This window comes from Homo sapiens, chromosome 7 (assembly GCF_000001405.40).
Source record: "Homo sapiens chromosome 7, GRCh38.p14 Primary Assembly".
Classification (NCBI taxonomy): domain Eukaryota; kingdom Metazoa; phylum Chordata; class Mammalia; order Primates; family Hominidae; genus Homo; species Homo sapiens.
Genome location: NC_000007.14, coordinates 112,732,971 through 113,021,328, shown reverse-complemented (window position 1 = coordinate 113,021,328; position 288,358 = coordinate 112,732,971). Strand labels below are relative to the sequence as shown.

The 288,358-nt window shown below is 36.8% G+C and overlaps 2 protein-coding genes, 2 long non-coding RNA genes and 1 pseudogene across 8 annotated transcripts, besides 11 other annotated features; all 5 read left to right on the top strand.

Annotated features, from left to right (window-relative positions):
* Positions 1 to 25,685: 25,685 nt before the first annotated feature.
* On the top strand, positions 25,686 to 66,694 carry HRAT17 (heart tissue-associated transcript 17). The gene is made up of 6 exons (NR_110162.1): positions 25,686 to 25,761; positions 34,665 to 34,793; positions 41,165 to 41,283; positions 47,657 to 47,724; positions 64,627 to 64,807; positions 66,561 to 66,694. It is a non-coding gene; the product is annotated as a heart tissue-associated transcript 17 (long non-coding RNA).
* Positions 80,980 to 81,496: an enhancer, noted in NCBI's record as "H3K27ac hESC enhancer chr7:112579888-112580404 (GRCh37/hg19 assembly coordinates)". NCBI's record gives its function as "activates a minimal SCP1, AML or CMV promoter by ChIP-STARR-seq in naive H9 embryonic stem cells {active_cell/tissue: H9 hESC(naive)}" and the evidence as "EXISTENCE:reporter gene assay evidence [ECO:0000049][PMID:30033119]".
* Positions 80,986 to 81,325: an enhancer, noted in NCBI's record as "active region_26520". NCBI's record gives its function as "activates an Ori minimal core promoter by ATAC-STARR-seq in GM12878 lymphoblastoid cells {active_cell/tissue: GM12878}" and the evidence as "EXISTENCE:reporter gene assay evidence [ECO:0000049][PMID:35858748]".
* SAMTOR (S-adenosylmethionine sensor upstream of mTORC1) lies at positions 81,454 to 202,182 on the top strand. The gene is made up of 5 exons (NM_152556.3): positions 81,454 to 81,738; positions 105,882 to 106,023; positions 125,590 to 125,760; positions 188,654 to 188,768; positions 198,956 to 202,182. The coding sequence occupies exons 1-5, from the start codon at positions 81,579 to 81,581 to the stop codon at positions 199,583 to 199,585; spliced, it is 1,218 nt and encodes a 405-aa protein (NP_689769.2). The 5' UTR covers positions 81,454 to 81,578; the 3' UTR covers positions 199,586 to 202,182.
* Positions 81,526 to 81,625: a silencer, noted in NCBI's record as "silent region_18545". NCBI's record gives its function as "represses an Ori minimal core promoter by ATAC-STARR-seq in GM12878 lymphoblastoid cells {active_cell/tissue: GM12878}" and the evidence as "EXISTENCE:reporter gene assay evidence [ECO:0000049][PMID:35858748]".
* Positions 103,852 to 104,351: an enhancer, noted in NCBI's record as "H3K4me1 hESC enhancer chr7:112557033-112557532 (GRCh37/hg19 assembly coordinates)". NCBI's record gives its function as "activates a minimal SCP1, AML or CMV promoter by ChIP-STARR-seq in naive H9 embryonic stem cells {active_cell/tissue: H9 hESC(naive)}" and the evidence as "EXISTENCE:reporter gene assay evidence [ECO:0000049][PMID:30033119]".
* Positions 104,352 to 104,853: an enhancer, noted in NCBI's record as "H3K4me1 hESC enhancer chr7:112556531-112557032 (GRCh37/hg19 assembly coordinates)". NCBI's record gives its function as "activates a minimal SCP1, AML or CMV promoter by ChIP-STARR-seq in naive H9 embryonic stem cells {active_cell/tissue: H9 hESC(naive)}" and the evidence as "EXISTENCE:reporter gene assay evidence [ECO:0000049][PMID:30033119]".
* Positions 122,380 to 122,429: an enhancer, noted in NCBI's record as "active region_26519". NCBI's record gives its function as "activates an Ori minimal core promoter by ATAC-STARR-seq in GM12878 lymphoblastoid cells {active_cell/tissue: GM12878}" and the evidence as "EXISTENCE:reporter gene assay evidence [ECO:0000049][PMID:35858748]".
* Positions 122,610 to 122,709: an enhancer, noted in NCBI's record as "active region_26518". NCBI's record gives its function as "activates an Ori minimal core promoter by ATAC-STARR-seq in GM12878 lymphoblastoid cells {active_cell/tissue: GM12878}" and the evidence as "EXISTENCE:reporter gene assay evidence [ECO:0000049][PMID:35858748]".
* Positions 152,061 to 152,120: an enhancer, noted in NCBI's record as "active region_26517". NCBI's record gives its function as "activates an Ori minimal core promoter by ATAC-STARR-seq in GM12878 lymphoblastoid cells {active_cell/tissue: GM12878}" and the evidence as "EXISTENCE:reporter gene assay evidence [ECO:0000049][PMID:35858748]".
* Positions 154,569 to 154,788: an enhancer, noted in NCBI's record as "active region_26516". NCBI's record gives its function as "activates an Ori minimal core promoter by ATAC-STARR-seq in GM12878 lymphoblastoid cells {active_cell/tissue: GM12878}" and the evidence as "EXISTENCE:reporter gene assay evidence [ECO:0000049][PMID:35858748]".
* A 16,369-nt stretch (positions 202,183 to 218,551) lies between the features above and the next one.
* Positions 218,552 to 220,953, top strand: LOC124901729 (uncharacterized). The gene is made up of 2 exons (XR_007060481.1): positions 218,552 to 219,737; positions 220,213 to 220,953. It is a non-coding gene; the product is annotated as an uncharacterized LOC124901729 (long non-coding RNA).
* Positions 230,548 to 230,677: an enhancer, noted in NCBI's record as "active region_26515". NCBI's record gives its function as "activates an Ori minimal core promoter by ATAC-STARR-seq in GM12878 lymphoblastoid cells {active_cell/tissue: GM12878}" and the evidence as "EXISTENCE:reporter gene assay evidence [ECO:0000049][PMID:35858748]".
* TMEM168 (transmembrane protein 168) lies at positions 230,936 to 258,952 on the top strand. Of its 5 annotated transcripts, none has more exons than NM_001287497.2 (6): positions 230,936 to 231,169; positions 232,785 to 232,875; positions 236,376 to 237,631; positions 246,011 to 246,153; positions 248,274 to 248,548; positions 253,585 to 258,952. In NM_001287497.2, exons 3-6 carry the CDS (start codon positions 236,504 to 236,506, stop codon positions 254,130 to 254,132), a joined length of 2,094 nt encoding a protein of 697 aa, NP_001274426.1. In that variant the 5' UTR covers positions 230,936 to 231,169; positions 232,785 to 232,875; positions 236,376 to 236,503; the 3' UTR covers positions 254,133 to 258,952. The 5 variants fall into 5 exon arrangements, 4 of the variants coding, with proteins under 4 accessions (NP_001274426.1, XP_047276666.1, NP_071929.3 ...); XM_047420710.1 differs by having other exon boundaries at positions 230,936 to 232,051; NM_022484.6 differs by lacking the exon at positions 232,785 to 232,875.
* Positions 238,339 to 238,798: an enhancer, noted in NCBI's record as "active region_26514". NCBI's record gives its function as "activates an Ori minimal core promoter by ATAC-STARR-seq in GM12878 lymphoblastoid cells {active_cell/tissue: GM12878}" and the evidence as "EXISTENCE:reporter gene assay evidence [ECO:0000049][PMID:35858748]".
* A 23,938-nt stretch (positions 258,953 to 282,890) lies between the features above and the next one.
* Positions 282,891 to 286,329, top strand: MIPEPP1 (mitochondrial intermediate peptidase pseudogene 1; annotated as a pseudogene).

The window sequence follows — 288,358 nt, the reverse complement described above, 5'->3', positions numbered from 1 at the left end:
TTGTAACTCAAAGGATAAATGCTTGAGGGGATGGATATCCCATTCTCCATATGTGCTTATTTCACATTGCATGCCTGTATCAAAACATCTCATGTACCCCATAAATATATACACCTACAATATACCCACACACATTTTAAAAGGTAAAAGTAAATAAAAAGAATTAGCTATTGTCATTTCCATTTTATGAATAAAACAATGGGAGCAGAGGACAAATGAAACTATACTTATTCAATGCCACACATTTTATACATGATAGAGATGCTAAATCAAACCTGACTTAAAAACCCAGGTTCTTCATCACCAGGGTATATTGCTTCCTTTAGGTAACTCACAGGAAGTTTTGTAACTCTTTTTGTTGGGTGCTTTAAGAAGTCATCACATTATCTGACTTCAAACTCTGCTGCAAGGCTACAGTGACCAAAACAGCATGGCATTGGTACAAAACAGACATATAGACCAATGGAACAGAAAAGAAAGCCCAGAAATAATGCTGCACACCTACAACCATCTGATCTTCAACAAAGTTGACAAAAACAAGCAATGGGGAAAGGGCTCCCTATTCAATAAATAGTGCTGAGATAACTGGCTAGCCACATGTAGAAGATTGCAACTGGACCCCTTCCTTACACCACATACAAAAATCAACTCAAGATGGATAAAAGACTTAAATGTAAAACCTAAAACTGTAAAAACTCTAGAAGTTAACCTAGAAAATACCTTTCTTGACATAGGACTGGCAAAGATTTCATGATGAAGATGCCAAAAGCAATTGCAACAAAAACACAAATTAACAAATGGGAGCTAATTAAACTAAAGATCTTCTGCACAGCAAAAGAAACTATCAACTGAGTAAACAGACAATCTAAAGAATGAGAGAAAATATTTGCAAACTATGCATTTGATACAGGTCTAATATCCAGCATCTACAAGGAACCTAAACAAATTAACAACCAAACACAAACAATCCTATTAAAAGGAGGGCAAAAGACATGAACAGACACTTTGCAAAAGAAGACATACATATAGCCAACAAGCATATGAAAAAATGTTCAACATCACTGATCATTAGAGAAATGCAAATCAAAACCACAATAAGATACATCTCACACCAGTCAGAATGGCTATTACTAAAAAGTAAAAAAATAACATACTGGTGAGGTTGTGGAGAAAAGGGAATGCTTACACACTGCAGGTGGGAATGTAAATACATTCCGCCATGTGAAAAGCAGTGTGGTAATTTCTCAAAGAACTTAAAACATAATTATTATTTGACCCAGCAATTCCATTATGGGATATATACCCAAAGAAATATAAATTGTTATACCATAAAGAAACATGCACACAGATGTTCACTGCCGCACTACTCACAATAGCAAAGACATGGAATCAACCTAAATGCTTATCAATGGTAGAACTGATAAAGAAAATGTGGTGTATATTTTATATACACCATGGAATACTATGCAGCTTTAAAAAAAAATGAGATCATGTCCTTTGCAGAAACAAGGATGGAGGTGAAGGCTATTATCCTAAATGAACTAACACAGGAACAGAAAACCAAATACTGTGTGTTCTCATTTATAAGTGGGAGCTAAATATTGAGTACATATAGACATAAAGAAGGGAACAACAGACATTAAGGCCTACTTGAGGGTAGAGGCTGTGAGGAGGGTGAGGATCAAAAAACTACCTATTGGGTACTACTATGCTTATTAACCGGGTGATGAAACAATCTGTACACCAAACCTCCATGGCATGCAATTTACCTATCTAACAAACTTGCACATGTACTGAACCTAAAACAAAAGTAAAAAAAGGAATCAATATAAATGCAATGTTTTTGAAACTCATAGAAAACAATCAGAGCTCATATGAATAATGATAATTTACATGTGTATAATCATTTACTAAACTTTCCTGCACATTCTTTTTTTGGAACATCATTGTATGAAACTCGGAGTTTACAATCTGTGTGTTATTTTTAAGCTTCCTTAAAGTTAACACACCCAGAAAAGTGTTTAGGTTAAATTCTACAGAGCAAGTCCAGGGCTTTTCACTGGGAACTATGTTGCCCTAACAACATGTGCTTCACATAACCTCCAACTGGTGACCACACACAATCATGAGCATACTCTTAAAAGACTAATCAGGAGCTTCTAATTTTGAGCCCAGAGAAGTTTAATTGTAGAAAGTTTATTGTTTATTGTGACCTCATTACTCACCTACTAAGATTTCAGAAGTTTGACTATAGATGGATAATTGCCAGCCCAATACTTTGTTTTCTCTTATGTGAATTTGGCCATTTTAAGAACAGGAATAGCTGGGCGCAGTGGCTCACGCCTGTAATCCCAGCACTTTGGGAGGCCGAGGTGGGCGGATCACCTGAGGTCAGGAGTTCAAGGCCAGCCTGGCCAACATCTACAAAATTAGCCGGGCATAGTGGTGCACACCTGTAGTCCCAGTTACTCAAGAGGCTGAGGCAGGAGAATTGCTTGAACCTGGGAGGTGGAGGTTACGGTGAGCCGGGATTACACCACTGCACTCCAGCCTGGGTGACAAGAGCGAGACTCCATCTCAAAAAAAAAAAAAAAAAAACCAAGAATAAAAACCAAAAGTTGTCATTGCTTCCTACAGAAGGATCAGGTAAGTTCAGGCATTCACCCACTCATCCTGTGTCCGGAATTGCTGGGTTCTTGGTCTCACTGACTTCAAGAATGAAGCTGTGGACCCTCGCGGTGAGTGTTACAGTTCTTAAAGGCGGCGTGTCTGGAGTTTGTTCTTTCTGATGTTCGGATGTGTTCGGAGTTTCTTCCTTTTGGTGGGTTCGTGGTCTCGCTGGCTCAGGAGTGAAGCTGCAGACCTTCGCAGTGAGTGTTACAGCTCATAAAAGCAGTGTGGACCCAAAGAGTGAGCAGTAGCAAGATTTACTGCAAAGAGCAAAAGAACAAACCTTCCACAGTGTGGAAGGGGACCCCAGCAGGTTGCCACTGCTGGCTCGGGCAGCCTGCTTTTATTCTCTTATCTGGCCCCACCCACATCCTGCTGATTGGTAGAGCCGAGTGGTCTGTTTTGACAGGGCACTGATTGGTGCATTTACAATCCCTGAACTGGACACAAAGGTTCTCCACCTTCCCCACTAGATTGGCTAGATACAGAGTGTTGACACAAAGGTTCTCTAAGTCCCCACCAGAGTAGCTAGATACAGAGTGTCCATTGGTGCATTCACAAACCCTGAGCTAGACACAGGGTGCTGATTGGTGTGTTTACAAACCTTGAGCTAGATACAGAGTGCCTATTGGTGTATCTACAATCCCTGAGCTAGACATAAAGGTTCTCCAAGGCCCCACCAGAGTACCTAGATACAGAATGTTGATTGGTGCAGTCACAAACCCTGAGCTAGACACAGGGTGCTGATTGGTGTGTTTACAAACCTTGAGCTAGATACAGAGTGCCAATTGGTGTATTTACAATCCCTGAGCTAGACATAAAGGTTCTCCAGGTCACCACCAGACTCAGGAGCCCAGCTGGCTTCACCCAGTGGATCCCGCACCGGGGCTGCAGGTGGAGCTGCCTGCCAGTCCCGCGCCACCGTGCCCCCGCACTCCTCAGCCCTTGGGTGGTCGATGGGACTGGGCGCCATGGAGCAGGGGGTGGCGCTCATCCGGGAGGCTCCGGCCGCACAGGAGCCCACGGAGTGGGTGGGAGGCTCAGGCATGGGGGGCTGCAGGTCCCGAGCCCTGCCCCACGGGAAGGCAGCTAAGGTCCAGAGAGAAATCGAGTGCAGCCCTGGTGGGCTGGCACTGCTGGGGGACCCAGTACACCCTCTGCAGCCGCTGGCCCGGGTGCTAAGCCCCTCATTGCCCGGGGCCGATAGGGCCTGCCGGCTGCTCCGAGTGCGGAGCCCGCCAAGCCCACGCCCACCCGGAACTCCAGCTGGCCCGCAAACGCCGCGCGTGCAGCCCTGGTTCCCGCTGGCGCCTCTCCCTCCACACGTCCCTGCAAGCTGAGGGAGCCGGCTCCGGCCTTGGCCAGCTCAGAAAGGGGCTCCCACAGTGCAGCGGTGGGCTGAAGGGCTCCTCAAGTGCCGCCAAAGTGGGAGCCCAGGCAGAGGAGGCGCCGAGAACGAGCGAGGGCTGTGAGGACTGCCAGCACGCTGTCACCTCTCAATCCCATCCTCAACAAATGTGTATGTAACCTTACTTTTTTTTGCAAACAGGGGAAGGAATATCTTGACATTATTCTTTGTATCTAAGGAAACGCAAATAATTGGTGTTTTTAGTTTGATGTGGCAATCTAATTGGAAGGGCTTCAACTAAATGTTTACAGTTATATTTTCTGTGGGTGCTTACTATTTTGTATCTTATACCTAATATACTGTAACAAAATTATCCATCAATGTCTACGGTCATTCTAAATAATCAGTGAAATCAATGGCATGCATGTAGGTCAATCAAAAAATCGACTGGGCCATCTACTCATAATTTGATTGCACTGTACTTGACTAGCTGTATCTGAAATAACCTACATGTTACAAAATAATCATATCAGCAATTCAGTACTTATTGGGCCAGCCAAAGTTAAAAAAAAGCAGGTTTATTTTATGTCACATTCAAGTTACTTGCTTGCAACTAGACTTTAAAATATAATTTTAAAACACTTTATTTAATAGAAGTATACTTTCCACTGTAATGAATACATCTTGTAAAAATTCAGACAATACAAAAGCACATAAAGTATCAAGTCATCTCATAATACTAACCTTGTTTCTAGTTTCCTAGGCAAATCTCACTTTAACCTTGTAAAGTTTGCTTTTTTAAAGCATCTTCTTTTAAAGTTCTTAAACAATTATATAATCTCAAAATTGTAAATGTAAAAATCAGTAAATTGTTATCTCTGGATGCAGCAATACTTGTCGAGAGGGGGAAAAAACAAATTCTCTCATTTAACAATAAGTAAATATTGTTTACTCTTGCCTCTCAAACACATGTGTTTATTATTTATAAATTCAATTATTGTATGTCTATTCGATATTACAAAAAGTTATTCTTTTTAAGCATTCTTTTCCATGATCATTCATTTAAATTTTTAAATTAAATAATACATTTTAAAAAATTTACCCATAAGAAAATAACTGCTGTAATAAAATATAGAAAGTACATGTTCCAACTCTCTTAAGTTGCTGGACTTACTTTCAAGAGATTATCAGTGGTTCTCAAACTTAAAGTGTGAATTAGAATCACTTGTCAAAACACAGACTGCTGGGCTCCACCTCTGATCTTTCTGAATTAGTAGGTCTGGACTGAGACTCACGAATTCGTATTTTGAATAAGTTCCCAGGTAATCATGGTGGGTCTGATCCAGTGATCACATTTTGAAAACCACTATATAAAAGCATAAATATCACTTCAGAACTCATTTTCTAACTGTTACTGAATCTCGATTTTAATGGACAATTTAGTGCTATGTATATAGAAGTTTTCTGTAAATGCTATTAACTAATCAGTTCTAAAACTAGGTATAAAGCAAACTGGAGTACAAACCTACCAGCTACTAAATAATTCACATTTTCCCCTAGTATGCCAATTGAGAAAATCTTGGCCTGGGTTTCAGAGAGCACAGGTGCATAAAATAGCCTTTGTTATTTTATTTTATTTACTGACAATAACAATTTCAGTCATCCTGATACAGGCAATATAACAGTAAAATAAAATATGCTTAATGAAACATGAATGAACTTGTTGATTCCAGGATTTTTAAAGCAATGTTTTGATAATAGTAGATTGTTATTTTTAAAACAAATGAAATCACAGCTTGATTTTTTAGTTTCATCATAACATTAAGCTCATTTGCCAAAATCTGGAATGTGTATATTAGGTTGTTTCTTTCACCCTGTGTTACTAATTTAAGCAACATGTTTCTTCTGTTTTTCACCCAACACTACGATCAATGTAATCAATTAATTAATTAAAGGAGATGTTTAAGTTCTTTCCCATAGTCGCACCAGTTCTACCAGATTCTGAATGCTACTTAAAATATCAATGAAACTGGAAGAAAATAGTTAATAATTATTCTTTTCCTTTGACAATATGTTATGGTATTCATATGACTCCCTCTGGTGGCAAATGTAGCATGGAATGTTAATCTTTTTCAAGGAATATGCATGTGTACATTTCCTTTCATATAAAGCCAGTGATTCTTTCCTTCCTGTTGTCTTCTCTATATTAATGCTCTCAATATCTGATGTGACCATTGGAAGCTGTCAAAAATGCCCAATTCAGTCAGTATGGAGGTAGACTAAATTTCTGTCAAAAATCATCCTGGAAAATTGTGTCAAATAGTTTATGCATCCTTTTAACAATGAAACCAATACTAAAACAATTAATTAAAGAAAATGACTTCCCAAAATCAAACCTCAAACCCTCTAACTATAGTTAATGACTTCTCAAAATCAAATCTCAAACCCTCTAACTATAGTTAATGACTTCCCAAAATCAAATCTCAAACCCTCTAACTATAGTTAATTCATAGTCACATATAAACTTAGTCTAAGAAAACCTAAGTGTCTGCATCAAAAAATATCCTCAGAGTTTCAGACAAATAAAAGTCAATCAGAGATAAATTTGAATTTTACCTCTGCCACCTGGTGAATGGGTAACCTAAGTCAGATTATCTAACTTTTGTGAGATATGATTTTCATATCCATAAAATTGGATAATGCCTACTTTATGAACTTATTATAATGATTAAACAAGACAATGTTTTTAAAGGCCCATCACTGTGTCTAACATTTAGTAAAACACTCACTATTATTATAGTTATTACTTTAATTAACAAATTGAAGCAAAGGGAATTAGAAAAAAGAGTTAGGAAATTGAGACCTTCCAAGCTCACCCCACCACCAGGCCAGCCCCCATGGACTCAGGGTTCAAGAACCACCCCTGTGCCATGTCAGCCTCCATATCTTCAGGGATCCAGGCTTCAGACAGCTCCTGTGGACACAAGCTTCAGGCCCACCCCATGGGCCCAGGGGACATGACTACCCCAGTGGACCCCAGAACCAGGTTAGCTGCTATGGACCCAGGAGCCAGACCTGCCCTAGTAAAAGGCTCCAAGCACACCCCAGTAGACAAGCTCCAGGCCTGACCCCACAGACCCAGGCACCAGGCCAGCTCCTGTGGACCCAAGCTCCAGGTCCATCCACCTGGATCAGCTGATCTGTATCAGATTAGCCTGCCCAAAACCCTAGCAGCATAAACCTGCTGCCCATGGACCCAACCCATAGACTCTGCCAGACAGTCTTTCCCAGAACCTCTGGATAAGATGACTAGTGAAGGGCTTTACCTGCCAAAGCCAGTCTACAAAGATTGAAATAGGTCTCTACTTGTTCAAATATGCAGTCACCAACATATGGCCAAAAGGATCATGAGTAATCAGGGAAACATGATGCCACCAAGGGAATAAATTAAAGCATCAGTAGCTGGCCCTAAAGAAATGTAGATCTGTGAACTGCCTAACAAAAAACTCAAAACTCAAAATAATTGTAAAGAAGCTCAGAAGGCTGCAAGAAAACAGTTCAAAGCTAAATGAAATCAGGAAAACAATACATGAACAATACATGAAATAAGTTCATCAGAGATAGAAGCCATAAAAAGAACAAAACAGAAATTCTGAAGCTGAAGAACACAGTGACTAAACTGACACATTCCATGGAGAGTTTCAACAGCAGGCTCGGTCAGACAAAAGAAAGAATCAGTGAACTTGAAGACTTGGCATTTGAAATTGCCCAGATTGAGGCAAAAAGAATGAAAGAAGAGAGAGGAAAGCCTACAAGATTTATAGGACACCATCAAGCAAAACAATATATGAGCAAAGAAAGGGGCAAAAAGCTTACTCATTTATTTTTTTAAAATAGACAGATAAAGTTGTATGTATTTTTTGTGTACAATATGTTTTGAAATATATTTACATTGTGGAATGACTAAATTCAGCTAATTAACATATGGATTACCTCAGAGAGTTCATCATTTTCATGATGAGAACACAATACAGTTACTCTCTTAGCATTTTTCAAGAATACAATGTATTATTAACAATAGCCACTGAATTAGTTCTTTTTCATGCTGCTGATAAAGACATACCTGAGACTGGGCAATTTACAAAAGAGAGAGGTTTATTGGACTTACAGCTCCACATGGCTGAGGAGGCCTAGCAATGGTGGTGGAAGGCAAGGAGGAGCAAGTCACATCTTACATGGATGGCAGCAGGCAAAGAGAGAGCTTATGCAGGGAAACTCCCATTTTTAAAACCATCAGATCTCATGAGGCCTGTTCACTATCATGAGAACAGCACAGGAAAGACCCAACCCCATGATTCAATCATCTCCCACCAGGTCACTCCCACAACATGTGGGAATTATGGGAGCTACAAAATGAGATTTGTGTGGGGACACAGAGCTAAACCGTATCAGTCACCATGTTTTCTAACAGATACCTTGAATTTATTCTTCCTGTGTAAATAAAATTTTGTATCCTTTGACCGATATCTCCAACACTTTTATCTCCCAACCACAAAAGCCTTTGGTAACCGTCATTCTACTCTGTACTTCTATGAGAGCAACTCTTTTAATTCCATATATGAGTGAGACTATTCACTGTTAGTCTTTCTCTGGTTGGCTTATTTCACTTTGCATCATGTCCTCCATGTTCACCCATGTTGTAACAAAAGGCAGGATATCCTTATTTTTTTACAGCTGAATAGTATTCCATGTGTATATACACCACACTTTATTCATTCTTCCATTGATGAACACTTAGGTTGATGATTCCATATCTTGGCTATTGTAAATAGTGCTGCAATAAACATGAGAGTGCAGATATGTCTTCAACTTACTGATTTCGTTTCCTTTGGAATTATACCCAGAAGTGGGATTGCTAAATCATATGGTAGTTCTATTTTTAATTTTTTGAGGAACGTCCATAGTTTCCTTAATGGCTGCACTAATTTACATTCCCACCAGCAGTGTACAAGTGCTTTCTTTTCTCCACATCTTCACCAGCACTTATTTTTTAAATCTTTTTGATAATAGTCATTTTAACAGGTGTGAGGTGACATCTCCTTGCAGCTTAAAGTTGTATTTCTCTGTGACATTGAACATTTTCTCACTTACCAGTTGCCCATTTGCATGTCTTCATCTGAAAAATATCTTTTCAGGTCCTTTGCCCTTTTTTGTTTGTTTGTTTTTTGAGATGTAGTCTCACTCTGTCTCCCAGGCTGGAGTGCAGTGGCATGCTCTCGGCTCACTGCAACCTCTGCCTCCCAAGTTCAAGCGATTCTCCTGCCTCAGCCTCCTGAGTAGCTGGGACTACTGGCGCCCGCCACCACACCTGGCTAATTTTTATATTTTTAGTAGAGACGGGGTTTCACCATATTGGCCAGGCTGATCTTCAACTCCTGACCTTGTGATCCACCCGCCTCAGCCTCCCAAAGTGCTGGGATCACAGGCGTGAGACACCGCACCCGGCCTTGCCTATTTTTTAAATCAGGTTACTTGTGTTCTTGCTATTGAGTTGTTTGTGAGCTCCTTATATATTTAGTACATTAACCCCTTACCAGATGTACAGTTTATAAATATTTCCTCCCATTCTGTATAGTGTCTCTTCATTCTGTCGATTGCTTCCTTTGCTGTACAAAAGATACTTAGTTTCAGGTAATCTCATTTGTCTATTTCTGCTTTTGTTGTCTGTGTTTTTGGAGGTCATAAACATAAAGTCATTGTCCATACCAACGTCATGGGGTCTTTCCACTATGTTTTCTTCTATTAGTTTTGTATTTTCAGGTCTTACATTTAAGTCTTTAATCTATTTTGAGTTGATTTTTGTATTCAGTGTGAGATAAGGTTCTAATTTCATTCTTCTGCATGTGGATATTTAGTTTTCCAAACACAATTTACATGAAAAATATAGGCAAAATTTATTTGTCAATAAATAAATTTTTCACTAAAAAAATGAAGAAAATTGAGACTTCTGCCTGATTTTTGTCTGAACCTTTCAGAGCAACTACTTTAGATTAGGTAAATGTGTGAGGTTCAGGTCAGAGTAAGCCCACAAAAGTGAAGAATGGCATTCTTGAATCAACTTCCCAAGTGATTTGCCAAGTGTAGTTTCATACACATATGAAGCTAATCTGTTGTTTAAGAGTGTGGTGTTTTAATACATTAACAAAGCACATCTAACTGCAACAGTGGAATATCAGAGATCTCTCCTTTCATTCAACTTGCCTATAATTCTATAGTTAAGTCAATATGTGCATAATTGTTTCTGAGCTAAGAGGTAATAATTGATTTTTTATTAATTCACTTTTTATTGATTGACTGTGATGTCTGTGTGCACATCTTGATTGATGATGTCTGTGTGCACATCTGTGTTAACAGTTTTGATTGGTCACTTAATATAAGTTACTTGGTCTGCCTCATTTCTCTGTTTGTTTTGTGAACATGTTAATTTTTTGAGAGTTAATGGAATATATGCATGGCCACAAATGTGTATGTTTAAGGATTTTTTAGTTGTTACAAACTTCATTTAGTAAGGTAGACATTTTACATTGTGAATTGTTTAACCTTTCTTCCAAGAAAAAGTGATGCTAATATAGATTGGTCAGGGACAAGAGCATTATAGTTGGGCCATAGTGCTAAGGACATGATCTGTCTTTCATCTGGGATTCTGTTTCTGCTTCTCAATGTCACTTTGTCTTTTTGGATGCCTGCCAATGCAGCTGAAGTAAGAGGGACCAGGGCTGCCCCATTACCTCTTGAGCCATTATCATCACTCTTTCCCCTAGCACTGTCTTTTTTTGTTTTTGTGTCTGTATTTGTTGTGTTTTGTCTTGTTTTTGCCATCAAAGAAGTGCAATCCAATATATAAATATGAATTTAGAGGGAAGCTACTTGGCTTGCTTTGTCTCCTGCTCAGATTAAAACCAAGATGTCAGCCAGTAATGCAAGTGTCCTTTGCCTGACCATGGCTCTGTGCAGATATTCTTATTGACAAACTTGAGGGGAGAATTGGAATGTATTCCTGGGCTTCTGTGTACAAGTTAAGAAAAGAAATTAAGAAAGAATGAGAAGAAATAGCACTCTGTGCTTTTCAACCAATATAAGTAAATTATCTAACAGTATAAAGTAACTTCACAGTAATATAGTCAGCTTCCCAAAGTTAACCATTTCTGGACCTAGCCAAAATTGATAGTCCACTGGCCAAAAAAATCAGCAAAAGGACATTACCAGGGGTGCTTTACATCTTTTACATATATTCAATGACAGAATTATTTTTTATTCCTCCACTCCATTGCTCTACATATATATTCACCAAGCCCTCTTGCCTTGCCTGTCTTCAAAACACCTCTCAAATGTATTCCACATAGGAATTATCATCAATAATTTCTCCCTTTCCTGTACTCTGTCTTGCATAGAATAAATTAATTAAAATTAAAAAGTCAAATCTTTTCATCATAATTTCCAGACTCCCCACAATCTACCTGACATTACCCAATCACTCTCAACTCATATTCTACCTTCTTCAATATCTGTCCTCTCTTTTTCATGAACTTATCTGCCCAACTGTTTTTCCTCCCTACTAAGGAAGTTAAAGTCCTTATTCCTACTTCATCCCCTCTCCTAAAAATTTGTTAGAATATAGGCATTACATTCTACTCTCAAGAAAGAGGAGGGCTACTTCTCAATTATAGTACAAGAGGGTAAAGTATTTAAAAGGATTGAAAAATTACACAAATATGAAGATAGTTCTTTTGGGATTTCTTCTTACCAGGAGACTGGGAAAGTGAGGGCTCCAACCTGTCCCTCTGTTTCCACACAGCTAGGAAGATAGGCATGAAAATCTTTTCCCTCCCCCACACTACACCTGGGCATTGAGGCAAATTCTTTGCCTCTTACACACTCTGCTGTTTCTTTCTTTTTAGAAAAATTTTGGAGAAGCCAAGATGGCAGACTAGAAATAGCTGTGATCAGAGGTTCCCACCAAGAAGAATGAAAACAGTGAATGAATTCTGCACTTTCAGCTGAGGAATCCAGGTTCTCCTATTTTGACTGACTAGGTGGTTGGCATGACCCATGGAAAGTGAGGTAAAGCCCAGGAGCCACGTGGGGCAAGGGGAGCTCCTCCCCAAACCAAGGGAGGTGGTGAATGATTGTGCTATCCCTCCCAGGAAACCATGCTTTTTCCATGGATCTGTGCAATCTGTGGATCAGGTTATCCCCTCGTGAGCCCATGCCACCAGGGCCTTGGGTCCCAAGAACAGAGCTGTGCAGATTCTCAGTAGCCACTTGGCTGCAGACTGCCTAAGACTACCAAGATCCTGGAGGAAGGGGCGGCTGCCATCACTGCCGCCACCTGCTGCCTGAGATGACTGAGCTCCGGGGAGGAGGGGCAACAGCCATCAGTGCAGTGCCAATCTGACCAATAATGAGTTCTGAAATTGAGGTAGTAATAAATAGCCTACCAAGCAAAAAAAAAAAAAAAAGCCCAGGACCAGACGGATTTATAGCTGAATTCTACCAGAGATACAAAGAGGAGCTGGTACCACTTCTTCGAGACTATTCAAACAATTGAAAAGGAAGAACTCCTCCCTGACTCATTTTATGAGGCCAGTATCATCCTGATACCAAAACCTGGCAGAGATACAACAAAAAAAGAAAGCTTCAGGCCAATATCCCTGGTGAACAACTATGTAAAAATCCTCAATAAAATATTGGTGAACTGAATCCAGCAGCATATCATAAAGCTTATCCATCATGATCAAGTCAGCTTCATTCCTGTGATGCAAGGCTGGTTCAACATACACAAATCAATAAATGTAATTTATCACATAAAAAGAAGTAGGGACAAAAAACACATGATTGTCTCAATAAATGCAGAAAATGCCTTCAATAAAATTCAACATCCCTTCATATTAAAGACTCTCAATAAACTAGGTATTGATGGAACATACCTCAAAATAATATGAGCCATTTATGACAAACCCACAGCCAATATCACACTGAATGGGCAAAAATTGGAAGCATTCCCCCTGAGAACCAGCACAAGACAAGGATGCCCTTTCTCACCACTCCCATTCAACATGGTATTGGAAGTTCTGGCAAGCGCAATCAGGCAAGAGAAAGAAATAAAGGGTATTCAAACAGGAATAGAGGAATTCAAACTGTCTCTGTTTGCAGATGACATGATCCTATATCTAGAAAACCCCATCGTCTCAGCCCAAGAAAAGCTTTTTAAGCTGATAAGCAACTTCAACAAAGTCTCAGGATACAAAATCAATGTGCAAAAATCACAAGCATTCATAAACACCAACAACAGACAAGCAGAGAGCCAAATCACAAATGAATTCCTATTAACAATTGCTACAAAGAGAATAAAATACCTAGGAATACATCTAACAAGGGAAGTAAAGGAACTCTTCAAAGAGAGCTACAAACTACTACTCAAGGAAATCATAGAGGACACAAACAAATAGAAAAACATTCCATGCTCATGGATAGGAAGAATCAGTATTGTGAAAATGGCCATACTGTTCAAAGTAATTTATAGATTCAGTGCTATTCCCATTATATTACCATCGATATTCTTCACAGAATTAGAAAAAACTAGTTTAAAACTCGTATGGAAACAAAACAGAGCCCTTATTAGCCAAGACAAACCTAAGCAAAAAGAACAAAGTGGGAGGTATCAGGCTACCCAACTTCAAACTATACTACAAGGCTACTGTAACCAAAACAGCATGGTACTGGTACAAAAATAGACATACAGACCGATGGAACAGAATAGAGAGCTCAGAAATAAGACTGCACATCTACAATTCAAGAAACCTGACAACAACAAGCAATGGGGAAAGGATTCCCCATTTAATAAATGGTGCTGGAGAACTGGCTAGCCATATGCAGAAAATTGAAACTGTACCCCTTCCTTATATCTTATACAAAAATTAACTCAAAATGGATTAAAGACTTAAATGTAAAACCCAACACTATGGAAGCCCTAGAAGAAAATCTAGGCAAGACCATTCAAGACTTAGGCACAAACAAAGATTTCATGATGAAAACGTCAAAAGCAATTGCAACAAAAGCCAAAATTAACAAATGGTATCTAATTAAACTAAAGAGCTTCTGCACAGCAAAAGAAACTATCATCAGAGTGAAAAGACAACCTATAGAATAGGAGAAAGTTTTTGGAATCTATCCATCTGACAAAGGTCTAATATCCAGAATCCACAATGAACTTAAACAAATACACAAGAAAAAAACAACCTCATTAAAGAGTGGGCAAAGGATATGAACAGACACCTCTCAAAAAAAAAAAGACATTTATGCAGCCAACAAACATATGATAATAAGCTGATCTTTAGAGAAACGCAAATCAAAGCCACAGTAAGATGCCATCTCATACCAGTCAGAATGGTGATTATTAAAAAATCAAGAAACAACAGATGCTGGCGAGGCTGTGGAGAAATAGGAATGCTTTGACACTGTTGGTGGGAACGTAAAGTAGTTCAACCGTTGTGGAAGGAGTGTCAAAATTTCTCAAAGACCTAGAACCAGAAATACCATTTGACCCAGAAATCCCATTTCTGGGTATATACCCAAAGGAATATAAATCATGCCGTTATAAAGATACATGCAGACATATGTTTATTGAAGCACTGTTCACAATAGCAAAGACATGGAACCAACGCAAATGCCCATCAATGATAGCCTGGATAAAGAAAAGGTGGTACATATACACCATGAAATACTATGCAGCCATAAAAAGGAACGAGATCATATCCTTCACAGGGACATGGATGGAGCTGGAGGCCACCATCCTTAGCAAACTAATGCAGGAACAGAAAACCAAACACTGCATATTCTCACTTATAAGTGGGAGTTGAACAACGAGAACACATGGACACAGGGAGGGGAACAACACACACAGGGGCCTGTCAGGGGTGGAGAGTGGGGGAAGGGAGAGCATCAGGAAAAATAGCTAATACTTGCTGGGCTTACAACCTGAATGATGGGCTGATAGGTACAGCAAACCACATGGCACATGTTTACCTATATAACAAACCCACATATCCTGCACATGTATCCCAGAACTTAAAATAAAATTTTAAATTCAGAGGGACCTGTGCAGGTTTGTCATATAGGTAAATTGTGTCGCGGAGGTTTTGTGTACAGATTGTTTCAACACCCAGGTAACATGCATAGTACCCTGCAGGTGGTTTTTTGATCCTCACCCTCCTCCCACCCTTCACCCTCAAGTAGGCCCTGGTGTCTGCTGTTCCCTTCTTTGTGTCCATATGTACTCAATGTTTAGTTCCCGCTTATAAATGAGAACATGTGGTGTTTGATTTTCTGTTCTTGTGTTTGTTTAGGATAATGGCCTCCAACTCCATCCATGCTTCTGCAAAGGACATGATCTCATTCTTTTTATGGCTGCGTAGTATCCTGTGGTGTCCATATACCATATTTTCTTTATCAATTCTGCCATTGATGGTCATTTAGGTTGATTCCTTGTCTTTACTAATGTGAATAGTCACTCTGCTGTTCCCTGCTGGCACACAACCACACCAGAGTTGTAGATAGTCTTAGAGTCCAGCCTCCCAGGGTGTAGCTCACTGGATTTCTATATTGGGGATTAACGTTAAAGCCTCCGCTTATCAAGGTCAGCCTGCTTTACTTCTGTTGACCAATCTTTGATTGCTCCTTTGAAGATCTTGAGGGTGAGGTGGTTTGAAGTAGGATTCAGATATACCTTTGTACTAGAAAAAATATTTTTTTAGTTTTTTAAGTTGTCACTGTTTTCATTTTTAAGGTTTAATTATTTTAAAAATACCATGTGTACATGGTAAAAAAAATTTAATAGGTAAATATTCCTCCTTCCCAAGTCCTGTCTTCAGAAATGTCTGTTAACTATATTTTACTATCACAATAATACCGTCTCTCAGTCTATGAATGGGGCTGTTATCACAGCCTAATCTGATGGCAGATAACAGATGGGAAGACAGGCAGGTGGCCTCAAACAGATTATCACAGGCAGCAAATGTCCAGCTCTAATTTTGGGGAGGGCTTTAAATTTTAGAAAACCTGAAAATGAGATATAAGGCTGACAGCCCAAAGATAAGCAGGACACAAGGAGAGCTTGGTACCAAAGCAAAAGGCAGATAACAGTTATCAGAATAAGGGGCCAAAACTAGACCAACCACACAGATGGGCTGACCTTGAACCCCTCTACTACCAGCCAAGTACTCCTTAAATTCCCCTACAGCATAAATATGATTGTTTCCACACCAAGGATCGAGGCTAAGAGAGCTAAGTCTCAGAGATTAGAGAATCACAGTAGAAGGAAGACAGGCAGAGCATCATGGGAAGAGTCATTTCTGCATTAACACATGGCTCCTACACATTTCCTTTTTGTGTGGGTGTTTGCCTTATCTGTCAATTCAACTATGAAGTCCTTGAAGATAAATACCGAGGTTTTTTCCTACGTTTGTACACAACAATAAATTGTTAAATTTACTTCTCTTCTGTGTACAGTCCACTGTTTTGAGTGATGTGAGAATTTCACATATCGAAAAAAAAGTTTATTTTCTTACCTTTCCATTAGAAGTTTGTTGGCCTTCTGAAGTGGGATAATTCCCCAAGGAAGTTAAAAGTGTTTCTGAAAAGTAAAATTAAATTATATTTCTGCTATATGCACATTCTACCTACAAGTTGCCAAAAGCAATCAGATTATTTGGACTTAAGCATCAGAATCAAACTGAACTCTTTATTTTGACCTTAGGCCAAAATGCTAATAGTATGATTAAGTGATTGTTTAGAGTAAAACATAGTCAATTCTGGGAAGTTCAGTATGATTAATATCTGATTGCTCTTTGCAATTTTGAATCCTTTTCTGGGATTTTTATGTATAGTGTGATTGGATACACAAGAACAATCGGATAACACCCAGTCCGATATCAACCTCCAGGGAACCAACTGGAACACACACACACCCACACACAAAGTTCCATGGAGCCTAAATACCCTCCAAGTGTACTGCATCCTTCAGAGGTATATGGGCTTTAATGCCTAAATTATTAGGACTGTTGCTCAGCGAAGCAGTCCTGCTACTGTATCCCTTTCTGATCTCATCTCCTATTATTCTCCCATCTGGCTCACTCCACTCCCACCTCAAACAGGCCAGACATACTACTAACCCCTTAAGCTGTGGGATTGCCTTTTCCCTCTATCGGAGCACTCTTCCTTCAGATATCCTCATGGCTCATTCTGTCAAGTTCACTTCTTTTGTGCACTTGCTTGGAGCCATCTCCCATGACCACAGAGCAATCTATTATTTTCTTTTATAACATGTATGACAATTTGTATATGTGATTGTATTTATTATTTAATTTTTTGTTTAATGGAAAATTTTGTGAAGGAAGAGACTTTGTTTTATTCCCCACTGTCTATTTAACAAATAGCCATTAAGTCTAACTATGTACCAAGTACCATTATAATGGACACAGTTGTGAAGAGAGAATTTACAGTCTAGAAGAGTGAGAGGGACATAGATAACACACAAAAATAATAACATGTTATTTCAAATGGTAATCAAGACTTTGAGGAATGTAGAACATGGACATATGATAAACAGTGACTAATGGTTTAAGGGCTCATTAAAATTGGCTGGTCAGGGAAGGCCTCTCTCATTGGATTGAGATAGGAATTATATGGTGGAGTCCATCGTGAGAGGATCTGGTGGCTGAACACTCCAAAAAGAGGAAATAGAAAGTGCAAAGGACCAAAACTAGGAAAAGTTTTAACATAAGGTGTCACAAAGAAATTCATTGTGTCCAGGGGTTTGTGAATGACAGGGATGACATTGAATGGCAATGACAGAAAGGGGCCAGATCATACAGAGCCTTGTAGATCATGCTAAGGCATTAGATTACTTTGCCTTTTATGTGTAGAATAGTTTATAGGAGAGCAAGAGTGGAGGCAGCCGGAGGTTTGCCCTGATAGATATAAGAGATGATGATGACTGGAATCAGGGTGGTTGTAGCCAGAGAGAAGTGGGGAAAAGTCGAAATACAGATTAAAGGTGAAATTGATGAGACTTTTCAATGGATTGGATATATGCAATAAGGGGAAAAAGGGAATCAGGGATGACTCCTGGACTTGAACTGGACCTATTTAGTTGGCAGATGTGAATTCTATTTACTAAGGCATATATTCAGTGCTTTGCACAAATAAGTGCTCAATAGCTATTGAATACATGAATCAACACTGAGGTTCTGGGTAAAATTTTGTTTTAATAAAACAGTTCCTCTGATAAAAACAGAGGTTGGAAACTACAGCAATTAGAGTGATCTGGAGTTTTACGTGCAGTTTTTATCTCATTTGAGTGAGTTGAGGTAATGACTTTACTATTTTCCTTGGCAGTTCTTCACAGATATAATCCCCATAACAGAATGGTGGGTATATGCACACGCAGAGCTGGCTTCTGGTAGGACTAGGGTAATGCCAGGCTTGATATGGAGAGTCCTGGAGAACTTTGAAGATTACCTCTAGGAAGCTGGGGCAGCTTGGTTGTGAATAAGTTTGCAGTTGCAAAACAATGGCTTGGTCAAATATGGTAGTTCAGATGGAGCTTGCACAGCATCAGAAGAGGGAAACTTGGTCAGGTAGGTTGGCAGTAAGACTGAGAATTAGGAACTGAAGACCCTTCGTAGAGAGCTCCCTTGAACAGGACAGGAGCACAGGCTAGAAGGAAGTCAGAGATCCCCCTCTAGAACCCAACTCAACGTAACAAAAATCATAAACACTAGAGAAACAAAGAGTGTGTCGAAGTTTGAGTTTCATCAAGAAAGGATGATTGTGCCCCCCAATTTTTTTCAATCCTTTTCCACAGAGTAATTTGATATTTTCTAGACATGCCAAGTTTACAGGATGTGAACTACTGGAAATTGAATGGGGAGCAAGAGTGTGGGGCAAGGTATAGCAGAATCCTTTAGCTGAGGGCCTTGTAAATCACACCATATAAGCAATGACTTTCATTGACTATGTGCAAGGCCACCCTTAGGTCTGATTAGTTGAATACATTGATCACAGCATGGAAAGGTTATCCACCTTTAGAACTGCTGGGAAGAAAGTGAGGAGCAGGATCAAGAACAGATGCTTTATCTCCCATTAGGTTGCACAAACCTGGAAAATCTAGAAATCTGCTGCCACTCCCAGCCCCTCAGACAGCTAACAGGAACCAGTGACAGACTACCCAGAATAAAAACTCCAAGGGGCATCTGAAGTTGAAGGTTATAGATGTCAGCTGATGTGGCCTCTTGGGAAAGCTAGTGCTCTATTTCAATAGGATTATGAGGTTTAATTGACTAGTGCTGCTAAAGTGTGTACCATCCAGTCACAGAGTTTGTAGTCTTAGCTTCATAGATTTGAGTTAATTTCCTCCCAAGGGAGGCATTTGCAATTTTCTTAAGTGATAGATTTCACCTAATACCCACAGTGGTTAAAATCTTGATAGTTAAAAAGTAAAAGTTAATGGGTTTCAAACAAGCTGTTCCCAATATCTACACAATTTGTTCTCTTTTTTATGAATATTCCCAGGTTGAGGGTGAATTGGATGAAATAGAAGAAATGCAAATCTCTTCTTCAGATTGGGTTTCTGAGACAACATCAAGTGCCAAGCAAGGGAAATTTCCATTTTCATTAAAAACAAATTTCCATTTTATTGAAAAATACTATCATTTTTGAACTGTAAGGATTAACAGTACCGAATTAAAATTCTACCACTTATTAACTATGCAAATTCGAATAAGTTACTTAATTTCCCTAAGTCTCAGTTTCCTCACCTGTAAAATAGTGGTAACAATAACTGTGACTATTAAATGAGATAATGCAAAATATAAGACTTGACACTTGCTTGGCAGATATATTACACCTATTTATTGCTATTATTACTAAATGTTTTGAGAATTGGTTTATCCTCTAATTAAGTAACTATGGATGTGGGTATTTAATTTATAGAACTAAACTTGAACTCGAAAGCTTGAGCAAAGCAAACATTTTAAATGGTTTTTCAAATTATTTTTCTATTACTTCTCTGTGTCAAATCTGAGTCTAATTTACCTGAAAGATGACACTCAAAACTGAGGTGATTATTGTACTGACAACTCCAATTATCCAGTCTTTTAAGGATCCTAATACGCATATATTATTCACTATAATCTTTTAATTTTTCAATGCTATCAGTTGGGTAAAGCATAGCTTGTTTGAGAAGATATTTCTTCATCTATATTTACAGAAAGAAAGGGCACATGCTACCGTGCTGTTTTATTGAGTAAAATAACCCATGGAAAAATCCTAATCTTACTGCTAGGATACTCTTAAAAAACAACAATCTACTTGAATTCAACTCTAAGCAGTATGTGCAAGGCACTAGGATACAATAATTAGTCATTAAGAAACAAGAGAAGCAGCTGCATTTCCTGTACAGTTTGTCTGTACCAGAAGCTGGAGAGCCTGAGAGAAATCTGTTTTAACAATTAAGAGAGATTTCTTAATCTCTATACGAACTATTAAGTAAGAAGAGTGAATACATGAATATATACTGAGAACACACCACCATAAAAAAAATCCGAATCTACATGTAAGGCTACACGTAAGAGTTTTAAAGCCACAAAACGTGGGTCGTCTTTGTGTGTTTAATCTTAAAGTTGTGTTAAGTTCTACTTTTGACCACACTTAACCAGGACTGAGCCATCCTCTGCCACAAACATCAGAAAATGCAGACCAATATGCTCCCCAGCAACAGAGTAAATTCAAAATATCTGTTGGTAGGAGAGGCAAGTTGTGCTTATCCTTTGGGCCATTGAGCAAATTTGGAATCATAGAAACTGTTTTTTTCTTACAAATACTTAGACTAGGAAATTAAAACAACAAACAGCACTTAAAATGGTAGCATTGTGCATATGAGACTTTGAGTATTATAATGAAAATCATTTTTATTTTTTATTTTTTTAAAGTTATGAATTGCTTATTTCTGGAATTTTCCATTTAATATTTTTGGACTGTGGTTGAAATCACAGAAAATGAAACCCTGGATAAAAAGGGGATTACTTGTGTTTCTTTTTAAAAAAACAACTTTTATTTTAGGTTCAGAGGTACATGTGCAGGTTTGTAATATAGGTAAACTCATGTCATGGGGGGTTGCTATACAGATTATTTCATCATCCAGGAGCTAAGCCTAGTACCCAATAGTTATTTTTTCTGATCCTTTCCTCCCTACCACCTTGCACCCTCAGGTAGGTCCCAGTGTCTGTTGTTCTCTATGTGTCCATGTGTTTTCATCATTTAGCTCCCACTTATAAGTGAGAAGATGTGGTATTTGGTTTACTGATCCTGCATTAGTTTGCCGAGGATAATGGGCTCCAGCTCCATCCATGTTCCTGCAAAAGACATAATTTCCTTATTTATGGCCACATAGTATTCCATGGTGTATATGTACCACATTTTCTTTATCCAGTCCACCTTTGATGGGCATTTAGGTTGATTCCATGTCTTTACTATTGTGAATAGTATTGTGAATGGTGCTGCAATGAACATTTGCATGCACGTGTCTTTATGGTAGACTGATTTCTATTCCTTGAGTATACACCCAGTAATAGGATTGCTGGGTCAAATGGTAGTACTATTTTTAGCTCTTTGAGGAATCATCACACTGCTTTCCACAATGGCTGAACTAATTTACACTCCCACCAATAGTGTATAAGTTTTCCCTTTCCACCACAACCTCTCCAGCATCTGTTATTTTTTGACTTTTTAACAATAGCCATTCTGGGCTGAGCGCAGTGGCTCATGCCTGTAATCCCAGCACTTTGGGAGGCTGAGGCGGGTGGATCATGAGATCAGGAGATCAAGACCATCCTGGCTAACACGGTGAAACCCCACCTCTACTAAAAATACAAAAAATTAGCTGGGCGTGGTGGCGGGTGCCTGTAGTCCCAGCTACTCGGGAGGCTGAGGCAGGAGAATGGTGTGAATCCGGGAGGCAGAGCTTGCAGTGAGTCAAGATCGCGCCACTGCACTCCAGCCTGGGTGAAAGAGTGAGACTCCGTCTCAAAAAAAAAAAAAAAAAAAAAAACAACAGGAAAAAAAAACCAATAGCCATTCTGACTGGTGTGAAATGATATCTCATTACGGTTTTCATTTGCATTTCTCTAATGATCAGTGATACTGAGCTTTTTTTCATATGCTTGTTGGCCGCATGTATGTCTTCTTTAGAAAAGCGTCCGTTCATGTCCTTTGCCCACATTTTAATAGGGTTGTTGGCTTTTTCTTGTAAATTTGTTTAAGTTCCTTATAGATGCTGGATATTAGACCTTTGTCAGATGGATAGATCACAAAAATTTTCTCTCATTCTGTACGCTGTCTGTTTACTCTGTTGATAGTTTCTTTTGCTGTACAGAAGCTCTTCAGCTCAATTAGATCCTATTTGTAAATTTGTGCTTTTGTTGTGATTGCCTGTTGTGTCTTTGTCATGAAATCTATGCCTGTTCCTATGTCCAAAATGGAATTGCCTAAGCTATCTTCCAGAGTTTTTTTACATTTAAGTCTTTAATCCACCCTGAGTTGATTTTTATGTATGGTATAAGTAAGGGTTCCAGTTTCAATCTACTGCATCTGGCTGGCCAGTTCTCCCCGCACCTTTTACTGAACAGGGAGTCTTTTACCCATTGCTTGTTTATGTCAGCTTTGTCAAAGATTAGATGGTTGTAGATATGTGGCCTTACTTCTGGGCTCTCTATTCTGTCCCATTGGTCTATGTGTCTGTTTTTGTACCATTACCATGCTGTGAAAAGCAATTTTAAATACCACAAAATTGACATCCACAGCTAATCTCCAACCTCTTTTACCAATTATTACTTCCTTTTCAAAGAACATCATTACTTATGCTAAATTATTTAGTATATTAATGAGCAGTTTTATCTATAAAGAAATAAGTAATGTATTTAGTAATTTTTATAGATTCTGATCTACACATACATCAGAATCATAATTAAAATGTGCTGCTTTTATTAAAAAGCAGTAAGCTCACTTGCAGGTTAAAAAGTTCGCCTGACACACTTCCGTGGATACTGATAGAAGAGCCTCCTGAATCAGAAACAAAGGACCATTCATTACTCAGAGCAATAACAGTAGCCACAGTAACATTTGCAATTGCACCAGAGCCCCAATTCCCATAGGGTTGTGTTGCAAGAGTGGAACCCTGAGCTTAGGGGATCCAAATCTTTTGTAACAGGCAGTAAGAGTATCTGCCTATTGCTCCAGAGGGAGATACTATCTCTATGTCCCAAAGCCATAAGCAACCCTATCCTTTCTCTTGAAAGAGACAACATCTCTATCTTCCAGATATTTTCTCTTAGCAAACATCCTTGAAAAGATGGTGGAGAACAAAGGGTACTCAGTGCCTGCTTTGCAAGATGTGCAGAAACCCATAGATAATTGCTGCTTAACAATACTAAGCAGTGATTTCTGAGGGAGAGTTTAGAGGAAAGAGAGAATCCTCTCCTGGTGAGTTTTCTGGTGCTAAGGGAGAAGAGTCCCCTTCATGCTGGGTAGGAGAGTTTGGGGAGAGTGTCCAGTTACTTGTGCCCTCAAGGAAGAAAATTTCACCTCCTATTCTTCCTTTTTTTTTCTGTCCCAATCTCTCAATTTCTTGGAACTTGTTATAGTTGAGGTCTTGGCATTCGAAGACTTGACTTGAAAATCAATTGCCTTAAACATAATTTATAATGGGTGTCAGATTCCCTGACTATTCCTCTCACTGTCTCCCCAAAGGCCCTATTAACCCATAATGTATCTGATTTATAGAACATTCAGTTTCAAATGCATTGTAAATTAAATAAAGTTGGCAGGCTAGCTGGAGACCATAACCACCACTTACGGAGTGTCTCATGTGGGAAAATGTGTTCTTATTAATGAATCTATTTAACTAATGGCTTTATGAACCATGGCTTTTATTAAATTGCATCTTTTTATTTAATAATCACATTTTTAGAATGTTATTAGAGGAGGTTTACTTTTGCAACTGTCTATGAAAGATGGCACTATATTCTGCAGCAAAAAAAAAAAAAAAAAAAAAGTCATCCCAAGTCAAAAGCCTGGAGAAAAAGTAAAAAGTATCTAAAAGGGGATTAAAGCTAAGGGTGTATAAAACAGCATGCTCTCAGATTATCATAATTCTCTCCCTAGAGAAGCATGATGGCCAGAAAACAAGTAGTAAAAGAAAAAAATTAACAATATTTCACAAAACTCTGAAAAATTAGTTTGTAATATGTCAGGAAGGAAAAAAAACAGAATTATCTCTCTCACTAGAAAAGAATTCTAGTTTTGAGAACATCGCTGAGTATTCCCAGTTTACATTCAAATTCTCTTATGAAATGGGGGCTCTTGTTATACAATAGAACATTACCATTTGTCATTACCATAAAAATGTTCTCTGGTATTCCACTTTCAAGTTTGTTTTTGCTTAATTTTGCCCTATTTCACATAGCTGTAAAAATCTTTTACTATGTCTTTTCTTATCTGTTTTCCCATTTATAACTTATCGAACATTTTTAGCATTTCAGCATTTTTATATCATACTTATTTTTAGAATTTATGCTCCACCTTTTTTTGCTGGTTGAAAATTATCCAGTTAGTTATATTTTTCCCATATGGAGAGACAGAAAGCAACTAGCAAAGCCAAGTGGAATCTTTCCATGTTGTAGTGAAAGGGGCAATCACTATTTCTGTGCTCTAACAGATTGCTGACACTTTTTGTGTATCAAAGTGAGGTTTTCGGTAACTCTGCCACCTTTAACTGTCCTTTATTTTGCTGTTTTCATGAGATCTTATTTCATGTTGATCTTGGGGGAGAATACCTCCTGGTTCTTCTGTAATTGTGGTTCTCCATCTCTTATCTATCTTATTGTTGAATTTGTGACTTATTTTCCATATATCTAGGGCATATTCTTGAAATGTTTCAAAATGTTATTATTATAAAATATCAAGTTACTAAATTACTCTAGGAAGTAATTTCAAATATTATAATAAAGCTCATATTAATTAATACCCAAAACATAAAAATCTAAGTGAACATTATCTTCTTCAACATAACTGCCTTAAGAATTTCTACTTTAGTCCATTGATCTTGCCATCAATTAAAAACACTTTCAGGGATTCCTCTTAAAGGTTTGCATTTAGAACCTGCTGCTTTGTTTCAAATGAACCCAGTGGCAGCAAATCCTAATTTTTTAAGTGTAGACTTTAATTTTTGGATAGAGATAATTGTCATCAGTAGTCTGGTGAATTGATTAATGATCCAACTAGAGGACTATTTGGAAGAAAAAGTATCTGATTATAGGGAATCAGAGTAGTAGTCCTGCCTGACTAAACTGGCTCTGAAGACGACTTCAGAAAGAACATCCAGAAAGTTTTGAGCCTTCTCAGGGGCCATTGGCTGCCCACATGCCTCTGGCTCCTTCACAAATCCCTGGTTCAGCTGGTGGTTGTGATGCGTCACATAGTTCCTGGCATGCCATTGTCCTGAATTCACCTACTAATTTTACCCTCAGAGAAAGAGAGAGTCTTTGGAGAGTTGTGAGGAGATAAGTGACATAAACTGGCATGTTCTGAAAGAATCACTCTGGATGCTGTGTGGAGAAAACACTGAAAAGGTAAGAGTAGAAAATGGAGTAGATACCAGGAGTCTGATTAGGAAACTACTGCAATAATCCAGGCAAGAGATGATGGTGGCTTGACAAAGAGAGAAAATGGAAGTGGTGGGAGTGGTTGAATTCTGAACATATTTTGAAGATACAGCCAACAAATTTCCCAACCTTTGTCTAGACTGGGTCTCAACCAGAAGCAATTTTACCCCTCAAGGGGCATTTAGCAATGTGTGCAGGTATTTTTGATTATCAAAACGAAACATGCTACAGTCGTCTAGTGGGTAGAGACCAGGGTTGCTGCCAAGCATCCTATATTGCACAGAACAGCCTCTCACAACAAGATTTATCTGGTCCAAAATGTCAATTATGCTGCTGAGACTGAAAAACTGTGCTCAAGATGCACTTTGGGCATCCTACTGTATGTTTAGGAGTGCTATAAATTTTTTTCCCAGTACATTTTTTATTTTTTTCTGTTTTCCTTTTTTTAACTGATAAATAAAATTGTATATATTTATGGTATACAACATGATGTTCTGAACTATGTATACCTTGTGGAATGGCTAAATAAAGCTAATTAACATATGCGTCACCTCGCATACTTATCATTTTTTGGTGAGAACTTATCTATTCCCTCAGCAATTTTCAATTATACATTATTATTGACTATAGTCATCATGCTTAACAATAGATCTCCAGCACTTACTCATCCTGTCTAACTTTGGCCAATATCTCCCCATTCCCACACCACCACTCCCCACAGACATTGGCAACTATCATTCTACTCTGCTTCTGTGTGCTCAACATTTTTTACTTCACACAAAAGTGAGATCACACAGTATTTGTAATTCTATGCCTGACTTATTTACTTAACATAATGTCCTCCAGGCTCATCTACGTTGTCAAAAATGGCAGGATTTTCTTCTTTTTAAAGGCTGAATAGTATTCTAATGTGTATCTATGTATATAAAGGGACAAAATTAGAAAGAATATATATAACACTTTATTTGCCAATGGACATTTAGGTTGATTCCATATTTTGGCTATTGTGAATAATGCTACAACGTATTCTATGAATACATTGTATAGTCTATGAATACATTGTAGCATTATTCTACACATTCTATTCAATGTATTCTTTATCACAGTATTCTATTGTGTATCTATATAAAGCCAAAATTAGAAAGAATATATATATAACACTTTATCTGCTGATGGACATTTAGGTTGATTCCATATTTTGGCTATTGTGAATAATGCTGCAATGAACATAGGAGTGCAGATATTGCTTCAGCATACTGACTTGATTTTCTTTGGATATATACTCAGAAGTGAAATTGCTGGATCATATGGTAGTTCTATTTTTAACTTTTTGAGGAACCACCATACTGTTTTCCATATTGGCTGTACTAATTTACATTCCTACCAACAGCGTACAAGAGCTCCCTTTTCTCCACATTTATCTTTCATATTTTTTATCATAGCCATTCTGACAGGTACATAAGGTAATATTTCTTTGTGGATTTTATTTGCATTTCCTTATTGATAGTGATGTTGAACATTTTTTCATTTACTTGTTGGCCATTTGCATATATTCTTGTTTTGTTTTGTTTTGTTTTGTGTTTTGTTTTGTTTTGTTTTTTGAGATGGAGTCTCGCTCTGTCACCCAGGCTGGAGTGCAGTGGTGCAATCTCCACTCACTGCAAGCTCTGCCTTCCAGGTTCACGCCATTCTCCTGCCTCAGCCTCCTGAGTAGCTGGGACTACAGGCGCCCACCACCACACCTGGCTAATGTTTTTTTTTTTTTTTCAGTAGAGACAGGGTTTCAGTGTGTTAACCAGGATGGTCTCGATCTCCTGACCTTGTGATCTGCCCGCCTTGGCCTCCCAAAGTGCTGGGATTACAGGCGTGAACCACCGCACCTGGCCCATATATTCTTTTAAGAAATGTCTATTCAGGTCCTTTGCCAAGTTTTTAATCAGGTGTTTTATGTTCTTGCTATTGAGTTATTTGAGTTCCTTGTATATTTTGGGCATTCATCCTTTATCAGGTGTATGGCTGGCAAATTTTTCTCCCATTCCATAGGTTGTCTCTTCACTCTGTTGATTGTTTCCTTTCCTGCACAGAAGCCTTTCAGGTTGATGCGATACCATTTGTCTATATTTGCTTTTGTTGCCTGTGCTTTTGGAGTCATATCAAAAAAATCATTGCTCAGACCAATGTTGTGCAGTTTTCTCCCTAAGTTTTCTTCTAGTAGTTTTTACAGTTTCAGGCTTTATGTTTAAGTCTTTAATCCATTATGAGTTGACTTTTGTATATGGTGTCAGATAAACATCCAATTTTATTTTTCTGCATATAGGTATCCTGTTTTACAAAACCATTTACTGAAAGACTGTTTTTTCCCATTGTGTGTTCTTGGCACCATTGTCAAAAATCCATTGACTATACATGGGTGGATTTATTTCTGGACTCTCTTTGTTTTATTGGCCTATATGTCTGTTTTTATGCCAGCACCATGCTGTTTGTAGTATATTTTGAAATCAGGCATTGTGATACCCCCAGTTTTGTTCATTTTGCTCAAGATTGCTTTGGCTATTTGGGGTCTTTGTAGTTCCATGTGAACTTTAGGATTGTTTTTTCTGTTTCAGTGGACAATGTTATTGGAATTTTGATAGAGGTTGCATTGAATCTGTAGATTTTTGGGGGTAGTATGGACATTTTAACAATATTAATTTTCCAATAAATTAATGAAACATGGTATCTTTCCATTTATTTGTGTCTTTTTTTATTTCTTTTATTAATGTTTTATAGTTCTTAGAGTACAGATCTTTCATGTCCTTAGTTAAATGTATTCCTATGTATTTATTTATTTTTGTAGCTATTGTAATTGGAATTGTTTTATTGGTTTCCTTTTTTGGACAGTTCATTGTTAGTACACAGTTCATTGTTAGTACATGCTACTGATTTTTGTATGTTGTTTTTCATCCTGCACCTTTACAATATGAAAATATTCTGTTAGAATATTTATTAGTTCTGACAGTTTTTTGGTGGAGACTTTAGAGTTTTCCACATATAAGGTAATGTCACCTGCAAACAGGAAAAATTGAACTTCTTCCTTTCCAATTTGGATGCCTTTTATTTATTTTTCTTGCCTAATTGCTGTAGCTAGGACTTCCTACTGTATGCATTAGGGGAGCTCACTATAAAGATTTTGATGATAAGCTAAAACTATTGTTCAAATGTCCATAGGAGAGGATAGACTCTAGAAAAATCCATTCATCCAATGGACTCAAAGCCAAAATTAGAAAGAAGCTTCCCAGTGGACCTACTGCAGGACTAATGAGTACATCTGTTCAGATATGGTTTGATCCGCTAATGAATCCAGAAGGAGGTCAACTAAAATCAGGACTTTTGCTCAGACACCCAACATCTGGCCTCCATATCAGCCACTGAAGTACACCTGCATGCAGGTTCCTTCTGATTTCCCTGAGATTGAGCAACAAATAAAGATAAATCTTTATGAGCCCAAGTGAAGCCTGCCTCACAAGTTTTCCAGTCTCACTACACCAGAGGAAGAAATCTGTTGTCCACCACACTAGGGCAATCACTGTACATATTTGCCATTTTAAGGATTCATCTACTTGGGGTTTCCTCACTCCATAAAGACATACCAAGCTCTGTGATATGCACCAAATAATGGTAACTTAGAGCACTACTCTATAAGTGTAGGCCTTCTTTTACTTTTAGAAACATTTGGTTTGAGAAAATGATAATCAAGATTCTAAATCCCAATTCTAGGAGAAGGGGCTACTAGGTTGGGGCAAATATCAAACTATCATGGGTGTTTCTATTGTCAATAACACATTAGAAAGCGCAAAGCTGTAAGACTCTTTCCCAGTCTCAATTGACAGTAAAATTAGACAGGTCTTTCTTGTTATCAAGACAGGTCTTTCTTGTTATTATTCAAGTCCTTAAACTTATAAGGTTTCATAGGCAGGCAGATGTATTATGATATAAAAATCTGTGTTAAGGAACTGACCACATGTGATATAGTTTATACTCAAAAATTCCTTCCTGCTTCGCATTAGCTCTTATCCTATGCATCATTTTCATATCTTTGCCATTTTCTTACAAAAATTATGGCATGTTATAATTATCAGTGAAACTGAAAATCTTGCAAAAGATGCAGACTTTGATGAAGTCTATAAAAGTGAAATTGGAAAACAACTCAAACCATTTCAAACCATTGAAAAATAAAGATTTGATGACAAAGTAAATCCTTCAAAAGAGGGTTTGAAGAAGACCTTGAATATTTTGCAAAGATAACCTTCTTTATAAGCATGCCACAAAAGTCAAGCAAGAAGTGAAGGATGCCCTGTTGTGCTATTCTATAATTTTGTTAGAAAAATTAACCCCTCAAAAAGCCTTTCATTTATTTTTTGTGCATCCTAAGAATTAGCACAATTATATGCAAAGTCTAACCTAGATGCTGTTAATTAGGAAATAAAATTAGCACCCTGTTATAATTTATAGACTAAATTAAAGTCCTAGCTTTTCTCTTCAACATAAAAATAAACAGAAAGTTTCCCCCAATTCCCTTATTCCCTGACATTCCACCACTCACATTACAAATTCAGTCCTTTCTTAAAGCTACGGTTTGCCTCTGCCTGTTTATTAAAGTGTGACATGTATCCTCCACCCCCTAGCTAGGACAACTTCCTTTTCTTTCCAGTGGTTAAGTACTGGCTGGATTACTCACTTCCAGTAGCTGGACGCTTAACTCCAGTGAGCTACAAGGACACCTGGCCCAACCTCTCAAACAGGCCTTGGTCCTGACCTAACCTATCCTGTTCAGTTAGGTCAGGACCAAGGCCTATTTGAGAAATTAACCACCTAAACAAATGGATGGTCCTTACAAAAAGCCAGAGGGTCCTGAGTTCAGAGCAGCCCCCAAAATGGAAAAACAGTTTGAAACTCAACATTTCAAACAAATGTCTAAACTTTAGCTGATTCTAACTTGGTCTATAATTGAACAGTTCCCCTGTCACTTTCAGAGCCAAACAAAACTCTTGTTGTGCTCCAGAAGGGGTTCTTCCTCTTTTAAACTTTACAGATTGACCTGGCTGCAGAATGGCTTTATCCCAGTTTGCTGACCTGCCCTTCAATTCAGGCCTAGCTCCTGTGAGCCTCCATTTTACAAATGGAATATGCAGGTTTAGAAGGATTAAGTGTTGCTCAAGGTCATGAAGTGAATAAGTAGCAGAGCTGAGATTTGAACCCTGGCAGCTTGATTCCAGAGCCTACCGACATCACCATACTGCAATATTGACTCAATTAGCATAAGAATATCAAGCAAAACCTAGAAAGAAGGCTAGTACTCTAGCAAGCCACTTAGAGAGAAACTGAATATTGATGGAAATTTCATGGTGAAACTTGGATCATACCAGGAGCAACTGCCTGCAGCCCCTACACATGAGGATGGACTCACCCATGTAGGAATTAATAAATTTAAATCTCTAGAAATTTCTTCCAAAACAAAGCTGCTAGAAATCTTATATTATAAAAAAGAATGTTGTCTGGTGTTTAAAACTGGACTAAAATTTGAAACAAAAATATACCACCGAAACCTAACGTACTGATTCTAATTCTTGCATTCAGTATACCAATCCTTGGGAGAGTCAGGAAATCTCTGTGCTTCTGTATGTTCATCTTAAACATATAACAACACAGGTAATAATGCCTGGCTACACTCTCTCAATGAGTTTTAAATGCCAGTATTTTCTGAGACCATCAGAAAAAGGGTATCACATAAATTCAACATGACTCATCTTTTGCTTACTTTTAGCCACTCCTGCCATTTTTACATTCACTTGTATTACACTCTAATCTCTCTTACTTGGTCATTGAAAGTCACTGCCTGTACTTTGTACCATGTAAGTGTACAGGTACATAAAGAAGCATATCCATCATTACTCATTTATCATTAAATTGGTTTTAACATCAAACAACTGAAAAGATTCCATCAAGAAGCCAATCCATAGAAAACCAGATCATTTTTTAAAATCAGATACAATTGCCCTTGTATTATATTAAAGACACATCAATTATTTTATCTTCTGTTATATCATTTTTAGTGTAAAAAACATAAATTTGTTTCCTCTTTCATTATTGCTCTAACATTTGTGCAGTCTTATCAGGATATCAGCATTTAATTTTTTTTACATAATTCAATTGATTTTTTTTTTACATAATTCAATTTGAAGTGTTTTTCTTTTCCACTGAATATTTTTATTTGTGTCTCATTTTCCTTACCAGGTATTATTTTTGGTGATAGTGGACTAAATATCATTCACAATCTCCAAAATGTTTTCATCTAGCCCTTTTTTAAAATTTCTGTATGTATGAGTGTGTGCGTGTGTCTGTGTGTCTGTGTGTGTGTCTGTGTGAAGCATAATGGCACTATTCATTTGAAGTTCCCTTTTAGGGGCTATGTTAATTGGACAGCAGGAGAGCCTTAATTAAACATGTAAAGCTTTGACATTATTATTACATTTAAGCAAACAAGGCTTTCACAAGTTAAGATTTTTAAGATTTAGGCTCTCTTTTGCTGCTACAAAAGTTTCATTATAATGGTGGTTCCCAAAGTGCGGTCCCAGGACCAGTGACATCAACATCGTCTGGGAACATTTTTGAAATTTTTGCTCCCCGTTCCCATACCCAAAGAATCAGAAAGTATAAGGGTAAGGCCCAACAACCTGTGCTTTAACAAGCCTTCCATGTGATTCTGATGTACACCAAAGTCTGAAAGCCACTGCATCATGGAGATTATTTTTAACGTCCTTGAGAGCAGGAATGATGTATTTTCTTGTTTGTATCACTCACCTGAGTGTCCAGCACTGTGACTGACACATGATATAGGTGCCTATTAAATAGTTTTGGTGTGCATAAATCCATTGATCAATTAATTGTTTCTAGGATAAATTTGGCATTGTTCTCTCCTGACTTCTGTCTTCTTCACACTTGTCATCCATAAAATTGAGATGATTCTGTGAAGAGGTGTTAAGTATGAAAAAACATGACTCACATTAGGCTCTGTCACTGTCTTCTCAGCACAATACTCTCACAGTGCCCAGTGTTACTTTTAAGTTCTCCATGATGAGTGGTTTTTCAGGACACTTAGAAGTAACTTGCATATCAAGCAGGAAGAGCACAAAGAAACTGCAGGATATTGAACTCTGCAGAGCGCTACATTGCGCTTATATCATCACATCATTTTATTTCCCTCCATAATGTAAGAGAGGAAGTCTATCATCAGATAAGCATTTAGCTTAAACACAGTTCCTGCTACATTGTTCCCAAAATATAAAGCCAAGAAGATTAACCATGGTATCTGAAACTGTAGGTATAATTGTATGCTCCAGAAGTAGTGTTTGCCTGACCTGAGAATTATATAAGAAACACAGGGGTTTTTTTTCCCCCATCAGAGAAAAAAGTGTCTTTATGAAGCTTTATGAAAAATGCTGCATGCATTTCTGTATTTCATGAAATATTTATGGATAATGACAGGTTTGCCAAAATTATGTAATCAGCCATTTCTAAATTTGTGCTGTTATAATTAATGTTTATTTGAAAGTCCTCAGAGAGGAACAGAAGATACATCTCCAGTTTTGTAATGATGTGAGGTTATTCTCCTGGCTGCTCTTCCAAACACCTGGGCTAACACCTAGGTAAATCAGATAATGCTAATGAGCACATATTAATGAAGGTCAAGCTTTACTGTTCGCATAGCTAATTTTTTTAAAAAAACTAAATTCCTCCTTTGGACAGTATTATTATCAGCAGATTTTTACCTGCAGCTCAAACTACATTAAAAACTAGAAACCTCCCCCATCAGGCTTCAAGTCCCTCATCTCCCCAATTTTAAGATCCTCTTGCTTGCTGTTTCTAATAGTTTTGTCTGATATATTGTGAAGTCTGCTGTTGTAGGAGGAGACTTGTATTTGGATTTTGAAAACTTGGATTTCAATTCTTTAGCTACCATTGAAGGCAATCATTTCTCCTTTGAACTGCAATTTCCACATCTGTAAAGGAAAAATGATAGCTTGGCGAAAGTGACCTTTAAAAAGTCAGTTACTACAGCTGCTATCAAAAGGAAAAAAAAACAAACAAACATAAAATAACAAGTGCTGGCAAGGATGTGAAAAAATTGCAACTCTTGTACACCCCTGGTAGGAATGTAAAATGGTGCAGCCACTACAGAAAACAGTATGACTGTCCCTTAAAAGAATTAAAAATAGAATTACCACATGATCCAGCAATTTTACTTCTGGTCATATACTCAAAATAATTGAAAGCAGGGTTTTAAAGAAATGTTTGTATACCCATGTTCATAGCAGCATTGTTCACAGTAACCAAAAAGTGGAAGCAACCCGTGTCCATCGATAATGGATAAACAAAATGTAGTTTATACATATAATGGAATAATAGCCTTAAAGAGTAAGGAAATTCTAACACATGCTATAAAGTGGATGAACGCTTTATGAGAATATTATGGTAAATGAAATAAGCCAGTCACAAAAATGCAAATACTGCATGACTTCACTTATACAGGGTATTAAGAGTAATCAAACTCATAGACACAGCAGGTAGAATGGTTGTTGTCAGGAGCTGAGGAAGAGGAAAATGGAGAGGTTGTTACTTAATGGCTATAAAGTTTTAGTTTTGCAAGATGAAAAAGTTCTGAAGATTGGTTGCACAACAACATGAAAATGCTTAACGTAACTGTACATTTTTAAATGATTAACATAGTAAGTTTTATGTTATGTGTATTTTATCACAATTAAAAAGTAAAAATAAAATCATTTGCTATACAAAATTTAACTTCTCCTTATCATCTCCTTCCTTTGTCCTAGAATTCTAGAGTGAAAGTTTCATGAATATAAGAAGCAAGACAAGGAAGTGGCTTATGCTTAAGGCCTTAAAGGCAACCACTGTGACAATCCAGCCATTCTCTGGAGAATTCAGCAGAAAGCCAGTTGGAAGTAATGTTTTCTGTTTGTTTTTCTCTTTTTTGCCCTCCTGGCTATAATGAGAAACCCAAGAAAATAAGTCTTTCCATTGCAGGACAGCTAAATTGCACAAGCATTCAAATTTCTCCCCTTTGACTCATACTCTGTCATCTCTATTTTGGCTTCCACTTTTGGAGAAGGTCTCCACCCCCTACCCCGGCCCTCTCCTCACTGCCCCATGCTTTGAGTGCAAACACTCCAGATTTTCAACCTTCTCCCCTCCATTTCCCACTTCTCTTTCCCAAGAATCGAAGCTTTTTCTGTAATAAATCTCTAAATCAACTAAACTGCTATACAGATTTACATTAGGTTTTGATTGTTGATTATGGCTTATTCCAAAAATAATTTCCATTTTAGAAAAGCATTCAATGCCCAAACACAAAAGTATTCATAAACTTAAGGTAAGAATTTCAGGCACTGTATTTTATCCACTAGATTAAGGAACCAAGCAGTCCTTTTTGCCTTTCAAATCATTCTAAGTAATCAGCTGCTTGTTCTGCTATATAAAGAACTATCTCTGCTCTTTGTACTATCTCTGCTCTTTAAACTCATGCAGTTATTCATTCAATAACTACTTACTAAGCCTGAGCCACATACAGAGTACTGGCCTGGCAACTGTCAACATTTCTTCAACAGCCCAGCAGGCAGCTTTTCCTACCTCTCACTAAAATACCAATAAAAACACAGAAGAACGGAGCTCACTGCAGCACTGACAATCAAGATGGAAGCCAGCCTACCTCTGGCTGTGGGAAAGATTGATGATTCTAAAGCAGAGAGAGACATCTTCTCAGATATAAGCACATAGCATTTCCCACCTTCAATCTACAAAAAAAGATGTCCTGAGAGAAAGAGGAGGAAGAAGCAATAAATAGTGTGTTGGCATAGATCCTAACACAGAGTTTAGAGTACGGTACAGATTTTATACAAGAAAGTATGATTCATGATAGAAAGTGTTTTTTCTGGGAGGCTGAGGCAGGAGAATGGCATGAACTCGGGAGGCAGAGGTTGCAGTGAGCGGAGATTGCGCCACTGCACTCTAGCCTGGGCGACAGAACGAGACTCCGTCTCAAAAAAAAAAAAAAAAACGTGTTTTTTCTCCATTTAGTGTTCCCTTTGTCTCCACATGAGCCTGGTTCTTCAGGTTTCTGCAGAGTTCATGTATCTCTGGGTTTAAAATACAGTGCTATAATTGAACAGGCTTTACTTTCTCTGTTTTAAAATTATTCTGTGTATTTAACCTTTTAAAATAAAATAATATGTTGAACACATTGTTGCCAAATTTGCATGGATAATTGACTCATTTATGCATTTTGTTTTTGGATAATAGCATTCTGTGCCTTTAAACCATGCCGCATTAAAAGTATACTAACATCCCCAGAGCTCACACAGTTATTTTTTAATATTACCATTGAAAATCTACTCCTATTACTGATTTTCATTGGTTTCTTCCAGTCCTCGATTTTTAAAATAGTATCTGAAGTGTAGAGTAGTTGAACGATCAATATAATTCCAGTGAAATTTTTACAGGGAGAGCATCTCAAAAGTGTGATGTAAGTGAAAAACAAAAACTGACCTCCGCTCTCAAGCAAATTCTAAAAAAAAATAAATAAATAAAATTATCTTTACCTAGTTGTATTTGAAACAAATTAACAATTACTGGAGATGACAGTAAGCTGGCATGAAAAATACTTGAATTATTCTATCTGGAGGAAAGAAAACTCACGGTAGACAAAAATAATTTTAGTATACAATGGATTATTTTTAAATGTATGCCAAATAACAACTCATCCAAAAATTAATCCCCATTTATAGATGAGGAAACTGAAGTATTCCTTAATTATTGATAAATATATAGAGATGAATAGAAAACTTTCTAAATTTGAGGGGTTTTTTTTGTTTTGAGTCTTATGCTCTAACCAATATTCCACTTTTTAATCTTTCAAACCTATTACCAAATAAACAGAATGCAGAGAAAAGGACATGAAAAGCCTCAAGCTTAAAATGGCATACAAATAAGACAGGAACATATAAATTAGTAACTTAGCAGAACTGTGTTTGCAAGCAAAATTTTGTAGGAAATTATAAATTATGATGTGGGTATAATGAAATAAAATTGTAATAATGTTCAATAGCTGATTTTCTTTAAAATAATGTTATGGGAAACTTTCATTTTATGGCACTTACTTTCTTTATTAAATATTATATGTCATAGCTCAGATGTAAATCTGATCTACCTTTTTTCACAAGATAGCTCGTGAGAATGCTTGAAAAGCTAAATGTCAGGTTTATGCAGAGCCAAAATTAGCCAAGCATGAATAAAAATCAGAAAAGATATACCACAAATTGATAACAGTGGTTGCCTTTACAGAATGGATTTGGAGTTGGAGAAAGAGGGGGATTATTCTCTTGTGTCATGTATTTTGTTTAAATTAGTTATAATTATCACATATTACTTTTATGATTTAAAAAATTAAGCATTGAAACTTCTGATCAGATGTCAAATAATGCTGCTTCTGAGCTCAAGCAGTTTCTGAGTTAGGGGAACAATATCTACTAATGATCCATAATTTAATTTCCACATCTCCACATACATGAACAAGACTCAGAACTATTGCCAGTTGAGGTATGGGAGGGTGGAGAAAGGGAGGAGTACAGGTAGATGGAATTTTTTGACAATCCATGCATCCAAAAGAGTGAGTGAGGGAAGTTGTGGACAGAATGAACAGACTGTGAATCCAGATTCCCAAACAGGGCTCTGGCCCAAGTAAAATACTTCCTGAATTATTATTATTATTATTTGTACTTCAGTCGTTACACCCCATAAAATTCTACCAAAAAGATTATCCTTTGGTTTACATCTTTCTTAAAATGCAAATACTTCTGGAAAGGGTAAAGTGCTATCCCCTATACACATATTAGTAAATGTTAGTTTAATTTCATGTCCTTATAACAGCCAGCTGAAATTAGCTTCTCTGAGGAGAGAAAAGTCAGACTGTTTGTAACCTTCTTTTCTTTTTTCTGTTGTTGTTGTTTGTTTGTTTGTTTGAGATGGAGTTTCACTCTTGTTGCCCAGGCTGGAGTGCAGTGGCGTGATTTTGGCTCACTGCAACCTCCACCTCCTGGGTTCAAGCAATTCTCCTGCCTCAGCCTCCTGAGTAGCCTGAGTTGGAGGAGATTACAGGCGCCCATCACCACACCCAGCTAATTTTTTGTATTTTTAGTAGAGGCAGGGTTTCATCATGTTGGCCAGGCTGGTCTTGAACTCCTGACCTCAGGTGATCCACCTGCCTCAGCCCCCGAAAGTGCTGGGATTACAGGCGTGAGCTACCATGCCCAGCCCCATTTGAAACCTTCTGATTGGCAACAGAGACCAAAATGCTGAACAGAACAGGATTTGGTACAGCAGAGAGCATGCAACTCTGGGAACTATGGAAAAGGATTCCAGGCATCATAAAGGAAGAAAGGCCAGAAAAGAAGGTGGTGGATACCAAAAATTCTGTGGACTACCTAAAAAAGCACCCAGTAAGAAAGAAAAAAGAAAAGATTTTTTTCTTTTACCTTGTTGCTTTTACCTTTTCTTACTTCTCCTTTCTTCTTTTTTACTTCAAATATTGAAGCAAGTATTAGTACTACAGTTGATTTATATATAATGATCTAAACAAACCAGTCGAAGCATCCCTCTTCCACCCTATCCTCCACCCCCTATGACTTCCCCACCACCTCCCACAGCCTAAACATACATAAAGGTTTTATAATAATAACAAGAATAATGATTTCATAAGAATAATGCACAAAAAAATTTACTTAAGAATCAATGAGATTAAATTATCAGTGTAAAAACTGGAGGGAAAAGAGGAACAGAGAAACTTCATTTCCTGTTAACCAAATGAATTTTAGTCTACCATTGTATTAACTAATGAAAATTACTTTCCACTGGTTTGTATAACTATAGCAAGGAGAGTGCAAACTTGAAAAGATTTCTGGTCTTGCATAACTTTAGGTTCAACTGTACTTAGAGACTGAAATAGGACTAAATGGGGACAGATGATAAACACCATTCAATGAGAAAATAACAATTTTTAACACTAGAAAAATCACTAATTTTACCTGAAAGTTTAATATTCAACATAAAAGTGAAATAGAACCTAATGCCTGCAGATAAAATGGGGTAAGGAGGCGGCAGTGGAGGAAGAAAAACTGATACTAGACAATTACCATGTAATGTCACTTGGCAAAGAGAAAACCAAAGAATGAGTGCTAATGGTAACTTGATATTGCAGTTGGAGGAAAAGAAAATCAGATAGGAAAAATTGGGAGGTATGTGAGCAATTGCTGAAAGAAAGCTATGGGTTAGGAGTATGAAGTTGCTTTTAAAAAGCATCAGAAATTCTCCAAACCTCAATTGCTAAGCATTACTTAACAACTACTTAAGATGGAATAATACTGCTATTTTTAGCATTATCTAGGGAACAGAAAAATAATCTGCCTGGGTTGAAAAATAATTCACAATAAATGGAATGTCTGAAGACAGTGTTTAGGGTGAACCAACCTCTTCATAAAATAGACCAAGATTTCTTTTTATTGGTTTTCATTTGCACGTTTTATTTGGTTATGACAGATTTCAAAAATTATTTGAAGAGTATATCCAAGTGGGTCTTTGAAAATTGTAAGATCTACTCAGTTCTTTATATATATATATATTTTTTATTGTACTTGAAGTTCTAAGGTACATGTGCACAACGTGCAGGTTTGTTACATATGTATACATGTGCCATGTTGGTGTGCTGCACCCATTAACTCGTCATTTACATTAGGTATATCTCCTAATGCTATCCCTCCCCCTCCCCCCACCCCACAACAGGCCCCGGTGTGTGATGTTCCCCTTCCTGTGTCCAAGTGTTCTCATTGTTCTATTCCCACCTATGAGTGAGAACATGCGGTGTTTGGTTTTTTGTCCTTGCAATAGTTTGCTGAGAATGATGGTTTCCAGCTTCTTCCACGTCCCTACAAAGGACATGAACTCATCCTTTTTTATAACTGCTAGTGTTCTATGGTGTATATGTGCCACATTTTCTTAATCCAGTCTATCATTGTTGGACATTTGGATTGGCTCCAAGTCTTTGCTATTGTGAGTAGTGCCACAATAAACATATGTGTGCATGTGTCTTTATAGCAGTGTGATTTATATTCCTTTGGGTATATACCCAGTAATGGGATGGCTGGGTCAAATGGTATTTCTAGTTCTAGATCCCTGAGGAATCGCCACACTGTCTTCCACAATGGTTGAATTAGTTTACAGTCCCACCAACAGTGTAAAAGTGTTGCTATTTCTCCACATCCTCTCCAGCACCTGTTGTTTCCTGACTTTTTAATGATCGCCATTCTAACTGGTGTGAGATGATATCTCATTGTGGTTTTGATTTGCATTTCTCTGATGGCCAGTGATGATGAGCATTTTTTCATGTGTCTGTTGGCTGCATAAATGAATAGACTAAGATTTCAGTGATTGAGTCTCATGGCATGTGATAAAGAGTTAGTGATAAAGATTTAAATGGCACATAACATCATCCCAATTGAATGCATCGGGGGGTCATGATGCTGTGTGGTTAGTAAGATATACTCAGTGTGCCTATAACCCAGATTGGCTTCTGTGCTGGCCTTGTTGTTTGACATTAACCTCAGTAATGTCCACAGTGCTTCCACCCCTCTCTCATCCTCAAAGATCTTCTCACCACTAATATAGCAGCAAAGAGGGATAGTCTCTGCAACTTCAGGCTTTCTTGCTGTCCCCAAAGACAAACACACAGGACTTTTGATTTTAAGGGGATGGCAAAACCAAAATGCATGGGGAAATTACAAAATTTAAGCAGTTTTATGATGTTGTTATGACTATGTTCCCTGATCTGTGGTAGCTGACTTCTGAGTAGTCATTGAAGGAATCACTTCTGATCTCTAAGATTTAGTCTTGAATATGAGTTTTTCAGCTTTCCTTTGTCTATGCCATCCCTAGCCCCAGTCTCTTGGAGTAATAACAACCCCCATTCAAGAGGAATCCTCCTGTAGGCCTGAGGACCCAATTTGTGAAGACAAAGTGTTTGCTTTTTCTTACAATGAGTGACAATCAATATAGCTCACAAGAATGTTTTCTTTGGATCCTTTCCTTACAAGGATTTCTGCTGCCATTTATCACCAATTGAAAAGGAACATATTAGAATATATGCTATTGCAAGATTTGTTGTTAATTTTAAAACACAAAATGGTGAAAATAATTAGATATAGTTAAGTTTAAATTGTCTACACTGTGCTCCAAACTGCAAATTGAATTAAATTAAATTTTGCTTTAGGGTTTGAAATGGAAATTACAAGCGCAATATTACAGAAGTGTGGATTTTAGTTACAATGTCTCTATGAGAAAGTCTAAAAGTTAAACATAAGCAAAACAACAAAAACATCTAAATACCAGGTTAGTTTTCTCTTAATCTCATATTTTTGTTTTAAATGTACACATTTCTGAACTACTTACCAATACTTCTTTTGTCTTTAATTTTTACCTCTTTTAATGTATACCATCAATTTGATTACCATCAATTTGTTTTCATTAGATGATTATCTCATCAAAGTGGGTATGGAAGATGATTGTTTGCGAAAATAGGCTTCTTGAGGGCGGATTTTATGTTTAATGTTTGCTTTTATCCCTAGGAAAAATAAATAAATACCACATGCAGAAAAATCACTTACATGATAATTGTTTATAAAACAATAAAATGCAAATCTAGTGTTTTAAATCCTACCAAGAAGTAGTATGAAATATCAAAATGTTGACTAGAATGTATCCTTTTATAAGAAAGTTCTGCTAGACTTAAATATCTATCCCATACCGGGACTTCATATTTTACAAGTTGAGGTTCTCCCAAAGCTACGCAGCCAACAAGCTTTCATCTTTCATCTTCTATAATGAACACATTATATCCATGGAACCTAGGTCAGAGAAGATTAATGTGTACTGAACAGGGAGGGACAATTCAAGCAGGTACAAGTTTTAAGGTGATTATGATCCATGCTATCCTGAGGGCATGGAAGGAAGAGGAGGTTCCAGGGGCACAAAACCAACTCACTGGGCACGTACAACTCCTCAGATGCTTTATGATACCACTGAGTGCATGAGGGCACACACAGAGGAGCATATACAGAGGGTGCAGTGATGTATGTGCAAGAGCTCATTGGCTGTTGCCATAGAGGCAGCCAGTAATGGCATATAGGGAACAAATAGAAGGACATAAAAAGAGATGACTGTGCCACATATACTGAGAAAGAAACCTGCTAAATCCTCTCCTCTCATTGGTCATCGCTATGGAGACAGCCTTTAAAAGCCCATAGGAGATGGAAATTAGATTCTAGTTTAAACACACACACACACAGACACACACACACACACACGACACACCACACACCCCTTCTAGATGTGAGCATCCACATGAACAATATTTAAAGTCAATTTCATTATCTGTTTTCAGGAGTCATTAATAACATACAGCAAGGAGAATCCCCCTAGATACACAGAAAAATATCGGCATTATTTAATAATGTTGAAAAACATCTTTTTTCCTACCCTGGTATTCATTTCAAAAAATTATCCAATTCATCCAATTTTATCTCTAGGTTATATGTCAGATTCCAATACCACTGGATCCCATTAACAGGTCATCCTTTCAAATAATAAATACAACCCCCTGCTGCACAGAAAGTGCTTAAAGACCTTGAAGCCCTGATGTTTGGCAGGTAGACATTTCAAGTTTTGTCGATTGTTTACACCTTGGATAAATGTTTTTCAGTGAGGCATTAATAACAAGGTTCCCCAGTACCCCATTATGTTAAAAAAAATCCGTTGAGCTTTAACCTGCTGCTCACAAGGCATAAAGGAAATGGTCGTTTCTTAAATTAGCTTTTTCTGTTTCTTTTAACATTATAGTAGTTTGTACCAACTCAATTACCAACATAAGGATCATCTCTTGAATTATTTTCAGTTTTTCATTTGCTCTAACATCCTGCAGTAAGTAGTAGCTAAGCAATCTAAAACTTCGATTTATCCTGGTTTTAAAATAATACATGGCAATATACAACTTGGTCTAAGGAAAATGTATATTGTAGGAAAAACATATTAAAATGATGCCTCTGAGAATATGGAAAGTAGTCCCCACTTTTTATTTACTAGGAAAAGACCCAGCAAATAGAAGAGTCGAATAACTTATGTTTATGTGTTATAAAGAATTTTTTTCTTCCTTGTGTGATACGAATTTGTTAGGTAGTAAACTAGGAAAGAGTATATGTTTGAACTTTCTTGATACTACAGATTGAGGTGGAATTTCACTGTGGCTAGATTCTTTAGGAGATATGAAACAGACATGATAAAGTATACATTTGAAGTGACCTAGAGGTGGGAAGCACAGGTAATTATTACTCTTTGCAAGGACCATTCTAGCTATGAAAAGGAACTGGAGAGAGGGAAGAGAGAGTCACAGGTAGTTCCTGGATTTATTCCTGGAAATTTACTTTTAAAGAACAAATAAGAAATTGTACAACCAAGGAAGGCACATGCTTTTGTTGCAAAAGTCTAACTATCAATAGGGGCCACTAATTGCTATGGAATGTTCTGGGCCACTTTTCTAGCTGAGGGGAAGGATTATGTCTTCTGCTTGAAAAATAGAGAGCTAGAGACAGAAAGGTCAAAATAAAGATAGACTGTCCACCAACCCAATGCAACCAAATATTTAACATAAACCCTTCTGCCCTCCAAAGGTCAGAGCCAAACAAGCTACACTCTATGGGAACTTAACTGAGTTTTCATTATGTCAGTATGTCCTAGAATCATAGATTTTCTTGGCTGGAGATCAGCCCATATTTGGAAACGATAAAGCTCTATCTATGCACTTGATGTCAGAAGCAATCCTGAACCCAATGTACCTTAACATTTATGGAATACATCTGCCACAGGCTGTCTACACAACAGCGTGACAGATAAAAAGAAACACCAGAACTATGCAGAGGAGGGACTGGATCTTATCAGTGAGACAGAAAGATATGCTTACGTGGACTCTAAAACGCTCCGCGGTATCTAACTTTATTTCTTTGACACCTAAAACGGGATGCAACCTTCAAGCATGACCGATCTGTTATTTTTAAACAGAGGGGAAAATCTGGCAATGTAAATAGAAAGTATCTGTTTACATAGGTTTTTTAGAATTTGATCTGAAATTTTAGCAAGTTGCAGAATGGGTTGTGAAGCACAACATTTCATCTCTTTGATTCTAGACACTATCCTCAGAAATTAGATTTGAAAAATGAGCTTCATTTTCGAAGAACATATTGTAAGTAATAATAATAATAGAATTGACTTATTTAAATCGGTCATAATGATATAAGAAATCTTAGAAACTTGTTTAATTTTCCTGGGAATCTAATATTCTTATTTTAGGTTATTACACACAGAGATTATTAATATAGTTTTAAGTTAATTGACTTTTCATGCTGTAACTTTAGTTGCCACTATACAGATTTTCAATTGCAAAGAAAGCTCTCTAGGGGTTATTTTCCCTTAATTTCTTTGTATTATTTAATATGTATTTTAACTCCTTTTACTATCATTCCTAATCCTCTTAATTATAAACCTGAAATTTCTGTAATTGCCAGCCAATGAATGGGAGTGCTTGGACTGTGACCTGCACATCCAAGCAGTCTGACTTTCCATGGGCACAGTTACTATGTGATGAAACTATAGCATTTACTTATGCTCAAATATATAAATATATATCATATATAATATATGATATACATGTATATCATATATAATATATGATATACATGTATATCATATATAAATAAATATAACATTTATTTATACTCAATTATGTTATTTTCTTTATTATACTTTAAGTTCTGGGTTATGTGTGCAGAGTGTGCAGTTTTGGTACACAGGTATACACGTACCTTGGTGGTTTGCTGCACCCATCAACCTATCACCTACATTAGGTATTTCTCCTAATGTTATCCCTCCCCTAGCCCCCAACCCCCCGACAGGTCCCAGTGTGTGATATTCCCCTCCCTGGGTCCATGTGTTCTCATCATTCAACTCCCACTTATGAGTGAGAACATGCGGTGTTTCATTTTCTCATCTCGTGATAGTTTGCTGAAAATGATGGTTTCCAGCTTCATCCATGTCCCTGCAAAAGACATGAACTCATTGTTTTTTATGGCTGCATAGTATTCCATGGTGCCACATTTTCTAAATCCAGTCTATCGTTGATGGACATTTGGGTTGGTTCCAAGTCTTTGCTACTGTGAATAGTGCCACAATAAATATATGTGTGCAGGTGTCTTTATAGTATAATGATTTATAATCCTTTGGGTATGTGCCCAGTAATGGGATTGCTGGGTCAAATGGTATTTCTGGTTCTAGATCCTTGAGGAATCACCACACCGTCTTCTAAAACATGTATTCATATTAGGATATTTCAGCAGGAATAATAACAAAGTTTCCCCATTCCTACTAATCTGTTTATCAAATCAGTAAAAACAAAACAAAACAAAACAAAAAGACATAAAAACCACAATAGACAGTTGAGAAATAACTTGAATGAATCAACAGGTCACAAAAAAGCTGATTGAAAAAATATGCAACCTCGCCAGAATTCAACTATACAAAATAAAATTTAAAAATATTTTAGAATGTTATAAACTGTCCTAAATAAATAATCATGTACTTTTATATTATAAAATTTGTAGCAAATGATAATATGAAAATGATATATTTTAAAGATTAGGTAACTTTGAGCAAAGTTTAAAAGACCACAAATATTTGGGTAAAATAAGAGAGCATCTTCATTAACCTGTAACAATTATGAATCTTAATTCTTCTGTTCCTTACAGATTTAAACAGAGGGTTTTTTCTCTCAAGTTTTTTTCAGAGTTCCTCAACTGTTGGAGTTAAAAATGTTACTGTACCCTTTCTCATTTTAATACTTATCTATGATCTCAGCTTACCTTTAACTTAGCTAGTAAAGAAATTTCCCAGAGGGTTAACTCATTTCTTCAGAGTTCTAACTTTTCCTTTCTTATGGAATTTGACAGAAAGAGACCATCGTTGTATAGGTCCTGCATTTCCCAGAATAACTTCTGTGTGACAGAGTTTTTCAAATCAGCAGAAAAATTTCCTCTTCTGACCATATTTCTTTTTCATACCTATTCTTCTCCCTTTTTGTAACCAAAACTTATTTAAATCCAAATTCCCACAGCACACTTGGGCTCACATTGCATTTTCCCTTTAAAGCCATAGGAGGCTTTAGCTCACTTATAGGTCTACTTCTTGTTATTTAAGAAGACATGTCCTTTCATTTTAAAACAGATTAAAAAATACATTTAAACAGATACGTAAAATTGTTTCTTTCTCTATACCAACTAATGTATCCTCATAGTTGCACAAAAGAACAGATTTAATCTATTACTGCATTCTCCTAATTCAGTGCTCCCAGAGAATAAATTATGATATTCAGAAATGTCATTTCTTAGTAATATCATTAATTTAAACTTTTGATAAAACAATGCTACATATTTGAAAACAGATAAATATTTCTGATCTCACATTACTGACAAGATACTTTCAGTGATTACAAATAAACTCTCTGTGTTTTTAGTAGCTCAGTTATTTTTTTAAATTCCCATTATTTCAGAAACCACCTAAGAGTAAAACTACAGATTCTAAAAATAGTAAATAAAGTTGAAATATTCTTCTGTATTTTTCATTGAAATATTTTATGTCTATAATTTCTTTTAATTAGGAAAAAATTCTAATTTTCTTACAATAGAAAAATATTACCACTCCAGTCTCATTTTCTGTTAACCCTTCCCTGCCCATTATTATATCTAGCTACCTGAAATGCCCTGGGTTTTCCTTTGCATTTTACAGATTCTTAATCATTTTTCAAGATCAACTCAAAGTCCAATATAGAGCTATCATTAACAACCAGATTTGAATCATTCATTGCACTATCTGTGTTCCTTTAGGTCTTCATTCATACTACTTTCTACACATTAGTATCTTTTCTTGAAGTTTATCTCACATACATTTATATCTCCTTTCAGTTTGTCAGATTCTTAAGTGCAAGCATAATGTCATCTTTTACCTTTATATTTTCAAAGTCTGGCAAAGTTGCTGGTACAAAATAGATGCCACATGAACATTTAACGAAAAGATAAATCAGTGTTAAGATTAGGAACATAGGCAGAGCAGTAAGACCTAGACAGGAAGCAAAATACTTCAGCCGAGACAGGAGGAAAGGTTGTAAATACACAGTATTGCTCCTTTATAAAGAAGCTTTCACCATTTCAAGGGTGAGGTGAAAAAAATCTTGGGAAGAAAATTCATCAAATAATTATGAATTTGTTTTCAAAGCATTCATACTTCTGGTTTGGCCAAACTACAAATAGCTATGAATTGATTTCACAACATATCCTCTAAGGAATCAGGAAGAAACCAAGAAAAGCACGATTCAGAAAATCAGAGAATGGTTCAATAGGGTCATTAACATCTTATCTATTATCAGATCAAGCTGTCGTTAGAAAGAACAAATGCAGCTTAATCCTATTTTAGGACCAGAGTTGGGAAACAAGAAGCCTATGAAACCTTTAATATCTTTTGTATTAGTCAGAGTTCTTCAGAGAAACAGAACATATATATATATATATATATATATATATATATACACACACACACACACACACACACACACTATCTTATAAATATATAAACATTTATATGATACAAATATATCCTATTATTATAGGAATTTGTTATCTCGATTATGGAGGGCGACAAGTCCCACAGTCTGCCATCTGCAGGATGGAGAACCAGGTAAGTCAGTGGTATATTTCACTGTAAGTCCAAAGCCCTGATAAACAAGACCATCAGTTTCCAAAGCCTGGAGAATATAGATGCTCCAGCTCAAGAAGAGGGAGCAAATTTATTCTTCCTCTGCCTTTTTGTTCTATTCAGTCCCTCAGTGAATTGAATGAGGCTCACCCACATTGGGGAAGGAAATCTTCTTTACTCAGTCTACCAATTCAAATGTTAAGGGTCCATAAAGACCCTCATTTGACATGCCCAGAAATAATATTTACCAGCTATCTGGGCATCCCTTAGCCCAGTCAAGTTGACACATAAAATTAACCACCACAGTCTACAATATCCAAAAAGACATGTATCTTCTTCTTCCTCAAGGGCACTAAGTAAAGTCTTTCTTTAGTTGAAACATGTGAGTGGGCTAGGAATATTTTAGATAAACTAGTTCTTACACCTCAAGCTAGTCAGAAGCTGTTCTCCAGTGCAAGCAGTTGTAAGACTTTGAATGTATTCTGGTCAGAGTAAGCAGAATGTGAAAGTAAACACTTGAAAATTCTTACCCATGTTCCCCTTCTCCAAACTCCTGTAGCCTTTCCCTCTTTTGTAAACCAGTCTGTCTTCATATATATGTTAACATCATTAATTATATTCTAGTTCCTTTCACATTTAATCATATTTCAAACATATTTCTAGGCCTTATTCTTCCAAATTTGATGAATAAAATATACATAGATTTGATAATTTCATAAATTACATGAAGGTTTTAGTAATTTAACTCTTAAAATTTAACCTTATTTTTCTAGTTCTGAGATAATCTTGTGCTAGCCTTCGGTACACTACCTCTAAATCTCAGTGGGTTACACTAATTTTATCTGTACATGTCTAATATTATAAGCCTTTGTGAAAACTACAACTCGACAAAAATAAGGTCCTTAGGCAACTCCTATAACCATTATTCACAGACAGTCAAATCTACTCTTGTTGAAGTGGAAGATTTTTGCAAAAACTTGACATTGTCCAAACTAAGCAGCTTGTTTGGAGCCTGAAGTGTAGATACACAGTCATCATTAATTGAGAAGTCTTCTGAAATTTTTGTTGTTGTTGTTTAACTTTGACTTTCTAATCTTTAGAATTTTTTAATGACTCAGAGAGACATTATTTTCTGGGGCTTCAAATAAGGTAGCAAGCTTTTATAATATATTGGCTGTAAGCGCTATAAAGATAAGTTCTTTTAAAAACGCCCTACATCATTTCCCCAGAAGCCATACTTGATCTTCTTTCTCTCACAGCCCACATTCAAACCTCTTAGGAAATCCTGATGGCTCTGCCATCAAAATATATCCATAATCTGAATACTCCTCCCTCCCTACCCCGAGTGCTACCACTGGTCTAGATCCTTGTATTAGTCCGTTCTCAAGCTGCTAATAAAGACATACCCAAGACTGGGTAACTTAAAAAGGAAACAGGTTTCATTGACTCACAGTTCAGCATGGCTGGGGAACCCTCAGGAAATTTACGATCATGGCAGAAGGCAAAGGGGGAGCAAGGCTCTTTCTTCACAAGGAGGCAGGAAGGAGAAGTGCAAGCAGGAGAAATGCCAGATGCTTATAAAACCATCAGATCTTGCGAGACTCACTCATTATCATGAGAAAAGCATGAGGGGAACCGCCACCATGATTCAATTGCCCTTGACACATGGGGATTATGGGGATTACAATTGATGGTGAGATTTGTGTGGGGACACAGAGCAAAACTGTATCAACCCTCATGAATTACTACACCCTGAATTAATATAATTACCTCCCAAAAACTGCTTTGTTTTTATCCTTTCTTCCCTGTAGTCAACACAGAAACAAAAGAGATCATTTTCAAACATTGATTTGTTCTCTTCTGCTCAAAACTCTATAGTGGCTCCCTATTTCGGAGTAAAAGCAAAGATCCTTACAGTGGCCTACAAGGCTCTGCATGGTCTACTCCTCCATCCCATCCCCTGCATTACCTCTCTGGTCTCTTTCCCTGTCTCACTCCACCTAAACACATAGGCCTCCTTGTTCTTCTTCAAATATATCAGCCACTTGGCCACTTAAGACATACACATTGGTTGTGTCATTCATCTGCAATTATCCTTTACCTCTTTCAAGTCTGTATTCAATATCATCTCTTCAATGGGGCTACATGACCGCCTGATTTAAAATGGCAACTTTATCCTCTCTCTGGCACTATTGATCTCCCTTATCCTGCTCTGTCATCTCTTTCTCATAACACATCATCTTCTAATAAACTAAATAATTAGTTTCTTTATTGTTGACCCACCATCTCTACAATATAAGCTTCTTGAGAGCAGATATTTATCTGTTTTGTGTGGTGATATATCCCAACTACCTAGAACAGTACCTGGCTCATAGCAAGTGTTCAATACATATTTATGAAATGAAAGGATGGATGAAAATGTTCCTATTATCAGCTAAACCAGTTATGAATTTAGAGTTCTTTTGCATGTAACAAAAACATGATTGCTGTGGTTTATACAGGAGTTATTTTTTCTCATGTAGACAGTACCAGATTGCTTATCTTTAGACCCCATCACCCTTAGTATGGGGTTCCTTCCTTAGGTCCTTATGAGGGCTGCTGTACTTACAGACACTGTCCACTAGCTGAGTCTGTGCCTTTTCTGGATTCTTAGTCTAATGACTTCTGATTACATGTCATTGGCCAGGACAGGAACAATGGCATTTATAGCTGCAAGGAAAATTGTGGAGTGTCTATATTTTTTAATGGACATGTTGCATCCCATAACAGAAGATTAGAATTAACACATGTAAATGCTTAGAAAAATACACAACATAGAATAAATGGAGCATGTACATGTTAGCCATTACCATCATCTTTGTCTTTTTTTTTAATTCTGAAAGTGTTCTGTGAATATTTAGCCAATGAGAAAATTATAATGACTACATTGAATTAATAACAATATACTAAAGCTTTTAATTTATAAATAAAAGAATGATTAAAGTAGTTAAAATTCATTTGCTGTAAAGAACAAAATTGACAATAAGATCTGAGAGTTTAATTTTATGTAAAATCTACACATTAAATGCTACTTTGCTTTGAATCAGGTTAAGTGCACACAGATAAAGTCATACTTATGTATGTATTCTCAAATATTACTGATGTATTTATATGCAAATGCCTGTTATGCATCAAGAATTGTTCTAGGAACTACTCTATATTCTGTGGCCAAAACAGTAAAACCAAAAATGTCTTTCCAGAGTTTACATTCTAATCATAATAATGGTATGGAATTTATATTTTAAAAAACTCTATCTATAATCCCAACTCTCCAAATAACTTTCTAAATTAATTTACCTAATTCCTGAATATTAGAAAACTTCTAAAATAAACAACTTATTTAAAAATATGTTCCCCTGAGTTTGAGGCTGCAGTGAGCCATGATCATGCCACTGCACTCCAGCCAAGGCAACAGAGCAAGGCCCTGTCAAAAAATAAATAAATAAATAAATAAATCCTCTGTATCGTAAGTCTTAGATAAGAATATCATGCAAAGTGTATTTTCTTTCTCCATGTTACAGGATAAGCAGTCTATTTCTTCCAAATTTTATAAATAACTAGAGTTTATTTTGTATATGTATAGTGTACTTGCACATGTACACTAATATTTCATTTTGTTTTATTTTTAGCCTTGGTGTGCTATTCTTAACAAATTTATTTTGTTTAATTCATGTCTGTAAACATTTTATGTGTAAAGAACCTATTGATCTAGACCTAGAGAAATCATTTATTTGTAAAATTATTTTGCAGAGTCACAAATATTAAATAACATTCCTTTAAGTTACTCACAAATATATAGGATGAGTTTAGGAGTGGGGAGAAATGGAAAAAGGTAATTACATTTAAAAACCCATCATTTGGAATGAGCTGTTAGCTGAAACCAATCTGAAACTATTTTATATCTTACGTTAGGTCAAGTCTAAAATAGGGAACAATCATTTGGGAAGGAAATAAGCAACACAACTCAGAAATCCTATGAGAGAATTTTCAATAAAAAATTTATTTCAAATTACAGTATTTCTGTATTGTGGTGGGAAATCATCCTTACTAAGGTTATTTCTGGCTGTCAGGGACTTGGGCTCACTTCCTAGACCCCACTTGTACCCCAGGCTCCCTGTGCATCACTCCTAACACAGCAACCTTGGGCTCAGTCCCTTCACTTCTGAAAATTGCTGTTCTCATTATAGACCTATTTGGTGGAGATTGAAGGAGCTGTCTCAGCCCTCTTTTCAGCTATCAACTAGTACTTGCAGTTTCTGCTCACTTTTTGTTTTCTTCCCAGTCTTTGCTCATGATAGAAGCAAAGAGGTCAAAAAACAGCTCAATCGAAAACCTAGAATAAGGCTAATAGCCCAATTAGATTATGTTGTCAGACTTACAGCTTGAAATGTCAGAAAGTCTGAAGAACTGGTTAACCTATTACCTTTTCCCCAAACTGTTCACAAAATTGCAGTGTTTCAATCACAGGTATAAATCCTGGATCTCTCAGACAAAGAGTTCAACCACAGTAACAATGCTTTAAATAACCACCGTTTTTTTTTTTCTGTTTTATTTAATACGGTCATTGACTACATAACATATATGTATTTAGTATGGATGTCCATTCTGCTTGAGGTGGAAATAAATTTTTGCAAAATACTTTACCCTTTTGGCACTGAATTTTGTGGAGATTCAGTACATAACACATATGTTCATGTCTCTACTGACCATTTCCAATTAGGACAATTCAGAGTACTTCTTTTAGTCAAAGCCTTTTAAATAACCTTTCTGGTTCTTTATTTCTGCTAAAAATAGTGTGTGTGTGTCTGTGTGTGTGTGTTTAATGTTAACTGAAAACTATTAGAAATAATAAGAATATTTAAAAAGTCGTAGGTTACGTAATTAACATTAAATATAAATAGCTTTCCAATATTTAATCAGTAGCCATATAGAAAATCTAATGGGAGAAATAATCCCATTTGTAAGAAAAATTAAAATATAAAATACCCGTAACCTATAAACTTATAGGAAATATACATAATCCATATGTCTAAAACTTGCAAACTATACTAAGGAATTTTTTTTAAAAGACTTAAATAAATCATAATACACACTATGTACTTCTACACTATGAAGATAAAAGTGTAAAGATGTCATTTCTCCCCTAAATTATTCAATAATTTAAATGCAGTAACAATTAAAATACCAAAAGGATTTCTCTTTCAACTAGACAAAATTATATAAGAATAATCTAGAAAAATAAACATGTAAGGATATTAAGAAAATTCTAAAATTGAAGAGTGAAAGTGACTAGCCCGACTAGCTCTTAAGATGCCATGTAGCTTCAGTAATTAAACAGTTTGGTACTTGAGAAGAACAGATTATTAAAGTCATGAAATAGACCAAAATACATATAGATATTACCTTTATGTCAACGTTGTGTTTCAAATCAATGTGGAAAAACTTCTGTTTAATGAAAACTAAAATTATAACCATAAACAGAGTCAAACAACACACAAGAAAAGAAATTTTTTTTTTTTTTGAGACGGAGTCTTGCTGTGTCACCCAGGCTGGAGTGCAGTGGCGCAATCTCGGCTCACTGCAAGCTCCACCTCCCAGGTTTACGCCATTCTCCTGCCTCAGCCTCCCACGTAGCTGGGACTACAGGCACCTGCCACCACCCCTGGCTAATTTTTTTGTATTTTTTTTAGTAGAGACGGGGTTTCACCGTGTTAGCCAGGATGGTCTCGATCTCCTGACCTTGTGATCTGCCCGTCTCGGCCTCCCAAAGTGCTGGGATTACAGGCGTGAGCCACCGCGCCCAGCAGAAAAAGATATTTTTAACATGCAAAAAAAGATTAATTTCATTAATTTACAAAGAAATCATACATAGGAATCAGTAAGGAAAAGATGAAAAAAATCAGAGTGGACAATGGTAAAGATATGCTTGAGTGTTTCAATAGACAAGAAATACAAATTGCCAATTAGCAAGTAAAATTTTCAATCTCAAGTTAACAATTTAAGAAATACAAATCTAAAAAATTTTACAAATAAGATTGACAAAAATGTAGAAGTCTAACGATATCCAATGCTGGTAAAGATTTGAGACGAGGACACTCTTACATACTGGTTGTAGAGGTACAAATTGATTTAAGCTTTCAGGAGGGTATTTGGCAATATCGATCCAAATTTTAAAACCACATACTTTTTGGCCAGAAATTTCTCTGCTAGGCATTTACCCAGTGGAATGTTTGCAAAAGTGCAACAAGATATATGTGCTAGAATCTCTGTGGAAGATTGGTTTAAAATATTAAGCTACAATCATATAATGGAATATGGAGTCATTTATAAAGAATGAGGGGGATTTATATATGCTAATAAGGATATAATTCTAAAATATAAAATTCTTAAGTGAATTTTCAGATGAGGAACTATATGTATGAGTGTATTTATATTACATATAAATATTATATATAATATTTTGTGAGAGAGAAAGAGAGAGGAATCTTTTCTTTTTCTGGAAGAAAGAAAGGAAAAAAGTGCCTGTGATTACTTAGACAAAAAGTACCGGGGTTGTAAGTGAAGGTATTTGGAAGGAGATAGAAAACGAAAGCTTTCCCCTTGCAGTTTGTATCTTTCTATACCACATAGATTTTCCTTATCACATTCAATTATTTATTTAACATATCAATGCATTACCTAGGTGACAAAATTTTAGGGCAGTATTTACTTTCATTATTTTATTTATCTAAATTAAAAATGAAACAAAAATTAATGCTATTTTAACATTTCAAATAAATTGCTTTACATTGTCTATAATTCACTCTAAAATACTGCAGTATAGACAATATGATAGATTAGTTTCAGTTTAATCTTGCCCTAGGTAATTATCATTTGAAGTATACTAATCAGGAAGATCTACTTCAGGGGCAGTTAGTTAGCATTGACCCAAACCTGCAATCCAGAGGCTGCTACACCAGGCTTTCAAGTACGATATTTTATCTCTGGTCAACACCAAAGGCTTTAGATGTTAAAAGTGATTTTCACTGGTGAAATGAATGATGCTCAGATGCATGCATTGGTTAGAAATAATGTACAGATTTTCCCACCTTTGAATGAATAGCTTAGTATCTAGGCAACTAATGTCCTAACACTTCTGAATAAAGCCCCAGCTTATAAGTAAATTATTTGGCTGCCTGATGGAGGATTTTTGTCACCTGACTCTGTTAAAAGCTTAGCTGTATTTGATACTGAAACATACATTTGTCTCTATTGATGTTTGTATGCAAGTTTCTGTTAGAGTGACTAAAATGATACAGTTTGCAGAACAGGTTTTATGACTTTTTTTCAATAAACATTGCTATGAAATCTTCGTATGTGCAGCAAATTTGGTCTGAGACTCGTTTTCATTGTAACATATCATCTCATAGTGAAGTTATGGAGGAGGAAACCTACAGCCCTCACCTAAATTTGAATTATGGGAAGTCACTTCACATATCAACCCCAAAAAGATGAGTTATTGTGAATGACCAAATTATTTTAGATGAGCGTGCAACAAATTTATAATACAAGTATTAAGGGTAGTAGCTACAAGAAGAGAGCTTAGAAGCAATCTCAGCATGGTATACTCCCGCTCGGTTATCATACCTTATCTCCAGAAATATAGACCTGGCATTAGAAATTTAAGATTTGATTATGGCATCTTTATATTTTTTATTAAGCTTATAGAATTGTCTATTCCCCCCAACTTTCCTGTGTCATTTGAGATCACTATCATATTTCCAATTCTCCACCCCAGTGAGCATTTTTGCCTGGCATGTTGGCAACTTTTCTCTGCAAATATGAAAGTATTCTGCTGGTTTCTCAATGAGCAACGCCCAAGGACTTGTTTAGGGCCTTTCATCATTCTGCCAAAAGCCATGATAAAATCTGTTGACTGCAAAAAAATCCTGAATTCACAGTCAAAATATAGTCCTTCATAACATAAATTTCTGTTTTTATTCCAATTATCTTCATTTAGCACTGCCAGGATACCCACATTACCTGAAATAACAGTTGCATTTTTTGGACAAAGTTTATTTTCTCACCAGTTTTATTCCTTGGGCATGTGCCACTTTTTAATTCCTATGCAAAAATTTAAATCATCTAATCATTTATTAATTAACTTTTAGAATTTCATCCATTTAGGTCTGTTTTAAAAGATGTTCATTCTTTAAATATAATATAGTTCCAAGAGTAGTTAAAATAAGTTTGAATATCTTGCCTTTGCAAATCTAAATCTTCTGTGTGCTTCCCAGGTAGTTTATGTTGGTATACCACTTTGGCATTATCAATTTAAGTTATATTTAGAGCTCCTCAGTCTCATAATATCCTTCCCTATGTCCCTTAACAAAATTCTGACTAAGAATATTAAATATACATTATTTAATCCTCAAACAAGACATCATCATCTATATTACAAATTAACTCCTTGATTGGGAAAAATTACGTGAGACTATTTTATTCTTCTCACCTGGAAATGAAACTGCTCATCTTGCCATGAATTTTACACTGTGCCCTCAGATCACCTGATACCTGTGAAAACAGTTCTAATTACTAGAAACACAAAATATGCGAAAGATCTCAGGGACAGTCTGGTTCAGTACAGTTATTTTAAAGGAAAATTGTGTTTCTCAGAGAGGTTTAACAGGTTGCTCAGGGTTATTTAGCATGTCGGTGACAAAGGGAAACCAGAACCCAAATTTCCTGACTCTAGCCCATTTCCCCCAAGGATATCACACCACTTTCTTCTTCAATTAACTGATTAACTAAGGTTTTTTTCATGAACAGTCTTGAAAAGCCAACATGTCAGCAATTAAGAGTATGGTGAAATTGAAATAAAATCCATATGGAAATTTCAAACTCCATTGTTTAGATCTAGACAGATACCCTAAAGAACAACATTAATTCCTTGTCACCTTTAACAACAACAAAAATAATACCTGTTTTATGCTTTGTCCTTCATATTCCCAGATTAAGGGAGGTGTGAAATTGATGGTGTTATTCCTTTTTTATTTCTTTGTAGTCATCATATAAAATTAGAAACCCTTAAAATCTTTCTCTGATTGAGCTCCCCTGAAGCATCCTTTTCAAGTTTCATTCTTTGTGTTTCACATTTCATTCCTCATTTTGCTTCTAACCCTAAAACTGTCAACTTCTTTCCCTGTCCTTTCCTCAATGTTAAATTAACAAATGATGGGCAAATAGGTTCATAAATAGGTGAAATTATAAAGTACGCTCTTTCACTCTGAAGCCAAGATAATTTTTCAGTTATATACATTTAATGCTTTCTAGTAATTGGCAAAGAATCTGAATGGTGCTGCATTCAAATGAATAAATGACTCCATAGCATGAAATAGTATGGTAATAATATGGGATATGCTACCCAGAAAAAGTAAGGATTTTATATCTACCAAATTATGGACAAAATCTAACATCTGTTACAATCATGAAAGGTGTGGGTTAAAAGTTTTTTTCAAAATTAACTAAAATATATAATGTCTTAGAAATGCCTAAATATTGTTGAATATTACCAATTAACTTTTTTTAAATTTAGCTTGGCATTTTCTCATTTCCTTTGACAACATGTTTTGTACCGAGCTTTTTAGTGCCCTTCTTTTAAAAACTCAAGGTAGTTTACCACCTACTCTGCACTGTCAATGCACTCTCATTTCTCACTCTGTAGTTCTCATTTCTTATTCTTATGGTGTGGTTCTTTGTTTTTTTTTTTTTTCAAGTACCAGATTTGCAAGTAGAAAGATCTGTGTTTCTAAATGCATGGGACATGATACACTTGGAGAAGTGACTACCAAAGAGGCATGTTTATAACTGAATTCAGACACAGGGGAATGAAAGACATTGTCAATTTTTATTTATTTTTTTATTCTTTGAGTAATTATCTCTGTGGTCACCTTCTATGAACCATAATTTCCTTATCCATACAACAAAGATCCAAAATACATCATCTAAGTTCTAATTATAGGAAATTAAAGCAGCTACTTCAATGTCTATCCTATAACATAGCATAGTAACATAATCAGGTAATGTTATTCAGCAATTTGTTAGCCCACAACACTCCCCTTTCCTGTTGCCTGCCCGAACTCAGGTTTGGAATAAACATACATTTCCAAAAAGCCCATAAAGATGTAATCATGAGATTTTCTACTCTGGTAGCAGGTCGACAGATAATGAAGTCATAGTCTCTTTAATTGTAAAACCACAACACATGATATGACAGGCACTGTGATAAGCCTAACGCCTTACTATATTCAGGATTTGGAAGATGAAATTAAGTAGATATTCTTTGAAATTGCTGTTCCCCAATACATTTAAATACACCTTCTCCCCCTTGGATTTTCAACTATTTCCTTCATATGGCTATAAAAGAATAAAAACTGACAGATTTGTATTATGCTACAACATATAGTAGAACTCTGAGTAAGTAAGACATCATATATTAGTATTATAACATTATATAATCATAAAATTGGGTTATAGACTCTTGTGATGACGTATTTATTTTACTTACCAACACTGGCATCCAGTCATAGGAACTGAACTGTAAAGTAAAAGTGACCCTCCTTGACAAGAGTAAACACAAGGAATTAAGACGAAAGATGCCTTAGTTTATGTAATGTTTGGATTCCAGTGATTATTATTCTGAAAATAATCTTGAGTGGCACATTTGACGTTTTCTGAAGCCAAAGTAAGTTTGATGTTAGATATTGAAATGCAATGATTGAGAGAGTTCATTGTCAGGTTTTCTATTTTTTCTAGAAAATTTTAGAGTTATTCAAGAAATCTTAAGAATCAGTTCTCTTAGATGTGATTCTAAGGCTACCTGTCTTCTTATTTGTGAATACAGATGATTTTAAAACAAAGAGGAAAGGGAGAAGATGGAAAAACTTACGAAAAAAATAGTATTATCTGGTTAAAGAATCTTAAATAGCCATTAGTTATAAATCCTAAAAATTAACGTCATTAATAATGAATAATCAAGAAGATTTAAAACTTGGTATATTAGTCTGCTCAGGCTGCCATAAGAAAATACTACAAACTGGTGGTTTAAACAATAAAATTTATTTTCTCTCAGAAGTCTGTGATCAGGATGCCAGTAAATTCAGTTTCTGGTGAGGGCTGTCTTCTTGGCTTGCAGATGGCTGCCTTCTCAAAATGTCCTCAACATGGTCTTTCCACTGTGCATGTGTATATATAGAGAAAAAGCTCTTGCATCTCTTTGTCTTCTTTTTTTTTTTTTTTTTTTTGAGACGGAGTCTCGCTCTGTCGCCCAGGCTGGAGTGCAGTGGCACGATCTCGGCTCACTGCAAGCTCCGCCTCCCGGGTTCACGCCATTCTCCTGCCTCAGCCTCCCGAGTAGCTGGGACTACAGGCGCCCGCTACCACGCCCGGCTAATTTTTTGTATTTTTAGTAGAGACGGGGTTTCACCGTGTTAGCCAGGATGGTCTCGATCTCCTGACCTCGTGATCCGCCCGCCTCGGCCTCCCAAAGTGCTGCTCTTTGTCTTCTTATAAGGACATCAGTCCTATGAGATTAGGGTTCTACCCTTGTGACCTTATTTAACCTTAATGATTTTTTTTAAGGGCTCTTCTCCAAATACGTTGGGATTGGGCAGCACAAAATGAATTTGGGGAAGGGAAGAACACGATTCCATTCATAACATGTATCTTTTGGAATACCCCCAAAATATTGGCTTTTCTACTTCAGGTCAAGCATTTCATGATAATTGTTATAAAATGTTTACTAATTGTGATAATCACAGAAAGTTAATTTTTAATTCACAAGACCATCTCAGTATTATCATATTATAAGAATTTTATGCTTTGCCCCCAAGAAAAACAATGCAGAAAGATTGTAACACAATATATTTAGCATATTTATGTTGAAAGGAGAATGTGAATGGGTCTGCTCCCTTCTTTAAGTAAGCTCAGTCCCCCTTCTTGGGACTATGCCTTTCATAATTCTTGCTACGTTATAAAGAAGGATTACAAGATGGGCTCACATATAGGGAAATTTCTCCTTATAATAATGGTAACAGTACAGGAATAGCAGAGTAGCTAGTATCAGACTAAACCTCTTGTAGACATTAATTACAAACTCTTGTAAACATTAATTACAAATTACAAGAAAAAAATACAAACACATACACAACTATTTGAAAGCATTATAAAATGATCAAAAGCAGGTAGGAACTGAAAAGGAATTCAACTCTTGAAAGGAGAAACGGCACTCAATAAGATCCATATTTATATATATTTTCCCCTAAGGCCATAGAGCAATTAGAACACAAACAGAAAGCCACATTTTTATTGGCTTAAGTATCAGAGGACAGAATTTGAGGATGCTGATAATTGGAAACTTTGTAAATAAATCCACAAAGGAGGGTGCCATAGAGAGGCAAGACTTAAAATCTTGATATAGACTAGTTTTAAACTTTTGGATAACCCCAAACTGCACATGTCTAGGGCAGAGTCCAAGGAAGACAGGGAACGGCAATGGAAGTAAGGTTTTAAAAGCTGGGCAAGTAATCTAGCTGTTGACTACATCATAGAAAATGGATTTTGAAGTTTAACTTTAGTCCAGTTGAAGGGGCTTAGTAAATGCCTCGAGCTTTCCATTGAAATACCAGAACAATCATAATTTTTGATTCTAATAATAGTCTACTTTCTATCATTGAATTATATATCCTAAGACTAAGAGCAAAGCTAAACACTAAGATTATGGGTAAAACCTTCCCTAACAAAGTATAAAATGCAAGCCTTGACAAGTTCAAGGTGATCAGCTAGTAACTTCACTGACTGGGCACATAAAAATTAACACTTCTCAGAGAGATATTTAAAAATCCTAAGTCTCTATAATGCATCATTCACAGTGTGCACTCAAAAAGTACTAGACATGCCAAGAAATAAAAGAGTAAAACCCCTATTCAAAAGAAAAAAGAATCAATAGAAAAAGGTCTCCAATTGGCCTGGATGTTAAAATTAGCAGGCAAGGACTTTAAAAGAAATAATCATAAAGATGTTCATGACTTAAAGAAAAGGATTATCAAAATGAGTGAACAGATGGGCAAATCTCAGCAGAGAAACAAAATTATATAAAAGAACCAAATAACAATTCTATGACTTTATTAGTCATCAGGGAAGTGCAAATTACAAACACCATGAAATACCATTTCACACCCTTAGAATAGCTACAATTTAAAAGGTAGCAACACCAAGTGTTGGCAAGGATGTAGAGCAACCAGAACTTTCATACACGGCTAGGAAGAGTAAAAAAGATAAAGCCACTTTGGAAACAAGTTTTGTCACTTTCTTATAAAGTAAAATATATACCTATCCTAGGAAATCCCAACTTTTCCACTCTTAGATATTTATTAAAAAACAAATAAAAAAATATGTCTACATAAATATTGCAAACAAATGTTAACAGAAACAACTCAAATGTTCATTAGCGGGTTATTAGATAATTAATTATGATCTGTTTATACAATGGAATACTACCCAGCAATAGAAAAAGAATGTACTATTATACAACAACATGAATAAATATGAAAGACATCATGTTGTTTGAAAGAAGCCAGATGCAAAGGAGCACACTGTATCCTTCCTTTTATAAGAAGTTCAACAATAAACAAAATATCCCTATACTGACACAATCAGAATATTGATTGCATATGGGGAGCAGAGATTGATTGGAAGGGACATAGTGTAACCTCCTGGAATGATTAAAAAATGTTCTATATCTTGTTTAAATTGATGCTTACATGGCTGTATTCATCTATTGAAACTCACCACCATGTATGTATATTTTATCTGAATTTTAAAAATGGTATCAGAAAGCATCTGCAGACTATATATTCACTTATAAAATTTAAATTCCTGAAGACCATTAGAGAATATGAACCCACTGCATTTAATTACTCTCCATGAAAAATCATTGCTGTATATAGTTGTCCATGTGATCAAACATAAATACTAAATATAGAAAGCAATGTGAATACAAAAAAAGAAAAAGGAACAAGAAATTTTCCAGTCTTACAAAATAGTGCTTACTTGGGAAAGGGAAACTACAGATATTTTCTGTTCCTTGTTAAAATTCTTTTTGCCTTCAGAAATTTACATTATAAGTGGGAGAGAATTCAAATTGTTCCACTCCTTTGGAATGGGTTCTGGGTCCAGCTAAGCAGAGTAAATTATTATAACATAGCATTTTAAATTGCATATTCATTGTATCCTAAAATCTTATAAGTTAAAAAAATAGTGACAAATTGAAAGTTAACTCACTTATATTCTGATTTTTAAAAAGTTGTCACTAGAGGTACATGATTTTTAAAAAAGACAATAAGGAGTGTGTGATTCTAAAGCAACTGTTCTCAACCCTAGCTATACAATAGAATCACCTGGCCACATTATAAAATACTATTTACCAGGACTTGAGCCTTATTAATTAAAGCAGAATCTTTATGAGGAAAGACTTTTTTTCTATTTTATTTACTGTTACATCCCCAGAGCTTAAAACAGTGCCTGGCACATAGTAGGCTCAATGAATATTTGATGAATGAATGAATGAATGAATGAATGAATGAATGATAAACAAGTTTTTGAAAGCCAAGGAATCATTTTGGTCTTATACATAATGGCAGAATTCCTTTAGGTGATGTAGAATGAAGGAATGCCAAGCTGTTATTTTATTAAAATGTTTGATAATTTGTGTTAACTTTAGCTGAAAATTAAGTTTTTATTGAAATTTCCTATGGATCAGGTTTCATGCTAGAGTAAGGTTTATAAATGTGAAAAGACGTGAACGTGCATTTGGGAAATTCCCAGTCTATTATGGATTAGTGGCAAAGAGAAAGTCTAGCATATAAGCATTCACCCATTAATCCATTGATTAGCACTTATTTATTAAGTGCTTATTATGTGCCATACACATATGTGCTAGGATACACTGTGGCAAACAAGACAAATATAATACCTGTCCTCAAGCAGCTTACTGTTTAGTAAAGGAGAAAGATAATAAATAAGGAAACAAATAATAAAATTTTTGATGAATTTGATGACCTAAATGAGTACAATGGTGTTATGTATTAACAGAATTTTGGTCAGGTGGAGAGCACTATTTTATATTGGATGGTCAGAAAATACCTCTCTAGGGAGGAAACATTTGTGTGGAGACATTCACGATGAAAAGAAGCCAACAAAGCAAAGTGCTAAGGGGAGAGAGTTTCTAGCAGAAGAAAAAATATGTTCAAAATAGTTGAAGTAGAAAAGAACTTGGCATGTTCAAGGACCTGAGAGAATCCAATTGCTGGAACATAAATAGAAAGTAGAACAAGTTGAAAGTGGAATAAAAGGTGGGGTTATAAAATGCACAGCCTGGTAGGCCATGGTAAACAGTTTGAATTTTATTAAGTACAACATGAATCTATTAAATAGTTTTAGGCAAAGAAATGGCATGTTGCAATTTGTGTACTTAAAAGATTATTTCTTTTTCCATATGTAGAATAGACTCAAGTGTGGACAAAAGTGGAGGCTTGTAGACTAGTTAGGAAGCCTTTGCAGAAGTCCAGGTGAGAGATGATAGAGGCAATACATTGCTGCAATCACTGTGGCAAAGGGGAAAAGTGAGCAGCTCAGAATATATTTGGAAGGAATTGTTAGGACTTGGTGAGGGATTGAGTGGATGAAAGAGAACGAAGAATCAACATGAACCCCAGAGTTCTGGCTTATACAAATGGAAGGATTGAGGAAATATCTGCATAGATGAGAAAAAATATGTCAACTCCACCATTTAAAATTTGGATAGAAAAGGAACCAACTAGGAGTAACCAGAGAGGGAGGAAAAAAAAAACCCTAGAGCATGAGGAATCTCAGAATCTAAAAATCTCCCTTAAAAACTAGAGTATTTCAAGAAGGAAGAAGTGATCAAATACGCTCAGTGGTGCTAAGCAGCTAAGATAAGGGCAGAAAAGAATCCCCTGAATATGGCAAAATGAAGATTATCGGTAATCCTAACTGAAGCAATTTCAGTAGAGTGAGTGAAATAAAATTCAGATAGGAGTAGGCTTAAAAGTGAATGGGAAGCAAGGCAGTTGAAGAAGCTGAAGTAGACAACTCTTTCAAGTTTAGTTTTGAAGGGAAGCAGAAAAGTGAAATGAGAGCTGGAGGAAACTATTACTGAAGAGGAGATACCAGAGAATATTTGTGCATTGATGGGAATGCTCTAGTATAGACAAAAAGATCGATGATTCCGGGAAAGAGGGACCGTCAATTAAGAAGTCAAAGAGAGGAGCATAGTATATTAGGATGTTCTCAAAAGAATGTGACACCGACTCACACCAGTCAGAATGGCTACTATTCCCCCCACCCCACCCCACCCTGAGACGGAGTCTTGCTCTGTCGCCCAGGCTGGAGTGCAGTGGCATGATCTCGGCTCACGGCAACCTCCGCCTCCTGGGTTCAAGCGATTCTCTTGCCTCAGCCTCCCAAGTAGCGGGATTATAGATGCCTGCCACCACGCCTTGCTAATTTTTGTATTTTTAGTAGAGTTGCAAATAACAGAGGTATACATAGGTGAACTTAACAACAAAAAATAAATAAACAATAAACTTAAGGGGGCTGTTCAATAAAAGGGTACAGGTATACTATAGAATCCAAGAGTGGGAATACAATGACAACCTGAGAAGAGGCTAGAATATTGCCAGTCCTTTGTCAATAATTTATCCTTTTCTTTCCCAGTCTGTTTCCTTCTTCTCCATTCCACATATTATAATGTGGCAACTACATAACTCATAATTATAGTCTTTATAGGGGGAGAATAATTGACTCCATTCAAGTGTTCGCTCCTGTTTCAATCAACTATGGCTGAAGAGTGAGGAGACATTTGGAATAAATATGGCTTCTGGGGGCCCATTCCTATGGATCAGCAGCTGGCTTCTGGAGGCCCATTCCTGTGAATCGTCGATCTCATAGAAGATAATATTGTTAGAAGGTAGGTAGGCAGTTCTCAAACTGTGAAGCTATTGGAAGGTGTTTTTGTTTTTGTTTTTGTTTTAAGCATGGCATGGAAGGAACATGCTCAAATCCATCATTTAAAAAAGAGAACTCCAGCAGCAATATGAATAATAGATTGGAAGGGAGATTAACCAGATTCAAAGAGGTAAGCCCAATGAGAAAACCATTAAGAAAAGTTACAAGCAAAAAATAAGAGACTATTTTTTGTATTGGGAGAGTAATAGTAGCAATGGAAAGGCATGGGCAGATACTGAACACATTTCAGAGGTTGAATGGACCATATTTGAATATAAGTAGTGAGGAAAGGTGTAAAGGAAATGAATACTTCAAGATTCCTAGCTTGGGCAATAGGATAGATAGGATTGCTGAGAATTGAGACAAGGAAAACAAGAAAAGAAAATACGAGATTGGAGAGGGCAATCTTGAGCCTGAAAAGTTACAGTACATTCAATGTCAGATCCAAAGCTTCAGAATGTTGAGTAATCAGTATTTGAGAGATACATAGGTAATAGTTGGTGCTTCAGGATCACATAAGATCATTCAGAAAATTCATGTAGAGTGAGAAAAGAGAGTAGTTTGCTCAGAAAATTCCAGCAGAAGAGATGGTACTAAAAGAAAGATAAAGAGCAAACAGAGACACATGGGAAGAATAAGAGCTGCATCTTAGAAGCCAAGAAGGAGTTTTAAGAAGAAGGAAATGATAAACAATCAAATTCTGCAGAAAAGAAAAGTAGGATGAGAGCTGAAAGAGGCTAACATATTTGACAATCACATCATTGCTGACCTTTCTCGAAGCAATTTCCGCAGAGTTGCGGGGGTGAAAACCAGGTTGCAGTGGGCTGAAATTAGACCGAGAGACAAGGAAGTGGAAGCAATGCCTATGACCTACTCTTTCCAAAACGGTGTCAACTGAAGTATATACTGCTAGATAATGGTTTATTCTGTTAAAATTTATTTTATCACTATATTGTTTGGACTAAAACTAGATCATTAAAAAGCTCGAATTGAACCATGGACTCCTGACTTCCACATTTCTAGAAGTCATCTTGCCTGCAGGCAAATTAATTCTATAGCCTTCTGTAGACATAGCTCCAATAATATATCTCATCCTTATTTTCAGTGGTATTCATGGTATTTATTTTCAGTGGTATTCATGGTATTGTCTCCCACCATCTTTCCCTTTTACTCCATCTCAGCTCTCAGACACATGACATTTTTGCCAATCTCATTACAACTTGTGCTCATTTTCTCAAGTTTCCTATCAACTGGGGTAATTGCTTCCTACAAAACCCACTCTCCTATTAACTGGCTCATTACCTTGAGTTAAAAGTTCAGAAACTTCTTCAAAGTGAAATCACTGTAGAGTCCTGAAAAGAAACTACTTTTGAAGTTACTGACACATGTGTATGCCAAGACAATTCTTGGGTTGTATTCAATGATTTACAGACCCAACCCATTCCTTGTTAAGTTTCTATCAGCATCAATTTTCCTCCTTCACTATAATGGTACATTTATTACTCTCCAAGTCATAATAGTAGACATATAGAGTAGAAGAAGACAAAATCAGTTAATGTGTTGATCACAGCGCTATGTTGATAGAGCTAATGTGGTTCAGAAAAGAAATACTATTAAAGTTCCTCTAGTTCTCTCTCCAGCTGAAGACAATTAGCTTAATAACCATTTCTACTCATTATTTCCATGCTAACTAGTTTTATCTTTGCATTTTTTAGGCTTACCTCATTGATGCTGAACATCCTAAAAAGCTTCTGCTGCTTTGAGTCACTGAAAAAGACCAAGAAACATGAATTTAAAAAAAAATTTCAAATGTTATAAAATAAATAATATGAACTCATTATACCTACAATGAATAATTTAAATTCTTCTTTGGTAGTCCAGGTAAATAACTTCTCAAATAGATTTTTTTAAGCATCTGTATAAGTTCAAGATGTACATCACTTCATGTAGAATAACATCTCCTAAAAAGAACTGAAATGCCTCAGTATACAACCAGCTGACCTGGCTATCAAACACTTATTTAGCACATATTACATGATGGACACTTTGATGTAGATACGGACCTTGGGTTGTGTCCTCAAGGATCATACAGTGGGTTGAGGAAATAGGATATGCTATCCATAGGAAAGTAAATAATAATATGACAGCTTATTTTCAATGAGAAGTGAATAGTACAAAGAATAGGAGTTGCCAGATTTCAAAAGGAAAGAGCTATCACACAGAGGCGGAACAATTAGAAATTTTTCATGAAGGAAGTGTTCTTTGTGCTGGACCTTTGAGAAAGTATAGAATGTAGATTAGCAAAAAGGCATGGAAAAGGCATGATAGGTAGGAGAGGCAAGTTAGGCAAAGGTCCATTAGAATTGCTCAAGATATAATAGACCAACTTGGCCTGAAAAAGGCCTGGAAGTATCCTCTTTTGTGCTCTGTGAGAAGTTTGCCACCATGTAAAAAGTCTAACTACCCTAAGGCAACCATGCTCTGAGAAGCCCAACCTATCCAGGTGGAGAGGTCCTGTAGAGAATTGAGGCCACTGGCCCTGAGCTCCCAGTTGAAATAGACAATATCAACATGTCAGCAGGGTGAATGAGACCATCTTGGAAGTGGGTCCTCCAAGAGTAGTTGAGCCATCCTGCCTAAATTTCAGCATTTTGAGCAAATAAATGATTTATACCATTTTAAATCACTATATTTTTGAGTGAATCACTGACTTTTTTCTCAATTAAGCATAGGTTTAGAAACTATGAAAACCCTAGAAGAAAACCTAGGCAATGCCATTCAGGACATAGGCACGGACAAAGATTTCATGACGAAGACGCCAAAAACAACTGCAACAAAAGCAAAAATTGACAGATGGGATCTCATTAAACTAAAGAGCTTCCATACAGCAAAAGAAGCTACCATGAGAGTGAACAGACAACCTATAGAAAGGGAGAAAAATTTTGCAATCTGTTCATCTGACAAAGGTCTAATATCCAGCATCTACAAGGAACTTAAATAAATTTACAAGAAAAAAACAAACCCATTAGAAAATGGGCAAAGGACATGAAAAGATACTTCTCAAAAGACATACATGTGGCCAACAATCATACAAAAAAAACCTCAACATCACTGATGATTAGAAAAATGCTAATCAAAACCACAACGAGATACCATCTCATACCTGTCAGAATGGCTATTAATAAAAAGTTAAAAAACAACAGATGCTGGTGAGGTTGTTGAGAAAAAGGAATACTGTTATACTGTTGGTGGGAATGTAAATTAGTTCAACCATTGTGGGAGACAGTGTGGCATTTCCTCAAAGACCTAGAGGCAGAAATACCATTTGACTCAGCAATCACGTTACTGGATATATACCCAAAGGAATATAAATCATTCTATTATAAAGATACATGCATGCGCATGTTCACTGCAGCATTATTCACAATAGCAAAGACATGGAATCAACCCAAATGCCCATCAATAACACACTAGATAAAGAAAATGTGGTATATATACACCATGGAATACTATTCAGCCATAAAAAGGAATGAAATCAAGTCCTTTGCAGGAACATGAATGAAGCTGAAGGCCATCATCTTCAGCAAACTAACACAGGAACAGAAAATAAAATACCACATATTCTCACTTACAACTGGGAGCTGAATGATGAGAACATATGGACACATATAGGGGCACAACACACACTGGGGCCTGTTGGAGGGTGCTGGGGGGAGGAGGCAGAGCATCAGGAAGAATAGCTAATGGATTCTGGGCTTAATACCTAAGTGATGAGATGATCTGTGCAGCAAACTACCATAGTACATGTTTACCTATGTAACAAACCTGTACGTCCTGCACATGTACCCCTGAACATTAAAAAAGTGTGTTTAAATTGTGAGATAAGGATTCAAGAGGGCCTCTTGCTTCACTATTGTTCACTTTCCTAGCTTTAAGTTTTCTCTTCTATTTATCATAAGTATTTATCCTTAAATGCCATGTCAAATGATGACTGGTTAATTAATTATTATTATTTTTTAGTTCAAAGGGTCCCTTCTAATGTTATTTATCTTTTAACAAGGGAAGACAGGAATATTTTCAAGATCCAAGTATTTAAAAAGGTGGAAGTGAGATAGGATCGGGGTTTGGAATGAAGTAGAAAGAAAAGGAAACATGTAAAAATGTAAAATCACCATGTAGGAGCCCAACATATCCAATATAAGCTATACTGCTTTGGGTTATCTAGCTCATAATTTTTCTTTGCCTAATTTCTCTACTTAGAAATACCATGTCACTTACGGTGTGTTTTTAATTGAGGAAAGTTAATTACTAACTATTGTTTTGTAAAACTCATATGCCAATTTATTCTAGGCTAAAATCAACTTGGCAGATAATTATTTTTAAATAACAAACAAAAGACCTTTCCTTTCTGATGCTTTTCCCAAAACATGCAATATAAACCAAAGAGTAAAACAAAATAATGTGTTACACTTCTCTTCAACTAGTCTACCATCACTTCTGTTTAACTGGTTTGATACATTCATGAAAAATTTCCTTTAAAAGACATATTCTTCTAAAACTAATTTAAAATAAAACTCTTATTAATATTTTCAATTCCTACCACTATCAATTATTTGGAATTAGACCAGGTTAAGAATTTAAAACTTTGCCTATCATTTTGTATTTTAAAGTCATGGGTATTGATAAGGGACTAATATTTAGGAATTATTTTATGTCTTTCATTTCCTTATCTTCTCAGTTAACAGGTATGCTGAGCCTTTGCTATTTTCACAATAAACTGATTACTTGGTTGATTTAGGTAGCAAAAAAGATAATGAACCTGTATCAAATTTCTACTTACATTATTTTATGCATAGTAAATAAAAATTTCATTGCTGTGCATCCTCTTACTAGTAACTACAAATTTTATAAAAATACAATTTTTTAATTATTTTGCCACTGAAGCTGCAATGACTAGCAGAATGTCTGGCATATAACAAGTGCAGAATTATTTTTAATAGATTTATTGAGGTATATTAATATACAATAAAATGCCCACATTTAAATTGTTTTGACATTTTGACAATTGTTTTGACACACAAAATAAGTTTTGACACATGTACAGACTCATAAAGCCCTCACCAAAATCAAGGTAATCAACATATTCATTACTCCCAAAAGTTTCCTCATGCTTTCTTTGTAATCTCGCCCAGCAATCACCCCGCACCCCATCCCCATGCAACCAGTGATCTGTTTTCTGTCACCATAGATTAGTTTGCAGTTTCTAGAATTTGATATAAGTGAAATCGAACAGTATATATTGTTTTCTGCCTGGCTTCTTTCACTCAGCTTAATTATTTTGAGATTCATTTGTCATGTGCGAAACCATAGCTTATTTATTTTTATTCCTTTTGTTGACTAGTATTCTATTGTATGGCTGTACTACAGTTTGTTTATCCATTCATCTGTTGATGAACATTTGAGTCGTTCCCAGTTTTCGGCTTTTACAGATTAAGCTACTGTGATGATGGGTACATAAGTCTTTATATAGACATACTTTCATTTTTCTGGGGTGACACTTCAGAGTAGGATGGCTGGATCATACAGTAGGTGTATGTTTGACTTTTTAACAGACTGCCAAACTGTTCTCCAAAGTGATTCTACTATTTAACATTTTTATCTGCATTGTATAGCATTCTCCCTTCCTCTCACTGTTGGTATGGTCAGTCTTTTGAATTTTAGCCACTCTCATAGGTATACAGTGGTATCTCATTGTGGTTTTGTTTTTCCCTAATGTTTAATGATGTTTAGCATTCATACATTTTTTTTTTTTGCCATCTGTTCATCATTTTTAGTGAAGTGTCTTCATGTCTTTTTCCCATTTGGTATAGGAAGGGAGTTGGTTGTTTTCTTATTAGTTAGCTTTAAGAGCTCTTTGTATATTCTGGATATTAGTCCTTTATGAGACATACGATTTCAAATATTTTCTCCCATTCAGTGGCTTATCTTTTCAGTCCTTTAACAGTGTCTTTCAAAGAGCAGAAGTTTATGATTTTGCTGAAGTCCAAGTTATCAGTTTTATATGGATTGTATTTTGAGTCAACCCTAAAAAAAAAAAATTGCCTGACTGAAGGTCATAAAGATTTTCTCCTATATTTTCTTCTAGAAGTTTTATAGTTTTAGGTTTTATATTTAGGTCTGTGTTCCATTTTGAGTTAATTTGAAGGGTTTTTTTGTATATGGATGTCCGATTGTTTCAGCATTATTTGTTGAAAATATGACTCTTTCTCCACCGAATTGCTTTTGCGTCTTTGTGGAAAATTCAGTTATTTATACACAAGTGGGTCTGTTTCTGAACTCTGTCTCCTGTTCCATTGATCTATCTGTTATTTATGCCAATACCACACTGTCTTGATTACTGTGGTTATATACTACTCTTAAAATATTCAACTTTCTTCTGTGTTTTCAAAATTGTTTCAGATCTTCTAGTTTCTTTGTTTTTCCATATGAACTTTAGAATCAGCTTATCTCTTTTTGTTTGTTTGTTTTTTGAGAGAGAGCCTCACTCTGTCACCCAGGCTGGAATGCAGTGCCAATGATCACGGCTCACCACAGCCTCAACCTCCTGGGCTCAGGTGATCCTCCCACCTCAGCCTCCCGAATAGCTGGGACTATAGGCACACACCACCATGCCCAACTAATTTTTGTAGTTTTTGTAGAGACAGGGCTTTGCCATGTTGCCCAGGCTGGTCTCAGACTCCTGGGCTCAAGCAATCCTCCCACGTCCACCTCGCAAAGTGCCAGGATTACAGGCATAAGCCACCATGCCTGTCCCAGCTTATCAATTTCTACCAAAAAAAAAAAATTGCCAGAATTTTGCTTGACACTTTTTTTATTCTTTAGGTCAATCCAAGGAAAATTGACTTATTATAACCATATTGAGACTTCTGACTCATGGCTCAATATATTTTTATTAAATAAAAGAAGAATTTTTGAAACGGGTTTTGGAATAATTTTCAGAAGTTCTAGGAAAATTAGAAATATCATGTTTAACTGCTGAAAGAAATCATAGATGACACAAACAAATGAAAACACATCTCATGCTTGGGGTGGGGGGAGGAAATCAATATTGTTAAAATTACCATACTGCCCAAAGCAATCTACAGATTCAATGCAATTCCTATGAAAATACCATCATCATTCTTCACAGAACTAGAAAAAAAATCCTAAAATTCATATGGAACCTGCATAGCCAAAGCAATACAAAGCAAAAAGAACAAATCTGGAGGCATCACATCACCCAACTTCGAACTATACTACAAGGTTATTGTTACCAAAACAGCATGGTACTTGTATAAAAATAGGCACATAGACCAATGGAACAGAATAGAGAACTCAGAAATAAAGCCAAATACTTATAGCCAACTGATCTTTGACACAGCAAACAAAAACATAAAATGGAGAAAGGACACCCTATTCAACAAATGGTGCTGGGATAATTGGCAAGCCACATGTAGGATGATGAAACTGGATCCTCATCTCTTACCTTATACAAAAGCCAACTCAAGATGAATCAACGACTTAAATCTAAGGGCTGAAACCATAAAAATTCTAGAAGACAACATCAGAAAAGCCCTTCTAGACATTGGCTTAGGCAAAGAATTCGTGACCAGGAACCCAAAGCAAATGCAACAAAAACAAAAATAGGTAAATGGGACATAATTAAACCAAAAAGCTTCTGTACAGCAAAAGAAAGAATCAGCAGAGTAAACACATAACCCACAGACTAGGAGAAAATATTCACAAAGCATGAATCTGAGAGAGGACTAATATCCAGAATCTATAAGGAACTCAAACAAATCAGCAAGAAAAGAAATAAATAATCCCATCAAAACGTGGGCAAAGAACATGAATAAATAATTCTCAAAAAAGATATATAAACAGTCAACAAATATATGAAAACATGCTCAACATCACTAATTATCAGGTAAATGCAAATTAAAATTGCAATGAGATACCCCCTTACTTCTGCAAGAATGGCCATAATATGAAAAAGACACTTGCACATGCATGTTTATAGCAGCAAAATTCATAATTGCAAAAATATGGAGCCAACATACCTGCCCATCAATCAATGAGTGGATAAAGAAAATGTGGTATATATACACCATCGAATGTGGTATATATGCACTCAGTCATAAAAAGAAATGAGATAATGTATGTTGCACCAACTTGGATGGAGCTGGAGGCCATTATTCTACATGAAGTAACCCTCAGGAATGAAAAACCAAATAATGTATGTTCTCACTTATAAGTAGGAGCTAAGCTGTGAGAATGCAAAGGCTTAAGAATGATATCATGGGCTTTGGAGACTTGTGGGGAAGGATGGGAGGGGGGTGAGAGATAAAAGACTACACATTGGGTACAGTGTACACTGCTCAGGTGACAGGTGCACCAAAATCTCAGAAATCACCACTAAAGAGTTTATCACTGTAACCAAAAACCACCTGTTCACCAAAAGCTATTGAAATTTTAAAAAGAGATAAAATAAAAATGCATAGTTTAAAAATGTAGATAGTATTCATATGGTTCAAAACTCCAAAATTATAGAAGAATACAGAGCATCCCTCCCACTCTTGCCTCCCAGGAACCCAATTCTCATCCTCCATGATCTGCACATTAAAAGTTTCCCCATTCATTTTTATGGCCCTGGATGTAGGGCCATAAAATGGCTTGTAAGGATGTTCCATAATTTATTTAATCAGTGTCTTAGTGAGGGACATTTAGATTATTTCCAATTCTTTGCCACTACAAAAATTCCACAATAAATAACCTTGTACAATCATAATTTCCTACATGTATGTACATAGCTGAAGAATAAATTCTTTAAAATGAGATTGACACCTCAAAGGGTATAGATATTTATACTTTTGATAGTTACTGCCAAATTGCCATCCAAAGGCAATAGAAAATGTATATTCTCAATTTTTAGATCTTTGTAAATCTCATAGATGAAAAATGTCATCAGAGCACAGTTTTTTATTTCTTTTACTATGAATGAGGTGAGTATATTTTGATATATTTAAGAACAATTTATATTTCTTTGTATGAACTACTTAAATGTTCTTACTTTAGTTTCTTCATTTGTACCTCAGTTTCCTCATAGGGTTGTTGTAAAGATAAAATAATTCGTATGCAGAAATATCAAGAACAGTGCCTAGAACATAATAAGCACCATGTAAGCGGTTACTCTTATTGCCATCATCATCATTTGTTCATATCCTTTATCCATTTTTCTACCGGGTTGTTGATCTGTCCTCCTGTTTTTGTAGAAATTACTGAAGTGTAAGAAGGGTGGCCACATATCACACATCTCAGTTTGTCTGAGAAAGTCCCAATGTATGCCTGTTGTCTTAGCATAATAATTAATAAGGCCCCTGCACACTTTCAAATGGTAGTGATTTGAATGATATGGTCACTTTCAAATGGTAGTGATTTGAATTACATGGTGAAGTAAATTAAAACTGCATTTGGAATCTCCAAAAAAAAGACAAATACATAGAAACAGAGAGTAGAATGGTGGTTACTAGAGGTGGGGATTGGGAACACACAAAGGGGATGGGGAGATGGAGGTAAAAGGGTGCAAAGCTGTAGTTGTATGTAGGATGAATAAGTCTAGAGAGTAAGACTAAAGATCCAATGTATAGCATGAGGACTATAGTTAATAGTATTGCACTGCATGCTGGAAATTTGCTGAGAGAATAGATTTCAGGTGCTTTTAACACACAACGAGGGAAAGGTAACTATGTGAGAAGATGTGTATATTAACTTGCTTGACTGCAGTAACCATTCCACTGTGTATATCAAAACATCATGTGGTCAGGAACAATGACTCATGCCTGTAATCCCATTGCTTTAGGAAAGGCAAGGCAGGGAGGATCCCTTGAGACCAGAAGTTCAAGACCAGCCTGGGCAACACAGCAAGACCCCCATCTCTAAAAAAGAAAAAAAAACTTAATTAGCCAGGCATGGTGACATGCACCTGTGGTCCTAGCTACTCAGGAGGCTGAAGGGGGATGATCACTTGAGCCCAGGAGTTTGAGGTTACAGTGAACTATGATTGCGCTGCTACACTCCAGCCTGGACAACACAGCAAGGCCCTATCTCTAAAAAGAAAAATTTTTTAAAAATAATTAAATATATATAATTTTTAAAAAAGAAATATGTTTATTAAAATATGGTAGTAAATTTTGATCTGGCTTTTCATAAAACATTTATTCTAATTATCTTACAAAAACTTTGGGGGAGAGATAACAGTCAACTTTAGGAATTATATGGAATTATATGGTGATTACTTCATACTTGGACATATAAAACCTTGTAATTTCAGAGCTAATATGGGAATATGTTCTACCTTCAGGAAAAGAAAAAAATGGGAAGTCAGTGACAAACTATTAAAATCTAAAAAGAGACTGATGTACATTTAATAAAAGAAGTGTAAATTTAGCTTCCTGCATTTAGAAAAATTTCACTTTTTCTGGCCCCTTAGAAACAATTTACATGTATACCATTTATTCACATTTGTACTTTCTTAACTTTTTGAAACACTTTCAGTCCGTAATTTCTTTTTATTCACACAACTTTGTGAGGTAGGAATGGTAAGTCGTCATTATCTGACAGCTAGGAAACCAAGGAACCTAGCAGATAGCAGATCACTTCAAGTCACAGAGAAAGCTAGCAAACACTGCTTCTCGATCACCTAATTCTCTTCCAGAATGTCTCAGCACTAGCCACCTCTGTGCAATAAAAAAATACAACTCACTTCAGCGAGTTCAAATAGAAAAGGCATCCCAGATCTCCAGAAGGATCAGAGAGGCAGACTTGGAGACTACGCAGCCCAGATCCCCACATAAGTCGACCCAGCAACTACTCTGGGAAAGACCCATTGCCCCTATTATTTGGCTTATAAAGCAAATGTTAGACACTGGAAGGTAGACCCTTGGGCTTGGTGATCCTAAAAGAACTACACCTCCACTCTCCCTCAACAGGCCAAAAGATTCCCTATGGCTTCTATTTCGTCATTTTGCTCTCTTCCAAATAGACACTTCATTCAGAGACTATGGTTAGCAGAGTCTAGGTCACTTCTCTGAGCCCGCATTCAGAATGTAAGAAATCTCCCAAGGTAAAAATGATGTTTGAAAGGAATGAGTAGACTCAACATGGTAAGGTACATCTCATAAAGCTTTCTCAAAATCAATGTGAGTCATAGAATTACTGTGGTTTGGGGACTGAAAGGGATCTTTCCAATTGCCAGTATTTTATAAATTTTAGGCTGTGATTCATTAGAGGGCCATAAAATCAACGTAGTACACCCTATAGTTTTAAAAAACTAAAAATAGAATGGAAAATACCACCATGCACTGCATTAGTGAAGATAAGTATTGCTTGGTGAAACTTTTGTCCTCATTATATATGTGGGTATAAATTTATATATATATATTTATAATATATATATATGTAGAGTACATATATATATATACATGTAGCGTATATGTCTAAGTGTCCTGTGCCATCAGGTAATATGTATTTCTTACTAGAGTCACAGTAAAAAAAAAATTGAAAAACACTAGTCAAATCCAATCTCTTCATTTTACATTTGACAGAGGATAAATAAGGCTCAGAGAACCTTGCTCTGTTGGTTAATGCAAGGCTGGAATTAGGACACAGAAAATTTTAGTCCTACATTTCATTGTAAGGACATTATCACTTAGAAGAAGTGTACTTCTTTTTTATGTAGATCTATTCCTACATTAGCCCTGTTATGATTATCAGATATATTTCATTAATTAGTATATCACAAAATAGTATGTTTTATAATTGTATTTTGAGGTAAGCATTAATTAATGATTGTCACTTGGTTAACACCAGTCTATTAACTTTTGAAAGATAACAAATCTATGTGTTATTTTGAATACTTTTAATGTTCGCAGTTAAATTATGAATTGCAGGGAAGTCATTGAAATAGTAGTTAAAGACATAAATTTTTAAAGAAAATAACCCTTTTAATTTTTAATCAATAGAAGGATTTTTAAGTTGTAATCTGCCATATTGAATAGAAATATATCACTAAAAATATTTTTCTTGTTAGTTCTCCACTGTTTGTCTCTATCAAAACATTAAATACGGAATTTTCCAAAGAAAGTTTCTATGATTTGAAATAAAATATGAAAAACAAAAGGCTTAACAATTTCTCTATAATGTGCTCAACTAAAGATACATCTACTTTTTAAAATTCTGAATACAAAAAATCATTTAAACTTCATGGATATTTTTATATTCATGGGTAAGAATTTTGGAAACAGTGGTAAATATTTTCAAAATGACATAGATTTTACTTTTCCAGTCCTCATTTTAATTGAATTCCTAAAGATTCTATTTCTAAATAGTCATGAACCAAAGATTTGTCCAGCTTGGAATACAGCTGTATCTTCAATAATAAAGCTGATCAAGTCTTTTTGCACAATTGACATACACTGTTGTTTTAACATTTTTATGTTTTAGAAACAGAAGTTTAATATTAATACTTTTATTATGCAACATTAAAGTCTAATTGCTTTTATGATTTTTATAATAAAGAGGGCCAAAGCAAAGTAGATAATACCAAGTCACTGAAGAATAAAAATAAATAATGCCTTAGATTATTCAAAGAAGCCCAATTTCTTTTTTTTCTTTCTTTCTTTTTTTTGTTTGAGACAGGGTCCCACTCTGTCACCCAGGCTGGAGTACAGCGGCACAATCATGGCTCACTGCAGCCTCGACCTTCTGGTCTCAAGTGATCCTCCCACCTCAGCCTCCCAAAGTGCCTGGATTACAAGTGTGAGCCACCAAATTTGGCCAAGAACCCCAACTTCTATTATGTAGTCTTCTCTCTTCTACAGCAACACTCAAGAGGGTCAGAATGAAATGTACAACACTTTTACAAAGCACACCCAGAATCTACGGGTTACCTCAGTGCCTCATCCCAGATTTTGATATGGATTTTTAAGTTGACTTTTCATCACCCATTAATTTTTTCAAACTCACACTGGGAATAGAACATATTTTATTACTGCAATATGTTGACTCTTTACACCCTTTGTAGGAATTTGTGTTACTTATAAAGAATATAACTGTAAACAAAGATGACAAGGTATTTTTCTCACCAAAAACATTTTTTCTGTACTGAGTGGTTCTTGAACAAAGGAAGCTTACTTGACCTACCTAATGTGTAAGGAATTAGGTACAGAAGCTGGTTAGGTAAGGCAAAGAATGAGGATGAGAAATTTACTTATCAGGGGTTTAGAGCGGTCATTAGAAAAGCCTCTACTTCCCAGACTGGTTTGTCCTGCTCAGTGAAGAGTGTTTTATTCCAACATCCTCTTTCCCTAACAGGCATTTAAAATAATGAGAGAATTTTTTAAAACAAGATATTTACAGTAAATAAAAACCTGTCACCACAAAGTGGGGAAAGTTGCTGACATTTTCCTGGGCATAGGATATGCTCATTGAATATGGCACCAAGCCTGCTTCCTTCAGTGAATCCATTTTATCAGCAATTAGGACTGTTGTTTCACTTAAATGGAGAATTCCATTATGACTCCTCAGCAACCTTAACAGATAGAAAGCTTTTTGTAATATTGCTAACTACACAGGAGGAAAGTAGTTATAAACTCCCTTTTGTGCTGTGGTGGATAGTCAGTGGAAAAAAAATCACCTTAAAATATTTCTCAGGACATGTTGGCCTATACCTCATTTGAATTCACGCATCTTTAAAATAAAATCTGTGCCTGGCGCCGTGGCTCACGCCTGTAATCCCAGCACTTTGGGAGGCCAAGGTGGGTGGATCACCTGAGGTCGGGAGTTTGAGACTGGCCTGACCAATATGGAGAAACCCCGTCTCTACTATAAATACAGAATTAGCCGGGCATGGTGGCGCATGCCTGTAATCCCACCTACTCGGGAGGCTGAGGCAGGAGAATCGTTTGAACCTAGGAGGCGGAGGTTGCAGTGAGCCGAGAATGCGCCACTGCACTCCAGCCTGGGCAACAAGAGTGAAACTCCATCTCAAAATAAAATAAAATAAAATAAAATAAAATAAAATAAAATAAATCTTATTTTTATTTTTAAAATAAAATCTTTATTTTATAATAAAAAATTTAAAATTTTTTAAATGAAAATTTTAAATAAAACATTTTTTAAATAAAAAATTTAAAGAAAATAAAAAGATTTCATTTTCTTTAAAATAAAATCTGGCTGTCCAATTGTTATTTCTTCGGTTGCTTTTCAAGAAAGTGTGAAGTCAAAAAGTAATTTTAAAAGGTAGGACTCTTCAATCTGCTTGAACAACAACAACTAGATAGTCTTAAATAAGTTCCTTTTATTTATTCTTACGTTGGTATTTTAAGTTAAATATTATACCAATAAGAATAGCTAGTTACGAAACAGCAGGAAATTCCACATATTTATTTAAAAAATAGACATGTTTTTAAAATCTCATTAATGACTTTGTAAATTGTAATACCTACCTTTGGTAAGGGTGCAATGAAATAAACACCCATAGGTACTAGTGGACATGGCATAAACTGCTACTATCTTTCAGAAAAGGCAATTTCATAATATACATCAAAACCCTAACATGTTTGACCCTTTGCTTCAGAAATTGAACTTTTAGGAATTTAGCCTGATGGAATGTATAATTAAAGAAATGGACAAATACTTGTGTGCAAATGTGTTTGTCATGACATTATCTGTAATACAAAAAAGCTGGAAAAAACATAAATCTACAATAACTGGGAATTGGTTAATGAAATAGTAGGCTATTCATACAATAGATTGCCACATAGGCATCAAGAAATATCCTATTTGAAATTAGTATATACAAACAAAGAAAAAATGTTAAGTTGTTATCTCTCAGTCCAGATGTCTTATTTTCTTTACTCTTTTCTGTATTTTCCAAATTTCCTTCAGTGAACATCTTCAGTTAAGAGGCCTTAAAAGTTCATTTGCTAGTATTATGCTGAAAAGTTCTTTTTTAAAAAATAAAACTACAGTTCAGCACAAGTGAAATTTAATGCTCTTTTTACTATCATTGTATCTTTCGAATATCTGCACCATTATTTGCCTTCCATATGTATTAAAATATGGAAAGAGCCAAAAGAGACATGTAATTCAAGCTCCCCTTTCTTCCCAAATGAAATTCCCCCAAATAAGACCACCATATTTTCAATTTATTAGGCACTTCCGCTTAACTTCTCTTCATAATTATAAGGAGTTCTTTTGAAGTTTATATGTCCTTGTCTTTGTGTTTGATCTGTCTCTTCACTGTGCTGTAGGGACACATCTTCCGCCTTTAAATTCCATCAATCTCCCTTCACCTCCCGCTTCTCCTGTGTCCTAGACAGTGTGTATAATTCTTTGCTCTTCAGCGTATTCAATATAAAGAAGGTAGCATATAAAACAGTTACATAATGCAAGCTTTATTCGTAGTTAGAAAATCATTATCAAAATGTTACCATTGCAATCATTTCCATAGACTGTCACGTAACCAACACCTGCAATGGGGAAGTGGTACACAATCCAACACAACTCATTAGGGGCTCTCAGTCTATTCAATCTCTGACACTCCAGCAGCCTCAGTACCACTTCAGGAGCCAATGCAGTCTACCTCTCTCCAGAGAGCAGTGTTCCACCTTTCTGGGACAGAAGTCAACAATCGCGTTCCCCAAGAGATGGAAAAGAAGTGGAGGAGGGTGAACAGGTTACCAAACCCACTTAGATACACTCCGCATAGACTAACTCTCCAAATTAAAGGACAGGAGGTCACCTGAGCTGACCATAAAAGCTCAGAGTGCTGATGCGAATAAGATCAGGGAAGGCTGCTTATTAACACCGTGGTCACTACAAAAGTTCTTGAGGGCATCTGCTGTGAGTTTTCCATCGTTCCTTATTGTCCTCCTGCATCTCCTGTTGCTTTTCTTGGCCCTCTCCTTTTCGCATTTTCTATGTCCTTTGCCCAGCAGTAGTACTGCAGGCATAAACCATTGTCGACCTGAGAATTAAATTAGCATTTGGTAGCCAGACCTCTCCTTGAGCCTTAGAATGCTTGTGTGCTTGAGGTCCCTGAAGTGTAACGTCATCTCAAAGCGCAAGTAACTAAAGGGAACCTACATGTGACAAGGTGCAGCGGAGGTTCAAGCAGAGCACCCTGGCCGCATCGCAACAGATTATAAAGTGTAGGGGATGAAAATGATGGAAGACATCAGAAAGCCGAGCTGTAAAAAAGCCCAAACTAAGCAAACTGAGACGCGCAAGCGCGTTGCTCACAGCTCGTCTCCCGAGGCCGAGCCACAGCGCCTGCGCACAGAATCCGGGGAGGGTGGGGAAGAGATGAGCACCCAGGCCTGGAGCTCCCACTGCCTCAGCCTCCCTATCCCCGCAAGCTCCGCCTCCTCCAGCTGCTCGCCTTCCCAAACAACCGGGTTCGCCGCCGGCGCTTTCTGCCCATTGGCCCTTAGCCTTTTCCGTTTCCGCCCAGCCCTCAAAATCCACCAATCAGTTTGCACTTTTGGGTGAGGGTCCACCTCCAAGGCTGTCGCTCCGGTTCCTCTGCCTCCTCTGGCTGCTGCCTCCGCAGCTCCCTCCTCCTACCCCACCTCCTCCATCTGGGGAGCGTCTGCGGGGGCCTGAGGGGCGGCGGCGGCGGCGGCGGCTGCGATATGGAGCCAGGGGCCGGCGGCCGAAATACTGCTCGTGCGCAGAGGGCCGGGTCCCCGAACACTCCGCCGCCCCGGGAGCAGGAGCGGAAACTGGAGCAGGAGAAGCTCTCCGGTGTGGTGAAGAGCGTCCACCGGCGGCTCCGCAAGAAGTACCGAGAAGGTAAACAGCGCGCTGAGTGAGGGAGGAAGGGGAGGCCTCATCACCCCCAACCGCTTGTCACCTCTTCCCTCCTCCAAAGAGGCCACCATTAAAATGTAAAGGATCTGCACGTCCCCCCAGCCGCTGCTGCTCTCCCGGGCCTGGTCTGAGCCCCCTAGTCGGCATCAGACGCGCTCCTCCCCGCCCCCTTTTCTTTGAGGGCCCTTCGGGAGAGTTCTAGGCCTGTAAAGGAATTGAGTCCCCACCCCCTCCAAGCCCCTGTCCCCAGCCGGGGTGCTGAGGTTGTTGTCTCGGCACACACAAACACATACACGCTCACAGAGGAGGTGGGGGTCGCTTTTTGCAAGAGACGCCGAGGTAAAACAAGACAGGTAAAATCCATTTGTAAAAGACGAAAAGAAACCTGAGTTGTCCCTCCTTTACGCTTGACCTACCGGCTGTACCATTTGCTTCCTTATCAGACCCCCTTCCTAGTACTTCATTCCTACAACCATGCCGAGCCTTCCTCGCATTGGCTTCCAGGGCTGGGAAGCCAGCAGGCCTTTTAGCTGACTGGACTTCACATTGTTAAAAGGGGGCGGGCTACACTCGTGGCCCCCACTCCCATTTCTTAAATACTTGGTCTTAACTGTTTATTTAGGCGATGAGGAAGAGATCTGGGCAGGTTCTGAAAATACCGTTTGTATTGGAAGCCTCCTAAAGACACCTGCCGATAAAGCCCACCCTCGGCTTCCATGGATGGGGTTCCGGTGAGAACCCCCTCTGTGGAAGCTCATAGGGGAAGAAGCCTTAGTGGCTTTTGCCTGTGCCTGAAGAGTGTTTATAGTTGGAGTCTACAGTTATCCTTGATATCTTTAAATATAGGCTTTTGTACACAGCTGTTTTATAAGATTTTGACAGTGAAAATTCTGTTTTCATAGGCTTGGGAGAGAGACTTCTCCTGAGTATCGAAATGAGGAAAGCTTTCCACTGGTTCTCATTTTAGCTTAATTGCAAACTGAAAAGTCAGCAGCCTTCTGGTGTTAGTCCTATACTTAGTTAATAATTTAGGATTAGAAGGAAAATTATGGCAGTGAAGGAATACAGACAGGTAAGATCATGTTACTGTTGATTTATACACACGTTTCAACTACTCTAGAAAGTTAAAACTAAGTATCCTTTGTTCTTTTGAATGTAGTTGATATGTTTCATTTTTCAAACTTTAAAGGTTTCTTTCCTTAGCAAATCAAGCTTAGCTTTTAATAGAGGCTGTTTAATCATCCCCAAATGGGGCTTGTAGTTATTGTTTAACAGATAGCAATAGAAAGAGTCTTATCAGACCTACTTAGGATGGTAAAATATGTTTTTTGAAAGAATGCTACCCAAACCCACAATTTAGTCAATAAAATGAGTAGTTACCATAGCAACAACTGCATCATTCTTGATATTCAAAGAATGCTCTTACATAATGGAATTCACTGTAGATTTTATGTTATTTGGAGAGATTAGGAAATAAATGGACACATTTTCCTGCAATTTATCCTGCTATTTTGTACAAATTTAAGTGCATCTTTCTAAAGAGAAAAATGACTAGCATAGAATTCCATTTCTATTTTTACCTTTTAATAATTTCATTATTCATTTATTCATAAATGAATAGGTTCCACTCAAATTAACACACTAATGTGGCATCTCTTCAAGTGCTGTTTATATGTGCTTAGTTCCCACATGTTTAACCATGTTTTAAGCCTGAGTATTAACCACAGGAACTCTTGTTTATGAGAATCGGAAGTTACCAGATCTAGAATAGATACATGGAGTTCATAAGTGAATGATCTAGTATGCTTCTGGGGAGTTAAAGTCCTGGCAGTTTAAACATTTGAATGAGACTATTCTTTAGGCGCTTTAATACCCTGAATTTCACCGGTGATCTAGACTTCTCTAGGCTTTGCTTGAATGATATACAAAGCCCCATCAGTGAATTAGCAGAATAAGTGATCCTAATGAGCATGCTCCTTCTACCTTTATTTCTGACATATAGGCTAAATATTAGTAGTAAAAAAGTCATCTGTGAAAAACTCTGTGCACATAATAATACTAAGGAAATAATTTTTAGTGTTTTACTTTGAGGACTTAGTATTGTGCTGATGGTCCCCAGTCTGTAAACATATTTTACAAGTTCATTTGCAAGTCAGCTGTTATTGTAATCTGAAGATTGCTTAAGTGCTAGATCAGTCTGCAAAGGCCCATTGAATCAATAACATACCTGAACTATAGCACCAATAACTATGGAAACTGTACCCCTTTTATCACAATTCTTCTACCAGCAAATGCAGTGAAAATTCCAGCTTAGGATCTTGGAGTTTTAGACTAGAAGGAACCTCTTAGCATTTAGCAGTGATTCCCAAACATGGCTGATCAGCAGATTCAACTGGGTGCCTCTTAGACAATTCCTGTATTCTACCTCAGATCTATAGTTTAAGATCCCTATTATTAGGAACTGGAAATTGTCAGCCAGATATTAGAGTGGTGATCTAATAGCTTCTTCATTTTACAGATAAGTGAGCGGAGTCCTAAAAATATTAAAATAACTTTCTTGATGCTTTGGTAGTTCATTATTAATACTATACATATTTTATGGGAATAATATAGGTTCCCCACCCCCAACTCCAAACCTAATATTAGTGACTCCAAATGTTAGAATAGGAGGGAAAATGAGAAGCAGGAAGTGGCCCTAGAATTTCCATTAGGTGAAAAGTTATAAATTGATGGGAATGGATGATCCATAGGATAGGTATGATTAGCTGAGTTGGGGCTATACAAGGTGAGGGTTTTTTGGGGAGAGATGGCAGGGAAGGAAATAAGTTAGGGTAGAATAAGGAGGCAAAACAGCCATTGAATATTAAGGACAGGATAGATAGTGACTGGGAGGTTGGAGAACAGAGCCTTCTTTTCCCTTATCTCTATTAGTGGAATTGAAAATAAAACAGGAAAAACAATGAAAATAAGTTGTGTTGTTCTTTTTTGCTGTGATAAGAAAAGATTTTTTTCCACTCTTCTCCAACCATTTGCCCAACTGATGCTAGTTGATGGTGATGAACAGGCTTGGGGTGGGGAAGGGTGAACAGGGTTGTAAAGAGTAGCAGGTAGGCTTAATGCACTCTTTTCGTTTACCACTTTTTCCTTCCCCAGTTTATGGCCTGCCTTGTTTCACCACTTAAGAGATGCTGTGCCAATTTGTCTAAAGGTAAAGTGAGAACTGGAGATAAAGGTGTGTTCCAGGCAGCACTCGTATCTGAAGCAGTTACTAAAAAGAAATGGTAGGGAGATGCCTAGCAGTGGTGATGCGAAGGGGTATTTCTGGTGTCTGCCATTGATAGTTAAGAGACAGTCTTTTAAAGTGAGGTTATATTCATAAGATATTCATAAGATAGGTTTTTCACTATCTAGTGAATAGATCCATATTTATAAATGGAAATATGCTTGCACATATAGGTGTTTTCTGTCTTTGCATACATAATTTTTAAAATTTGACCTCCATGTAAACCAAAAATATTTTAAATGTATAAGAGTTATAGACAGCTTTTTAATTAAAAAAACTAGTTTCGCTTTTCAAACAGGGACTTCATTATTTAATTAGATGAGCCTGACAAATATGTATCAAATCAAGAACTGAAGTAGAGCCATGTGTGTTTTTGGTTGTCTTTGTATGATTTTTTTTTTCCATAATCGTATTCACATGAACCCATTCCTGTAATGATTGCTTTTATGCCTGGCATTTCTCTTTCTAAACTTAAAGCGTTTATGTAAAAATTCCAAGAAAATGTAAAAGGCTGCAGTTGTCAGGAGTAAAAGTACACTTTTCATTCCATTTCGTTTTTATTTTTTTAACCTATCTTATGAATATCTTTGGGACATTTTATCAAATTATTCAATCCCTGAATTTACTTGTTCTGCATACCAAACAGATTTAAAACAGTTTATCACATAAACACCTGCAGCTTATAAATCAATCACAAAAAAAAGTAAAAGTATGTACTAAACTGTTAAAAGAGGTATTCTTAAAGTCATGGAATTAGGGGGTGATCTTAACAGGTGAATTAGCATGGCAGTGTAGGATAAGCTGAAAAATATATTTGTGATTGACTATTCTTCAGCAAACACTTAAAATGAGAATTGTGGGGGAAGGGGAAAAACTTTTGTATTAAAATAATTTTAAACCAAAAAGGCTAAAAATAAGAGAATGAATGTGATGTTGGTGTTTTTCCAGAAACAAAGTTTTGAAGTTGTTTTAAAAATTAGAATGAGACTCCTTTTAATTGAACTTTTCTTATTTTTTTTCCTCAGTGGGCTTTAAACACAGCTGCTTTAAAATTTTGACCAAGTCCAAGACCTTAAGAAACTTTGAACAGATTCTTTTCTCAAGTGAGGTTTTGCTGTTTTCTTTTTGTGTTCTTCTTATACTTATTCTGATATAGAATCAGAAAGCTTTTTGTGATAGAATATTTGCCTGATCATTGAAATAAATAAGGTGAAGGTTGTCACAGAAGGTCCTGTTAAGTTTGCACTAGGAGAGTTTGAACTGCCATTCCCAACAGAAGAAAAATAATGAAAAGAGTTCAGTAATCAGTAATAGTAAAAGATAAAGGGACCATTTATATAGTCAGTTCAATGAAGGGCATGTAGGTATACAATGTACATTAGTGTTTAGCTATTTGATTTTGTTATTATTAGTGTTCTTTGTGACAAGGTATCGTTTTAGGGGCTTTTTGCAGTTGAAAAGATACACTAGAAACCAAAAGCATTGTTGCAGATTCCTTGATTGTTTAATGGAAAATAAACCCACTAACATAGCGGTTCTTAGCCTTGGTTCCACATCAGTATAATCTTTGGAACTTTGTGGAACACAGACATCTGTATATATAAAAGCTCCCAGAGTACACAGTGGACAAAGAGGTTCAGAAACACAGCTATTGTAGTAGGAGGAATCTAGGAGAAAGGAGGCTTTTATACTAACCTGATCTAAAGTTAATAATAGCTTAAATAACAGTAGTGATGATGAAAATAGAAGAAGACAGACTTTGAAGATCAGAATAGGCAGTTTCAGTGAAAATAAAGAAGGGTCAAAGATGATGCCAATATTTCTTTCCCGGGAAAATGTAGATAGCTATTAGCATACACTTTGGAAATGGTAGGAGTTGGAGGCAAGAGGAACAGGGTAGTCAGGCAGATTGGCTTGTTATAGGGATAATGGTAATGATTTAGTTTGCAATCTATCCTTTGGAAGTTTAGGATTTGGAAGCCCTCTGTGGAGGCTGAATCTTTGAGGCAAGTAAACTGCACAGTGGGGTTGTAATATAGAACTGAGGACAGATCCTTGGAACACACCAGTAGTTAGAGTTTGGAAGAAGAAAAGTGGAACCATCACAGAACACAGGGAGTACTCCCAGGGATCGGGTGTCTGCTGTGCTGGGTACCAACACAGTAGTAGAACTGTATCTGCCGCCATTTATGCTTCATTTACAGTAGAGTGAAGGTGTTCATAGTGACAGCCTAAAGTCCTCAAGAAAACGTAAAATTATGTTTACTATAATATTTCTTAAGAAAATATTGATTTGCTTTGATTTTCAAAGAGTCCCAGTCTTTCAAAATCAAACAAATCAGTATTTTCAGTTGGTTTTGGTGCATTTGTTTTCTTTAATAAGTATATATCATGTTTGCAGCTTTAAAGCGTCTAAGGCCATGGTTCTTAAAACGTTAGTTGGCTCCAGAATCTTCCAGTGAACTTTTTAAAATGCTGATTCTTAGGTCCCCAGAAAGCAATTTGGTGGATCTGAGATTTGGGGCCCAGGAATCTGCATATTTAATGTCCCTCATGTGATTCTAATTCAGGTGATCATTGGAACACTTTTTGAGAAAACATTGAACTAAGATTTTTCTGTTGCAAAGAAAAGCAGGGTACTTTACTAAAGGATGTGCTCGTCCTGGGAGTTCAAATTGTTTTTCACATTCATTCCTTCCTCATATGTGCCTATGAAATATTTATTTCTGTCATAAAAATACAGTATACAGAGTGAAACATCAGTTGAGATAACTGAATGAGTTAATGATTTTTCAATAATAGGTAGTCTCGCTGCACCACTGTGTAAGGAGCTACTTGTTTTTAAGGCACACTTTAAGAAGTTGTCTTTAAATTTCTTCATTGATAGTTTTGACACATTTTTATATTAGTTTTCTATCTTTTGGTAGCCATTTCTATAGTGTCTAAATAAGTCAGGCACATTTGTCACATAGTTCCTATTATAATCATATCTTCTTCAGTATTTTTGTTAATTTCCTAGAGCAATCTCATACATTGTTCACATTTGACGATTAAGTGGAGACTTTGCTGTTTTATCATACAGTACTTTTGGAGCTCCTGTTTTTACTAGTCCTTGCTAATTAGCAAAAGCAGCAGGATCCCTACCCTCCTTAAGTAACAAAAATAATAGAGATGTTAACCGTAGCTATTCTGTCTTTATGTCTTCAGGGTAGCATTAAGGATTGGATGGCTCCTGGGCATTATCCCTGCCCCTCTTCCTTCCCCCACCAATTCAAGTAAAATTTTCTAAAATGTTCCTCTTTAAATCAGAAGTACTGTTGTACTGGAAGTTTAGCAGCATAATGTTTTTAACAACTTTAAATCTAGATTATTAAGGATTATGGTTTAGAGTCCGATCTTCAGGCCTCTTTTGAAATGACCTCTTCGTGGTTGGTCTTTTAGGCCAGTTTATTGTAATGTAAACTCTTGAAACAAAGATCTGGGTTTTTATTAATCATCACAAACCCCATCCCCACAAACACAGTTGTGTACAGCACCTAGCACAGAATCCTACATAAGTAAGTGCCCCTACCTAAGTGCCCCTCTTACCTTGTGCTTCCATAGCATGATTGTGCCTACCTTTATGGTATTTATAACTTACCAGTTCATTTGTCTGTTTTATCTACTAAACTTAGTTTCTTGAGTAAAACTCTGCCTTTTATCTCTGTAGCCTTAGTACATAGCACCAGGCCTTGTAGATTTAAGGCACACGCACAGAAGAAGCTAATGTAAATATTTCCAGATAGTTGAGTTTTATCTTTTTATATTCATAACTTTAAAATTTTAACTTGTGGATACCCATGTTTTCTAATTTATGCTCATGTCTTCTTAAATTGAGTATATTAGATTAATTTTACCCTTTTTTAAATGGTCCAAGTTATTCTGAATAGCATTCTATTTTTCTATAAATATAATGGTAAATATATCCTTACACTCATTATGGTATCTTTATTTGTTCTCATAAGGATGTTGTAGTGGGTATAATGTATGTCTCTCTGTATGTTGGTAATAAAAATGGTAATAGTGAGCTGGGTACGGTGGCTCATGCCTGTAATCCCAGCACTTTGGGAGGCCGAGGCGGGTGGATCACGAGGTCAAGAGATAGAGACCATCCTGGTTAACTTGGTGAAACCCTGTCTCTACTAAAAATACAAAAAATTAGCCGGGTGTGGTGGCATGTGCCTGTAGTCCCAGCTACTTGTGAGGCTGAGGTAGGAAAATCACTTGAACCTGGATGGCGGAGGTTGCAGTGAGCCGAGATTGCACCACTGCACTCCAGCCTGGGTGACAGAACGAGACTCCATCCCGAAAAAAGAAAAAAAAAAAAAAAGTAATAGTTTTGTGTATTTGTTTATATTTACAGATAAAAATTTTTCAACCCCAATATATCAGTCTCTTAAATTTGAAGTGAAATTTATACTAGTTACAAAATCTAACATCTGACAACCACTAAACTATACTGACCTATTGTGCTTTAAGTGTAGATACACTAATACCCATTGCTGTGTTTATTTTAGAATAGGTGGTTAATCTTCATGCATTTAGAGCAGCATGTGAGTATCCATTTCCATTTATATAGAAATTAGGGTAAGACTTTTTAATTGAACATATGAAAATTAAGTTCCAAAAGGCTGTTCATAAATCCTTTTGTTTGAAAGTTGAAAATTAAACTAAGCAAGTGCTCTGTGTGGTCATAGACCCACCTGTGAAGTTCACTTTCACAAGGGAATAACATGTTGGTGACATTGGTTATGATTTTTCTTGATTTCTTTCCATCTGCCTTATAGGATGTGTTCACAGACTTGCATTTTGGAGTAAGTATTTTTATCGTTGATATGTTTATAATAAAAGGCTGTTCCAAGAACAGAAGATACACCGTGAGCCAGTGTTTGTAGATATTAAGTTTAATCCATGCATTGATTTGTTTTGTTGTGTTTTTTTTTTTGTTAATTAAATTGGACTCTTAAGGTTGTCCCAACCCCCTGCTCTCTATATTATTTTGCCAGGCTTTTAAGCTCACAACCTTGCTATACACCATTGGTTTTAAGCCATAGCTACACGTTGGATTCATCCGGGGAGTGTTAAACTAAATGACCAGTTGCCACTCCAGACCAGTTAAATGAAACTTCTGGGTGATTCCAATGTGCAGCCAGAATTGGCAGCCAGAGTTGAGAACCACTGCCAGAAATCTAACAAATAATGCAGTTGCAGAGACTAAATAACTGCATTTGACTGACAAAAGACCATTTGTTTGTGGTTAGTAGAGTCTGTGTACTTTCCTCTGTTGCAAAGCTTTGCTCATATCCATGAAAGTTCATGAATTAAAAACTTATGAAGAGAAGCAAAGTTTGTGGTTAGGAGCATGACTTTAGCTTTTGACTACCAGGTTTGTTGTGTAACCTTGGAAAAGTTTACTTAATCGCTCTACTTCAGTTTCCTCATCTATAAAGTAAAATATCTGCCTCAATGGATTGGTATTATAATTAAATGAGTTAATATTTGAAAAGCACTTAAAACAACATTTGGCATATAGGAAACACACTAAGCTTGTAAAATACAGAAATTTAAAAATAACAGCTCTTTTATCTGTAGCTATACTGCTTCAATGCATTTAAGGACTATGACATTAAAGACTGGATGGCTCCTGGAATTTTTACCTAGACTGTTCTGTAGTCTTCTCAGTATTAAAATGACTTTTTCTTTTTCTTCTTTTTTTTTTTTTTGCCCCTTTTGCTGTTTGTGTTTCTAAGTTTTTATATGAAAAGTCCAACCTTTTTAGCATGTCAGAATATTGGTGGTGTTTTCTTCCCACATTAGAGAAATGACTATTCATAACATGTTGGCTATAAGATGCAGGTTTTCAAACTTTTTGTTTTCTGGTTACTTTTTGGCTCTTAATTACCAAACACCTTGGATGTTTTTTATCCCACTTTTAGATGTGTCACTGTATCAGGTGCTCAAGAGCTGAGAAGACTGGTCGTTGTATGGCTTAACTATGTAAGACAATCTGAATTCTGAACATTTTGTTTTAATGCCTTGAAATGGTAGCTGAACTTGTTTGCACTTAGTCATGAGTTTCTTTACTTACCTTGTGTTAGAGAAAATGACCATTAAAGGTACTTTGAACTTGAATTTGGTAGTCTTGTCATCTACAGATAAGGCATCTTAGGGCCCGTATTTGGCAATATGCCTAAGTCAGAATCAAATAAATTGTTCTGAATTTCTAAAAGTTTAAGACTTTTGATACTCATGTATTTTTTTGCTTTTTTAGAGAATTTGATGGCCCTCAAATTTAATGAAATATAATCTTAATTTTGTAACATATACCATGCTTGTGGCACATCATTTTTAAAAATTAAATTTATTGAGATATGATTCATGTACAGTAAATTGTGTCTTTTTAAAGTATATAATTCCGTAAGTTTTGACAATGCATGCATCTCTGTAAAACCATTACCACAATAAGGCGTAGAACATTTTCATCACTGCCAAAATTTTCTCATACTTCTTTGCAGTCGGTCTCTCTCTATACTCTCAGTCTCACATGTCTTTTCACTATAGATTCACCTCCATTTATTTTCGTTTCTTAGCTATTGTGAGTAATGCTGCAATGATTATAGGATTGCAGATATCTCTTTGACATACTGATTTCATTTCCTTTGGATAAATACCCATAGTGGGATTGCTGAATCATGTAGTAGTTTTATTTTTAATTTTTTTAGGAACCTCCATACTGTTTTGGCTGTACTAATTTACATACCCAACATAAGTATACAGGATTCACTTTTCTTCACATCCTCACCAATGCTTGTTATCTCTGGTCTTTTTGATAATAGCCATCCTAACAGATGGGAGGTAGTATCTTATTGTGGTTTTAATTTGCATTTTCCTGATGATTAGTTTTGTTGAGCACCCTTCTATATACCCATTGGCCATTTTTTGTGTTGTCTTTGGAAAAATATCTATTCAGGTCATTGCCCATTTTTTAGTCAGATTATTTGTTTTTTTGCTATTCAGTTTGAGGTTTTTTTTATATATCTTTTGGATATTAACCCCTTATCAGGTATATGGTTTGTAAATATATTTTTATCTTAAAATGGCATCACATATATACTTGCTAACTTATTTTCTGTGCTTTGTATGTTTTAAAAAGGAGAATTAGGATAGAGTTATTGAGAAAAAATATTATTTTTATACACATCAAGTATATAAAAATCAAGTGGTCCTGGCATGTAAAAATGCATGAACCTTAGCACCACCTATTCATTTTTTTCACATATAAGTAATTCTTTATCTATTTGGTGGTGTTACTGTTCATTTCTCCTTGAGCTAATAAATTTTTCGAAAAGATCTGTGTACTGCTATTAAAGAACTTAATGGATATGACTGGACTGTCAGCTGCAAGGTTTTCTTTTGACAATAACACAAAATGAAAAAGCCTTTTTAATAAGCTTAAAACAATGGTCTCTAGAAAAATGACATTGAAATTATTGCTTTTCTGACCTTGGAACTCTTACTTTGAAAACAGTAACTATTGTGAAAAATTTAAATTCTGCTTTTGAGTGACTGCTATTTATTGAAAGCCATCCTCTGTAGTTTGAATTTTATCTTAGCAACTAATTTAATTTGTTTATACTTTTCATGTTTATTTTTTGAGCATGATGAAAATTTAAATATTTTGTCCTCCACTGACTGAGCACCCTAATTAACTTCTCTAATTTATACAAATTGTAAATCAAAAGTAGTCTTTGCTTTTCCATTTATACTTTCTATTGGGAAAATCACACCTGGTTTTAATAGACAGTATGTATAAATGAATGACAAAGTACCGTAAGGATGGCAGATGAGGGAAGTGTAAGATGATAAAGTGGGAGGCAGATAAACCCTCTTGAAGAAAATATGAATTCAGTTACATTTTGAAGGAAAAAAAATGCTGTACCAGATGGCAGGAGAGAGGTTAATTCATAAAGAAAGAATAATATCAACTCTAAATAAATAATTTAGGGATTCCATTGGTTCACTTTAATTTGGAACTGTTTTAGAGCTGCGCTTCTGGATGTTATGTAGAGCAAAAATACTTTTAAACCCATTTCCTTGTACTTGTTTTTTTACAAAGGCAGTTGCATTGTAATAATGTCTTAATCACAAAGTTATTAAAAATGGAACTCTTTTTAAATTAATGAATGTGCTATTCTTTCCTAGTTGTCATTGTCCTTTTATTAGTAGCTCCTAATTTATTTTTTAGTTGTGACATAGTGTTTTTGAAGGTGAGTTTAGTCAATGCAATAGTTATGGTATTATCTTGATATAAGATTCAAAATAATTTGGTTCATTGATTATCATATTGAACTTGGTTTGGCAACTTTAAGTTGGCATCACTCATGTTTAAAATTACGAATTTGTTTTTTAAAATGGGTGTTTGAAAAATTTAAATGTTATGGGATAACTAAATAGAAGTCATGTTAATGTGAACTTTGTTCTAGAATTTTGTAAGACAATTTAAGCTGTAGAGCATATATTTTTGAATTGTGCTTTCTAAAAATAATTTGTGAATTCTCTGTAGTTGGTCAAAGTAAAACGTGTGTACCCATTGCAGATTTTGTTCTCCACGCCTCCCTTTCCCCTTGTACCTGTCTCTTTCTCTCTCTCTTTCTCTCTGTCTCACTTTTACTTTAAGACACATGTATTTTTTCTAGAATGCCTATAAGAAATTGGTAAGAAAATGGGTTATTAATTACAACACTTTTGAGTCATTCACAGATGCCATTATATTAAAATAAATCATAAGGCTAATTATTAATTCATTGAGAGTTCTGATAGAACTTGAAGACCTAAATGTTTCTTATACTGTGTTGACTAGACCTTTCATGCAAACTTCAAGAAGTTCTAGCTCCTGATTTACCTTTTAATAATGAAAAAATGTTGTCCTTTTAAATAGTATATCTTTTAATTATTAGTTGACCTAATAACTAAGTGATAAAAAAATCCTTAAAATTGAGTTTTAATATATTGTTTGTATATGCAGTTTGAGTTGGTAGAGGAGTTTTAAATATTATACTGGGCACTGGTGAACCCTAACTTTTTTTGGATTTTAGAACCTGAATCATAGATTACTTTGAAAAACTTTGCTCAAAATTTAAATACCATTATTTTAAATACTATAAAAACAAAAAATGGGCTATTATGAAAATACTTTTTCTCATTCCTTTTTAATAATTTCATTTATTTTTAAAATTACCTTAAGCTTTCAGAGGTATTTTGGGAAGTGGAATTTTCTCATAACTAAAGGCCAGCTATGTTTTTTGTTCAATTTTATAACCACCAGACTTTTAACAAAATGTATACACAGTAGTCAGAGTTTGAAACATTTTTATTTTATAAATATATGAAATAAAAGTTTTGGGTCCAGGATGCCTTGCATAGGATATAGGGAACCCGTCAGGTTCATATCTCTTTTATAGCATTTCCACATTTTACATGTCTTCTCCCCTTTTTTTGATACCAATGCCTGCTCATTAACTTTATTTTCTGTAGCATTTAATATGGAGTATTTTTAAAAGAAAATCTGTTGAAAGAAGGAAAAATATATACAGGTGCATCTTCTACTGTCAGTTATATATTTAAGTATACTTCACTTTATGAATCACATCAATTTTCAGTGTCAACACACTTTGTGAGAGTCTGCAGACTCCTCAATGTTAATGAAATCGTTAAATTGAAGTTGTTTGGTTAATCTGAGTTGCATTAGCCTACAAAGTTTGAATTCTTCCTTAGGACTTCAGTGAGGTAGATAGCCATAAAATTTCATTAGGTGGTATTTCAGAGAATTTTGTTGAGTATGAAAAACTAGAGGTCTTCTAAAAAGTTGTAGGGTAGTAGGTTTCTGTGTATTTTCAGTTCTTTGCATCTTATAGCTAGTAGAATAATTATAGAGTAAATTGAGTTTCAAAGTATATAGTGACATGGCAAGGACTCTAAGAATTTCTAACAGATGCCTGTGTTGCCTCACATAGCACACCCTTTGTCCTCACCCATGGTAGATAGACACTTTGAGCTCAGATTCACTAGCCCTTACATAGACCCACTTTAAATGAGTGCTGCTTTTTTGTGTTCTGCCTTTCTCCCACACTGCTGGAGCCCACTGAGATTGTCCCCTTATTCAGTGGCTAAGTGCAGACTAGCAGTGCAGATTGTTAATAATTCTCAGTTAATGGGGATAAGAACTTAGAGATAAATGCCGTGGCCTCCCATTCTTTAGGTGCACAATTCTGGACACATTCGGTATGCTTTTCAGTTTGCCAACAGCAGCAACCTCAGTAAAGCAACCTTGTATTAGTTTTTTCTCCTTCCCATCTTTCTCTCTACTTCCTTACTCCTGTTTCCTAGGATTCTCACCCAATTAAACTACATGGACCCAGGTCTTTGTCTTAAGTTGTACTTTTTTTTTTTTTTTTTTGAGACAGAGCTTGGCTCTTGTCACCCAGGTTGGAGTGCAATGGCATGATCTCAGCTCACTGCAACCTCCACCTCCCAGGTTCAAGCGATTCTCCTGCCTCAGCCTCCCGAATAGTTGGGATTACAGGCATGCGCCACCACACCTGGCTAATTTTGTATTTTGTAGTAGACGCAGGGTTTTACCATGTTTGTCAGGATGGTCTCAAACTCCTGACCTCAGGTAATCTGCCGGCCTTGGCCTCCCAAAGTGCTGGGATTACAGGCAAGAGCTACCACACCCAACCAAGTTGTACATTCTTTAGACGCTAAGTCTTGCAGAAAGGAAAAGAAAATATGTTTGTTTTAAGCATAGCTTTTCCCAGGTATATGTTATCATAGAACTTTTGTTTGAATGACTCCTATTAACAGCACATATAATACATTTATGTATTTACTTATAATGTATAGATTCTATAGGGCAGTGAAACTTAAAAGTTCAAAAAAAGGCCTTCTAGACTTGATGATTCACCTTTAAAATTATACAATACCTTAATGAATGATTTAGTTTCAAATTTGATGGATAAAGTCAGAAATAGTGTTATGTACCATCATGGGTTTATGAAAGTGTCATTAATTAAAGTATTGTTTCAAACGCCTCACTTTCTGAAGTTCTATTTAGAGACTTGATAAATAACTACATCTGAAAGATGTTGCTAAAACTGAGGAAAGCAGTAGTGTGTTTAAATTAATATTCCAATACAGCAGGCAGGCCCTCAAACTGTATGTCTTAAATGAACTTCGGTATGTGGTATTCTCACAGGAGCATTTGTGTATACCTTCAACTTGAACATTGAATCTGCCTCAAACTTCACCCTTTTTTCTTTTTCCTTGGACTTGTGTTTTATGAATAGTTATTTTATCACAGAAGGTCATTTTCAAATGAAACTGCTGGAAAAAAACATTAATAGGAATTCAAGTCAAACTGCTAAAAAAAAAAGAACATTGGCCATTATATTAAAATAAATCATAATTTATTATGATTTAACATGATTGAACTCGAATACCTTAACATTTCTAAAACTGAGGAATTTTTATTTGAGAATCTAGAAAACTTTTCCCTGCTTTTTTTAAGTTAATAGTTATTGCCAGTCTGATATGTAACAAATTGAGAGGCCAGTCACTACCCAAATGTTAGTGATTAATGGAAATATTTGTATATGAGTACATAGCCCCCTCAAAAATAATTCTCTCAGGTTTAAAATCAGTATTCAGGCCAAGACTCAGACTGATATATAGTCATCTTAACAATGTGTGAGAGGGTTTGTTTGTATCCTTACTCTTCTTTCTTGATCAAATTAGAGGGCTAATAGTTTGGTTTTCAACTCAGTACTTATTAGACTGTAGACCCTAAAATACCCAGTAACTGGGATTAATGGAAAGATTTTCAAATTTGAATAGTTAAATATTGGTTGTTACATTTGGACTATTATAATTCCTTTTCTGTTTAAAAAAAACCTCTTAGATGTAAGAATTCAATAACCTTAAGTGGAGGAAGAATTTTAGTATAATTATCTCCCACATTTGGCTGTTCTATTTATAGTTTTTTTTCTTTTTTTTATTATTATTATACTTTAAGTTTTAGGGTACATATGCACAATGTGCAGGTTAGTTACATATGTATACATGTGCCATGCTGGTGTGCTGCACCCATTAACTCGTCCTTTAGCATTAGGTATATCTCCTAATGCTATCCCTCCCCCCTCCCGCCACCCCACAACAGACCCCAGAGTGTGATCTTCCCCTTCCTGTGTCCAAGTGTTCTCATTATTCAATTCCCACCTATGAGTGAGAATATGCGGTGTTTGGTTTTTTGTTCTTGTGATAGTTTACTGAGAATGATGATTTCCAGTTTCATCCATATCCCTACAAAGGACATGAACTCATCATTTTTTATGGCGGCATAGTATTCCATGGTGTATATGTGCCACATTTTCTTAATCCAGTCTGTCATTGTTGGACATTTGGGTTGGTTCCAAGTCTTTGCTATTGTGAATAGTGCCGCAATAAACATACGTGTGCATGTGTCTTTATAGCAGCATGATTTATAGTCCTTTGGGTATATACCCAGTAATGGGATGGCTGGGTCAAATGGTATTTCTAGTTCTAGATCCCTGAGGAATCACCACACTGACTTCCACAATGGTTGAACTAGTTTACAGTCCCACCAATAGTGTAAAAGTGTTCCTATTTCTCCACATCCTCTCCAGCACCTGTTGTTTCCTGACTTAATTTTTTTTTATTTTTTGTTTTTGAGTATTTATTTATTTATTTATTTATTTTTTATTGATCATTCTTGGGTGTTTCTCCCAGAGGGGGATTTGGCAGGGTCATAGGACAATAGTGGAGGGAAGGTCAGCAGATAAACAAGTGAACAAAGGTCTCTGGTTTTCCTAGGCAGAGGACCCTGCAGCCTTCCGCAGTGTTTGTGTCCCTGGGTACTTGAGATTAGGGAGTGGTGATGACTCTTAAGGAGCATGCTGCCTTCAAGCATCTGTTTAACAAAGCACATCTTGCACCGCCCTTAATCCATTTAACCCTGAGTGGACACAGCACATGTTTCAGAGAGCACAGGGTTAGGGGTAAGGTCATAGATCAACAGGATCCCAAGGCAGAAGAATTTTTCTTAGTACAGAACAAAATGAAAAGTCTCCCATGTCTACTTCTTTCTACACAGACATAGCAACCATCCGATTTCTCAATCTTTTCCCCACCTTTCCCCCTTTTCTATTCCACAAAACCGCTATTGTCATCATGGCCTGTTCTCAGTGAGCTGTTGGGTACACCTCCCAGATGGGGTGGTGGCCGGGCAGAGGGGCTCCTCACTTCCCAGTAGGGACGGATGGGGCGGCTGGCCCGGGGGGGGGGGGCTGACCCCCCCACCTCCCTCCCGGACGGGGTGGCTGGCCGGGCGGGGGTCTGACCCCCCACCTCCCTCCCGGACGGGGCGGCTGGCCTGGCGGGGGCTGACCCCCACCTCCCTCCCAGACAGGGTGGCTGCCAGGTGGAGGGGCTCCTCACTTCTCAGACAGGGCGGCTGCCGGGCGGAGGGGCTCCTCACTTCTCAGACGGGGCGGCCGGGCAGAGACGCTCCTCACCTCCCAGATGGGGTCATGGCCGGGCAGAGGTGCTCCTCACATCCCAGACGGGGCGGCGGGGCAGAGGCGCTCCCCACATCTCAGACGATGGGCGGCTGGGTAGAGACACTCCTCACTTCCTAGATGGGATGGCGGCCGGGAAGAGGCGCTCCTCACTTCCTAGATGGGATGGCGGCCGGGCAGAGACGCTCCTCACTTTCCAGACTGAGCAGCCAGGCAGAGGGGCTCCTCACATCCCAGACGATGGGCGGCCAGGCAGAGACGCTCCTCACTTCCCAGACAGGGTGGCGGCTGGGCAGAGGCTGCAATCTCGGCACTTTGGGAGGCCAAGGCAGGCAGCTGGGAGGTGGAGGTTGTAGCAAGCCGAGATCATGCCACTGCACTCCAGCCTGGGCACCATTGAGCACTGAGTGAATGAGACTCCGTCTGCAATCCCGGCACCTCGGGAGGCCGAGGCTGACGGATCACTCGCGGTTAGGAGCTGGAGACCAGCCCGGCCAACACAGCGAAACCCCGTCTCCACCAAAAAAATACGAAAACCAGTCAGGCGTGGCGGCGCGCGCCTGTAATCGCAGGCACTCGGCAGGCTGATGCAGGAGAATCAGGCAGGGAGGTTGCAGTGAGCCGAGATGGCAGCAGTACAGTCCAGCTTCGGCTCGGCATCAGAGGGAGACCGTGGGGAGCGGGAGCGGGAGAGGGAGAGGGAGAGGGAGAGGGGGAGGGGCTTTCCTGACTTTTTAATGATAACCATTCTAAGTGGTGTGAGATGGTATCTCATTGTGGTTTTGATTTGCATTTCTCTGATGGCCAGTGATGGTGAGCATTTTTTCATGTGTTTTTTGGCTGCATAAATGTCTTCTTTTGAGAAGTGTCTGTTAATGTCCTTGTTGATGGGGTTGTTTGTTTTTTTCTTGTAAATTTGTTTGAGTTCATTGTAGATTCTGGATATTAGCCCTTTGTCAGATGAGTAGGTTGCGAAAATTTTCTTCCATTTTGTAGGTTGCCTGTTCACTCTGATGGTAGTTTCTTTTGCTGTGCAGAAGCTCTTTAGTTTAATTAGATCCCATTTGTCAATTTTGGCTTTTGTTGCCATTGCTTTTGGTGTTTTAGACATGAAGTCCTTGCCCATGCCTATGTCCTGAATGGTAATGCCTAGGTTTTCTTTTAGGGTTTTTATGGTTTTAGGTCTAACGTTTAAGTCTTTAATCCATCTTGAATTAATTTTTGTATAAGGTGTAAGGAAGGGATCCAGTTTCAGCTTTCTACATATGGCTAGCCAGTTTTCCCAGCACCATTTATTAAATAGGGAATCCTTTCCCCATTGCTTGTTTTTGTCAGGTTTGTCAAAGATCAGATAGTTGTAGATATGCGGCGTTATTTCTGAGGCGTCTGTTCTGTTCCATTGATCTATATCTCTGTTTTGGTACCATTACCATGCTGTTTTGGTTACTGTAGCCTTGTAGTATAGTTTGAAGTCAGGTAGCGTGATGCCTCCAGCTTTGTTCTTTTGGCTTAGGGTTGACTTGGTGATGCGGGCTCTTTTTTGGTTCCATATGAACTTTAAAGTAGTTTTTTCCAATTCTGTGAAGGAAGTCATTGGTAGCTTGATGGGGATGGCATTGAATCTATAAATTACCTTGGGCAATATGGCCATTTTCACCATATTGATTCTTCCTATCCATGAGCATGGAATGTTCTTCCATTTGTTTGTATCCTCTTTTATTTCCTTGAGCAGTGGTTTGTAGTTCTCCTTGAAGAGGTCCTTCATGTCCCTTGTAAGTTGGATTCCTAGGTATTTTATTCTCTTTGAAGCAATTGTGAATGGGAGTTCACTCATGATTTGGCTGTTTGTCTGTTATTGGTGTATAAGAATGCTTGTGATTTTTGTACATTGATTTTGTATCCTGAGACTTTGCGGAAGTTGCTTATCAGCTTAAGGAGATTTTGGGCTGAGACAGTGGGGTTTTCTAGATATACAATCATGTCATCTGCAAACAGGGACAATTTGACTTCCTCTTTTCCTAATTGAATACCCTTTATTTCCTTCTCCTGCCTAATTGCCCTGGCCAGAACTTCCAACACTATGTTGAATAAGAGTGGTGAGAGAGGGCATCCCTGTCTTGTGCCAGTTTTCAAAGGGAATGCTTCCAGTTTTTGCCCATTCAGTATGATATTGGCTGTGGGTTTGTCATAGATAGCTCTTATTATTTTGAGATATGTCCCATCAATACCTAATTTATTGAGAGTTTTTAGCATGAAGGGTTGTTGAATTTTGTCAAAGGCCTTTTCTGCATCTATTGAGATAATCATGTGGTTTTTGTCTTTGGCTCTGTTTATATGCTGGATTACATTTATTGATTTGCGTGTATTGAACCAGCCTTGCATCCCAGGGATGAAGCCCACTTGATCATGGCGGATAAGCTTTTTGATGCACTGCTGGATTCAGTTTGCCAGTATTTTATTGAGGATTTTTGCATCAATGTTCATCAAGGATATTGGTCTAAAATTCTCTTTTTTGGTTGTGTCTCTGCCAGTCTTTGGTATCAGGATGATGCTGGCCTCATAAAATGAGTTAGGGAGGATTCCCTCTTTTTCTGTTGATTGGAATAGTTTCAGAAGGAATGGTACCAGTTCCTCCTTGTACCTCTGGTAGAATTCGGCTGTGAATCCATCTGGTCCTGGACTCTTTTTGGTTGGTAAGCTATTGATTATTGCCACAATTTCAGAGCCTGTTATTGGTCTATTTGGAGTTTCAACTTCTTCCTGGTTTAGTCTTGGGAGGGTGTATGTGTCCAGGAATTTATCCATTTCTTCTAGATTTTCTAGTTTATTTGCGTAGAGGTGTTTGTAGTATTCTCTCATGGTAGTTTGTATTTCTGTGGGATCGGTGGTGATATCCCCTTTATCATTTTTTATTGCGTCTATTTGATTCTTCTCTCTTTTCTTCTTTATTAGTCTTGCTAGCGGTCTATCAATTTTGTTGATCCTTTCAAAAAACCAGCTCCTGGATTCATTAATTTTTTGAAGGGTTTTTTGTGTCTCTATTTTCTTCAGTTCTGCTCTGATTTTAGTTATTTCTTGCCTTCTGCTAGCTTTTGAATGTGTTTGCTCTAGCTTTTCTAGTTCTTTTAATTGTGATGTTAGGGTGTCAATTTTGGATCTTTCCTGCTTTCTCTTGTGGGCATTTAGTGCTATAAATTTCCCTCTACACACTGCTTTGAATGTGTCCCAGAGATTCTGGTATGTTGTATCTTTGTTCTCGTTGGTTTCAAAGAACATCTTTATTTCTGCCTTCATTTCATTATGTACCCAGTAGTCATTCAGGAGCAGGTTGTTCAGTTTCCATGTAGTTGAGTGGTTTTGAGTGAGTTTCTTAATCCTGAGTTCTAGTTTGATTGCACTGTGCTCTGAGAGACAGTTTGTTGTAATTTCTGTTCTTTTACATTTGCTGAGGAGAGCTTTACTTCCAAGTATGTGGTCAATTTTGGAATAGGTGTGGTGTGGTGCTGAAAAAAATGTATATTCTGTTGATTTGGGGTGGAGAGTTCTGTAGATGTCTATTAGGTCCACTTGGTGCAGAGCTGAGTTCAGTTCCTGGATACCTTTGTTAACTTTCTGTCTCGTTGATCTGTTTAATGTTGACAGTGGGGTGTTAAAGTCTCCCATTATTATTGTGTGGGAGTCTAAGTCTCTTTGTAGGTCACTCAGGACTTGCTTTATGAATCTGGGTGCTCCTGTCTTGGGTGCATATACATTTAGGACAGTTAGCTCTTCTTGTTGAATTCATCCCTTTACCATTATGTAATGGCCTTCTTTGTCTCTTTTGATCTTTGTTGGTTTAAAGTCTGTTTTATCAGAGACTAGGATTGCACCTGCTGCCTTTTTTAGTTTTCCATTTGCTTGGTAGATCTTCCTCCATCCCTTTATTTTGAGCCTATGTGTGTCTCTGCACGTGAGATGGGTTTCCTGAATACAGCACACTGATGGGTCTTGACTCTTTATCCAATTTGCCAGTCTGTGTCTTTTAATTGGAGCATTTAGTCCATTTACATTTAAAGTTGATATTGTTATGTGTGAATTTGATCCCGTCATTATGATGTTAGCTGGTTATTTTGCTCGTTAGTTGATGCAGTTTCTTCCTAGCCTTGAGGGTCTTTACAATTTGGCATGATTTTGCAGTGGCTGGTAGTGGTTGTTCCTTTCCATGTTTAGTGCTTCCTTCAGGAGCTCTTTTAGGGCAGGCCTGATGGTGACAAAATCTCTCAGCATTTGCTTGTCTGTAAAGTATTTTATTTCTCCTTCACTTATGAAGCTTAGTTTGGCTGCATATGAAATTCTGGGTTGAAAATTCTTTTCTTTAAGAATGTTGAATATAGGCCCCCACTCTCTTCTGGCTTGTAGAGTTTCTGCCGAGAGATCCGCTGTTAGTCTGATGGGCTTCCCTTTGTGGGTAACCCGACCTTTCTCTCTGGCTGCCTTTAACATTTTTTCCTTCATTTCAACTTTGGCGAATCTGACAACTATGTGTCTTGGAGTTGCTCTTCTTTAGGAGTATCTTTGTGGCGTTCTCTGTATTTCCTGAATCTGAACGTTGGCCTGCCTTGCTAGATTGGGGAAGTTCTCCTGGATATATCCTGCAGAGTGTTTTCCAACTTGGTTCCATTCTCCCCATCACTTTCAGGTACACCAATCAGACATAGATTTGGTCTTTTCACATAGTCTCATATTTCTTGGAGGCTTTGTTCATTTCTTTTTATTCTTTTTTCTCTAAACTTCCCTTCTCGCTTCATTTCATTCATTTCATCTTCCATCACTGATACCCTTTCTTCCAGTTGATCGCATCAGCTCCTGAGGCTTCTGCATTCTTCACGTAGTTCTCGAGCCTTGGCTTTCAGCTCCATCAGCTCCTTTAAGCACTTCTCTGTATTGGTTATTCTAGTTATACATTTGTCTAAATTTTTTTCAAAGTTTTTAACTTCTTTGCCTTTGGTTTGAATTTTCTCCTTTAGCTCGGAGTAGTTTGATCGTCTGAAGCCTTCTTCTCTCAGCTTGTCAAAGTCATTCTCTGCCAAGCTTTATTCCGTTGCTGGTGAGGAACTGCATTCCTTTGGAGGAGGAGAGGCGCTCTGCTTTTTAGAGTTTCCAGTTTTTCTGCTCTGTTTTTTCCCCATCTTTGTGGTTTTATCTACTTTTGGTCTGTGATGATGGTGATGTACAGATGGGTTTTTGGTGTGGATGTCCTTTCTGTTTGTTAGTTTTCTTTCTAACAGACAGGACCCTCAGCTGCAGGTCTGTTGGAGTTTGCCAGAGGTCCACTCCAGACCCTGTTTGCCTGGAGCAGCGGTGGCTGCAGACCAGCAGATTTTCGTGAACCGCGAATGCTGCTGTCTGATCGTTCCTCTGGAAGTTTTGTCTCAGAGGAGTACCCGGCCGTGTGAGGTGTCAGTCTGCCCCTACTGGGGGGTGCCTCCCAGGTAGGCTGCTCGGGGGTCAGGGGTCAGGGACCCACTTGAGGAGGCAGTCTGCCTGTTCTCAGATCTCCAGCTGCGTGCTGGGAGAACCACTGCTCTCTTCTTCAAAGCCGTCAGACAGGGACATTTAAGTCTGCAGAGGTTACTGCTGTCTTTTTGTTTGTCTGTGCCCTGCCCCCAGAGGTGGAGCCTACAGAGGCAGGCAGGCAGGCCTCCTTGAGCTGTGGTGGGCTCCACCCAGTTCGAGCTTCCCTGCTGCTTTGTTTACCTAAGCAAGCCTGGGCAATGGCGGGCGCCCCTCCCCCAGTCTCGCTGCCGCCTTGCAGTTTGATCTCAGACTGCTGTGCTAGCAATCAGCGAGACTCTGTGGGCGTAGGACCCTCCGAGTCAGGTGTGGGATATAATCTCCTGTTGCGCCGTTTCCCAAGCCCGTCGGAAAAGCGCAGTATTAGGGTGGGAGTGACCCGATTTTCCAGGTGCCATCCGTCACCCCTTTCTTTGACTAGGAAAGGGAACTCCCTGACCCCTTGCGCTTCCCAAGTGAGGCAGTGCCTCGCCCCACTTCGGCTCCCACACGGTGCACTGCACCCACCGTCCTGCACCCACTGTCTGGCACTCCCCAGTGAGATGAACCCGGTACCTCAGATGGAAATGCAGAAATCACCTGTCTTCTGCTTCAGTCACGCTGGGAGCTGTAGACCGGAGCTGTTCCTGTTCGGCCATCTTGGCTCCAACCCCCTCTATTTATAGTTTTAAGTTTATTCTGTCCCCAATTAATGGCCTACATTTCCTTATGGGGTGTAAGAACCTAACTCCTATGTCCAAGGACAGTGAATGAAACTACCCTGTAAATTTTGTTTACTCTATTACCATTACAGTTGCATTAATGTCCTTTATTTAGCAATAGCATTCTCCTACCTTTATTAGTCATCACAGTGATGTTTTCAATTTCATATTGTGATGACTGATTTAATTTTATTTAAATAAAAGGTAGTAGCTGAATGGATAATGTAGTCAGCTTATAGTTTTTATATAGGACATTTTTTAAGGCTTACAAACTTTGGAGAGGCTTCCAAAGTAATTTCCTTCAAGGCAGTTTTTGACTTTTTTGACCTAGAATTATAAATTTTTAAACTACATTATGCCTAGAGCAAGTCCAAGTGTGTAAATAGAAATATTTACTTCATTGCTTAATTTACATTGTCATCTTACCTACCAACCCCTTTTTAATAAATGTAGAAATACAAGAAGATAACAGTCAATAGAGACACAAGAAAATAACAGTCAAGAAGCAGGTTTAGTGTTTGTACTCAGCTCCTGCAAAGTTATATTGCCCAACAGTAACAGGAAAATTAATTCTTGAGTACTCAGCTGTAATTGTTTCTTACCAGCATGTCTTTGGATTATTAACTGATAACTCATATATACAGTATCTGCGTATATGTTGTCAATTTTTCCAGCTTCACAAATCTGTTATCATTCATTTATTTATTAAAAATAATTAAAATGATGCATCCCTTTACATAAAGGAACTTTTATTTAAACATTTTTATTTTTATTTAAATGTATTTATTTAAATGTGTAAACATTTATTTAAACATTTTAAATGTTTAAAATTTTATGGTTTTACTTTATAATTTTGCTTGTATTTATCTTTAAATAATTTCAGATTGTGCTAAAACTTATTTCAAGAGTCTGACATGTTTCAGTGTAAACTTAATTCATTTATCACTTTGTTTTTAGTGGGAGATTTTGATAAGATCTGGCGAGAACACTGTGAGGATGAAGAAACTCTTTGTGAATATGCCGTTGCAATGAAAAATTTGGCAGATAATCATTGGGCAAAAACTTGTGAGGGCGAAGGTCGTATTGAATGGTGTTGTAGGTAAGTACTTTTATGAATTAACGTTTTTGGTTTCAAATGTATTGTTGTAACTTCTTTTTTTTTTTTCCTGAGACGGAGTCTTGCTCTGTCACCCAGGCTGGAGTGCATGGCGTGATCTCGGCTCACTGCAACCTCCACCTCCCGGGTTCAATCAGTTCTTCTGCCTCAGCCTCCCAAGTAGCTGGGATTATAGGCACCCACCACTGTGCCCAGCTATTTTTGTATTTTTAGTAGAGATGGGGTTTCACCATCTTGGCCAGGCTGGTCTCAAACTCCTGACCTCGTGACCTGCCCGCCTCAGCCTCCCAAAGTGCTTGGATTACAGACGTGAGCCACCGCACCTGGCCAAAACTCTTAAATCTAAGTGATGCTGTGTATAATTCATAGTGCCAAAATAGAATACCAGAAATACTGTGAAAGAGATCATGTCTTTTAAAACAACTTTTCTCCCTTTTGCTTCACTTTCCCTAGGTCTGTTTCATTCACCTTTTTAAATAAAAATGCTTTTGACACACTTGTTTTGTTTTAACTTTTAAAAAATATGGCTTTAAATGCATTTAATACATACAATACATTTAAATATAATGATTTAATACTTGACTCATTAATAAATTATGGTATAAAAATTTCTTTAGATAATTATTTAGATTCAAGTAAAAGTGAGTTCTATAAAGTCTTAAAACATCTTAAAATTTTTTAAATCTTGAATTTTTGATGTACGGTTCAGGGTATTCCAGCATTTATATTGACTTTGGATAATGTTTATTTTCTCATGATATTGATTCTAATGCTAAAAATATCAGAAAATGAAATAATGCTTATACTAGTTCTCTTAATGTGGTAAAATTATAAGAAAGGATAAGTATATTGACTAAACTTAAACATGAATTCCCTGAAAAACTCCCGATTGGGTACTATGCTTATTGCCCCGGTGGTGAAATAATCTATATACCAAACCCCTGTGACGTGCAATTTACCTATATAACAAACCTGCAAAAGTAACCCTGGACCAAAAAAAAAAAAAAAAAACTAGAGGCTAAATAAATAAACATGAATTCCCAAAAATAAAGCATTGTCTTTCTCATGGACAGTAAGTTTATGATAACTTCTGGTTTACATTTTCTTTCCATTTTTATTCAAAAATTTTTACATCTCATTTTAAAACTGTAATAATGCATATTTCATTCATTCAACAAATAATTCAGAGAAAAATATGTATTTAACTTAGTTCTTTTATTTAATAAATAATATTTAGTGATTGTCTACTTTGTACCAGTCATATTATAGGCACTAGGAGTACAATAAAACTCACAAAATCCTTGCTCTCATAGAGCTTACGTGCTAGTTGGGGTGAGTGGCCGGAAACAATATGTTGGTTAAATTTACACTAGTGCAGACAGTGGTGAGCACCATGAGAAAAATAAAGCAAGGAAAACTAAAACAATTTTAAGTAAGGTAGGGGAAGAGGGTTTCACTGTTGTGATGTGTGCCAATGATATAAAGGAAATGAGACAGTAAGCCAGCCCTACCAAGTCTGAAGACCTTGAAGAAGAGGCATGCTGGCATGTTTCAGAAACAGCCAGGAGACCAGTGTGGCCAGAGCAAAATGACAGAGGGAGAGAGGTAGAAAATAAGGCAATGAACAGCTAGATTTTGTAGGGTCTTGTGGGCCATTTTAAGACATTGATTTTTACTCTGACATGGGAAGTCATATGGCTGTTTTGACAAAAGAAGTGACAGGATTTTATTAACCTTTTGCAAGATGTCAAGAATTCTTAAGAATTAATTTCTGTGTTAAGAACAGACTATAGGAAGGGCAAGGGTGTCAGTAAGGGAACCCAGTTAGAAAACTACTTCAATAATCATGGCACGAAATTATAGTTAAACAGTTGGTGAATGAGATAGTGAGTTGACAGGACAGTGTACTAGGATTAATGCTCAAATAAGTGTAATGACTCAGAGGAGCCAGGGAGGTGATGGGGCACACATTTTAGTGATTATGATATGTAAGGGAATTGAAAATATAAGGTATAGTTAGAAAGTGGTACCATCAGTGGATTGTGGAGTCAAAGAATAATGGAGTTAAGGAACTAAAGAAAGGTGCCAAAATAATAGGAGATGGGATGGTTGGGGTTAAATGTTTTTATTTGCATTTCTAGAGAGAAGATGGTTATAAATCTGACTGTTTTACAGAATATACATTTTCTCCCTCAAGTTAAGAAACACAAAATGAGGCATACTACTGAACCAAATAGTTCCCCTGTAACAGAAAGTCAGGAAATCAGTACTATTGCTGTTTAAGACCATCATTGTTGGATTTTAGCGTAGTGCTTTTAAATTACTATTACAGTACAGCAGGCAGGCCCTCAAACTGTATCTCTTAAATGAACTTTGATAGGTAGTATTCTTATTGGAGCAATTGCTTTCACCTTCTACTTGAACAATGAATCTGCCTCAAACTTCAGTCTTCTTCCTTTTTCCTTGGATTTTTGTTTTATCAATCGTTATATTATCACATGAGGTCATTTTTTATGTAAACTGATGAAAAATCATTAGGAATTTAGGTCATACTGTTAAAAAAAGAACAGTGGCAAGATATGGTTAAATTTCTTTATTTTTTTTTTTACTATCAGAAGTAATACTAAGAGAAGTTATGTAACATCTTTAAACATAAAACTAGGTTTGGGGAAAAGACTTTGAAACAATATTGTGTTTTGAAACTTGAGTTATATATAATTATGAGCTATATGCAGTTTTTTTCTCTTTTTGATAATTCTAAAAGCATGTCAGTTTGAAAGCTAAAGTGGGCTTTAAAAAGGGTTGGACAAAAGTTTGCTTCTTGTTATACTTAAAACTTATGGGAATATGTTATATGAGGTAAGCCTTACTGACATTATCCTGCCAAGGACAGAATAATAAAATTTTATATGTAATATGAATCATTAAAAGCCAGAGAAAAAAATGCAATATACAGGTATAGCTATACCTTCAATAAAGGAATTTGCCTTTTTTAGCTCTTTAAATACAGAGAAATATATACTATAAACACACTATTTCCTGAACTATTTGAAGGTAAATTACAGATAACATTACATTTTATCCCTAAATCTATTAGCACACATCTCCTAAGAATTAGGAAATTTTTCTACATAACCACAACACCGTCATCATATTAAGACAGTTAACAGTAATCTAATTTTCTAAAATACTTAGTTCATAAGTTCAGATTTTTCTGTCTTCAAAATATATTTTAAAATTTATATATATATGTATTTTTTTCTAAATCCAATCAAGTCTCATACATTGCATTTGGTGGTTACAATTCTTTAGGTTCTTGGTTTTTTTGTTTGTTTGTTTCATAACATTGAGTTTTTAGACAAATGTCAGTTAATTTGTAGAATATCCCACATTCTGCATTTTGCAATTGTTGGTTCAAGCTGGTTAATAGTGTTGTTCAAGTATTCTATATATCTTTACTGATTTTTCTTTCTTGGCTTTTTTATCTATCATTAACCAGTAAAGATGTTTTTAAGATACCATTTTTCCCAGTTTTTCTATAATAGTTACTTGGCTTTTTAGAGATTTAATTTTTCTGTTGAAGTTCTCTGTTTTTGTCCATTTGGGTTGTCTTTTTCTCTATTTTAAAAAAATAAATTTAAAATAGTTATTTTAAAGTTTTTGTCTGCTTATTCTAACATGTCTTATCTGTGGGTCTGTTTCTTTTGGCTATTTTTTCTTTTGGTTATGGGTCATTTTTTCCTGCTTTATGTGTGATAATTCTGTTTTTATACTGGCATTGTGTTTAGAAGAGATTGGCATAAATACCCTTTTTCTCCAGAGAGACATGCTTTTTTTGCTCTGAAAGGCAGCTAGAATGAAAGACTGAACACTTTGATACCATCAGGAGTTGAGCTGTATTGGAGCTGGATGACCTCTTTAGGTGGTTTCAATTCACTTCTGGTCTCAAGTGCTTTGATAGTGAATGAATCCTGTTCTGTGAGTATTACAGGTGCAACTCTCTTGCAGGACATAAGCCTAATGTTTTTCTGCTTTTTAGTTCCACTCGCAGCCACCAGTGCTGTTGCTGCCTTCACATACTCATAAATAGACCTGTGGAGGGAATCAGGAGGAGAATGGGGAGAATTATCTCTACATTTGAGTTTCTTAAAGATATCAATCTGTCACACAGCCAAGCAGTTGTTAAAAGCTCTGCCATTTCCCTTTAATCCAGCAGAGTATTTCTACCCTGGAAGGCTTGATTCTCTGCAGCCCAGGTACCATTTCAGCAAATTCCCCAGTGCCTGTGATCCCTTCTCATTTTGGAAGGACTTGTGCTTGTCTGTAATTTATTTCCTTTAGACCCCTTTGCATTCTCATCTCTCATGATTTCTTTTTAATACGTTGTTTTTTAAATTGTATCATATGAGCTGTTCTGATAATCTGTATCCTAATTCCAAACTAGTTTTGTGTTCTACATGCAGGATTATCTGATTGTTTTCTCATGGTACCAATTATTTATTTCCTCAATCTCATTTATTTCCTGTAAACTGAAAGTTGGGTCTAAAGGATTGATTCAGGTCAGATATTTTTGCAAAAATATCTATTAGATGAAGCTTCATACATCATTTTGTGTCATATTAGTAGGTTTTTGTTGTGAGGTGTACCGCCATTAGAGATACTAAATGTTATCATTTGGTTAAGGTGGTATCTACTCAATCTTTCCATTGTAAACTTATGTTATCCCTTTATAATTAAGTAATATGTACAGTGATATTTTGGCTTGTGGATCAATCCTCTTTCCTAACAGTCTTTCAACAAACAGTTTTACTTCCATTTATTAAATAATATTTGGGGTTACAAAACAATTATTTTTAAAATTGTATTATTTCTTGACATTTATTAGCTGGCATTCTTTTGTAAATAAAAGAATTTTCCTTTATAAATGGTGAATGATGATTACATGTTATCCAGAAAATCAGATTAAAAAATATGTAATTCTGTTTAATTACCAATTTTCACGAAAGCAATTGGTATAATAGTCAATTACAGTTAGGACAACGGGGTTGTGGGGTTTATTTTTTTGGACTGTCACAGTAACATCTTGGATTTTTATTTATTCCATTTTTCATTATTAGTCTTTTTTTGGGGGGTGGGGTGTTCAAATAATTTCATATTAGGCAGCAGGAGCCCAGTCAAAGTTTACTTCTGTGTTTTACGTCACCTGTGAGCACTTTCTTGCTCTGTAGTACAAAGATGAGTCTTTGCTTCCCCTCGTCGAGACCTGGCATCAGACTGTTTCTTCAGGGAGTCCTAGTTTCATTTAGTGGGAAATGGCATTTGAAAAGTAACATGTGGATACTAGATGTGCACAGGGTGTGCTTTATTCTGCATCTTTTTGGTAAAGAGAATTAGAAAAATATATAATATAATATTATATAGTGTTATATATAAATATTCAATCAAATTCCTAATTGATATTTTCCACTCCAGTTTAATATTATAAGATTTTTGCTTAACAACTTTGTTTTATATTTATATTTATTTTTGCTTAACTTATCTGTTTTTTATTTCTCTTCTGTTACACCGAAGGACTTGGTTCTGAATTACATTAATACATTAGCCTTTTCCTACAATTTACATAAAATGATTTAAAAATTGCAATACTGATTTTCTAAAAATAAAATAACTGAAATGTAAGATTTCTTTGCAGTTCTTTTGTCTTTAGAACATATCCCACCAAGGATCAGAATATATGCTTAAAAGTTGCTTGAAACAGTTATTTTCTGTATGGTTGTAATACCAATTTGCTATACAGTTGATTTCACTTAATTTTCAGTTTGGGGCGTTTTTTATTGTTATTTTAATTTTGGAGAATATAAAACATTTACATGGTTCAAAAGTCAAACCTTATAAAAAGATATACTCAAAAAAGACTCCCTTTTATTTTCTTCATTTACACCTGCCTCTGTTACCAACAAAGCTGGTTTCCCAAAAGATGGGGTCTTTCCCTGTTCATTGTCACAAAACCAGTACACAAAACCAGAAGTGAGTATCAAGCAGTGCAGGCTTTATTTGATGGCCATGGAATTGAGAAGCAGGAGCATGGCTCATAATTCAACTTCTCCACTAGTGATAGGCTGGGGGGTTAAAATATAGGGTTTTCTAATGAAGGCATTGGACATTAAAAGCAAGAGGATTAATATTCATGTCTTTTCTAGAAATGGGCAGTGAACTTTCTAGAACTGGAGTGCCACCATCCTTTTTGTCCTTTTATGGCTTCTTGCAGTTGTTACGGTCATTTGCCAACTGTCATGGAACTGGTGGGAGTACCATTTCATTTAGCATGGAAATGAGATTATAATGAAACGTGAGGTCTTTTCATTATGTCAGCTATCTTGGTTCTAACCAGTCTCACCCGGTCTCGTTATTTCAAAGGGAACTTTTTATTACAGGTATCCTGTTTCTTAAAGGTAAGCAGAGTTGGGGCAGGATCAGAATTCAACTGTCATATAGGCATTACACCGGGTAACACCTCCTATGGGTAACCATTTTCATTTGTTTTGTTTTTATCCTACCAGTGTTTGTTTTTGCAAAAATAAACAAATTCATATCCATGTACATATGCATATGTACATATATCCACCCTTTCTTATCCCTGTAGGTGGTAGTGTGTTGTATACTGTTATATACTCTGTACCTTTCTTTTTTACTTAATATGAGAATTACTGTATTTGGTATTGGTCAGGAGTCTTCAGAGAAACAGAAGCAATAGGATGTGTCTGTTTGTGTGTATAGTAAGATTTGTTATAAAGAATTAATGCATATGATTATCGAGTTTGACAACTCCTAAGATCTGCAAGGTGAGTGGGCAAGGTGGCAATCCATGAGTGCTGAAGGTATAGATCCAGTCTAAAGGCCAGCAGCCTCTAGACCCACTTCGAGTCTGAAGGCAGGAAAAAGCTGGTGTCCCAGTTCAAAGGCAGTCAGGCAGGAGGAATTCTCTTTAATTATTCATGAGAGAGTCAGCTTTTTTGTTCTATTCAGGCATCAACTGACTGAATGAGGCCCACTCACATTAAGGAAAGGCAGTCTGCTTTATTTAGTCTACCAATGTAAATGTTAATATCATCCAAAAACACCCTCAAAGAAACACCTAAGATAATGTTTGACAATTGATACCTAAAATTAACCATCACAGGTATACAGATATATTCCTCATTTTCATGACTTGTTTACAAGCTTTTGCTACTACAAATAGTGCTGTAATGAATAACCTTGTGTGTGTGCATTTTGTATTTTTGTCATTGTATATTTGTAGATTCCTAGGTGTGGAATTGCAGGAATGGAGATTAAATGCATATGTGATTTTATTAGATGTGCTGCCAAATTGCCCTGTGTAGAGGTTATATCATTTTGCAGTTTCACCAGCAAATAAATAAATAAATAAATAAATAAATAAATAAGTAAGTAAGAATACCCATTTCTCTATAACTTCACCAACATAGTATGTGGCTCAGCTATTGAATTTTTCTCCGATAGATTGGAATTGGTATCTCTAGCTTGAGTTTATTTTACATTTCTCTTATGAATGAGGTAAAGTACCTTTTTATATATTTAGGAGTCATTTGCCTTTTTTTCCTGTGAATTATGTGATCATGTTTTTGATAGTTTTTTTTTTCTGTTGACTTTTGGTCTCTAATTTTTCTTGATTTTTTTGGAGCTCTTTATATCATTTATAAATATTTGTGCCCTTTGTCTTTGACTATATCTTTTGCCATACAGAAAGTTTTTGCTTTTGTGTAGTTAGATGTATCAGTCTTCTGTTTTATTGCTTCCAGATTTTTATTGTCTTAGAAAAGCTTTCCTAATTACCAGACTGTAGGAATTCAAATAACAATTTGTTATTCACTCGTGTTTTCTTCTAGTACTTAGGGGATTTCTCATTTATTACATTAAATCTCTGACCTGTTTAAAAGTCAAATTTGGTCTTTCTTGTGAAGTATTGATCTAATTTTTTTTCTACCAAAGTTATCCATTTCCCCAACATTTATTAAAAACTTTACCTTTTCTTCAGTAATTTGATATGACACTTACATGATGTACTAAGTTTTCCCATATAGTTGGTTTTGTTTTAGCTTTTCTGTCATATTCCATTGTGTATATCATTGATCCATGCCTACTATCACTATTTTAATCATAAAGACTTACAATGCTGTTCTGTAGTGTCTTCTCTCCATACCCCCATCTCACACTATTCTTTTTCAGGGTTTTCTTGGTTTTTCTTGCTTTTGCTTTTTTCCACATGTACTTTAGGATCAACTGGTCCAACTACATTTTAAAAATTACTTTTATTGAGATTACATTAATTTTTCATAAATTGGGAACAACAGATATCTCAATAATGTTGAGTCATCCTATCCATTAAAAAGATACGTCGGCCGGGCATGGTGGCTCATGCCTATAATCCCAGCACTTTGGGAGGCCGAGGTGGGCAGATCACAAGGTCAAGGGATTGAGACCATCCTGGCCAACATGGTGAATCCCTGTCCCTACTAAAAATACAAAAATTAGCTGGGCATGGTGGTGTGCACCTGTAGTCCCAGCTACTTGGGAGGCTGAGGCAGGAGAATCACTTGAACCCAGGAGGCGGAGGAGGTTGCAGTGAGCCAAGATCGCACCACTGCACTCCAGCCTGGTGACAGAGCAAGACTCTGTCTCAAAAAAAAAAAAAAGATATGTCTTTCCATTTGTTCTAGTCTACTTTAGTCAAAAGTAGCAGACTACTTTGCAAAGTAGTGTTTTAAGGTTTTCTGTATAGTGATTATGCACATTTCTTGTTGTGCTTACTCCTAGGTATTTTGTCATTTTTATTGCTGTTGTAAATGTCCCCTTCCCTTCTGTTTATACAGCTATGCACTGCATAATGACATCTCCATCAACAGTGGAAATATATGGACTACATACAATGGTAGTCCCATAAGATTATAATATTGTACTTTTACTATACCTTTTCTATGTTTAGATACACAAATACTTAACAATTGTGTTACAGTGGCCTACAGTATTCAGTATGGTAACATGCTGTAGATGTGTAGTAGGCTATACCATCTAGATTTAAGTATACTTGGGTGATTTCACAATAATGAAGTCACCTTAATGATGCACTTCTTGGGACATATCCCCATTGTTAAGCAACACATGACTATATTCTAACAGGATATTGTTGTGTGTGTACATATATATATGGATGATTTTCATTTTTTAATGTTTTACATCCTACCATTTTAATGAATTTTCTTTCTGTTTATATGAGTTTATGATTGATTCTCTTGGGTTGTCAAGGTGTATCTGTTATGTCATCTATAAATACACAAAGTTTTATTTCTTCCTCTCTTATTCATTTGACTAAATCTTTTTCTCTTGTCTATTACGTAGCTGTGCTTTATTCATTTTGCAGTAATGTATGTGGTGTATTTTCATTAAGTTGCTGGCTTTTTGGCTGATGTGTGTATATATATATATTTCTAATATTAAGGAAGTGTTTGCCAACTTGTATTTTATTGAGTGTTTATATTAGGAATGGGTTTGAATTTTGTTGAATGACCTTTCAACATCTATGGAGAAGAATAAATGTGTTTTCTTCTTAGATTTATGAATATAGTGAATTATATTAGTGGATTTTCTTATGCTGAACCATCCTTGCATTCCTGAAATACATATCACTTGGTCATATTTAATTCTGTTTGTTAAAATTTAATTTCATATTTTTATTCATATTTATAAGTGATATTGGCCTTTATTTTTGTAGTCTTTATGAGATCAGATAAGTATTATTGTAATTTTGCTCCCTGAAAATGAATTTGGAAAAATGTTTTTGTTTCTATGGTTTGGAACAGTTTAAGTACTTTTGGGGTTGTCTCACATGTATCAGTGGAATTTTAATTTATAGAGGTGACTGAGGGAAAACATGGAGTGATCAATGCCATTGAAATAATTATTTATTACTTATATTTCCTGAGAGAAGGGGACATACTGCACCATGCAGGGCTATAAAGGAAGCACCAGATTTTGTCAGGAGTCAGAAGCAGGAGCTAAAGGAAATCCTAGACCAGAGCTGTTATTGACCTTTTTATGGAAAAGCCAAGGCAGGGCAGAGTAAACGGTTTAGGATTGGCTAGGTTGAATAATTTCAGTAGGCTTTGGGGACTAGAGGCTGTCCGTTGTTGTCTGGTATATGGTCTTGAGTTGATTTAGTAGTGGGGAATTAATGGTCTATGTGTAAAAGTTAGATAGCGGTTGGCTTGCATATGAGAAATGTTTTCCCAAGTAAGTTTACCACCTTAAGGAATTAGCTGGTCCTGAGAGGGGCAGTCTCTCTCTGGATGTATAAGCACACCCTCCAACACCCCTCCCAAAATATCAAAATATGAAAGATAAAGTAAAAAACATGATTAATACAGGGGTTATCTGGTTTTTGAAGGCTTGTACTGGTGCTTTTTGGTAAGATTAACTCTGATAACTATTTCATCTTTGGATTTTTGTTTTGTTTAAACTTTTTATTTCTACCGAGTCAAGTTTAAGAAATTTTTCTATTCTATATATTTGGTGTATTTTTCTAGAAAAAAGTTGCACAAGTTTTTGTGTATTTGTTGGCACTCTTCCTTTCTTTTGCTTCATTTTCTAATCCCTTGAGTTCCATGTTTATTTCATTTGATTTTCTTCTTTTGTTTGTATTGATATAAGCATTAAAGCATCTCAGTTTTCATCAGATTGCTATTTTAGTTGCATTCCTTAGCTTCTGACTTGTAATGCTTTCATTAATTATTTTTAGATATTCTGTGATTTTATTAGTATTTGCCCTCTGACCCAAGTTATTTACTTTTTTACTTTTTTAAAAAATAGCAGATAGAATGGATTTCTTGTTTTTGGTTAATTCTCATTTTATTGCATTGCAATTGTATAATTTTGTCTGTATTTTTTCATTATGGTTTTTACTATGGTTTTCTTCATGACTTAATACACATATATGGTAATTTTTGTGACTATTCCATGTATAATTAAAAAGAAGCTATTCTCTCTGAATGCAGAGTTCATCTTCTAGCAATAAGGTAAACTTTATTATGTTTTTTAGGGCTTCTGTAACCTTTTCATTCTCTTGATTGAAAGTGGAAAGTCCCTGTTGTTGGTGTTTGTCTGTTTCTCCATACATCTCATGGAATTTCTTCTTTGTAAAGATGGCTGCTATGATAAGTGATACATAACTATTTATAATAGTTATATCTTCACTGGGAATTGAAGTGAATTGAATGCCTTTAGCATTTTAAAGTACCCGCTTTTTTTTTTAAGTGATTTAATGCTTTTTATTCCCTACTTCTTCACCAACATTTCTTAATCATCTCATAGATGAAGTTTATCTTCCAGTAGATTTTTTAAAAACAACTTGGAATTATGATGTTCTCTGAGTTCACCCATCTTACAAACTGGTTTTGTATAATTTTGTTACAAGATACGTAGTTTGGATGGATAGAAAATCCTTGACTCACACTTTCTTTCCTTCAGCTTCTGAAAAAATGTTACTCTACTTAGTCTTACTTTTGTATCTTGTTCCTCTTTCTCCTCTGGGTCCTTTTTCTCTCTTGCTCTCTGCTGAACCTTTTGAGAGTCAGTTACAGAAATTACCAGACTTTTATTCCTGAATACTTCAGTGTGTATCATGTAAGAACATTCTTCTACGTAATCATAATACAACTATCACACTCCAGAAATTTAGCATTAATGTGATGCTAACTAATAATGTAATCCATAATCAAATTTCCCCAATTTTCACAATAGTGTCCTTTATACCTGTATTTTTTTTTTTTTCAATCCAGGATCCCATCAGGGATAACTCATTGCACTTAGTTGTGAAGCCTTTTTGGTCTTTAATCTAGAAAAATTCATCATTTTTTTCTTTTCTTTTTTGTCTTTTTATGATACGACTTTTTTTTTTTGTTTTGAGACAGTTTCGCTGTTGTTACCCAGGCTGGAGTGCAGTGATACGATCTGGGCTCACTGCAGCCTCCACTTCCAGGGTTAAGCAATTCTCCTGCCTCAGCCTCCCGAGTAGCTGGGATTACAGGCACCTGCCACTACACCCAGCTAATTTTTATATTTTAGAAGAGGCGGGGTTTTACTATGTTGGTCAGGCGGGTCTTGAACTCCTGACCTCAGGTGATCTGCCTGCCTCGGCCTCCCAAAGTGCTGGGATTACAGGCATGAGCCACTGTGCCTGGCCTATGCGGCCATTTTTTAAAAGTCAACATTTTATAGATTGCCTCTCAATTTGGATATGTGTAGTTTATTTGTGATTAGATATAAGTTAAGTGTATTGTTAGCAAGAGTTTTGCATAGGTGATGTTGTGTCCCTCTCAGTTTAATACATCAGGAGATACATGATATATTTATCCCAAGGTTGGTTTGTTTTCTCTTTTAAGTAGACTTTATTTTTTAGAGCAGTGGGTTTACAACACAATTGACCAGAAACCCACAATAAAATTGACCAGAAAGTACAGAAAGTTCCCATATACAACCACTCCATCCCAAACATGCATAGCCTCCCCCACTGTCAACATCCAGCACTAGAGTGGTACATTTGTTAGAGTTGTTAAACTTATACTGATAGATCATTATCACCCAAAGTCCATAGTTTACCATAGGGTTCATTCTTGATGTTGTACATTCTATGGTTTTTGAAAAATGTATAATGACATGTATCCTCCATTATAGTATTATACAGAATAGTTTAACTGCCCTAAAAATCCTTTGTGCCGGCCTTTTCACCCATCTGCAACCACCAACTTTTTTGGTTTTTTTTTTTGTTTTTTTTTGTTTTTTTTTGTTTTTTTTTTTTGAGACGGAGTTTTGCTCTTGTTGCCCAGGCTGGAGTGCAATGCCGCGATCTCAGCTCACCGCAACCTCCGTCCACTGCAGCCTCCGCCTCCCGGTTCAAGCAATTTTCCTGCCTCAGCCTCCCAAGTAGCTGGGATTACAGGCATGCGCCACCATGCCTGGCTAATTTTGTATATTTAGTAGACACGGATTTCTCCATGTAGGTCAGGCTGGTCTCAAACTCCTGACCTCAGGTGATCCACCCACCTCGGCCTCCCAAAGTGCTGGGATTACAGGCATGAGCCACCACGCCCGGCCTGCAACCACCACCTTTTTTACTGACTTCATAGATTGCCTTTTCCAGAATGTCATATAGTTGGAATTATAAAGTTTGTAGCTTTTTCTGATTGGCTTCTTTTACTTAGTAATTAGCATTTAAGGTTCTTCTGTGTCTTTTTATGGCTTGATATCTCATTTCTTTATACTGCTGAATAATACTCTGTTGTCTAGATGTATCACAGTTTATCCATCCACCTATGGAAGGGTATCTTGGTTGCTTCCAAGTTTTGATAATTATGAATAAAGCTGCTGTAAAAAGTGTAACATTTTGCATTCTCATCAGCACTTGATAAGCATTCTTGTTGCTTCCACTCTGTGTATCTTCTTTGATGAGATGTCTGTTCAGGTCTTTTACCTGGTTTTTAAATTTATTTGCATTCTTACAGAGTTTTAAGAGTTCTTTCTATATTTTAGATAACAGTTCTTCATTGTATATGTCAGCAGTCCTCAACTTTTTTGGCACTAGGGACTGGTTTTGTGGAAGACAATTTTTCCATTGACTGGAGTGGAAGCAGGTGGTTTCGGGGTGATTCAAGTGCATTACATTTATTGTGCACTTTATTTCTATTATTAGTACATTGTAATATATAATGAAATAATTGTACAACTCATCATAATGTAGAATCAGTGAGAGCCCTGAGCTTGTTTTCCTGCAATTAGCCAGTCCCATCTGGGGGTTATATGGGATACAGTGACAGATCATCAGGCTTTAGATTCTCATAAGGAGCGTGCAGCCTAGATCCCTCACATGCACATTTCACAATAAGGGTTCGTGCTTCTATGAGAATCTAGTGCTGTCACTGATCTGACAAGGTGCAAAGCTTAGGCAGTAATGCGAGCAATGGGGAACAGCTGTAAATACAGACGAAGCTTCACTCACTCACCTGCCACTTACCTCCTGCTGTGCAGCCCAGTTCCTAACAGGTCACGGACCAGTACTGGGGGTTGGGGACCCCTGATATGTATGATTTGCAAATATTTTCTCAGTGTCTGTGGCTTTTCTTTTCATTCTCTTGACAATGTCTTTCACAAAGCAAAAAATTTTAATTTAGTGACGTTCAGCTTATCAATTTTTTCTTTTACAGATCATGCCTTTGGTGTCATGTCTAAAAAGTCATCACCATACCCAATGCCATCTAGGTTTTCTCCTATGTTACCTTTTAGACAGTTTATAGTTTTGCATTTTGCATTTATGATGCATTTCAAGATAATTTTTGTCAAAGGTGTAAGGTCTATATCTAGATTTACTTTTTTTCTTTTTTTGCATGTGGATGTCTAGTTCTAGCATGACTTGTTGAAAAAATTTTCTTTTTTCTCCATTGTATTGCCTTTGCTCCTTTTTCAAAGATCTGTTGACCATATTTTTGTAGGTATATTTTTGCACTCTCTATTGTGTTCCATTGATGTATTTGTCTTTTCTTTCACCATTACCACACTGTCTTGATTACTGTAGCTTTATAGTAAGTCTTGAAGTTGGTAGTAGTCCTTCAGTTTGTTTTTCTGTCAATATTGTGTTGCCTATGTTAATTTTAGGTATTATGGAATATTATTCACAACTTTACTGATTCAAAAGGTACGCAGATATTTGGCCGAACATTATTTCTGGGTGTGTCTGCGAGGGTGTTTCCAAATGAGATTGATATTTGAATCTGTAGACTGAGTAAAGCAGATTGCCCTCTCTATTGTGGGTGAGTAGGCCTCTTTTGAGGCCTTCCATCTAGCTGGAACCTACACCATTGACACTTCTGGTTCTTAGGCCTTTGAACTTAGACTACAACTTATAAAATGGTTCTCAAGCCTTTTTGTACTTGGACCAGAACTTATAAAATAGTTCTCAAGCCTTTGGACTTGGATTGGAGCTTTCCTGGTTTTACAGCTTAGGCATAGCAGATTGTGGGACATTTCAGTCTGCATAATCACATAAGCCAATTCCTTATTACAAATCTCTTCTTAGATATCTGTTTATATATATATATATGTACAGATATAATAAATTTATCCCATTGGGTTTTTTCCTCTGAATATATGAATAGTTTATGCACTACAATTACAGTTTTAGAGTATTCTGAATTTAACTATGTATGTACCTTTACCAGTGAGTTTTATATTATACTTTCAGATGATTTCTTATTGTGTGTTAGCATCCTTTTCTTTCAAGTTGAAAAATTCTCTTTAGCATTTCTGGTAAGGTAGGTCTGGTGTGAAGTCCTTCATCTTTGTTTATCTACATATTTCTCCTTTGTGTTTGAAGAATAGCTTTGCGGGGTACAGTATTCTCAGTTGAAAGTTGTTTCCTTTTTTTTTTTTTTTCCTTCAGCACATTGAATATGTCATCTCATTCCCTCTTGGCCTGTAAGGTTTCCACTGAGAAGTGTGCTGCCAGATGTATTGGAGTTCCTTCATTTGTTACCTGTTTCTTTTCTCTTACTGCTTTTAGGATTCTTTCTTTGTCCTTAACCTATAAGAGTTTGATTTTATGCCTTGAAGGTAGTCTTATTTGGGGTGAAGCTGCTTGGTGTTCTTTGATCTTATAACTGCATATTTGTATCTTTCTCTAGGTTTGGAAAACTGTTATTATTCCTTTGAATAAACGTTCTACCCCAGTCTCTGTACTTCCTCTTTAAGGCCAATAACTCTTAGATTTGCCCTTTTGAGGCTATTTTCCAGACTTGTAAGCATTCTTCTTTCTTTTTCACTCCTTTTTTCTTTTTCTCCCCTGATTCTGTATTTTGAAATAGCCTGTCTTTAAGCTAATTCTTTCTTCTGCTTGATCAATTCTGTTTAGATAGTAATACATATTTTTGTTCATTAATTGAATATTTCAGCTCCAGGATTTTTGTTGGATTCTTTAAATTATTTTAATCTCTTTGTTAAATTTCCCTGAAAGATTTATGAATTCCTTCTCTGTTTTTTTGAAGTTCATTGAGATTCCTCAAAAAGCTATTTGGAATTCCCTGAGAAGTCATATATCTGTACTACTCCAGGATTGGTCACTGGTGCCTCATTTAGTCTGTTTGGTGAGGTCACATTTTCCTGACTGTTCTTGATGCTTGTGGATGTTTTTCAGTGTCTGGGCATAGAAGAGTTAGATATTTATTCCAGTCTTTGTAATCTGGACTTGTTAGTATCCATCCTTTTTCAGAGGGCCTTCTAAGCATTCAGAGTTTATCTAAAGTATTACCTAAGCCTGTGGTCACTGTAACCATTTCAGCACTAGAGGGCACTCTAAGCCCAGGTACACTGCAACTTCTGCAGATTGCTGAATTCCCAGCCCTAATGGACTTGAAGATAAGGGAGAAGTTGCTGGGTTCCCAGGCAAAATCCCTCTTCTTCCCCCAGGTGGAATGAGTGTCTGTTTATGCTGGTCTGACCAGAGTTGGGGAAGAAGTGACACAGACACTCTTGTGGCCACCACAGCTGGCCTCATGCTGGGTCATATTTGAACTGTCATTGATGTTTACTGAAGGTCCAAGGCCACTTTAGTCAGCAGGTAATGAATCCTGCAGGGACTTGGGGTCCATCCCCCCAGGGCAGAGGATTCCCTTCTGTCCCAGGGTGGGTCTAGAAGTGCCATGTGGGAACAACAGCCTGGAATCAGGGGCTTTAGGATTCTGCCTGGTGCTTTGTTTTACTGTGGCTGGGCTGGTACCTGGGTTGCAAGGCAAAGTCTCCTATACTCTTCCTCTCCTTGCCCCAAGTGGAAGAAGTCTCTACACTGTACTGCCTAGAATGAGGGGAGGGGTGATGGAGGCATTCCCATGGCCACCACAGCTGGTGTCACACTTGGTTGTAGTACCCTGGGCTCACAGCCTCTGCTGAGACCAGCACAGCACTGGGGCTCACCCAAAGACTACAGTTGCCATGGTCTGGCTGCCACTGACATTTATTGGGAGCCCAGGGCCACTTTATTCAGCCAGTAGCAAAGCAGACTAGGACTAAGATTCCTCCCACTAGGGCAGCAGACTTCTTTCTGTCTGTTCAAGGATGGTCTAAATGCCCCCTGTGGGCACCAGTAGATTTCTGCCCAGTGCTGTGTTCCACTGTGACAGGGCAACATGGAGTTCCAGTGCAAAGTCCCGTAGTTATTTCACACTCCCTCTGCAAAGCACAAAGATTATCTCTCTGGGGTGTACTGCCGGGGCTTGGGAGAGGATGGTATAGACAGTTCAAGACTGTCTATGGAGTTCCTATCATCTTCAATGCATCTTTTCTTGTAGGAACTGTGATCTCTTAACTGACTTAGTTCTTATGAAGGTGCTTTTTTGCATGGATAGTTACTCAATTTGATATTCTTGCAGGTCTAGGGGGTGATTGCTGGAAGATTCTGTTTGGCCACCTTTTCATACATTTCTCTCTTTTATGCAGTCGTCATCTGACTCTGTACTTTGAGTGGCCTCCAAAGCCAACTCGGTTTCAGATTTTTATTTTTTCAATAACAAGTAAAATGAAGTGTTATTTTTTATTTCCTTGTTATGCCATAGGTATAAATGGTAAGTGCTTTTATTTGCTCTCTTTATTGATCTGTATGTTTTTTGAGGGTATATGGGGATATTGGAATTTAGATGATTGTCATTATTCTATGAGAACCTAGAATTTTAGCCCTTTAAGTATTTTACTGCCTTAGTAGCTGTTAGGTTAGACCACATAAAATTGCAATTTTTGTAGCTCAAGAACTTTTGAATATCACCAGTTTTATATGGTTCTACCTGATAGAAACATAAGCAAGCTTTTTAGTATTAATTTCAAGTTGATAAAGTCTACATTTTTATCAGCTTTACTGAGGTATAATTTATATACAATAAAATGCACCCATCTAGTGTACAGTTAGTGGGTATTTACAGTTGTTTACACTTATGTAACCACCACCACTATCAAGATATAGAACATTTTTCTCCAGAAAGCTCCCTTGTACCCCTTTGCACTCGTCCCCACACCCTATCCCAGGCAACCTCTAAACTGCTCTCTGTCATTAGATTAGATTTGTAAAGACTGCATTTTAAAATTGGCCTGTGGATCTTGTGTGATTTGAAGCTTGCATACCTTGGCTCTCCTTCCTCTTTATGTGTGCACTAGGCTCAGGGTTTTTTCATTTGTGAATAGGTCCACTCATCTTCTGCCCAGTACTTTAAACTTCATGTATCTTGAACTGAGGTACATCTCTGAAGACTCATTCTGCTTTTCTCTTTCATGTCTTTGCTTATGCTGTCCTTTCTGCCTAGAAAGTTTCCACTCTACTTTACTTTCCTGGTTTATTCCTACTTATCTTTCTAAAATCCATTTATATTGCTGATTTTAGATTGGGTTAGGTACTTTATTTATAGAAATAACTATCTTTGTTTATCTGTTTATCAATCATGTTTTTTATTGTTATATATAGTAATTATTTGTGTCCTTTACTGAGGTAACAGTAGCTTCTTGAGGGTAACAACTATGCCTTCTGCAATTTGGCCATCATTATGCACCTCTACACATGATGCGTACTTAATAAATGTTTAATTCATGCTGAATAAGTTTCAACTTCTGCGTATAGAGTTAAAACTAAATCTACATAGTATAAGTTAAAGAAGTCTTAGTAATAGGAACTAAGAAAAACTGAAGTTGAACTAATGGGATCCTGTAAGCATGAAGGAGAAATGGGCATAGTTCCCTTGGACCATAGTTGTACTTGCTGAAACCAGTTTTGCATGAATTCTTTGCTCTTCAATTCTTCTCTTGCCATGTATTTTTGGAACTTCACCAAGCAATGTCTGTGGAGAATGATAAAATAGCTTTGTGTAAAGTATGAGCTATATGTAGTAAATTAAGTGCAAATAAGAAGAAAAATGAGCTCGCTCGCTCTCCATATATACATATATACACATATATATACACATACATACAAACACACACACGCGCGTGCGCGCGTGCACGCACACTCACCCTGACTTTGTTATCATAAACCCAGAGGGACCTCAAGAACAGCTGTTGGGTTATCTGTCTACTACTAGTAAAGCCAGCTCAAAATTAACTGCAACTACTATTCCTTCTGGATGTTGTCACTGCATAGTAGAGTTATGTAAGCTTTGCTGGAGAAGTTTTAGTCGAGAGAAGTTCAGTAAAGTATATACAAACACATCTGTAATCCTGAAAAAACATATTTTTTATTTACTAAACATAATTTGTGATCATTCTTTATTGTATAGTAATTTTTAAAAATTTGAAAGTGCTACAAGGTGCTCAAATTTATCTCAGTTTGACATTTTCAAAGCAGAAATCTTAAATTTGAAAGTTTCCCATCTTGATTAATAAAAGCCAATTTTTTCCGTCTTATTTTGTAGTCGTACACAGTATGTTAAAATACAACTTTATTTTTACTTGTAGTGTATGCAGAGAATATTTCCAAAATGGTGGGAAGAGAAAAGCACTTGAGAAAGATGAAAAAAGAGCTGTACTTGCCACTAAGACCACTCCAGCCTTAAATATGCATGAGTCTTCTCAACTTGAAGGTCATTTAACCAACCTCAGCTTTACAAACCCTGAATTTATAACTGAGTAAGTATACTTTTTCTACTTTGATTATCCTGGATAACTGTATTAATGTGAAATAATGCAGTGGTTCATACTAAACAGTGAGCAGTTTACTTGCTCCTCCAGTAGTTACATGATAGACTGAGAAATGCAGATAGGTAATATTATTAGATTAAAAACTAGCAGAAAATTGTAAGAGCTATCTGGAAAACTAGTGGTTCTGTAGCATGTGTTGTTCTAACTGAAAATGAGAAAGAATGGTTCATTAAATACGATTATATAATTATACATTGTTACATAATTATATATATTACATATATGTTATGGCTATATGTGTGTATATAACATATAATTGTTATATAATAGTATTATATAGTTATAATGTACAATGTAATATGTAATTATATAACAATATGTAATTCTTATGTAATTATCAAAACAAAGAATCAAAACAGCAAAATACAATTAAAGTGGCTATCCACTAAGAATTTACAAATAAGGAAAAATAATGAAAGGTTATTAATAGAACCAATTACCATTGTTTTATTGTTGGTAAGAAAATCTGCCTGCTAGTAAGATTATATGCATATAGGCATAAATTTTATAAGTACATGACTATTATAATCCAATTAATTATTAGTACAGGCATAACTTATTTATTGCGCTTGCTTTATTGTACTTCACAGATATTACATTTTTTACAAATTGAAGGTTTGTGGCAACCCTGAGTCAAGCAAGTCGATTGGCACCATTTTCCCAATAGCATGTACTCACTGTGGCTCTGTGATATGGTTTAATTGTGTCCCCACCCAAATCTCATCTTGAGTTGTAGCTCCAATAATTCTCATGTGTTGTGGGAAGGACCCTGTGGGAAATAATTGAATCATGGGGGCGGTTTCCCCCATACTGTTCTCGTGGTAGTGAGTAAGTCTCACGAGATCTGATGGTTTTATAAGGAGTTTCCCCTTTAGCTTGGCTCTCATTCTCTCTTGCCTGCCACCATGTAAGTAAGATATGCCTTTCGCCTTCCATCATGATTGTGAGGCCTCCCCAGCAACATGGAGCTGTGAGTCCATTAAACCTCTTTTTCTTTATAAATTACCCAGGCTCAGAGATGTCTTTATCAGCAGCATGAAAACGCACTAATACACTGTCACATTTTAGTAATTCTCACAATATTTCAAACTTTTTCATTATTATGATGTCTGTTTTGGTGATCTGTGATCAGTGATCTTTGATGTTACTATTAAGATTGTTTAGGGGCACCATATAAGACAGTGAACTTATTATCAACCATATAAGACAGTGAACTTATTCAATAAATGTCATGTATGTTCTAACTGCTCCACGGATCCACTGTTCCCCAGTCTCTCTCCCCTCTCCTCTCTCCCCACTCTTCCCTCTCCCCCTCCCCCTCTTCTCTCTCTCTTTCCCTTCACCCCCAGGCCTCTCTATTCCATAAGACACTAGGGAAATTTGGCCAGTTAATAAACCTACAATGGCCTTTAAGTATACAAGTAAAAAGAGGCACTCCTCTGACTAAATCAAAAGCTAGAAGTGATTAAACTTAGTTAGGTAGGCATGTCAAAAGCTGATATAGGCTGAAAGCTAGGCCTTTTCTACCAAAGAATTAACTGAGTTGTGAATTCAAAGGAAAAGTCATTTATTTTATTGTATTTTATTTTATTTTTGAGACGGAGTCTCGCTCTGTCGCCCAGGCTGGCGTGCAGTGGCATGATCTCAGCTCACTGCAAGCTCCGCCTCCCAGGTTCACGCCATTCTCCTGCCTCAGCCTCCTGAGTAGCTGGGACTACAGGTGCGTGCCACTGTGCCAAGCCAATTTTTGTGTTTTTAGTAGAGACGGGGTTTCACCATGTTGGCCAGGACGGTCTGGATCTCTTGACCTCGTGATCCACCTACCTCGGCCTCCCAAAGTGAAGGAAAAATTATTTTTAAAATTGAAAGTGCTATTCAGTGAACACGGGAATGAGAAGAAAGTAAAACAACTTGATTGTGGATGTGGAGAAAGTTTGAGTGGTCTGGATACAAGATGAAACCAACCACAGCATTCCCTCAAGCCAATACCTAATCCAGAGCAAGGGTCTAACTCTCTTCAATTGAAGGCTAAGAGAGGTGAGGAAGCTTCAGAAGAAAGTTTGAAGCTTAACAGAGGTTGGTTCATGAGGTCTAAGAAACCATCTCCATGACATAAAGTGCAAGGTGAAGCAGCAAGTGATGATTTAGAAGCTGCAGCAGGTTATCCAGAAGATCTACCAAAGACCATTCATGAAAGTGGCTACAGTAAACAACTGATTTTTAATGTAGATTTAAAAGCCTTCTATTGGAAGAAGAAGGCGCCTTTTAGGAGTTTCTTGGCTAGAGATCAGAAGTCAATACCTGGCTTCAGAGCTTCAGAGGACAGGCAGCCTCTCTTGTTAGGGGCTAATGCAGCTGGTGACTTTACGTTGAAGCCAGTGTTAATTTACCATTTGAAAATCCTAGGACCCTTAAGAATTATGCTGAATCTACTCTGGCTGTGCTCTGTAAATGGAACAAAGCCTAGATGACAGCACATCTGTTTAAAGAATAGTTTACGGAATATTTAAAGCCTAGTGTTGAGACCTGCCGTTCAGAAAAAAATATTCCTTTCAAAATATTACTGCCCATTGATAATGTACCAGGTCACCCAAGAGCTCTGATATATATGTACGAGGAGATGAATGTTGTTTTCGTGCCTGCTAATACAACGTCCATTCTGCAGCCCATGGATCAAGGAGTAATTTAGACTTTCAGGTCATATTATTATTATTTTTTTTTTTTTGGAGATGGGTCTCATTCTGTTGCCCAGGCTGGAGTGGAGTGGCATGATCACAGCTCACAGGAGCCTTGACCTCCTGGGCTCAAGTGACCCTCCCACCTCAGCCTCCCCAGTAGCTGGCACCACAAGCATGCACCACCATGCCCAGCTAACTTTTTTAAAATTTTTTATAGAGAGAGAATCTCCCTATATTGCCCAGGCAGGTCTCAAATTTCTGGACTCAAGCAATCCTCCCGTCTCAGCCTCTGGAAGTGCTAGGATTACAGGCATGAGTCACTGAGCCTGGCTCAAGTCATGTTATTTAAGAAATACATTTTGTAAGGCTGTAGTTGTCATGGCGATTTCTCTGATGGATCTGGGCAAAGTCCATTAAAACCTTCTGGAAAGGACTCACCATTCTAGATGCCATTAAGAACATTTGTGATTCATGGGAGCAGATCAGAATATTAACATGAATATGAGTTTGGAGGAGTTTATTCCAAGCCTCATGGATGAAATAACTGCAGATGTGGTGGGAAAAACTAGAATTAGAAGTGGAGCCTGAAGATGGGACTGAATTGCTGCAATTTCATGATAAAACTTGAATGGATGAGGAGTCGTTTCTTATGGATGAGCAAAGGAAGTGTCTTTTTGAGATGGCATCTACTGGTGAAGATGCTGTGAACATTGTTAGAATGACAAAGGATTTAGAATATTATATAAAATTTAATTGATAAAGCAGTGGTTGGGTTTGAGAGGACTGACCAATTTTAAAAGAAATTCTGTGAGTAAAATGCTGTCAAGCAGCATCACATGCTGATGCTTCAGAGAAATCATTCATGATAGGTACAGCCAATGTATGTGGCAAACTTTAGTGTTGTCTTATTTTTAGAAATTCTGATAGCACCCCAGCTTTCAGCAACCATCATGCTAATCAGTCAGCAGCCATGAGTATCAAGGCAAAGCTTCCACCAGTAAAAAGATTACAACTTGCTGGAGGCTCAAATGATGACTAGCATTTTTTAGCCATAAAGTATTTTAAAATTAAGATCTGTACATTGTTTTTTAGACAATGCTATTGCACACTTCATAGACTATGGTGTAGTGGAACATAACTTATATGCACTGGAAAACCAAAAAAATTTTGTAACTTGCTTTATTGCAGTAGTCTGGAACCAAAGCTGTAGTATCTCTGAGGTATTTCGCTGTAATATTAAAATTGTTCCTATACCCTTTTACCCTGTTGGTTTGTGGTATCAAGTGTATTTTGTTAATTACTTAAAAATGCTAAACTTGAATAGTTATAGAAATATTCTTGATAGACACAGAAAATAATTATGAAAGTAAGATACTCTTAAGCAGTTCCAAAACTATAGATAATAACAAGCATTACTTTTGGTTGCTTTGATTTTAAATCATGTTGAAAATATTACCTAGTTTTAAGCAATTACGTTTAAAAATCAAAATATCTTTGATTACTTCAGTAGGGAACCATAAGCCATCTTTACCTTTATTCAAAGGTTACTACAAAGCTTATAATGCATAACGACTTACTAAACATCCTTTAACTCATGTGTTATGGACATTCTTAAATATTAATATTTTAAGTGTTGGCCAGTTAAAGAAATTATATAGTTATACTTCTATCAAACACAGATATGTATGGAAAATATCAACTTTAGATTTCTATATATTTTTTATAGCTCTGTTATATTGTTGAGATTCCCTTATTTATTGAGTCATTGTTACTGCATTTTCCTTTGATTCTTTAAGCATGATTTCCTTAAATTTGTTAAATATTTTTATGGCTGGGCACATTGGCTCATGCCTGTAATCCCAGCACTTTGAGAGGCCAAGACAGGTGGATTGCTTGAGTCCAGGAGTTCAGGACCAGCCTGGACAACATGACAAAACCTGTCTCTACAAAAAAATAACAAAAAAGCCAGGTGTAGTGGCATGTGCCTGTGGTCCTAGCTACTCGGGAGGCTAAAGCGAAAGGATCACTTGAGCCTGGAAGGTGGAGGTTGCAGTGAGTAGAGATCACACCTCTCACTGTACTCCAGCCTGAGTGACAGAGTGATACCCTGTCTTAAAAAAAAAAAAGTATTCATATATATGTATATATGTATACTTTTTTATTTTTATAATATATATATATTTTGTAATCACTGCCTTAAAGTTTTTGTCTGTTTAACCCAACATTTGGGCTCACTCAAGAGTCCATTTACTACTTTTTTTCCCCTGAGTATGGACTATGCTTTTCCGGGTTTCTTTGCATGTCTCATAATTTTTGGTTAAAAAGTATAGAAACTGTCATGGATTTTTTTCCCCTACAAGCGTTAGTAGTAGTGTTTCTCAGTAATTTGCTTAGACTTAATCTGTGGAATCTGTCTCCCTTATTATGTTTAGTGTTTTTTTCAGAGGTGGGGGGGGTTGTTATTTTTTAGGCTGATTTCCTAGGGGTTGCACCAGTATCTGCATAATTTAGTAGCCAAACAATGATAGGTTAGAGGTTGCGCTCAAACACCTCAGTCAGTAAGGCTTCCACCCTCTTCCAGTAGAGTGCGTCTTGATTGGGGAGTGCATTAAACATTTAGGCGCTTTTCAAATCTGCCTCACCTTTTACTTTCTTCTAGGCCCTCTTGGGTTTTCTCTGCATATTCACATAGCCTCCCCATCAGCCATGGCTTTGTGGGGAGCTTATCTAACTCCTCTATATCTATCTCATTTCCAGGATCTTTGTTAAATTTCTGACTAGTCCTCCATTCTGCAGCTCAACCCAACCACAACTACAGCCTGAGACTAGCGTAGCTGCTGACTTTCCATGCTTGTTTCTTCCAAGTTTGCTGCTTTTACTGACACTGCTCTGTGTAGGTTTTTTACCCTTTGCTCCAAATCAAGTTAGCCGCCTCTAGCAGTGAAGCTGCTATTTTTTAACGAGTCCTGTCCTGGAGGAAGTTTCATACTAGCTAAGCAGGGGTTGGGGGTGGTGAGAGCAGCTCCAGGCAAAGATAGGACAGATCCTCACTGTTCCTAAGCTAGGTTCACCTGGTTTTTATGAATAAACACTTTTCATCTTATTTGCCTTTGTTTGAGCCCTAAAGTAGTTGTTTTTGATGATCTTATCCAGGATAGTTTTATAGTTGTTTCTTGAATCGTGGAAGGGATTAACTTAGTATTGAAATTTAGCATTAAAATGATTTAGCCCTGGATGGCTTGGTTTAGATTTTGTTCATTCTAAAAACTCTGAACTCCTTAATATAGCATCAGTCCCCATTGTGTGTGTGTGTATTCTCATTCTTCCTTCTCCTGCCACTATTCTTGCAGCTTGTATTCTGGTCACATGGACCTATTTTAAATTCCTCTAGTGTGGTACATGCTTGTTCTCACTTTCTGGCAATTGCAAATGGGATACGTTCTAATTCTGATAAACTATTGGTGTATTTTATGTTAGACTATATTTGAAGCATGTTCTCTTCCAGAACTTTCTCAGAACTTCCCAAAAGAATTGATACTCTTTGATACCAGTATTGAACTTTCTTTATAACTCTGTTGTGGTATTTATATTGTGTTAAAATTCACTGTTGAACATTTTTCTAACTACAAATGAAATTGAGGTATGAAAAATTTGCCATAGAACAGATATTATAGACATAGAAAAAAGATCACTCAATCCTGGTTACATTTAGGTACACTTCTTTCTAGTCTTTTTACTAGGCATTGTTATTTAAACAAAAGAGGCTATGTTGCATAAAGTATTTTGTAAACTTCTCTTCCCATGCCACTAGAATGCTGTTTTGCATAATATTTCATCATGAAAATCTACCACTGTTTGTGTCTAAATATAAAATGATCCGAAATACCAAATAATACTCCAGTTTCCCAAAGAGAAATCTTTCTCTCTCTCAAACATACATACCTCACATACCACTTTTAAATATGTAGATGAAATAAAGGTCAGATATTTACTGGTTTAGTCACAGATATTATATAGGAAGATATGTATCCTTTACTATCAAAAACTATTCAACTTTTTAGTTTAGATAGCAAGTTCGGATATCAAGAGTTATCTTTTTCTAAGGCTTATCTCCAAATATCTTTCAAGCCATTTGATATCTGGGTTCAGATAGCAAGGGTTCACATAGTAAAGATATACTTTTTTGCACTTAGATTTCATGCATACCCAATTTTTGTTACTACTGGAGTCACCTTTAAGTCATCTATATCTCAGAATTTAGATATGGCACTTTTTGAATATGTGTATAACATGATTACTGGAAATTTTATCCCAAACCCCAATTACCCATTTCCCTAACACTAGGAAAGCTGTGTGTCTACCTCTCCTTCATTGTGTACACATATATTTGTAATTATCACAAAATACTTACTTTGCTGACTTTTTAAAAACATTTATAATTTTTCAAAATATTCACCAAGTATGCTACCATATTTGGCCATAAAACACATCTTAACCAATTTAAAAAGATAGATCATTATACAGAGTATGCCTTCTCTCACACTACAACAGAATTAAACTAGAAATCAGTAACAGAGAACTGAAGAGTCCCAAAATATTTGTAGATCTAACATCACACCTCTAAATAGCACAAGGGTCAGATAAGTAAGTCTCAGAAGAATTAGAAAATGTTTTTGAACTAACTGAAAATGAAAACATACCTCATCAAATTTGTAGTATGTTCTGACAGCAGTACTTAGAGGGAAATATGTAGCATTGAATGCACGTTAGAAAAGAAGGTGCAAAATCAATAATATAAGCATCTATCTTTGGAAACTAGAAAAGTAAGAGCAAATTAAATCTAAGCAGAAGAAAAGAAAAATTAGAACAGAAATTAATGAAATTGAAAACAGAAAAACAATAGAGAAAATCAGTGAAACCAAAAGGTTTCATTTGAAAAGATCAACAAAATTAATAGACCTGTAGCCAAGCTAACCAACGAAAAGAGATAGGATACAAATTACTAATAAATACCAAAAATGAAAGAGAGCCCACCATTACTGATTCCATCAATAGTAAAAGAATAAAAAGGAATATTATGAACAATTCTACGACTACATATTTGATAACTTGGATGAAATAGACTGGTTCCTTGAAAGATACAATCTACTAAAACTCAGACAAGGAGATATAGATAATATGGAAAGCCTATATCTATTACAGAAATTGAAGAAATAATTAACTGCCTTTTAAAACAGGAAGCACCAGGCTCAGATGTTTTCACTGGTGAAATATACCAGACATTTAAGGAAGGAAGAATACCAGTTCTCTACAATCTGTTCCTGAAAACAGAATCAGAGGGAACACTTTCTAACTCATTCTGTGAGGCCAGGAGAATGAAGTTTAAGACACTGAACCAGTTTTCCCATTTCCAAATGTGAATTAACATTTTCTTGTTCCTGACTGATTGTATAAACATGATTATTAGATAATGACTGAATCTGTATTTGGGGGTTAAGTTACACTTTGGTTGCTGGTGATGGAAACAAACCTAAGGCCAGTAGGACATTGGAGAATTTATCTAGTTGCCTGATGATACGGCTGTTTAATACGATCTTTTTAAAAACGAATAATATGATCTTATATTTTTTATTTATTTATTTATTTTGAGATGGAGTCTCGCTCTGTAGCCCAGGCTGGAGTAGAGTGGCACATTCTAGGCTTACTGCAGCCTCTGCCTCCCAGGTCCTGGTTCAAGCAATTCTTCTGCCTCAGCCTCCCAAGTAGCTGGGATTACAGGTGCATGCCACCATGCTCAGCTAATTTTTTGTATTTTTAGTAGAGATGGGGTTTCACCATGTTGGCCCAGGCTGGTCTTGAACTTCTGACCTCGTGATCTGCCTTCCTCGGCCTCCAAAGTGCTGGGATTACAGGAGTGAGCCGCTGTGCCTGGCCCAGTATGATCTTTTAAAGAAAACATCCAATAATTGCCATTGGAAAGCTGTACTTCAATGTATAATTACCAAATTGGTACTAAATTTCTTTGCCTCTGTGTGGGGGCAGGGAGATATGGTGGAACCAAGTTTATCAAGTGATTTCTTACCAGGTAAGTAACCAAGCTACACTGTATGAAGTCCTTTCAGGCCAGTGTTAGTTTTCCCCAAAATAGTCTTTATTGTTCAAAGTAAAAAAATTGAGAGGGCTGAATAGCATAGAGACTTTGTACGGCTCAAACATAAGCTGATGCTCTCTTTTTTGAAGGACAGTATGGTAGAAAGAATCTTGCTTTATATGAATTGTTCTTTCATTGGACATTTAGGTTGTTTCCTTTCTCACAGCTGTTTTATTTCAGCAATAAATCTTTGTGCTTGAGTTTTCATGTCTTTGGGATGGATTCCCAGAAGTGGAGTTTTAGGTTGAAGAGTATAAATGGGCTCTTGTACATATTACTGAATTCCTTTCCAGAAAGATAATACTAATTCCATTATCTCTAGCAATATAAATGCCCATTTTGCCAAAACTCACTAGCATTAAGTATTTTCATTTTTTCACTCTTTATTAACATGATGGAATAAAATGGCATCCCATCTGATATGGTTTGGCCGTGTCCTCACCCAAATGTCATCTTATATTGTAGTTCCCATAATCCCCACATGTCATAGAAGGGACCTGGTGGGAGGTAATTAAATCATGGGGGTGGTTACCCCCATGCCGTTGTTCTCATGATACCAAGTGAGTTTTCACAAGATCTCATAGTTTTATAAGGGGCTTTTCCCCCTTTTGCTCAGCACTTCTCCTTGCTGCCACCAGGTGAGGAAGGACATGTTTGCTTTCCCTTCCACCATGATTGTAAGTTTCCTGAGGCTTTCCCAGCCATGCTGAACTGTGAGTCAATTAAACCTCTTTCCTTTATAAGTTACCCAGTCTCGGGTATGTCTTTATTAGTAGTATGATAATGGACTAATACAGTAAATTGGTACCACAGAAAGTGGGGTGTTGCTATAAAGATACCCAAAAATGTGGGAGCAACTTTGGAACTGGGTAACAGGCAGACGTCAGAACAGTTTGGAGGGCTCAGAAGAAGACAGTAAAATGTGGGAATGCTTGGAACTTCCAAGAGACTTGAAGGGCTCAGAAGATAGGAAGATGTGGGAAAGTTTGGAACTTCCTAAAGACTTGTCAAATGGTTTTGACCAAAATGCTGGTGGTGATATGGACAATGAAGTCCAGGCTGAGGCTGAGGTGGCCTCAGATGGAGATGGGGAACTAGTTGGGAACTGGAGTAAGGGTCACTCATCCTATGCAAAGAGACTGGCAGCATTTTGCTCCTGCCCCAGAGATCTGTGGAACTTTGAACTTGAGAGAGATGATTTAAGGTATCTGGTGGAAGAAATTTCTAAGTGGCAAAGTGCTCAAGAGGAAGCAGAGCATAAAAGTTTGGAAAATTTGCAGCCTGATGATATGATAGAAAAGAAAAACCCGTTTTCTGGGGAGAAATTCAAGCTGGCTACAGAAATTTGCATAGGTAACGAGGAGCCAAATGTGAATCACCAAGACAGTGGGGAAAATGCCTCCAGGGCACATCAGAGATCTTCACAGCAGCCCCTCTCATCACAGGCCTAGAAGCCTAGGGAGGAAAAATGGTTTCATGGGCTGATCCCAGGGCCCCCCCTGCCCTGTGCAGCCTTGAGACATGGTGCCCTGCATCCCAGCTGCTTCAGCTCCAGCTGTGGCTAAAAGGGGCCAAGGTACAGCTCAGGCCATTGCTTCAGAGGGTGCAAGTCCCAAGACTTGAAGGCTTCCACATGGTGTTGAGCCTGTGGGTGCATACAAAGTGTGTGAATAGAAGAATTGAGGTTTGGGAACCTCTGCCTAGATTTCAGAGGATGTATGAAACATCTGAATGTCCAGGCAGAAGTTTTCTGCAGGGGTGGAACCCTCATGGAGAACCTCTGCTAGGGCAGTGTGGAAGGGAAATGTGGTCTTGGAACCTCCACACAGAGTCCCTACTGGGGCACTGCCTAGCAGAGTTTTAGGAAGAGAGCCACCATCCTCCAGATCCTAGAATGGTTAGATCCACCAGCAGCTTGCATTGTGCACCTGGAAAAGCCACAGACACTCAACACCAGCCTGTGAAAGCAGCCAGGAGAGGGGCTGTACCCTGCAAAGCCACAGGGGTGGAGCTGCCCAAGGCTGTGGGAGGCTACCTCTTGCAGCAGCATGACCTGGATGTGAGACATGGAGTCCAAGGAGATCATTTTGGAACTTGGAGGTTTAATGACTGCCCTATTGGATTTCGGACTTATATGGAACCTGTAGCCCCTTTGTTTTGGCCAATTTCTCCCATTTGGAATGGGTGTATTTACCCAGTGCCTGTACCCCCATTGTATCTAGGAAGTAACTAACTTGCATTTATTTTACAAGCTCGTAGGCAGAAGGGACTTGCCTTGTCTCAGATGAGACCTTGGACTTGGACTTTTGGGTTAATAACAGAATGAGTTAAGACTTCGAGGAACTGTAGGGAAGGCATGATGGTGTCTTGAAATGTGAGGACATGACATTTGGGAGGGGCTGGGGTAAAATGATGTGATCTGGCATTGTCCCCACCCAAATCTCATCTTGAATTCTAGTTCCTATAATCCCCACATGTTGTGGGAAGGACCCGGTGGAAGGTAATTGAATAATGGGGCAATTACCCCCATGCTGCTGTTCTCAGGATAGTGAGTGAGTTCTCACAAGATCTGATGGTTTTATTAATGGGCTTATAAAACTCCTTGCTCTGCACTTCTCCTTGCTGCCACCATGTGAGGAAGGACGTGTTTGCTTCTCCTTCTGCTATGATTGTGTTTCCTGAGGCCTCCCCAGCCATGCTGAATTGTGAGTCAATTAAACCTATTTCCTTTATAAATTGACCCATCTGGGGTATGTCTTTATCAGCAGCATGAGAACAGACTAATACACCATTGTATTAGTGTGCATTTCTAATGGATACATAAAATACAACAAGGAAAAGCGAATTTGTAAAATAGAAGGAAAATAGTGGGAAGTCAGAAAAGTAAAATGCATTCTGCGAAATTCTAGTACTTGCCATGGCAGAAGTATGGCATGCATGTCATCATCATACTTTCCAAAATCTATGATAAATATAGGTAATTTATCATAGGATCATTCCTACAGAGCCTGGGCTTGGCCTAAGAATGCTTTATGCACAGTGCTCTAAGAAGCATTACCAGTAGTCAGTTTGAGAAAAGAAACTCATCCTCATCTGCCATTTATGTCCATTACCCTTGCTATAAATAGGAATACAGTTTTGACTTTAAGCTTCTTGGCAACTAAGACATAGCTGTGAATAGAATCATTTCTTTATTTCCTTTTTTGCTATTGTTTTTTAGAATTATCTGTTTGGGGATATTAAGTATTTACCAATTTGAGTTCTTTAGTACTCAAGATATACTTGATATATGTAGTTATTGAAGGAGGGGCTTTAACACATGCTTCTCAGGTGAAAGAATGGAAGAGACAGACAAAAGGAAAGAAGGATGGAAAGGATGGAAGGACATATTTAGAATAGCAGGGTCATGTTTTTATAACAATCTACTTGAGATTGTTAACTGGAAAAAAGGAAGAGGGGAAGGAGTAGTGGCAGTCAGCCAAAGGAAAGAGTACAAAACATATTAGATGGTCACTGCCAATCCAAGAGTCTTACTATAGGCCTTATCTCCATTCTGCCTTAAGATATAAAATATTGGACATATTCTTAAAAGATTTGTGACAAAGAGTAATATACTGCATGACAATAGGAAATTATCTAATAAAAAGGACTGAATTAGATATTAATGCTTTTTTTGCTAGTTCAGTTTATAACAGTTTAAACGTGATTTTTTAATATCCTCTTTAATGCTCTCTGGTTTAGGAGTTTTTGTTTTAAGTTAGCAGTTCATTTCTGTTCAGTTTTCACATTCTTTTTATTTTCTTGGACTTTTTAATATTGGAGGTGATCCTAGTGAGCAAAAGATGTTACACTAGTAAAGGAGGAAGTTAAATGTCCTTTTCTTTTTTTTTTTTTTTTTTTTAAAAAAAGATGTTACAGTAGTAAAGGAGGAAGTTAAATTTTTTGTTGTTGTTGGTTGGTTGGTTCGTTGGTTGTTTTTCAAGACAGAGTCTTGCTCTGTTGGCAGGCTGGAGTGCAGTGGCTTGATCTCAGCTCACTGCAACCTCCGACTCCCTGATTCAGGCTATTCTCCTGCCTCAGCCTCCTGAGTAGCTGGGATTACAGGCACGTGCCACCACACCCAGCTAATTTTTTTATATTTAGTAGAGATGGGGTTTCACCATGTTGGCCAGGATGATCTCGATCTCCTGACCTCATGATCCTCCTGCCTCGGCCTCCCAAAGTGCTGGGATTACAGGCGTGAGCTACTACACCTGGAAATGTCTTTTTAACATAATGTCTTTGGATCCTTAGGCTGTCACTTTTCCAGCCAGAAATTCCTATGGCTGGTGGTGCCTTTGTCCAAGTTTTGCTTGAGCCCACTGGGCTCATTCTGCTGACTCAGCCTGGCAGGTTGTTATCAGCTTGTGCTACCAGCCCAGATCCCATGCCTGCCAAGGGCAAGCCAGGTGCAGAGTGGCAAGGGGTGTGTGAGTGAACATGGGGTCCGGCCACTGCACACAGCCAGGCGTGCCAGCTGCTGTGGCGGGGCATGCAGCTCCAGACAAGCCTGCTGCTGGATCCAGTGTACCACAAGCAGCTTCCGCTGTGGGCATCCATGTCTGAACAAGGGGAATGCAGTGGTGCCTGGAAGCATGGAGACACCAGAAACCACAGAGCCCCAAAGAGGGTTTCACAGCCTTGGCTCAGGGAGCCAATTGGTCTGGGCTCCCCAAGGGCCGCAGCTCTTCTCTCCTTGTTGCCCGCAATGTGTCAAGCGGGGTAGGGGGCCATTTCAGCCTCCTGTTTTGTTCAGCTCTTTCAGTCCTGTCATTGGGTGGGTCCCTAGTTCTTTTCCCGTATCCAGGAAAAATGTACACAGACAGCTGGAGGGTGGGCAAGGTGGAGAAGAGCTTTATTGAGTGACAGAACAGCTCTCAGGAGACCCAAGTGGTAGCTTCTCTGCAGGCAGGTTGTCCTGACAAGTGTCCAGCTCTCAGCGGAGAGGAGACCCAGAGTTGGTAACTTGTTTCTGTAGGCAGGCAGTCCTGAGTGTAACCCTCCATGGAGGGGAGACCCGGAGTGAGTAGCTCTTATTTGCAGGCATGTCATCCCAATGAGTCGAGGAGACCTGAATTGGGTAGCTCCTTACCGCAGCTGGTAGTCCCAATGTCTGTTTGAGTCTGGCTGAGTCAAGGGTTTTTATGGACTCAGAAGGGAGGAAGTGTGTGCTGACTGGGCCATTGGCAGGCCCAGAAAAAGCACCATAACCTCTCATTCTGGGTGGTAGACTCCATCTGGAACTGACAAGTCAGCCCCCTGGCTGAGTTGAGTCTTCAAGCTGTCCCTGGCTTGAAGGTGGGGCTTCATGTCATCCATGGCACCCAGGCTATTCATGCCAAGGGGTGCCTGCACCAGGCTACCCTTATGCTGCCCTTGGCCTCCCTCCTATGCTCGTCAGTGCCCAAAGTCTGGAGGGGGCCAAGGTGGCAGGGGGCTGGAGTGTCAGCACTATACATGCATACCCAGCCAGGTTACAACAATGCCTGGACTCGGCCCACAACTTTGCTCTGAAATTGGAGTGGGCGGCAGGAGCAGGCACTTCTGAGCCTGCGGGGCAGTGGAGCTTCCCAGGCCCCCAAGAGCGCAGGGATGCCCGGGTCTGCAGCCGCAGCTGAACAGCTGCGCCCAGGAGGGTGGGGCTCTTTCCCTTCCAACTTGGGAGAGGAAGGGTCTTCCACCTGTTCCCGGATCCTGCCAGCTTCATGGAGTGTGTAGCTCTGGCCACACCTCCCCTGCTGCAGCCAGTGTCTTTGCAGCAGCCACTCCAGACAGGCTACCGCTGCCATCAATAATATACACATACAAAATTGTAAGTATTTCAGTGATGGTTTTTAATAGTTTTGCTTCTAGTTTGAAATCCGTTGTATATTAATCAAATATATATACAAATATATTGAAACCTGAAAGTTAAATCCTACATGTATTTTGCTGAAATCTTAATTGGATAAGTTTATAATTACAAATACCAGATGTCTCTGGAGGCTTAGTATTTAATATTAAGATATTAAGTCCTCTGTAAAAAATGCATAATCTAGTTTTTAAAGCTATTTATGCAGAAAGAATGCTTATTATCAATTTCAAAATTAAGTTTCCCTCCTTAGATTTTCTAGACTTAAAAAATTATATTGAAGTTTATTAATAAATGGAGTGCAAATGATCTGTGCTTATCAGTTGCTTCTTTACAGTTACTTACCTAATTTTTAGCACTGGCTCAGGGAATAACTTTGGGGAAATATCTAACATTCTGAGTCTCTTTTTCTTCTATAAAAGAAATACTGTATGATCGTCTAGCTGGTTTTTTGGGGGGAATTACTATGTTTAAAAACCCTAAAGCTCTACATTTTCTGATCATGACCCAAAGCTCTAGGCATTGAGAATGAAAATAGTGATGATTATAAGGTTCAAATCATTTGAGTAACAGCTCAATTGGCAAATTTTTTAGAAGAATGTCATGATCCAGGTTTCTATAATGTGACTGTATAAATGAAAATGATGATTGCGGAATATTTTCTACTGAAAGAAATTGTCTGGAGGAATTCATAAAGTAAATGTGTTTCCTTAGTCAGAGGTACAGCATTCAAAAAATTTATTCTGTTAACCTGTTTATAAGATTCTTAATGTAGTTCTGTATATTATGTCCCTAACTAGTAAAGATTTACTTATTATTTTAGTAACTAGAATTGAATCTAATTTAATTTAAAAGGTTAACTAGACTTATATGTAAAATTATAGAAAGATAATTTAGAGAATTGAGTCTTCACTGTTTAGTTTTAACTAACAAATGACTATTTTCAAATGAGTTTTAAGCTAAAACCCTTACCAGAGCAAATATCTGTGAATATTACTCATTTTATGGGCATGGCAGATGTATGTTCTACAGGTTGAGCACTCCAAATCTGAAAATTCAGAATCAAAATTGCCCCAAAATCTCAAACTGTTGAAGCTCCAATATGTTACTTGAAGGAAGTGTTCATTGGAGCACTTCAGATAAATATAATGCAAGTATTCCAAAACCCAAAACACTTCTGGTCCTAAGCATTTCAGATTAGTACTGAGCCTGTATTAGCTTATTTTGTGGCAATAGTGGCAATTTAGTAGTTAATGACAATCAACTTCTGTATTCTCCTTCCTATCTTTCTTCTGTCACTGCGATGTTATCTTCTTTTAAAAATCCTCATCTTAATTCTTGTGCTATAAAAACCTGTTTTTTAAAAATAAGTCCATCTACTTGTTTCATAATAACAGTATTTTCCCTTTCTCTGTGTCTCTCTTAATTGTTGGTCCTGGATTCTCTACTCTTCACACTCAGCGTATGGCAGCTGCACATGGCGGCTTGATTAACTCTTATAGCTTTGTTTCCACATATATGCTGATTATTCCAAATCTCTGTCTTCAGTTCAGACCTCTGACTTGACCTCCATATATCTAGTTGCCCACTAGACCTCTCTGTTTGTTTTTGTGCCAGTGAAATATCCTTGTGTCATAAGCGAGCTAATTTTCTCTCCTTTCCTACCTCCTGAACCACTCAGATTGATTCCTCTTCCAGAGTTCCCTATTTCTAATTAAATCCATACACATATCCAAGCCAGAAACTTTTAAGATTTATTTTTGACCCCTTCCGCTGTTTTACTTCGCACATCTGGTTAATCACCAAGTCCTACTATCAATTCTAAATTCTCAATTTTGTGTTAGTCTGTCTACCTCTATCTCATCTCTTACTAAGTAGTCTCTTTTTCCAGTTTTACTCCAATCTGTTTTTCACAATTCAACTTGAGAGTTTCTTTGAAATACAAACCCAATAATGCCAGCTCTTTTACTAAAACTTTTTAGTGATGTCACTTTGCCTTTGAGATAAAATTCAAGTTCCTTAATATAACATAAATATGCCTCCCTCATTTCTCAGTACATTTTTAACTGTATAACTCAGTAATATTGAACTTCATTTTGCTCCTGCAAAATTCCAGCTCATGCCTAGTGTTTCCCTTCTGCCTAGAACATCCTTTTACAACCCATTACTTATTCCCTTCACCAGGATAATTTCCTGTTTGTCCTTAGATATAGTGTCAAATATTAAACTTTCTGATAGATAACTTCCTTTACTCCTAGAGTTGTTATCAACAGGGTGCATACTTCTCTAGCACAGCAAATCTCAGTGTGCTCTGTGGATCCCTAGGAGTCTCAGAAGCCCTTTCATAGAGTTGGGGGAGGAAGAGAATGGTCTGTGAATGCAAAGAATTTTTATATTCATACTAAAACATTATTTGCCTTTTTTATTGTGTTGCAATTTGTACTGATAGTTCAAAAGCAACAGTGGATAAAACTGCTGGCACCTTGGCACAAATCAAGGCAGTTGCACCAAACTATAGTAATAGTCATTGCATTCTTCATACATTAGCAATTTCTTTTAAAGCCAGTTTTACTTAAAAATGTCATGGATGAAGCAGTAAAAATTAATTTTATTAAACTAAACTCTTGAGTAATTGTGTTTGTGTTACATGATGAAATGGGAAGCGCAGAAAAAGTACTTCTGCTACATGCTAAAACATGATGGTATGACAGTTATCCAGCCATTTTCGGTTTAGCCATTGTGTTAAGCTGTTCTCACATTGCTATCTATAACCTGAGACCGGATAATTTACAAGAAAAGAGGTTTAATTGGCTTATGGTTCTGCAGGCTATATAAGAAGCATAACATCAACATTGCTCAGCTTCTGGGAAGGCCTCAGGAAGCTATTATTCACAGCGGAAGGCGAAGCAGGAACTTGCGTGTCACATGGTAAAAGCAGGAGCAAGTTTGGGGGACTTCGGGGAGTTGCCACACACAAGAACTCACAAGGTCTCACAAGGTCTCACAAGAACTCACTGTTGCAGTGATAGCATTAATTCATGAGGGGTCTGCCCCCATGATCTAGACACCTCCTACCAGGCCCCACCTCCAGCATTGGGGATTACAATTCAACGTGAGATTTGAATGGGGACAAATATCCAAACTATACCAGCCATACACTAGAAATTTACAAAAATATGAATGCCATTCTTATTGATAAATTTTTTGTTTTGAAAACCATAGTTCTTTTACAGAAATTATTTATGTTCGTATATGATGGTTTTATCATTGCTATTTTCAATGAGTTAATACATTTTTTAAAAGTATTTCACCTATACGTTCTAATATGGTAAATAGCAATACATTTAGCCCGCATAAACAAATGCTCTTTTTGGGTATTTGGTAATTTTTAAGAGTACAAAAGAGTTCTGAGACCAAAACATTTGAAAACCCCTGCTGTAACACATTTTATTTTTATTCTAACTTTTCTTAGATTTTACTATAATTATTTATGGTCTGTCTTTCCTGTTAGAACACATTGTAAACTCTGGAAGTAAAGTCCACATCTGCCTTGTGGATAACTTAGCTCCTAGAAAACTGGCAGCACATACTAGGCCCTCAGTAAATACTTGTTAAGTTCAGCAAGCATGTGCTGTTAACATAGGTTAGTCATAAAGGGTTACAAAGATAAATAGAGCATGTTTCTTCCTCTTTTGCACCCTCTTACATTTACAGTGATCTCATAGTCCAGTGGACCATGAATGCAACTAGCAAGAGAGTGTTATAAATGGAGTAAAAGGGAATGTGCTGTGAAGGCAGAGGAATTAATGATAATTTTTATGGGAAGATTTGATGAATTTATCTCAGAGCTAATATTTGGTGTGAACCTTGAAGGATGACTCGCAAAGGAATGAGGGCTTAACAGTGAGAAAGAAAAGATTAACAAAGACGTATAAGTACATAAATACATTGTATTTTCAGAAAACAGTGACTAGTACAGCTGACTGAGTTTTAGATAATAAAGAGCTTTGAATATTATGCCAAGCAATTCATCCTGTGTTTCTGCAGTACAGGTGAAGCCATCTTAACATCTTAAGAAACAATATATTTTTAAGAGGAGGTCTCTGCATCCATACACTGTTATATGGGTTGAAAGATACTCTTTAATGGAGAAACCAATTACAGTAATAATAGATGAGACTGTGAACTCTGGGTAGATCCAGAAAGAAGATAAGTACAAGAGATTTTACGGAGTTGTAATACCTGGTTGAGGTAGGGAAATACAAAGGTTGTGCTGAACTTAGCGTTATTTCACAGAGTAGAAGATATATTGTGGGGTAGAGAACATATTATGGGGTAAAAAATGAGAAAAAGAGTTAAGGAATGGGAAGTTTAGTATGGTTTGGGATAAATTGAATTTGTACGTATTTCCAGGACTCCTTTGCCAAAATATTTATCTTGCATGTTGTTGAAAATATGAGCCTGGACCTAAGAAACACGTTCAAAAATCAGAAAATAGTTACAGAAGTCTCAACTGCAGTCCAGGTGCAGTGGTGCATGCCTGTAATTCTAGCACTTTGGAAGGTTGAGACAGGCAGATCGCTTGAGGCCGGGAGTTTGAGACCAGCTAGGACAGCATGCAAAACCTCACCTTTAAAAAAGATACAAAAAATAGCCAAGCATGGTGGCATGTGCCTGTAGTCCCAGTTACTTGGGACGCTGAGGTGGGAGGATCACTTGAGCTCAGGAGGCGGAGGCTGTGGTGAGCTAAGATTGCACCACTGCACTCCAGCCTGAGTGACAGAGCGAGACCCTGTTTCAAAAAAAAGTCTCTACTACATTTGGCATTATTTTGATTGGTGGAACCACATGTCATCTGGAACATAACCTGAATCAGTCTGGAGAAAGATGATAAAATAGAAAGAGAGAAACTTCAACTGTGGAACTTTAGAGAAGGCTTACGTATAACAATGATGAAGCCACAGTGAACGTAACAGTTCAGAAAGTCAGTCATCAGTGGGATACAGATTAAGAGGATGTTCTTGGATTTAATGATTAAGTCATCATTGACCTTGAGAGGGATTTGTGCAATGTTAAGGGTGACATCTAAATTTCAATGATTTGAAGTTCAAGTGGGATGTTTATAGAGTAATGATACTCTTAAGAGGAGTGTGATAGGGAAAGGTTAAGGGGTAATGCCTTGAGGGAAATTCAGATCAGTTCTACCTAACTTGACTATAGCACATATTATTCTGTACCTGTAAATCTATAGTGAAAAATATTAATCTTTTGAATATCTAAGGTAAATTCATTTTTAATGCTAATACACAGTATTAACAAAATTAGGGGATGGAGAGAGCTTAGAAGAAGAGAAAAGGTAGAGACTATTGGAATTGAAAAGTTATTCAGTCTGAAAAGCTATAATTGAAAAGCAGAAAAATTTTCTGCTTTATCCATGACAGTACCAAGTAGCCTCAAGCAACCAGAATGTTACTCACACAACCCGTGGGTTTGATCACTTGCTGGTTATCAACCCAGTGACCACAACTAAAGATCAAGGGAATTTTGTTACTTATTACAAGTAAGGAGAACAGCAGGAAGAGTTCCCAAAGCAGTGCCCCTCTGAGCTGGGGGCTGGGTCAGGTTTTATAAGCACAGGGTAATGAGGTGAGATGTGATTGGATCTTGCAGTCAGGTGACACCAGAGGCATCATCTGACTGAATCCTGTGATGGGTGATACCAGACCTCAATCGGATTGGATCACGGATACTGCCATGCAGCATCCACTTCTTTCCTTAGTCTAAGCGCTTAGCACTTAGATTCCCCCTGTGATTGCATGCTTAGTTGATCTGGGCTTATCAGGTTATGTGACCTAAGGGTCCATGGGAACTGAAAAATAGCTCACAGCTTTTTTACATAAAAGTTGAACCAGACTGGTTTTATGTGGTTATGACAGCACATAGAATGATATATTTTCAGTCATTCAAAAAAATATTTGCTGAGTGTTACTGTATTTCTAGCTAGGTAACATGGAAAGTAATAAAAGAAGGGTAAGGTTTTTTTAAACATCAAGATTAAGACAGATAAATATATGTAAAGTTACAGATGGCTAAGTTTATATTTAATTCAACATATTTCTGTATTATTACTCTTGGTTGCTTTATTTTTAGATTCAAGGGGTACTTGTTACAAGGATATGTTGCGTGATACTGAGGTTTGGGCTTCTCTTGATACCATCACTCAGATAGTGAATAGAGTACCTAATGGGAAGTTTTTTATCCCTTACCCTCCTACCTCCCTCCTCTACGTTTGGAGTCCCCAGTGCCTTGTTCTCATCTTTATGTCCCTATGTACCCAGTGTTTAGTTCCCACTTGGAAGTGAGAACATGCCTCCAGCTGCATCATGTTGCTGCAGAGGACATGATTTTCTTCTTTTTTATGGCTGCATAGTATTCTGTGGTACACATGTATCACATTTTCTTTAGTCCACTATTGATGGACACCTAGGTTGATTTTGTGTCTTTGCTATTGTAGATAGTGCTGTGATAAACATAAGGGTACAGCTGTCTTTTTGGTATTTTTTATTTTCCTTTGGGTATATACTCAGTAATGGGATTGATGGGTCAAATGGTAGTTCTAGTTTTAGTTTTCTGAGAAACTCCAAACCACTTTTCATGTGGGCTAAACTAATTTACATTCCCACCAACAATGTATGTGTTCCCTTTTCTCTGTATCCCTGCCAACATCTGTTTTTTGGCTTTTTGATAATAGCCATTCTGACTGATATGAGACGGTGTCTCATTGTGGTTTTGATTTGCATTTCTGATGATTAGTGACGTGGAACATTTTTTTCAACGTTTGTTAGCCACAGGTATGTCTTCTATTAAATATCTGTTCATGTCCTTAGCCCACTTTTTAATAGGGTAATTTGTTTTTTGCTTGTTGATATAAGTTTCTTATAGATTCTAGATACTACAGCTTTGTCAGATCCATAGTTTGCAAATATTTTCTCCTATTCTCTAGGTTGTCTGTTTATTGATAGTTTCTTTTGCGGTGCAGAAGCTCTTTAGTTTAATTAGGTTCCACTTGTCAGTTTTTGTTTTTGTAGCAATTGCTTTGTAGGATTTAGTCATATATTCTTTGCCTAGGCCAATGTCCACTACAGTGTTTCCTAGATTTTATTCTAGCATTTTTATAGTTTGTGGTCTTCACGTAAGCCTTTAACCCATCTTGCATTAATTTTTCTATATGCTGAGAGGTAAGGGTCCAGTTTCATTCTTCTGCATGTGGGTAGCCAGATTCCCCAGCACCATTTATTAAATAGGGACTTCTTTCCCCATTGCTTATTTTTATTGACTTGTTTGAAAATCAGCTCCTTGTGTGTGGCTTTATTTCTGGGTTCTTTATTCTGTTCCATTAGTGTATGTATCTGTGTTTGTACCAGTGCCATGCTATTTTGCATACTGTAGCCTTGTATTGTAGTTTGCAATTGGGTAATGTGATGTCTCCAGCTTTTTAACTTTGGCTGAGGATTGCTTTGGCTATTTGGGCTCTTTTTTGGTTCCATGTGAATTTTAGAATAGTTTTTTTTTTAATTCTGTGAAAAATAACATTGGTGATTTGATAGGAAGAGCATTGAATCTGTACATTGCCTTGGGCAGTATGGACATTTTAACAATACTGATTCATCCAGTTCATGAGCATGGGATGTTTTTCCATTTGTTTATGTCACCTGTAATTTTTTTTTTAGCAGAGTTTTATAGTTCTCTTTGTCAGAGATCTTTCACCTCCTTGGTTGGATATATTCCTAGGTATTTGTGTGTGTGTGTGGGTGTGTGGGTGTGTGCACGCACGTGCACACACGCACACAGCTACTGTAAAGGGGACTGCATTCTTGATTTGGTTCTTAGCTTGAGTGTTACTGGTGTAGAATGGCCATTATAAATAGTATAGAAATGCTACTGATTTTTTAAATTTCTTTTTTTTTTTTTTACTACTGATTTTTATACATTGATTTTGTATCCTGAAACTTCACTGACTGTTTAGGAGACTTTTGGTGGAGTCTCTAGAATTTTCTGAAGAACAGAATCATACCATCAGTGAAGAGAGATAATTGACTTCCTCTCTTCCTATTTGGATGCCTTTTATTTCTCTTTCTTGATTGCTCTGGCTAGGACTTCATTATCATTTTATGTTCAACTATGTTGAATAGGAGTGATGAGAGTGGACATTTTGTCTTGTTGCAATTCTTAGGTAGAATGCTACCAGCTTTTGCCAGTTCAGCATGATGTTGGATGTGGGTTTGTCATCGGTGGCTCTTATTATTTTGAAGTATATTCTTTAGATGCCTAGTTTGTTGAGGATTTTTATCATGAAGGAATGCTGGATTTTTCTATTGCTTTTTCTGTATCTAGTGAGATGATCATATGGTTTTTAATTCTGTTTATGTGGTGAATGACTTTATTGATTTGTATGTGTTGAATCAATCTTGCAACCTAGGAATAAGGCCTACTTAATCATGAATTAACTTTCTGATGTGCTGCTGGATTTGGTTTGCTAGTATTTTACTGTGGATTTTTTCATCCATGTTCATCAAGTATATTGGCTGTAGTTTATTGTTGTTTTTTCATTGTGTCTTTGCTAGATTTGGCATCAGGGTGATACTGGTTTCATAGAATGAGTTAGGAACGAATTCCTCCTCCTCGATTTTTTTGGGGGGATAGTTCCAATAGGATTGATACCAGTTATTTTTTGTGCTTCTGGTAGAATTCGGCTATGAATTCCTCTGGTCTGGATTTTATTAATTACTGATTCAATTTCGGAACACATTGGTCTCTTCAGGGTTTCAATTTCTTCCCAATTTAATCTTTGGACATTGTGTGTTTTTAGGAATTTCCTCTAGAATTTCTATTTTGTGAGCATAGAGGTGTTCGTAGTAGTCTCTAGGGATCTCTTGTATTTCTTTGGGATTGGTATCATGTCACCTTGTCATTTCTGATTTTGCTTATTTGAATATTCTGGTTGTTTGTTTAACTAGTGGTCTTTGTTTAACTAGTGGTCTGTCAATCTTGTTTATGCTATTAACATTGATCATTTGTATGGTTTTTTGTTCTTGATTTCATTTACTTCTGCTCTAATTTTAGTTACTTTTTTCTTCTGCTAGCATTGCAATCAGTTTGTGTTTTTCCAGTTTCTTTAGGTACAATAGTAGATTGTTAATTTGAGACCTTCCTATCTTGGTGTGGCATTTAGCACTACAAACTTTTCTCTTAATGCTGCTTTTGCTGCATTGTAGAGGTTTTGGTATGTTGTGTTTATATTTTCATTTGTTTCAAATAGTTTTTGATTTATGCCTTAATTTCATTGTTTACCCAAAAGTCATTCAGGAGCAAGTTAATTTAGTTTCCATGTAATTGTGTGGTATTGAGAGTTCCTCTTGATATTGATTTCTATTTTTATTCCTCTGTGATATGAGAATATGCTTGATATGACTTTGACCTTTTTAAAATTTATTGAGACTTGCTTTATAACTGAGCATGTGGTCCATCTTAGACTACGTTCTGTGTGTAGATGACAGAAGAATGTGTTTTATGTGGTTGTTGGGTGAAGTTGTCTGTGGATGTCTGTTAGGTCCAGTTGGTCAAGTGTCAAATTTAAGTCCAGAATTTTAGTTTTTTGCCTCAATGATCTAAGCTGTGAATGAGGTGAAGTCCCCCACTATTACCCTGTGGCTGTCTGAGTCTTTTCCTGACTATAGAAGTAATTATTTTATGAATCTGCATGCTCCAACATTGGGTGCTATATTATTTAGGGTAGTTCAGTCTTCTCATGGAATTGAGCTCTTTATCATTATGTAGTGCCCTTCTCTGTGCTTTGTTACTATTGGTTTAAATTGTGTTTTATCTGATAAAAGAATAGTGACCCCTGTTTTTTTTTATATTCCATTTATGCAATAGATCTTTCTCTATCCCTTTACTTTGAGACTGTGTATTACATGTGAGATGGGTCTCTCAAAGACAGAAGATGGGTGGGTTTTTTTTTTTTTTTAATCCAATTTCCAACTTATGTCTTTCTAATGGAGCATTTAGGTCAGTTACATTCAAGGTTAATATTGATATGAGAGGTTGTGTTTCTTTCATAGTGTTATTAGTTGCTTTGTAGTCTCAATTACGTAGTTGCTTTATAGGATCTGTGAGCTGTGTGTTTATGTATGCTTTTGTAGTAGGGAATATTGTTCTTTTTCCTTGTTTAGAACTCCCTTAAGTATCTCTTGTAGGGCCTGTGATGGCAGTGAATTCTCTTAGCGACTGCTTGTCTGAAAAATACTTTATTTCTCCTTCATATATGAAGCTTAGTTTGGTGGGATATGAAATTCTTCGCTGGCATTTCTTTTCTTTTAAGAATGTTGTTTTAAAAAGGCAGGGAGCGGGAGCCCAATCTCTTATGGCTTGTAAGATTTCTCCTCAGAAATCTATTGTTAGCCAGATGGGTTTCCCTTTATAGGTAATCTTTGAGATTTTTTCTTTTGCTTTGACCTTGGATAGTCTAGTGACTATGTGCCTTGGGGATGGTCATTTTGTCTAGTATCTCACAGGACTTCTCTGGATTTCTGCATCTGTATGTCAACCTCTCTACCAAGATGGGGGAAATTTTCATGAATTATGTCCTCATGTATGTTTTCCAAGTGGCTTGTTTTCTCTTCTCTCTCAGGAATGCCAGTAAGTTGTAGATTTGATCGCTTTACATAATCCCTTATTTCCCCAAGGCTTTGTGTTCTTTTCTTCTTCTTATTTTTATTTGACAGGGTTGATTTGAAGAACCAGTCTTTGAGCTCTGAAATTCTTTCTTCTGCTTTGTCTAGTCTGTTAAGGCTTCCAACTGTATTTTGAAATTCCTCTAGTGAATTTTTTAATTCCAGATGTTCTGGTTGGTTCTTTCTTAATATGGTTATATTATCTTTCAACTCCTGGATCATTTTTCTGTTTTCTGTTGAATTTCAACTTTCTCTTGAATCTTGTTGAGTTTTCTTGCCATCCATATTCTGAATTCTGTATCATTTCAGTCATTTTATTCTGATTAGGATCCATTGCTAGGGAGCTCATGTGATCCTTTGGAGGTGATGGAACACTGGATTTCTATAATTGCCGAAGTTCTTGTGCTTGTTCCTTCTCATCCGAGGAAACTGGTGCTGCTTTTTTTGAATTTGCTATCATTGGGATGGTTTTTTTTTTTAATTTTTATGCTTTATTTCGTTGATATGACTGGTGTATGTTGAATATGATCATTTGATTTCATTTCTGGGTGTATTCATGTGTTATGGGTTCCTTGGTTGCAGATAGTTTCTACAGTGGCTTTCTCGGATGTTGCTTGGTGTAGAGATGTATTCTTGTTTGGTGGTGTAATTCAGGCTGCCGTCCAGTAGATGGCGCTTATGAGTAAGAGCCAGCAGGAGGCGACAGAGGCAAAAGAAGCATCCTTATCCCGCCAGTGCCACTGGTCTTCAGCGGGAGTGGAGCTGCTGGAGAGGCCTGCACAGCACCTCTCTCAGCCCACACGCTCTGGTCCCCAGCATGTAGAGCTGCTGCCGCATTCGTCCCAGTGCACTAATGAGCGGGGCTGGGGGCGAGAGATTACCCCCACTCTCCGAATTCATTCCTTGGCTTTGCTGTTGCCCCCTTCAGTGGCTTGTGCTTCACTTTTGTTTCCTTTGACCCAAGGAAGGCTTTGGCAGGCCACGTTCCTCCTTCTGTTGGGGCAGTCCACACTGAAGGTTAAATCTCCAGGGGACTGGAGACTGCTTCCCTCCCTGTCTTTGGACTGGTGGGCTACTGTCCCGCAACCAACCAAGGAAGCAGCCCGGGACACCCAGCAGTGACCCATGCAGACTTGTTCCAGGTCACAAAGCTGTCCCTGGCTGCAAGTCAAACCACGTAGGAGAAATACCAGCTTCAGCAACTCTCCTTCCACTCCGGTCTTGCAACAGGAGACAGCCTAATTCCAGCAACTACTGCTGGGGCACTCTCCACACTCACTGCCTGATTCTGGCTGTGGGGGCCTTTTCCCTGCTCCAGAGCAAGCACTCCAGTCTCTGACTGATACTAAAATGTCTGCAGTGGCTGCTGTTGCCAGGTGGCCAAACAGTGACTGACTTTGTGTGAGCCTGAATTTGAAATGGTGTCCTCCTCTCAGTCCTAGGTCTGGGAAAATGCCTGCAGCTTCCTGGTGTCTTTCCCTCACTATCTCTTAGCCTTTCCCCACACTACCTCCCAGTTTTGGGAGAAACAGGGCGCTCTCCCTTTGCCTGGGTTATACAGATAACTAGCAGAAAAGTGAGACACACAGGAAGACAGACTGCCCCTTTCACATACTGGGGCTTTCATTCATGTAACCAGCCAAACACCTTCACGAGGATTGCTGGCTTGCCTTCTCCTCCCCAGGGTCTAGGGTATCCTTTACTAGTCTGGTGAATTCCCATTTTCCTTCTTGAATTAAAGTTACATATTGATCTTTACGCACTATTTTTGCTATTTCCAAGTGGATGGGTAATGCTGAAAGCCTCTAATCCACCATTTTTGGGGAAAAAAGACAAAACTCTTGGTTGCTTAATAGTAGACATAGTAGTTTGCAAGTGTAAGGTGTTCTTGAGCAGCAGTCCCCAACCCTTTTGGCACCAGAGACCAGTTTCGTGGAAGACAATTTTTCCATGGACAGGGGTGAAGGGTGGTTTCGGAATGAAACTTTTCCACCTCAGATCATCAGGCATTAGATTCTCATAAGGAGCACTCCACCTAGATCCTTTGCATGTGCATTTCACAGTAGGGTTCATGCTCCTATGAGAATCTAATGCTGCTGCTGATCTAACAGAAGGCAGAGCTCAGGTGGTAATGCTTACTGGCCGCTCACCTCCTGCTATGCAGCCCGGTTCCTAACAGGCCACGGACCAATACCAGTTTGCAGCCCAGAGGTTGGGGACCCCTGTTCTAAAGCAAAGCCATAATTTTTCATGTTTTGCTTTTAAATATTAACTGTATTTGGTAAACAAGCTAACTGATAGGCATTTTATTTAAATATAGTTCTTTTCTGCAGAGTTTAGAAAAGTCTTGTGCTTTTTAGAATATTATTCCATGTTTTATGATTTATCCATTCAGGAACATTATCCAAAAGTTTTGACACATGCAAAATCCTATCCTATTACTATAGTAAGAAAATAATTTTACTTAGACTGTCAGCATACTAAGTGGCATTGTACCTATAGACACCATAACTTCTTCACGTATGGGTAGTTTTGTATCATAAAGAATTCCTGAAAATTTTTATAAGAGTAATATGAAATTCAGAAGTTGGACAGTTATAAGAAGACTTTTAATTCCATTTCCTTGAGAAATAGAAAATTATTAATTATGCCTCATGCTTTGAACAGAATTAGTAACAATATATTTTCAGTAGTTATACATGTTCTTTAATATTCATAAAATTGAGTACACGATTGAATTTTTAGCTTTTCAATTACGTGTCCAGTGATTACAAAATTGAGAGGTTGAAAATTCACTGTTTTAAGCAAGCTGAATGAATTTTATCTTTGTCTCAATTGTATTAAGATTGACAACTAAGCTTCTTATCCCTGACACTATTTTAATTTTCATTTCATTCAGGTTAGGATCCATTGCTAGGGAGCTAGTGCAGTCCTTTGGAGATGTTGAAACATTTTGGCTGTATTGTGTTTCAGTTTTCCAGTAATTTGTATCAAATGATGGACATTACAAAAACGTATAATTGACAATGGCATATGCAGGGGAAAACAGAGCCCAATTTTTAAATTCCTTCATCTGGTATTTAATGTCTTCCCCAGTTTGTTTACAATCGCATTCTTTTGAGAAAGTATAGCAGTAACATTGTTTGAAAGCATCTTGAGAGGAGGAAAAAAAGCAGGTAAGAAAAGCAGGGATTAGTATGAAGTCTGCTGCTAATTGGAAAACAAAGGAAATTTTTAAACACTTTCGAGATGTAGTATTCAGGCCTGGGCAGAGTCTATGTTTGGGACCTATAGTGGAGAATGGAGGTTGAGTCTTTGGCTTTCTAAACCTTCTACCATGAAGTTTATGGGGCAGCTGCTATTTAAAGAGGTACAACAGAAACTGAAACTCTGTAGAAGAGCCCTCTTCTTGGGTTGCACCCAACTCCCTTCCTGACTTCTTTCATTTTACCAGGCAACTGCTGTGTAGCCGCAGGCAGGTGGCCACTAGAACTCACGCCCTTCCTTCCCTGGCTCTTTTTCACTCTCCCTGTTTCACTTGGCCTGGGGAGATTACCTAGCTGTGGGTCGGCCAAAGGCAGAGGTGGCTTCTTTAGTTGTAATGTTGCACAGAATTCTGAGATGTTTCCCTATTCCAAGTTTTATAATATATTCCATTGTAAGCTTATTCTTACTATGTGGATAATAGCCAAATTCCTGGTATTGAGCAACTGTATATGGAAAAATATATAGACATTTAATCTCAAATCTTATTCTTTGTTTTTTAAATTACAGTCCTCAGTAGTATTATACATTTATTATATTGTGTATGGTTCACATTCTTCCTCAGTTCAGCTCTCTATACAGAAAAGCATGTAAAAATAATTCATAAAGCATTTTATTTATATAGCAATTACCTAAATTATATTTTAGCTGTGTGTATTTAAGGATAATAGCTTTGTCTTCTTTATCACTGTATTATTGAAACCTGTGGAATGCCTGGCATGTAAATAGTTAGTATATAGTTGAATAATCTAATATAGAATGTTAGAGGGTAATTGCTTTATTTCTGGAGAATATCATGAGTTTTTTAGGTATTTTGTTTTAAGAGACAGGGTCTTGCTGTGTTGCCCAGGCTGGAGTGAAGTGGTGCAATCATAGCTCATCATAGTGGACTCCTGGGCTCATGCAGTCCTTCCCCTCAACCTCCCAAGTAGCAAATATATGTATATAGATAAATATATATATATGAATAAATATATAAATAAGTATATATATGAATGAATATATATGAAATATATATATGAATATATGTATATATGAAATATATATGAATATATGTATATATGAAATATATATGAATATATGTATATATGAAATATATATGAATATATGTATGTATGAAATATATATATGAATATATGTATATATGATATATATATGAATATATGTATATATATGAAATATATATATATATGAATGAGACGGGACACCAGGCATGGAGGCTCACGCCTGCAATCCCAGCACTTTGGGAGGCCTAGGCGGGCGGATCACAAGTTCAGGAGATTGAGACCATCCTGGCCAACATGGCGAAACCCTGTCTTCACTAAAAATACAAAAATTAGCTGGGTATGGTGGCGTGTGCCTGTAATCCCAGCTACTTGGGAGGCTGAGGCACGAGAATCCCTTGAACCCAGGAGGCAGAGGTTGCAGTGAGCTGAGATTGCACCACTGCACTCCAGCCTGGTGACAGAGAGAGACTCTATCTCAAAAAAAAGAGAGAGATGGGGGGTCTTGCTGTGTTGCCTAGGTTGGTCTCGAACTCCTGGCCTCAAGTGATCCTCCCATATTAGCCACCCAAAGTGCTGGGTTTAAGGCATAAGCCACTGTGCCCGACTGAGAATGCCAATTTTAAAATTTTAAAATTAAGAGTATAGCGTTAATTTTAAATCTAACCAAAGATGAAATGTGAACTACAGGTGGAAGCCATCTTTGAAATACAGAAATTTTTAGGCCAGGGCTGGTGGCTCACACCTGTAATCCCAGCAGTTTTAGAGGTCAAGGCAAGCGGATCACTTGAGTCCAGGAGTTTGAGACCAGCCTGGACAACATGGCAAAACCCCATCTCTACAATAAATATAAAAATTAGTGGGGCACGGTGCTACGCACCTCTGTCCTAGCTACTTGGGAGACTGAGGCGGGAGGATCACTTAAGCCCGAGAGGTCAAGGTTGCAGTCAGCTGTGATTGTGCCACTGCACTCGAGCCTAGGTGACAGAGAGAGACCCTGTCTCAAAAAAGAAAAATATATAAATTTTTGAAGAACTTTAGCCATCTGGATTATTTTCCCACCTCAGTTCTCCAAAGCAGTGGTTTTGGACTCCAAAGAAATATTGTTACCTGTGTTAATTTGATAGTGGTTAAAACACAGAACTTTCAGCTGTAAATATGAGTGTAGAGTGGTCAAGTACTTCAGAGTGAAGTACTCAGTCACTCTCTAAGCCTTTAAGCAGTATTTGTTTAAGAATCATTCTTGAGGAAAAGCCTACCCCCCAAAGATCTTTGTACTGTTATGGATTAACTCCAGGTTGAATACAAATAGAATTCACAGTATCCTATCATTAAACTTTATCATAAAAACACAGGAGAACCCATGTCCAAATGCCAGATTTTTTTTTTAACTTTTAAATTCAGGGGTACAAGTGTAGGTTTGTTACATAGGTAAACTTGTGTCATGGGGGTTTGTTGTACAGATTATTTCATCACCCAGGTATTAAGCCTAGTACCCATTAGTTATTTTTCTTGATCCTCTCCATTTTCCCACCCTCCAATAGGTTTCAATGTGGGTTGTCCCCCTCTGTGTCCATGTTTTCTCATTTAGCTCCCACCTATAAGTGAGAACATGTGGTATCTGGTTTTCTGTTCCTGCGTTAGTTTGCTGAGGATAATGGCCACCATGGCCATTGTCCCTGCAAAGGATATGATCTCATTTTTTTATAGCTGCATAGTATTCCGTGGTGTATATGTACCACATTTTCTTTATCCAGTCTACTGTTGACGGGCATTTAGGTTGATTCCATGTCTTTGCTATTGTGAATAGTGCTGCAGTGAACATACATGTGCATGTGTCTTTATAATAGAATGATTTATATTTCTTTGGGTATATGCCCAGTAATGGGATGGAAAGTTATTTCTTTTGTTCATTGAGGAATCACCACACTGTCTTCCACAATGGTTGAACTAGTTTACGCTCCCACCAGGAGTGTGTAAGCATTCCTTTTTCCCCACAACCTTGCTAGCATCTGTTATTTTTTGACATCTGACCGACGTGAGATGGTATCTCATTGCGGTTTTCATTTGCATTTCTCTAATGATAAGTGATATCAAGCTTTTCTTCATATGATTCTTGGCTGTGTGTATGTCATCTTTAGAAAAGTGTTCATGTCCTTTGCCCACTTTTTAATGGAGTTGTTTTTTTTCTTGTAAATTTGTTTAAGTTCGTTGTAGATGCTGGATACTAGACCTTTGTCAGATACATAACTTACAAAAATTTTCTCCCATTCTGTACGTTGTCTGTTCACTCTGTTGACAGTTTCTTTTGCTATGCAGAAGCTCTTTATTTTAATTAGATTTCATTTGTCAATTTTTGCTTTTGTGCAACTGCTTTTAGCATCTTCATCACGAAGTATTTGCCTTTGCTTATGTCCTGAATGGTATTGCCGAGGTTGTCTTTCAGGGATTTATACTTTTGAGTTGTATCTGTAAGTCTTTAATCCATCTTGATTTTATTTTTGTGTATGGCTTAAGGAAGGGATCCAGTTTCAAACTTCTGACTATAACTAACCAGTTATCCTGGCACCATTTATTGAATAGAGAATTCTTTCTCCATTGCTTGTTTCTTTGAGTTTTGTCGAAGATCAGATGCTTGTAGGTGTGTGATCTTATTTCGGGATTCTCTATTCTGTTCCATTGGCCTATATATATGTATTTTTTTAAACCAGTGCCATGCTGTTTTGGATACTGTAGCCCTGTAGTATAGTTTGAAGTCAAGTAGTGTGATGCCAGAGTTTCATCAGCTGTCATAGTGGCTGAGAACTTAAGAAAGGGTTAGAGAATTCTAGCCCCCACCCCCTTTTTTTTTTTGGAGTCTCACGCTGTCGCCCAGGCTGGAGTACAGTGGCATGATCTCAGCTCACTACAACCTCCACGTCCTGGGTTCAAGCGATTCTCCTGCCTCAGCCTCCAGAGTAGCTGGGATTACAGGTGTCTTCCACCACACCCTGCTAATTTTTGTATCTTTAGTAGAGACAGGGTTTCCCCATGTTGGCCAGGCTGGTCTCAAATTCCTGACCTCAGGTGATCCACCCACCTTGGCCTCCCAAAGTGCTGAGATTACAGGCATGAGCCACCATATCCAGCCCAGGTTAGAGAATTCTAAAACCATTAATTCTTCACTTAATAACTGGCCCAAGGAGCATTTTAATTTTCCATACCATTGTATTAGATTGTAAAGCTCCATGAAAACATGTTAGAACTATATTATTTTCTACGTCTCAAGGCCTGGCACCAGTAGCCTTGTATATAATGCAATCCAATAATTGAGTGAATGAATAAATTCTCTGTGAGAAGGGACCATAGAGTTAATTTCCGAATGCCCAATAGTGCCAATCTCATGATTAAGTTAACTCTAACGTTATAATATGGAGATGACAACATTGAGGTTTGAAACAGGGAAAATTAATAATCCTCTGTTTTCTTTTTACCCCTAGAAGATCTCTTCCATGTTTTCCATGTTTTGTTTGTCTCAAAACAAAAAACAGTCTCATTCCTGTCGCCCAGGCTGGAGTGCAGTGGCGTGATCCTAGCTTACCACAACCTCCACCTGCTGGGCTCAAACAATTCTCCTGCCTCAGCCTCCCAAGTATCTTGAACTACAGGCATGTGCCACCATGCCCACCTAATTTTTTATTTTTTGTAGAGACAGGGCTTCACCAATGTTGCCCAGCCTGGTCTGGAACTCCTGAGCTCAAATGATCCACCCTGCCTCAGCCTCCCAACGTTCTTGGATTAAAGGCCTGAGCCGCTGTACCTGGCCTCTTTTCAATTGTTTACCATTTAGTACAACGATGTGACCCAAAGTATTTAGAATAGGATGGAATCATAAATACAACAGATGAAAACATTATGGATGATCCCAAGGAGAAAAACAAAGGATTAAAATGTTAGGGAGTAGACTATTCGGGAAAAGGTTTTTTTAAAAAGGGGACTTTATATCTTCAGAAGATGTTCGTAATCTAATGGCTGTACTATTTAGTTCCTTACCCTAGTTTGCATCAGACAGTAGGTCCACTTTTAGCTGACTTATATTTAATGAAGAGGAGAGAATTTTTCAAGCATAGCAGATTAGAAACCTCAAGAAGACAGAAGGATCAGATTTATTAATAAGAAAATGTGACAGTGAGTCAAGGGACCAACTGTTTTAGAGAAAAGCAATAAATAATTCCAAAAACAGCCATATTTATTGTAGAAGCCAACTCCTATATGTCTATAAAAATCACTAACGGTCATGATGTATACTCCTATTATCAAGAAATTCTGTTGTCTTGAGATGGGGTCTGACAGTATTGACCAGGCTGGGCTCAAACAATCTTCCCACCTCAGCCTCTCAAGTAACTGGGACTACAGGTGCATGCCACCACACTCAGCTCACTAAGTCATTTTTAAGAAGACTGATAAGTGTATTAAATCATAAGAAATTTCTATGAAATATAAAATGTATTCTTAAGCACTAGATACTTCCCCTTTGTTAAAGAAACATGTCCTACCACAAAATTTAGTTGTCAAAAACTACTGCAGTATAGGTTGCCAGCAAGTTATTTGTGCTATAAATAAGAGATGAAATAATTGAAGGAAATAATATTTTAAAATATTATTATAACTCACCTGTGTTGTACACCCATATCTCAAGACATAATCACTTAGGGCAATGATATGAGCAAATGTAAATCTGTATTTACGTTAGCCTTTTTTATAGTTTTTTCCAGCTTTTGTCAGGATCTGATTTAGTCACTTTTTGCCTCACTATTGCAAAGAGTGTTTTTACTAGGAAGAGAAGTATCAAATCTGTTGACTTTTTTTTTTTTTTTTTTTTTTTGAGACAGAGTCTTGCTCTGTCACCCCAGGCTGGAGTGCAGTGGCATAATCTCGGCTCACTGCAAGCTCCGCCTCCCCGGTTCACGCCATTCTCCTGTCCCAGCCTCCCGAGTAGCTGGGACTACAAGCGCCCGCCACCATGCCCGGCTAATTTTTTTGTATTTTTTTAGTAGAGATGGGGTTTCACCGTGTTAGCCTGGATGGTCTCGATCTCCTGACCCCTGACCTCGTGATCCACCCGCCTCGGCCTCCCAAAGTGCTGGGATTACAGGCGTGAGCCACGGCGCCTGGCAAATCTGTTGACTTTTTTTCTTGCATTTGTATTAGTTTTAGTTTTTTTTGCAAAGAATCTTGATGAGCTACTCCTTTGTGAGACTTAGTTTAATTAAGTCAATAATTCACTGTATGCACTTAACTAAGAGCAAGAAAACTCAATACAGTCGCAGGATGCAATAAGGGAACGAATAGCAGGGATGCCATTGTTATTCCTCCTTAACAAACAGAAAGCTCAACCATCAGATAACAGGGTTGTCTGTGTAGGGTTGTGTATTAGGGTTCTCCAGAGGAACAGAACAGAATAGAATGGGTATATATATATAGCCATGTGTCACTTAACAACAGGGATGCATTCTGAGAAATGTGTCATTAGTCAATCGTTGTGTGAACATAGAGTGTACTTTCACAAACCTAGATGGTATAGCCTATACATACCTGTAGGCTATATGGTATAGTCATTTGCTCCTAGGCTACAAACCTGCAAAGCATGTTTTGTACTGAATACTGAAGGCAGTTGTAACAATGGTATTTGTGTATCTAAACATAGAAAAGGCACCATAGAAATATGATTATAAAAGATTAAAAATGGTATACCTGTATAGTGCACTTACCACGAATGGAACTTACGGGACTAGAAGTTGCTCTGGGTGAGAGTGAATGAGTGGTGAGTGAATGTGAAGGCCTATAACATTACTGTATACTACTATAGACTTTATAAACACTGTGCACTTAAGCTATACTATATTTACTTTTTAAGTTTCATTTTCAGTAAAATCAATCGTAGCTTACTCTGTTTTGCTTTATAAATTTTTTAATATTTTTAACTTTTTGACTCCTTTGCAGTAACACTTAGCTGAAAACACACATTGTAAAAAATAATTTCTTCCTTTATATTCTTATTCTATAAGCTTTTAAATTTTGTTTTTTTTACTTTTTAAACTTTTTTGGTAAAAGCTAAGACACAAACACATTTGTTAGTCTAGACCTACACAGGGTCGGGACCATTAATATCACTGTCTTCCACTTCCAAATTTTGTCCCACTGGCAGGTCATTACTGGCAAAGGAGCTCTCATCTCCCATGGCAACAATACTTATGGAATACCTCCTGAGGGACCTGCCTGAAGGAATACACTAATATAACAAAAGTGTAGTAAATACATAACCAATAATTATTATCAGTATCAGGTATTATATACTGTACATAATTCTGTGTGCTTTACTTTTCCAAGACTGGCAATGCAGAATTGTTTATACCAGCAACTCCGCAAATGTTAGTAATGCATTGCACTAAATCATCACTAGGCAATAGGAAGTTTTCAGCTCCATTATGTTTATGAGACCACCATCATATATGCCATCCATTATTGACTGAAAACGTTGTTATGTGGCTCATAACTGTATATATAGAGATAGAAACTTATTTTAAGGAACTGATGCACATGAATCGTGGGGGCTGGCAGGTCCAAAATCTGCAGGGCAGGCTAGTAGGCTGGACACCCATGGAAAAGTTGATATTGCAGCTTGAATCTGGAGGCTGAATTTCCTTTCTGGGAGCAAACTCAGTCTTTTTCTATTAAGGCCTTCAACTGATTGGATGAGGCCCACCCACATTGTAGAGAGTAGTCTGCTTTACTCAAAGTCTGCTAATTTAAAGTTAATTTCATCTAAGTGCCTTCACAACGACATCTAAACAGGTATTTGATCAAATATCTAGGTACTATGGCCTAGTCAGGTTGATGCATAATATTAATCATCACAGGGTCTGAAGTGTCATTTCATGTATTAAATATCAGTACAGCTTCATTTCTTTCAGAAATTAAAATCACAGATAAATAGAAGTTCTGATACTGGCTTCCCACACTTGTAAGTAATATTATATATTCTCTACTTTTAGGAACATAGGAGTGGACACCCTGTACAAATAGCCTTGTTAAAACTTGAAAGCCAAATGTTTCATTAAGTATATACACTTTCACAAGTAAATCACTGACATATATTAAAATCACATTAGTTTGAATTTATGATTAACATCTAATCAAAAATTTATCTTTGCTAACTGGAAAAAGGATTTTTAACAAATAAATAAGAAGTATTTAAGCATTTAAGAATAACAACTTGATTTTTATTTTAAAAATTATAGAATTTAAAAAATATTCTGTAATGATTTTACTATCTCAGAATTACTATTATCTTCTATTTTCTTATATGTTTTTACATTGCTGCTTTCAAAATCTGTATATTTATATTCTGTTTTTACTGTCAGGGTAAACATTCTGTATCTAGTGTGGTCTTCATGTTTATTTTTAATGGCTGTATAATCAAGTTCATGCTTCATGTCTTTGTTTCTATCATGTTATCCTTAAGAGAAAATTTATAGTAACATTGCAGTTCAAAGACTATGAATGTTTCATAGTTCTTACTAAATATTTTCATTTTGATTTAAAAGTAATTTAAAAGGTTGCCACTAATAGTATTCAGACTCCACACCACACAAGTTAGCCACATCCAAGGAGTAAGCCATTCACATGGGTAGATGTTTATACTGACTTAAATAAGAACAAATGGTGGTCCTGCCTCCTAACCCAGCCCTGGAGCAACAAAAAAGACCATCATCATTTATTACCCAAATACTCATAGCATTGCTTCCTCTTTCCCAGCCATATTGTGCATCCCAGGGGACATCTCCCTGACCTACTTGCTGCTCTAGGATGCCCAGTGTTTGCTCACCTCCTACTCTGACCCTGACAAGCTCATCTTACTGGGATGTCATAGGTTGCTGGCAGTGTGTGCACTTACAGGTTCAGGGTATGTGTGACACACATTTGCACAGCCAGGTTGCTTCTTCATGGGCTCTGGAAAGCCTCTCTGGGCAGGCAACTTGGGCCATTGCATACAGTTCTTTAGTTTATACAGAATAGACTAACTTAACATTTTTATTTGAAGAAGCTGGGGGTACCTTTTCTTCTAAATTCTTCTTCTGTGATGCAAAGACACAATATAGATCAGCACAGCTCTGAAACTTTTTCATTTTGTCACTGGTGTGTGATGATTGTGTATATGTAAATTTTATAGTTTTTGCAATTTATGACTTTAGATACATGTTTGTATTTGTTTTGTGATTTCTAATATAGATTAGTATTAATGGCTTTCAGTTTGTTTTTTACTTTCTTATTGGGTTTGTTTATATTTTTATTCAAACCATTGTTTTGTGGTTTTATTTTAGTGCTGTAAAGATTAAAAGAACATGGCCGGGCGCGGTGGCTCACGCCTGTAATCCCAGCACTTTGGGAGGCCGAGGCGGGTGGATCATGAGGTCAGGAGATTGAGACCATCCTGGCTAACAAGGTGAAACCCCGTCTCTACTAAAAATACAAAAAATTAGCCGGGCGCGGTGGTGGGCGCCTGTAGTCCCAGCTACTCGGGAGGCTGAGGCAGGAGAATGGCGTGAACCCGGGAAGCGGAGCTTGCAGTGAGCCGAGATTGCGCCACTGCAGTCCGCAGTCCGGCCTGGGCGACAGGCGAGACTCCGTCTCAAAAAAAAAAAAAAAAAAAAAAAAGATTAAAAGAACATTTTACTGCTGACTTCATTATTTTTTTTCTTTAGCATAAACTCTGTATATTAAATACTTTGTGTTCAGATTATATGTAACTCAATACCAATTTACCTGAGGTTTATGTGTATATGTGATTTAGGGAATGAATGAACCTAACTTATCAGATAAGTTTATAGATGGAGCTGAAGCTATCTGTATTCTGTTCCTTTGTTCAGTTTTATTTACTATATAGTTTTGAATATTGTTTAATTTCTGATTTTTCCTCATTTCTTTTAGTTCAAAAAGAATTGTTTTAGGAGATACTCATTTAAATTGAATTAAATATGTAAATACATTTGGACAATAAATATTTTTACATCACGTAGTTTTCTTGTACAGGAACATTATTTGAGATAATCAAAATATTAATATTCCCTTATGTTTTCTGTTATTTGCAAAAGTTGTTAATTTTGAATGCAACTTTTTCAAATACTTCAAAACTATAGCAAAAAAGATATGCAGAGGTCAGTGCTGCTAAGCTGGTATTTGCTTCTTTACATCCTCAAAGAAGTAAATAAGTAATCCCAGCACTTTGGGAGGCCGAGGCAGGTAGATCATCTGAGCTCAGGAGTTCGAGACCAGCCTGGCCAATAAGGTGAAACCCCATCTCTACTAAAAATACAAAAATTAGCTGGGCGTGGTGGCTCACGCCAGTAGTCCTGGCTACTCAGGTGGCTGAGGCATGACAACTGCTTGAACCTGGGAGGCAGAGGTTGCAATGAGCCAAAATCACGCCACTGCACCCCAGCCTGGGCAACAGAGTGACACTCGGTCTCGAAAAAAAAAAAAGAAAAAAAAAGTAAATAAAAATAATACACTTTTCTTTTTTAAAAAGTCTATAATTCGGGTATTAATTTCTACTGCCATTGTGATTTTTCTTCATTTTGTAACAGTCCAATCAAAATGACATTCATTTAACTGAATTTCTGAGTTAGTTGTATACTCGTTTATATTCATGGCTTCAAAGAAACAACATAAAGTTCTGGGTTTTTATTAGCAAATGTGCGCACATATACACACACGAAACACTTAAGTCTCAGTATTTCCATGTCACTCTCTAACCACAAAAGTAAAAATTCTGAATAAACTTCTAAAACTATTAGTGGCTAATAGAAAGTAAAAGTTTTTTTTTTTTAATCTCCCCCAAGCATGGTGAGGTAGGCAAGATTCTGAAGATGCCCCCGCTTCCAAAATTGTTATTCCTTGTTAATTCAGTCAAATGCTAATCTAGGTACTGCCGAAATGATTTTACAGAATCAATTTACTTAAAATAGATTATCTGGGTAAACTTAACCTAATCACCTAAGTCCTTAAAAACCAAGAACTTTCTTCAGATTTAGCAGAAGAGGAGGGGAAAAGAGGGTGTCAGGGAGATTTGAAACATAAGAAGGATTTAATGTGCTATTGGCTTTGAAAACGGAGGGGGCAGTGATCTAAGAAATATGGGTGGCCTCCAGAAGCTGAGAATGACTCCCAGCAGCCAGCCAGCAAGGAAACAGGGACCTCAGTCCTACATCCACGCTAAACTAGATTCTGCCAAAAACCTGAATGAGGCTTGAAATAGATTCTATACCACATAGTCCCTAGATAAGAGCCCAGACCAGCTGACACCTTGGTTTCAGCTTTATTAGAGTCTAAAAAGAGTACCAGCCATGCCTGCCTGCACTTTTGACCTATGGAATTGGGTGTCGTTTTAAAGTTAAGTTTGTGGTAGTTTGTTACCCAGCAATAAAAACCTAATACCTAGGGTTGTTTTCAAAGTGAAGTATAACATTCATAGTATATATTTCCATTGTATATTAATCTTATGCATGGAAAACGATTAAGATGTATCCAAACTGCCATTTCCTTCTATATTAGATATAGAAAGCATAAGTATTAAAAGCTCAGGCTGCTAAATATTTTAATCCCATCTGAAATCACTTATTAGCCATATGACCTTTGGTGTATTAAGACTTAGTCTCCTCATCTATAAAATGAGAGTAGTAGTACCTACTGATAAGAACTTTGCATTGCTGCTGCAGTGGCCGCTGTCATTGTTATATGGTAATGATATTCATGATGATAGCAACACAAAGAATATTCTCAATAAGAGCAGGAATCTGGACATCTACGGGAAAAAAGCCATAGCTAAGATCTTTTTACTTAATTCTTTATACCTTTCTCTGAGCTCTGTATATGGAGTTTCTGGGTTATCCTTTTGTTTTTTCCAGATATTTTACTTAGAAACCAGATATACTTGCCTTTGTTAAGAAGCCTCTATTCTCAGATCTCTGGTCTCAATTTTCCAGAAAAGGTCTGTAAGATAGTAATATGTTCTTGAAAAGGGAGTTTGTCAGCAAAATAAATTTGGGGAAACATTGGACTAAAGAAATTAAGTTCCTTAACCATACAGCTATTAGACGGTTACATTCTTTGTGTAGCTTTTCAAAAAGAGAATACATTTCCTACATTCATTGACCTATTGACTAAAGAGCTTCTTGCAAGACTATTTCATGAAATGCTCTTTGAGAAAAACTTTTTTCAGATATAAATCATTAATTCTATGAGCCAATATCTGGTTCCCTTCTTTTCTTGTTAAAGCTTAAGTATGGTATGATAGGCAGAATTTTTTTCATCTACTTTGTGCAGGTTGTTTAGCCCATAAGTAACCTTTGATCACCACACTTACCTCTTGCAATGAATTTTTTATTTCCTAATCACCAAAACACAGAGGAGAAGCTGTTTTCTGGCTTACACATTGCAATCAAAACCAATAATCTTTAACCAGTCAGTATTTCAGGGATTTTTTTATGCATACAGAAATGAAATGGATTATATGAAAAATGCTAAGGGTAAGTTGCCAAATAAATGAGAATAAGCCTAGTCTCATGCAGAGTCAGATATTTTCTAACTATTTTTTTCTGCTGTTCCTTAAATGACTGAGACAAGAGGAACTAATGATTTTATGTCATCTCAGGTATCTAGTAATAAATTTTACCCACTTCTCATCTAACAGCCCCAAAAGTGGACATTAGAAAAATTTCTCATGTGTATGACTGTCATCAATTCAAGAAGTGACAATGCTGTGTACAAACTGACTCTCAACGCATTTTCTTTTTGAATTTTCCCTGCTCTAAAAGATACGAAATAGAAACCTATTTTTCTCATTCCCCTACTTCAAAGCAGCAGAGATGATAAATAAGGCCTAGATCATTGATTTCAAAGTATTTTAACCATAGAATCTTTATTCAGAAGAAACCTTTTATGGAAGCCCACCATATGAATCAAAATTGCTGTTCTGGTTGAAGGTTATAAAAGTTATAGCCTACTGTTATCTCCCATATCTGCCTTTGCTGGCCCTTCACTGACTCTAGAGAATGCCTCTGGCTCTGTAGAGAGCACTTTGAAAAAACAACAAAAAAGCTACTGTAAACTACATACTTGGGTAAATATTGCCAGGTTTTCTTACTCAATAAGCAAAAAAAGCTTACTTAGAATTACAGCTCTTTCTTAACATGTCTTGAGTAGTTCAAAATGCTGTTGTCAGCACTGGCCACACACCAAACAAAATTATGTAGGAAATAAAAATCCTATATTTCCTTATTAAAATACATAACCAGCAGGGTGGGAATCAAGGGGGCGAGAGTAAAGAAATACGATCTTGAACTCTGTTTTGGAAAAGAAAAGACAATATTGAGTTAAAAACTGTATATGAAATTTAAATTTAAGTAGAAAATTATAATTTGAATAGCTTATATACATCATTATATATACCAAGGGTATTTCCTCAATTCTTTTCCGCTGAATAAAGGAAAAAATGTCAAATGAAGTTATAAGTTAAGTTATAAAAATATTTTTAAATAATGCAGTTTTAAGATTATCTGCATAAATTTGTCTAAAGAATCAGAAGTGAAAATTTAAGGAATATAAATGAACATTTCAAAGTAGCATTAAAATGTAGAGGCAGCATAACAGAAATAAACTTTTTAGCCAAGCTTTGTTTTCCAATTAGTGTGTTTTATCACTTTACAAAATGCAAATGAAATGTAGGGCAGATATGCTGAAAAGAGAAACCAGCCTAACAGCATTTTAGTTCGTTGTCCTTTAGAGAGTCTTTTGCTTCTCGGTGACAGAGTCTCTTTACACTCTTGATTCCATGTTGAGGCAGTGAAAGAAACTCTGGTTCATTATCATTGGATCTGACAGTGCCAGGATTACACCAGTTTTTATTCAATATATGACACACTAAGAAAGGTTCTTGTTAGAGCTTTGCTGCTGTTAGATGTATATTAACATGACAAATTAGATTTTCATGAAATGTGGTTCCTAATTTACTAGAGAGTGATTTTTTAAATAATTTACCGCTGCAAGTTGATATAGAAAAACTAGAATTGGGCAAGAGAGTGATATTTTATTCTGTCAAGGGCTGACCAAAAATTTTATAATTATTTTTTACTTTTTTATTATTTGAATAGATTTGGGGAGTACAAATGCATTTTTGTTACATGGATACATTGCGTAGTGATGTCTGGGCTTTTAGTGTAAATGGTACCCAGTAAGTAGTTTCCCATCCCCCACTCCCCTCCCACCTTTTGGATTCTCCAATGTCTATTATTTCACTCTGTTTGCCACATTGACAAACAATGTCAATGTGTTTGTCACATTGCTTAGCTCCCACTTACAGGTTAGAACATGTATTTGGCTTTCTGAGTCATTATACTTAAGGTCATGGCCTCCAGTTCCATTCATACTGCTGCAAAAGACGTAATTTCATTTTTTATGGCTGCGTAGAATTCCATGATGTGTATGTACATATATACACCACATTTTCTGTATTTAGCCATTTATTGATGGATACAAGTTGATTCCATGACTTTGCTATTGTAGATAGTGCTGTGATCAACATACAAGGGCAGGTGTCTTTATATATAATTTCTTTTCCTTTGGGTAGATACCTAGTAGTGGGATTGCTAGATTGAATGGTAGTTACATTTTTAGTTCACCATTTTCCATAGAGGTGGCACTAATTTACATTCCTACCAATTGTGTGGTGGGAATCCTTGCCAACATCTGTTGTTATTTGACTTTTTAATAATGGCCTTTCTAACTGGTGTTAGATGATATCTCATTGTGATTTCACATGATTAGAGTTGTTGAACATTTTTTCATATATTTGTTGGAAACTTGTATGTCTTCTTTGGAAGAATGTCTGTTCATGTCCTTTGCCCACTTTTTAAATGGGATTGTTATTTTTCTTGTTAGGTTGTTTGAATTCCCTTTAAATTCTGCATATTAGCCCTATGTAGGATGCACAGTTTGCAAATATTTTCTCCCATTCCGTAGGTTGTGTGTTTACTCTGTTGATTACTTCTTTTGCTGTGCAGAAGCTTTTAAGTCCCATTTGTCTGTTTGTTTTTGTTCTCGTGCTTTTGAATTCATGCCTAGACCAATCTCCAGAAGAGTTTTCCCTGGATTTTTATAGTTTCAGGTCTTACATTTAAATCTTTAATCAATCTTCAGTTAATTTTTGTATATGGCAAGAGATATGAGTTCAGTGTCATTCTTTTGTATATGGCTATCCAGTTTTCCCAGCATTATTGACTGAGTAGGCTTTTTTCCCCATTGTATATTTTTGTTGACTTTGTCAAACATCAGTTGGTTGTAGGTATGTAGCTTTATTTCTGGGTTCTGCTTTGTTCCGCTGATCTATATATCTATTTCATACTAATACCACACTGTTTTTGTTATTATAGCCTTGTGGTGTAATTTGAAGTCGAATAATATGATGATTCCAGCTTGGTTCTTTTTGCTTAGGATTGCTTTGGCTAGTTGAGCTCCTTTTGGGTTCCATATGAATTTTAGACTTGGTGAAAAATGTTGTTGATAATTTAATAGTGATTGAGATTGCTTTGGGCTGTATAGTCATTTTAACAATATTGATTCTTCCAATCCATAAGCATGGGATGTTTTTCCATTTGTTTGTGTCATCATCTACATTTTCTTTCATCGGTGTTTTGTAGTTCTCCTTGTAGAGACTTTTCACCTCCTTGGTTAAATGTACTCCCAGATATTTTATATTTTGTAACTATTGGAAATGGGATTGAGTTCTTGATTTGGTTCTCCGTCAGATCATTATTGGTGGATAGAATTGCTACTGACTTTTGTATGTTGATTTTGACTTTACTGAAGTCACTTATTAAACAAAAGTTTCTTTGAAAAGATAAACAAAATTGATAGACTGCTAGCTGGATTAACTGAGGGAAAAAAGGTGATTCACATAAGCAACAGTTAGAAATGACAAAGGTGACATTACAACTGATACTGCAGAAATACAAAAAATCATCAGAGATGCCTTGAGTCTTGCACAAACTACATGCACAGACTAGAAACCCTAGAGGAAATGGGTAAATTCTTGGAAACATCCAGCGCCCTGCAACATTGAACCAGGAAGAATCAGAAATCCTCAACAGAACAATAACTAATAGTGAAATTGAATCAGTAGTAAAAACTCTCCCAACAAAATAACAAAAAGCCAAGGACCAAGTTCACAGCCAGCTCTACCAGATGCACAAAGAAGAACTGGTACCAATCTTACTGATACTGTTCCCAAAAATTGAGGTGTAGTGAATTCTTTCTAACTAATTTCTGTGAAGCCAATATCACCCGAATTCCAAAGCCAGGCAAGAACACACACAAAAAAAGACTGCAGGCCAGTATCCATGGTGAACATAGACGCAGAAATCCTTAACAAAATACTAGCACACCAAATCCAACACATGTCAAAAATATAATATACCATGAATAACTGAGTTTTATTCCAGGGATGCAAAGATGGTTTTTTTTGTTGTTGTTGTTGTTTTGAGACGGAGTTTCACTCTTGTTACCCAGGCTGGAGTGCAATGGCGCAATATTGGCTCACCACAACCTCCGCCTCCCGGGTCCAAGCGATTCCCTCAGCCTCCCAAGTAGCTGGGATTACAGGCATGCACCACCACACCCGGCTAATTTTGTATTTTTAGTAGAAACGGAGTTTCTCCACATTGGTCAGGCTGGTCTCGAACTCCTGACCTCAGGTGATCCACCCATCTTGGCTTCCCAAAGTGCTGGGATTACAGGCATGAGCCACCATGCCCAACTGCAAAGATGGTTTAACATATGCAATCAATAAATGTCATTCATATAAAAAGAATTAAAAACAAAAACCATATGATCACTTCAATAGACACAGAAAAAGCATTTTATAAAATCCAGCATTCTTTCATAAAACCCCTCAACAAACTAGGCATTGCAGGAACATACCTCAGAATAATAAAAGCCATCTATAACAAACCCACCACCAATATCATGCTAAATGGAGAAAAGTTGAAAACACTCCCCCTAAGAACTGGAACAAGACAAAGATGCCCACTTTCACCACTACTATTCAACATAGTACGGGAAGTCCTAGCCAGAGCAGTCGAGCAACAGAAAGAAATAAAGGGCATCCAAATTGGAAAAGAAGTCAAATTTTCTCTGTTTGCTGATGAAATTATATCTAGAAAACCCTAAAGAGTCCTCTAAAATTGTATAGTTAGAATGGTCTTTGGAGGTCATCTACTTCTACCCCCTCATTTCATGGATGAAGAAACTGAGACCTAAAGAAGATAAGTAAAATTTCTAAGGTCACATACTAGTAAAGTGTAGGTAAAGATAGAGAGAGCTCTGTTGATTATCTGTCTCCAGAGCCTTTTTTTACTGTACCAAACTATTTTCTATTTCTGTGAAGGGAAATTACATTGTGATTTTTTTATATTAAAGCATAAGTTGGTTTGAAAACTACTGCCATATACATATGTGTGTTTATTTGTGGTAGCAGAATTGGATTTAATAATCTTGCAGAAACCAATGAAAGAACCATTTAAGATATTTTCTTTTTTTAAAATACTTTTAAAATCAAAGTGAGTTTTAAAGCAATGTTAAGGGTAGGGGAAAAAAGTAGTACTAAATAATTTTTTCTTTGTTTTTTTTTTTTTTTAGATGGAGTCTTGCTCTGTCACCCAGGCTGGAGTGCAGTGGCACAATCTTGGATCACTGCAACCTCTGCCTCCCGGGTTAAAGCAATTCTCTTGCCTCAGCATCCCGAGTAGCGGGGATTACAGGCGTGTACCACCACGCCCAGCTAATTTTTGGTATTTTTAGTAGAGACAGGGTTTCACCTTGTTGATCAGGCTGGTCTCGAACTCCTGACCTCGTGATCGCCCACCTCGGCCTCCCGCATTGGAGAATTTTTAAAGAAATATAGTGAAATAAGTGACTGCACAACATTTCAAAAGGCACTTTTATAATGAGATTCAGAGAGTCTGTGGAAAGTCCATACCTGATTGGAAACATACACCTTTTCAGTTAACTATGATTTCTGACTAGAATGATAGTCACCCACCTCAATAGTCTTCTCCTTTACTCTCCACCATCCCCCTCCATTTGATCCTGGGAAAACCTTGCTTATTCTGCAGGCTCCAGCGCTCTGAGTTTCCCTTCCCTTCTCTGAGTGTTCTACTCCCGTAAGATTTTGTATACTCGTCTACCTAATGCAAACATTGCACTGTTTACACTTGTGTCTTCTTCACTGGACTAATTTCTTGAGTATCTGGACTCTCTTACTCAACTTTATATCTCAAGCTCTGAAACAGGCTAACAGATAGAATAGGTATTCAATAATGTTTGTCAAATTATAGGTATGTATACATGTAAAGTATTTTTAATGATGCTAAAGGTACTTGAATTTTTATAGATTTGAAATACTTTTTCACTAAATTTCAAATGAAAATGATTTCTAAACTGAGAAAGTTTCAATAGCTATATATTTATAATTATAGTTACTTAATATAAGCCTCTATTATTTATTGTCTTTCAGAAGAAAATTTTTTTAAGATACAGAGTCTCACTCTGTTGCCCAGGCTGGAGCTCAGTAGCATGATCATAGCTCAGTATAGCCTCTAATTCCTGAGCTCAAGCGATCCTCCCACCTCAGCCTCTTGAGTAGCTAGGGCTACAGGCATGCACTACCATGACCTGTAATGCTAATTTTTTAATTTTTTAAATTTTTTGAAGAGACAGTGACTAGCTATGTGGTCTGTGCTGGTCTTGAACTTCTGGTCTCAAGCAGTCCTCCTGCCCTAGCCTCCCAAAAGCACTAGGGTTACAGGCATGAGCCACAGCACCTGGCCTATACTCATATTTCTGTTTTTAGAACTTGGGCTTCTAGGTTGACAGTCCTTGTAGTTGTAATATTTTCTTTTCTTTTGAGACAGAGTTTCACTCTTGTTCCCCAAGCTGGAGTGCAGTGGCGCAATCTTGGCTCACCGCAACCTCCGCCTCCCGCGTTCAAGCAATTCTCCCGCCTCAGCCTCCTGAGTAGCTAGGATTACAGGCATGTGCCACCATGCCCAGCTAATTTTGTATTTTTAGTAGAGACAGGGTTTCTCCACATTGGTCAGGCTGGTCTCAAACTTCCAACCTCAGGTGATCCGCCCGCCTCGGCTTCTCAAAATGCTGGGATTACAGGCATGAGCCACCATGCCTGGCCTATAGTTGTAATATTTTCCACATCAAAAATTACAAATTATGATCTGACACAGGTTTATCTTATGTATGTTTGGTGGGTAGTACTCTGTGAATAAAAGGTAATCTGAAATAGAGTTTGGATAACAAAATACTGGAATTTCCAGGTCCTTTAATTGTAGTAAGAAAGAATAGTTCAATTAGGATTATCAAGAAAAATAAAGATCCTGTTGTACCATTTGAGTATTTCTGCTGTTAAATCATTTATTCTTAATTTGCTAAGGCAATTTTTTTGAAATCCAGATATCTAACCACAAACTTTGCCATTTAACTTGCAAATAAGATTTTTCCCCTAAGTAAAATTATGCTGTGAGAATTTGCATAAGGATTAGTGCTGGAATTTAGTCTTTATCAATGTTGTTGATTCCATACATAAAAGTTATCTTGATGTGAAAGTAGTTCTTATAGAATGATTTATTTTGGACTACATGATTACAAATCCTGTAAGAACTTACCAAGAGTAAATCTAAGAGAAACCAGGGTAGCTATACATAGCATTAATGTAAAAGAATTCTCTCTTGAGAAACAATTATAAGCAGTAATTAAAATGGGAAAAATGAGTAATTCAGTTTAATTTTATTCATATTTATATTAGGTATTAACTATTTAATTTGCAGAAAATTTCTAGAATGCTCATATTCCAAAAAGCATACAGTGGCTTATAAAAACAGATACAATTTTTTAAATGAGGAAAATAAAATGTATGAATATGGAACCAGAAGTGAGATTAATATAAACCAGTGAAAATGCTGGTGTACTCGTTAGAAGTTGGCCACATATTTAGCTCATCACCGTAGGTTCCCTAGAAAGTTGCTCCATTCCTTTAAAATGATTTTTATTTGACAGCCTTTTCTGTGTGAAATGAACCTGTCCAGGTTTACTTCATTTGACACTTAACCCTTTATGGGGTCCATGAACAGCAAGAGAAAAATCTTTTTCATTCACCTCTTTTTAACTTACATTTTAGGCTCAGGAGAACACGTGCAGGTTTGTTATATAGATAAATTCATGTCACAGATGACTTTGCCACCCGGGTACTAAGCCTAATATCCAATAGTTATTTTTTCTGATCTTCTTCCTCCTCCCATCCTCTACCCTCAAGTAGGCCCCAGTGTCTGTTGTTTCCCTCTTTATATCCATACGTCCTCATCACTTATAAGTGAGAACATGCACTATTTGGTTTTCTGTTTCTGCATTAGTTTGCTAAGTATGATTACAAATCCTGTAAGAACTTGTAAATTGGAGAGAAACCAGGATAGCTATACCTAGCATTAATGTAAAAGAATTGTTTCTCTCATGCAAAAAAAAAAAAAAAAGTTGTACAGATTGTTTTGTTACCCAGGTGCTAAACCTAGTACCCAACAGTTATTTTTTCTGACCTTCTCCCTCCTCCTGACCTCTGCCCTTAAAGTAGGCCCCAGTGTCTGTTGTTTTTCTCTTTATGTCCTTGTGTTCTCATCACTTATAAGTGAAAACATGCACTATTTGGTTTTCTGTTCTGCAGTAGTTTGCTAAGTATGATGGCCTCCAGCTCCATCCATGTTCCTGCAATGGACATTATATTGTTCTTTTTTATGACTGCAATACTATTCCATTTTCTTTATCCAGTCTACCATTGATGGGCATTTAGGTTGATTCCACGTCTTTGCTACTGTCAATAGTGCTGCAGTGAACATACATGTGCATGTGTCTTTATGGTAAAATGATTTGTATTCCTTTGGGTATACAGCCAGTGATAGGATTGCTAGGTCAAATGGTATTTCTGCTTTAGCTATTTGAGGAATCGCCACACTGCTTTCCATAACGGTTGAACTAATTTACACTCCCACTAGCAGTGTATAAGCATTTTCTTTTCTACACAAACTCACCAGCATCTGTTATTGACTTTTTAATAATAACCATTATGACTTGTGTGAGATGGTATCTCATTGTAGTTTTTATTTGCACTTCTCTAATGATCAGTGATATTGAGCTTTTTTTAATATACTTGTTGGCCACGTGTATGTATTCTGTTGAGAAGTGTCTGTTTATGTCCTTTGCCCACTTTTTATAATGGGGTTGTTTTTTCTTGTAAATTTGTTTAGGTTCTTTATAGATGCTGGATATTGGACCTTTGTCAATGCATAGTTTGTAAATATTTTCTCCCATTCTATAGCTAGTCTGTTTACTCTGTTGGTAGTTTCTTTTGCTGTGCAGAAGCTTTTAAGTTTAATTAGATCCCATTTGTCAAATTTTGCTTTTGTTGTGATTGCTTTTCACATCTTAGTCATGAAACCTTTGCATATTCCTATGTCCAGAATGGTGTTGCCCAGGTTGTCTTCCAAAGTTTTTATCGTTTTAAGTTTTACATTTAAGTCTTCAGTCCATCTTGAGTTGATTTTTGTATATGGTGTCAAGAAGGGGTCTAGTTTCAATCTTCTGCATAGGGCCAGCCACTGATCCCAGCACCATTTATTCAGTGTCCTTTCCCCATTGCTTGTTTTTGTCAGCTTTGTCAAAAATCAGATGGTCATAGGTGTGCAGCTTTATTCTGGGCTCTCTATTCTGTCCCATTGGTCTATGCGTCTGTCTACCAGTACCATGCTGTTTTGTTTACTGTAGCAGCTTTGTAGTATCATTTGAAGTTGGATAATGTGATGACTCCAGCTTTGTTCTTTTTGCTTAGGATTGCCTTGGCAATTTGGGTACTTTTCTAGGGTTTCATATGAATTTTAAAATAGTTTTTCTAGTTCTGTGAAGAATGTAATTGGTAGTTTGATAGGTATAGCATTGACTCTGTAAATTGCTTTGGGCAATATGGCCATTTTAACAATATTGATTCTTCCTATGCATGAACATGGAATGTTTTTCCATTTTTTTGTGTTGTCTCTGATTTCTTTGAGCAGTAGTTCTCATTCTAGAGATCATCCACCTTCCGGGTTAGCCATATTCCTAGGTATTTCATTCTTTTTATGCCAATTGTGAATGGGATTGCCTTACTGGTGTATAGAAATGCTAGTGATTCCTGTACATTGAGTTTTGTGTCCTGAAACTTTGCTTGAGTTGTTTATCAGCAGAAGGTGCTTTTGGGCCAAGACCATGATGTTTTCTAAATACAGGATCATCATGTCATCAGCAAATAGGGATGGTTTGACTTCCTTTCTATTATATTTGGATGCCCTTTATTTCTTTCTCTTATCCGATTGCTCTGGACAGGACTCCCAGTACTATGTTGAATAGGAGTGGTGAGAGGGCATCCTTGTCATGTGCTGGTTTTCAAAGGGAGTGCTTCCAGCTTTTGCCTATTCAGTATAATGTTGGCTGTGAGTATCTCATAGATGACTCATTATTTTGAGGTATATTCCTTCAGTGCCTAGTTTATTGAGAGTTTTTAACATGAAGGGATGTTGGACTTTATCAGAAGCCTTTTCTGCACCTATTGAGATGATCATGTGGTTTTTGTCTTTAGTTCTGTTTATGTGATGAGTCACATTTATTGATTTGCATATGTTGAACCAACCTGGCTTCCCAGGGATAAAGCCTACTTGACTGTGGTGGATTGGCTTTTCAATGTGCTGCTGGATTTGGTTTGCAAGTATTTTGTTGAGGATTTTTGCATGAGTGTTCATCAAGGATATTTCTTTTTTTGTTTTCTTTGCCAGGTTTGGTATCAGAATGATGCTGGCTTCATAGAATGAGGTGGGGAGGAGTCCCTCCTCCTCAGTCTTTTGGAATAGTTTCAGTAGGAGTGGTACCAGCTCTTTGTAGAATTCTACAGCTGTAGAATTCTGTGAATCCATCTGGTCCTGGGCATTTTTTGTTTGGTAGGCTACTTATTACTGATTCAACTGTAGAGCTCATTATTGGTCTGTTCAGGGAATGAATTTCTTCCTGGTTCAGTCTTGGAAGGGGATATGTGTTCAGGAATTTATCGGTCTCTTCTAGTTTTCTAGTTTCACTCCAATTAAAATTTAGCAATTCCTTCTTTTATGAATGTAGGCAGCAAAACTAGTATCTATGACTTTATTACTTAGAGAAATTACAGATGTTTGTATCATATTGTAGTTATATATATCAGAATACTTATTCTCATCACTACTTAGAAATTGTGGTAGTCATTATATTGCTGAATCCTCATTATTTAATGTGTTACTAAAGAAACACTTGTTACTATATCATAGCTTTGTTTTTCTTGTAATAGTATGATAACTATTTCAGGATAACTAATTTTGTGATTTGATTTATTCATGCATTTCTGAAAGCATTTTGAAAAGGGATCTGTCTTTAGACTGCTTAAAGGGGTTTGAGGGTCCAAAAATTATTTTAAAACCTTTGACTTAGAGGAAGAAGGTACACATGGTTGTATGATACAATCTTTCAAGACTCAAATTTATTCATTAGATGATTTAAATATTTGCTGAATTTAAGTTATAATTGGCAAAGAAGTTTTATTTGTTTGAAAACATTTAAGCAACTGAACATGCATTTTCAGGTAGTTCCTCTTGTGTTATAACAAGCACTTTTCTGTAGTTTTAGTTTTTTAATAATTTAATGAGGTATTGATTCTCAAGTTAGGTTCTCCTGCTATGTGCATTGCATATATTAATGTGGAAGTAAAGTGTATCAGTTAAGATCACTTAAGATTGGCCCTCTAGCCTTTTTTGATGAAGAAAGTACAGTCTTTTAATAGATACTCAAAGTCTATTGTCTTTAGCATACTTAACATATTCATGTAATACAGTACTTTCACATCAATGAACAGTAACAAAACACTACTACTGTTTATTTACATACACTTTCATAACTGTTGACTATGTTGTCACAAACTGATTTTATGCTGACTAGTTAGACTAAGATAATTTTATCTGTTTACTTATTTTACTTTAAAAGTTAAACTGGAATATGATTATCTAGGTATTCTAACCAATCTCCCAAACTGAAAACTTTTTTAAAATGATGGATAAATCTTCTTAGGTAAGAACTGATAAGGCCAAAATCCAAATGATGACGGGAAGCCAGAAAAGTAAGCAAAGCACAAAGCTTCTGTTGAGCTGAGAGCATTGGTCCAAACTGGCAAACTTGAGTGTTGGCTTTTACACTCCTCTTATAGAATTGAATCTCCAAACAGCTGCTTTCTCAATTTGGTGAACCAGAAGTAAATCTATTCCTTCATCCAAAGCAGACAGACCCTGAACAGGTTGAAACCATAGAATATCCCAAGCACAAATTCATATCTGCAAAGTGGGTCCACAAAACTTTAAACCTTGTATTTATTTAGTTGAAAGTGGCCCTAAACTGGTGGTACTCCAGGTAGCTTGACACAGCAAAGAGACTTCTACTCAAAGAATTTTCATAAATAATTTTTCAGGAAATGTAAATTGCTTATAGTAAAAATCATTACTAAGCATGTATGAAAACAAGGTACGACCTAAAGTCAGCAGAGGCAGCAAGAACAGACCTATAAAGGCTTTGTATATTAGAATTATGAATCACAATTTATAAAACAAGCTATTTTATGGTTTTAGGTCTTAAGTTTAAGTCTTTAATCCATCTTGAGTTAATTTTTGTATAAGGTGTAAGGAAGGTGTCCAGTTTCAGTTCTTCGCATATGGCTAGCCAGTTTTCCCAACACCATTTATTAAGTAGGAAATCCTTTCCCCATTGCTTGTTTTTGTCAGGTTTGTCAAAGATCAGATGGTTGTAGATGTGTGGTGTTGTTTCTGAGGCCTCTGTTCTGTTCCATTGGTCTGTATCTCTGTTTTGGTACCACTACCATGCTGTTTTGGTTACTGTAGCCTTCTAGTATAGTTTGAAGTCAGGTAGTGTGATGCCTCCAGCTTTGTTCTTTTTGTTTAGGATTGTCTTGGCTATACGGGCTCCTTTTTTGGTTCCATATGAAATTTAAAGTAGTTTTTTTCTAATTCTGTGAAGAAAGTCAATAGTAGCTTGATGGGGATAGCATTAAATCTATAAATTTGGGCAGTATGGCCATTTTCATGAAATTGATTCTTCCTATCCATTAGGATAGAATGTTTTTCCATTTGTTTGTGTCCTCTTATTTCCTTGAGCAGTGGTTTGTAGTTCTCCTTGAAGAGGTCCTTCACATCCCTTGTAAGTTGTATTGCTAGGTATTTTATTTTCTTTGTAGCAATTGTGAATGGGAGTTCACTCATGATTTGGCTTTCTGTTTGTCTATTATTGGTGTATACGAATGCTTGTGATTTTTGCCCATTGATTTTGTATCCTGAGAGTTTGCTGAAGTTGCTTATCAGCTTAAGGAGATTTTGGTCTGAGACGATGGGGTTTTCTAAATATACAATCATGTCATCTGCAAAGAGACAATTTAGCTTCCTCTTTTCCTATTTGAATACCCTTTATTTCTTTCTCTTGCCGGATTGCCTTGGCCAGAACTTCCAGTACTTTGTTGAATAGGAGTCGTGAGAGGGGGCATCCTTGTCATGTGCCAGTTTTCAGAGGGAATGCTTCCAGTTTTTGCCTATTCAGTATGATATTGGCTGTGGGTTTGTCATAAATAGCTCTTATGATTTTGAGATATGTTCCACCAATACCTAGTTTATTGAGAGTTTTTAGCATGAAGGGGTGTTGAATTTTATCGAAGGCCTTTTCTGCATCTATTGAAATAATCATGTGGTTCTGTTAATGTGATGGATTACATTTATTGATTTGCGTATGTTGAGCCAGCCTTGCATCCCAGGGATGATGCTATTTTAGAGAAAAGAATTGCTTGAAAATTTCTACGGGAAATAGAAACTTTAAAGACTAGCCATTTGGAAAGCCAAAATTATTTAAAATAAACTCAGTATATGGAATGAATTGAAGAGGAATTATCAAACTAGGAAACATTATCATCCAGATAACATTATTATCTTGTCTTGCCTCACACAGACAAGAAAATGTAAAATAAAAAAAATAAAATGGTTAAAGACAGAAGTTAAAAATGAAGTATAACTTTCATCTTTATTGGAGTTGCAGAAGGAGAGGCGAGAATGGGAAAGCCAAACCTCACTTAAAAGAAATTCTAAAGCTATCTTTCAGGCAGAAAAAAAGTGATCCCAAATGGAAAGTCTAAACAGATATACACCAGTAATAATAATAGAATTGAAATACACAAAATGACTAATTTATGTGGTTAACAGAATTTTAAGTGTTCTCAAGGTTTTGTATGGTCTGGGTGAAGACAAAGGCAATGTAAAATTTTCAAATTAGCAAAATCAAAAACATGGAATTACTAAGATTTAAAAAGGAAAAATCTAAAACCAGTTCTCAACTTTAGCTATACCATACATTCACCTAGGGAGCTTTTGAAAATCATAATGCCCAGACTCCATCGTACCCCTCAATTAAATCAGAATCTCTGGGTGTTGTTAAAACTTCCAGTGTGATTCCAAAGAAAGTACAGAGTGTGAGAAAAGAAACATAGAATAGGTAGAGCAGATAGAAAGTGCAAAAGTAATATAACAGATCAAAATATTCCAATTAAAACATAGATTGTCAGACTCTGAATATAAAAATCCAATTTATGCTCTTATGAGAGATATCCAAAACATGAGGCTTTAGAGTATCATTGCTAGAGATAAAGGAGACATTTTTTGTGATAAAAGGTGTGATTTAGTAGGAAAATATAACAATTTTTAATTTGTGCCTAATAGTATCGTATGCATATATGAAACAAATATTGAATAAATAATGAAATTTATTAACACTTCATATATATAATGAAAATTGACAAATCTATAGTTGTTTTGGGGAGATTTATTTTTGATGGTTGTTTGATCCAGGATTCATCAAAGATTACATATAGTATCTAGTTAAATATCTCTTGGACTGCATTAATACAGAAAACTCCCTGTGATTACATTAATGTTTCTGGTAAGCATGCTACATAGGTGATATTGGGTTCTCAGGGCATCACTCAGATTTTCAGTGATGTTTGATCTTTTGACTAAGGTGATGTCTGCCAGATTCCTCCCAAGTACCTTTAGTCTGTAATTTGTGGAGTGAATTATATACATAAACACCAAGTGAAGTTTCTGTTTTCACCAGTGGCTTTAGCATCCATTAGTGGTCTTGCCTAAATCAAGTTGTTTTTATTACAGTGGTTGCAAAATGGTGATTAATTTCTATCTTGCTCAAATATATTGGTTGGCATTCTTTTGTAAAAACATCTTTCCTTTCTCCCCCTTTCTTATTTAAGTACCTGTAGTCTCAGATTTTAAATCATTGTGTTAAAGTTCATTCTTATGATGGTGAAATCATCCCAAATTAGGCCAATGGAAATGCCTTTAAAGTAGTTTCTTTTACCTTGTCATAGTGTTTGAGCAGTGCTTTACTTTCTTGTACAATAAGATCATCGAGGCTTAACCATGTACTTTCTCTGCTTCAACCCTGGCATAAGCTGTTCCTCTAAGTAGTACAGGTTCCTTTTAGTGAGAGAACGGTATTTAGAAACCAAATTCTGAGTATTAGATATGCTTTTTGTTACTGTGGTGTCACTGCTTTGACATCCTTTCTTATGAAACCTCTAATTCTAATCCATCACTGCAGGGTTTTTTCCCTCCGTTCCCTCATTCTGAGTTTGTATCTCTCAGCAACTTTAGTTTATTTGCTATTTGCTCAGCTCTTCAAGACACACAAAATAATTTCAAGATGACTATATCAGCACTACCACAACAACAAACATTAAAATTCAGGATATTTTTGCAGTTCTTTTTTTTTGTCCTTAGAATATTACCCATCAAGATTATTGTCTTTAGAATAGTATGCTCAAATGGTATTGAATTATTGGTTTTCCTTCTGTGTTATTTGACATTTAACTAGATTCATTAGTTTATAGTGGTTTTATTTTTTGAATATGTAAAACATTAACAACTTCCAAAAGTCAAAACTACAATGAACGGTATACTCAGACATCCCATCTCATACTTAAAGCATCCACCTTGTTCCAGATCTTCTGAGGTTTTATTAGTTTCTGGGTTATCCTTTCTAGATTTCTTTTTTGCAAAAATAAACATATATGAAAATAACAAAATACCTTTAAATCAATTTGCAGAGATTATTCTGTTTTCTTAATGGTGGAAGATTGAGGAAACATTCAAAAAGTAAGACTATCAATATTTGAACAACATGATTAACAAACTTGCCCACTTATAAACATAGATGTAAAATCCTGAAAATACCTACACACAGTCGATTCTCATTTGTAAATTCCCTGTCTGTGAATTACCTAACTTACTAAAACTTACTTACTTGTAACCCTACAATCAATACTTGTGGCAAAAAATTTGACTCATTCTACACATAAACCTCCCAACTGAGGTCCAACAAGGTGAGCTATGCCTTGTTTCCGCTCTCTCACACAAACACCCTTTTCACAGCCTATTTGGTGTTACATTTTTTGTTTGTGCTTTTTGTTGATGTCTTTGCTTTTAAAACAACCCCCACATATGGTGTTGAAGTCTAGTGTTCCTGAGCACAAGAATGCTGTATTGTGCCTTAACGAAGAAAAATACATGTGTTATGTAAGCTTCCTTCAGGCATGAGTTATAGTGCTGTTGGCCACGAGTTCAATGTTAATGCATCAACAATACGTATTAAATACAGTGCTTTTAAACAGAAACATATAAATTCAAGGTATGTATTGATGAAAATGTTATGACCAGAGACCTAATCCTGTAGTTTCCATAAGAGCCATTGTTTAGCATTCACTAATTCAACATTCATGGTCACTTTATAGAACCAAATGACCACAAGTAGCCAGAATTTACTGTATATACACACAGACATATAAAACAAATCCTCAGATTATGAAAAGAATAATATATAGAAACCAAATTAGGACCTTCCAAAGAATGCAAGATTGATTTGACACTATACAATTAATGAATTTTTTTCTACCACATAGATTAGTCATATCTGCACAAATATATAGAATGCATTTGATAAAATTCCACATGGATTTGTGTCAAAAAAGGAAAAACCACCCTAGCTAAGCATAAAATGATTTCCTGAAGTCCTGGCCAGAGCAACCAGGCAAGAGAAATAAAAGGAACAAATAGAAGCAGAGAAGTCCAACTATCTCTGTTTGCAGATGACATGATTCTATATCTAGAAAACCCCATAGTCTCTGCTAAAAGCTCCCAGATCTGATGATCAACTTCAGCAGAGTTTCAGGATACAAAATAAATGTACAAAAATCAGCAGCATTCCTATACATCAAGAACATTCAAGCTGAGAGCCAAATCAAGAACACAACCCCATCCACAATTGCCACAAAAAGAATAAAATACCTAGAATACAGCTAATCAGGGAGGTGAAAAATCTCTGCAACAAGAATTGCAAAACAATGCTCGAATCAGAGATGACACAAACAAATGGAAAACATTTCATGCTCATGGATAGGAAGAATCATTATTGTTGAAATGGCCATACTGTCAAAGCAATTTACAGATCCAGTGCTATTTTCATCAAACTACCAATGACATTCTTCACAGAATTAAGAAAAACTAGTTTAAAATTCATATGGAACCAGAAAAGAGCCCAAATCACCAAGGCAATTCTAAGCAAAAATAACAAAGCTGGAGGCATCACATGTTACCCAACTTCAAACGATACTATAGGGCTACAGTAAACAAAACAGCATGGTACTGGTACCAAAACAGACACACAGACCAATGGACAGAATAGAGAACCCAGAAATAAAACCTACAACCATCTGATCTTCGATAAAGTTGACAAAAGCAATGGGGACAGGACTCGCTATTTGCTGGGATAACTAGCCATATGCAGAAGATTGAAACTGGACCTCTTTCTTACACCATACACAAAAATAAACTCAAGATCAGTTAAAAAGACTTAAATGTTAAACTAGAAAAACCTTGGAAGATAACCTAGGAAATACCATTCTGGACATAAAACCTGGGAAAGATTATGACAAAGATGCCAAAAGTAATTTTAACAAAAACATTGACAAGTGGGACCTACTTAAACTAAAGAGCTTCTGCACAGCAACAGAAACTATCAACAGAATAAACAGACAACCTACAGAATGGGAGAAAATATAACCATGCATCTGACAAAGGTCCAATATCCAGCATCTATAAGGAACTTAAACAAATTTGCAGGTAGAAAACAACCCCATTAAAAAGTAGGCAAAGGACATGAACAGACACTTCTCAAAAGAAGACAAACGTGTCCAACAAGCATATGAAAAAATGCTCAACATCACTAAACGTTAGAGAAATGCAAATCAAAACCACAGTGAGATACCATCTCACAGGCATCAGAATGGCTATTATTAAAAAGTCAAAAAATAACAGCTGCTGGCAAGGTTGCAGAGAAAGGGGAATGCTAATACAGTGCTGGTGGGAATGTAAATGAGTTCAGCCATTGTGGAAAGCAGTGTAGCAATTCCTCAAAGAACTTAAAACAAAATTACCACTAGACTCAGCAATCCCCCATTATTGGGTATACACCCAAGGGACTATAAATCATTCTACAATAAAGACACATGCACACATACGTTCATCACGGCACAGTTCACAATAGCAAAGACATGGAATCAACCTAAATGCCCAACAGCAGTAGACTGGATAAAGAAAACATGGTACATATACACCATAGAATACTATGCAGCCATAAAAAAGAATGAAATCATGTCCTTTTTAGCAACATGGATGGAGCTGGAGGTCATTATCCTAAGCAAACTAATTCAGGAACAGAAAACCACATACTTCATGTTCTCACTTGTTAGTGGGAGCTAAGTGATGAGAACACATGGACCCAAAGAGGGAAACAACATACACTGGGGATTACTTAAGGGTGGAGACAGAGAAGGGAGAGAATAAAAAAAACTACCTATTGGGAACTATCTTTATTACCTGGGTGACAAAATAATCAGTACACCAAACTCCTGAGACACGTAGTTTACCTGTGTAACCTGTACATGTACCCCTGGACCTAAAATAAAAGTTTATAAAAGAACTTCAACTTTATTAAGGGTAGTATCTAAAACCTATACCAGTTATTACATTTAATGGTGAAACACTGGAATGTTCCTTCTGATGTAAGATTAATAGTGTCCATCCACTTGCCCACTTCTATCTACCAACATATTGGAAGTCCTCAGCAGAGTGGTAAGGAGGTAAAAAATGGATGGGTAGGTGGGTGATAGGAGAGGATGAAACACAAATGTCATTTTTCACAGATTAGGAACTTATGTACCTGGAGTACACAAAATAATATACAGATAAACAATCGAGATAAATTTAGTAAAGCTGCTGGATCTAAAAAAAATAATGCATAGTAGCCACCCCTTCTTCACAGAGAGTACATGCTGACACCCCCATGGAGGCCTAAAACCACAGACATTACTGAATCCTATACATACTATGTTTTTATATATACATACCCATGATAAAGTTTAATTTATAAGTTAGGCACAAGAAGAATAACAATAAAATAGAACAATTATAACAAAATGCTATAAAAATTACGTGAGTATGGTATCTCAAAGTATCTTATTGTACTTCATTTACTCACATAATTTTTAAAGTATTTGAGTATGGTATCTCAAAGTGTCTTATGGTACTTCACTTACCCTTATGATGTGAGATGATAAAATGCCCATACAATGGGATGGAGTGAGGTGAATCACATAGGTATTGTGACTTAGCGTTAGGCTACTGTTGACCTTCTGACCGTACATCAGGAGGAGGAGGATCACCTGCTTTCAGTAATCCTAGATCATGAAGCCATGCCTATGTGAATTGTTAGATATCAGGATCATAAGATATCCTGTTAATGACTAATGCAAAAAGCGTGGATACTTTGGACAAATGGATGTGATTCGTGTCCTGGGTCTGACGGTGTGAGAATTTACCATGCTACTCAGAATGTCACGCAATTTAAATCTCATGAATTGGTTTATTTCTGGAATTTTCTGTTGAGCATTTTCAGACCATGGTTAACTGCGGGTAACTGAAACCACAAAAGGTGAAACACCAGATAAGGGGGGACTATTGTATCCAAGTCAATTGCATCTGTGTAACCAACAATAAAAAATGAAATTGAAAAAAAAAAAAGTAAAGTGTATCCATGGGAAAAAAGATAATAAAAGCATCAAAAACTAGGAAATACCAAGGAATATAACTCCAACAAAAGATGTGAGGGAACTTTTTAGAGAAAATGATCAAAACTATTGACAGTTTTTTAAGTAAATGGATAACTATTCATGTTCATGAATTTGAAGATTGAATATTGTAAAGATGTTAATTCTCCTTAAGTGATCTTTAGACTTAATGCCATGCTAATAAAAGTCTTAAGTGTACTACTGTACAGCAGTAAAAGTGAATTATAGAAGCACAAACAACTCAAAAACAACAGCAAATGAAAGCAGCAAGTTACAAAATGTAGTGTAAAACTAAACTGTAGACATTCAGTCGTAGGTACTTAAGACTATAAAAGGAAATCAAGGGAATAAATAAGGATAAGTGACTAAAATAGGGATAGTGACTACCTAAAATAAAGGTGTGGGGGATGTCATCAGGGAGGGTCATGTTTCCAGGATGCAGTCATTATGTCTTGACCTGAGTGGTAATTACATGGTCACTCACTGAGTGTATATTTTATGCAAATAAAAAATTAAGGAGCGAAGCCAAATAATTTGAAATAGGCTTAGTATATTGCTGACAATTGATCAGTTATTAAGCTAATCCATGATATGATTAAGTTATTGGTGATTGTTCCATAATGTTGAAGTAACTTGAATGGTTTAGGATACTTCATTGAGAAAGAAAATTCAATTTATAAGAAGTATATTTTTTTAAGACTCTCAGAAATGTTTTGCTACTCAGTTTACTAGAATCTATACTACAGAATTTAGCATATAGCAAATTCTGCTTTTACTAGGGAAGATCATTAGTGGAAGAAATACAAATTTTTTATAAAACATGGTAATAGTGAGCAATGATATGTACCACTTTTTGAGCACTTACCATGTACTAGGCATAGGGTCAAGTATTAATGTATTATCTTATTAATTCTGGGAAAAAGTCTAAGGGTAAATACCACTATTATCCCCGTATTACATGTTAAGGGTCAGAGTCAGTTTATGGTCTTAGCCTTTCTGATTCGAGAACTCCTTAACCATAGCCCAATAAGGGTAAGAATGACTAGTAGTGTGTATAGTATTACGTATTGTTACAGATTCTCATTTGTTTTTTACTCTCACTCTGAGTGTAGAGTGGAGTTTTCCAGAGACTACATAGCATGTGATGTTGCAACAGCCTGAATGCAAAAGCAGATATTAGAATTCATTCATCTTCAATTAAGCCAGACATTAGAGACTTGAAAAAATATATTTTTTAAAAATGGGGGTTGGGGGTGGGGGAGCCAGGCTCAGTGGCTCACGCCTCTAATCCCAATACTTTGGGAGCTGAGGCTGGAGGATCACTTGAGCTCAGGAGTTCAAGACCAGCCTGGGCAATACAGCAAGACCTTGTCTCAATTTTTAAAAAATTAAATAAGTAAATATATATAAAACAAGGCTGTACTTTTTTACTATCCTTTTTAAGTCTAATAAATGAATATTTTTAAGACTTGTTCATCTTAACTTCAAATATGATCATTATTAATAGATATAACTCACAGAAATGAAAGCTCATTGGGGCCGTCAGTAATTTTTATATGTGTAAAAGGGTCCTGAGACCAAAAAGTTAAAGAACTGATAATCTATGTGATTTCTTACATTCTCATATTTGATTTTGTTCTTATAAAATATCTGTTTTTAGGTTGCTACAAGCCTCAGGAAAAATCAGATTACTTGATGTTGGCAGCTGCTTTAACCCATTTCTGAAGTTTGAAGAATTTCTAACTGTTGGCATAGATATTGTACCTGCTGTAGAGGTATGCATAGTTTTGTTTTTGGACTTTAATATTTTACATGTATATTTACAAAAGAAAAGCACTGTCTTTGCATCCCTAAAATAGCAAATGTATTTCCTGTGTACCCATTGAGGAGAGATTTCAAAACTAAATACATTTTGTGAATAATTGAGCATTTAACCAAATATTGTCTTTATTTTCTTTATCATCTAAATAGCCATAATCTAAAACTATGTTAGAGCAAAATCATTGCAATTAAGAAACTTCAACTGGGCATGGTGGATCACTCCTGTAATCCCAACACTTTAGGAGGCCAAGATGGGTGGATCACCTGAGGTCAGGAGTTTGAGACCAGCCTGGCCAACATGGTGAAACCCCGTCTCTACTAAAAAATAAAAAAAATGTAGCTGGGCGTGGTGGCAAGCGCCCATAATCCCAGCTACTCAGGAGGCTGAGGCAGGAGAATCGCTTGAACCCGGGAGGCGGAGGTGGCAGTGAGTCGAGATCGCGCCACTGCACTCCAGCCTGGGTGACACAGTGAGACTCCGTCTAAAAAAAAAAAAAAAAAAGAAACTTCAGTAGATTACAGAATTCCACATAGCTGTAGTGTTTGGGTTTTGCATTTTGTTATATTTGGTTTATTATTTTCTTTTAATGCATCTCTTTCTGAAATATACAGTGTTGTAGAGCCATTATGGAATAGTAGAAAGAGGCAAGGGCTTTGGCATCAGCCAGAACTTTATTAAATCCAGCTTGTTTGTACTTGAGTCGATGAAACTACTTAACACTTGGCCTGGTACATTATGGGAACTCAATAAATGATAGATACTATCCTTTCTTTTGAGAACATTTCCTATGGGTCAGTTATTATGACACTATCATTTCAATTCAGTGAAGCAGGATCACCTTATCAGCTTGAACTTTTTTTTAAGATGGAGTTTTGCTCTTGTTGCCCAGGCTTGAGTGCAGTGGCATGATCACTCACTGCAACTTATGCCTCCCGGGTTCCAGTGATTCTCCGGCCTCAGCCTCCTAAATAGCTGGATTACAGGCATGTACCACCACGCCCAGCTAACTTTGTATTTTTGGTAGAGACAGGGTTTCACCATGTTGGTCAGGCTGGTCTCGAACTCCTGACCTCAGGTGATCCACCTGCCTCAACCTCCCAAAGTGCTGGGATTGCAGGCATGAGCTACTGCACCCAGCCACCTTGAACTTTCTTTTACCTTAATCATGTGATGCCAAGAGTTTGTGTTAAAGGCATTTTTTAAAGATAGATAACTCTAAAGTAGGCACATTATTTATATCAGAAAAAGACTTTTTTCCAGAATAACATTAATTCATTATGTTTACCATTTTACTCTTGATAGAACTCTAGACATAAAAATTTTTACAAAATGCATTTAAATAGTTACAAAATGCATTTTAATGTTATTTTTAAAGTATGGATTAGAGTATTAATATATTAGTTATTAGGGATTTTTTTCCCTCTATTGCTGTATTCCCAGTACCTAGAAGAGTGCCTAGTATATTTAATACTTTTTTAAATAAAAGAATAGAATCATGTTTCCAGCCTAGGTTTGAACCTCTCCATCACCATTTTCTAGTCTCTGATCCTCAGTTTTCTCATCTGTATAATGGGGTTAGTAGTAGACCACATTTCATAGGTTGTTGTAATGTTTTCTTGAAAAAAAAAAAAAAGTATTTAAAGCATCAAGCATAGTAGCTCTTATACAGTGCCTGCTAAATAAATGTTTGTTGTTACTACTGGTAAATTCCTGCATGAAGATTTAACTTTCATATGAAACTTTGATTATGAATCATTTTGATGAGCATGATTAAATCTGTATAACATCAAGGAACAAGCAAGTCCTAAAACCATTACTGTTATTTCTACTTTCGTTTTCTCTATTATAAAATCACTGTTCTTAGCTTACCACTGCAGAGAAGTTCTGTGCCATCAGGAACTAGTTTTAAAGCCCAAGTGGCTTCATGCATGGATTATCTTCCCTTCCTTCCTCAAGATATACATGAGAGATGTTCTTCAGGGACTGCTGAGACACCATGACCATTTGATCTGATCCTTAAGCTTAATATTAAATCTATTTATGGATAGGTTTATAAACACTGAATTGTATAGTCACCAGGGAAGACAAAAGACGGCTATACATAACTTAAGTAGTAGAATCAGAGTTTCACAGTTCAGAATCCTATAACTAATTTTAAAACAGAGTAAAGGGACTTACTCTTCCAGCCAAGATGGGATAAGATAGACCAGCTTTATCCTCTTCCACTTGAAGCAACAAAATATTCGAAATAATTTTGACACTGCACATCAGGTAATGAAGGACAGTAATCTCTGAGAGATGGAAAACAAATGAGACAAGCCCTACAATTACTCTAGGATATTGCCTTGAGAGAGTTTCCAGGATATAGCACAGGGAGAAACCCAAGCAGAGTTCAGGTGATTCTGTGAGTTGTGAAGAGTCCTAGGGAGTTGAGAGTCCTAGGAGACCGAGGCAGCTAGAGTTTCTAGAATGGTCTACTGAAAATAAGAAAGCCATAGAGGGAAAACTCCAGAGGCCTGCAAAAGGTCCCCTTTGAATACTCAGCTGAGTACAAATCAGCACACATGTATATGAGAAAACTACATGAGACTAGATAAGGTACTGTCCAAAAGGCTTAGAGATTACAGTGGCCAGCAGTCACACAGAGAAGTATTAATATTGTACCTGTTCCCATCAGCCATACTGGAGCATTCAAGATTCACAGACATTTAATAGAGTACACAGAGAAGGGTCTTACCTCAATAATGGAGAATAATTTGCCTTAGACTAAATACTAGTGCTCTAGTCCCATGTAACAAATCTTAAAAGTAAGACCCAAAAACTTCAGATTGTCTCCAGGTTTCTTAACTACATCCCAGAACACAGTTCAGGAATATTTATAGCAATCCATAGTTATGTAGAACCCACCAAGGTAAAATTCACCATGTCTAGCATCCAAAAAAAATTACAGCCATGCAAAGCAGCAAGAAAATAGGACCCACAGTGAGGAGATAAATCAGCCAACAATGACCAACCCTGAACTGACACAGAAACAGGGACATTAAAATAGAGATAATACCAGTTTGGGAAAATTACTTAAGCTAAACTTTTACACAGTTTATATTCTTTCCTTATATGTGTTATGCTTCAATACAGTTTTATTATTTAAAAAAATCAAAACTGTATAAAAAGCTAAGTAGAAATAGGAAGATATTTTAAAATACCCAAATCTATCTTCTAAAGACAGATACTATAATGTGTGATGTGAAGATGCATACTGGATAGGATTAATGCATATTAGATGTTGCAGAAGGAAAGGGAAATTGAAGATACAACAATAGCAGCTATCCAAAATGAAACAGAAAATTTTTTAAATAGAAGAGCATCAGTGATACAAATCTAAGCAACTAAATATAAGCATAATTGGAATCCCCCAAAAGGTGGGGGATTTGAAAAAATGGCCAAAAACTTTCCAATTTAATTAAAGCTTTAAACTCACAAATTCAAAGAAGCCCAACAAACCCCAAACAAAAGAAACATCAAGAAAATTACACCAAGGAACATCAAATCAAACTTCTAAAACTAGTGATAAAATCTTAAAAGCTCCCAGAAATTGTAAAGACACCTTAAAGTACTGAAGGAAAAAGTCACCTAGAATTTTATACCCAGCCAAAATGTCTTTCAAAAATGAAGATGAAATCGATTTTCTTCAGATGTGTAAAAGCTGAAATTCAATATTAGCAAGCTTGTATTATAAGAAATGTTAAGGTGGAAGTGCTTTAGCCAGTTAGAAATATGGCTCTACACAAAGGAATGAAGAATACTAGAAGTGATAACTATACAGCTAAAAAGATTTTCTCTTGTTGTTTAAACTCTTTAAAGATAATTTACCATTGTTTCGGGTTGAATTATGTCAACCTAAAACAGATATGTTGGAGTTCTAACTCTAAAGATGTGACTTTATTTGAAGATAGGAGCTTTACAGAGGTAATCAAATTAAACAGGGGTGATTACAGTGGCCCCTAGTCCAATAAGACTCTGGTATACTTATAAAAAGGAGAAATTTTAACTCAGAAACAAGCACACAGGGAGAACGTCACATGAAGATGAACACAGAGATTGGAGAGATGCATCTATAAACCAAAGACCACCAAAGATTGCCAGCAAACCACTAGAGGCAAGGCAAGAGGCATTGATTAGATTCTCCCTCACAGCCCTCAAAAGGAAGAAATCTTCCCACAATCTTGACCTCAGACTTCTAAGCCTCCAGAACTATGAGAAAATTTATATTGTTTAAGCCACCCAGTTCATGGTACTTTGTTACAACAGCACTAGCAAACTAATACAACAACTTAAGCAAAAATAATGATATAGAGTGGGGTTTTTAATATAGATAAAATGAACATTTATGACAGTAGCATAAAGGGTGACATGAGAGAATCAGAAATATACTTGGCCCTCCATATACTTGGATTCCACATCTGTGGATGCAGTCAACCACAGATCAAAAATATTTGCGGCAGGGCATGGTGGCTTACACCTGTAATATCCCAGCACTTTGGGAGGCCAATGCAGAAGGACTGCTTGAGCCCAGGAGCTTGAGACCAGCCTATGCAACACAGCAAGACCCCATCTCTACAAAAAATAAAAAAGTTAGCCACGCATGGTGCACTTGTAGTCCCAGCTGCTCAGGAGACAGATGGGAGGATCGCTTGAGCCCTGGAGGTTGAGGCTGCAGTGATCCAAGATTGTGCCACTGCACTCCAGCCTGGGCAACAGAGGGAGACCCTGTCTCAATAAATAAAAATAACAATACAACAATAAAAATAATATAGCATAACAACTATTTACATAACATTACATTGCATTACATATTATAAGTAATCTAGAGATGACTTAAAATATATGGGAGGATATGCATAGGGTGTATGCAAATATACCATTTTATATAAAGGACTTGAACGTGGATTTGGGTATGTACAGTGGTTCCTGGAACCAGTCCACTGTGATAATATTAGTACTTTGAGGTTCTTATACATTAAGTGGTGTAATATCACTTGAAGGTAGACTGATAAGTTAAAGCAACTGCTGAAATAAAAGAGTTATACCTAATCAGCCAACAAGGCTAATAAAATCATAAAAAATTTAGTTAATTCAAAAGATGAAGGAAGAGGGGAAGGGAACAACAATCAAGTGAGACAAGTAGAAAATAAATAGCAAGATTATAGATTTAAAACCTAATCACATCAATCAACACATTAAATAGAAATGGCCTAAATGCCCCAATTGAAAGGCAAAGACTGGCAGATTGGGGGAAAAAAGCCAAGACCCAAATATATGTTGCCCATAAGAAATGTACTTCAATTATTAAGACACAAATAGAGTGAAAGCAATAAGATGGAGAAAAGAAAGCTGGCATGGCTACATTAAAATTAGACAAAGTATATTTCAGAGCAAAGAATATGATCAGGGATAAAAATGACATTCCATAATGATTAAAGGGTCAGTTCATCAAGAGTACATAACAATCCTAAACCAAACTTGGTCTATGCACCTAATAACAAAGCTTCCAAATATGTAAACCAAAAACTGATAAACTGTCAAGGAAACATAAACATTGATAAAATTATAGAGATTTCAGCACCCCTCTAAATAATTCCTAGAACAGGTATACTGAACACTTGGCGAAGAATTCACAATGGAAATTAGAACTTTTTTGAAATAAAAATACAAGATATCAAAATGCATAGATGTCACTAAAGTCACAAAAGTAGTACTTAGGGGAAAATTATAGCACTAAACACCTTTATTAGGTAACAGTCTCAAAGCAATGACATCAACTTTTCAACTAGAAGAAAAAAGAAGAGCAGTAAATCCAAAAGGAAATAATGATCAGAGCAGAAATCAAATGAAATAGAAAACTTTCAGAAAAATAGGGAAAATTAATGAAAGCAAAAGCTAGTTCTTTGAGTAGATGAATAAAATTTATAAACTCTAGCCTACTGATCAGAAGTAAAGAGAAAAAGGTAACATCATGACAGATTTTACCAACATTAAAAGTATAAGAAAATATTTTGAACAACTTTATGCCAATAAATTCGACAATTCAAATGGACCAATTCCTTGAAAGACATAACCACCAAAGCTTATTCATGAAGAAACAGATAAGATGAATGGCCCTAAATCTATTGAAGAAATTATGAATTGGCAGTTTAAAACCTTCCCACAAAGAAAATTCCAGGCACTAACGCCTGCATGTTAAAATTTACCAAATATTTACAGAAGAAATAATACCAATTATATATATTCTCTTCCATAAAATTGAAATGGATGGAATACTTCCCAACTCATTCTATGAGGCCATTACTCTGGTATCAAAATCAGACAAATGTTATAAAACAAAACTACAGATCCATATCCCTTATGAATATAGATACAGATGTTCTATACAAAATTTCAGCAAATTGAATCCAACAAGGTATTTTAAAAGGATAATATATAATGGCCAAGTTTGGTTTATCTCAGGAATGCAAGCTTGGTTTAAAATTCAAAAACAATCTATCGTATGAACTCAAAAAGAAAAAGTCATTTGATCATTTCAGTAGGCACAGAAAAGGCATTTGACAAAGCTTTGACAAAATTCAACATCTGGACTTTCCTGATTTAAAAAAAAAAAAAAAACTCAGAATTTAAGGGAATTTCTTGAACCTGATAAAGGGTATCTGAAAAATCTCCAGCTAACATCATCCTTAATGGTGAAAGAAAAATGCTTTTCTCACAAAAACAAGATAAGGATGTTTACTCTTACAGCTTCTATTTAGCATTTGTACTAGAGGTTCTAACAATTCAGTAAAGCAAGAAAAAGCAATAAGCAGCATGCACATTGGAAAGAAGTAAAACTGTATTCACAGGTGTCATCGATCATCTATTTGATTTTTCTGTGTAATCTTCAAAGAAGCTCCTAAAACTAACAAATGAGTTTAGCAAGGTTGCAAGAGACAAGATCAATATACAGAAATTTGTGTGTATATACTAGCAGCAACCAATCAGAAATTTTAACTAAAAACAGTACCATACTCTGGCATCAAAAATATGAAATGTTTATTTTATATGTGAGTATATATGAAATATGTAGCTCATAAATCTGACAAAAGTAGAAAAATCCACATGCTGCAAACCACAAATTAGGAGAAAGTAAAGATGACCTAAGGTGGGTGCAGTGGCTCACACCTGTAACCGCAGCATTTTGGGAGGCCTAGGCAAGTGGATTGTTGGAGTCCAAAAGTTCGAGACCATCCTGGGCAATGTGGCAAAAACCTGTCTCTACAAAAAAAAAAATAGAAAAATTAGCCAGATGTGGTGGCACTCGCCTGTGGTCCCAGCTACTCAGGAGCCTGAGGTGGGAAGATTGCTTGAGCCCAGAGGGTGGAGGTTGCAGTGAGCTAAGATCACACCACTGTACTCCAGCCTAGGTGACAGAGTGAGACCCTGTCTGTATAGAGTCAGTGCAGTCCTCATCAAAACTCTTGTGGGCTTTTTTGTAGAAATTGAAAAACTTACTCTAAAATCTGTGTGGAAATTCAAAGGACCTAGAATAATAGCTCAAAACAACTTTGAAGGACAGTGTTGGAGAGTAACACTACCTGATTTCAAAATTATAAAGCTACAGTATTCAAGACAGCATGGTATTGATGTTCAGGAATATCAGTGAAATATAATAGATGGTTCACAAATAAGCCCAAACTTACGTACGTGATTTTTGCCCAAGATGGAAAGCATAGTCTTTTCCACAATGGTGTTGAAACAAAGGGGTATCCATATACAAAAGAAGAAACTTCAAACCATACCACACTCCATATAAAAAAAAAGACCTTGGCTGGGTGTGGTGGATCATGCCTGTAATCCCAGCACTTTGGGAGGCCAAGGTGGGCGGATCACAAGATCAGCAGTTCGAGACCAGCCTGGCCAATATGGTGAAACCCTGTCTCTACAAAAAATACAAAAATTAGCCAGGCATGGTGGTGCGTGCCTGTAGTCCCAGCTACTCAGGAGAGTCTGAGGCAGGAGAATCACTTGAACCCAGGAGGCGGAGGTTGCGGTGAGCCAAGATCACGCTACTGCACTCCAGTCTGGGCAACAGAGTGAGACTCCATCTCAAAAAAACAAAAAAACAAACAAACAAAAAAAACTCAAAATGTATCATAGACCTAAATGAAAAAGCCATAAACTATAAAACTACTAAAGGAAAACATTTTGAAAAAAAGTCTTTATGACCTTGGGATAGGAAAAGACTTTTTAGACCTGACTTTGAAAGCAACATCTAAGAAAGAACAAATTGATAAATTAGTCTTCATCAAAATTTAAAACTTCAGCTCTTCAAAGGACACTGTTAAAAGAATGAAAAGATAAGCCACATGATACTGAGAAAATATTTTCAAGTCATATATCATAAAGGACTTGCATCAAGAATAAAGAACTCTCAAAACCCAGAAAGAAAATACTTAAAACTTTATTTAAAGCAACCCAATTATTTTTAAATGGGCAAAATATTTGAACAGACACTTTAACATAGAAGATATCTGGATGGCAAATAAGTCCGGGAAAAGATGATAAATGTCACTAACTCATTAGGAAAATGCAGATTAAAACTGAAATACCACTACACATCTATTACAATTACTAAAATGAAATAGACTAGCTATACCAAGAGTTGATAAGGATTTGGAGGAACTGGAACTCTCACATACTCCTGGTGGGAACATGAAACTACATAACCACTTTTGAAATCAGTTGGGAGTTATTTAAAAATTAAACCTACTACACCACCTACTGTATGATCTAGCCACCCAAGATATTTCCCCAAGACAAATTAAAGAATGTTGATTCAAACACATGTATGGGAATACTCACAGCAGCTTGAAATGTAATAACCAAAACTAGAAACAACCCAGATATCCATAAACAGGTGTATATGGATAAACCAACTGTGGTACATCCTTGATACAATGGGATACCATTCTGCAATTTAAAAAGGAATAAACTATTAATACCTGCAAGAAAAATCTCAAAATGATTATTTATATAAAATTCTAGGAAATACAAACTTCAATGGTTGCCTGCTGGCAGGGGAAGAGAAGGAAGGGACTATAAAGGGGAATAAGGAAAATTATGGGGTGTTGGATCTGTTCATTAATTCGACCATGCCAGTGGTTTCATGAGTGTAAAAATACCTCACAACTTATCAGACTTATGCTTTTTGTCACTTATACATCAATAAAGCTGCCTTTAAGAAAAAGGGAAGAAGAAAAGCATCTTTTTTTCAGGTACTAGAACATTGCATATCACTTTTCCTAATAAACAGTCCAGATGACTATGTGGCCGGCTTGTATATACACTAACATGAGTGAGGGATTAAGGTATTAGGTCATATCTTTGTTAATAACTATTGGTATATGATAGAGTTATTTTTGTCTAATTTTAAAATTGCTTATTCTGATTCATTTCCATAGTTTTAAGATTTAGCAAATTATATAATGTTATTCATTCCTCTGTTGTATTGTTTCCCATGGTCATTTGTCTAACTAAATCTAGTTTGTTCCAAACTAGGGATTAACTTTTTAATAGAATAAAAGTAATGTTGAGGGTTACTTTTTAAATGGTTAAAGTTAACAGTTTCAAAGAACTAAAGTTTTGGAATCATTCTGCTTGTACAAATTTTATAATGCCTCTTTCATTATCCTCTTTATTTGATTCATCTTTATTTCATGGTATTTCTTGTTTAGCATTTTTATATTAGTTTGTTTTTGGTAACTGTAAATGTTAAAGTGAATGTAAATAGAAATGTCATTCCTGTAAACTCCTACCCAAATTAAAATTCATGTAAGTCCCAACCCAAAATACACAAATTATTTCCCATTTTAAATTGTTAGGCAAAAAACATATATTTAAATGATGATTAGCAGGTCTTTGGACTTAATTACTTTGAGATTTTTGTAAAAGTTGTGGTTGAATACATCTGTTCAAGTTTAATAATTTAAAAGGAAAAATGTATAATCAATGCTGGAATTACTATGATATGTGAAATGGTTTGCTGAAAAGTCTATGTACTAAAGTGGAAATAATCTTGAAGTTCTTAATATGCCTTGTTTTCTGTTTCTGCAGAGTGTCTATAAATGTGATTTCCTGAACTTACAGCTTCAGCAACCACTCCAGCTTGCACAGGATGCTATAGATGCTTTTTTGAAGCAGCTGAAAAACCCTATTGATTCTCTTCCTGGAGAGCTTTTCCATGTGGTTGTTTTCTCTCTCCTTCTTTCTTATTTTCCATCTCCTTACCAGCGATGGATTTGCTGCAAGAAAGCCCATGAACTGTTAGTGTTAAATGGTTTATTACTAATCATCACACCTGATTCCTCCCATCAGAACCGTCATGCTATGATGATGAAAAGCTGGAAGATTGCTATAGAGTCCCTGGGCTTTAAACGCTTCAAGTACTCAAAATTTTCACATATGCATCTGATGGCATTTAGGAAAATCTCTCTAAAAACCACAAGTGACTTGGTTAGTAGGAACTACCCAGGAATGTTATATATTCCTCAAGATTTCAACAGTATAGAAGATGAGGAATATTCTAACCCTTCCTGCTATGTTCGATCAGATATAGAAGATGAACAACTAGCATATGGTTTCACAGAACTCCCTGATGCGCCATATGACTCAGATTCTGGAGAAAGTCAAGCCAGCTCTATTCCTTTCTATGAGCTAGAAGACCCCATATTACTTTTAAGTTAATATAGAAGCAAAAAGCCCCTTTCAGTCCAGGCTCCTAAACTAATTGCTTACACCAATTGGAAATACTAACATGAACTCAGTACTGAAAACCTGGTTTGCATAAAAGAAATGCAGAGGTTTACAGAGTTTGCTATTTTTTTCTACTTCTCAATTTTAAAATTTATTCTTATATAGAAAGCTTAAAGTTTCATGCAGAGTGACTCATGTCATAGCAGAAACTACTGTTACTTTAGCATTTAGCACTATCATAGAAAGGTACCTTTTTCTCTTTAGTGCTATTGTGAAAACAAGCATAATTTGCTATATGTTTTCCTTTTCAACTTTTCAGTGTTGACTATAAACCATTGAATGGAAAACTTTAAGATGTAGAAAGCTGTAGATTGCACTTTGATGACTCACAAGTTAAATGTGATACAGAAAAATAGATCGGTTAGTTGTTTTGTGATGCACTTATCTTTTTCTTTTTTCTAACTAAAATTGTGATGTTACAGAAAGTCATTTTATGTTCCTTTTTTGTCTGATGATCCAATATTTACTGAACTTTTTGTAATTGGTGATAATTCTTTTTATTTCTTCCTTATATTAAAAGCTCATTTGACAGCATCAGACATTGGGGGAGAGATGTCCCCCAAAGTGTGTATTCTAATTTTATTAGCCCTATCCAATAAACACCATTGCCAAAGTAGTATTTTCATAACTTTCTTGTTGATTTGGGCCTTGGTGTGAAGTATATTTACCTGAGAGTTCACTTTTACTTTTCTTAAACTTAGGCTTCATTTACAAAATGTTTTATTTAAGCAAGGAACAATGTAATACTCAATAATGACCTAAAACACCTTTTTGAAAGGGTTTGCACTTGGAAGAGAGTTTATGTTCTGTTGAAACCAACTTTGATAGGGTCCTCACCTTTCCGTTAAGGAGGTGCCGCACTACAAGTTTCAAATTATATGGAAAAACCTAAAATTAACCCTCTGTTGGTGATCTCATAAAATGGTTTTGACCTTTTGGTATCTTAATTTCTATCTAAACTTTATCAGAAAATTTTCTTTGAATATATCAATTAGTTGGCTGTGGGAATTTTCCCTTTCCACATTAATAAATGCCTTTCTGTGTTTCTGAATCAGAAGCAAATGATTAGGGAAAAATATATGTCCAAACAAGACAAGATTAGTTTAAACAGTTAAGAACATTTAGTCCACATTGTCTTGTCAGCCAGCAATTGTCATGGAAGCTATCATTTTTAAGAGTGCCACTGTGTGGATTTTTTTTTCAAGTGGTTATTACATTAAAATTACCTCATACTGAGGTTTTTGCACTGAAATATCACAGTTTCAGATTTCATGGTTAATGTTGTGCGTATGTTTGTATGTTTTTAAAGGAAACTTGCATTTTCAATAGTTGATCCTAAATTTCATAAACTGCACTTCTTTACTCTGGTAAAGCTGATGTTTTTGTGCTTATTGTGAATTGCCGTAGTACCTTTGAATGTCAAACTTTATTTAGAAATATAAAACTTATCCTTTATGATATAAATGGTTGAGTGTATGTACCCAGTATTTCTAATTAAATTTCACATGCTAAATTAATGAAAGTAACAAGATTGTAATTTTTTAAAGTCAGTTGATTAAATGCAATAAATATTGGTTGCTCAAATATGCCACAAATAACTCGAAATTTTTCATTTACTTTCAACAGCATAAGATTCTTTAATATTTAGGATTGACTGTTCTTTCCAGTTAAGCACTGAAGGATTATGTCTTGTAGCTTCCCCAAGAGAAGGGGAAGGAAAAAAAAGCACTATGTTAAGGATAATACAGAACTCTTTTGAACTATTTTGGTAGTACCTTTTACCATACTGTTTGCTTTTTGATTTGGGTAAATATCTTAAGAGCAAAGAAAACAATACACCAAATGAAAATGCTTTGAAAGTAAATGAAAACAGCGCTTTTGAAAGGCTGGTATAGTATGACCCTGGAGTCAGCCTTTGTGTTACAGCGAAAATGTTGGTGCTATAAATTCTGATTGTTTACAGATGTTGATTCTGCTTATGCTCCAAAGTGTGCATGATGTATTTTACGTAGTACTCTGAGGAAGTCTCTTTATAAAACCTACTACCACTTAGTATAAATTTGTTTGAATTTATATCATTTGTTACTGTAAATTCAGCTTATTCCAATTAGGTTGGCACAGATTTAAACTGATACACATTCCACAAAAACCAATTCAGTGTATAAGTATTGAAGTATAAGCAGTCATTGCAGCTTGATGCCAGATCATGTATGTAATAACAAGTGGAAGTTAATAGGGCCTTCTAATACTGTATGGGTACTCCTAAGAATTATTTCATTTTGGATATAAAGAAGTTATGAGGCCTCCTGTCACATTCACAGCTGGTTCTCCAAAATAATTTGGTTGTTTCAAAAACAAATGGTAATCATTTGGTTGGATTCTTCAGTATCATGACTAGATCATGTGGTTTTACCATAGTTGCCAAGTGGTGGGAGGTAGCATACCTGAAAATGTACGTGTGTGTTTGTTGTATTTTTTCACATTTTGTGAACAAAGCACATTTATTAAAAATTTTAAATTTTCTAGTATTCTTTGTCTGTTACTTGTAAACCGAAAGTTCTGTGGTCTTTGATGTATCTCACTAAGTGATTTCAGCATTGGGAAGCAATTTAGAACTTGAGTGACTTGTACAATTTTCCCACTGGGTTTCATTTTTGTTAAATCCCTTAATGTCATAAATTTATTCACTGAGATCCAGAGAACTCAGGTGACTTCCCATTGTCATGTTTTGTCATGTTTATGGCAGAAGCAGGGCAACAGCATAAATTCTACTTTATTGTATGTCAACCATATCATATTCTTTTTTTTTTTTTAAGTAAGCTACATAATTTATCAGCTCTTTCAGGACAGCAGATGTCTTCCTCATGATATGAAAGGTTTTTTGTTGTTGTTGTTTATTAAACAAATGTTTGAATTCTGCCATGTGCTATATGCTGGGAAAGCAGCAAGGATTGGAGTGATCATTGTCCCCTGCTCTCATGGAGCTTATGACCTAAGAGTGAAGACAAGCATGCTACATGTACTTAGTATCTGTATCCAAGAATGATTACCTGCTGATGCTACAGTTTTGCCCCTGCTTAAAATCCTTAATTCACAGAAGTAGAACAGGAAATAAGAAAAGCTTTAAACACAAAACTAGCAAATTACACATTGTGGATAAGAGAGATGTATTGTTCATTCCTCTAGGAAAGTATAACCTAAATATAAATTCTGATGTAAAAGCAGAAAAAAAAATGGATTCAAGCTTTTTGTTCCGTTTTCCCACACTTTCTGAGCACTATGCAGCAATGCTATTCCTCTGCAAGAGTCCACACACTAGGTCAGCAGAAATGTAAATCAAAGATTTGGTTCCTTCTTGGTTTTGTAAATTGCTTGTTAAATGATAACAAAGGTAGAAAACAAATTCTTTGTTACAAAAAAAAAAAAAAAACCCATAATACAAACATTTACTACAAGGAATGTTTGTATTATAATAACTTTATTCTTAAAAAAAACTGAATTGCCATAACCATGATAGTATGATAATTCATGTTAAAGTCATATCCATGAGCTACTGTGAATGCAAAGCTCCCGAAGTATATTAGTGGTGGCCTATATATATACACACTACAAAACCCAGTGAACAAGCAGGCTACAATAGCTAACAATTTAAAGATCTCTAAATGCGTAAAAGGAGATACGCTGGTTTTTCTAAACCCTGTTTTTCTCTTGGCAGAGAAATGGAAATCTCAACAATTGGAAAGCCTTTTAAATGTACCTTAAACTTTGGTTTGTATGCTTTTTTCTAAATTTGTTTCAGAATCTCAGTAGTTTTCTGGGTGGCTCATGCCTGTAATCCCAACAGTTTGGGAGGCCGAGGTGGGTGGATTGCTTGAGGTCAAGAGTTCGAGATCAGCTTAGCCAACATGATGAAACTCCATGTCTACTAAAAATACAAAACGTAGCCAGGCATGGCAGCATGTGACTGTAATCCCAGCTACTCAGGAAGCTGAGGCACAAGAATCGCACGAACCTGGAAGGCGGAGGTTGCAGTGAGCTGAGATCACACCACTGCACTCCAGCCTGGGTGACAGCTAGGTCTCAAAAAAGGAAAATAACCATCTCAGTAGTTTCTAAATTAGTATGCATCTATTTTTTTAAATGAGAATCTTGTTACATATGGCACTATAGAGTATGAACTTTTAGTAATTATGAGTTAAGCAGTTCAACTTATTTTGAATTTTATTTTCAACCATAACACCTTTGCTAAGTTATGAGAAAGCTAGTCTGCTTTTTGTGATAGTATAAAATATTTATTGTCAATGGTTGTTTTTAGTAATCATAAATGATAGCTAAAACTATTTTGCATCATAAATTTTTAAGTTTGGGCCCATCAGTAGTATCAAAGATGGTACTTCTTTCTATGGTTTTTAAGTTAAAGGAAAACTACAAAAAATTAGACCATAGGCATTGACTGCAGAATTGTTTCTTGAATTTGTCATTAATAATTTGAAAGCTGTAAAACAAATCTATTGATGGATTGGAATGCCCATGTAAACCATAAAAATGGCAGGGAGCATTACCCCAAAAAAAGGAAACAGTATTTTCTAGATCCAGCCCTGTTTGCAACTCTTTAGGAAGAAAATGCGAGAAAATATACTTGCATCCTTTTATTGCATATATCCAAGTAAACTATTCGTAGTGTCCTGATGACAGTATTTCTTCTGTAGCCCTTTGAACTGGTGTGGGAAATCAGCTACTGAGAAGAATATGATTTGTGGTCACAGATACTCTATGTGAAGCTATAATAGAATCCACATTTAAGTTGTTTACATTTACATTCATCCCTAGCCCTACAAATCCTTTTTACAGTTAGCTAATGCCACTCTAGCTATGCCTGTTGTCTTCTACAAGGAAAAAGAATACGAACATGACCATGGCCAATATTAATTTCCTTCTCCCTTAAACTCCTGTTCTATAATGCATCTCTGGATAATAGAGTTTGCATTGACAGGCTAAAACATGAAAGAATAATGAAGTCAGGAAAAAATGGTTTCCAAATTGCCACACATATTTTCAATAGAAATCCAAGCAATAACATGTTTCCTAAAGCTAGGCATGGATGAAACATTCCTTGGAAATAAATGGGTGATTACTGGAAGAAGGAAAAATCTTTGAGACTGTCTGCAAGAAGAAAGATGCTTAAGACAGAAAGAGGGCCTAACAGCTTAACTAACTGTATAATGAGCTTTATATTCTCTGGCTCCACTGAATCATTACCACGGATTAAAGTACTGGAGTACAGTGTGTTGGAAGTAGAACAGGGACTTGGGAATTTGGAAGTAAGAAGACATATTTTGATAGGAAAGTGGAATGGTCTGGAGCTTGTGACCAGAAAAGGTGAGGGCAGGTGGGGGGAGGGGAGGGCAGTGGGGAAGACCCTGTGGGCCTAGGGAATGGTGCCAGTTGGAATGAAGAGATACAGAATGGGAGTCAGGATGTCACAAACCATCCCTTTAGTCTTACGGTTAAATGAACTGCTAACATCAATTCTATAACTGAGAAAGTTCCAACAAATTATTTATAATAAAATGAACAGGCTGGGTGTGGTAGCTCACACCTGTAATCCCAGCACTTTGAGATGCCAAGGTAGGCGGATCGCTTGAGCCCAGGAGCTCAAGACCAGCCTGGCAATATAGTGAGACATCATCTGTACACAAAAATTTTAAAAATCAGCCAGGCGCAGTGGCATGCACTTGTAGTCCTCGCTACTCGGGAGGCTGAGGCACAAAGATCATCTGAGCCTGGGAGGCGGAGGTTGCAGTGAGCCAAGATTAGACCAACGGACTCCAGCCTGGGCAACAGACTAAGAGCTTGTCTGAGAAAAAAAGAAAGACAAACATTTTCCTCCCTAAAATTTATCAAATTTTAACATCACGCTATAGAAGATAGTATTATAAGTAAATATAGGTTAATAGTAATACTTCTGTGAGATACTGTGTAATACATTTTCCCACAGAATGTGAAGCATAAAATTCAAAAGAAAGCAAGCACAGCTCTTGTGACAAACCACTTTATATAGAGTATTACCTAAGACATTATGTACTTGGAGTTGTCTTGAGTAAATGAATTTTCACTGATCTAGTAGGCCTTGTGGTTCCCTTTTTATTTATTATTTTCTTTTTATTATTATTATTATTATACCTTAAGTTTTAGGGTACATGTGCACAACGTGCAGGTTTGTTACATATATATACATGTGCCATGTTGGTGTGCTGCATGCATTAACTCGTCATTTAACATTAGGTATATCTACTAATGCTATCCCTTCTGATGGGATGTATCTCAAAATAATAAGAGCTATTTATGACAAACCCACAGCCAATATCATACTGAATGGGCAAAAACTGGAAGCATTCCCTTTGAAAACTGGCACAAGACACGGATACCCTCTCTCACCACTCCTATTCAACATAGTGTTGGAAGTTCTGACCGGGGCAATCAGGCAGGAGAAAGAAAGGGTATTCACTTAGGAAAAGAGGAAGTCAAATTGTCCCTGTTTGCAGATGACATGATTGTATATCTAGAAAACCCCATTGTCTCAGCCCAAAATCTCCTTAAGCTGATAAACAACTTCAGCAAAGTCTCAGGATACAAAATCAATGTGCAAAATCACAAGCATTCTTATACACCAATAACAGACAAACAGCCAAATCATGAGTGAACTCCCATTCACAATTGCTTCAAAGAGAATAAAATACCTAGGAATCCAACTTACAAGGGATGTGAAGGACCTCTTCAAGGAGAGCTACAAACCACTGCTCAATGAAATAAAAGATACAAACAAATGGAAGAACATTCCATGCTCATGGGTAGGAAGAATCAATATTGTGAAAATGGCCATACTGCCCAAGGTAATTTATAGATTTGATGCCATCCCCGTCAAGCTACCAATGACTTTCTTCACAGAATTGGAAAAAGCTACTTTAAAGTTCATATGGAACCAAAAAAGAGCCCACATTGCCAAGTCAATCCTAAGCCAAAAGAACAAGGCTGGAGGCATCATGCTACCTGACTTCAAACTATACTACAAGGCTACAGTAACCAAAACAGCATGGTACTGGTACAAAAACAGAGATATAGACTAATGGAACAGAACAGAGCCCTCAGAAATAATGCCACATATCTACAACTATCTGATCTTTGACAAACCTGACAAAGACAAGAAATGGGGAAAGGATTCCCTATTTAATAAATGGTGCTGGGAAAACTGGCTAGCCATATGTGGAAAGCTGAAACTGGATCCCTTCCTTACACCTTATACAAAAATTAATTCAAGATGGATTAAAGATTTAAATGTTAGACCTAAAACCATAAAAACTCTAGAAGAAAACCTAGGCAATACCATTTAGGACATAGGCAAGGACTTCATGTCTAAAATACCAAAAGCAATGGCAACAAAAGCCAAAATTGACAAATGGGATCTAATTAAACTAAAGAGCTTCTGCACAGCAAAAGAAACTACCATCAGAGTGAACAGACTACCTACAGAATGGGAGAAAATTTTTGCAATATACTCATCTGACAAAGGGATAATATCCAGAATCTACAAAGAACTCAAACAAATTTACAAGAAAAAAACAACCCCATCAAAAAGTGGGCGAAGGATATGAACAGACACTTCTCAAAAGAAGACATTTATGCAGCCAAAAGACACATGAGAAAATGCTCATCATCACTGGCCATCAGAGAAATGCAAATCAAAACCACAATGAGATACCATCTCATACCAGTTAGAATGGTGATCATTAAAAAGTCAGGAAACAACAGGTGCTGGAGAGGATGTGGAGAAATAGGAACAATTTTACACCGTTGGTGGGACTGTAAACTAGTTCAACCATTGTGGAAGACAGTGTGGCGATTCCTCAGGGATCTAGAACTAGAAATACCATTTGACCCAGCCATCCCATTACTGGGTATATACCCAAAGGATTATAAAACATGCTGCTATAAAGACACATGCACACGTATGTTTATTGCGGCACTATTCACAATAGCAAAGACTTGGAACCAACCCAAATGTCCAACAATGATAGACTGGATTAAGAAAATGTGGCACATATACACCATGGAATGCTATGCAGCCATAAAAAATGATGAGTTCATGTCCTTTGTAGGGACATGGATGAAGCTGGAAACCATCATTCTCAGCAAACTATTGAAAGGACAAAAAACCAAACACCACATATTCTCACTCATAGGTGGGAATTGAACAATGAGAACACATGGACACATGGACACAGGAAGGGGAACATCACACACTGTGGTTCCCTTTTCATAACTGTGAGGACTATTTGTGGGATAACTAGCTCAGGTTAGATGTCATTTGTGGCAATAACATAGTTAACTAGTCTACACCAATCAATATTGATTCACTAGTTGAGAATTTCTGTGCTATGGCACTGGATTAGGTACTAGAAGGAGCAGATGTCTGCTCTGCTCTTCAGGGGCTGACAGTGGAAACTTAAATACACTAGCATTAATACAAGGCAAAAAATAAAAACAAACATTACAGAAAACATTCTTGCACTGCAGCATCTGGTGGTACATATAAATGAAACCTGTTCACTTGACTTTTATGACACACTGTTCTTAACCCATCTAGAGGCAATTTACTTTAATATGGATACCCCTTATCATAAAGGGGCCAAATGTAAATGATGCAGCCCCTCCGTACCTCTCCAATGCAACTTCCCACCATTCTCTCCTTCACCTTCTGTGTTAGAGTCCTAGGGGGAAACACACACACCCACACACATCATGTGACCACCTTTGCACTAGCTACTCCCTCTGCCTAGAATTTCTTCCTCCTACATTTTATTTCCATGGCTAGTTTGTTTTTGTTATTCAAATCTCTGCTTAAATGCCACATCCTCTGGGACACCTTCCTATTACACATAATCGAAAATTGTCTCTTCACAATACCATAAAGTCTCTGCATAGCTCTAATTATCTGAAGTTTATCTTTGTCCATGTTCATCTGTATATATGGGCAAAGCCCTTTTCTGTCCTGTGTCTTCAGCCTAAATAAGTACCTTGCATAAAGAAGGTGATGGAATACATATTTCCAAATGGTTAATTTTACCTTCCAAAATGCAACTGTGATGATACAGGGCCACTGCTGCTGCTTAGTTTATGAATCTTTTGGGGTAGTCTAGTCCTGTTTATATTAATTAGTTTATTAATATGTTCTCATAATTAAGATATAACTCAATTTATACTTCAGGAAAGTCTAAATTGGTTTGTATAAACTGAAGCTTAGATCAATACTAAGTAACCTGGAGCCATATAATTTCTCTTCTGTGTATTCCCACACATTCATTAAAATGAATTATATCTAAACCTGAAATCCTACTTTCTTACCACGTCCGTCAGTACTCTCTCTCCAATGGCCAGCTCCCACTCCTTGCTAGTGTAAGAATTTAAGTTTGTAAACCATCATTAGCTTTTACATCTTTAAAAGGAGTATTTACCTAAATGATCTCTTCAACCCCAGGAGAGAAGTGGTACTCCAGCAGTTTCTTTATTCGTATAAGGGATACGTGATTTGTACTACTTTCCACTGGCTTTTGTATCCAGAAAGATTTGCATCACCAACCCTATGAAAACTTACTGGGGCAAAGTTCTCCTCAGGGCCTGTTTATCCAAAAAATTCACTTTGCAAGGTTATCGATAGGTTTGAAAATGATGTCTATAAAGCAGATAACAATCTTGTCACATAGTAGGGATATGACATATAGTGACTATTATTTATTTTGGCAAAGTGTCTTTTATAGCCCCATTCCTTCTCTTCATTCAGTCTTGCCTGGTCTGCACACATTCACTGTTTCATCTCCACCATCACCACCCAATTCAAAATCTGATATCAACTCCTTAGAACCATATTGAGCAAGAAAATCAGTGTTAAATTTTCTTATCTTCAATTTTTCTTCCCTATGAATTCCCAGAAAATGATGTAAGATACACACTTCACTACAACCTACCCTACAAGATTTCAATGGAAACTACAAAACAAGTCACAACACAAGATTGTCTTGTCTTTTTATCTATGAATTCACAAAGACAGGGGACCACTTATTCATTGTGCTTGAGTCAACTATTAAGCCTGAGAGGGTTCCATAAATATCAAGGATGGCTGTGTTAGGCCACTCTTGCATTGCTATACTCAAGACTGGGTAATTTATAAGAAAAGAGGTTTAATTGGCTCATGCTTCTGCAGGCTGTACAGGAAGCATAGTGCTGGCATCTGCTTCTGGAGAGGCCTCAGGAAGCTTTTACTTGTGGCAGAAGGCAAAGCAGGAGCAGGCACTTCACATGCTGAAGGCAGGAGCAAGGGAGAGTAGGGGAGGTGCCATGCACTTTGAACAACCAGATCTCGTGAAAATGAACTCGCTACCCAGAGGAAGGCACCAAGCCATGAGGAATCCACTCCCATAACCCAAACACCTCCCACAAGGCCCCACCTCTAACACTGAGGATTACATTTCAACATGAGATTTGAGTGAGGACAATTATCCAAACTATATCAATGGCCGTTAATGTGAGGAGGATCACCAGCTTTAAGAGGAGGACGGGATTAGCAACATCACAGCATTAAATAGGAAGAAAACCCTTGAAACATTTTAATTCAGTTTCTAAAGCACTGACTTCATGAGCTGTATAAAAGCACACCAGATGTTGCTTCTATCATATTCCAAAGTACCCAGATGTAACCTCATCCACGGATAATACTTGTTGGAGGCACCAACTAAAGTTATTGACCGCATTACTGTATACTCAAGAACAGATTGGAAACTTAGTATCCCCTTTTGACATGACAACAGCCTAAAAAATTACAACAGGAGCAACAGAAAAAGTAACATTTTTATAAAATACCATTTGATTCTAAATAACATTTTTTATCTTCATAACTTACTAACATAAAGCGACGATTGCCTATCCAGTATTGTGCTAAGCACTCTACAAACATTTCCTCACTATAAAATAAGTGAGGATTTTACTTACCATTTTACTAGTGAGGAAAGTGAATCTTTGAGATGTTAATCAACTGTCTAAATTTACAGAGTTAGGAAAGTGGTTCATCCAGGATTTAACTCAGGCCTGACTTCAAAGCTCATGTTCACTCAGCATATTATCTGAATTACCTAATCAATTAAGCTGTCTAAATTACCATACATTTTTGAAATTAGTTTCATAAACATTAGACACTGTATATAGTGCTATGAGGATGCAAAGTTGAATAAGATATCTATATAAATGTTTGCATTACTGTAAGGGATTATTTTAGGTACTAAGTTAGATAGCAAGATTAATCAGACACATTATGCCTTCAAGAAGCTTCCAGTCTAGTGGGGAAGACAAAATATATACTTGAGAATTATAACACATGTTTAGGAAAAGATGTCACAAAAGAAATTGAAGAATCAAATATTTTCTCCTTTAAAAAGGCACAAGAGCCAGGTTTAACAGCTTAATTTTATCAAACTTAAATGATTTTTTTGAAGTCTGTTTTAAAGCATTGAAAAAGAAAACTTTTCAGCTACAGTTTTGTTTCTAAACTTGGAGAGCACACAGATGAAACCATAGGCTATGTTAATTTTCTATTGCCACTCTAACAAACTTTCCCGGCTTAACACAACACAAATCTATTATCTTACAGTTCTGTAGGTCAGAAGTCCAAAGTGGGTCTCCATGAGCTAAAATCAAGGCATCAACAAAGCTGCATTCTTTTCTAGATGCTCTAGGGGAGAATCTACTTCCTTGTCTTTTCTAATAGAGGCTGCCTCCATTTCTTGGCTCATAGTACACTTCCTCTGTCTTCAAATCCAGTAAAGTCAGCACAAGTCCTTCTCACATCACATCTCTGTGAACTCTCCTCTGTTGCTACATCTCTTTCTCTAGTTGCAGCTGGAAAGGTTTTCCCTTTTTAAGGACTTGTGCAATTTGATTGGGCCAATGTAGATAATCTAGAATAATCTCTTTAGCACAAATTTGTTAACCTAACTCATATGTGCAACATCCCTTTTGCTATGTAAAGTAGCTTATTCACAGGTTTCACGAATTAGGACATCTTTGTGAGGCCATTAGTCTGCCTATTCACAGGCTAATTTCACTTACAACTTAATGTCATACAACTAAATAAAATACTAAGAAATCACATAAAAGTAATATGACACAATTCATTACTACCCAAGAGGATTCTTTTCCTTCCAAGAGTGAATTCAGGTAAGTAATAATGTAAGTCGCTATATCCACCAAATTAACATATAAGTTAAAGAGAAAACTCAAATGATCATCTGGATTCTGGAAAAAGCATTTATTTAACACTTCCATATAATAAGCTTTAACTCAGATTAATAGAAGAAATCTTCCTTAACATCACAAAAGACATCTACCACAAACCTATAGAAAACCTCATATTTGATTAACAAACACTAGTAGCCTTTCATTAAAGACAGAAGAATCATGGTGCCCAATCTCACCATGACTGTTCAATGTTGAGCCAACAGACTTAGCTAATTCAGTAAGATAAGATAAATAAATGGGGTACAATAACTGGAAAGGAAGAGACAAGACTCATTATCTATAGATGGCATCATTGACTGAAAAGTGTAAATGAAATGGCTGAAAAACTACTAGAACTGCAAGAAACTTCAACAGTTTTCCTAAAAATCAGCAAAAACCAATTAGCAAATATAATGGAAAAAATCCTATTCAAGTTTGCAAAAACAAAACAATTATAAAAATACTTATCAATAAGCAAAATATTTAAAAAGTTTTGAGACCTATTTAAAGAAAATACTAAAACTTTACTAAAGAACAGAAGACTGCAGAGACTGCCAGCTTCCTGATGAGAAGACTAAACATCAAAAATATGTCTGTGCTTTGGGGAGATATCAAGATTTGGAAAATTGTCAAATCTTCCCCAAATTAACCTAGAACTCATTGCAGTCTCAATCAAAATTCAAATACAATTTTGTATGGATTTTATAAGCTAATTAAAATTTCATATGAAAGAAAAAATGGACAGGGATAACCAAGAAATTTTTTGAAAAAGAATAAAGGTGATGATATAAAAGCAGACTATGGGCCAGGTACAGTGGTTCATACCTGTAATCCCAGCACATTGGAAGGCCAAGGTGGGAGGGCCCCTCGAGTCCCAGTTTGAGACCAGCCTGGGCGACATAGAAAGATGCCATATCTACCAAAAATAAATAATTAGCTGGGCATGATGGCATGAACCTGTGGTCTGGAGCCTGTGAGATCAGGGATGCCGTGAGCCATAATCATGCTGCTGCACTCCAGCGTGGGGAACAGAGTGAGACTCTGTCTCTAAAATTAAAAAAGAAAGAAAAAGCCGGGTGCAGTGGCTCACGCCTGTAATCCCAGCACTTTGGGAGGCTGAGGTGGGCGGATCACGAGGTCAGGAGTTCGAGACCAGCCTGGCCAATATGGTGAAACCCCATCTCTACTATAAATACAAAAATTAGCTCGGCATGGTGGCGCATGCCTGTAGTCCCAGCTGCTCAGGAGGCTGAAGCAGGGGAATCGCTTGAACCCGGGAGGCGGAGGCTGCAGTGAGCCAAGATCGCACCACTGTACTCTAGCCAGGGCAACAGAGTGATACACTGTCTCAAAAAAAAAAAAAAAAAAAAAAAAAAGAAAGAAGGAAAAGCAAACTACAAAGCTACCATAATATAAATGATAGGAGATAAATGCAAATACATTAAAAGAAGAGAATAAAAAGTTCAGAAACTGTTCAATGTACTTATAGGAAGTTAGTATGACAAACATGACATTTCAAATCAGTAGACAAATAATGGACAGTTCAATAGCACTGATGGTAGACAATTCAATAAATAATAACCATGAACAAAAATGAGAACTGACAGTTCATGTAAAAGGAAATACAAATGGCAAAAAAGAAAATCAGGAGCTCAACCTCACCAGTCATGAAAAAATGAGCAAATTAAAACAACAAGGAAATACTATTTTTCATCCACCAGCCTGAAAAACTGAAAAATAAGATGTACTACTGATTACAGTTGTGGGGATATGAATATTCTCTTTCACAATTGGTGGAAATTTGGTATGAACCCAAAAAGCCTGTTTGGAGAACAATTTAGCAGCATAAGCATTTTGAATATGCACTTAACCCAGCAACTTCTACTCCATAAACTTATCACCATGTGTGCAAATTTTACACATTCACTGAAGCACTGTTCTTAATAATTAAAAACTGGAAAGCCTAAATGTCCATCAACAGAAAAATAGCTATATCAATCTTGGTAAATGTATTCTATAGAGTTTAAAAATTTTTTAAAAAGCACACACACACAGTGCGTCTCTACATTTGTTTTATGAATATCTCTGAGATGCATTGCTAAAAATGAAAAGAAAGCCAATAGCATTACTGAAGGAACATAACAACCAAACAAAAAAACAAAATTATACATTTGTAAAAGAACTCTTATTTAATGCATAGATAAAAGGGATGATTCTCAAAATTTAGTATGATTAAGAATGACCAAAGTGCAGCTTCCTAGTTCCTACTTCCAAGAGATTCCAATTCGGAAGGGCTGGGTTGATGCACAGGCACCTCCATTTTTAACTAGCTCCCCAGGTGGTTTGAAGCAAGGAGTTTACCAGGAACATTTTGAGAACTACTGACTTAGAAGGATATAGTATACTAAACAGTAATGCTGTGTTCCTGTAGGTATGGGAATGGCTTTGGCAAAGCACTGAAGAACTCCCACTCTTCACTCTGCATAGTTTTACTTGTTTGAATTGTGTGAATTAATGTAGTCAGTACATTTTAAAATTAAAATAACGGCAGGAAAATAAATGAAAAAAATGTGAAGTGTCTTTACTCACTTGACAGATAAAATCTATGAGAATTCAAAGGAAGACACCATTTGCACCTATGGTACTCAGGGACAACTTCCTAGAGCAAGTGGCATTTGAAATGAGCTTTGAAGGAAAAGCTAAGGTTATAGGACAAGTAAAGCAGAAAACATATTCTAGGCAGAGAAATGGATGAGAACACAGAGAGGGGAAATGAGGGCCCTTAATTAGGGAGCATTTCCAGTTGATAGAGTTTAGGGCAGTAAAGAGAAATATTAGGAATAAGAGATATAATAATAGTACATGAGATATTTTTGGAAGTTCTCGGCTATCAAGCTGAATAATCTGAACTCTATATAAACTGAACAATCATTGAAAGATTTTGAGCTTAAGAATTGTGTGACAGATGCAGCCATAAAAAAGAATGAGATCATGTCTTGTGGGAATATGGATGGAGCTGCAGGCTATTATCCTTAGCAAACAACGCAGGAACAGAAAACCTGTGTTACAGAATACGGCTTGTTCTCACAATTGGGAGCTAAATGAAGAGAACTTACCAACGCAAAGACAGAAATGACAGACATGGGTGTACCTGAAGGTGCAGGGTGGGAGGAGGGAGAGGAGCAAGATGACTATTGGGTATTGGGCTTAATTCCTGGGTGATGAAATAATCTGTACAACAAACTCCCATGACATGAATTTACCTATGTAACATATCCTCACATGTACCCCCGAACCTAAAAGTTTTTTTTTATATTGTGTAATCATTACACTATAATGGAATAATATTTTAGGAAGGTTAATCTGATACCGGGATGCACTAAAGAGGCAGAAGGTGGAGGGGACACTATAGTGCATTCCAACAGAAATGAGCATGAATTTTGATAGAGGCAGTAGAAAGAGAAGAGGGTGGAGCCCAGGTGATGAGTAGAGAATACATAATGAATGAAAGAGAAAGATGAGAGGGGAAGGGTTTGTTTTCAGAGATACAGAATTTAGACAAGTTGAAAATGTGACCTCGGTTTCCTGAGAGCTTGAGGTATAACAGGCTTGGGGAACAGGCTTGCAGAAAAGTGAGAGTTAATATTAAGATCTAAGAGAGCAAACAAAGGAAGAGAGGACCAAAATAGACTCCGGGTTGGGGGGCGGGGAACCTATTTAAGAGAAAGTGGGATCTGTTTTTTAAAAACTGGAACAAACAAAATGAAGAAAAAGTAGTCAGAGATGTAGAATGAGAGCTAGAATATAGATCTTCCAAGCTAATAGAGAAAGAATGGTCAACCACATCACCACTCTCCCCAACTACCCTCACCAGTCTTGAGTTTTCACTTTGTTTCATTTCTCAATTGGTTAAAACAGTGGTTCTCAAACCTGGCATTTATCACAATCTCCTGGGAATGAGGATATCAAAGAATTCAGGTCTGGAGATTTTGTTTGAAATCTCAAAATCTGTCTATTTAAACATTTCCCTTACAGCTCATGGGCCACTACTTCAGATATAATTTGGGTTACAGTATTAAAGGAAATGTGGTAAACACTAAAATCAAATAAACACACTTAAAAATTATTACACAGTTGAAGAAAAACTATTAAAATCTTAGGATATATGTGAGAGTTGGATAAGCAGGAGGAAAGGGGGAAGCAATATAGGGCTAAATCTGTTTACATGTAAAAGTCAGAAGTTATTCTTTTGTCTTTGTTTTTATAATTAGATGTGACAAAGATAAAAGAATGGATATTACATTATGAGTATTTGTAGACTTCTCCCCTCTCCCTACTTCCTAACAAGGTTCCTGGCCTCCCTGCTGAACTCTGGGTACTAAGGTGCCAGTCTGAAAAATGAAAGAAGAGGAAAACTGAAAGAAGCCTGGCTCAATTAGCCTATATAAAAATGAAAATGGCTAACAACTGGGAACTTACTGTCAGGCTAAGATAATTGAGAACCTTACTGTAAGGTATTTACTGTTCTAAATACCTGACATATATTAACTCATTTAATTCTCACAACAACCCTATGAATTAAATATTATTACTATTTCTATTGTACACGTGGGAAACAGAGCTAGTAAGTGGCACAGATGGATTCAAACTCAGGCAGTCAATAGCTCCAGAACTTTTGCTGGTCTTAATCACTACCCTATACACTTCATATAATAAATAATGAACAGGCTGGGCACGGAGGCTCATGCCTGTAATCCCAGCACTTTGAGAGGCTGAGGCAGATGGATCACGAGGTTAGGAGTTCAAGACCATCTTGGCCAACATGGAGAAACTCCGTCTCTACTAAAAATACAAAAATTAGCTGAGCATGGTGGTGCACCCCTGTAGTCCCAGCTACTCGGGAGGCTGAGGCATGAGAATCACTTAAACCCGGGAGGCAGAGGGTGCAGTGAGCTGAGATCGTGCCACTGTACTCCAGCCTAGGCAACAGAACGAGATTCCGCCTCAAAATAAATAAATAAATAAATAAACAAATAATGAACAGATAAAGAGTGAGGCAGAGAGAAAATAAACCAGTGGAACGCATTGAAAAAGATACTTTTGAGAGTACATGGAGAACAGATAAAAGACATTAAAACTAAGTGTATTAATTAAAAATATGAAGTGATAGGAGGCACTTTTACAACTAATACATTAGAAAATTTTTTATTTAAATGGTCAACATTTTGTAGACTAATTATAGTTTGCTCCCATCCCAGAATACATCTTGGGAGTAGATAACTTATCAGGCCTGACCCCACAAACAACTGCAGGGGAATTCTGACGGAGAGTTAGGTGGTGAACCCTGTGATCAGAGAATGCAAAATGGACACCAGGACACTTTCCAGCCCTGCCGTGAGTAGAGGTGCTGAGCAATACCACCTGCAAGGGTGGGGACATGATGAAATCACAGAGACTATATGGGAGTTAGCCTGGGCAGGCACTATAAGGCCAGTGCACAGCCCATACAACAGCCCTGAATGGCCCATGCAGAAGCCTGATGGGACACAAAGAATAACAGTAGATTACTAGGAATTAAGTAAGGTGGTCCCCCCAGTGTATGTGGCTGTTCTCAATATCACCTCTCTTGGGACAAGGGTAGGAGAAGCCATGGGCATATACCATTTGGCTATTGATAGCCAATGCCTTCGGCATCCCCCATCGCCCTCAGAGAGTCAAGACCAATTTGCATTCACATGGGAAGAAAAACAATGGACTGTCTTGCCCAGGGATACCACCCTGGAGGGGATACATGTTTTCCATTAACTTTTAGGTCTTTTTCTGGCTTATAATCTGCACAGCCCCCACCTTACCCTCTCACTTGGCGAACAAAGGATTGGCAGTCAACGCATACAAAGACCAGAGGCCAGGTTTGTCAGTCTGGTTGTCATCTGGTTGGGTAAGACGAAGGTCTTTCAGTCTGCTCTTATGGATAAGGTGTAGGCCTACCCATGTCCTACCACACCAAAGCACTTGCAAACTTCCTTAGGCCTCCTACAGTGTTGGTATCCTTTTATTCCTCATTTGGCCCAACTCCTTAGGTCCCTATACTGCTAGTCAAGATGGGGGCCCACTGGGACTGGTCCACAAAGGAGGATGAGGCCTTTGAACAAGCTAAAGTTGCAGTGAAACAAATACAAGCCTAGGACTTGTAGTGCAGGGGCAGCCTTGTGAACTGAACGTAGCCAGTTACCCTGAGGGGTTTGGGTGGGGCCTGTGGTGAAGGCAAGGGCATAAATGTGTGCCTTTAGGATTCTGGTCCCAGCTGTGGAAGGGGGCTTCAGCTAGCTGGAGTGCCACAACTCTGGGCTATGTATGCTTTACAATAAGTGGAGGACATTACAAAGTGGGTCCTAGTGCTAGTACGCACCCAGTACCAATAGCAGGTTGACTAAAGGGTACCTTCCGGAAGCTAAAGCCTGGGAATGCCCAAACACAGACTGTAGCCAAAAGGCATGCATACCTCAACAAAGGAGCACATTCATTAATAGCCCCTTGAGCACAGAGCTCCATTTGGTGCTCAGTACTGTCACCTATGTAACATCTGAAAGACAGTCTTTGAAAGAGGCCGCTGAACCTCCACAGATTTCCTCCTTTGTACAGGAGGGACAGGGCCCAATTCTTGACCAGATCTGGTACACAGAGAGCTTGCTATGAGGCAATCCTTGCACATGGACAGCTGCAGCCATCCAGCTGTCCACTGACAGGATCTGGCTTGATACAGGCCTAGGACTTAGTAACAAATGGGCTAAGCTGAGAGCCACCTAGACGATCCTCCTCTATGAGCCGGACCCAATAGTCTTGTGTACCAACAGCTGGGCCATCTTTAAGGGACTTGCTATGTGGCTACCACAAGGAGAAGCTCAGGATTGGACAGTAGCAGGCTGCCTGCTTTGGGGTGCTGGCATGTGGAAGGACATTCTCTGTCACATCCAGGGAATGCATGTAACAGTCTTCCATGTGGATGCCCACACTGCATCTACGCCATCTGGAAATCAACATGAGAACAAGCTAGCCTGCATTCATCTCTTCAAGGTAGTCCCCACAGACGTGGCCCACTGGCTGCCCAAAAAGACAGGACTTTGGGGACAGCATTCCCTTTGGGCCACAGTGAAGAATTAGGGCCTGCCACTATGACATAAAGACATAGTACACCTCTGTCAGCAATGTCCTACCCATGCACAGGAATGCCCTAGGCCCTTGCCACACAATACTGGAGAGATCCCCTGGGGCCAGAGTCCAGTACAATGGTGGCAGGTAGACTACATAGGGCATTTGTTTCTATCTAATGGCTGCTACTATACCTTGACTTATGTGGACACCTGCACAGGGCTACCACAGTCATATCCCAGCAAGCATGCTACCCAGAAAACTATCATAAAAGGACTAGAGTGGCTGTGTGTGGCCTATGGTGTCCCCACCAATATCAATAGTGACCAGGGCTTGCACTTTACCAGACATAAAGTGTAGGAATGGGTGGAGGCCCTGGATATCCACTGACATTTCCACCTGCTGTACATCCCTGCAGCCGTGGGGCTGATTTAAAGGATGAATGGACTGTTGAAGCAACAACTCCAGCAGGAGACGCACTCTGGCTCTGTGGACACACCATTTACCAGCAGTTGTCTGCACCCTGAATGAACATGGCGTTCTCATCACCAGTGCCTATGTCCTTCCGATGCAAGAACGTGATACCACTCTCAGGATCCAGGTGGACAAGGTAAGGGACGATACTCCTTTGTCCCATCCTGAGACTCAAGATAACCTGTGATTGTCCTTGCCACAGGACCTGTCCACTGGGGAGCACATCATTATGTGGTCTTGGAAATGGCAAGCCAGTCCCCGATGCTTTGGTTTTTCCACTCCATGGGGGAAGGGCCTAGACCAAGATACACAGGTCACACCTATTTTGCGCCCTGCTCCCCATCATATTTCTAAAATAATGAATCCTGGTCCTCCCTTGTGAAAGGGGATGATCATCCTCTCATTATGAAACATCATGATACTCCCATTGTCTTATTCTGGCCTCCCGCAATGCATCCCAGAGGGGGCCAATCCATTTGGTGATGTCAGCCAGGTCCCAGGCCACTGCCAAGGATGACGCTTTCTCAGAACAATACAACTTCCTGTGTCTTGTTGAACGGCTGTTATTGCCCTTCCTTGTACCCACTAAACATCTCATCTTCCACCCACAGATGGTGTGCAGCAGACCCTCTTTACCAACTGGGCACAGATGGTGGCCTCTCTCCAGAACAAAACAGACTGTTGGGCCTGTGAAGAGCTGCCCCTCTCCTCCATCATAAGCCTGCTGTGGTGAATCCAAAATTAACTCCCAAGTTGGATTATTTTTTGTTTTAGTTTGCATTGCTGCTGCAGCAGTCTGGCAGCGATGCTTCTCCACATTACCTGGCCCCAGGGAAATCATGGAAGAATAGCGTGATAAAAATGTGAGAGCTGTTCCAGGGTAGCTGGGGTGGACTGTATGGTAGAAGCACCTGATAGCAGTACCTTAACTTAGCCATAACCTGAGAATGGCCCTGTATGGCAGAGGCACCTGAATGTGTGTTCAGAGTTCCAAGCTGAGGAATCCAGGAGTGGCCAACCCAGGCATTCATTCCTTATCTATGAGGAACATCTGAGCCCCTGGCCTGTCTAGTGAAACACAGGCCATACAGGGGATTGAGGCCCTTTGTTTTGGGTTAAGTGAAGGTTGCCAGGTGAAGATGGTTAGGGGGAGGGTGCTTAGTGAAAATGCTATATAAACTACATGCTTTTTGCAAGTGGTTACAGTTCTCCTGCCCAGCCTGCTGCCTCTGGGCCGTATGGTTCTCCAGCCCAGCACCCCCTCACTGGGCTGTGTGGTTCTCCTGTCCAGCCTGCCGCCACTGGCCCTCCCTCTTTGTAGGTTTCCTGCTAATAAAGCCCTATGTCCTGTTTGCTGGCTCTGGGTCTCTTCTTCAGTCTCTTGAACATGTTGCCATCCCTGTTGAGGTTAATAGGGGTTCAGCATTACATCAGTATAACATGAAAAAAAATTAGTGACATGACCAAATTTTAAAATATCTTCCTTAAAATATTCAATTATAAAACATAATGCAGAATGTCAAGAAGACAGAATCAGCATATGCAGAAATAACCCCTTCCTACACTGAGTCAAGAAAAATAATAGAGAATATACTAAAAGAATTTAATATAAATATAGCTGCATTGAAATCAGAGGGTAATTCTCAGCAGAATAATGTGAGCACTATTTTAAATAAGGAAAGTAAGGAAAACTCAGTCTCTGCAAGACATTAAAGCAAGAAGCATCAGAGATCACAGCAGAAAAGCTACTATGGAAAAGCAAGATACTCCTAACATCTGGAGATAGTCAACACCACGAAAGAGAGATGACAGATCCAACAAACAGAATAATTTACAAGCTGATGAAACAGTAAAATGAGTATTCAGAACAGGGCTTAAAACATGTATATTTAATATCCTGAAAAGATAAAGATGGTAAATGCCACCAAACAAGAAACAGGAGATCATAACAGGCTAATGGACATTTCAAGAAATGAAACAAGTGACCTGGGAAAATTTTAAAATGATAGTGTGAAAGGTGATACGCAAAATGGTGTCACTCTGGTTCAAGCTCTCAAATGGAATTGGGAAGCCATTCTAAGAAGGACTGCCTGCATATCCCGTAGACTTGAAGGAAGAAAAAACCAAACAAACCCAGAAACTTGTCTTGTACCTTTGAGCTGAGCCAAACTTCCATGTCCACAGCAGCCTGGAAAACAGCTGAATTTAATTCCTGAGCAATAAAAACTAAAAATAAAATCCTAAGCCCCCCAGCCAACCAAACAGACCCTTCTTGGCCAAGGGGACTTCAGAGAAACCTTAAAAACTGAGTTCCAGGCCATGAAGGGATGGGAGGTCAGACATGCCTCATTGTACCCCCTCCCTTCTGCAGCTTAATGCTGGTCAGTTGTCTAATGTTAAAATAGAGCTCATAAGACTGACAGAATGGACTCTTTGTAGTAAGAAGATACCAAATTATAAATAGACCTAATGTCATGCCAGGCAAGGGTTAAGTTATGTATGCCTACATTTTAAGAATAAACTATGTTCTAATTGCTTCTTCTTTTCCTCTATCAGCAAAACAAGTGCTGGCCTTGAGATAAGCAATATTAAAACAATTGCAGCTCATCCACCACCAATGCTAACTCATCCCCTCTTCCACAAGCCATACCTACAGCTTTAATTGGACAAGAGACCTATATCAGTAACTTTCATGGATAAAAGACCACAGACTATGGACTGGTGATGGCTGATTTACAGAGGCTGTGAACTTGAGTGTCTTTGTGTCCCTACTTCACCTTTTGACATATAGGGCCTAACTGTAATACATTTCAATGTTAAATCTCTGTCCCAAAGTGAACATGGAATGCATGTAACATGCATGCTTGCTTATCACACACGTGTACATCCCCACTTTGTGAATATTCATAAGTCCTCTTATAAGCTAATGAATATGTATATTTAGCCAACCTGTTCAGAATAAATTTCTATCTCATCCTTCCCTTCCTAGAAGTGCCTGCTAATGGTCTCTGCTAGAGGCTGTACTTCCCAGGCTGCAGAATGGCCAGCCTGGTAGGCTGTAACCCTTTACAAGAAAGTCTCCTCTCCAAAGTTAAGATCTCAAGATTCTTATGTTGACAGTAACAATCAAAGAACTACGGACTCCTGTACTAAGCCACCCCCTTCACCAATGATAATTCTTTCAACACAACTTATGTAATCACCCTTAGCTTCTTTTTGATTTTTTCTTAAAACCCCCTATTCTCCACCTCTCTTCACAACACAGTTTGGCTTCCAGCTGAATCTGTGACTCTTAAATTGCAATTTCTAGGACTCCAATAAATTCCCTGATTTATTGCATTGTAGTCTGGTCTTTAGCCTCTTGTTGGTTGACAACAGCTTGAGAAGAAAATTGGTGGCTGCAACATTGAGGAATTCTTCCAAAGAAATAAAATTATATATATAATATGATATAATTATATATAATAAATATATAAAGAGATTATATATAATATATAAATATATATAAAGAGATTATATATAATTATATTATATATTTATATAATTATATTATATATTTATAAATTATATTATATATATTTATATAATTATATTATATATTTATAAATTATATTATATATATTTACATAATTATATTATATATTTATATAATTATATTATATATTTATATAATTATATTATATATCTTTATATAATTATATTATATACAATATAATTATATTATATATTTATATAATTATATTATATATTTATATAATTATATTATATATCTTTATATAATTATATTATATATTTATATAATTATATTATATATCTTTATATAATTATATTATATCTTTATATAATTATATTATATATCTTTATATAATTATCTTATATATCTTTATATAATTATATTATATATTTATATAATTATCTTATATATCTTTATATAATTATATATTTATATAATTATCTTATATATCTTTATATAATTATATATTTATATAATTATCTTATATATCTTTATATAATTATATATTTATATAATTATATTATATATATTTATATAATTATATATTTATATAATTATATTATGTATATTTATATAATTATATATTTATATAATTATATTATATATTTATATAATTATATATTTATATAATTATATTATATATATAATATAATTATATATTTATATAATTATATTATATATATAATATAATTATATATTTATATAATTATATTATATATATTTATATAATTATATTATATATTTATATAATTATATTATATATTTATATAATTATATTTATTTATATAATTATATTATATATTTATATAATTATATTATATATTTATATAATTATATAAATTTATATAATTATATTATATATATTTATATAATTATATTATATATATTTATATAATTATATATTTATATAATTATATTATATATTTATATAATATTATATATAATATATATTTAATATATTAATAATTAATAATATATATTTATATATAAAATATATAATTGTATAATACATATGTTATATATTGTATATCATTATATTATGTATAGTATATATTATATATAGTATATAATATATAATATATAGTATATAGTATGTAATATATATTATATATAGTATATAGTATATAATATATATTATATATAGTATATAATATATAGTATATACTATATATTATATAGTATATAATATATATTATATATAGTATATATTATATAGTATATAGTATATAATATATTATATATTATATTACAGTATATACTATATTATATATTATATTACATGATATATAATATATTATATTACATGATATATAATATATTATATTACATGATATATAATATATTATATTACATGATATATATTATATTACATGATATATATTATATTACATGATATATAATATATTATATTACATGATATATATTATATATTACATGATATATATTATATTACATGATATATATTACATATTATATTACATGATATATGATATATGATATATTATATATAATGATATATTATATATGATATATTATATATAATGATATATTATATATGATATATTATATATAATGATATATTATATATGATATATTATATATAATGATATATTATATATGATATATTATATATGATATATTATATATGATATATTATATTATATAATGATACATTATATATAATATATATTATATTATATAATGATATATGATATATAATATATCATATATAATATATCATGATATATGATATATTATACATATTATATAACATGATATATGATATATTATATATAATGATATATTATATATAATATATAACTGATATATATAATGATATATTATATATTATATGTAACATATAATATATTATATATAATGATATATTATATATTATATATAATGATATATATTATGTATTATATATAATGATATATATTATATATTATATAACATATATATTAATTATATTAAAGATTATATTATATATAATATTGTATATTAAGCATAATATGATATTAATATTATATATTAAGTGTAAGAAGACCCTATATTTTTATTTAGCAGTTCTTTTTTATTGAAGGATTGTAATCATTCTTAAATTCTGAAAAAAATATTGACCATAGATTTTTCCAGTATTTTTTCTTCCATCTTCTCTATTCTCTTACTTAGAACTCCTATTTGTTGAAACTGTATTTAAACTTCCTTTCTTTTATATCATATATATCAATATATGATATTATATATGATATAAATTATATATATGATATACATAAATTATATATATATATAAATGTTTTCTTTTTTTTGTGACAGAGTCTCACGCTTGTCACCCAGGCTGGAGTGCAATGGCACAATCTCCGCTCACTGCAACCTCTGCCTTCCGGGTTCAAGCAATTCTCCTGCCTCAGCCTTCTGAGGAGCTGGGATTACAGGCACCTGCCACCACGCCCAGCTAATTTTTGTATTTTTAGTAGACACGGGGTTTCACCACATTGGCCAGGCTGGTCTTGAACTCCTGACCTCAGGTGATGTGCCCGCCTCGGCCTCCCAAGGTGCTGGGATTACAGGTGTGAGTCACCACAGCTGGCCAAGAGATCCAAAATATAAAAGAGAAAGGAAGTTTAGATACAGTTTCAACAAATAGGAGTTCTAAGTAAGAGAACAGAGAAGATGGAAGAAAGAAAATACTGGAAAAATCTATGGTCAATATTTTTTTCAGAATTTAAGAATGATTACAATCCTTCAATAAAAAAGAACTGCTAAATAAAAATATAGGGTCTTCTTACACTTCAATATGGTAGAATTTCAGAACATTTAGGATAAAGACAATTTTCTAAAAGCTAAGAGAGAAAGGTCAGATTACCTCCAAAGGAATGCAAATCAAATTGATATCAGATTTCTCAGCAGCATCATTAGGTTGCAAGAAGATAGTAATGCACTATTTTCAAAATGTTGAAAGAACAAAAAGTTTAAGAAGACAAAACTTTTTGCTGCCAAAAATGTAGTTCACTTATAATGGAGCACAAAACGTTTCCCTTCTTGCAAGAAAATCAGCCATATGAATAAAGAGCCTTAACGATGTTCAAATTCTTTAACCTATCTAGGAATCTACGTTCCGAAGTGATAATCAGAAATGCAGTACATCACAAATGCAATAAGCCCTAGTGCAGCACTTTCAACAGCAAAAATTGTAACATTCCAAATATTCAAAATTAGGGGAAGAATTAATCATAGTTCAGCCATATGAATAAATACTTGCCATCATTAATACAGTGAAAAGACTAATGAAATAAGGAGCATCACTTAGAACAGCAAACCAAAAGTGTTCAAACAGTTATGATGCTTATTATCTCACTTTAGAATTTTGGAGGTAGAAAAAAAGCAATTAGTTAACTCTGGCAAATACTGCTTGCTGTCATCCAATATTTATTCTCCTTTCTCTGAAAGAGAACCCTGATTTTAGGTGGGCACATGGCCGCCCCCGAAATTACCACCTTTTGCAGACTCTATAAATACTAAATACTAGTCAATGTGATATAAGCTGATGTGTCATACGGCTTCCAAGAAGTGTCAAAGTAAGGGTGGGGGGAAGTGCATTTCCTACTTGCTGACTGGAATTCAGAAGTCATAGCTGGAAATCAGGCAGCCATCTTGGCCTATGAAGAGGAAGCCACATCCTGAGAATGGTAGGGTAGAAAAAAAGAAGGAATCAGGATCTCTAACACCAAGGAGGACGATGTCTGCTCTGGAACACCTACTTCTAGACCGTTTTTACAAGACAGAGAAATAAACTGCAATTAAGACACTGTTGAGTCTTCTGATACACACATCTGAACCGAATCCCAAAATCTCGGCTCTACCCTTAGAGTTCCTGATTCAGTAGGTCTGGGGATAGGGCCTTATAATTTCCATTTCTAACTAGGTCCCAGGTGATGTTAATGCAGCTTGTCTGGGGACCATACCTGAAGAACCACTGCACTAATGGAGGTAATAACTTAGTAGTTTTCAAGCTGTGCTTTACATTAGAATCACTGGAAAAGAGGGAGGCTTTAAAACACACACACACACACACACACACACACACACACACACACACCCAAGGCTAATTTCAGAAACTCTAACTGGTCTGGGCCAGATGATTCTAAGGTGTAGACTGAATGATGTAACTCTTTCCCTACTTACTGAAACAATAGTAATGAGAAAGAAATACCTGTGTTTCCTCACAGAGTGGGGGTTGATATTTAGAAAGCTGCTCTTGATGGCCCAGAACTTGAAGCCAAAAGACTGAATTTAATTCCCTGATCTTAGACAGTTATGAGGACCTAGAACAACGTAGTATCTCTGGACCTTGGTTACATTATTTGCAAAATGGTGATGAAAATATTTACATCATTGGGTTTTTGTGTAGATTATGTAATATAGGTGAAAGTACTTTATATTACACAGAATAAGGGAGGCCCAGCTGATTTTCTATGGAGAATCTGAGTTAGTTTAGCCCTACGACTGAACTGAATAAATGGAAAAAATAGGAGAAAAACAATAGAGAACATAAGAAATAACATAGGACTCATCTGTGACTCCCTGCCAGAGGACTGGAATGTGTGATAAGATCCACCGTACCTCCTGTGATGCGTGCTGCTCCCTCTTCCTTTTCTTGACTTATTATCATGAGTATATTTTCAACAGGTGTTCCTAGTCTGAAATAACTCCTCAGGTGATATTCCTGGCCTGAAGCACACAGACCTTGTCTGTATAGAAGTAGGTGTTAAAGAATGGATATTCTAGTGATTAGGATCATTATACTGCCATCATTAACCAGAACCTGAAATCACCAGTCTCTGCAATGGTTCCCAGGTGGCTGTTTTATATTTAGGTGTCTGGCTGCGGATGTACCAGATGTCGCAAATTGACCCTTTCTTCTTTCAGGATAAAGGGGGATTTAGATTGGGTCCTTGAGGGCCTCAGGTGCCAGACTGAATTTGGACTTTATTCTGTAGCCTGTATAAATCACTGGTTTTAATCCCAGAAGTGTCAAAGCATGGTGCTCTGAGAGCATCAGCCAGGGGCCTGTGTAATGGGTTAGACTGAGCTGAGGCTGAAATCAAGATGACCAGCATAGAGGTTACTGAAGTAATACCGTAACAGAGTAGAAGCAATAGAAGTTGATGGGAAATAATAAATGCAAGAGATAGGGTGGATGAAAATGAACAGCACTTGGTCATTCATAAGTGTCAAATTTTTTTTGGTAAATACTGGTATCCTTCAATAACTAAAGATTGACAAGGCTATCTTTCTCCTCCCTCGGTACTAGGTAGTGTCATACAGTTAAAACAAGTCTCAGACTGAATGCTACTACACAAATCTTATCAGCAAGCAGACACAAAAAACAGTACACAAACAGTACTTTGTGGCAAAATATTAAACAGAAGTCTAGACTAAGCCATTCTGAAGGCTGTCGGTCTGCTACACAGCAGATTTCTACGCCACAGTTATGCATAAGTGCTTGTACAGTATTCTAACCAGCCACGTATTTTGAACATCTTGTTTCCACAATGAAGAATTCTTTCTAATCCTTTATGCTAACTAAGGTACATCTAGTGCAGATTTACATGGTGATACTGGAAGCATCTGTGCATTCAACTCTGCAGTGAACATTTTTGATTAGTCTTTCAAATGCTAATTACCCACCCTGGGCTGTGCAGATTAACTTTCAAACATACACACATCTCACTGAAGTATTCTAAAGTATAAGGACAAGATAACAAGCATCAAAAATGGTTTTAAAGTCATAAGGCAGAAGACCATGTTAGAGGAAGATGATGAAAAACCACTGATTTAGTGAGCTGGTCTTAGTGCTAAGCAACTGAATGCAGCTGTAGCTAATTTAAGCAGAAAGTAAGTTTACTAGAGGACGCTAAGTAGTTCAAAGGATAGCTGGAGATTGAGGCTTGCACCTACATGGCCAGAATCTACCTTGGCTGTTACCGGTGGAAGGTGTCCAGGTTCTTGGCATCTTGAACAAGGAATTAGACAAAACGCACAAACAAAGCAAGGAAGGAATGAAGCAACAAAAGCAGAGATTTATTGAAAATGAAAGTACACTCCACAGGGTGTGAAGAGCCGGAACATGGGGCTCAAGAGCGGGGCGGCCGGGTTATAGAATTTTCTGGGGTATAAACACCCTCTAGAGGTTTCCCATTGGCCACTTGGTGTACACCCCACGCAAATATAGTGGCCCACAATCAGTCTGATAGCGGAAAGCAACCAATCAGAGCCTGAAGCGAAGTTACAAAGGTTACACCCTATGCAAACATTTAATTAGTTATGGAAAGCAACCAATCCGAGGTACTTTCAATTTTCCGTCTGCCACGCAGAAAAGGGCGGTGGTGGGGGAGGGGGCCGGGTCCCTTTGTTACTTAGCTGTGGAAAGTTGGGGCTTTCCTTTTGATTTAGTTCTAGAAAGTCAGCATGAATCAGCCGTAAGTTCCTTGCCTCCAGACCCTATTGTCCTGCCTCACAGCTATGTAGTACAGAGTCTGTCACAGGCTACCCAGAAATGTACACAGAGACTGTTAACAGGCTACAGAACAGATTGGGAAAGGGCTCTGGGGTTGTGACCCTCACCAAGCACAGGCATCTTGCATCTCTGACATGTTAATGGTGGATGCCAGCACTCTCACTACTGCCTCGGAAGCTTACCTTGCTGTTAGGGATGGGTTCTCGATCTCTACACTTGCTATACTCCTACAGGTGACCTGGGAGTGTAGCTTTCTGTGCCTTTTTTGACTCATGGCTTCCAGCGGGTACACATGATTAGTTAAACAAGTGTTCAGCATTTCAGCGGCAGCCATTAGACTCTTAACTCAGGTGGGGAATTCTCCAAATACGGAAGGGGATTCAAATGGGGGGCATAATAAATGTATATAAATGTCCATTAAAGGCAAGTTGAGTTGGAAGTGATGACAATATATTTGAGTAGAAACATCTAGCAGGTAGTTGGAAATGTGGCACTCGTGTTCCCCAGAGAGCTAGTTACAGATTTGGGAAGTTGAGTTGTGATTGCTTTTAAAATCAGGAGTCTAGAGAGAATCTAACTCAAAATTTTCATCCACATATGCAGAATCTCAATCTGAGAGTTGTTCATTCCTATAGATGTGCTGGCCACACCAACCCCCAACATCTATTATGAAAATTAGGAAATTCACACTCTATTATGGAAAATAGGAAAAATATATAGATAATACATGCAAAACAAGTGGGAGGAGAGAACTACGGATCGTGGAGAGCCTATTGCATATTATTATTTTACAAATATTTAAGTGCCAACTATGTGTCAGGCACTATGCTAAGGTGATTTAATGTTGAGCAAAACCCGACATGTCCCTGCATTTGAGGAACTGAAAGGTCTGAGGGAGGGCCTAAGGAGCTTGGGCCTTAGCTGGTTACAAAGCCATATATTATGCCATATATATTAATGAGCAGCAACGCCTCCCGCAGTATTTACAGCCCACGCGTGGCAGTCCTGTCCACCCTGTCCCCGTTCGGTCCAGCCCGAGGCGGTGGCCTAGATGCTTGATGGGCACTGTCAGCCTGATCTTTGGTGGTCTTCCCGCTGTCTGTTCTCAGCTGCTGATTCCAGGTCCCAGGAGTCGACTTTGGCTTGAGGAAGGCAGGCGCCTTAGGTGGGGCAGTTGACACTCGCGCAGCGCCTTGCTCACCTGAGTGTGTGGCGGCGCGCGGGTTTGGGCGGGGAGGGGGCCGGGCCTCGGGAAGGAGGCGCGCCGCGCAGTTTGACCCCGGCGGCGTTCCGTACCGTCGCGGATTTCGGCGGCGGAAACATGGCGGTCGCGGCCGGGCCGGTAACGGAGAAAGTTTACGCCGACACTGGCCTGTATTAGCGCGTATGGCCTCGGGCCCTCGTTCCCCAAGGCGTGCCGCCTCCCTGTTCTCAGTCGCAGGCTGAAGCCTTGTCTGCTCTCCTCCTTTTTGGTTTGGTTTTGGAACTGACTCCGAGGGTTGGGAGAGCGCGTTGGTGGCGACGGCCGAGTCAGGTAGGGAGAAATGGGTGGACGGCAGGGCGGCGAGATCTAGGCATAGACACTGCCAGGGCTCCGCGTGGTCCGGACCCCAAGCTCCGCCCAGTCGGCCTCCCAGGGCCGGGGTAGGATACCTGCCTCTGGAGGAGTTGACAGTGGTGGTTGGAGATTGGAGGGTGTGGGAGCGCCTCTCCGTATTTCGCAAGGGTTCCCCCTCAACTGGGCGCCACGTTGTGGTCGCGTTCTCCGAGGCAGAGGATGGTGGAGAACAGCCAAGCTCCTTGTCGGACCTCCCACATCTCGCTAGAAGGAGGCCGAAAGGGAGAGAAATTGCTGTTGCTGCTCTAGTGCTGAGGAGTTTGATATTCTAGATGACATTTTCCTCGTATGAGATGGCTCAAAGAGTTATCAGTAATTCAGAACTGAAGCACTGAAATTCCCTGTTTTTTCAGTGTAGTTCTTTCAGCCTTGACACTTCTAGATGGGACAGAGTTTCTGAGTGAAAGATAATGCAAGTGATACGGTATGCCTCAAGCCATTCCCTAGAGGTAGGACATGGAGAGAGAATTGGTTTGGAAGAATTTGGGTGAATTAAGTAAAGACTGGTGGAAAGCTGAAATAGAAACCAAACATTCATGGACTCTCCCTTAGTTCTACTAGTTATTAGTTGTGGGATATAGCTAAGTTCTGTATTCTCTTTAGGCATTAGTAAGTGTCCAATGGTGACTATTGTTGTTAAATGTAGTTATTTCTTTATTAGTCTTTATTTTTCAACAAGTATTTATTGAATACCTTCTTGATGCCGGATTTTTGCTAGTCACTGGGTGTACAGTATTGAAGACAAACCCTCAGAGACCTTTTGATCTAGTGGGAAATGCAGACATGAAATAAGTGATGGTATGTAACAGAGAAAGTATGGGGGTCATGTAATGGGGAGGGGGCAGGGATAATCTCTTAAGAAAATGATTTATCTGAGACCTGAAGAGTTGGAATAAGCCAGGTGTGAGCACTGGGGTGGGGCCAGGAGGAGGAAAAGGAGTGTACCTGGCAAGGGAATAGCATTTGTGCAGTTTGTAATTGAAAGGTCAGTAAGGTTGGAAAATAAAGTGTGAGAGGAAAACTGGTAACAGATAAGGCAGGAGAGTTATTCAGGCCCAACACGGAGTGCCTTATAAGGCACTGTAAGGAGTTTTGACTTTATTGCTAAGGGTGATGGGACGCCATTGGAGCATTTTACATAGTGGAGTGCTAAATTTTGGTTTTAAAAAGTACACTTCTTAGAGAGGGCAAGAGTGGATACAGGGAAATGTTCAACATGATGGTGGCCAAAATTGGGATGGTGACCCTGGGGACGAGAAGTAGAAACATTTAAAAAATGTTTAGGAAGAATAGTAGACAGGACTTGGTGAGGATTAAATGTAGATGATGGTGGAGAGGAGGGTTAGAATAGTATGTAAGGTTTTATGAAATAATCAGACTCTGGCAGTGATTGGTTAGCTTTTCCCATATGCATATTGACTCCTCTATGGTCCATTTTCATCTACCTCTGGAATAATTGTCCATTGAATCATTAGTGACGGCAAACCGATTGAAAAGGAATGTAATGTTTTTCTGTTATTCTCTAACTCAGGCTGTCTTTTGAAGAAGATCAGAATGGGGAAGAGTTTTGTAAATTAGCCATTTAAAAACAATCTGCCATGTTGATTTTGGTCCATAGGAAGGTAACTGCATATATTGCATTATATGGATGCACTGTACTTCACTAATTTTTTTTTTACATGTTTACATTTACTTTGTTTCCAGGTATTTACCTCTGTTAACAGTGCAGAACAGAGCTGGTGCTTCATTTTCTATAGGTAGATTAATATATGTGTGCACTTAAGTAGAGAGATAATAATCAAAGACATAGAAATAAATGACATTGCTTAGAGAAAGTATATAGTGAGAGAAAAGCCTAGGTTTGGGGTTGAACATCCAAAGGATGGGTTGAGAATGAAGAACCTTCAAGGAGACCGAGGAGGGGAAACCAATAAATTAAGAAAAAAAATCTGGGGAGTTAGTCTTTGGATGCCTGCAAAAAGGAATGGTTTGGAAGGTGAGAGAAGTCAACAATGTAAATTTGTTTAAAGAATATGCAGGATATGGCCGGGTGCAGTGGCTCACACCTGTAATCCCAGCACTTTGGGAGGCCAAGGCGGACGGATCACCTGAGGTCGGGAGTTCAAGACCAGCCTGACCAACATGGAGAAACCCCATCTCTACTAAAAATACAAAATTAGCCGGGCATGGTGGCACATGCCTGTAATTCCAGCTACTTGGGAGGCTGAGGCAGGAGAATCGCTTGAATCCGGGAGGCAGAGGTTGCGGTGAGCCGAGATCGCTCCATTGTATTCCAGCCTGGGCAACAAGAATGAAACTCTGTCTCAAAAAAAAAAAAAAAAAAAAAAAAAAAAAAAAAAAATGCCAGTCGCAGTGGCTCACGCCTGTAATCCCAGAACTTTGGGAGGCGAGGCGGGTGGATCACCTGAGGTCAGGAGTTTGAGACCAGCCTGGCCAATATGGTGAAACCCCGTCTCTACTAAAAATACAAAAATTAACTGGGCATGGCGATGGGCGCCTGTAATCCCAGCTACTCTGGAGGCTGAGGCAGGAGAATCACTTGAACCCGATAGTCAGAGGTTGCAGGAGAATCGCCTGAACCCGATAGTCGGAGGTTGCAGTGAGCCAAGATCCTGCCATTGCACTCCAGCCTGGACAACAGAGCGAGACTCCGTCCCCCCTTCCCCCTCCCCCCAAAAAAGAATATGCAGGATACTGAGTGAAAAGTACCCATTGGATTTAGGAATTTACAGGTCATTTCAACACTTAGCAGAGCAGTTGTGTGGTGGGAAACACCATTTAGTGGTTTGAAAAGTGAATGGGTAAGAAGTGAAGCAACTAAATACCAGCTGTCAAAAGGACACGAGATTGAGCTTCATAGAGGATATGGGGATGAGCAAGGATTGTTTTTGTTTTGTTTCTTTACTTTTTTGGTATTGTTTTTAAAAGAAACAGATTTATAAATGTTTAAATACTAATGGATAAAATAAAAGTGAGAGTTTGCAGAGAGAGGAGAGAGTCTGATGTTCTAGAAGAGGCGGAAGGAAAGATGCACAATATGGCTGAAAGGTTTAGCCTTAGATAGAGAAGCAACTGCCTTCTTTCCTTATATTCGGAGATATAAGTAGAGGTGGGTTTGTGGACTTGGAAACTCAAGTGAGCTCCCTTTTGATGACTCTCTAGGAGGCAGAGTCATCTGGTGAGAATGCAGTAGGAAGAAGTAGGGTATCAGAGATTTGAAGAGAGGAAATAGGGGTTTGAATAGTCACAAGAATGGGGAAGAATGTTGACCAGGGAAGGATGTTCCATGGATTTAGAGTGGCACCATTTAGCCTAGTATGTGAATTTCTTCCCCCCGTCCAGCAGTGTTCAGTAGTCTGAGCCCAGATTGTACCATCAGCTCTTTGAGGATATATATTCTAACGTATTTGTTGAATTATTTTATAACACACATTAGTGATGTTTAAAAAAAAAAAACTCAATGCATTCCAGATTTTGTCAGTTTCTCACACTCAAGTTAAAAAGATAAACCAAAATATACCAAAGGAAGACATTTTCTTTAACATTATGTGGTACCTTAAGACATGAGTGAATAAAGATGTAATTAAGGAAAATCAGTTGGAATACTTAAATAGACTTAGTTGTAAAAATAAAAAAAAATGTGCTTGTTGAACGTATAAAAGCAAAATAAGTAATAATACTCGGAACTTCCCAGAGACCCTAAGGTTGCTTTAGTAACATTCCTCTCCAGCCAGATGAGTACTAAGAGTTGATTCCAGGTTCTCATGTTTCTCTTGAGCCTTTTAGTGTACAGCTATTAAGAAAGTACAAATAAACTAATCAAAAACTCGTGGGTTTTTTTTGTTTATTTTTGGAGGCAGAGTCTCGCTCTATCCCCCAGGCTGGAGTCCAGTGGCGTGATCTCCGCTCACTGCAACCTCCGCCTCCTGGGTTCAAGCGATTCTCCTGTCTCAGCCTCTTGAGGCATTACAGATGCCTCCCACCACACCTGGCTAATTTTTGTATTTTTAGTAGAGACAGGGTTTTGTCATGTTGGCCAGGCTGGTCTTGAACTGCTGACCTCAAGTGATCCACCTTCCTCACCCTCCCAAAGTTCTGGGATTGCAGGAGAGAGCCACCGTGCCTGGCCCTAGTTTCTTTTTAAATATCTGATTGGGTTCTCTTTAGATAGCATTACCGTGAACCATTGATCAGTTCTTTTGAAACAGTATACTAGGAAATTTTGAAGAATTATTATAGATGGTTAAATCATTTTTTGACTACTATCATTTTTTAGGTGTGACTTGTGGAAGCTTTAATTTCGTGGGTCCACTAACAAATACTTGTAGTAACGTTTGTTTAAGTAGAATTGAAAAGTTCTTCATTTACTTTATAATGACTATTAGGGTGAGCATTTCAGTTTTTCATTTTTGACTCGGAATTTGTCAGGAATTGGTTTGCTATAGAGATAGTGTTTAGATTTGGAAAGCAAGTTTAGTAATCAAAGTAATTTAATAGAGATAAAAGTACAGGGAGAATTATGGCTCAACTTTAGGGACTGAGTAACTTTAATACTTTAATTCTAGTAAGTTTATTAGTTAAACAATGTAAAGACCTTGTGTAACATTCTAGAGCTGGCTTGTAAAAAGATGTAGGGGATATTTGGCAGGTCGTAATGGTTGCTGTTACTACTAATATATACAAGTGCTTTTCAAATTAGAGGTAACGATGAAGTCCTTCATTCACTTTAAGAACTAAGTAGCTTTCTCTTGTACCAAAACCTGCTACAATCTAAGCTAAAGCGAACATTTCACCTTTCCTTGTTGTTGAAAAACCAGATATTTAAACCAGAATGAATTAGGTGAATTCTTCACCATCTCTGGAAGAACAGTTCTATTCATGCAGTCATAGCATATGATGAGTAGAAAGCACAGCCATGTCTGTCTGGATAAACTGCCAAGTTTTAAGCCAGAAACAGTATTCATTAAGATATTGCAAATCAGGTTGTAAACTGGATTTCAGTTTTTAAACTGGATTTTTTCACTTTCTATATGCATCTTTATATAAAATAATGAGTAAATTATATAAAATTAACTCTGAAATATTGTTTTCTTCTTTTTAGATCACTATAAACAAAATTTCCACAAGAGAAAATGTTGAAATAGGAGTTGCGGATACATTGGATATACTGGATGAAATACAAGCGGTTAATTTTTGTAACGTGAGGGAAAAGCCCACATTGCTGGTTACATGTGTAAATCACTGCGTTATTGCTTTAGTCATTGTCTCTATTTAGCAATGACAAGACTGGAAGAAGTAAATAGAGAAGTGAACATGCATTCTTCAGTGCGGTATCTTGGCTATTTAGCCAGAATCAATTTATTGGTTGCTATATGCTTAGGTCTATACGTAAGATGGGAAAAAACAGCAAATTCCTTAATTTTGGTAATTTTTATTCTTGGTCTTTTTGTTCTTGGAATCGCCAGCATACTCTATTACTATTTTTCAATGGAAGCAGCAAGTTTAAGTCTCTCCAATCTTTGGTTTGGATTCTTGCTTGGCCTCCTATGTTTTCTTGATAATTCATCCTTTAAAAATGATGTAAAAGAAGAATCAACCAAATATTTGCTTCTAACATCCATAGTGTTAAGGATATTGTGCTCTCTGGTGGAGAGAATTTCTGGTTATGTCCGTCATCGGCCCACTTTACTAACCACAGTTGAATTTCTGGAGCTTGTTGGATTTGCCATTGCCAGCACAACTATGTTGGTGGAGAAGTCTCTGAGTGTCATTTTGCTTGTTGTAGCTCTGGCTATGCTGATTATTGATCTGAGAATGAAATCTTTCTTAGCTATTCCAAACTTAGTTATTTTTGCAGTTTTGTTATTTTTTTCCTCATTGGAAACTCCCAAAAATCCGATTGCTTTTGCGTGTTTTTTTATTTGCCTGATAACTGATCCTTTCCTTGACATTTATTTTAGTGGACTTTCAGTAACTGAAAGATGGAAACCCTTTTTGTACCGTGGAAGAATTTGCAGAAGACTTTCAGTCGTTTTTGCTGGAATGATTGAGCTTACATTTTTTATTCTTTCCGCATTCAAACTTAGAGACACTCACCTCTGGTATTTTGTAATACCTGGCTTTTCCATTTTTGGAATTTTCTGGATGATTTGTCATATTATTTTTCTTTTAACTCTTTGGGGATTCCATACCAAATTAAATGACTGCCATAAAGTATATTTTACTCACAGGACAGATTACAATAGCCTTGATAGAATCATGGCATCCAAAGGGATGCGCCATTTTTGCTTGATTTCAGAGCAGTTGGTGTTCTTTAGTCTTCTTGCAACAGCGATTTTGGGAGCAGTTTCCTGGCAGGTAAGCTTATTGTTTGTCCAGCAACCCCAATGACGTGTAATAAAATGCTAGCTTCAATAATTGAAATTAAAGTTATAAGGTCAAGTTCCTGATTTCAAAAGGATATTCATGTTTGCTCTTAATTTTGTTCATGGAATTGAAGCACTGAATGTGTTTCAAGAGGATAATTTATTTGATCTCTAGCAAAGAGGTACCAAAATGTTATGAACACTCAGCGTTGAGATGCCTCCCGCTTCCTGACTGTTCATTAGTGAAACACTCATCGATTAAAGAGTCTTAGAATACTAACATTTGGAAAGTATTTAAAGATTGTATTTTGATCCTTTAATTATACCCATGAGGAAACTGAAAGCCAAAGAAGACACATCCAGAGTCACTAGTACTAGCAGGAACAAGGTTACTTAACTTCTGTCTATTCCCTGGACTCCTCACTGTAACATGTTTCTTTTATGCAGCCATTTCTCTGAAGGTTTTATATAAAAGGTGATCAGATATATAACAACATAGCAGGTTCTTAATTATAGATTAGAGGTTATCCTAAGAAAGAAAACATGGGTTTCACAGTACCTTTGCTGCCCAGAAATGTTTTCTAAAAGGTTCTTGTAGACAAAGACATTTGTACAGTTGGAGTTTGCATCTGCAGTATTAACAAACCCAGTCTTCCATTAATTGAGCATGTATTGACTATGCACTATATGCCAGGCACTATAGTGGGTGCGGAAGATCTCAGGATGTCTGTCAAAGGTGGCACAGTCTCCAATGGGAGGAGGAAGAGGCTGGCATGTAAACAAACAATTATGATTACAGTGTGATAAATACTATAATCTGTGTACATCAGACTGGGATGTGGGGCATAAAGGAAAGTCAGCTCTGCTTGGTGCAGCTCTCTGTAAGAGTTTGTTGCTGCTGACTGATTTCTAGAGGAAAGTCAGCTCTGCTTGGTGCAGCTCTCTGCTTTGTAACAGTTTGTTGCTGCTGAGTGATTTCTAGAAGTGTGTTTTGAAGAGGGAGATGTGAAGACTTGCCTGGACATGGTGCTAGATTTCTAGTCAGCTGGGCTAGGGCAGGGATCCTGTGTGGGAGTCAGCCAAATGAGGAAAACATCTTGGGTGTGGCCTGAGGATATTGTCCTTACTTTGCTCTACTTGCTGGTGTTAGGTACTGTCAGAATTATGTTGTTGATGTCAAAAACTCAAGCATGAGTTTTCCTCCCTCTTCCTTGCCCCTCCTCCTGCTAGCTCCTTTCCCAGCCCTAAATACTTTTTCTTTTCCAAGTCAGCCTCATTCATGCTGGATGCCATTCCAGGCTTTCAAATTCTGTTAACCAAATATGAATATTTTCTTGGTCTCCAAACTTTTTCTTACCTAGTGGTCTTCAGATATGGTGTGTACCACTGGAGGTACACAAAAACTTTCCAAGGAGTCTGTCAGCAGAGATAATTTTAAGAGAATCAGTTTCCTGATTCTCACCTTCCATTCTACTCTTTCCTAAAGTTGATCTACTTGAGAATCCCTTTAGCTGTAGGTGATAGCATTGTGGTTTTAATTTATGTCTCTAATGACTAATGATGTTGAGCATCTTTTTATGTGTGTATTAGCCATTTACTTTGTTGTTTAAATATTCACATCTTTTGCTCATTTTAAAGCTGAGGTTATTTGTCTTTTAAGAGTTCCTTATATATTCTGGATACGAGCCCTTTGTCAGATAAATGATTTGGAAATGTTTACTCCCAGTCTGTGGCTTCTGTTTTTATTTTCTGAATGATACAAATTTTTGAAGAGTTTTCAAGAGTAAAGGTTTTTAATTTTACAGAGTCCAGTTTATCCACTTTTTCTTTTATGGGCTCTGCTTTTAGTATCTTATCTAAGAATTCTTTGCTCAACACTAGGTCACAGTTCTTTCAAAAGCATTATTGTTTTAACTGTTACATTTAGGTGTATGATCCATTTTGAGTATAGTATGAGATAAGGATCTAAGTTTGTTTTTTTTTTTTTAATATATAGATCTCATTGTTCCCAGCACCATTTGTTGAAAAGATTAACATTTCGCCTATTGAATTGCCTTGGCGTCTTTGTTTAAAATCAGTTAAACATAAACGTAAGGTTGTATTTTTGAGTTTTTTTGTTATATTGACCTATATGTCTACCATTGTGCTAGCACTATGCCATCTGGTGAGATGTTTTCTAATTTCCTTTGAAATTTCCTCTTTGACTCATGGGTTATTTATAAGTTTGTTGTGTGATATCCTAATATTTGGAAGTTTCTCACATTTCTTTCCATTGATTTCTAATTCCATGTAGTTGGAGAACACTGTGTGATTTTAGTCTTTTAGGCCACTTGTTTTGTGGCATGGCATGTTTTATTCCATGTTCACTTGAAAATAATGAGTCCTCTGTTGTTGGGTACAGTGTACTATAAATATCAGCTAGATTAAGTTGGTTGGTGGTGGTGTTCATGTATCTATAGCCTTGTTAATTTTCTGTCTAATTCTGTAATACTGAGAGAGATGAAAATCTCTATTATAGTTCCTGAATTGTCTACTTGCTTTTTCAATTCTGTCTTTTTTTTTTTTTGCTTCTTTATTTTGAAGCACTGTTCCTAGAGGTAAATGCATGTTTGTTATATCTTCTTACCATATTAACTCTTGTAATTATGGTAAACAGCATAGTTGAGTAGTTAAAACAGAGATTGTATGGCCTGCAAAACAAAATATTAACTATCTGTGCCCCCGTTTTTTTTTTTTTTTTTTTTTTGATACGGATCATGTATTTGTGTGACCACCACTACCACAGTCAATTTGTAGAGCAGTTAAATCACTGCCAAAATTCCCTCTTGCTTCCTTGTAGTCAGTCCTTCTCCCAACCCCAGGTACTTGGCAACCTGTTTTCCGTTCCTAGACATTTTCCTTTTCCAGAATGTCATATTCGTAAAATCATTTAACATTGTAGTCTTTTGAGCCTGACTTTTGTTTTTGAGACAGGGTCTTGCTCTGCAGTGTGGGCTAGAGTACAATGGTACAATCATGGCTCACTGCAGCCTCGACCTCCTGCGCTCAAGCAGTCCTCCCTGCCTTGGCCTTCCAAAGTGCTGGGATTATAGGTGTGAGCCACTGCACCTGGCCCTGAGTCTGACTTCTTATTTAAATCATTTGAGATTCATCTGTGTTGCTGTGTGCCATCAGTAAGTTAGTTACTTTTATTGTGAGCAATATCCCATTGTATGGATGTTCCAGTTTATCCCTTACTCAGTTGAGAGACACTGAAATTATTTGCAGTTTTTTGGTAATTATGAATAAAGCTGCTATAAACCTTTGTAGACAAGGGTTTGTGTTAACATAAGCTTTTATTTTAGTGTGATGTGGGATTGCTGGGTCATGTGGAAAGCATTTCTTTTAACTTTATACTGCCATACATATGTATTTCTAATCTACAGAATAAGCTCATGACATAAATTATCTCTGTATATATTCCAGAAATCAAGACTCAAAAGGTTAATTAACTTATTCGTGTACACATAGCAAGTGGCTGAGCTGGGATTGAACAAAAGTCTAACTCCGAAGCTTGGGTCCTTTCCACTATGCCCTACTTCTTCCACGTAAAGAAGTCATTTGACTTTAAAATTATACAGTAGCCTTCATAATGTTCTTAAATTTCCTGAAACAAGCAAAGTTTTGAAAGTCGCCTGTGGTTTCTTAAAGCTGGATTTCTCACAGTCTCTCCATTTATATATTGCCGCATTTACGTATACTGTTTCTTAGTTGGGCTTTACTTTCTTTAGACTTCTATGTATGTTTTCCAAATCTGGTTTGCATAAGGTGACTCATACAAGAATGCTTCTAAACAAACAAGCCGTATATGTTTATGTAAATGTTACATTTTAAAAATGACATTGCATAAAGAAATTTTGTTCCTGTTATCTGAAAAATTTTAGGATATGAAACATTGAATACTTTGACCATGACTTGAAAGCCCAGCTGAATAGAGATCTAATAACTAGTAACAACTTTTATTCAAAGGGCATTACTTACAGGTTGTTTATTGGTCTTCTTTTGTGCTCAGTTTATATCTGCTCTGAAATATGAGCCATGTCTTAAAATTTGATAATGAGCTGAGGATAATTTGGAGAAGCAAAGGAGAATAAGTACTTGTAGGCTTGAATCAATTGATCTTATTTGTTACTTGGAATTAAGGTGTAAGGAGTACTCCAAAGTCACAAATGACTTCTAGATTGAAGCTATAGAATAAAGGTTTGCAGGCCAATAAAATTGAAGCTCTCTGAAAGTGGCAAGCAGACAAAACATCCTAAATTTATTTTGGCTTCCCCTGGACATACTTGCCATCTGTTCAGTTAAGATTACGAATTTTTGTATTGCCAAAATACTAACTTGTGTGTGATCATAATAGAATATTTAATACTGTTTTTCTAAGCTTGCTTTTTCAAAATAACCTAATAGAAGTACTTAATGATTTTTTCCTGATAAATTTGCTTTCTAAAAATGTATGACAGGGCCAGGCATGATGACTCACATTTGTAATTCCAGCAGTTTGGGAGGCCAAGGCAGGAGGATTGCTTGAACCCAGGAGTTTGAGACCAGCCTGGGCAACATAGGGAGACCTTGTCTCTACAAAAATAAAAAAATTAGCCAGGCATGGTGGTGCATGTGCCTGTGGTCCCAAGCTACTTGGGTGGCTGAGGTGGTAGGATCACATGAGCCTGAGAGGTCAAGGCTGCAGTGAATCGTGATCATGCCGCTGCACTCCAGCCTGGACGACGGAGTGAGACCCTGTCAATCAGCATAAAATTCTCAGTTTCTAAGATTTTTTAATATAAAAAGCAAGTAGTAACAGATCATCTGTTATTTATGAGTTGTGATCAATAGACCCCTAAATATCTACTTATTTAGTCTACTGTATCAAATATCATCATCAATGTTGCAAAACCAACATTAGGGTATTGAATAACATCACTATCAATTAACATTTTAATTGGAATTTTGAATTATTAGGCTTTTCATTTAAGTCATCTACAAATTGATTGACAATTGAACTTTATCATTTGCTTAGTTCACTGCTAAATCAAACTGTTTAATACTTTTTTCTAATAGTAAAAACATACTGAAGATTGAGAAGCACTGGTTTAGAAAAAATATGTAAATATATAAAATGTAATAGCCTGGAAATCAATCAGAAAATTGGAACTGATTCCATTTGTAAGAACAGAAACATAAAATAAGTTTTAAACTTATAAAACTTTTATTTTAAAATTACTACAAACCTCAATGTAGGTTATAAAAGAAGACTTCAATAAATGGAAAAACACACCATACTTCCTGGGATGAAAAGACTCAATGCGGTGCCTTGCAGGCATTTGTATACATAGAGGAAACTGTTTTCAAAGCTGAGCTGCACTTTTGGTCCCCTCAAGAGTGGCAAAAATAAAAGCCAAGCCCAGGGCCTCCAGAAGTGAGATCTCTGGTAAATTACCTCCCATTTTACGCTTACACACTGAAAGAAGAGGGTGGAGCCATGTGTGTTATAGCCCTCTCATGAACTTGCTTTCTGCCCTTGTGTCCTGTTGGTGGTTCAACCTGGGATTAAGTGGTCAAACCTGAATTAAGATATGTAGACTCGTAATGTCCGCAGCTCTCTGGAAGAAACAGATTGCCTCTAGGAGAAGGTATCATTATCCTAGGCCTAAAGTTAATAATAATATAATTTTTATATCCAGTGTTCAGCTTATAAATTTAACCAGGTACACACACACACACACACACACACACACACACACACACACACACACACACACACACAGCACCAAGAGCAAGAAGCAGCAAAACCAACAGACAACAGAAAAAAATCTTTAGGTATTGGAATTATCAAACAGAAAACCATCATGCTAAGTTGCAAAAGTAAAAGGAGAGATCAGGACATAATGGTAGTACACTGGAAACTTTAAAAAATGACAAGGCAGATTTTACAAAGAACTAAATAGAAATTTAGATCAGGAAATAAATTATTTCAGTGTTGCAAACATAACATTAGACAAAGCTGAAGTGGGCATTAGTGAACTGGAAGATACAGTTCAGAAGAAGCTATATAAGCAGCAGCATGAAAGAGCAGTATGGAAAATACTGAACAGAAGGAAAGGATAAGACTCAGAGGATATGGTAAGAAGATCTCATATTTTATAAGAGTCTCAAAAATAGAGGGAAGAAATGAAGGCCAAAGGAAATATGTGAAAGAATAAAAAATAGAACAACAGAACAGAAGAAGAGAGACCAAAAACAGGTCCATGAATACTTATGACAAAAGTGGCACTGTAATGTGGAGTGGTTGATATTTTCAGTAATTTGTGCTTGAACAATTGAGTGTTTCTGTAGAAGAAAAAATTGGACCATTATCATAAAATCAGTTATATTTGGATTATAGTTTTAAATGTAAAGGCAAAACAATAAAGCCTTTAGAGGATAATGTTAAAATATCTTCTTAATGGTTGGATAGAGGGATTTTTTTTAACAAGGCATAAAGTGACTATATTATAATTAAGAACTCATGTTAAGCAAAAAACAGCATTAAGGTAGTCACAGAGTCACCAACAAAAGACTTTCATTGAAACTATGTTCAGAACCAAACAAAACTAAATCAGTGAAGAAAAGGTCAACCCCATAGAAAGGTGGGCAAAATATTTAACACTTCATCAAAGATGATACCCACATAGTGAAAGGTACTTAACCTCATTAATAATCAGAACTTGATATTTATTCTAGTTTTGGTGTAATGGCAAACTGTAAGCAATTTAAATACCAATAATGGGATCCACTAATTAAAGTTTTATATGTATCATAGGAATGCCATTTGGTCTTTACAAGTGATTTAGAGTAATGTAAGCTTAAATTAAAATGTTGATAGATTATGTATCCCATTTTGGTAAAAAAAAAAAACATACACATGAATATGTATTTGTGAAAAATACATTGCATGAAGTCTGGGAATATTTCAGAGTAGCTGTGCGTATAGATGATGGTATTTGGAATGATTTTAATCACATATCTTTTTTACTTATTTGTATTTTCTAGTGTTTTTAAATGGAGCATGTACTGTGTTATTTATGTCATTGACAAAATAGGATGTACCAAAATAGGGCAGTATATTCATTTTTCTATTGCAGGAATTAATTTTTTTATTAAATTTTGATCAAGTGAACCACCCCTTAGTGTTAAAAGTATGTGTTCATGCACCTAGGCATATAGTATGTGCAGTAGCAATACCGGAAGAATGTAATAGTTTAATATTCTAAAGAAATGTTCAAGTGACTATCCATTTTCTTTTCACTTAAATGAGTCTTAATTTTTTCTGCTTTTTCATTGCAGTTAATACCTGATTGCCTCCTCCTTATTTCTTCTGCCTGTCTACTTTCCATTCTGCTTTTACAATGCTTATATGTCCTTAATATTTTCTTCTGTTAAATTTTGATTGCACATCTAGAGAGTTCAGTGCTTTATAAGGTAAACTATATCATATAAACGGAATTCGTTTTTATAGCTTTAGGGTCTTAAATTTCCTTAAGAACTTATACAGAAAGAAAGTAATAGAGAAAGAATACAGAAAGCATATAGAAAAAAGTAATAGTTTAATATTCTAAAGGTATGTTCAAGTGACTATCCATTTTCTTTTCACTTAAATGAGTATTTTTTCTGCTTTTTCATTGCAATTAATACCTGATTGCCTCCTGCTTATTTCTTCTGCCTGTCTACTTTCCATTCTGCTTTTACAATGCTTACGTGTCCTCAATATTTTCTTCTGTTAAAATTTTGAATTTGCACATCTAGAGAGTTCAGTGCTTTATAAGGTAAACTATACCATATAAACGGAATTAGTTTTTATGGCTTTAGGGTCTTAAATTTCCTTAAGAATTTACTTTCATAATTTCATGGGGAAAAAATGACCCCTTTCTAAAGCACTCTTTTTGATAAAGTAAATAAATCTGTTATTTGAAAAATGACATAGGCATGTGGGTTTTAACAAGATATTTGTTTTCTGGCATTTTCTCTGTTATATCAAAGAGTGGTTTTGGTTTGTTTTGTTTTTTTTTTTTTTCTCGTCTGGATAGGATGTTATTTGACAATTCTTTTTTAAAAATGATGTGCCGTGTTTTGCCACAACTTCCAAAAAACTAAGAGATAAATTTAGGATTTATTGCACTAGTTAGCTCATCCATGTATACGTGTCTGCTTTAACTGAAAATTGTTTTTAGATCATTAATTGTTCCTTTTATCCTTTTTGAAAGTAGAAGCTAAAAAATGTGAATCAATGTGCATGCATGTAAATATATACACATATGTACATGTACTATGTAAACATGTTTTGGATTTCTTTTAGCCAACAAATGGAATTTTCTTGAGCATGTTTCTAATCGTTTTGCCATTGGAATCCATGGCTCATGGGCTCTTCCATGAATTGGGTAACTGTTTAGGAGGAACATCTGTTGGATATGCTATTGTGATTCCCACCAACTTCTGCAGGTACAGTAATCTAGTATAGTTAGTGATAACTATTCACTTCATAACATTTTCTTAATATTTATATGAATAAAATATAGCTCCTTTTCAAAACTGTTTTCAAAATATAACTTGTGCATTTCTTCCAAATTTTTAACAAACTTTATTCCAAGTGATAATATCTTCAGAGTTAAATTGAAATATTTTGATAAATATGATAAGCTTATATTTTAGCTAGAAACCAGAAAATATTCATGAATAACTTTTCTAAGGAAAGATCTTACCCTAAAGGGAATATTTTGTTAAGAAAGTGTCCTCTGGCTGGTCGTGGTGGCTCACACCTGTAATCCCAGCACTTTAGGAGGCCGAGGCGGGCGGATCACCTGAGGTCAGGAGTTCGAGACCAGCCTGGCCAACATGGTGAAACCCCATCTCTACTGAAAATACAAAAATTAGCCAGGTGTGGTGGCAGGTACCTGCAATCCCAGCTACTCAGGAGGCTGAGGCAGGAGAGTCACTTGAACCTGGGAGGCGGAGGTTGCAGTGAGCTGAGATAGGGCCATTGCTCTCCAGCCTGGGGGATAAGAGCAAGACTTCGTCTCAAAAAAAAAAAAGGAAAAAAGCAAAAGAAAGTGTCCTCTGAAGCAACATAGTGAAATATAGTAAAACGTGCTCTGGGCCTGAGAGGCTGGAGGTCTAGTTCTTTGTTACCTTTGGTACACTATAACTACTCTGAACCTTATTATCTGTCTTTGCCTAAAATGTATATAGTGATAACTCTTCTGTTCATCTGACAGGAATGGTATGAAGCACTAAAAAAAAAAAAAAAAAAAAAAAAAATGTAAAAACACTCTGCACACTGAAAAATGCCATACAAATACTAGGAATTCAGAGGATTGGCAGTGAAGTTTAATAAATGTTTATTGCAGTTTTATTCCAAAATAACTTTTACCCACAAAGGTGGTGACATCTGTATAAATCTGTAAATGTTGCTACATTTTGATTTTTATTTTATAGCTAACTACCTTTAAAATAATTCTTTGCCATAAATGAATTCTGATGACAGTTTTCATCACACTTTCCCTGGGGGAGAGGAGAGTGGAAGTAAAGTTTTTTCCCAATTTCAAGTATTTGACATAAAAATCTCCAAATAGACTATTTGTAGGAAATATTTTCCTTCGTTAAAGACTTAATACAAAGTTGAAGGTTTAAGAACTGAAGGAAACAGATTTGGAAATGTCACATAAAGTGAGAAATGACAACCTTGTAGAAAGAATGTGTGGAAATAGTAATATGCACAGTTAGATATTTATTCCATTGTAATTTTTTTAATGTATTCCTTACTCTTTTGTGACTGTAATGAAAAAAAGTTAGTAGAATAGTACTGATGATATATGAAGCAAAATCTAACGTTTTCAAAAATCCCGATAGAAATCCCTTTTCTGGATAGGAATGATGATTTTTTCTTTCTCAATATTAATGGTATTTTGCTAGTTATAAGACTTGCTTTATCATCTTTGTACTAGAGTACCATTTTATATTTGTTCTAGGAGTAAATCTAAGTCTTCAACTAGTGTCCAGTGGTATAAAGCAATGGACCTAAATTTTAATAACTTTTTAAATGCCTATTAATAGATAATTTCTTCTATTATTTATGTACCTTAAGTTAATAAAATTTGAACACAATTTTATTGACTATTTTTCAATACAGAAGTAAATATATAATTAAAATATTGCTTTTTTATTTTGTGTTATAATATTTTTAAAGAAGTTTTTTTAATAGTCCCCACCCAGATGTTCTTGAAACAGTGTAATCCTGCTTTTAAAAAACCTTGTCCAATATTTGTCATGTAAGAAAATACGAATAAGGAACAAAGAGTAATACTATCTACATTTGGAGACATTATCCCAGCTTTTAATTTGATTATTGTTTTAATGATAGTAAATATAATATTTAGAAACCAGGTTTTGATTTTCTAAGCTTAATTCTCAGTACTATAGGAATTTTAGAAAGGGTGATTTTTTACAAAAATCCTGCCACTTAGCAGCAACTATATTATAACTGATTCTTAGATAATCAGTTACAAATGACAGATGAGAATGTGATATAGAATGAGTACTTCTTGTTTTTTCTCCTACTTCAGTCCTGATGGTCAGCCAACACTGCTTCCCCCAGAACATGTACAGGAGTTAAATTTGAGGTCTACTGGCATGCTCAATGCTATCCAAAGATTTTTTGCATATCATATGATTGAGACCTATGGATGTGACTATTCCACAAGTGGACTGTCATTTGATACTCTGCATTCCAAACTAAAAGCTTTCCTCGAACTTCGGACAGTGGATGGACCCAGACATGATACGTATATTTTGTATTACAGTGGGCACACCCATGGTACAGGAGAGTGGGCTCTAGCAGGTAAACTCACCTTTGGCAGTTTCACTATTGTAAAGATACACATGTATATGTAGAAATCTGTACTTCACACACAGTCGTTAAATTTCCAGGATTCTTAGTTTACTGAACTATGCATATGACTCTAATTTGTTTTTCTTTGCTCTAGCATACCTGTTTAGCCTAATTTAATCTCTAATGATAAGATTGGGAATTACGTCTTATAGTGATTAGAAGGAAAAAAATGCTTTGAGACTTACAGTTTCCCTTAAAATATTTTCAGAATTGCTAAACATATTTTTCAGAAGCTGATAAACTCCTTTGACTAGTATCTTTAAGTTTTTAAATGTTATGGATGCAGATTTCAGTAGTCCTTCACATCTGTAGTTTTATTTATGTTATAAAGCTCACCAAAATTTTAAACAGCAGATCATGTAGTATGGTGGGAGTAGCACTTAGGTCAGGAGACCTTGGTTCTGGTCCTAATTTGCCACAGCTGTGTTATTTTAGGCAAGTTAGTTAACTTCTGTTGGCTTCAATTTTCTCATCTGTAAAATAAGGGGGTAATTGTAAATGACCATTGAGTTTTATTCTAAGGTACAAAATTCTGTAGGGATTTTTTTGCATTTGAAAAAACATAAAATAACTTTGGTTTGCATGCATTATGGGAAATAGAAAACTTCTTAGTTATTGCCAAGAGAGAAATGAGATCTCTTTATATCATATATAAATTTGTCAGTCTTTCCAACTATTAATAGAGAGAAAGTCAAGGGCTTTGTTTTATCAACTGTTACTTGTTTAGGACCTATAACAGAGCCCAATACATAGTAGAGGATCCTTAAGTAGCTGATAGATAGATGAAATCATTGAATAAATCATTAAAAAAGGTAATTTTCTTATTTTAGATTAGAAATAGTTATTTTAGATTTAATTACATGATTTTTTTTTCCATAAAAGTGTAGATGTTTTAAACCAAGAATATATAAATAATAAAATAGTCATAAATAAAGTGGAAACATTCAGGATAAAGAAAAAGATAAATAGAAGTAGTATGGAAGGACAGAGGCAGAGTTGCCAATATAAGAACTCCAGAAAGAGACAAACAAAAAGGTTAAGGTAGAGATGATTTTAAACTAGCATGATCTCATTGATTTCATGCCAGATTTGTAACTGAGGTTTTTATCATAAGGAGAAATATTTTTTTGAAATTTTTCTTTTTTGCAAATAAATATTGAATAACTCAGTGGCCTTCTAGTAGAAAGACAAGCTAATATTTATTGGGTACATTTTAAGCATCAGCTTACTGTACTTAGTACCTTACACACATTGTTAATCTTTATGTGAAATCCTTTGAGATAGATACCATCACTTCTGTTATCTTCATTTTTCAAACGATGAAATGGAAATTGAAAGTTGTTATGTAACTTATCTGTGGTCATACCACTATGTGATAGAACCATGATTTAAGACCAGATCTGCCTGATTCCTAAAGTGTATTTTTCCCCCCACTCTACCATGTTGCCTCCAAGGGTGAAAGCCATGATGATAAAGGAATGGCATGTTCTGGTTAAGTGGATATTTTTGTTAACATGGGTCACCCATTTCAAAACATTAGAATGTACAAGACTAAAAGATGCACTGAACATTAAAACTAATTGAATATAGTTTATAAAATCATTTACTTGACCTATAACTTTTTAATTACAACGTAGAAAGCATCTTTTTAACCTTTATGGCTACTTCAGTTTCAGGTAAAGTATAACGTTCTGTGTATTCCAACTCAGAGCACAAGAGAAAGCTTTTAGTCAATTAAAATAGCCTTTACAGAAATAGAATTTTAGATCTAAAAGCAGAGATTGCTGAAACTTACTATAATCCTTATGATAATAAACTCTACCCAGATCAAATGGAAAAAACAGGGCTAATTTTTGGTGGCCATGCATATATCCCTAGTTATTTTAAAGTGTTAGAGTAATTTTAGAAGTAAGCTTTTTATGTGTGTTTATATGAAGGATTTATTACTTAATAGAAACACTTTTCAAAAAGTTTGCATTTTTCTTAAGTAATTTAAAATTCATTAAGTATTTCTTAAAGATAGCTATGGAAATCAATTCTAGATGTTCATTTACTAATACTTATATCAGCTTTTTATTTTTCTAAGAAAAGTAAAAACACTAAGATAAACACACACACACATATATATATCTCTCGCAGTTTTTCTAAATTTTCATTCACTGTTAGGAATAATTTTTGAAGACTTTAAGAACACTAAAATAGAGTTGTATTTTAGGTAAATGTTTAGCAGTTACATTCTAGAATGATGTCTTTATAATTTTTTTGAAGTATGCTACCAGTAAATTGACCGTTACAGAATTCCTCTGTTAGCTAAGATTTGTTCTTGTGTAACTTTGAGGCTTATTATAAGAAGTTTAAAAAAAAGAGAGAGAAAGCATACTGATCTCCCTTCCCTGAGAAAGGTAGATTTTATCTTATAATTCAGCAACTGCATACTGTCATGCATGGCCTGAGGCATCTCGCATACTTGTGGGTAGTCAGGTTGAACCAGGCCCAGAAAAGCCCGCTTTTCAGTTAGTTCATGCCCTGGCCTGCTTTAGACGTAGTCCTCAAGGGCTGATTCTGCCTCACAAATAGTATTGAATATCTCTGCTCTGAGGAAAATACTTTCATCTATTCCAAATTAAGTGACAAAGAGCTTTAAGCTCTGCTAATTTATTAATAGTTGGGGATTTTTTGTTTTGTTTTTTGTTGTTTTTTCAGCAAACTTTGAAATAGGAAACATCACAACTGGATTTTACTTGGGTTAGCAAGTTGATAGCAGGCCCAGTATTAATATCGCTGTGGGAAAGAGAATCTATATTTGCCCTTTATCCCATACCTTCACTCACAGTAGTTAGAATATGTAGTCTTCTTATATTTATGGAGTTTCATGATATGGAACCTAATATTTTTGCCTCTGCTTGAGGATAGAAAACAATTATGGTAATTACAGGAGAGACAGAAATAAATGGAAAAAATGTAGATAATTTATAAAGCAGTTTATTACAAATAAAACCTTTAAAAAGCAGTCTCAATTACTTAAAATGCATCAGATGGATATTAGCTTAGATAAATGTAAGTACTTTGAATCTGGGCCAAAAGCCAAATGTAGCATAGAACCTATTCATAGGAGAAAGCAGAGCAAAACAAGAGAAATTGTTTAGAAAGCTTTAATGCTGCTTTAGGTCTCGTTGATATCTAAAGAGCATTTATATAAGAGAATTAGGGTAGAATATGCTCAAGAATGTTTATTGAAATAGTTGTGGATGGCATGTTGGGCAATGATGTTTTGTGGCAGATGGAATTTACATAATAGTTCTTGTAATCTGTGTCATCTTCTGATCTCTAGAGAAATTTAATAGAGCTGACAATAATGGAGAGTTAACATTTGGCCATTTTTGAAAAAGTATCTTTTGGAGGTATCAGTGGAATAACACATTAGTAATATGTGGAGACAATGTACTGAAATAGTGTCTCTGAGATAATATGTGTGAGTGTTAGAGCGATTAATAAAAAAAGTTTATTTTCAGGTTCTTAAGCTTACTGATTAATAAAACATTAATAAATGACACATAAAGAATATGATAGAATCCCAATTCTAAAGGATTCTCTCTCTGGTGGTGTCCATTTTTAATGGTGAAACCAAGAGGACAGTTGATTTGGGGAAAATGTTGGGTCTTGTGCTGGTAAATTGTAAAAGTAACTTATGCTCAATGTAAAACTGTCAGAAAAATATTTTAAAAACCACATGGAAGTGAAACACCCAGCAATAGCTGCTGTTATAATTTTTGTAGATGTACTGTCATGCTTTTTCTAATATAGACATTTTCTCATCAATAAATTTTCTTTATAAATATTTTGTTATAAGATTTCCTCCTAAGGTTTTAGGCCATAGTTCATTTCCATTTCCCAAATGGGAAGGTCGTCTTTTTTTGTAATTTTTTGTCCCTATGTCTGTTCTTTCCTTAAGATAGATTCGTAGAATTGGAATGATCGTTATCAGTGTACCATTGAGACAGGGCCAGATGAGGTGAGGGTGGCAGTTGCCTCAGGCACAAAACATAAGGGAATGCCAAAAAACTCAATAATCAAAATGAATATTTTAATGTAGTATACTTAAAAATCAAAATTAATGCAAAAAAATAACGAGATGTAAAACCTGTAGTCAGAAGTTTATTTACTTTAGAACTTTCTGGGTATATATATTTTTTTAATCCCTTGTTCTTCAGCTATAAAACTGATTTAAATGTAAATCTGTTCTTAAACTCATTCTTGTACAGGTAGGAACAGGGTTTATTTTCATTCAATAGGTACCTACATATGAGGAAGAGAAGGAAACAATGATACAGAATGGGGAGGCAAACTTTTTCTGTAAAGGGCCAGATATTTTTGGCTTTGTGGGTTTAGATGCCTGTTGCAGCTATTCAGCTCTGCTACTTTAGAGCAATAGCAGCCATAGACGGTATAAATGAATGAATGTAGTTGTGTTCCAATAAACTTATTTATGAAAATAATTATATGAAACAAATTGCATACAGTTTTTACTATCACAAAATATTCTGATTTTCTTTCAACCATGTGAAAATATAAAATCAATTCTTAGCTTTCAGGCCATACAAAAAGAGGTGGCAGGCTGGATCTGGCCCATGAGTTGTAGTTGCTGCCCCTGGTGTAGAATGTTAGCTTTTCTGTATAGTTGTTTTCACTAAATACAACTGTGTAAAACTATTTCCTTAATTTTATACTAGCAGATTCCTTTTTATGTGAGTAATAAGGATTTTTTTTACCTCAAGTTGAAAATCTGTTGTAAAAAATATCTTTTCAAAAGATACTTTGAAAGTGTCATTTAAATACTTTATTTTTTTGCTTATTTAATTCTAAGAACTTAAGGAAAATACATGTATAACAAGAGTATTTTCTCTCTAGAAGAAAATGATTAAGAGGGTTTTCTTAATGAGAGGCTGCAGAAATTATTGCTCCATTGAATTTTCTCTTGTTCACAGGTGGAGATACACTACGCCTTGACACACTTATAGAATGGTGGAGAGAAAAGAATGGTTCCTTTTGTTCCCGGCTTATTATCGTATTAGACAGCGAAAATTCAACCCCTTGGGTGAAAGAAGTGAGGAAAATTAATGACCAGTATATTGCAGTGCAAGGAGCAGAGTTGATAAAAACAGTAGATATTGAAGAAGCTGACCCGCCACAGCTAGGTGACTTTACAAAAGACTGGGTAGAATATAACTGCAACTCCAGTAATAACATCTGCTGGACTGAAAAGGGACGCACAGTGAAAGCAGTATATGGTGTGTCAAAACGGTGGAGTGACTACACTCTGCATTTGCCAACGGGAAGCGATGTGGCCAAGCACTGGATGTTACACTTTCCTCGTATTACATATCCCCTAGTGCATTTGGCAAATTGGTTATGCGGTCTGAACCTTTTTTGGATCTGCAAAACTTGTTTTAGGTGCTTGAAAAGATTAAAAATGAGTTGGTTTCTTCCTACTGTGCTGGACACAGGACAAGGCTTCAAACTTGTCAAATCTTAATTTGGACCCCAAAGCGGGATATTAATAAGCACTCATACTACCAATTATCACTAACTTGCCATTTTTTGTATGCTGTATTTTTATTTGTGGAAAATACCTTGCTACTTCTGTAGCTGCTCTCACTTTGTCTTTTCTTAAGTAATTATGGTATATATAAGGCGTTGGGAAAAAACATTTTATAATGAAAGTATGTAGGGAGTCAAATGCTTACTGTAAATGCATAAGAGACGTTAAAAATAACACTGCACTTTCAGGAATGTTTGCTTATGGTCCTGATTAGAAAGAAACAGTTGTCTATGCTCTGCAATGGTCAATGATGAATTACTAATGCCTTATTTTCTAGGCATATAATAATAGTTTAGAGAATGTAGACCAGATAAATTTGTTTACTGTTTTAAGAAAACTACCAGTTTACTTACAGAAGATTCTTTTTTCCAAACAGTAGGTTTCATCCAAGACCATTTGAAGAACTGCAAACTCTTTCTCTTAGAAAAGAAAGAGGGCAGCCTAAAATAAACGCAAAATTTGCTTATACTCCATCACATTCAGATGTCTTGGTTGTGACTTATTACCAGTGTGGCAGAGAACCCAAGTTACATTTTAGATCAAAATATTCTTTATGTAGGTATTGTTAAAAGGCTAGAGCCTACAAGTTGCTCTTCCATGCGTTGGTCAGGGGGCCCTGAAAACACTGGTAATATTAAGAGTCTTTCTCAGGGTAACTTAATGTTTTCTTAATGAACAGTGTTTCCAGCTACAAATTCTTCCAATAAATTGTCTTCCTTTTTGAAAAGTACTCTCATAGAAGAAATTTAGCAATTTCTCGTTGACTGACTCAGTCTATTTTAAGTATTCAGAAAAGATTTTGATCCCCATTGAGTTAATGCTCTGCCTTGAAAATTATTTTTCTGATCCTTGTTAGTGATAACATTTTTTTTCTACTGAAGGTCAGAGGATAGGAAACAAGTATTTCTCTTCTGGTATACATGTAATGTATTCTGTAAAAAAGTATTCATATTGGCAATTTTAGTTAGGCATAATATTGTGGTTGTAATTTTTAAAACTTAGTGTTTTGTCTGATTAAAGCAGGCACTGATCAGGGTATCTCCTAAGAGGTAATTCACTTCTTATTCCTTTCCAATAATTATTACATTCTAAATTTTCATCTATGAGAAATAACAAACAAGAAGGGAATAGAATTAAATTGGGGTATAATCTAATCTTCATTGTTTAAATGGTTTGCCTTCTCACCATTGAAGCCATTTTTTTATAGCCTCAGAAAGAGGAAATAATGCCTCCACCATTTTCTACCTGGTGACTTGAAAATTGAACTTTTAAGTTAGGAAGAAGTTAGAGTCAGGGAACTTGTATACCACTATCTATGCAGCATTGTTATAGTCTGATTATTTCTGTGTTTTGAATATGATTTTCCTAATGCTCTAAATAAAATTTTGTTAAAAATTAATTTTTTATTTAATGATGTGCAAATATTGAATATTTTAGTATATTTATTAAAAGTGGTAGTCATTAAAAATGCCCATGTTTTAGAGTTCATGTTTGGAAGTTTCCATTATAGGTTAAGGATTTATATTAGTATTGTCCAAATAAAATAGTATAGTTTTTTTTATTGCTCTGTTCAGCAGTAGGGTAGTAGAAAAGCCAAATGTTAAAATTATGAGCTTTTAGCTTAAAAAAAGTTAATGTTAAGTAAAATCTCCTTTTAAATTTCTCAGCTATTTGTGAGCAGGTTAGCTTTAAAGCATTATCTCTTCACTTTAAGAAAGCCAAATACAAAAGTATATTCTGCATTCTTTATAAGGTAGTATTAAGGTGGTACTAAAAATTACATTTTAAAAACAGCTGACAGTTTGACAGCCACAAACCTAACTTTTTCATATGTATTTCCTGTGAAAGTAAAACCAAAAATGGTCTTTGGGCCAAGAATGTGACTTGAGCCAATTTGTTAACCAAAAATTTATAGAATGTCCACTTTGATGAATTCTCCTACCCAAACAAACAAAAAACAATAAATGACTTTTTGGGATGGTATCACAAAGCTAACATTTTAAAAACAATAACTAGGCCGGGTGCAGTGGCTCACGCCTGTAATCCCAGCACTTTGGGAGGCCTAGGTGGGTGGATCACTTGAGGCCAGGAGTTTGAGACCAGCCTGGCCAACATGGGGAAACCTCATCGCTACTAAAAATACAAAAAAAATTATTAGCCGGGCATGGTGGCAGGTGCCTGTAATCCCAGCTACTTGGGAGGCTAAGGCACAAGAATCGCTTGAACCCGGGAGGCAGAGGTTGCAGTGAGCTGAGATTGTGCCACTGCACTCCAGCCTGGGCGACAGAGCAGGACTCTTTCTTTGTCTCAAAAAAAAAAAAAAGTACATGTTTAGCCAGGCATGGTGGCTCATGCCTGTAATCCCAGCACTTTGGGAGGCCGAGGCAGGTGGATCAAAAGGTCAAGAGATGGAGACCATCTGGCCAACATGGTGAAACCCCATCTCTACTAAAAATAAAAAAATCAGCTGGGCGTGGTGGTGCACGCCTGTAGTCCCATCTACTTGGGAGACTGAGGCAGGAGAATCTCTTGAACCGGGGAGGCAGAGGTTGCAGTGAGCCGAGATTGCGCCACTGCACTCCAGCCTGGCAACAGAGAGAGACTCCATCTCAAAAAAAAAAAGAAACAAACAAAAAAAATAATAAGGGTGTAGAAAAGAAATATTACAAGAAGAATAAAGTGATTGGTTACTTTCACCTAAAGATTGAAAAATAGATCTGACAATGAGACTAATTTGTCTATGGCTGTCATGTTTAAGAAAGAGTTGCTTGGAGTGAAAGGAATTATTTTAGGGCAAAACTTTACCATTCTACTAAAAAGAGGTAACATGGAGATTTTTTCAACATAACTTTGTTTAGTATTTGTTTCCTCATGTGATACCTTGCTAAAACCACAAAACCACTAGCTCTAAAAACATCATCTTTTTTTTCAATAGAATAAAAAAAACAGTATGAATTTATTTTCTTTTTTTAACCATTATTTATTTATTTTAATTTTATTATTATTATACTTTAAGTTTTAGGGTACATGTGCAAATAGCATACACACTGTTGCAAAATAAATAAGGAGCCAAGTTCTTTCTCTCCCCATGACTTTTCAGTTATGCCATCATTTTATTCAAAAATTTTTAGTTTGCTCTGATCTAAACTCTTCCCTGGGAAACTTGGGGTTATATTTCCATAGAATTCTGTCTTGCTCTTAATAAATTCAAAATTCTTTGGAAAAGATGCATTTCAGAGGATTATTCTTATGACCAGTTATGCTTTAAAAAAATTAAAGTCTTAATTAAAATGCACTTATATTTAATGCATTAGTGGGTAGATTTTTGTTTTGAGTAAAATCTTTATTAGAATCTATTTGTAACTGGATATTTTGTAATTTTGGGCTCAAACATATTTACTCTTGGGTACTGCTTTTTTATATGTATTCAAATTTATAGCTTAGTCTCTTTTAAAGTAATATTCTACATTACTTTCCCACAAGTGATGATAGTTAATATAATGTATGCCAGAAGAAAATGATTTAATTTTAAGAATGTGATTAGATATATTTGACAGTAAGTGCTCAAAGGAGTTAGATCTGTCAGTACTTTCGAATGTCTCCTGTATTGGAAACTATTAGACTGTCACCTCTTTTTAGGCAGAGGCTTACACATGTTGGTATTTCTGGTACACAGTTACCGAGAAGAGTGCCTTGTCCGTAATGAGAAGCATTTAATAAATATTTTGGACTGAGTGAATAAATCTAGAATCCTAAGGAGAAATTGGAATAACTTGATTGTAAATTACTACATTTTCTTTAGTTTTACTTAAATGGATATTATTTCAAGATCTTCATTAAGCAAGTAATTTAGTAAAAAACTTACAGAATCCATAAAAAGAAAGCAAATCTCAAATTTGTAGTTAAGAGTAATAAGTGTTAAGATTAGGGAAGGAAAAACTGTTTCAGAACTGGTTTGAATGAAAACATAGCTGATGTTGCCAAAAAATGGCTTTTTGTGAGTTGAGTCCATTTCCATCATGACTCTAATATCATTAAGATTGAATCATTCATTTCCTCACTATTATATCTAGACAGATTGGAAATTTACCAGAAATGGAAATTATTAAAAGTCTGACTGATGAACAAAGAAGGAATTTGACTATGCATATCAGTGACAACTAAATTGGAAGGTCAGTAAAATAGGCCTATAAGCATAAGCAGGTTAAGGACAAGCTAGGGAAACTATAAGTATCTCCTTTTTTATATTGTCTTACCTATTCACTAATTATAACACATAGAAACAATATAAAACGATGAAGTTTAAGCAGTAATTGTTTTGAGAAACCATTCTGTTGATAATTTACATTTATGTTTATTAGGAAATATTGTTATTATTACTTAGACCAAAGTTGACTGAAAATTGAAAACTGTGGGCTACCCGTAAGGTTTTTTGCTTTGAAATATTCAATACCTAAAAGCCATTTTGATTTTAAAAATGAAGTTGACCAGTCATCTTGTATGATGACCTCATAATATTTTATAAGTTTGAACTTAAAATAGTTAGAAGTAGACAGTTTTAGTAAGCTTTTGTTTTTATTTGGTCTAGCCTAAAAGACATTGATTTATCTCAAAGATTTTTAGCAGTGTGCAAGGGACAAATGAGTATGACATAGCTTCCTAGACAAGCAGTGTTCACTCAATGCCAAGTAAACTTTTCTAAGTTCAAAAATATTTTTATATTAAAACACATACCAATGTATTGATGAACAAAATTCGCATTAATTTTTAATATAAACTATAGACTTCCTCAAAGCAATTTTAATCTTGCTATGGGTCATTTGATTCATCCTCCTCACCCCCAAACACTTTGGACCCAATATTGCATGTTAATGACACTCTAAACAAGTTTGTTTGTTTTTTTTTTTTAAATTTTTTGTCTTTTGACTTGGAGTACAAATAGCACAATTAATTTTCACTAAACAAATCATTTTGTTTATACATAGAATTTCAGATAGATGCCATTTTAATGGGATTTTATAATAGATATTTCTAGATTCTTCAGAGTCCTTATACATAATTTGTTCTACACACTTGGGTATTGGTAAGAAAATACAGGATACGGATTTTAATTTGTAATCCACATCCATGTGTATTGATACACGTTCTCTCCTATTTCTCTCCTACCTAATTAGAAGAGTTATTCTTTACAACACCTAACCTTTGGATTCCTCTCTTCCCTTCCTCATGAAACAATTTAATAAAAATGACAATGGCTATTACTTATTGTTCGCTAGGTTCTAGCACTGTGGTAAGTACTTCTGTGTACTGATTTCGTTGAATCCTCCCACCCACCTTTTATGGTAGATATACTTTTATGAATGAGGAAACTGAGGCATAACTTTACCAAAATGACAAAGCTATGTCTAAGAAATTGGGTATCAAACTCAGCTTTAACCCCAAACTCCTTAAAAAAAAAAAAAACTGCTTTGTAATCCTATCATCAATTTGGTATCTTCAGTGTCTCTACTGGCACTTTTCCCTCAGAATACAGTATGAACATTCTCAAGCCCTTTTAGTAGTAAAGAAATCCTCCCACAATTTTACATCAGATCTTTATTTTTTGCTTACAGTGAGGTTATTTGAAAGTTAGTGTTCTGTACTCAGTCTCCAATTTCTCAGCTTCCATTTTATCTTGTATTCATATCAATCTGGTTCCCCTCGGCACTCCACTGACAGTGTTCTTACTAAATCACCAGTGATCTCCATATTGCCAAATAAAGAGATATCGGATCTCTAGAGCATTTATTAACTACTTCCTTTATTTCCTTTTTTTTTTTTTTTTTGGCTTCTGTAAATACTATTCTTGATTTTTCTGCTGTTTTTCTGGACATTCCTTAGTGTGTTTTGCCAGCTCTTCTTTCTGTACACTATATTTTGGGTTTTCTTGTATTCCTTCTGTGCTCATTCCATCTCCTGCTTTCAGTAATCTCATTCACACCTGGGATTTCAGCTATAACACATTCCACTGATTACTCTCAAACATCTATCTCCAACCTAGACATCTCTGGCACTCCAGGTACATGTATTCAGTCATGTCCTAAACACCTTATTTCACAGGTTCCTCAAACTTAAATTCAAATCAGTAGAGTCTCATCCAAATTGCTTAGTTCCCTCTATTCATGTACATGTGGATGGTACCATTCATGCTTTATTACTCATACGAAAATTTCGGCTTTATCCTTGACTCTCCCTCTTCCTCGTTACCCACATCCCATTAGTCTCTATCTAGTATTTTATATAACCATCCCCTCATCTCCATTCCTACTCCCTTTACCCTATGAAGGCCCTCACCATTCTTTCCACTAGTTATTGTTATAGCTTGTTAACTGTTTTTATTCTCCTGTCTCAAGTCTCATTTTGCTCCAATATAACTTCCATATTTTTGCCAAAACAATCTGTCTATACTCCATATAACTTTCACCATAAAGGATACATTCCTTGTGTTAGCATATCAGGCCTGCCTTCAGAGTCCTTATACATAATTTGTTCTACACACTTGGGTATTGGTAAGGAAAATACAGGATACGGATTTAAATTTGTAATCTACATCCATGTGTATTGATACACGTTCTCTCCTATTTCTCTCCTACCTAATTAGAAGAGGTATTCTTTACAACACCTACCCTTTGGATTCCTCTCTTTCCTTCCTCATGAAACAACTTAATAAAAATGACAATGGCTATTACTTATTGTTCGCTAGGTTCTAACACTGTGGTAAGTACTTCTGTATACTGATTTCATTGCCTTGTGATTAGCCTGTTTCCAAAATCTCTAGCTGTTCCTCATCTCAATCACCTTCCTGTCATTTAGAACTGTTTGTAAATCTCTGAAAATGTTATGTGTTTTTTTAAAACCAGTTCTACGTGGGTTCAAAATACATGCTGGTCTCAAAACATGTTAGTCACAAGTGAAGCAAGGCTCAGCAGGGAGAATAGATCGTGCTGGTGGCATAAATCTGGCATGAAAAATGTTTTCCCATGTTATTTATGAATCACAGGTTTGCATTCAGGAGAGATACTCGAGAGTAGAGAATCATGGACAGTGACTAATGAATATAACAGCTTAACTGACTTTTTATGTTATTGATCCCTACCACAACATGTTGGAGATGGGAGGATCATGGCAGGTAGAGGGGAGAGCCTTACAGCTGGTGGGGAGGTAGGTCTAGAGTGCAAGGCTTGGGCTACATAACTATGTGGCATCACTAAGTATCTCTTTAATCCAAAGGCAGGAACTTGCTTGCCACTCTAGTTTTGCCAAAACATCATAGGAAAACGCTTATTACCCAGGCAGTGCTGCAAAATAGGATCGGAGCTATGAAGTCCAGGGGTGAAGTAAGCAGCCCCCTTGCAAACCATGCACCATTTTGTTTTGTGATTTTTCTTTTTTTGGCCCATTGCAGGTAGTGCTGTTTCAGCAGAGCTGTAAGCAGAGCTGCATGGCCAACATCTGTGAAACAGTAAGAGCGGTCCCCACATGGCCTTCTGTCCTCAAAGTGAGGCTTATCAATTCAGAAAGAGTAGGGATTCTGGAGCTATGCTAGTTAATATGCAGGACTCTTCTCATTCCGTGTTATCCAGTAACTGGTAGAATAGATAGTTCTGCTTCATTACGAATGACACAGTTTCACAGTCAAGGGGCACCACTCCCACCCCCTGAACCTTTGAAGAACTCCATCCTCAGGCCTTGGTTATTCCACACAAAGTCCAGAGAAATGACCTAAACTCCACAGTGAGGGGAACCATGACCTACTCCTACCATCCCCTTCATGGGGTCATCAGCCAGCTCTTTCCCAGCAGAGCCACCAGACCCAAAACTCAGCCCTAGATGCTCAGGAAATCTTTGGGTTTTTTTGAGACACCTGTTTGCATCTTCTGCCAGACTTCAGACTGGAAATGCTTTGTGTTCTGTTGCCCCCTTGAATTTGATGCCTAAGATATCTAGAATTTCTGAAAGAGAATGCTTTGCAGGGTACCAGGCTTCCTGTTACATTTGGAGAGGCAGGCTCAGTAGCTTCAGAAGAGTAAAATGTTTTGTTTACACCAGACCAGAGCTCAGATCTCAGCTCTGAAAGATATGGGCTGAAACAGCTACCTTGGAAGTCACTTTTCAGTCAAAGGATGACATTCTGGCAGTCTGCTGCACTCAAGGGTCCATACTTAGGTTTAGAAGTGACTACTAAAGCTGTAGGTGCAGCCAAGGATGGGATGTGGAGTGAGGGTCTTGGCTGACCTATTGATCACAAATAGAGGGTAACGCTCAGCAGTAAAACCCTGAAATACATCAAGATGTCTGATTTGGTCATAGTGTCAGAATTGGAGAAAAGCTAAAAACTCCAAGGAACTAAACTACTGTCACAGTCCAAAAAAAAAAAAAAAAGAGTAATAACCTAACCTTTTTTTTTTTTTTTTTTTGACAAGTTTATTTAATCCAGTGTGGTAGAAAAGGCACAATTCCAATGTATCATTTACAATTGAATGTTGTTAACCTGGCTTTGTTGTTTGGAAGAACAATCCTCTTGTTAGGGTTAGGTAATTACTCCCTTCCCTTACTCCTGGACAGTGAGAGGGGTCTGACATTGGGATATGGTGTCCCAGGAGCTTAGCTGGTCAGGTGTGTGGAACCCAAAGGAGCAAAGAGCCAAGACAGCCCCTTGGAGAGAGAGAGAAATGAAAACCAAGCAAGCTGTTAAATTGAATATCACTCAGGAGTTAGGTAGAATGAAATAATTCAGCCTTGGGACGACGGGACAAAAACCAGATGAAAGCAATGGGGATTTCGAGATGGCAAAGGGTACAGAGAAGTCACAAGAGCAAGGGAGAAAAGCTGTGCACTTTTTTTGTTTCCTGAAGTAGAGTAGTGCAACTGGTCTGATGAATAATCAGGACTTACAAAGTGTAGTTATAAAGCAACTGTATTTCCCACTGTTCCTTTAAATTTGGTAGGTATGGTTGTTCTGGCAGGTTGACTGAAAATTCAAACTTTCTTTTTTTTTTTTTTTTTCCAGGTTATGTTTTGAAGATACAGTCTCACTGTAGTAATGAGAATGACCATTTCCATGTAAAGGGCAAAGATTCCAACCTCGTCAAAATTACAACTACTCTTAACTCCTCTAGCTGGGGAAGGAAATAGGGATAGCTGCTTCGTTTCTTCTCTTTCTTCTTCAGCTTGCAGTCTTTGACCCCTCAAGGGATGGAAGAGAGGTGGAGGGGAGGAAAGAGGCATAAGGAAGGCAGAAGAGTTTGAACTTCACTAGGGCCATGGTAACCTGGCTCCGGCAGACTGCATCTTCTGATGTTTACAGTGGCATCCTGCACTAATACTGCTGATACTGGGGATCTCCCACCTGTATGCAGTTGCTTCTTTACCTTACTCTTTCCATGGCTTTTAGGAATTCATTTGATACCCTAGCTTCTCTGTACTGAGGTCGGTTTGCTGTTCCAGGTGGCCCTCATGGGCAGGACCTCCCATGGCCATATACTGGCACTCTATTCATGGCCTTCTGTGGTCTGTGGGAAACCCTCTCACAACCTTTGCCCTTGCAAGTCTGGGCACCCATGCAGATCCACAGCTGCCTCTTGAACTCATTTCTCAGCGCCTGGCCAATGCTGTGGTCCTTCTGGTTTCACAGACAAGAATCAACACCAGTGCACTGGGCCTGCCAACTGCAGGGCCATGTACCAATCTCTGAGGGCCCAATTAAATCCCTTTCCACTAGGATTTGAGGGGAGGGGTAGTCACCCCATTACCCCCTCCCAGTGGGGGTACTCACAGCATTATAACAACTCTCTCCAAGGAATCCTCTTTATGAACCTGCCTTTTGTCTCCAGCTCCTGAACTTTTTATAACTCCAATGTGGGTAAGGGATTTCGGAGTCATATGAGTTGTTCTTGACCCTCTTCTTTGGCATTTTTCTTCTTTGTCTGACTTACCACTCTTTCAGTTACCTTTTTTTGCTGAGAGTCTCTCACTCTGCTTAAACATCCTTTTCACCAGCAATAACTGTTTGAAATATAATGGGAAAAAGATTCTTCTACCAACAGAAATAGAGAATGTAAGATTAATCAGAAATATTTGGGTCCTATAAGAAATGCATAACTGCACTAAAATATAGAGAAGATTACTAAATACAGAGACAGCATTTTTTTAGGGAATGAATAAATATTGTAAATATCTCAGTTCTTAACAGGGTAGTAAAATAAGTTTAATACAATCATAAGTAAAATGTCAGTAATCTATAGTCCAAGTGTTTTGAGTTTTTTCCCCTATTTTCTGAAATTTTGACTATAAATTTGTTTAATCTTATACCCTTAAGAATAAAGTTAAATACATCAAGGGAATCAAATCATACTGAAGGAATCATAATGAAATGTAACAGTTCCCTATTCCAACATTTCTGACCCAAGTCCCACTCCCAAGAGGAAACCAATATTATTTCTTATGGTAATCAACTCCATGTCTGTAAATAATGTGTTATTTTATAATTTATAATGCTTTTTCTAAATTTGTCAACTTTAGATATTGTTAATGGCCCACTATGATAGATGAGGGCTTATTTCACTTATACAGTTTACTCATCCTTCCAAATGGTTCTATAAAATTATTTCATCATTTTAATATGCTCAAAACTCTATTTCTTATTTCCTCAGTTGTGGACACTATCTCTTGACTCCCCTCCTTTTGTCATGAGGGAATTAGTACTTCTGGTCTTTCCTCACCTTTTACTTCCCCTACCACCACCAACTTGTGACTTTAGTCTCTTTGGTAAACTAACCACAGTCAAATCTCCTGCTGTATTTAATGGTTGATTCTAAGAACTAACAATTCCATTAGTATGACTTCATTATATTGTTCATAGCATAGCCAAATGTGCTGTGACTACATTTCCTCTTTTGTGTAACCTTTTTCACCTGAAGTTTCTGATTGTCTACCTCATCCCACCTGAAGTCCTAATTTTTCTTATATTCTTCCTGAATCCCCATTAAATTATATAATGCATGGAATCTTGTTTTCCCCAAATTCCTTCTCTTGGATCCCACTCTGCCTCTTCTAGTCAGTACCACTTATTCTCTAGAGCTTCTGCAAGGCTGCCATCCTAGGACTTCCCTTGATTATTTTCCTATGTTGGATCTAATATTTCCTGGACCCCACATCTTTCTCTTTCATTTGTACATTTTGATTGGAACACTTTACAAAGCAAGTTCTAAAGAAATGATGCATGGAACGTAAATGTTCTTATACCATGTTTGTCCCATAGAGTTATTATTCTGTTCTCTGTCTTTGCTGGTATGACTGGATAGGTAATTCTAGTCCATAGACACTTACAGGCATTGCCCCTTATTGCTCCATTTTACCGGTGGTCAATATTCTAGTCTTTTTTTCTCTACAGAAGCTTTTATGATATCGTCTTAAAATATCTTCTCTTTACCTTGGTTCTGAAATTATAACGGTCTGGGGCATGGGCATATATTGTAATCATTCTTAGCATTCCATAGCAAGCCCTTTTCATTTGAAGATGTGTATCTTCCTAGAGCTCTGAGAATTATCTTCCATTATTTTCTCTTTTCTCTATTTTCTGTGTGCTCACTTTATTAATATCCTACTACTGGGATGTAGGACTTAATTTTTTTTTTCTTTTTTTTTTTTTTTTTTTTTTTTTTTTGCTGCTGTTCTGCATTTTGGAAGATTTTCTTGGGTTTGCCTTCCAATACTTCTGAGATTTTTTTTTTTCTCCAGCAATCATACATTTAATTTCCAAGAACTCTCATTCTTCATAATTCCTTTTTCATGATATGGATTTAGCATCTTTTAGATTTGTTGAAATGCTAATTAGAGATTTTTTAAAGAATATTGTAGCATTTTTAATAGCAAAAAAAGTTTTCTTAAGCAAAATAAATGTTTACAGGAAAATGGATAAACATATTTATACATCCATTTAAATGAAAAATTTAGAGCTCTACTGACTGATACAGATAAATCTCAAAAACATACATACTGTTTTTTTAAAGTTGTAAATACATTAAGCATGATACCATTTATATAAAATTTTAAAACTTGGAAAGCAATGCTATATATTGATTTTGGATACATATATAATGAAAGTAATATTTTAAGAGAGTAAGAGTAATGTTATATTTTATAAAAATATACATGGAAATGACACATAAATTCAGATTAATGGTAAGGAGTTAGAGATTTAGAAGACAGTAAAGAAGACCTTGAACTTCCTTATTTTTTTTTTTAATTATACTTTAAGTTCTGGGATACATGTGCAGAAAGTGCAGGTTTGTTAAATAGGTATACACGTGCCATGGTGATTTGCTGCACCCATCAACCCATCATCTATATTAGGTATGTTTTCACTCATAAGTGGGAGTTGAACAATGAGAACACAGGGACACAGGGAGGGGAACATCACACACTGAGGCCTGTCAGTGGGTGGGGAGATAGGGGAGGGATAGCATTAGGAGAGAGTTTTTAAAGTTCTCTTTGGATTTCTGAATTTCCTTTGCTTCCTTTGGCATTTGTTGACATTCATGTTAGTTTCCCTCAGTTTCTCTTTTAAATTCCAGGCTTTTCTAAAGTAGCTGAAGATCTTTGGCTACCTCTTCATGTTTAAGGAGGGAGTAATAAAAAGGCTGGTATATGTGCTGCCTAAGTGAATGCTAAAAAGGCTGATTTAAATCTCTTTATCCATAGTGGAAACTGTCAACCAGAGGGCTTCATATTTAAGTGAAAGGGTGGGAAGCCAGCTTTTATATTATGGGGATTTTCCACATGCCCGAAAAAGGCAGGCTTTACTCTCAGGTATAAATACCTACATGCCCTTTAGAGAACTGTTTGAGTTTTTTGCCTGGAGAGTAAAACACCTGGCTATAAGCAGATGAGCATAGGGGAGAAGGGCATTTGGTCGATAGGAAGATCTTCAATTATTACAAATAGCCCCACTTCTTAACTTCTTCCTCAGTTTACCAGCAATCTCTGAGTCCTCTCTGGAGTTGTGCTCCATGAGGCTAGATAGGACATTTCAGAACCAAATGGAAGTTTTAGGACTGATAAATATATCTTAAATTTTAAAATAAATTACTGGATGTCACTCATTGTGTGTTAGGGGAGGAAGGGTATCTGGCATAGGATATCAGAGCCCGTAGAAGGAGTCCACAAAAAGGATGGTCTGACATGGGCTGAGGAGGGCATCCACACCAGCCATAGAGGTGGGATGATGAGAGATTGTCTACATAAAGGCGGACTTACAAATAAGATCATGGGGAGTAGGTTCTTCTGTTGAAGAAAGAAATTGCAAATATGGAAATGGAGAAAACTAGAATGATCCCTAAGGTGTTGGATTGAAAGATAAAGTATCAGGTATATATAGAAATGAATGTTGATATAAATATGTGTAACCATGTGTGTGTGTATTTTTTCACATATATTTGATAGATCTGTCTACTAAAAGGGCCTGAGACTACCAGTCCCCAATAGCAATGAACATACCTATATCTCAGATCTTAGCTTCTGAATATTATTCTCCACTGAAAGGAATAAGGGCTCCTTGGAGAAATAACTGATTACATCTGAATACTTTTGCTGAGGCAGCAGAAATACAAGGTGAGGTTGGAATATGTTAGTCCTAGAAAGGAAGAAGTGTTCAAATAATGATAAGAAACAAATAAAAAAAACACAGAAGTTAGTTTGAAACAACTCCCAGTGGCCAGAGATGGGGAAATTGAGTATCAAAACAAATTACAGTAATGGACCATAGCCCATTGAGTAATATAGGAAATAATGTGCCTATACTGATAAATAAATATATAAATGAAAACTTTGAAGAACAGAATATTTACATTAAAACAATAAGTGAAGAGGCATAAAAGGAGAAGAAAACAGAATACTAAAGAAATACTGGTTTGATCCAATAGAAGGCAAGAAAAAAACAACAAAGGAACAAAGAACTGATAGGATGAACAGAAAACAAATAGCAAATGCTAGGTTTACATTTAATCACATAACTATTAAATGAAATTAGGCTAATGGCTTTAATTAAAAATCAGATTATCAAACTAGAGTTTCTCAGCACCGTTGACATTTTGGAACAGATAATTCTTTGATGTAGAGGCTGTTTTGTGCATTGCAAAATGTTTAACAGTATCCCTGACCTCTACCCACTAGATACCAGTAGTACTACGCTCCTCTCTTTCACTTATGATAACTAAAATTATTTCTAGATATTGCCAACAAGGAAACTCCCCCTTATGATACCGTCAGATCTTGTGAGACTTATACGCTATCACAAGAACAGCATGGAAAAGAGCTGCCCTCATGATTCAGTTACCTCCCACAGGGTCCCTCCCACAACACATAGGAATTCAAGATGAGATGTGGTTGGGGACACAGCCAAACCATATCATGCCCCATGGTGGGGGTGAAGAAATCACCCCTGGTTGAGAACCACTTGACTAGATAAAAACCAAAATCCAATAATATGTTGTTTAAAAGAAATACATGTTAAATACAAAGATATGGGTAGTTTTAAAGAAAAGGATTCAAAAAGATATTCCATGCAAATATTAAAAATGAAATAGCTACCAGGCATGGTAGCTCAGCTACTTGGGAGGCTGAGGTGGGAGGATCACTTGTGCTAAGGAGTTTGAGATTGCAGTGAGCTATGGTCATGCTACTGAATTCCAGCGTGGGTAACAGGAGAACCTGTCTCTAAAAAAAATTTTTTTATTAATTTTTAGCTGATGGGGCTATGCTAATATCAGACAAAGTAGATTTGAAGACAAAGAACATTACCAGAGATAGGTAGATCCTTTTATCATCATGAACTATCTCTGTCAAAGGGACCTAAATGTGCAAGTACCTGATAACAGAACTTCAAAATACACCGAGAATAAATAGACATAAAGGAAAACCATAGAAAATTCCATTATCATATTTGACAATTTAAACACTGCTCTTTCAGTATTGCTAGAGCAACTAGATGCAAATCAGTAAGATAATAGACTACTTGAACAATGCTATCAACCAACCTGACCTAAATGATACCTTCACAATATTACACTCAACAATTGCAGACTATACATTTGTTTCAAAGTCACCCAGAATATTCACCAAGAAAGAGCATATGCTGGGCCAACAAACAAGTATTATTAAATTCCAAGTGACTGCAACCAAACAAAATATTATTTTCTGACCACAACAGAAATAAATTAAAAATCAGTAATGAAAAGATATCTAGATAAATCCACAAGTGTTTTATAACAACATACTTCCAATAAAAGTAGAATATTTCTTTAGCGAAGACTTTTTTTGACCCATAGGATTTTCTTTGGGCCAAAGAATCATAAGGGAAACTTAAAAATATTTTCAAATGATGTCAAAGTTCTTCAAAATAATTGGGTTTTAAAGTATCCCTGATTTGCTGGTACTTTAAGCAAGTAAGTAAAGCTAGCACTGATGCAGGATTATTTTCATGCCAGTACGTAGAATATAGAAATTCATTTTTTTACTATATGTACAAGTTAAATAATATCTGAAAAAAGTTTGTCAGTTAATGTATATGTAAAGGCATATTTTACTGTTGTCTTTTTACTTTTTTTAATCTTTCAAAATACCTAACATCAAAAGACACTGGTTTGATTGATGTTTTCAAATAGTCTCACCAAAAATAATGCTAGCGGAATGAAAGTAATTGTGTATGAAAAATTTTCCATCAGATGACAGCCTTCTTTGAAAAAAAAAGTTTTTCAGAACTTTCAAATGCCTTAAAAATACTGATGCAAGATAAATTTGCTAATCAACTCAAGATTTTTTGATTTTGAACAATTGTCAAGACAGATACAGTATTTTTAATAGGTGTGACAGTTTTCTTTCAGATGATAATTATAAATTTTATAAGATTTATATTTATCTTGTTTTATTCTTTAAACAATTTTTTTGACTTTTTGAATATCTACTTAATGTTAAAATATGTTTTTTTTCTCCTTCCGACTTTTATGTTCAGAGGGTACCTGTGCAGATTTGTTACATGAGTAAGTTGTGTGTAGCGAGGTTTGGTATATAAATGATTTCATCATCCAGGTAGTGAGCATAGTACCCAATAGGTAGTGTTTCAATCCTCATCTTCCTCCCACCCTCTACCCTCAAGTAGGTCCCAGTATCTGTTGTTCCTTTCTTTGTGTCCATGTGTACTCAGCGTTTAACTCACACTTCTTATAAGTAAGAACAATATTTGGTTTTCTGTTCCTGCATTAATTCACTTAGGGTAATAGTCTCCAGCCTCATCCATGTTGCTGCAAAGGACATGATTTTATTATTTTTTATGGCCATGTAATATTGTGTAGTATACATGTACCACATTTTCTTTATCCAGTCCACCGTTGATGGGCATCTAGTTAAGCTCCATGTCTTTGCTCTTGTGCATGAGAAGTGCTGTGATGAGCATACACATGCATGTGTCTTTATGGTAGAACAATTTATATTCCTTTGGTTATATACGCAGTAATGGGATTGCTGGGTCAAATGATAGTTCTGTTTTCAGTTCTTTGAGAAATCTCCAAACTACTTTGCAGTGGCTGAACTAATTTACATGCCTACCAACAGTGTGTAAGTGTTCTCTTCTATCCACAACCTTGCCAACATCTGTTACTTTTTGACTTTTTAAAAATAGCCATTCTGACTGGTGTGAGATGGTATTTCATTGAGCTTTGATTGGCATTTCTCTAATGATGAATAATGTTGAGCATTTTTTTCATATGGTTTTCAGCTGTGTGTATGTCTTCTTTTGAGATGTGTCTGTTTATGTTTAAAGGCATATTTAGGATAACAACCAAATCATAAGATTTTGCTAAGTATCAATATATAGTCATGTATTGCTTAACAATGGGGATACATTCTGAGAAATGCATCGTTAGGTGATTTCCTTGTTGTGTGAATATCAAAGTGTGCTTACATAAATCTAGATGGTATTGCCTGCTAAACACCTAAGCTATATGATGTAGCCACCATCATTGATGTGCTCCACCCTTGACCAAAATGTTGTTATGCTGCACACGACTGCATAAAAAACCTGAAGCCATTTTTCAAATCCAGGGACCCTGGTGTCCCCCTTGTGGAGCATTATAGAGTCACAGAGGATAAAACCTCCAAAAGAGAATGAACGCAGAACTTTCCTCACATGAAACCATTCTCTCTACTTATTGTCAGAGGATGATGTTTCAACTGAGTGTCTACTCTGACTCTAGAAAGTGATTTTCATCCTTGGATACAGTCACTGAAGTATCTTGCCTGACTGTGACCATTTACTGTGGAGATACAGCTTAGCTTATTCTGACACTTCAAAATTAGACATTCCTACCATAGGCTGGTTTTGACAACTTTGCCCTGGATACGATAAAAGTCTTCCCTTATAGAACTTCATCAAAGTCTGTGACTGCCTGTGAGTATTTCCTGAACACCTGTAGTTCTCTCTCAATTGTTTTTATCTGGCTTATGCAAATCGTTGCCTAGAATCCCAAACAGGAATCCTGTGTAGTACACATATTCACTTAATCCTGTATCATACTTGCCTGCTCTTTAATTGGTCATACTTGCTATAATAGATTGTGAAACCCATTCTCAAGCCCAACTAGCTTTGGATAGCCAAAGAAAGAGGTCATCAAAACCATTAAAATGGTTTCCTTGCATCCTTGGGCAGTCATTTACCCTTCATTTTTAACCTCACACTTATAAAAATGGAAGACTAAAGAAGGTAATAAATATAATGTTAACATTTAGTTGTTCAGAACAGAGAATAAAGAAATTCAATGTTATTTCATAAAGAATTCAATGTTATTTTGTAAGTCCAGAAATTGTTTTGAGTGCAGTCAGTGTTGGGATTGTAGAAAATTATGGTTGTAACTAATATTTTGCATATAAGGCATTTCCAACTAGGAATGAGCTTATAACTTTAGCTAGCATGTGAAAAGGAATAATTTTAGTGATGGATCCTAATCAGGATAAAAGATTGTTAAGTCTGTATCTAGACATTTCACAGTGAAATTGCAGGGAAAAAAAATCTAAAGCAAATAGTTTTTTTTATTATTTATTTGTTTGTTTGTTTGTTTTTTGAGACACAGTCTCTTTCTGTTGCCCAGGCTGGAGTGCAGTGGCATGATCTCAGCTCACTGCAGCCTCAACCTCCCAGGCTCAAGTGATACTCTCGCCTCACCCTACCAGGTAGCTGGGACAACAGGCATGAGCCACTACACCCAACTAATTTTTGTATTTGTTGTAGAGATGGGGTTTCTCCATGTTGCCCAGGCTGGCAAATAGATTTTTAAAGTAACAGATTATCTTCAAAGTGGCAAAATGTACCCTGTCAGCTCTGGTTTAGCAGTAGTATGAAAAAATCAAGGGACAACAATTATATAACCAATATACTAAAAGAAAATAATGACTAACATAGAATTCTATGCTTCAGGAATGAAGCATTCTTCATTCTTCAGGAATGAAAATGAATAATATCCTTCAGGAATGAAAATGAATAAAGACATTGTCAGTCAAAAACTGAGAGAATTTGCTACCAGCAGACTTCCAGGAAGGAAATAGGCATGTTAGGCAGAAGAAAAATACCAGCTATGCAGGCAAGAAAGAATATTTAAAAAGCCATAAATTAGTAGATAAATCTAAAAGAACATTGACTATGTAAAATAATAACAGTAAAGTTTTGTGGAGTTTAAAATATAGAGAGAATCAAAATAAAGGTCATATGTCCAACAATAGTATATTAGTTGTATTTTCCTACTAGAGGGTTAAGGTACTAATTTGTCACTTCTAGGGTAAAAAAATTGCATAGTTTTCAGACTAACAGGAAAACAGAATTTAAAAATCAATCACTTCATAAAAAGGCAAGAAGAGAGAGAAAACAAAACAGAATAGGCAGGACAAATAGCACAGTAAGAAGGTTGATTTAAACCCACATTTACCACTTCAAAACTTTTGAGGATGATATATAGGAGTATATTAGTCCTTTCTCTCATTGCCATAAAGAAATACCTGAGACTGGGTAATTTATTTATTTATTTATTTAATTTTTTTTGAGAGAGAGTTTCACTCTTGTTTCCCAGGCTGGAGTGCAATGGCGCAATCTCAGCTCACTGCAACCTCCGCCTCCCGGGTTCAAGCAATTCTCCTGCCTCAGTCTCCCAAGTAGCTGGGATTACAGGCATGCGCCACCACACCCAGCTAATTTTGTATTTTTAGTAGAGATGGGGTTTCTCCATGTTGGCCAGGCTGGTCTCGAACTCCCGACCTCAGGTGATCTGCCCACCTTGGCCTCCCAAAGTGCTGGGGTTATAGATGTGAGCCACTGCGCCCAGCCAAGACTGGGTAATTTATAAAGAAAAGAGGTTTAATTTGCCTATGGTTTGGCAAGCTGTACAGGAAGCATGATGCTGGCATCTGCTTGGCTTCTGGGGAGACCTCAGGAAACTTACAATTATGGTGGAAGGCAAAGTGGGAGCAGGCACATCACACGGCCACAGCAGGAGGAAGAGTGAGAGGAGGGAGACGCCACACACTTTTAAACAACCAGATCTCATGAGGACGCACTCACTATCATGTAGACAGTACCAAGGGGATGGTGCTAAATCATTAATGAGAAGCCACCCCCATGAGCCAATCACCTCCCACCCAATAGGCCCAACCACCAACACTGGGGATTACAATTCGACATGAGATTTGGTGGGGACACAGATCCAAACCATATCATGGAGTATGACAGAAAAGAATGTACCTGATTTAGTTAATTCAATTTGCCTTGCCCTAAGAAATTTTTAATAAGTTCCCATGCACAGAAATTTTTAAATGGTCACTTCTTGGATACTTTAGGTACCGAGAGAGCACCAGCAAGGCCTTCTGTATCCATCAGATCTCTTAGTCCTCATGATGATCTTTCAGGACCTCTAAATTGTGTCCCCAATTTAGAGGTAAGGATTGCCTAAAGTTGCTCAGATAGTAAGTGACAAAAACAAGATTCAAACCAGATCTAACTCAACTCCAACACACATCCCACTATGACAGTTAGACACTTAATAGCATAAAGTTTAGTCATGATGTTCAAATATATCCTGAGTTCTTAATTATTCAGGAGAAACAGATGGACATTTTGCAACAAACCCTTCTTAAAAAAATCCCTGAGATTTATTAAGTTACAAAATAGGTCTTCAAAACAAATGTACTAAACTTAGCCTATAGTTCTGTACACAGCTACTCATATTCAGGAATTTATGGAGGTGTTACACATCCTATATTTTCCCCATATTGTGGCCCACACTGCATATGCATTTCAGGTCCTGCTTGGATCTCTGTTTAATTCTACTAAGAACATGCATTCATTTCTTGTTAAAAGTATAGTTTTCATTTCTGAAATGACTTATAATAGAAGACAATGTAATTACATTAGAAGACATTTTAATTTGCAAATTCATTTCCAGCTAAGATTTGTGGAAAATAAAATCTAATTTATGCTAAAGTATATCAAACCTGCTGATCAATTCTCTTTTAGTGACTTCCCAGGAAGAAACTGATGTTGGCTATAAGGTTAGGGTTAAGACACAGCAGTTATCTTTCAACCATATTGCTTCTGAAAAGTACCAATCTGTTTTTATGCTGCAGAAATGAAGATTGCATTACCTATTTTTCACAAAATGAGAACTTTGCCCAAACTATAAAAAAGGGAGGCTTTTTTTTTTGGTTGTTTTCCTTCCAGTCATTTATTTCCAGGTACATTCACTTTTATTTCCTTCACATTTTTACTATTTGAATCCTAATGCCTTCTATACTGACTTGTTAACTGTGTTCTAATATTATACACATGAAGTGACGGTAGCTTGTTCCAAGATCATTACAAGAGAATAAGTTGGAGAAAGAAAATTCATTGCTAGAAAAGATAAATGGATGACATATTGGCCCCCAAACCCTGTTTCTAATGGAAAATCCCATGCAAGAGATGAAACGTTACTAGAAAACATGAACCGCTTCATTAACTTTATGCCCAAGTTCTATCAGCAATTGATTTTTAATGCCTGTGTTCATCATTTATGAGCTCTTAGTATTCTTTACATATATTTTAAATTAACCTTTATAAAATGAACTAGTTATACTGTGACTCTCACTGTATCATCTATATAAAGCATCTCAAAGAATAATTCACAGAGGAGAAACAGAAAGCTTATGAGCCTGTGGTTTTGTGGTGCAAATTACTAAATGTCAAATGTGGCAGCTATAAATGCCACTCTATTTGAAATGACCTTAAAAATTGCCAACACATTGTGAAGTATACTTTTGGAAAAATCAAGATTACATTGCTTTCTTTTATTATATTTCAATGGTATCTTTCAGCCAACGTTCCTAGCAATATAACAGTGAGTCCATCTGCATCACAATATATTTATTATTGATAGAAAGATATGAATTTGGAAATTGCTGCAAGTCAGAGCAAAGTAGATTACAGTGAGCCAAGCACACTAGTTATCAAGGTGGGTTCTAGAAATAACAATTCCACAGACACAGTAAGCAATCCATTGAGATTCGTAGAGTTGTCTGGAATAATTATTTTAAATAGGAAGTTAAAAAGCAATGGAGGCCGGGCCCGGTGGCTCACTCCTGCAATCCTAGCACTTTGGGAGGCTGAGGCAGGCAGATCACGATGTCAGGAGTTCGAGACCAGCCTGACCAACATGGTGAAACCTCGTCTCTACTAAAAATACAAAAATTAGCTGGGCGTGGTGGTGGGCACCTGTAATCCCAGCTACTCAGGAGGCTGAGGCAGGACAATCGCTTGAAATCGGAAGGCGAAGGTTGCAGTGAGCTGAGATTATGCTACTGCACTCCAGCCTGGGCAACAAGAGTGAAACTCCGTCTGTGTAGAAAATAAGGTTTGAAAACAGGATTTTATAAGCCTGCTTGTAACCAGTGGTGGGGCAAAACTGTTCAATATAGCTTTGTTGTTACTGGAACTATGTTAAAAATAAATTGCCAGAAGCTGATTGATTTAAGAGATGTTTTTGAACTTATCACTAGAGGATAGCTACCATTGGCTAACAGCCAACCTCTGTTGTAAGCCCTTGACATATGTTAACTCATTTAATCTTTTTCACAATCCTTTCAAGGAGGTACTATTATTCTTATTTTAGGAATGAGAAAGTGAGGCAGAGAGGTAAAATAAGGTAAAAATAATTCACCCGAGATCACCAAGTAGGAAAGGGAGGGGTCCACCCTGGGTGATCTGGCTCTGAAGCCTGATTCTAACCACATATGGTAAGCTCTCTTCAACTGAGTGTTCGAATCAAGTGGCAATGTTCTTTCATTAAAGGCATAGAAGTATATTTGGAAGAATTCTAGTATATGTGGGAGGCCTTGAAGAATCTTCAAAATTGAACCAATCATTAGTGGGAATATCAAACTTTCACTGGATTCTTCCTGCTCTAACAAAAAGATTAACCCTGTAATCTGCAAACATTCAGCCCCAGACATTTAAATTCTTACTAAATACTCTATGTTATCTCATTTAATCCTCATAACAACCCTATAGACTAGAGTGGATTTTATTTTCTCCATTTAAATTAACACATGACATGGACTTTTACAAAATGAGGGTGGACACCACAAATATAAATTCTGAAAATGCCAAGGGATTTATATATTACTATATCCTTTTTATAGATTTATGAAAAAATTTTGCTTAAAAAACCTGAGACCACAAATACCAACATATCTGGTTCTATAAGAATTGCGATAGGAAGCACTACTATAGAAGAACAAACTAACATAATAAGTTAATGTAAGAGATATATAGGGTAATGATACTTGGGTAATGTGGAAGTTGGGTTGGTTCATAGACTGTTTTTTATAGTTAAGGACATTTAAAATTGTAGAATTACAAACCTCAGCAGAAGGAAAAAAAAAAAAAAGACCTCAGCTGGGCTGGTAACATTAGCCTTGTTAGCTGTATTCTAGGAAAATTAGAAACAAGAGCTCTCTCCCCAGAGAAGTGCCCCAGGCTGCAGCAGCTCAACTCCAAACAGGTTTCACTACCTCCTATGCCCACTTAGAGGGAGGCTCCACAGGCTCTAATCTCTGTGTTCTCTGGCCATGCTTGAGTGTCTACCAGCCCTCTCCTAATTAAATTTTGTCAACACTTCTATTCTAGTTCTTTGTTCAATCTAATATTCCCTGTAGTGAATTCCAATCGCACTGAGCTGCCTGCCTTAACAGGCCATTTTAATACCCAGGTACCTGTGATTTTTTTTTTTTTTTTTTTTTTTGGTGGTGGTTTTTAGTGCTCTGGTTATCATTAAGATGTTATTTTATTATTTACGTTATAAGATAAAAAATAAAATAATCATAAACATGGAAAAGATTTTTATTAAAGGGTAATATCTCTCCTGGCATTGCAATTTTCCATCCACCTTTATGTTTATTTTTGCCATTGGTCTTCACCTGATTTGGGGTGGGGAGCAGATATCAAAGTCACTTAGGAAAAGCTTTTAAATAATTCGTACCCTCCTACTCTTCCCTTCTGCAAGATTATGTTTTGTTGAAAACAACCATTTTTTAAAAATCAAGCATAACCTACATTTCCCCAATTCCTCAAAGTTCTTAAACAAGAGTTTCAAAATCCTTAGGAATTTATAGACCTTTTTATTTTTTTAAGGCAGGGAGGAGGGCTTTATGTTTAAATGTACTTATATAACAAGCTTTCCTGGCCATGAGTAAAACATCCTGTTTTATGTTAAGCACCATCACATAACAAGATATAACCGTATATGTTTTTGCAGCAGTTTTAAAGTTTCTTTCATTTCTAAATTGAAAAAGATACTATTAATTTTAAAATTTCAGTTAAAGGAAAAAAGGTAATTGAAGACCCCTTCCTGTGTTAAGGAACCATAGATTATTCAATAGTATTCTCTGAAGGTTCTCAAAATAAAATTATTTCCATCCTGATTTTAATTTAAGGGAATCTTAACTAGCACATTTACTTTAAATATGTACTTCCTCTGTTGTTCTCTCTTCTCTATCTCCCAAGTGGCTTTTTCATCCAGAAATTGGAAGGCACTACACCTTTAGGCTAGTAGCCTTTGGGTGAATGAAAAACAGAGTTCAGACTGAAGAAGTGTTGTGCGTGTCTGCTCAGACTATCTTTCTTCCATCATCTCCTGCTACTAATTCTTCACCAGTAAAAGTGTACATTCCCGTCCCCACCCCAAGGTTAGATAATTGGGGAGTTGTTGGGAGTCTCTTATTAGTTGGCACAGCTGAGTTTTATTTATTTATAATTTATACTCCATGTATCTCCAACATATTTGAGGTGGTCAACAATAAAACTAGTATGTCCATTATAGAAATTAAAAGTAATCTTTCCCATTTTCCCAACTAATCCCTGAATACACCCCCCTCCCCTCCCCCACAATAATAGAAAGAAGTAAAATTTAACTTTGATTCAGCCTTGGTTAAAATGATAGGAAAGCATAAGTTACAATAATATTTGATTATTTCTGATCATCTCAAGAACATAGGAATCAAAAATATTGGATAGGTGGGGAAAACATTTTATTTAGAATTAAATGAATGTGCCAGTTACTAAGTTTTTGTTTCTCAGCATCAAATCTATCCATTCTGTGCTACATAATGCTGGAGCTGAGACTTTACAAACTACATTCCAGCTGGCTCCCTCTTAAGTTCTGCCAATTATGGTGATGACAGGAGGTTGTTTAGAAGGACAGCACAAGGTGGAGACAGGAAGAAAGAACTACTTGCTCTTGCCTGCTTCCTCTTCCTGGAAGCATCAGCCCTACATTGCTTTTTCACCCTAAGAAGGCAATTCCGCTCCCCAATGCTGCCTCACCCTGAGAGGGCAAGTCCTTCCCATCACAACTCTTATAGAACCAGCCTTTTTGCACCTTGTCAGAGACACAAAAACTAGCTATCTAAAGACCCCTTTTTAGAGATCTGAGTTTCAGAGCTTCTTGTCTCCAAGCTTCCAAGTTTTAATACAGATTGAACATCCCTAATTCAACAACCTGAAATTTTAAATGCTCCAAAATCTGAAACTCTGAGGACTGACATGATGCCACAGGTGGAAATTTTCACAGTTGACCTCATGTGATGGGTCACAGCCAAAATACAGTCAAAACTTTGTTTTATCCACAAAATTATTTAAAATCTTATATAAAATTATCTTCAGGCTATATATATGTATATGGAACATAAGTGAATTCCATGTTTAGACTTGGGTGCCATCCCCAAGGTATCTCATTATGTATATGCAAATATTCCAAAATCTGAAGAAAGCTGAAATCAAACACTTCTGGTCCTAAGCATTTTGGATAAGAAATACTCAAACCTGTATGTGCAACCTCTTCCCTTTGTTCCCCCAGCCCTAGGAGTGGTATCTGCTCCTGCAGTTGCTTTATGTTTCCTTTTTGCCTTTTTAGCCACCTAACTAACAACTTTATACCTAATTAACAATTCCTTATGTTATATTTTCTGTTAAATAAGTAGTGTGACTACTATATCCCGACAGGATCTTAATGGCTACAATGGATAGAGGCCATGTCTCTTATTATCTTCACTTATGTGAAGCAGTATGCCTCCTAAGATAGTCTAACACTCTCTTCCAGAGCTATTAATACAAAGATCTTCCCATGATAGTCAATTTTTGTTAAAGTTTCTCCAACCACACTGGAAGCAAGAAAAAAATTATTTTTTTAAAAAAGTTTGTTTTAACAAGGAGGCAAGTAAGACATTCTTTTATTCCCTTTTTTATTTTTGGCAAAATATGCTTATTGTAAAAATTGTCGTTTGCTCTTTTTTATGGTGTAAATGAACTTTGTTAGACCTATGACTGCATGCATTATATATGGGTCAGAAAAGCCAGACTCTAGGTCTAATTTTTCTATTTGTTAGCTTGGTAAATAAAATGAAGATGGTGGTGCTAGCAGCTTAAAAACTACACCCAATGGGAAGTCTGGATTATTTAATGATTTACTACTGGAAAATTAAAAATAAATTTAAAAGAATGCTAGAAAGATCACAAGTTCTATAAAGAGAGAGATCACTGGGAGCCTGGGATTATATTCTCAAATGAAATTTTAACTTTCAGCTCTCTGGCAAGCCAAGGAAATAATCATTGCTTTTATGTACAAGTAAAGAAGTGACATCATCAAAATTGCTGACTAGTGATGCTTGATACGCATCCCTCCCACAAGGACCAAGGCAACAAATAAACAGCTAAGATTTTACTGGGATGTTGAAGGGAGAGTGCTGATGTGCAGCAAGGGAGTGGAGATGCACCTGTGGTGATTCACTGACATCCAGGAGGGCGGTATGGAGGTACCTGGTGTCTGCAACCATCTCCCCTGCTCAGATTGAATCTGCCAGGAGTCAGGAGGAACTTCCCATTTCAGGGGGAAAAGGTAGGCAAAAGATCCCCACCAGTCGCCATTGCCACCACAAACACTCACAGTTCTTAGGACAGGAGAATCACATGCTCCTTGCAAGCCCTGAGCCCAGTTTGGAGAACTGCCAGGAATTCATGCAGCTGCATTGCCCCAGTTTAGGGGCATGACGTGTATACTTCCCACCCACCACTCACCCTCTGCAAGACAAGCTGGTGCAGCATCGCATCATGAGAACAGAGCCATCTCTGTAGTGCACCTTGTTCTGATGGCCAGTAGCCACTGTTCCTCTCCAATACTGGGGCTTCATCTTAATTTTACCAAGCCTACACAGGTGGCTGAATGCCACAACTCCATCTGCACAAAGCTCAGGCCCAGGGTAGGTTGTGATTCAGGTCTTGCACAGCAAGGTAACCCACCCATCCCTGCTGCCACACTTCCACCTGAATGAACAGTCTGGCAGTCCCACCCAGGGTGAACTCAACCTTGAGCCAGCCAAACCACTGCATGCCCCCCTCAAAGTAGGAGAGGCATCCAAGCCTCTGAACAGCTAATACATACTTCAGGCTGGTGGCGCAGCTACACACTTCTGCTCAGGACCTGAAAAATAGCCCTGTCCCTGTAGTGTCCTCCCACTCCCCAGCAGACATGCCCCTAGCCTGCCCAATGGCCCTGCACCTGCAATCAAGATCTGAGACACAGTCCCACAGTCTGGCTTCTGGTGGGCACAACCCTAGGCCAGCCAAGCAGCTTTGAGCCCATGACCTGGACCTAAGAAACAGTCCCCAAAGGCTATCCTGAGCTAGCTGAGCTGCCTAACACCTGTGTCCCAAAATTGAGAAACACTCCGGTGGGTCCCCCTTCCCCAGAGCAGACACACCCTTAGGCCATCTGAGCAGCCTTGCACCCATGTCTCAGGCCTGAAAAACAGTACTGTGGGCTATCCCTGGTAGATATACTACCAAGCCAGCTGACCAGCTGTGTGCCTACATTCTGGACGTGAGAACAATTCCACAATGTACTCCTGGCAGGCATGCCACAAGGCCAGCCAAGCAAATGTGTGCCCATGCTCCCAGCCACAGTAATAACTCCATGGCCTCAATTCCAGTGAGCCAGACCCCAAGGTGACTGAACCACTATGTGCACACACACTCCCCAAACCTAAGAAATAGCCTGGAGAACCCACTCCCAGCATAGGAACCCACTCCCATTACCATCAAAATCTTAGCCTAGGACACTGAGACACTCATAAATGTTACTAGTGTGGATTACAGCTGAAAAAAAAAAAAAGACTACATGGAGACTACACTACAGTGTCCACCCAGAACCAAGGCCAACACTCCAAGACCCATTCATACAAATAAGCTTTTCCCTATGAAACCTACTTCATAAAATTGGAAGAGGCAATTTTTCCACCAGATATGTAGAAATCAATGTAGGAACATGTTGAACATGAAAAAGAAAGGAAACATGACACCTCCAAAGGAAAACAATGTCTCCAGTAATAGACCCCAATCATAAGGAAATATGTCAAATGCCAAAAATGAATTCTAAATAATAGTAAGGAAACTCAGTGAGATACAAGAGAACACAGATAGACAATTCAGTGAAATCAGGAAAGTAATTATTTGAATGAGAAATCCAACAAAGACAGATATCATTAAAAAAGAGCCAAACAGAAATCCTAGAGCTGAAGAATTCAATGAATGAAATGACAAAATACAATCCAGAGCTTCAACAACAGACTAGACCAAGCAGAAGAAATAATTTCTGAACTTGAAGGCAGGTATTTTGAAATATTACAAGTGAACAAAAGAAAGAAGGAAAGAAAGAAAAGAAAAAAGCATTTTAAAAATGAAGAAAGCCCGGAAATGCAGAACGTGCACTCCTGGCTGGAGCTGCAGCACTGGAGCAAGGGTCTTGCAGCTGGGCATGGGGTTACTGCACAAACACTATGTGCCCAAAGGCTAGGCTGCTTTGTAGCTGGAGTAGTGCCCCTGTGGCCAGGGCGGGTAGGCAGGGGCAGCCTCAGAGTTGATACCCATGTGGAAGGGTCAGCATCTGCTGGTCCCTGGTGGGCTCCGCCTTCAATGTCAGGGCTACCACTTGGACCTGTTTAGTGAGCACTGGGGTCTTTTTGGATGTCCTGAGCTCAGCGCTCCAGAAAAATTTAATATTGCCCAATAAAAAGCCTTGAGAAAGACAGAATTGCTTGTGGAACATGCATGTTCCACCCCACCTGGACCCCAGATTGTGCGCATCTTCGATGAGCTCTCAGATTCCTTGTTCAGAGTGGCTGACTTGGATGAACACAAATGTGGAATTATGTCAAAGTTTGCAAAAATTACTAGCTGATTAAAAACAAAACAAAAACTAGGCAAGTGGCCTAACTGTTTATGTTTGATTTTGAAATTAGTGGAATCCATCTAGACAAAGAAAAGTGTAAAAGAGCAGTGGACCTCAATGTTAAAATCTTGGATTTGAGTAGTACATGTCTTACGGCAAACAACTTTCCCAACAAGATTGAGAAGCATCTCTTACTAGAACACATTCACCATAACTTTTATCTGATGGGGATCGTATCATAATTGATGGTCTCCATGCAGAAGCACCAGGCGACTTGGTGTGAGAAGCTGCTTACAAAATTTTTCTTCATCCCTATACTGGTCAGTTAAAATGTTTAGAAGAATTGCTCAGCAACAGAGATCCTCTGCAAAAGTTGGTAGGGTATTCTGTGTTTTCCAGCAGGGCTCTCCAAGGAACAATAGTTAAAAATTCAGAGACTGTCATCCAGTTCCCTGAGAAACTCTCTGACAAACTTTCTGAAAGAACTTGAAAAGATTTTGAGATGATACGACAGATGAAAAGTGAAACAGAAGAACAAAGCTTTAGGCATCATGCTACCTGACTTCAAACTATACTACAAGGCTACAGTAACCAAAACAGCATGGTACTGGTACCAAAACAGAGATATAGATCAATGGAACAGAACAGAGCCCTCAGAAATAATGCCACATATCTACAACTATCTGATCTTTGACAAACCTGAGAAAAACAAGCAATGGGGAAAGGATTCCCTATTTAATAAATGGTGCTGGGAAAACTGGCTAGCCATATGTAGAAAGCTGAAACTGGATCCCTTCCTTACACCTTATACAAAAATTAATTCAAGATGGATTAAAGACTTAAACATTAGACCTAAAACCATAAAAAACCCTAGAAGAAAACCTAGGGATTACCATTCAGGTCATAGTCATGGGCAAGAACTTCATGTCTAAAACACCAAAAGCAATGGCAACAAAAGCCAAAATTGACAAATGGGATCTAATTAAACTAAAGAGCTTCTGCACAGCAAAAGAAACCACCATCAGAGTGAACATGCAACCTACAAAATGGGAGAAGATTTTCACAACCTACTCATCTGACAAAGGGCTAATATCCAGAATCTACAATGAACTCAAACAAATTTCCAAGAAAAAAACAAACAACCCCATCAAAAAGTGGGCGAAGGACATGAACAGACACTTCTCAAAAGAAGACATTTATGCAGCCAAAAAACACATGAAAAAATGCTCAACATCACTGGCCATCAGAGAAATGCAAATCAAAACTACAATGAGATACCATCTCACACCAGTTAGAATGGCGATCATTAAAATGTCAGGAAACAACAGGTGCTGGAGAGGATGTGGAGGAATAGGAACACTTTTACACTGTTGATGGGACTGTAAACTAGTTCAACCATTGTGGAAGTCAGTGTGGCGATTCCTCAGGGATCTAGAACTAGAAATACCATTTGACCCAGCCATCCCATTACTGGGTATATACCCAAAGGACTATAAATCATGCTGCTATAAAGACACATGCACACGTAGGTTTATTGCGGCACTACTCACAATAGCAAAGACTTGGAACCAACCCAAATGTCCATCAATGATAGACTGGATTAAGAAAATGTGGCACATATACACCATGGAATACTATGCAGCCATAAAAAATGATGAGTTCATGTGCTTTGTAGGGACATGGATGAAATTGGAAATCATCATTCTCAGTAAACTATCGCAAGAACAAAAAACCAAGCACCGCATATTCTCACTCATAGGTGGGAATTGAAAAATGAGAACACATGGACACAAGAAGGGGAACATCACACTCTGGGGACTGTTGTTGGGTGTGGGGAGGGGGGAAGGATAGCTTTAGAAGATATATCTAATGCTAAATGACGAGTTAATGGGTGCAGCACACCAGCATGGCACATGTATACATATGTAACTAACCTGCACATTGTGTACATGTACCCTAAAACTTAAAGTATAATAATAATAAAATAAAATTAAATTAAATTAAATTAAATTAAATTAAAAAAAAGAAAATGAAACAGAATTCTCAAAGTTCCAAAGTAATGCCTTGGGACCCCCACTACCAGAGTGGTGTGATTCATGCACAAAGGTATAATATTGACCCTGGCTTATATTGCCTGTTTTTCTCCCTTGGAGCATGCATGGAAGGCCTGAATATTTGGCTTAACAAACTGTTGGAGATTTCCTTATATGCAGAGTAGCCTGCAAAAGGAGAGGTATGGTGTGAAGATGTCCGAAAACTGGCCATCATTCATGAATCTGAAGGACTGTTGGGGTGCATTTACTTTGATTTTTTTCAGCAAGCAGACAAACCACATCAGGATTGCCATTTTCGAATCCACAGAGGCAGATTAAAGGAAGACAGAGACTATCAACTCCCAGTCATAGTTCTTATGCTGAATCTTCCCCATTCCTCAAGGAGTTCACAAACTTTGCTAACTCCTGGAATGATGGAAAATCTTGACCATGAAATGGGACATGCTATGCATTCAATGCTAGGACGTACTTCTTACCAACACATCACCGGAACCAGGTGCCCCATTGATTTTGCAGGGGTTCCTTCTATTCTAATAGAGTACTTTGCAAATGATTATTGAGTAACCAGTTTGCCAGACAAAATTAGAATGGGCAGCCACTGCCAAAAAAATATGGTGTCTCAGCTTTCTGAATCTAAAAAAGTTTGTGCTGCAGCTGATATGAAACTTCAGGTCTTTTATGCCCCTCTGGATCAAATCTACCATAGGAAGCATCCCCTGAGGAATTCAACCACAGACATTCTCAAGGAAACACAAGAGACATTCTGTGGCTTACCATATGTTCCAAATACTGCCTAGAAGCTGCGGATCACCTACCTCATGGGCTATAGGGCCAAATATTACTCTTACCTCATGTCTAGGGCAGTCACTTCCATGGTTTGGAAGGAATGTTTTCTACAAAATCCTTTTAACAGGGCCACCATGGAGTGCTATTGCAGGGAGATGCTGGCCCACAGTGGAGGCAAGAAGCCCATGCTCATGGTTGAAGGTGTGCTTCAAAAGTGCCCTTCTATTGATTACTTTGTAAGTGCCCTTGTTTCTGACTTGGATCTGGACTTTGAAACTTTTGTCATGGATTATGAATCATGGAAACACCCTAAATCTCTTAAATCAAGGCAATGTAGATATTGACTTTGTTATAAATGCTACAGCTGTGAAAGCTTGTTTCTGATTTCAGTGTTGATTTCTGTAATAATTTCTGAAAAACTTTAAACTGATAGAACTTGGAATAAATCATTTGTTTTAATTATATAGAAATGAAGAAAGCCTACAGATGTATGAGACACCATTAAGTGAATAAATATTCATATTCTGGGTGTTCTACAAGGAGAAGAGAAGAGAATAGAAAAGGAGAGGAAAACATATTTAATAAAATCATAGCAGATAACTTCCCAAGTCTTGGGAGAGAGATAGGCATCCAGGTCCAGAAAGCTCAAAGAATCCCAATTAGATTTAACCCAAGCAGGTCCTCTCTGAAAAATGTTGTAGTCAAATTGTCAAAAGTCAAAGACAATGAATTTTAAAAACAGCAAGAGGAAAGAATTAAGTCACATATAAAGGAATCTTCATTAGACTAACAGTGTACTTCTCAGCAAAATATTTACAGGCCAGGAAAGAATGGGATGATAGATTCAAAGTGCTGAAAAAAAAAAACTGTCAGCCAAGAATATTAAACCCAGCAAAGCTACACTTTAGAAATGAAGGGGAAATAAAATATTTCACAGATAAACAAAAATTAAGGAAATTTACCACGAGAACAGACTTACAAGAAATGCTCAAAGGAGTCTTACATCTGGAAGTAAAAAAATGGTAACCACCATGATGAAAACATGAGAAACTATAAAACTGACTGGTAAAGCCAATACACAAAGGAGAAAAAGAAAGGAATAAAGCCTTATCACTACAGAAAACCACCCAGCTGCAACAACAAACAATCAGGAAGTAAAGAACAAATATACAAAACAAACCAGGCATAAATATACAAAAACCAGAAAAACATCAATAAATGACAGGAGTAAGTCCTCATCTATCAGTAATAACCTTGAAAGTAAATGGATTAAATTCCTCATTTAAAATATATAGACTGACTGAATGAATTAATAAAAACATGACCCAATAATACGCTGCCTACAAGAAATTCACTTCACTGTAAACACAACTGAAAGTGAAATGATGAAAAAGATATTTTAGGCAAACAGAAGCCAAAAGTGAGCAGGAGTAGCAATACAAACAGACTTCAACTCAAAAGCTGTAAAGAGACAAAGAAAGACATTATATAACAAAGGGATCACTTTGGAAAGAAAATGCCACAATTGTAAACATACATATACCCATCACCAGAGCACCCAGAAATATAAAGCAAATATTCTATCTAAAGGGAGAGATAGACCCCTATACAACAATAGTCAGGGACTTAATTCAACATCCCACTCTCAGCATTGGATAGATTACCAACACAGAAAAATGAACAGTGAAACATCACATTTAAATTCTGTCATAGCAAGGAGGAGTTCGTACCATACCTTTTGAAACTATTCCAATCAATAGAAAAAGAAGGAATCCTCCCTAACTCATTTTATGAGGCCAGCATCATCCTGATACCAAAGCCTAGCAGAGACACAACAACAAAAAGAGAATTTTAGACCAATATCCCTGATGAACATCCATGCAAAAATCCTCAATAAAGTACTGGCAAACCGAATCCAGCAGCACATCAAAAAGCTTATCCACCATGATCAAGTGGGCTTCATCCCTGGGATGCAAGGCTGGTTCAACATATGCAAATCAATAAACGTAATCCAGCCTATAAGCAGAACCAAAGACAAAAACCACATGATTATCTCAATAGATGCAGAAAAGGCCTTTGCGAATTCAACAGCCCTTCATGCTAAAAACTCTCAATAAATTAGGCATTGATGGCACATATCTAAAAATAATAAGAGCTATTTATGACAAAACCACAACCAATATCATACTGAATGGACAAAACCTGGAAGCATTCCCTTTGAAAACCAGCACAAGACAACGACACCCCCTCTCATGACTCCTATTCAACATAGTATTGGAAGTTCTAGCCAAGACAATCAGGCAAGAGAAAGAAATAAAGGGTATTCAAATAGGAAAAGAGGAAGTCAAATTGTCTCTGTTTGCAGATGACATGATTGTATACCTAGAAAAACCCATCGTCTCAGCCTCAAATCTCCTTAAGCTGAAAAGCAACTTCAGCAAAGTCTCAGGATACAAAATTAATGTGCAAAATCACAAGCATTCTTATACAT

Coding starts and splice junctions, on each gene's coding strand:
- SAMTOR (NM_152556.3), top strand. CDS start 81,579: ATGGAGCCAGGGGCCGGCGGCCGAAATACTGCTCGTGCGCAGAGGGCC. Junction 81,739..105,881: donor CCGCAAGAAGTACCGAGAAG/GTAAACAGCGCG, acceptor CTTTGTTTTTAG/TGGGAGATTTTGATAAGATC. Junction 125,761..188,653: donor AACCCTGAATTTATAACTGA/GTAAGTATACTT, acceptor ATCTGTTTTTAG/GTTGCTACAAGCCTCAGGAA.
- TMEM168 (NM_022484.6), top strand. CDS start 236,504: ATGTGTAAATCACTGCGTTATTGCTTTAGTCATTGTCTCTATTTAGCA. Junction 237,632..246,010: donor TGGGAGCAGTTTCCTGGCAG/GTAAGCTTATTG, acceptor GATTTCTTTTAG/CCAACAAATGGAATTTTCTT. Junction 248,549..253,584: donor AGGAGAGTGGGCTCTAGCAG/GTAAACTCACCT, acceptor TCTTGTTCACAG/GTGGAGATACACTACGCCTT.